Raw genomic sequence first — 235,569 nt, forward strand, 5'->3', positions numbered from 1 at the left:
TATCAGTTCTGTGGCGAGCCCAAGCTCACCCAGCTGGCTGCATGTGGAGGAGGAGCGCGGAATCGAACCCGGCTCACCAGATTAGAAATCCACACACCTAACCACTACATCAAGCTGGCTTTGTGCAGCTCATTCCATGTGTGTGTTTTTTTTAAATTTATTTCTTCTTTAAAACCAAGTTTCTTATATGTTTGTTGTCAAAAGTTACTAAGAAACCTTTCCAGACTGCTACTCTAGAATTAATATGGTGAAGTTTTTTTTTTTTACATCTTCTTCTTGTATGTATTCCTGAACAGCCCCTTTGAATTCTTGTACCAGATCTTCTTTACCCCCCTGATGCGTAAATTCTTTGCCCTTCCTTGTCCTTCCAAAAGTTCTAACCTGCCTTCAGATATATTTTTCCACTTCTTTTACCGAGTCTTTAACTTTAGTCTTCACCTCTTCTATTTGTTTTGTGTTTGCTCCAACACTTTTTTTGGAAATAAGTTCTTTCTTTGAATCAAGGACTTCCTTTCTGACATCACTTAGTTATTTCCTTATTTCAGCCGCTTCTTTTTTTAATTACAGAGTACTCTTTTTGAAGTTCGGTTTTGGTTTCGTGGATTTCCCCTGTAAGCTTACCTCGGGTCTCCAGGACCTGTTTGAGTTGGGCTTGTATAGAGTCCTCTGCCTCTTCATCACTATCTGACCTAGGCCCATTCCGCACAAGGACCAATGTTGCCAATTGGTTTCGCAAAGCGGAAACACTATTTTAAATAGTGGAATCGCGGCGTTCCGCATACCTTCATTTGTAGTGGAATCCAGTAGCGTTTCATTCGTTCCCCAAAGGTTTCCGGTCTCGCAGGAATCGCTAGAAAGGAAACGATTTTTTCTGTGCTTGATCCCACCCCTGGCCGTCAATCAAACGAACAGCCAATGGGCGGTTGTTATCATGCTCCCAAAAAGCCCCTTTCCCTTTAAGCACAGGTTAAAAAAAAAAACCACGTTTCAATGAATATGCCTTCATTCTTCCTAATGTAGAGACCCATCTAGCTGGTGTGTGAGCTGGCGATTCATCGTTACCACGCTTCCCTGAGTGAAAAAGAAATCCCCCCCCCGCACGGGCGCGATTTTCGGTGCTTGGGGACTTAGGGGAGCTTTAAAGCACTTCTGTGGAGGACTGTAGCCGGAGAAGCTTCGCTGGTTTGTTGCTTTCCCCACTCACTCCGAGGGGAAAAAATGGTGATCGCTTCGCCGGAGGTTCGGAGGAGAGAACCAGGGGGAGGGACTTTGTTGAAACCGCAACATTGAGAACGCACAGGTCTTTTTCGCTAGCGTTGCAGATACAAAATCGGAGTCCAGTGGCACAGAGACTGAGGCCTTGCCCTGATGTTGCCTCTTGACTTTGGTTTAGTGCCTCTGAGTGTGGTAGTTCCCCTCAGTCACCCTGGCTAGTAACTACTGGCATACCTCTTCCCCATCAATCTACCTAATCCCCTTATAAAACTGTGGCCATCATTCCATCCTTTGGCAGCGAATTCCGCAGCCACTCTCTGGGGCTTGATTCTGCCTGAAGGGTCAGAAATTATGCAGGCCTGTTCCTGTGCTCTGCCTTGGAGTATGAGAAGTGGGAGGGAGGGAGGGAGTTAGAACTCATGGGACCCTTTGCCCCCTTGTTTTAACACTGGGGCTTGAACCTGATGCCTCCTGTTACCATCACTGAAACATCACGAAATTTCATGAGCCTGTAATTTTCTAAAGCCTCAGTGCTGTCTGCTACAGTAGTTGTCCCCAACCCCCGGTCTGGAGACCGGTACCGGTTCGTGGATCAGTCGGTACCGGGCCATGGTTCCTCCTCGTCCTCCTCCTCAGCTGCTGCCTCGGGGGCTGCCCTGCCACTCTGCCGCCGGCTCACCTTTGGTGCTCTCCAGCGGCCGCCATTGCTGGGCTCCCCCTCGGCATGGCACTGCGCAGCTGCTGCTGGCAGCGCCCCCCAGTGGGCGGCGGGAAGTCAGGGGCGCAGGCGGGAAAGCAAGTGGAGCAGGGATGCATGCGGCAGCGATGTCCCTCAGCAAAAGATCCCCCCCCCCCGGGCCTCAGTAAAATTGTCAAGTGTTGACTGGTCCCTGGTAATAAAAAGGTTGGGGACCACTGTTCTACAGAATCTGTCTCCCGGGGTGGGGGGTCTACCTAGGGAAGCCCCTCCTCCCGCCCCCACACCAGGCTTGAAAGCAACTTTGCTGAAACGTATTTATGAGCTGCCTGGAAGACTGAAATGGTGAAGAGGCAGGTGATAAATCGTCGAAATAAATAATACATGATCCTTATGCACCTCATTTATTTTTAACTGTGCAATTCGGCGCTTCTGGAGGCACGTTTTGGATATTTTTCTTTGCCCCCAATTTGAACATTCTTTGACCGGGATCCTTTGTCCTCCTTTGGGAGGAAGAAGTAAAAGGCCTCCTTTTTTCTTTTCTTTTTTACAATCCAAAAGAGTCTCGCAGACATCCTGTGAGGTAGATGGAGCTGAGAGAGCTCTGAGAGAACTGCTCTGTCAGAAAGCCCTAATGGAACTGTGACTGGCCCAAGGTCACCCAGCTGGCTACATGTGGAAGAGGAGTGGAGAGTCAAACTCAACTTGCCAGATTAGAAGTTACATCAAGCTGGCTCTTTACATCTTCTTTTTGTATGTCAGGGTTATTGGGGGGGGGCATCTTTGTTGCTTTTAAACAGTAGTATTTTAAATTCTGGTTAGGAATCCTCCTTGAGCTTTGAGAAAAGAAGAAGAATTGGTTTTATACCCTGCTTTTCACTACATGGAGGAGTTTAAAAGTGGCTTATAATCACCTTCCCTTCCTCTCCCCACAACAGACACCCTGTGAAGTAGGTGAAGCTGAGAGAGCTCTGACAGAACTAATCTGTGAAAACAGCTCTATCAGGACTGTGACTAGCCCAAGGTCATCCAGCTGGCTGCATGTGGAAGAGCAGGGAATCAAACCCAGTGCTGCAGATTAGAAGCCACCGCTCTGAACATTTCTTGGGTGTTAATATTTTAATAAAATTAATAAGAAGTAATGTTTTTGTGAATTAAACTGTGCATACTGTAACCCTTTTGCTGTCCATTTGCCTACTGTTAGCAGGTTGCTAAGAAATTGACAATTAACAAACTTACCTGTACTTCATTACCCACCTAACCGTAGAATCATAGAATCCTAATGTTCTCTGTAAGCTGCCCTGAATCGTAAGGGAGGGTGGCATATAAATGCAAGCAAGCAAGCAAGCAAATAAATGCTTTTACTGCCAGCAGACAAGAGGAGACTGGGGGGAGAAGCAACACTTGGAGGAATGGGAAGGGCTGTGGCTCAGTGATAGAGCCTCTGCTTGGCATGCAGAAGGTTCCAGGTTCGATTCCTGGCACCCCCTGCTAAAAGGATCAGCTGGTAGCTGACATGAAAGACCTCCACTTGTGTTCCTGGAGATCCACAGCTGGCCTGAGTAGGCAATACTGACCTTGATGGACCAGTGATCTGAGTTCAGTATAAGGTAGCTTCCATGTATGGCAGAGGTGGCCAAACTGGGGCTAGCAGGGCCTCATGGGAACTGTAGACCATGGACATCTGGATGAAGTCCGCACACATTGGATAATGCACTTTCAATGTGCTTTTACAGCTGAATTTTCCAATGCAGAACAGGATAATCTACTTCTAAAGTGCATTATCCAATGCGTGCAGAATGGGCCCTGGAGAGCCACAGATTGGCTCCCCATGACATATGGCATAAATCTTTTCAAAGGAAAAATATACTGAGCCATTCCTGTGTTCCAGATCGGAACTGTTGTGGCCTTGCTTTTGATAACCGCACACAAAATCCATCCAAAGAAGCCTCCTGGGTCACCCCAACAGTCTGTGTAGTTTCTTGTTGACTCTGCAGGGGTCCATGTTCCCCACCCCTGTGTTGCAAGTAGGAGCTCACCGTCAGTTTTGATCAGGAAGGCTGCAGTGGGGAAGGGGTTAACTACCCCTCTCCCTCCCTCACAATCAAATCAGCACCCCCTCCCCATTCTCCTGCACAAGTACAATTCGTTTTTTTAAAACAAAATATGAAGAATTCTAACAAAGTTTAAATGTGGATATGGAGCGCTTGTGTATCTGGAGAAGTTTGTATGCACACAAAAGCTTATAACCAGAATTAAATTTCGTTAGTCTTGAAGATGTCACTGGACTTTGTTTGATTGCAGGGATGGCCAAACTGTGGCTCTCCAGATGTCTATGGACTACAATTCCCACGAGCCCCTGCCAGCATGCTGCTGGCAGGGGCTCGTGGGAATTGTTGTCCATGGACAACTGCATCTCAGGAACCAAGCAGTTGAGACCCAGCGAACTCACACCGAAGACATTACTCTTGGGCTTCAGGGTGACGCTTTAAGTAAAAGTCCTTATTGGGAAAGTCAGCATTCAGAGTCTACACTTTGCATATGCTCACAGACGGGAATCCTTGACAGAGACACCAGGGAAGGGGGTGGAATGGCTTATATACCTGGGCCGTGGGAAAGGGGCAGTAGAACTGCCTGGGGTGAGAATTGGGCATTCACACAGGAAAATAGGATCAGAGTGTCCTTTGAACTGGGAAAGTGTTAACCATCTGTTGTTTAGCCTAGCCAGGGAGATCCTCCTTGAAGGGAGATAGCGAGGAGCTGCAGAAGCAGGATGTCAGAGTCCCCTTGTATACGGCACTGGTCAGACCACACCTGGAGTACTGTGTGCAGTTCTGGAGGCCTCACTTCAAGAAGGACATAGATAAAATTGAAAGGGTACAGAGGACAGCGACGAGGATGATCTGGGGCCCAGGGACCAAGCTCTATGAAGATAGGTTGAGGGACTTGGGAATGTTCAGCCTGGAGAAAAGGAGGTTGAGAGGGGACATGATAGCCCTCTTTAAGTATTTGAAAGGCTGTCACTTGGAGGAGGGCAGGATGCTGTTTCTGTTGGCTGCAGAGGAGAGGACACGCAGTAATGGGTTTAAACTTCAAGTACAACGATATAGGCTAGATATCAGGGAAAAAATTTTCACAGTCAGAGTAGTTCAGCAGTGGAATAGGCTGCCTAAGGAGGTGGTGAGCTCCCCCTCACTGGCAGTCTTCAAGCAAAGGTTGGATACACACTTTTCTTAGATGCTTTAGGATGCTTTGGGCTAATCCTGCGTTGAGCAGGGGGTTGGACTGGATGGCCTGTATGGCCCCTTCCAACTCTATGATTCTATGATTCTATGAGCCTTTGCAATACAAGCGGAGGCAAGGGGAGGGGTGGGGCTCCTGAGCCCATCCAAGTTGCCAGAGCAGAGCAGGCGTCCCGGGAGTAATAGGAAATAAAGAACTTTTAATATAAGCGACCGGGGCAGGAACCAGGGGCTCATGTCACTGGAGAGCTGCAGATTGGCCACCCCTGTTCTCTTGCCTCGGACCAACACGGCCGTCCACCCGCATCGACAAGAAATCTAATTATGGTTTTCGTAACAAGCCGCTCAGCCCGAACAAAGCATTCCGATGCTCTCCGGAAAAGGAGGGTTAGGAGTCGGCGGACGCAAGGGAACGCCAAAAACATTTCCCCAAAACGTTCTTTTCCAGCCATGTTAAGGGCCTGTCACCGGAAGAGACTGCCATGTCTTTCTCCCTGCTCTCCGCAGATACTCCAAGCTGTCAGATCCGGCAAACTGGCTGAGCATTAATGCCACAAATGGTCAGATCACCACCACCGCCGTCCTCGATCGGGAGTCAGCCTATGTTAAGAACAACGTCTACGAGGCCACCTTCCTGGCAGCTGACAACGGTAGGCTTACCTTCTGCCTAGGCCGGGCTTCAATAATAGCGTGGCACGATGTATTAACCCAAACGAAGCCCTGACAGAATTGTCAGTATAAGTTTGCAATTATTTTTTTTTTTGCTCAGGTTTGCAGGGAAAGAGTGAGAGGAAGAGAGAGAGAGATAAACCTCCTCCACGAAGCCAGGACAGGACATTGTCAGAGTAAATTACCTATGTGGAGCCATTTGAGAATGTGATTAGAATGCAACTAGGATCTTTTCTACAGTGGCTTTTGATTGTGCTCAGCATCCCTCCCCTACAGAGAGTATTGTTTGCCCTAGGATGACCAGGTCCTTCCCCTCCCCACCATTGGGGATGAGGGGGTACATTGACCAACTTCAAACTTATAATGCCTTGTACAGGAGTCCCTACCCATTTTTAGGATTCAGGCACCATTGGAACGCTTACACTGCATAGTGGACAGAGTCACAAAATGGCCGCCACAAGAGGCGGAGCCAGATGTAAAATGGCTGCCACAGCTTAACTTCAGGCACATAGTGAGGATCTCTGTACAGTGGGGGCAGGCTGGGAAACCCCAGGAGAGTTGAGGGTGAAGCCTGGGGGGCCCAAGGACCCTAGTCAGCCATAGGGTCCTCCCTCCAAAGTAGCCATCATGCTGACTACCCCCCTACACACACACACACACACACATAGAATGCATCCACTATCTTTCCGGGGGGGAAAGTAGGTATCTCAGGCTGATTATGCCCAGGGGGGAGGGCAGAAGGCCCCTCTGGGGACAGGCTCGGATTAGGGCCTCTGCTGCCCTGCGTTAAAGGAACATTGATAGTTTCCACCCTCCCTTTTACACTGCAAGCACCATCAGCGACCGAGCCAGGCCAGGCCCATGTGCACAAGAAAGAGTCCGGCCTTCCAGGCCCAACTCTTCCCCCACCTACAGTGGCCCAACAGGGACAAAAAAAAAATCCCTTTTCAGCTCTGCAGCATTTTGCAGTAGTGCAAAGCCAAACAGGGCATTTTTGTTCCTTCCAAGAAGGTGGGCTCGCATCACAATGCAATCCCAACTTCGTGAACGTGAATCCCCACCTCCGCCACAGCAAAGCACAGTGGAACTTCTCTCCCCCAGCCAGGTATACGCATGCAGAACTCCGGGCCGGACTGTGTCCGGCAGGGGAAATCTTCCCTAATTCGTAGACAGGAAGCAGCAAGGCAGGACGGCTGCTGCTGTGCATAACAGCTCTGAGTTTCCCCTGTCATTGTTTCCCCATGGGACATATAGCAGCCCTCAAGCAGATGAGATCTGGAAAGCTTTGGAAGAAAAGCATCCTCCTCCCACCCTGGTGCACCACAGCCCAGATGCACCGAGCTCTTTGCACCTGCTGCTGACATTTTTTAACAAGAAACGCTAGAGAGAATTCATGGACCACCAACCATCTCATTACATGAGGCCCTTTGTCTACATCCTTATATATTATTTACTTTAGTCACAGTCCTCCTTCCGTGAAAACACTGGCTGGCTCGTAATGCCAGGAGGGGCATCCAGCATCTGAGCCTTCAATTGCCTTGAGCCTTCGGGGCTTTTTTCGTATCTTGCCACCATCGGACTGGTCTGGATGGAAGAGCCGTTTGTAATGGCGATGGGCATTATATCCAACAGAGCTGAGCCAAATGTTCATGCGTTCCGATTGTCATGTTGAAATTTGCATCTTCCTTCCGCTTTTAATGCAAGTCCTGGAGCTCAAAAGTCCTCAATGGCTTTTCAGGCTCTAGAGCGGGGGTAGTCAACCTGTGGTCCTCCAGATGTTCATGGACTACAATTCCCATGAGCCCCTGCCAGATGGCAGGGGCTCGTGGGAATTGTAGTCCATGAACATCTGGGGGACCACAGGTTGACTACCCCTGCTCTAGAGAGCATCATAGTCAGGGAAACCCATGTGTGTTTGGTTTCAAAAAAGTATCATGGTTCCAAGCATGGATATCCATGATTGGAGAAGGTCTTGACTGTCACGACCCATGGAATACAGCCTGGTGGCTGGCCCTCATAACCAACAGAGTCCCAGACAGGAGGGACTTACTGAAGGCACTCTAGAAGAAGAAGAAGAGTTGGTTCTTATATGCTGCTTTTCTCTAACCGAAGGAGTCTCAACGCGGCTTACAGTCGCCTTCCCTTTCCTCTCCCCACAACAGACACCCTGTGAGGGAGGGGAGGCTGAGAGAGCCCTGATATCACTGCCCGGGTAGAACAGTTTTATCAGTGCCGTGGTGAGTCCAAGGTCACCCAGCTGGCTGCATGTGGGGGAGTGCAGAAATGAACCCGGCATGCCAGATTAGAAGTCCGCACTCCTAACCACTACACCAAGCTGGCTCTACAGCAGTAGTTCTCAACCTGGGGGTTGGGACCCTTTTGGGGAGTTGAACAACCCTTTCACGGGGGTTGCGTCAGAGCGAGCCACTTGGCCGGGGGGGGGGGGCGCCGCTACTGTAGCCGCTCCTCCTGCAGGTGCCCATGCTTGGCCGCCAGCCGCTCCAGCAGCGCCTCCAGCACAGTGCAGTCTCCTGCCAGGCACTCCAGGTGGCAGCACAGCTTGGCACAGCAAGAACTGAGAAACCCCAGAAAAAAAACCAATTGATATACAATCATGGACAACGGATCTTCACGCCATTAATTTCTGTGAAAGAACACTGGCCTAATTTTAAGGTTGGGGGTCACCACAACATGAGGAATGGGATTAATGGGTCACGGCATTAGGAAGGTTGAGAACCACAGCTCTACAGAAACAGGGGTCAGCAGCAAGAATACACAGAACTATGGAACTGGCAAAGACTTGGTACAAAGGAAGAAGTGGGGCTTATATCGGCCCGGGCTTCTGCCCCCGAAGTTGCGCAGGAAAGTGGTTCTTAGGGATGAAACCATTTGAGGAACAAAGGTGCGAAACTTGGAGATGAGCAATCTGCCCAGCGCGCCTAAATCAATAGCCTAGATCAGAGCAAGGCTGTTCAGATAGCAATTTGCATTTCACAAGACCTACTAGCCAGAAGGGCGGCTGAATGGAAAAACACGAAGAAGAAGAAGAAGAAGAAGAAGAAGAAGAAGAAGAAGAAGAAGAAGAAGAAGAAGAAGAAGAAGAAGAGTTGGTTCTTATATGCTGCTTTTCTCTACACCAGGGGTAGTCAAACTGTGGCCCTCCAGATGTCCATGGACTACAATTCCCAGGAATTGTAGTCCTCCTGGGAATTGTAGTCCATGGACATCTGGAGGGCCGCAGTTTGACTACCCCAGCTCTACACGAAGGAGTCTCAAAGTGGCTTACAATCACCATCCCTTTCCTCTCCCCACGACAAACACCCTGTGAGGTGAGTGAGGCTGAGAGAGCCCTGATATCACTGCTCTGTCAGAACAGCTTTATCATTGCCATGGTGAGCCCAAGGTCACCCGGCTGGCTGCATGTGGGGGAGTGGGGAATCGAACCCGGCATGCCAGAGTAGAAGTCCGCACTCCTAACCACTACACCAAACGTAGAGGAGAGGGGGCGGAGGGGAGGAACCCAGCTCCAGCCCTGGAGAATCCCAGGGAACCTTGGCCTGGCTCTTGACATTGACCAAGTGCGCTAAAGCTTTGGCAGGACCCTTTCTGTTAATGAGAAATGGCACGCATGAGTGGAAAAGCGAATGTTTACGCAAGTAGTGGCGCAAGGGCTCCAGCAGCGCAGAGCACTTTAATATCAATTTTAACGAAATCATTGGGCGTCCACAGAACAGTGCGATGTCTGACAGGTGGTTCGCATGATTTCATTTAATTTAGCTTTGAAACTGAACGAGGGGGGAAAAAATACTTTGAGCTGCGTCTTGAGCTGACAGAAAAGAGAGCGGAGATATAATTGCTTTCACTTCGGGCAAGGAGGTAGCAAAGGAAAACCGGTAATGCTTTATTTATTGAGTTGCCGCTTTAAAACATTTGTCAGCCGCCTTTCTACCCTGTAGTGCTCGAGGAGGCTTACAATATCCAGAAAAGGACAGCTGTTAAAGGCGTGGGAGATGAACATTTGAAATACCGATTGGGATGGCCAATAAATACATGCTCAGGATGCTTTCACACATGCTGGATAATGTGCTTTAGCAATCGTTTGCAACTTGGTTTTCTCATGTGCGAAAGCAGCTTTAATTAGGCAAAGGAAGTCCTGTCTTCAGCTGCCTACTGAAGATTGACAGTGAAGGGGCATGCACACCTCCCTGGGGAGATTATTCCAGAATTGTAGGGCTACCACTAAAAAGGCCCTCCCTCATGTGCCCACCAGACAACCTTCTTTGATTGATGGGACAGTCAGGGCAGGATGTCCCTATGATCTTCATTCTTGGTATTTGAGGGACAGTCCCTCAAAAAGTATTTGAGGGACAGTCCTTCAGATAACCTAGTCCCAAGACATGTAGGGTTTCAAATGACAAAAACAACCCCATGAATTGAGCTCCAGAGCACATCGGTAGCCAGTGAAATGGCTGTAGTAACAGGGTCACATGCTCCTGCTCCTTGCCCCTGACCAGCAGTCTACCCACAGCATTCTGCACTAGATCCAGCTTCCAAACACTCTTCAAGGGTGACCCCAGTGAGAGTGCATTGCAGTAGTCCAGTCTGAATGTAACTAAGATCATGGTGGCTATTCTAAGGTGATAATCTGCAAGGACAGTATAGAATCAGTCAAAGAGTACAAAGACATGTATCCAAAGTTATAGATTGAAATCAACAAACATGGGGGCGGGGGGGTATCCCTTGTAGCACCGAAAACTAAATAAAGACAACTAATCCCATTGCAGGAAATTAAGAACCAAGAACAGATAAAACATAACCTCAGAGAGAAACAAGTCAACTGTAAAGCACATTGGAATAAAAAGGTGTTTTCCTAGCACTGTAAAATATTCTGAGAGAGGTATGGGGAAAGGCAGGGCATTCCAGAACTGGGGAGCAGTCACCAAAAAGGCCCTGTCTCTCCAAAGGTGGAAGCAGCATAAAGAAGAACTTGACATGTTCTCATTACAGCCTCAGGATTGCCAGCTCTGGTTTGGGGAGTCCCTGGAGATTTGGGGACGAAGCCTGAGGAGGGGCGGGCTTTGGGGAGGAGAGAGATTTCAATGGAGTTTAATGCCATAGTCTCCTGCTTCTGAAGTGGCCATTTTCTTCAGGTGTAATCTCAAATCTCCAGCCAGTACATGCAGGTTAGCAACTCTGATCTGCCAAGATTCTGTGCCTGATACTTGTGTTTTTTGCAGAGTAGCTTATGAACTGGCCATTTCCCTGGGGATATTTAACAAAAAAACCCTTTGGCTCACTTCTACATTTCAGGGACAAAAAAAAATAAAAAAGCCAAAATAGAAAGGAAGCCGTGAGAAAAATTGCCTTTTCAAACTAACAAAAGCAAAGCTAATATAGTTGCTTCTTTTGCTCAGAGAGTCACACGGGACGGATGCTTGAGGCTGATCCTGCATTGTACAATTACGTTTTCACTGGCATTTCCCCTCCAAATATATACCTCTGTGAACAGCGGTCTGTTGCTGTTGTTTTCAGGAAATAATTGTCTTGCAAAGTTGGTATGTTAATAAGCAACGGTGATTTAAGCACCCCTCAACTGAAAAGGAAAGCAGCGGGGGTCTGTGCACAGGGTAATCCAGAAACACCCCTAAGCATTCATGCATCGGAGAACCGAACTGGGATGCAGGGAACCACGGCTAACCCTGCGGGCTATGCATTCGGTGTGTGCAGCCTGCGCAGTTTCTGACAGAGGAGGAGAGGATAGAGGGAGATCCATCCAGGGATGACAAACAGAAAGCCGAATTTCTGCACTGCTAGACCTTGAAGTTGAGTGAGTTAACGTTACAAGCACCAGAAAGGATATGGGGAAGCTACTTCTGGGGTTCAGAGATGTTTCCATGATCAAAACCAAACAAGCCATGTAAGGAAGAGCGCTTTAGTAAAAAATATCGTGGTTCATTAGTATTTTAAGGCTGAAAAGGCTCGAAGAATCCTGAGCTTAAAAACTGCTCTGGCATTACCATCGAAGGAAATAGTCAAGGTAAAGACCCAGAACAAAACAACCTGCTCACCGTTTGCTGGAGATGGGAAATGGAAGGAATGAAGGGTATTGAACTGCTTAAAAGAAAATGGGCTCTCCTTTTGCTTCTCCGCTAACGAAAGGGAAGTGACTGTAGCACACAGACCCAGACGGCTGCAGAAAACAGGGTATCCTCTTGATTTCGTTGGTTCGTTTGCCAAGGATTAGGCAGGGCAGTAATGGCTTTTGACCTTTACGAACGTCAGATTCGAAGTGGAGAGCCCGAGCTTGTAACTTTTGCATGGCTGGTTCTTATTCGGAGGCTCTGCCATTTCCCTTGCTAGCCCCTCCTGCTGTGAGAAAGACAACTGCTAAGACCGCTAACCTCTGATCTTGAAGGATGCTTTGAACTTTACGAATTGGCATGGCAGGGTCTGCAGGTTCTCCCATCACTGCAAGATTGGGAAGGGAGGGAGGTGGTACTTCCTGACAGGTGTGGAGAAAGGAACAAAGAGTTCATCTTTGCCTTTGTAGCTGGGATCAGACGCAAGGCTATCACGTATTCTACTAGCGAAAGCGTGGCCCCATCTGTGGATATCTGAATCTGTGGACTGGAGCCACATAGAAAGAAAACAGAAGAGGAGAAGAAGAATTGGTTCTTATATGCCATTTTCTTCTCCCAGGAGTCTCAAAGTGGCTTACAGTTGCCTTCCCTTTCCTCTCCCTACAACAAACACCCTGTGAGGGAGATGAGGTTGAGTGAGCCCTGAGATTACTGAAGAAGAAGAGTTGGTTCTTATATGCCGCTTTTCTCCGAAGGAGTCTCAAAGCAACTTCCAATCGCCTTCCCTTTCCTCTCCCTACAACAAACACCCTGCGAGGGAGGTAAGGCTGAGAGAGCCCTGAGATTACTGAAGAAGAAGAAGAGTTGGTTCTTATATGCCACTTTCCTCTACCCTAAGGAGTCTCAAAGTGGCTTACAGTCGCCTTCCCTTACCTCTCCCCATAACAGACACCCTGTGAGGGAGGTGAGGCTGAGAGAGCCCTGATATCACTGCTCAGTCAGAACGGCTTTATCAGCGCTGTGGCGAGCCCAACGTCACCCAGCTGGCTGCATGTGGGGGAGCGGGGAAGTAAGCCTCAACAGATTTCTCAGTTACCATGCCAAGCTTACTACTGAGAATGGCAACTGGGGGCAGTGAAAGAAGCATCATCAAGCCCTACAGTGATGGGCATTGGTGAGAGTTTATTGGGGCCTGCAGAATGAGGCATTCCTGGTCTAAGATAAGGTGTGCATAAATAGTCTGGAACTTGTTAATGAATTCTAATTCAGCAGTTTCACGGTGGATTCTCCCTTTGAAGCATCCTTGCCTGAGAACAGTAACTTTTAGATGAGCGGCAGAACACCCTGGAAGATATCTCCTGATTCTAAATGTTGTAGGATTTAATGTCACATTTCTGTCCATTAATTGTTTTGTGGAGAGACCTGTTGGTTGAATGCCGAGATGGAAAAAAGCATTGTTAACACAGGCTGGCAGATATCATTGGAGGATTACCAAATGCCTTCGCTGTAGGCCCAACACAGTTTCATTGGGTGGTTTCTCTCCGTCCTTTCTTCTAGAGTTCCATCAGAGCTGGAAACGAGGGGAAACGTCCCTGCGCCCGCCACTTCCTGCATTAACAGTAACCATTCCTTGCTGAAATTATCATCTTCCCCTTTAGGTATCCCTCCGGCCAGCGGCACCGGCACGCTGCAGATCTACCTAATTGACATCAATGATAATGCTCCTGAGCTGCTGCCAAAGGAGGCACAGATCTGTGAAAAGCCCAACCTAAATGTCATCAACATCACAGCCGCCGATGCTGACATCGATCCAAACGTCGGACCCTTTGTCTTCGAGCTGCCAAGCGTGCCATCTGCCATCAGGAAGAACTGGACCATTACACGGCTAAATGGTAAACTGGGCAGGCAACACCGAGAGCATTTGGAACTTGGCTTACTAGCGAGCATCGCGGGGGGATCGGCCTGCGAACGTTCAAACTTCCCTTTGTTTCCGCCCCCCCTCCCATCCCGTCCCGTATACTTCAAAACCCACATTCCCGGTGGCGTTATGCGCCAGAGACATAATGAGAAATGGCATGGATTGGGCCTAGGGCTGGACCCTTCCTCATTTTCGTTGGTGCTTCCTAGCCCCTTAGGTTTTAATTCAGTTCATAATTACGCACTATTATCAGGAACAAAATGGAGGATAAATCATCTGTAATGGCCCGGGGGGAGAAAGCTATTATCAGTCTTCCTTATGTTCCATTTTTATTGTCACAAGCCACAATCGGGATCAATGATCATTCCTCCAGCTCTAATTGCATAAAAAGTCATCATCCTTCTCTTCTTTAATATAGAAGTAGAGTTTGTGGCTCTTCTCGGTCTTCTCCAAAACATCAGCAGCTCCTTCAGCTTTCCTCAAAGGGCTAGTTTCCAGACCTGCTGGCCATTATTATTGCCCTCCTCTGAAATCAGGGTCCATTCCGCACACACTGGAAAATGCACTCTCAACGTGCTTTTGCAGCTGAATTTTCCTGAACATTAAAAGTGCATTATCTAGTGCAGGGGGAGTCAACCTGTGGTCCTCCAGATGTTCATGGACTACAATTCCCATGAGCCCCTGCCAGCATTTGCTGGCAGGGGCCCATGGGAATTGTAGTCCATGAAAATCTGGAGGACCACAGGTTGACTACCCCTGATCTAGCGTGTGCTAGATAAATCTGCTTATTGCCTATAAATGCTCCGTTAAGGGTGCCCTCTCTGTTTTGCTCCTGACAGGTGACTACGCTCAACTCAGCTTACGAATCATGTATTTGGAAGCTGGCGTGTACGACGTCCCAATCATTGTGACGGATTCCGGAAACCCTCCTCTGTTTAACATGTCCATCATTAAAGTCAAGGTTTGCCCGTGTGATGAGAACGGAGACTGTACCACCATTGGCGCTGTAGCTGCGGCCGGACTGGGAACTGGAGCCATCATTGCCATCTTGATATGCATCATCATTTTGCTAAGTAAGTATGGTGGGTGGCAAGGGGTCCCAGCACGTGGTCCTCAAGCAGGTTGCTTCTGATGAACCAATCACAAACCCTTCCCAGTCATAAATCGACAGTCATTTGGCCACCAGTAGAAGTGGGAACTTTTTGATCTAAGCGTTTGTTTTCTTCTTGGTCAGGAATGTTGGGTGGTCCTTAGTTTGGGAACAGGCCAGGGAGTGGGATGGGAAGAGCTCACTCAGAAGTTAAGCAGGGTTGGCTGTGGTTCGTACATGGATGGGAGGCCACATAGGAAGATGAGAAAGGCCATGGCAAACTTCCGATGGATGGATGGATAGGAAGATGAGAAAGGCCATGGCAAACTTCCGATGGATGGATGGATGGATGGATGGATGGATGGATGGATGGATGGATGGATGGATGGATGGATGGATGGATGGATGGATGGATGGATGGATGGATGGATGGATGGATGGATGGATGGATGGATAGATAGATAGATAGATAGATAGATAGATAGATAGATAGATAGATAGATAGATAGATAGATAGATAGATAGATAGATAGATAGATAGATAGATAGATAGATAGATAGATAGATAGATAGATAGATAGATAGATAGATAGATAGATAGATAGATAGAATGGATTCAAATAAGTAAAACAGAATTTTACACAGAAAAAAGTGGGTATAAGCCAGTAAACAAGACTATTAAATTTATTGCTAAGCAAATTATGCTAAATGTAACATGGAGCATAGAACTATAACATGAATTTAAGGCTGGGGAGATCTTGAATCAAAGCACTTGACATTTCCAATTATCTAGCAAAGATATCTGTTCACCTTTGAAGTAGATCCAGCACCATCAGGACTTTCATTAACATATAAGTTACCTTCATAACACAGTAGGCAGAGGTAAGAATGAAAAACGGCATATCTAAAAATGTACGTTTCAAAAAAGCAACAACACCTTTACCTTGATATTTCCAATAACGTTAATGGGATGATGGTGCTAAGTCACACTTAATGTGTATCACAAATGTTCTTTATTGATCCATCACTTAAAATATTTAAAGGGAGCACGTAGCGTAAAAACTGGCAATTGTACACATATCCTCCAGCAGTGATTTTTTTAAATGTAGTCCAAGGACTACTTGGGGATTACGATTGACTTGCCCATAAATAATCTGAAGGCCTTTTTTTGCAAATTGCAACAAGAGAAGACGCTGACTTCAGAGAAGGCTTACTTGCTTGGGTTGGCAGACACCTGAGTGACATGGAATGTTCACAAACATTCCCACTTCTACTTGCTATCTGGTTATATCTCTTCCTTCCCCTTTTATCACAGTAGCTGTCCACCCTATGTTACCGTATGGTGCCTGTGACATGAGACACTGGGGTAACAAACAAAATCAGAACACCATGATGAACTGGCATGAGCTTTCATGTGCATGCATCATTTTTGTTCCATTATCTGAGGAAGCGCGCATGCACTCGAAAGCTCACGCCTTGAATAAATCATTGTTGGTCTTAAAGGTGCTATTGGACTCGATTTTTGTTTAGCTAGGATGTGTTTTGCACAGTTTACGAGGTGATGAAGCCCTTCAGGAATCCAAGGCAGAGAACAAATCCTGCTTAAAATAATATTGTAGCTTTATTTACAGAATGGTATCCCTGTGCAAGCACCGAGTCATGTCTGACCCTTGGGGTGACGCCCTCCAGCGTTTTCTTGGCAGACTCAATACGAGGTGGTTTGCCAGTGCCTTCCCCAGTCATTACCGTTTACCCCCCAGCAAGCAAGCTGGGTACTCATTTTACCGACCTCGGAAGGATGGAAGGCTGAGTCAACCTTGAGCCGGCTGCTGGGATCGAACTCCCAGCCTCACGGGCAGAGCTGTCAGACGGCTGCCTTACCACTCTGCGCCACAAGAGGCTCTAATTTACAGAATAGGACTAAGCAATTTTTACCTTTGAATCCCTTTCCTATCCATTAAAACCCAGAATGCCAAGAGTTTTATGGCTGTCTCCCTATATCAAGCCAGGTCTCAAGTTTCCCAGATCATTCTTATTGATCATTTTGATCCTGGGCATCCTGGATCAACCAACCTGGAGCAATCCTGGATCACGGCAACAAAAGGGGTTATTTTCAGCCTTTGGCCAAAGCTCACTTTTGCCTACATGACTTTTACCATGTTGCCCTCCTCTGGACACGCTCCAGTTTGTCTACATCCCTCTTCAATTGGGGTGCCCAAAACTGAACACAGGACTCCAAGTGAGGCCGAACCAGAGCAGAGTAAAGCGGTACCATCACCTCCCGTGATCTGGACACGATACTCTGTTTGATACAGCCCAAAATCCCATTTGCCCTTTTAGCCACTGAGTCACACTGCTGACTCATGTTCAATGTGTGGTCTACTAAGACTCCTAGATCCTTTTCGCACATGCTACTGCCAAGACAGGTCTCTCCCATCTTATATTGGTGTATTTGGTTTTTCCTACCGAAATGCAGAACTTTACATGTGTCCCTATTGAACTTCATTTTATTCAGTTTAGCCCACTTCTCAAGCCTATCAAGATCATCCTGTATTCTAATTCTGTGCTAGTGTCCCATGAGGAGCTCTGTTGTTATAGGGACTGATCCAGGGTTTCCGGCACCATGGGATGCAGTCCAGAAGGTCTGGTTTTCACTGGTAATAATCCAGGGTCTGGTAGCACTGGTTACATTTCAGGGGGATGGTACACAGGTGACACAGGGTTAGTTACACACAGCCAGACAATGGCAAAACACTTCGGTTCTGCCTTGACTTGAAAACAGGGCCACTGAACGTCTCTTGTGACTTGCCGGCACTTCCCACCACCTCCAAGGGACAACCCTGGAGTGCAATCAAAGCCAGCCCCACCCTCAGCAGCTAACCCTTGCTTCTTTCTTCCAGGAATCCTTGCCTAAGTCATATATGCCATCATTACATGCATTATTTCTGCCTTGAAGAGGATAGGCCAGGCTAGGCTGATCTCATCAGATCTCAGATCTCATCAGATCTCAGTCTTGGCTTGTATTTGGATGGGAGACCTCCAAAGTGCAATGCAGAGGAAGTCAACGTTAAACCACCTCTGAATGTCTCTTGTCTTGAAGGCCCTATGGCAGGAGTGGCCAAACTGTGGCTCTCTGGATGTCCATGGACCACAATTCCCATGAGCCTCTGCTAGCAGGGGCTCATGGGTATTGTAGTCCGTGGACATCTGGAGAGCCACAGTTTGGTCACCCCTGGGTCTCGTGGGAATTGTGGTCTCTGGACATCTGGAGAGGCGCAGTTTGGTCACCCCTGGGTCACCCCTGGCTAATTCTTTCTTCCCTCCTCCGGTAACGTGCAGGAATCCTTAGCTGCGTCCTGTCGCCAGCATGCCGTGCATTTCCCTGACGCCGTCAACGGCAGCAAGTCAGATGGAAGTGGACAGACAGAGTCCCAATATGAAAACCTTTCCAGACAGCTAAGTTATTGCCTCAGCATTATGGGCGAGGGGGGGCGAGAACAGATAAGAATAATTTAAACTAGAATTGAAGGCTGTTTTTTGGCAGCCTCCCCGTGTCAGTTATAATGCACAGTTCCCTGCTAGGATGACCACGTCTTGAAGGATAAAAATTTTTGTTTAAATCCCCGGGACAACCGCACAACGGTCTCCGATTACACACGCGAAACGAGGACTTGCATTTTGGGTTTTTTTGCTGCGCATTTGGAACATGCCCATGTTCATTTTTACAGCGTAGCGACAATAATGAGCTATAAGTACACATCTGCTTTCGAAGATTGTGGAACATAATAAAGCTTCTTAATGCCAATTTTTAGTATTTTACATAGTGAAAAAAAATCACATTGGAAGTAACGGGAGCAATAAAGCAGACGATTCTCTTCTCTTCCCCCCCCCCTTTTTCCCCCTGCTCTACCTATAAATCAAAGTCTACAGTATGATTTAAACACTCGCGAAAATTCTGTTGACTGAAATTAACTACTGCTGAAAGACATTTGATTTAGGCGAATCCTTTTTTTTTTTTCCCCATTTCCAAATCCATTATCCTGTTCTAAATTATGGGTTTTATTACAACCGCGTATTTTTTACATTCCTTGTCATTCTAATTGACTTTTTAACGTCCCACGGATACCCTAGGCTTATACCACTTTTGAAAGATGGAATTTGGGATGGGAAGACCTTTTCCACTTAGGCTGTCATCTTGATTTTTGGGGAAGTTTTGTTTTAAAAACAACAAAAAAACCCTTTATTCAAACAAAAGCTGGGGGTGGGCTAGGTCGAGGCATTTTGTCAGCATAAGCAAGGGACCCTCATCGCTTCCCCCTATGCCAGGGGTATTCAAACTGCAGCCCTCCAGATGTCCATGGACTACAATTCCCATGAGTCCCTGCCAGTCCCACAAAGTCCCACTTTGAGACTTCTTATGATAAAGTAAGGCAGGATATAAAAACCAGCGGCAGTTCTACTTCACTTTGAGTCTCGGATCATGGAGAAAAGTGGGATATAAATAACAAATAAGCATCATAGAAATAAGATAGGGGGGGAAGCCTCACCAGGGGAACTTGGGAGGAGGCAGTAGAGGACTGAAGGCCAGCATGGTGCTCTTCAAAATTCTTTGGGTTACCAGGTCAGGTTACCAGTCCCCCACTGGAAACGGGGGATCCCCCACCCCAATTCCACCCCCTGCCCCATCAATCAGCTTGCGTGCAGGTAGACTTATCAGGACCAGGAAGAAGACCCAGGCGACAATACTGGCAAACTTGTGACGTCACTTTCGATGATGCTGCAGTGACATTCTAGTATTTGGGCAAAAGCTCTATGGTAGAAGCCGTTTTTACCATAGGGCTTTGGCCCAAATATCAGGGCACCACTGCGATATCGTACTGTGATGATGTCATTTCCAGTACACCTTGGAAGTGACGTCATCACGTCACTAGTGGGATAGGCTGGGCCTCCCTCCCACTCCTGGTAATTCCCCCAGGGATCTGGCATGCCTATTGCCAGGAAATAGACACCTGCCTGGTAAGTTCCGAACTACCACCCCTCAGACCTCCAATGTAATCTTCCCCTATCCTCCAGGGATAGCCCCGGACCTTCCCTTCCCTCAGGGCTGATATTTCCCTTTCAACTCTATGATTCTGTGATTCCAGAATTCTGTGATTCCTTCAGCAAGGTATCTCACCAGCCGCCAAAGCTTCAGTTTTCCTGCAACCTTTAACACACTCGATGAAAGAAGAAGAAGAAGAGTTGGTTCTTATATGTCGCTTTTCCCTACCCGAAGGAGGCTCAAAGCGGCTTACAGTCGCCTTCACATTCCTCTCCCCACAACAGACACCCTGTGGGGTGGGTGAGGCTGAGAGAGCCCTGATATCACTGCTCGGTCAGAACAATTTTATCAGTGCCGTGGCGAGCCCAAGGTCACCCAGCTGGCTGCATGTGGGGGAGCGCAGAATCGAACCCGGCTCGCCAGATTAGAAGTCCGCACTCCTAACCACTACACCAAAAAGAGCAATATTGGGGGAGGGGGGAGAAGACAATAGATTTCAAGAGCACCACATGCAGAGTGGGAACTGGCCTAGCAGTCATAATAGAGCTTTCTGTTCATGCAAGCGCTTCCAAAAAAGAAGAACGGAGCCAGCTGTATATGCGATTGACTTGTCGAAAGCCTCTTTCTCAGGTAGCTGTAACGGTGTTCATGGGACAGTTCTTCTATGCGTGCAACCAAAAAGAAAAATGAGTTGTTGCTTTAAAAAAAACACACACACACACAAACATTATAGTATTGTTTTCACACACCAGGCAGTTTGTGTGTTGTAAGAGAGGGCCAGAGGCTTTGATAGGTGGCATAAATAGCTGAGCGGGTTTTTTTGTTTGTTTGTTTTGTTTTGTTGTCTTCCTCCGCCTCTCTTTCGGTCAGAGATAAGAGTTGCATTTGTGTTTCATTGGACTCCAGAAAAGACCCGGGGAAAAGCCTTAAAGCAATGCTGAGCCATCTGAAAACCATTTTGCTTTGCGAGCAAAAAACGGGAGAGAGGCCAGCCGACATACGGAGGATGTAATTAGCTGTCCGGTCCTCTTCTCTTCACACCAGTGCGTTTTTTCGTGGAGTAAAATTCTAATGTCACTCGGAAGGCGGAAGAAGAAGGAACTCCCCCCCCACCCCAAAAAACAGGCTTTCCCATCCAAACCACCTTCTAAGATAAATCTATGGGGCATAATGGTTAGAGCCCCCTTTTTCAACCTTTAGACCAGGGGTAGTCAAACTGCGGCCCTCCAGATGTCCATGGACTACAATTCCCACTAGCCCCTGCCAGCGAATGCTGGCAGGGGCTTGTGGGAATTGTAGCCCATGGACATCTGGAGGGCCGCAGTTTGACTACCCCTGCTTTAGACCATGGAGGAGACCCTGAAATATTTTTTCAGGCTTCGAGGAGGCCCTGAACTGGGCCGGAAGTGGGGTCAGGTGGCCATGCCGCCTTAGCGCACCCAAGGAGGACTGCGGGGGAAGGAGACTGGAAGCAACAGCAGGCAGGAGTAGGCATCCAAGCTCCGCCCCTTTCCCCAGGTGGTAACCACACAAGGCCGCCGCCAACAGGTCAGTGGAAGCTGCTGGCTCCCTGCTTTCACAGCAACACTGGGAATAGCTTGTGTCCGAGTTCATTGAAGCAGAGGCTAGGGGGAAGTCCAGGGAGCCCCTGGGGAGTTCAGACCCCACCTAAAGTCCTGTGTGCGGTTCTGGAGGACTAACTTCAAAAAGGATGTGGTCAAAATTGAGATGATGCAGAGGAGAATTATGAGGATCATCCGGGGCCTGGGGACCAAGCCCTACGAGGAAAGGCTGAGGGAATTGGGGATGTCCAGTCTGGAGAAGAGGAAGTGGAGAGGGGACATGATTGCTCTCTTGAAGTACCCGAAAGATTTTCACTTTGAGGAGGGCAGGGAAAGGTTCCTATTCACAGCAGAGGATAGAACCTGCAGTAATGTGTATAATCTATGCATAAAATGGTACTGGCTAGGCTTGTGCACCAGGGGCCCGATCCAGCTGACTCGGCTTTGGCACCCATTAAAGTCAATGGCACCAGTGACTTTATTGGGAAGTCCATGCGTTCCCGCCTTTCCCGGGGCCCAGGAGGTAGGGGAATTGATCTCTGTAGCTGGAGACAGGTTGTAATTCCCGATCTCCAGGCACTACCTGGAGGTCGGCAACCCTAATCAGGAGTCAAGATGCCCCTCGGCTCCCTAACGACTGAACACTTGGGATCAAAGTCAGGTTTGCATCTGCATGCTCTTTGAAGCAGCCCGAAGCCATTGGCCGCCCAAGAACAGCAAAGCGGAGAATCTCTTTCCCCTAAGCGGTTTCTGATGGGGAAAGAAAATGCAGGCTGCTTAATTTCACCCCGGCTCTTCTTTGGTCCAAACCAGCCTAAGTTCTCTATCTGGGCCAAAGCAGATCTCCATTTCCACAGCTTGCTTCCTCTCGCTCTACAAAACCCTCTCTGCAAAGGGTTCAAAAGCCACTCAGATCTGTTTTCCAAGCAAGGCAGCCGAAAAGACCATTCCCGAGCATTTGTTAATGTGATTTTTTTTTCTTTTTTGGAAAGGGGGGAAAGTGTGAGAGAAAGCCCATAAAAAGGAGAAGAATAAGTCCAAATTGGATTATGTGAACTAATGTTTTATCCAGCCTCTGTTGCATTCCTTCAGAGAGAATCGCACATCATTAAAATGAAATTAGCCCAGCTGCAGCATCTTGCGGATTTAAAAGGATTTATTCGGCCCTGTCTGGGAGGGGGGAGACCAAAGAAGGCATCGGCCCTGCGGCTGTTCTTCTTTCACATCTTGATGTCGGCGCTGGAATGCATTGGAGAGTCAGGCCAAATGTTTCCCAAAATCACTGGTTCTTTCCATAGCATGAAGACTCTCGCATCCTGAATGGACAGAGGGTGTAGTGTAGTGTAGTGTAGTGTAGTGTAGTGTAGTGTAGTGTAGTGTAGTGTAGTGTAGTGTAGTGTAGTGTAGTGTAGCTCGGAGATCTAAGGACTGCCTGGCAGCCAGGAAAGGGATGTTTGGAGATAGTTTGCCATGACTTGCCTCCATGTCATGGCCCTCGTGTTCCTTGGAGGAATTCCCACCCAAATCCTCGGAGGTTTCCCATCCAAACCTTAAGATGCTTTGGGCTGATCCTGTGTTGAGCAGGGGGTTGGACTAGATGGCCTGTATGGCCCCTTCCAACTCTATGATTCTATGATTCTATGATTCTATTAAATTCACAAGATGTCATAGTCCCATGGTCAGACCATACCTGGAGTACTGTGTGCAGTTCTGGAGGACTCACTTCAAGAAGGACGTAGATAAAATTGAAAGGGTACAGAGGAGAGCGACGAAGATGATCTGGGGCCAAGGGACCAAGCCCTATGAAGATAGGTTGAAGGACTTGGGAATGTTCAGCCTGGAGAAAAGGAGGTTGAGAGGGGACATGATAGCCCTCTTTAAGTATTTGAAAGGTTGTCTCTTGGAGGAGGGCAGGATGCTGTTTCTGCTGGCTGCAGAGGAGAGGACACGCAGTAATGGGTTTAAACTTGTACAACGATATAGGCTAGATATCAGGAAAAAGTTTTTCACAGTCAGAGTAGTTCAGCAGTGGAATAGGCTGCCTAAGGAGGTGGGGAGCTCCCCCTCACTGGCAGTCTTCAAGCAAAGGTTGGATACACACTTTTCTTGGATGCTTTAGGATGCTTAGGGCTGATCCTGCGTTGAGCAGGGGGTTGGACTAGATGGCCTGTATGGCCCCTTCCAACTCTATGATTCTATGATTCTCCAAAGTGGATTCACCCAGAAACCTACAAGCCATTGGTTGCACTGACCCAAACCACGTATGCTTCCCTCACAGCCATGGTATTGCTCTTTGTGGTCTGGATGAAGCGTCGGGAAAAAGAGCGGCACACGAAACAGCTCCTCATTGACCCCGAGGATGACGTACGGGACAACATCCTGAAGTACGATGAAGAAGGAGGGGGAGAAGAAGACCAGGTAAGGAACGTGTCCTCTCGGAGGGCCACACCAGCTTCTGACGAGCTGGAATAGCCCTCAGTAAGCACAAGTTTCATTCCTATCATCAATCTTCCACAAAAACACCTACACTACAACAATGAGGACACTTTTTCATTCTAGTAAGAACATTTCCTCGTGAATCAGAGAATAATGAGTTCAAAGGTCCAGTGTTTACATCCCGGGAAAGGTCCCATTAAGACTAGAAAGTATTGTCACAAGTAGAAGTAGGTGGTGAGACTGGACTATGGGTGGCTCACAGAGAGTAAAGGTAGGCAGCCCAACCCTTCCACATTTCCAAACCCAGATATCATTTCTCATATACATGCTCAGGAGGGCATGACGTTGACAGACTGGTCCGAAACATAATCTAACTGCGCCTGCAGTCTTTGAGACACTGGTAAACACCAAAACACACTGAGTTCTGCTTTGTTCTGGGAGTGTCGTACTACTGCTGAGTCCCAGTCTGCCTTCGCTTAGTACCTTCCCAAATCCATGACCAGGCCAAAATGGTCTCTGGGGAGGACTAGGATTTCTCCAGGATATATCGACCAAGTACTTTTGTGGTGTCTGCAACTCAAGCAGACCCTTCTTTTATCTCCTTGAGGGCAAGGAGGATTGGCCTGGTGGCCAACCTGTGGCTTTCCAGCTGTCCGTAGTAGGGAGTTGTGGTAATTGTAGCCCATGGAGAGCTGGAGAGCCACTCTTTGGCTTGGTGAGTATAGGGGAAACCACCGGTTATGGCAGGCAGAAGAACTAAGACAGGAAGTTCAGAGAAGATAGAGTTGCCAGATCTGGGTTGGTAAATTCCTATAGATTTGGGGGCAGAGTCTTGAGAGGGGAGGATTTAGGAAGGCAAGCATATTCTCCAGGGGAACTGATCTCTGTAATCTGGAGATGAGTTGTAAATCCAGGTGATCCCCAGTCCCTACCTGCAGGTTGGCAACCCTGTGTAGCTTCAAGTTGACAATATCTCTGCTTAGGTTTGGCACCACATGGTAAGGCAACCAGAACTTAGTTCAGAGTCCGGATTACAGCCATCTGCTCCTGCATTGAGCAGGGGGTTGGACTAGATGGTCTGTATGGCCCCTCCCAACTCTATGATTCTATGATTCTATCTGGAAAATGAAAGGGGCTCTTCTAATTCCAAATGGGGTTGTCGATCTCAACAGCCTATTGTTGGTCTTGAAGGTGGGGGGACAGGGCGGAGGGGCTGGGCCATGTTCCTTCTCACCCCCAACTCTCAGCTATCAAGTGCTCGAATATAGACTGAATAACTGATTACGAAGGGTCGCCCTCCGTCACCCTGGCTCCCGAGCACGCCTCGTTTTGCTCCTCCTCCGCCAACTAAAATGCTGTCATTTGGGGGAGGGGAGAAAACCACATCTTTGGGCATAAATTCTTGCACCCGTGGAAGAAACCCCCGTGGCTCCACTTCGATGTTTGTCAACATCATGTCGAAATTTCCGTCTGGAGCAGGGTGGTTCGTTTTACATCCCTTCATTTATTGCTTCCTGGAAATATTTGCTCCCCCCGTTCATCAGAGCCCGCCTCCATGGCGGGCTATTCCACCGGAGCTGCATCTAAATCAGGGGTAGTCAAACTGCGGCCCTCCAGATGTCCATGGACTACAACTCCCAGGAGCCGCTGCCAGCATTCGCCACAGTGGAAAGGCATTCGCTGGCAGGGGCTCCTGGGAATTGTAGTCCATGGACATCTGGAGGGCCGCAGTTTGACTACCCCTGATCTAAATGCCTGATGCTGCGGGGCCCGAACGACTCCGCTCCGGTTTCCATTGGACTCGAGCCAACCAGGTCATTGATATGCCCGCGTAGCGTAGAACCACTCAAAGATTTTCAGCGGAAAGCTGCTTGAGCCTCACCGCCTGCTTCTCCGTTTGTTACAGGATTATGATTTAAGCCAACTTCAGCAGCCAGAGAGCATGGAGCATGTTCTGAACAAGGCAAATGGAGTCAGACGAGTAGACGAGAGACCAATTGGTGCTGAGCCCCAATATCCTATAAGGCCTGTAATCCCCCATCCTGGGGACATTGGAGACTTTATTAATGAGGTAGGTTCCGGCAGGCTTTCCCTATTTTGCCTCTCCTGGTTTGTATAACCAGCAAGGGCCCTTCAGGCAGTTAACACAAAGAGAGTCTGTATGCGTATACACACAGGCATTGAGTGGGGGGGGGGGCCTGCTGCTTCTTACCTAGAACAAATTACGGCTTTCGTTTATCATCATTATATTGTGCTTATCGCCTGCCAAGAGCTCAGGTTGGTAACTGGATCCAAAGAACCACGAGACATGTAATGGAATCTGGGATTTCAGCGTGGTCCTAAGCAGTGTTACACCCTTGAAAGCCTATTGGTCTTCAATGGACTTCAAAGGTGGTAACTCTGCCCAGGACGGCCCTGCCTGTTTCTCAGAGAAATTGTGCTTCACGATGTATTGTAGACCTGTATTTTGGAAACAGAGAGGAATCTCAAAAGCTGTCTGGGAGCTGGCTTGGGATTCTCTGATGCCCAAAAGGAGAAGAAAAAAATCTAATAGACAGGCCCAAGTACTTTGAGATGCCTAACGTCCCTCTCTGTACCTTGCCCATTGATCCCTGGTGGCCTTTTGGGCAGGTAGTATCAAGTGCCCATTCAGATTGTGCTCAGTGCCAGAACAGCCCCTTCTCTGGACTGTCGCATACCTATTTATTTAAATCTATTTACCTTTTTATATGCTGTATTTCCAGCTCTTCACCCAAGGCAGCATTCAGTCACACCCTAATGCTGACACTCGAAAAACCCACTCAAAGGTAGTAAAGTATTTGAAAGGTTGTCACTTGGAGGAGGGCAGGATGCTGTTTCCGTTGGCTGCAGAGGAGAGGATGTGCAATAATGGGTTTAAACTTCAAGTACAACGATATAGGCTAGATATCAGGAAAAAAAAATTCACAGTCAGAGTAGTTCAGCAGTGGAATAGGCTGCCTAAGGAGGTGGTGAGCTCCCCCTCACTGGCAGACTTCAAGCAAAGGCTGGATACACACTTTTCTTGGATGCTTTAGGATGCTTAGGGCTGATCCTGCGTTGAGCAGGGGGTTGGACTAGATGGCCTGTATGGCCCCTTCCAACTCTATGGTTCTGTGATTCTAACAGCAAATTAAACCCATCAAAATAACAAACAAATCCATTTACCCTTGAAGTGGCAAACCAGTGGTGGAGGTGGCCAGGACAAACTTCGGGAAGGGTCTATGGTTGGGGTGTGAGTCAGTGTAAGCTTGCATGTGGTTTTGGTCAAGCCTCGACCACCTGAAAGGGTTGTTGCGAGAATGAAATGAGCTTCCTCTGCCTACAGCAAGCTCCTATATCTAGGGCAATGATATTCTTGGCATTTGAGGGGCCAGAGTTGGAGGGCCTCTGTAGTTCTGAACCTGGTGGTGGGCCTTCTGATAGCACGTGGGTTTCGGCCACTAGGTGACAATTGAAATGGATGGACCATTGATCTGATCCAATGTGGCTTCTCTTGTGTTCTTATGTCTGAGGCATTGATCCCTATATTTTTTGTGCTTGGAGGGCACAGTGGAAGGGCTTCTGGAGTCCTCATTCCACCTGTAGACCTCCTGATGACACCTGGGATTTAGTCACCTTTTAATACAGAACGTTGGACTGGAGGGGCCATTGGCCTGATCCTACATCATTTCTCTTATGTTCTTATGTCTTGGGCAGTGATGGTCTGCATTCTTGGTGCTTGGGGGGCCACAGTGGAAAGGCTTCTGAAGTTCTGGCCCCATTCGTGGACCTCCTGATAGCACCTGGGTTTTGGCCACTATGTGACACAGAGTGTTTGCCTGGATGAGCCATTGGCCTGCTCCAACATGCTTCTCTTTTGTCCTTGTCCTGGACAAGGACAAAGTAAAACTCTGATGAAATAATGATGCTTAGTCTGCTTACCAACTATTGCTAAAATAAGCCCATTCTTACATCCATTCCCTGTACAGGTTTTTGCAACAATAGTCACAGATCCTCCCAAATAGTAACCCTTATCTATGTGTTGCTTTTATAGCGGGCATGAAATATTATGTCAACAGCTGTGATGCCTCAATCCCTAGTGTCGCATTAAGCCCCTTAAGAGTTTGGCTGTAGTTTTTGTATAATATAAAAGCAGAGGGTGCACAAAAAGAGAACAGGACTAAATGGGCAGTTTCTAACAATTCCCCCTTTCTGTTATAGATCCCCTTTATGTCATTTGTCAGGGTTCCCTGTCACGCAGCAGCAGAATTTCATGACGATCAGGGGCATGCAGTGGAAGGCAGGAAAGTTCTATTTGCCATTGTAAAATTTAGTCTGGATCCAACCCAAGGGGGCCTTGTTATTGTTAAATATTATGAGCTGGTAGTAGTATAGTGGGTTAGAATGTTCAGTCAAGGCCCAACTAAGCTTTGTTTTAGCTCAGTAGCCTACCTCCTTTAAACATGACTAGGATGAGTGTATCACAGGAAGCTGCTGTTGTCCAAAGAGCTAGTCTCCTAATTAGTTGGGGGAATTAGCTTTAAGGAGACAGAGTGAGAGTGAGTAAGTGTAATTCTCCACCTATGTATTCAAAGATTCTTCCCTTAAGAGAACTCTCAACATAAACCAGGCAGATGTTCAACCAGAAGACATTCTGTTAATTAAATGAGAAAGAATAAAACAAAATGTACACAATAAACACACACATACACATGAACTAGCTAAGAGAAACATAGAAAGGAGAGGGGAAAAGCAATTTGAGGGAAGGGTAATAGGTACCATTTTTGAGAGTTATGTGGAAGCCACAAAATGGCCAGCATTTTGAGAGAGAAGAGAGTCCAGCTGAGGGGAGGGGGTGTAAGTGGAGGATTCATGGAACACACACACACTACTGGGAATCAGAGTATTATTGATCCAGGGCAAAACATGCCACGTAGCATGTATGATGTGTTTGGCAGAAAAACAATAACTTAATAGGCTTTCCAAAGTGGACAATGATGTGTGAGAGGTCATTGTCTCTGGTAAGGAAGGATAATAAGCTAGGTGGAAAAAAATTGTTGTTTAATTAAAGTAAATGAGTGCAGAGAAGTGAGGCTGGATATTGATGGAATTAGTCCAAGGGTGAGTCAATAGGTTCTTGGAAGACCCATTGTCCTAAATTATGTATTTCTCTGTGTCATGGAGGGAGCAATAGGCAATCAGCCACTCTTACACTTCTAAACTACATGCTCAGGCTTGTTTCTGACTGACATCCATCTTATCTCAATTTGGCCAAGGCAGTGACTTGAACGTATGATTTTTGAGAGGATGTTTTAAGAAGGGTGTTTATGGTTATCCTAGTTATAAACTGCCCCTTGTCGAGAGGAGGGGTCTGACTGCTAACACTGCCATATACTGAACAAGACCATTGGTCCATCAAAGTCAGTATTGCCTTCTCCTGTTCTCCAGGGTCTCAGGCTGAGGTCCTTCACATCATGTACCACCTAGTCATTTTTAACTGGAGATGTTGGGGATTGAACCTAGGACCTTCTGCATCCAAGCAGAGACTAACTTGGGATATGTCCCTGCCCCTCCTCTTGGATAGTAGAATGGAAGAGCTACAACAGGTCCCTCCAGGTCCAGATCAGGGTGCAGTCTCAGTGACTGGAGGGAACTTCAGAGGGTTCAAGTGAGCCTTATTTCCTGGAACATCTGCGCACAGTATTGGATTACCCCACCCAGCCTTCCCCCATCTGATCATTCAAGGTGTTCTAGCTCTGGATCTTATGCAGTTTAAAGGAAGGGAGGGGAGGCTGTATAGAAGCATTATGCTAACTGCACATGATCCAATGGAGCAGGAGAAGGAGAAGGAGAGTTGGTTTTTATATGCCGCTTTTCTCTACCCGAAGGAGGCTCAAAGCGGCTTACAGTCGCCTTCCCTTTCCTCTCCCCACAACAGACACCCTGTGAGGTGGGTGAGGCTGAGAGAGCACTGATATCACTGCTCGGTCAGAACACTTTTCTCAGTGCCGTGGCGAGCCCAAGGTCACCCATCTGGCTGCATGTGGGAGAGTGCAGAATCGAACCTGATATGCCAGGTTAGAAGTCTGCACTCCTAACCACTACACCAAACTGGCTCTCATCTTGAACTGGAAAGGCCATCTCCCAAGAGCTCAGTTGAAACCAGCCACCTATTTTCTGGTTTTTCTCTGCCTCCCTAGAGACTAGAAACACATTTTTAAGTGAAATCCCAAGGTTTCAGAGGCATGGATAATTTCCTTTTCTTTAGAGGCCATCGTTTGCATCTCCATGGCAAGCACAGCCGTGCAGATTTCTGTGCCTCCCTTCCTGTACTCCATCCATGCCAGAAAAGCACGAATTCCCCATGTAGTTCTCGAAGTTCTTGGCATTTAATATTTATCTTTAATTTGCCGACTTGATCCTTTTACTTTCGGAAAAAAGAGCCCGCATGTTTGCAAACCAATCGATGAGTTATTTCCTCCGAGGCGAGAATGCGATCCGTTTCATAAGTTGGATACATAAATGTGGAAGCAATTTAATTTTGTTATTGTGTCAATTTCCTGGCCTTGAGACTGGCTTTTTAATCATTAAAATCCACGCTCCCTGGTACATACAAGCATGTGCACTCCCTTTTACACATCTGTGGGGGGTTCTTGCCTGCTCCTTCACACTTTAAACCCCTTCCCCAATTTCAAGCTTCTGCTACTCGAAAAATGCTTGCAAATCTCACTTGTCCCGGTCCCCCCCCCATCAAGAAGATGGTGACACTGGCTTTGGTGGAGCTTATCATATGGCCACCTCCCTGGAGAAGAGCCTAATGCTGGGAGCGATTGAGGGCAAAAGAAGAAGGGGACGACAGAGAATGAGGTGGCTGGATGGAGTCACTGAAGCAGTCGTGCAAGCTTAAATGGACTCCGGGGAATGGAAGAGGACAGGAAGGCCTGGAGGATCATTGTCCATGGGGTCACGATGGGTCGGACACAACTTCGCACCTAACAACAACAACAACAATCATATTTCTTGGGACAAGGAGACAGGAAGGCTAGGAGGTATTTCTGGAATAATTCTCTCTTCCCTATTCACTCCACCAAGCCAGCAAGGGAAAAAAAACAAGCATCTGCTGATTTGTCATACGAGAATCTGTATGGTTGATTTTAATCTCATGCTCTGGTTTCAGTTTGGTGGCACACCAGCCCTATGCATGAAAGCGATGCATCCTGCTCTTTTAATGATGGGTCACGTGTGTGGTTTTTTTCACTTCCTGCCTTTGAGAAGGGGAGGTGGCCACACTAGATAATCCATGTGGCACAGTCTGATTATGGTTCTGCCCAATCCAGTTGGAAGGTACCTGTAGCCTTGAGACACCAGCATTCCCATGTCCTTTGGTGCCCAATTGAGCTCAGAAAAATGGAAGCTGGAGCCCCTCAACCCCGGTATCGTCAAATCGGACACCAAACCACTTGTGAATATTCGTTCTCTGGTGTGACTTGTGACTATTCGTGGGGCCGAGGGACCACTGAGGAATCTGCTGGCGTCCATGCATGAACACCCCACTGACAAAACATTAATGCAGGGGTAGTCAAACTGCGGCCCTCCAGATATCCATGGACTACAATTCCCATGAGTCCCTGCCAGCGTTCATAGAATCATAGAATCATAGAGTTGGAAGGGGCCATACAGGCCATCTAGTCCAACCCCCTGCTCAACGCAGAATCAGCCCTAAGCATCCTAAAGCGGTCTTCAAGCAAAGGCTGGATACACACTTTTCTTGGATGCTTTAGGATGCTTAGAGCTGATCCTGCGTTGAGCAGGGGGTTGGACTAGATGGCCTGTATGGATCCTTCCAACTCTATGATTCTATGATTCTATGAACGCTGGCAGGGACTCATGGGAATTGTAGTCCATGGATATCTGGAGGGCCGCAGTTTGACTACCCCTGCATTAATCCAATTATTAAACTAGCCCCATCTCGGTAATGCTTTTTTAGGAGGCAGTTTTTAATTATTTACTTTTAAATAAAATAAAATGATTTACTTTAAAATAAAATTAATGAAACTTTGTTTTTATGACCCGCCCTTCCCTTGAGGCTCAGGGCAGGTAACATGATCAAATACAGTCATAAGTATGAATTAAATTAACACTTTAAAAGTTTACAACTTTTTGCCGCTTTTCCCACACATCTGCCGATTCGTTTGGGGACTGAAGAGGGCTTTCATTCCCCGGCTGGGTGGATCTAATCTTTGATGGTTCAATGAGTGTTTTCACCACCTGCCCTAAGCATACTGAGAACAACGGGCTATAAAAATGATTCGTATGGAATCCCCAGGGAAGTGGCACATGTACATGTCACAGAGGAATGTTGCATGAAACCTGTCTTTCATCGTCTTCCCTTCCACCATTGCCTACATGGGCTAATGCGGGGGTCATCAACCCCCGGGCTGCGGCCCGGTATCGGGCCGCCGGCAGCCGTGCCTGCCTCCCCCCCACACTGCGAGAAGGAAGGGAAGAGGGAGGCACGGCTGCCGGCACGCCGGTGACGGAAACGTGCATGCTCACAGTTGCCACACGTGCGCATTTCGCCCCCTGGTGGCGAAAACCCGCATGTGTGGCAACTGCGCGCAAGTGCGTTAACGCCACCTGGTGTTGAAAACGCGCATGCGCAGCAACTGCTCTTGCGCGTGTGCACGGCACACGGGCCGTCAGCTCTCCCCTCACCCCCGGAGGCGGTCCCTGACCTCAGAAAGGTTGGCGACCGCTGGGCTAATGGAACCCTGTTGAGAGAGAAGCAGATGAAGAACAGACCCTGAAGCATTGAGCAGGGAGTCTGTAGAACAGTGGTTCTCACCCTGGGGGTCGGGCATCTCACTGGGTAACCTCGGAGCAGTTACCCTTTCTCAGCCTTATCTACACCAAAAAGGCAAAGACAGGACCGTATATACCATACTGAACTCCTTGGAATAACTGCAGGAGGGAAATGGATAGATCCTTTAAAGCAGTGTTCTTCAAGCTTTCCAGACCTGAAACCCCCCATCCTGCATGGAACCCACTGAACAAGTAAACATGTGATGGGAAGTGAGATACAAAGGGACTACTCAGCGGAAGAGGCTACAAAGAGAAATATACTGTGCAATGGGCAAAATTAGTAGATAGGCTTACAATTTTAAAAGATCTATTTATGGCTGAATACAGCAAAGTCTAGGTTTTACCAATGCGGGTTGCTTCAAACCCTGGGAGTTTCTTGACAGCCCTGGAATATTTTTTTTAATGGGTTAAATGTTTATTGGATGATCTGACCATATATGGTCTTGTTGACCTGCCCCTGCTCCCAAAATGGCCAATGATGGGGCTAGAGGGGGGTGGGATTTTATGCATGCTGTTCTATTTATGGCTGACCATTGATAAAGGCAGCCATGTCGAAATGCGTCTGGTCAATGGGGGCATTAGTATGAATGTACACATGAATTTTAATGAGGCTATAGTTTTAATTTTAATAAACATTAATATTCAATTTTACATTATGGTCTACCCTTTGGAGGCTTGAGCACATTTTTCTTATTTTGACCATTTGGGGGGGAGGTGCCCTTGATGTTTGGCGGGGTGTCCTTGATGATAGGCCATTACTGGCCCTCATGAGGGCAGTAAGGTGACGTAAACATTTTGTTAAATAAATAATTACACATCCACATAGCTGCAGGTTGCTCCACAAAGGAAAAACAAAAAGATGTGACTCTTCAGGATCTCACAATCTTGCAAGTAGGGCTTTGCAACTCCATAAACTTCCCAACTCTTGAGTTAGGGGTGTCATTTACCCTCTTCCAGTGGGAGGACCCTTGACAATCCCCTGTGGATCCCTGTTAATGTTAAATGAACAGCGAGAGAGAAATCGTGATGCAATTTCCAGCGTGAAAACAGGAAATTACGCCACCGCATTGCGGTGATGTTCTAGTAACCCAACAAATCTCAACGGCAGGGATCATGAATGCCATTATGAGAGCCAGCATGGTGTCGTGGTTAAGAGCAGTGGTTTCTAATCTGCCGAGCCGGGTGTGATTCCCCGCTTCTCCACATGCATCCAGCTGGACACGTCACAGCCCTGATAATGCTGTCCTGAAAGAAAAGTCCTGTCAGAGCTCTCCCAGCCTCACCTACCTTACAGGGTGTCTGCGGAAGAGCGAGAAAGGGTAAGCCACTTTGAGACTCCTTTGGGCAGTGAAAAGTGTGGTATAAAAACCAACTCTTCTTCTTCATTTCTGCCTCCAAATCCCCTGCCCACTCCAGACCCTGGTAAATCTCTCACCAGGTGCCAGGCAGTGTTAGACAGCTGTACTAGAAGAAGAAGAAGAAGAGTTGGTTCTTATATGCCGCTTTTCCCTACCCGAAGGAGGCTCAAAGCGGCTTACAGTCGCCTTCCCACTCCTCTCCCCACAACAAACACCCTGTGGGGTGGGTGAGGCTGAGAGAGCCCTGATATTACTGAAGAGGAAGAGTTGGTTCTTATATGCCACTTTTCTCTGCCCGAAGGAGGCTCAAAGCGGCTTACAGTCGCCTTCCCTTTCCTCTCCCCACAACAAACACCCTGTGGGGTGGGTGAGGCTGAGAGAGCACTGATATCACTGCCCGGTCAGAACAGTTTTATCACTGCCGTGGCGAGCCCAAGGTCACCCAGCTGGTTGCATGTGGGGGAGTGCAGAATCGAACCTGGCATGCCAGATCAGAAGTCCGCACTCCTAACCACTACACCAAACTGGCTCTCTACTACGGGATGAATGCCACTACTTTAGTGGGATGTTCTGCCAAATCAAGTGAATAACACTGGATACATTTGTAGTGCAGTATGCTAACTGTATTTAGCACCAAAGCGCCATCACTCCTGTGTGGTTAGGATGCCTTCTTCTCTAGCTGAGGTCTTTCTTCTTTTGACTTCCAGGGCTTGAGAGCGGCAGACAACGACCCGACGGCCCCGCCGTACGACTCCCTTCTCGTCTTCGACTACGAGGGAAGCGGCTCGACAGCGGGCTCCGTCAGCTCGCTCAACTCGTCGAGCTCTGGAGACCAAGATTATGACTACCTTAACGACTGGGGGCCAAGGTTCAAGAAGCTGGCGGACATGTACGGGGGAGGCGAGGAAGACTAAAATGACCTCATTCCATTGTTTCAGTACAAAAAAAGGAGGGGGAGAAAAAAAGGAAAGTTCGAGAGTTAGAAGAAGAGGAGGAGGGAGAAGGAAGACCAAGAAACCCAACAACGAAGAAGAAAAGGGCGAAGAAGCAAGAACTGTATAGAAGTGGCAGCTTTTTTAATTACTAGCCCCTGCTGACTGTATTCCTTTTAGTGGTGATTTAGGAACTTTTCTTTTTCTGTTTTTTCTTCTTCTTTTTTTTAAGAACATCGAGCTGTCTAGCATGAACACCCGTCTCTGCTGCGATTGTGGGTTTTTTTTAATTATTATTATTATTATTTTTCCTAATGTGTCAGCAGGGATATCGCTTGTTCTATCACTTTATGACTAAAGGGAGTGAAAGGCACTCTGTCTTAACTTGAATTTCTTAGAACAGAAGCACTGTTTTTAAAATATATATATAGATATATATTTGAAAGTGCCTTTTGGTACATGTATCAGATTCCCTCTATCTCAGGAGTGTTCAGAAAAGAAACAAAAAATTTATGTTTCGACCGTCTTGGGCACCACACTCTATGACCCTCAGCCAGTTCTAGCTGGGAAGGAATTAACACAAAAAAAAAAAAACCACAAAAAAAAATAAATAAAACAGGAATTGTGGATGGTTTCTTTCAGGGGTGGGGGTACTTTTTCTTAAATAAACCACAAAAGGTGGGGAACTTGTTTGAGGGTAGAACAGGGGCGGGGGGAACGAAGAGGTTTTGACTAAGAAAAAAGAATTGAAACTGCTGTCTTTTGGCCTAAGCAGATGACGAACTGAGTAAACCTGTTGTGTATATATACTTCATTGTTTCTCCGATGCAAACTATCGACCTGGGTTTCCTCCTGTGACCCGGTCACATGTGATGTAGCTGCCTAGAGTTATAGCATTGAGCCTTTGGTGAGTACGACAACAAAAATCTTTGTATCAGCCCTACAGTAAATGATGAGCAGACCCAAGGCCGCTTGTGTGTGAGAGTTTGTGTCGTTGTCTTTGGGGGTTGGTCGAAGCTCCTGCAACCTACCGAATCCCATCAACTCTGTTTAGGTTACACATTTCTCGTAGACCTTCCTCATCATGAATTGAATGTGGCATTCTGTTGGGATATGAGGAATACAAAGAGGGGGGGCGGATGAACGTATGATTCCAAAGAAGGAGGGTATGCTCTGATCTCTGGAGCTTCCAAGCAGTAGAATAATGCTGCAGGTCACATACTCTGGCCCAACCCTGTCGGATGTCTTTACTTTTAGTTTCATGGTCTTAAGTTGCCCTCTGGACAGTCCACAGACTATATGGTTTATTGCATGTGTTGATGTGGCCAGATGCTCGGCCACTTTTACCGCTCCTTCCTATCGTAATTCGTGGAAAGTAGATGGGGGCTGAACCCAAGAAAAAGGGCAATGGATGGACCTTTCAGTTTTCCAAAAGACGGTTGAGATATGGCTGTTCAGAAATAATTACATAAACGGTAAGAGGAAGCCTGCTACAGATCAGCTCCTAGTGCAGAAGTGGCCAATCTGTGATTCTCCAGGCGTTCATGGTCTACTAGCACGGGCTCATGGTGACTGCAGTCCATGGACATCTGGAATGCCAGTTTGGCCAGCCCTGTTGTAGTGCCATAGCTACAAGACCAACTTTGGAAGGAGCCCTCAGATTTGCATGCTTATTGACAACTAAACCAGATACAAGTAAAATATATCAGCTTGCCAGGGTTGTATCCTTTGATCTCTAGAGTTTTTGTTGTTGTTTTTCAAGAGGAGACTATTGAAGTCTGGAGCGACTTCGGACAGCTGAAGCACCAGCTCCAGTGGTCTTTTCTAGAATGTTGTGGTGATAGTAAGGAAAAATAAATGCACTTAACTTTGAAAAGCACATGCAGATGGATAAACATAACTTGTAAATGCTAGAGGAGAGTTGGGTTGCAGAGTCTTTCAGAGACTTTCATAGTACTTTGAAGGGTGTAACTCTGCTGTGGATTAGGGGAGTACATTCAGCTAATTTGAGCTGGAAAAAATATCCAGAAAACACCTTAGCAGTATTTTCCAGGTATTAATAGCTATTTTTTTTAATTTCATTTTTGGGCTATATATGGGCTATCTAAAATGGCTGAGCTTGAAAAATCCTGAAAATATTTGAATTTTTTTCAGGACTACAGCTGAAGTGCATTCCCTTTAAATGCCTTCTGAGTGAACTCTCAGCTTGGAAAGGGCATTTAAAGGTACTGTAAGCCCTTTAAATGCCTTTGGAGTTTACTTGCATCACTGCCACACCTTGCAAAAAGCATTTTAATTTTGAAGGGACTGAATTCCTTTTAAAGTCTAAATACCCTTTTTTCCTCCATTGGAACCCATGATGGGGGCACCTTCTTTGGGGGCCCATAGAATTGGACCCCCTTGTCAAACCTTTCTTCAAACTTGGAGGAGGTGTTGAGGGGCACAAGCAGCTGTGCTCCACAAAAAACAGCCCCCTCCCTTCCCTGGTTACCCTCGGATAGATTCTCCATTATGGCCTCTGGGGACCATTGACTATAAAGGTTGCCAAAGACTATAATGGAGCTGAAAAAAAATCAGCATTTCCAAATATTTATTTAATCTGGCTACTATACCAGTATTGGGATTCAGGAATATTGGGAAATACCAATATTTTCCCGGTTCAAAATACCCAAATGCAAAAAATGCCATTTTGTTGTGTGTGTGTGTGTGTTTTGCACAACCCTGGTTGGTCTAGTTTATCATGTACAATGAATATGTTCCTTTATTGTCAAAAGATACTCATGGTTCATGAGTCAGGTGCACTTCAGACTAGACCTGATTTTGAGGTGGCCCAAAAAATGTGTCAGAGAGATTTCCCCATGTGGTTAGCATTTGTTGTGAATACAGCTTACATGCTATATCCTTAGGATTGCTAAACTCCAGGTGGTGGCTAGAGGTCACTCAGGATTACAACTCAAGGTGACAGAAATGAGTTCGCCAGGAGAAAATGGCCACTTCGGAAGATGAATGCTATGGCATTAGTCCCCATTGAAACCTTGCCCTTCTCAGGCTCCAACCTACTGCTGTCGACCCTATATCCCATCCTATTACTATGTTATTTTGGGGACTACGACATTGGATACTGAAATTCCCCAGCACTTTGAAAACATAAGAACTTGCCATGTGACCAACAGCTTATCAAAAGATTGATCATATTAGAAAAACTTGGTACAAAAGGCACCACGTTTAAAAAAAAAAATGGGCAAAAGGTTTAGGATGAAATATAAATCTCTTGGCAGCCATGTTTCTTGCCCGTAGCCAGGATGGAAACTGGGGGAAAGAAGGAGTCAACAGAGCTGCGTCCCTTTAAAAAAGTAAGGAACATTCAAACAGAGACATTTCTTATTGGTCTTCAGAACTGTCAGTCAGATGAGAGGGAGGAAGCCCACAACCGAACTAGGAAGGAATGTCTAATATCACAGCTACCTGAACACATAGATTAGCCCCAGCCAATCAGAGTGAACAATACTTTGTGGTCTGACTTACTGTAAATCAATTTCACAGGCTATCCACTAGGTGCCATCAGAGAAGAATCTGCTTTGCCTTACTTTTACCTGTTTAGAAAGACCCAGTTTATACTTCAAGAACTCGTAGCATTGAGTAGCTCAGTACAGGCATCCCATAAGAGGAGTCAAAGAGGCGAGTTTTTCCTCAGCAACAGCCCACACCTCTCTAGGAAAGAGCTACCACAAACTTGTTTGTTGAGCCAAAGGTATGGGTCACTTTGGTACACTTTCGTATTCTCCAGAGAATGATCTGGGAGCCAGAACAAGTGCATTCTTGCCACACAAACTAGACTGCTCACATATCGCCAAGCTCTACATTAGCTTTAGCCCCAGGCGGACGGAAGAGCTTTGCAGTTATAGCACACTGGCTGGAATGTTATGCACCAAACTGAAAAAGAGGGAGGAAATATTGAAAGGTGGCAGAGTTCCGTCTCTTGAGAAAACCAGTTTTCTTCTGAATACAACGTTGGGCACCATTTTTTTTTCACATTTTTGAGTAATATTTGGCAAGACCACTAAGGGCTAGCGAAAAATGTTGCTCCAGGGGCTCATAAGCAGTTAACTATTCCTGATCCACAGTAAGCCTGGATACATGGTACAATGAATGTTCATGCACCCTGCATGGCCATGCGTATAGAAGACTCCAGGCGCATTTGCTTAAAAACAAGCCCAACTACCTGGATAAAGGTAGAATTTAAATTGTGCATTCAGCCAAATGTTCCTTGAATGTCACATAAGAATTACTCGACAGGCGTACAAATACCCTGTGTGCATTGTATGGATGTTCATTGGAATATGTATATGGGGCTATAGTTAGCCACTCTTGAATGTCAATAGCCAAATAGCAGCTAGTCCAAGTTGGCCAACCCATTTGCTTCCTGACTGGACTGCCCATGCCCAATGGGTACAGAAAGACCGCCAAGGGTATAAATGGGTACTTTGTGATTTGTGTGTTTAAATGCTGACAAACCAGGGTTATTTGCTGCATCCCAATAGAACCTCACAACGATCAAGGGTAGCATTCTACCTAGTTCGTACATAGGGTCATTCCGAAAAACAAAAAGTAACATCTGGATTCTGTATGTTTGGTTGGTTTTTTCTGAAACTTTTTTTCCATTTAATGATTTGGACTAGTGAGGTTTATGTCTACTATTTGTACAATTATTTAGATTGCATGGATGTGTAATGTAAAAACCACATTTAATGGATTATGAGCCACTTAATTGTGCTATGAAATCTTGGATTATCTATGATTTTTAAAAAAATCAGCAGGTTTAAGAGAAGGGGAAGTAGGTGGGCTTAGATATTATTTCCTTTAAATCCAAGAATGTGCACAGATTTAGGGATGTGATTATCCACAAAGGGAGGAGAGGTGGATTATGATCTTTCTCTCTTTTTTTCCAGAATACAAATTGATTCTCCTTTTGGAAAATGAAAGGGGGTGGGTCGGGGAATCGAGCGTGAGAATATGTACAATGTTTCCAAGACCATATTCAGAATGCAAGCTCCTTTGTCTATAGACTTTGAAAATGCTCCTCGCGCATTTTATATTTCATTGTATCATATTTTCTATAAAATGCAATTTCTGTAAATTAACGATCATTTGAAATGTGTCGTGTCTAATAATGGAATGTGGTAAAAAAAAACGTATTCTGGAGGGAACGCTCTGCCTATTTGTTATGATTTTGCTTACAGAGAGCGGTTTCAGGTTCGGTCTGGGGCGGCCACGATCCAGGCCACAACGTCAGGGACCCCCTCCCCAGAAGTCACACGTTTGTTGCAGAACTTTTAAACTTCTCCAAAGGTGGTTATATGTGCTACGTTGCAGGGAAATCTATGCACCATCCCACACACAATGGATAATGCACTTTCAATACACTTTAGAACAGTGGTTCTCAACATGGGGATGGTATTAAAGGGTCACGGCTTTAGGAAGGTTGAGAACCACTACTTTAGAAGCTGCAAAAGCACATTGAAAGCGCATTAAGGACGTAGATAAAATTGAAAGGGTACAGAGGAGAGCGACGAAGATGATCTGGGGCCAAGGGACCAAGCCCTATGAAGATAGGTTGAGGGACTTGGGAATGTTCAGCCTGGAGAAAAGGAGGTTGAGAGGGGACATGATAGCCCTCTTTAAGTATTTGAAAGGTTGTCACTTGGAGGAGGGCAGGATGCTGTTTCTGTTGTCTGCAGAGGAGAGGACACGCAGTAATGGGTTTAAACTACAAGTACAATGATATAGGCTAGATATCAGGAAAAACATTTTCACAGTCAGAGTAGTCCAGCAGTGGAATAGGCTGCCTAAGGAGGTGGTGAGCTCCCCCTCACTGGCAGTCTTCAAGCAAAGGTTGGATACACACTTTTCTTGGATGCTTTAGGATGCTTAGGGCTGGTCCTGCGTAGAGCAGGGGGTTGGACTAGATGGCCTGTAAGGCCCCTTCCAACTCTATGATTCTATGATTCTATGATTAACCAACATATGTGGAATGGGCTATAGCTGGGGAGTTCTCTGGATTGTGACCTGTAATTTCAATCCATTGACTATTTCAACCAGAAAGTTTGGATTTAAGCCAGCCAAGCCCCTTCCCAGCTACAAGACTGGCCACACGGTAGTGAAGCTTGAGAAAATCCAATGAACGTCAAAAAAAAGAAAAGAAAAAGGGAAGAATATTGTTTATAACATGATTTGTTCTGACACAAAAGGCTTTCCAAAAACAACTTACAATTTTGTTCGGGCTGGTGAAATCTTCCAAAATAGGCTTGAATAGCTACCGGTTGAAGCTCTTTTCTGGAAATATCATTCCTTTCTTCAGAAAACATTTCTCCGCACCAATAGAGTTGAATGAGAGACCGGACTTCTCTTTCCCATGCGGAGAGAACTGTGACTGACCCAAGGTCCCCCCCCCCCCCAGCTGGCTGCCTGTGAATGAACAGGGAAACAAACCTGGTTCTTCAGATTAGAGGCTGCCACTCTAAACCACTACACCAAGCTGGCTCTCTAGTCGCTGGGTTACTTCCTAAGGGGGAAATCAGGCAATGATCAGAACAAGACACTATGGTGTAAACAAGGGTCACAATCCAACAGGCTTGCACAACTCCTATTCAGTTCAATGGAACCTGGCCTCAAAGCACTAAAGGCACAAACTTAAGGCTAAAGAACACTGCTAAAATGGTCACTAAATTTTCATTTGATGCCTCTTCTGGGAAGAAATGGAACAGTAGGCCATATCTGGTGTGGGAGGGAGGGATTTGCTTTTCGTTTTTGCTCACGTTGACATTTCCAGAATACCGAAACCTTTCGTCCATGCCACTTCCTATTCAACATCTCCCAAAAATATTCTTCAGCTGGGGCAGTCTTTACCCGATCTGCTCAAATGAGACAACGACAATCCGTTGGGACAAGAGATTTTCTGCATGGTGAACGTTTTGCTTCGATTGAGTTTTGCAGTCCTGCATCATGCATAGTTTCAACGCTTTTTTAAGAAAGAAAGGGGGGGGGAGATGTAAAAAGCTTCAAGCTATCATTTTTAACGAGCTGACAGTCTCCAGTGGAAAATTACCCATCTCATGTCAAAATTAGTGGGAAATAAGCCAACGTGTTTTTGGGTCCCAGTGATTAGCATGTATTCAATGTTGTGCTTGCGTACAACCATAACTTAGAATCATAGACTCATAGGTGTGGAAGGGGCCAAATAGGCCACCCACACTAACCTGTCATTCAGCATTGCTCAAAAGACCTGCCCAAAAAAATGAAATGGGCTCCATTTCAAGTGACCTCATCTACTCAGATCACATGATCCAGAGAGATTGGGGCCTGTTCTGCACACAATATAGAATACCCTTTTAATGCACTTTAGAAGTAGATTTAACTGTTCTGCACAGGAAAATCCAGCTGCCAAGGCACATTGAAAGTGCATTATCCTTTGTGTGCGGAATGGGCCTGGGAGAGGGTATAATAGAAAACTGGGGAAAGCACAGGGGGCGTTTTACAAGCAAAACTTCCCAGGTCCAATTACTAATCATAGAATCCTAGAGTTGGAAGGGGCCATACAGGTCATCTAGTCCAACCCCCTGCTCAACGCAGGATCAGCCCAAAGCATCCTAAATATTTCCCCATTAAACAGATACCTCATGGCAGGGCTTGAAAATGTGTCTGCTCAAGTTCTCGGAGAGCCAGAATTGACTACTGGGCAGACAGACCTTCTGGTTTGCCTTCAGCTGCATCTGTACCTTTTTGGACTATTGCTACGTGGATAAAGCACCCCTATTGCGATTCGAACGATACAGCAAACAGTGCAGCATCCGAAGACGGACAGACGCACCTTGGTATGATTTTATATGCAGGTGTTATAGCAGCTGGATTGTTTCTATAGCTAGTTCAGAACCCAAGAAGCACATTGCAAACAAAGCCAGTGAGTCATGCTGAGGATAAAGAGAACAATCTAAATTAGTTGCAGTCAATTTTAGGTCAAATTTGCTTCAGTGGACAGTCTTAACTCTCTGGTAGAAATTAGTGGGATGTGTAAGTGCTCCACACTGGCTGGATTGTGTTTGCACATAATGAAAAGGAAATTAGCATTTTTGGGAAACAATCATTAAATGAAGCTGGGCCTCCCAAGTATGGCAAGGAAGTCTGATTCATCCATTATCTAATTGTGTCCCTATTAGTAAAGGCATGTGCCTCTGATTAAGGAACTATGGGATGCAAATCGGCTTTATGAGAGTGAGGCCTTTGGTTGCTTTCAGCAGCTGGAGTGGATCTCAATAAATGTATTCAGCCATTAACAGGGCATTTCCAGAGTCTTAACCCCCATTCAATGGCCTGAAAAGGTTGTGCTTCTCTTTTGGATTGCAACAGAGGTCAACATGGATAGACAGAGAGAGCTGCTCTTCAAGGAAGTGGAATAAGTGTTTCCCCCTTTGTCAGTGTCTATGTTCACCTCTAGATCTAGGGGAGTCAGGTCTTTTGTTGCCTGACAAGGCCTCAAAAGACCAGCAGGGGAGGGAAGAACTTGAGGAGTATAAAAGCATTGTGCTGGCATCGCATCGCTTCTGGGGAAAACAGGAAGTGATGTCATGGGGGTGCTCTAGGGCAGTGGTCCCCAACCTTTCTATCACCGGGGACTGGTCAACGCTTGACAATTTTACTGAGGCCCAGGGGGGTAGTCTTTTGCCGAGGGATGTCGCTGCCGCCTGAGCCCCTGCTCCACTTGCTTTCCCGCTGGCGCCCCTGACTTCCCGCCGCCCACTGAGGGGCGCTGCCAGCAGCAGGTGCGCAGTGCCACGCCAAGGGGAAGCCCCAGCCATGGCGGCCGCTGGAGAGCACCAAAGGTGAGCTGGTGGCAGAGTGGCAGGGCAGCCCCCGAGGCAGCAGCCGGGGAGGAGGACGAGGAGGAGCCGTAGCCTGGTATCGACTGATCCACAGACTGGTACCGGTCCACAGACCAGGAGTTGAGGACTGCTGCTCTAGGGTTTTCTAACAACTGTATGGCTTAACCATAGTGTTTTAGTGAATCCTAGAGCAGGGGTAGTCAAACTGAGGCCCTCCAGATGTCCATGGACTGCAATTCCCAGGAGCCCCTGCCAGCGAATGCCCCTGCCATGGACATCTGGAGGGCCTCAGTTTGACTACCCCTGTCCTAGAGCAACAGTCCTGACATCACTTCTGTAAGTATGATGACTGTAATGGAACCAACCCACTTCTGCCTTGCTTGCAAGCCCTGTTCTGCTTTGCCCACCACCTTTTCTGACTGGTTGCCAACTCCAGGAAGTAAATAAAAGGGGTGGTCTCTCTCTGTCTCTCTCTCTGGGTAATGTACCGCCACCCAGTGATCATAATACAGGGCTGCCAGCTTGAGGACCAGGACTCCTAGCCATCCACTTTATCCCTGAGGCCTCACCACTATGTCTCCCATAGCCCCAACATGTGAGTACCAAGGGGACACTGCAAAGTACATCTCTCCAGAGGAGTACCTGCTAGCCAAGCTCCCTCTCCTGACCCTGGGTATTCCTCCTTGCATTAAGCTAGCATTTCTGAGATGGCAGAGCTCAGTGTGGTCAGGGAACCATGGCCAGCAAATTCATAAAAGAGTTATTAAAATAACAAGGTTCTGAAGCATATTGTTAGCTCGTTGTCAAGCGTTGCAAGAACTCACAACAAGCTTCTTGAATAAAGAAAGCGTTTATTGAGAAGTTAGTTCATACACCTAAGCTAAGAAAGTCAAATCTGCCTGAGGACAGATTTGCCTCCCCTTATCAATAGATTCCTCCCGCCCAAAACTTGAAAGTTCCCAGGGGAGGGGGAAAGGAGGCACCAGGTGCCATAAACCATAGTGTTACAACTCGCACGTCCTTGGTCGTCTCCGGACAAGATAAGATGTTATGGTTACAAAAGGCAGACCCAGCCGGCAGGTTCAAAAGACAAATAATTCACAGCTCCCTGAGATAGCAGGATGCAACAGAACAGTTTCGATTTCAGGCATGCAAGCATAATATATGGGCCTTGGGTTATAAGGCAGCCCCAGGAACAGAATAGAAAAAAGCAAAGCAAACAAATATGGAGAAACTCATGTTAACTCATGGCAGGATCCTGACACTCATGCTCTTCTTCAGTCCCTCTGCTAAAACATCCCCTATCAGATGTTAAATATGGGGTGGGCACCTTTGCTTAAGGACTTCCCCAGTTCTCATGGTGTTGCATCTCACCTGGCAGCCACATGGTCCAAGATGGCTGTTCCCCTCTTCTCCTAAGAGCAAGCTGCTGCTTTGATGGTCAGCAGGCAAAAGAGCCCCCCTTTCCTATGGTCAGCGACAAATATACCCCCTGTCCCCTCCCTCAGGAAACTCCTTTCTCCTTGGGAATTTTGGGAAGAAGAACCCCCTCACCTTCCAGATGCCTGTTTCCTGGTTAGGCCAATTAGCATGGCTTCCCTTCTCTCCACAGCACAAAGGGGGGAAGACCTGTGTGTATTTGGAACAGCAAGCATAGGGGGCATTTTGCCACAGTCACCAACCTCCAGGTGGGCCTGAAGATCTCCTCATAGTACACACCTGAATTCCAGACAACAGAGAACAGTTTCCCCCCCCCCAAGAAAATGGCAGTTTTAGCAGGTGGTCCATCATGCTCCCTCCGTTCCCCAAACTCCACCCTCCACAAAACATCTCCAGAGCCAGCTTGGTATAGTGGTTAGGAGCGTGGACTTATAGAATCATCAAATCATAGAATAATAGAATTGGAAGACGCCTATGGGGTCATCTAGTCCAACCCCCTGCACTATGCAGGACACTCACATCCCAATCGCTCATCCACTGCAACCTGCCACCCCCTTGAGCCTTCACATAATCAGCCTCTCCATCAGATGGCCATCCAGCCTCTGTTTAAAAATGTCCAAAGATGAAGAACCCACCACCTCCCGAGGAAGCCTGTTCCACTGAGAAACCGCTCTGTCAGGAACTTCTTCCTGATACTTAGACGGAACACAGAATCATATCATAGAATCATAGAGTTGGAAGGGACCTCCTGGGTCATCTAGTCCAACCCCCTGCACTATGCAGGACACTCACAACCCTCTCGCTCATCCACTGTCACCTGCCACCCCTTTCAGCCTTCACAGAATCAGCCTCTCCGTCAGATGACTTCTAATCTGGTGAGCCGGGTTTGATTCCGCACTCCCCCACATGCAACCAGCTGGGTGACCTCGGACTCACTGCATCACTGATAATGTCCTGTCTGTCCTTCTGAAGGAGCAGAGTTCGTTCCTGGATGATGGCGGCCATTTCAGAGATCTGCCTGGCCAAGGTGATGATCCCTAGCCCTCGGCCAAAGTGAGTGTCCAGAGTGTTTAGAGGCACAAGGGTTCCATTCCAGTCCAGCAATGAGGTCTGTTGCTAGGGGCAACAGTGCGGTCATGCCGCTCTAGGAATCACCAGAAAACGTATGGTCCAACCAGAGTGTTTCCAGCGACTCCTGGAGCCGTGTGACCTCCCTTCCAGGTTTTCCTCTGAAGCGATGCCAAGCAGTAGCACCAACAGCTCTTTTAAATGAATTCTCTCCTGCCAGCCGATGGAGCGGGATTGCTGGCAGCAGGAGAAACCCTATGTAGGCCAGTGTTTATTCCCCCCCCCCGCCCCCTGTAGACGGGGAATCTGAGGCTGGGAAAGCATGATTTATTGAAGGCCTCCTTGATTTATAGCACTCCATTAGGCTGGATCTTACATATCAAAAGGGGAGGGGATAGGATTGCCAGCCTGCAGGCTGCTATTACAACTTTTCCCCCAAATGACAGGGATCAGTTCATCCGGTGGAAATTCAATTGGGTAGCTGTGTTGAAGTAGCACAATGAAACCAGAGTCCAGGAGCACTTTTAAGACCAACAAAGATTTATTCAAGGCGTGAGCTTTCGAGTGTGAGCCCTCTCCCTCATTTTCGGGGGTTCAATTCCCCACTCCCCCCACATGCAGCCAGCTGGGTGACCTTGGGCTCACCACGGCACTGATAAAACTGTTCTGACCGAGCAGGAATCTCAGGGCTCTCTCAGCCTCACCCACCCCATAGGGTGTCTGTTGTGGGGAGAGGAAAGGGAAGGGGACTGTAAGCCGCTTTGAGCCTCCTTCAGGTAGGGAAAAGCGGCATATAAGAACCAACTCTTTGTCTTCTTCTTCTTCACCTGAGAAAACCCCAAGCAAAGTCCTTAGTCATAGGATTTTATACAGGAGGGCTGACAACCAGAATTAGACAACACACTGCTAGGTGCGAATCACAATTCCAAAGCCCCTAAAGCGTTTTTGGATGACAAAGCAAAAAATGGAATCATAGAAATCTAACCGTTTCTCAAAAACACCTTTTCTGACACCCACTGTTCCCTACAAGAAGAGTGGGGTTTTATACCTCACTTTTCTCTGCCTGAAGGAGTCTCAAAGTGGCTTTACAATCTCCTTCCCTTTCCTCTCCCTATAACAGACACCCTGTGAGGGAGTCGAAGCTGAGAGAGCTCTGCCAGGATTGCTTGATCAGAACAGCACTATCAGGGCTGCGACAAGCCCAAGGTCACCCTCCTGGTTGCATGTGGAGGAGCAGGGAAACAAACCCGGCTTGCCAGATCAGAAGCCGCTGCTCTTAACCACGGCACCAAGCTGGTAGCAGGGAAATTTGGTAATCTATATATTGACACAACTGGGATAATTTTAGATGATGGGTACGGTTAATGTGGTAGTCGAGCTCCATGTGGAGCCTTGAGGTCTCCCAGAAGGACAATGGATTTTCTAGAGTATGCAGATCAGTTCCTTAGGAGAAAATTCAGGGCAGACTCTGTGCAGTGACCGGTAAGTGGTGGGAGGGTTGTGGTGGGGCCAGCCTAGGAGAAATAATTGATAAAGAAAATATTTATTGGAAAGTCTGACCAAAGAGTTCCTGGCAATTCCTAGAGCTACCCAGGAGTGTCAAGGGTAGCTCTAGCAGTCACCAGAACTTCTATGGTAAGACTACTGTGGAATTTTTGACAATTGCTAGAACTACACTGGTCATTTTTAGGCAGGGTTGGTTTATCCATGTAGCACATGCTACCAGGGTCCCCGCACAGTGCCTTCCACCCCATGGATCAAATTCATAGAGTACATCCTCCCTCTTTTTGCTCTTTAAGCCACTTGGACTGATCCCCTCTTCCATTGTGCGGTGCCCTAGTCGGGTTGCTCCCACCATAATTGTACTCGGCTAGCCCCCCCCCCCCAATCCTCAAACTTGTTCTGGTGCTACAGGCTCCAGGAATCCTTAAACCACTCCCGCTTCTGGGTAGGTCTAGGAATCACCAGGAACTCCATGGTCAGAACTTCTTGTAAGTAGCAAAGGCCTTATTTTTCTTCTTAATTTTTTCCCTAGTTTCCAGCTGCTGATCAACTGAGCCTCAATTGGCAAGGAGTAAAATTGGCTGGAGACTTCCAGTCCTGCTTTAAGTGGACAACTAGGAACCCTAATTCTGTGAAAAGGGGGGAAATCACAGCTCAGCATAGGTACAGGCTGTCTATGGAAGTGGTGAGTGTCAAGTCTATGGGTTCGGATGCAGTTTCTTCAAAACAATCAGCCCTTTACTGAACTCCAGCAAGAAATACCAAATAGCAAACTACAGAACCCCTTGTATACAATTCAGACAGCCCACCAAGTAACCAGATTGGCCCTTAATGGAGCCCAACAATGGATCCATTGGAAGAGTATCAATATTGCCAGTGATTGGCTATTTGACAATCCTACATTTGCATGTGACTTCAAGCCAGTAACAATGCCCATGTGCATGACAGTGGTGGTCTTCAAGCAGCAGCTGGACAGACCCTACTCCTGGATATTCTAGGCTGATCCTCCATTGAGCAGGGGGTGGGACTAGACGGCGTGCATGGCCTCTTCCAACTCTATGGTTCTATGATCAGTTCTACATTATATGACATTGAAGCCCTTCCCTTCCCCCAACCTCACCCTGCCCAACTTCCAACCCCAAATCGCCAGGCATGTCCCAACCTGGAACAGCCAATGCTAACAAGGCATCACAGATATTAATAGTAGGCAACCATGGTAGTGTCAACAAAGTCTCAATAGCAGGCAAATTGGGGAGCAGTCCTAGGGCAACAATGGGTGAGAGACTGACCTACGGGTGACATAATGCTGCCACTTCCAGCCAGCAGTCATCTTGCCAGCCTCCAGATGGGGCCTTGATATCTCCCAGAATTATAATAAACTAGTAGTAAAGCCCGTTGCATTCAGGAATACAAGGGGCAGCTCTCACACAGCAGTGATCTGCAGCCTCCAAGCCACACATGGAAGTAGAAGGAGGAGAGGGTGGTCAGGGGTGGGGGACAGAAGTCGATTGGCTGGCAGCTGGACAGACAGGCCAGCCAATTGGAGGAGGAGGCACTCAGGGGCGGAATAACCACCGTCAGTGGACGTTAAGCACTGAGTGGCACTTAAGCCATGAGACACGCTCCTCCTCCAAGCCCTTGCCAGAAATATTAGGTGGAACAGATCTCCAGACAATAGAGATTGGTTCCCCTGGAGAAAATGGCTGCTTTGGTGGATGGACCCTTTGGGACGGTAGCCTGCTGGAGTCCCTCCCCTTCCCCCACCCCCATGGGTGACAGTCAAATGATTAAATTCACTGTTCTGGTATCAGCATCGCTGTCCTGTTTCCTGAAGGTCACGGGACCCAGCATCTAACCTTGGCTGGAAAAGAACAGGGTGCTTGTTCTATTGGCCTTCCTCTCTCTCTCCCACTCAATCTTGTAAAACACAGTGAAATGTCACCGATAAGATACAGTTTGATGGGGCTCCATTTGGCGGCTGCTTGCAGGGTAATTAGCTGCGATCCCTTCCGTCGGTGCATTTAGTGGGGGAAGATCTTTCCATCTTTATTACTCACTCTCGGTAGCAAGAAGGCAATCTTCTCCTTTGTGCCTCACCCCACCAGCATACGTGCCTTGCTGAAAGAGCTGAGCGCCTCAGCCTTTGACAGCAGCAATTGCTCCACGTCAGCCTGACTTGAGATGTGGGCCAGCAGGAGGGGAGGCATTCCTCTCTCAAAACAGGGAGTCATGCTGCGGCCGTGGCCTGACCAGAGAACAACGCTTAAGATGAGCCACATTGCATGATCCAGGGACTTGCCAGTTGCTGCTAAGGCAAAGAAGCCAGCCGGGTGCCTGGAGAGCTGTGTGCAGTTCTGGAGGCCTCGCTTCCAAAAGGACGTGGACAAAATGGAGAGGGAGCAGAGGAGAGTGACGAGAATGATCTGGGGCCTGGCGACCAAGCCCTTTGAGGAAAGCCTGAGCCTTGGATGGGGAGCCCTGAATTGGGGATGTTCAGCCTGGAGAATAAGAGGTTGAGAGGGGACATGATGGCTCTCTTGAAGGATTTGAAAGGTTGTCACTTGGAGGAGGGCAGGGAAAGGTTCCTGTTGGCAGCCGATGACCTGCAGTAGTGGGCTTAGAATGGTACCAGCTAGATATCAGGGGGGGAAATTTCACAGTCAGAGTAGTCCAGCAGTGGAATTGGCTACCTAAGGTGGTAGGGAGCTCCCCCTCACTGGTGGTCTTCAAGCAGCAGCTAGATCTCTTGGATGTGTTAGGCTGATCTTGCACTGAGCAGAGGGTGGGACTAGATCCGCCTTTCTCAGCTTTTTTTACCACTGAGAAACCCCAAACATTCTTCAGGCTTCAAGAAACCCCAGAAGTAGCAGGTTTGTGCAGAATATGGTTGGGAAGCAGAGCTGTGGACATAACCCCAGGGGTACCTAATAGGCTCAAGTACTATATCGCAGGAGTAGTCAACCTGTGATCCTCCAGATGTCCATGGACTACAATTCCCATGAGCCCCTGCCAGCAAACGCTGGCAGGGGCTCATGGGAATTGTAGTCCACCGACATCTGGAGGACCACATGTTGACTACCCCTGCTAAATCGTATGAGGATCATCCAGTTTGGAGACTCCGTTTTTTTCATAAACCCCAGTTTTTGATGACCATGTGTGAAGCTGCTCCCCCTTCTTCATTCTCCCAGTTCACTCATTCGCTAGTTCACTCAGCCTCACATTTCTCTTTCCACCACTGCGAAGGAAGAAAATGATACTCCCACACACATATTTCCTGCTGCGCTAATTCAGAAGCATGCAGTGGTAGTTGGTCGCTTTGAGTATCAATGGGGTATCTCAAGTAGTTCTGGCCCAGTGTCTGCCAAGCAGATGAAAGCCCACTTCCCATGATGCAGTGGCTTTCTTAGGAGGATGTGGCCATCCCCAGAACTAGCCTTCAAGAGCTCTGAAGCCGCATAATTGAGAGCGCATGCCGAGCCATGCGCCGATGTTCTCTGCATTCGACTCGCTCGCTAGCCATTGATCCCAGCCTGTGCCAGCTTCTCCAGAAACGACGACAAGAAGAAAACAGAGCCTTGGAATCCGTACGTGGACCTCTAAAACTTTGCTTGCTTTTGAAGCAATGGTGTTTCACGCTCTGTCCAGGAACACCCTTGTGCAGTAATGAGGGAGAGGACTCCTTCTTTTGCTGTGACACGGCTGGAAAGACACCATCTCCAAAGGGCTGTTGATTCTTGAAACAGCTCTCGCCTCTCTCTGGTCGTTTTGTGGGAAGCCCAGCCTGTAACGAGGAAGATAAAACGAACGGGCCTGGAACAGAGGACTCCTGGCGGCCATGTTTCATCTTCCCACACAACTTGGGGAGGTGGTTTGAAATCCATCCACCTGGACTCGTGGGCCCTTTGCTAGCATTTGAAGTCCGTCCATCCCACCCCCCTCCATTCTTTGGGAGTTGGCTGCCCCCACCTGGAGCTGGAAGCGAGACCCAAACAGGCCTATGTTTTCTGAGTTAATTTGATGCCACGACAAAGGAATTGCTTTCCCCTCCATGAAATCAGAAATGAGGAACAAAAGAGGGACAGAGGGACAGAAAAATTGCTCTCCGAGGACGTAGTCAGATCTTGCCTTGAGCCAAACTGTCTTCCTTTTAGTTTCTTCTTTTAAAAAATTATGACTCAATTTGCACAAAGCCAGACTTTAACAAAACATAACAAACAACGGGAGAAACTCCCCAAAGGCAAATGGGCAGTCTTTCTCAAATGGATTAAAGTTCAGGGGCTAAGAGATTACTCTGGTTTTAGGGTTGCCAACTTCCAGGGAATAGCTGGAGATCTCCCAGAATTACCACGGGTCTCCAGCTGCCAAAGATCAGTTCCCCTGGGGAAAAAAGCTACTTTGGAAGATGATCCCTTTGACGTTACACACCAAGTCCCTCTCCGTCACAAATTCCACCCTCCCTAAGGTTCCCTCTCTTACGAAGTTGTCTCCCTCTTCGCAATAGAACGATTTCATTCTTTTAAGCAGCTCGGTGCTTTGCTCTCCTTGCGTGTGTAAACTCTGCCCACACTTCTGTGACTCAGTGTTCGCTTCCTCGGATGCAGCTGGGATACAGATGCAGCATCGGTAATGAGAAAGGATGATGTCGCCACATGCTGCGAATCTCACCTAAGCCAATCACGCCTACAATTGTCACTCCCTTGCTAATGTCATTCAGCAGCCGAAATCACTCTACTTTCCAAGAGGATAAGTGAAGAGTTCTACAATTGGGTCACAAAAATGAGAAGTATGCATGCTAGACGGAAGATGAACTTCTGGTTAGCAGGGTGTGGGAACCGCATCTCGGGATCCTTGAGGACTGTAAGCTAAATATGAGCAGACAGCGTCATACAGAGGTAAAGAAAGCGAATGCAGTCTTGGGCTGTATCAACATCAAAATCACAAGATGTCCTTGCTGTGTGCCACGCTGGTCAGTCCGCACCAGGAGTCCTGTGTGCCATTCTGGAGGCCTCACTTCAAAAAGGAGATGGACAAAATTGAGAAGATGCAGAGGAGAGTGACGAGGAGGACTGGGGGCATGAGGACCAAGCCCTAGGAGGAAAGACTTGGGAATATTCAGGCTATAGAAGAGGAGGTTGAGAGGGGACATGATTGCTGCCTTTAAGTATCTGAAGAGGAAAGGGAAGGCGATTGGAAGCTGCTTTGAGACTCCTTCGGGTAGAGAAAAGCGGCATATAAGAACCAACTCTTCTTCTTCTTCAGTAATATCAGGGCTCTCTCAGCCTCACCTATTTCACGGGGTGTCTGTTGTGGGGAGAGGAAAGGGAAGGTGAATGAAAGCTGCTTTGAGACTCCTTCGGGTAGAGAAAACCAACTCTTCTTCTGAAAGGTTGTCACTTGGAGGAGAGCAGGGAAAGGTTCCTGTTGGCAGCAGAGGACAGGAGCGGCAGAATTACATGCAGAACAGTATCTAAGGAGGTAGTGAGCTCCCTGTCACTTGTGGTCTTTATGAAGCAGCTGAACAGATACTCTATGATTCTCTGGAGGACAAACAGTTTTGTATTCTAGCTGTATCTGAAGAAGTGAGCAGCCACTCATAGAATCATAGAATCACAGAATCATAGAGTTGGAAGGGGCCATACAGGCCATCTAGTCCAACCCCCTGCTCAACGCAGGATCAGCCCTAAGCATCCTAAAGCACAAAAGCTCATCCCCTGCCTCATATGTGGTTTAAGGTGTTACAGAATGCTTGTTCTTTTCTGAGTTCTAGACACCCTTAAGTCTTTAATTTCCCTTAAGGACAGAGACTTGATTCGGATCAGGACTTCTCTGCTGAAACATTGTTGTGCAGATAAAAAACGGAGTTGTGGACACTCCATATCCCTAAGAATAAAGAACCAGCAATTAAACATGCGGGGGGATTGACCAATAAATCTGCAGTTTTGAGCTTTCCAAGTTGGGAACTAATTTTCATTGGAATCAGCAAAGACTTTTAATCAACATGGGTAGGACGGGGGAAGGGCTGTAAATCATAAATAACTCAAAGGTTAACCTTTTCAGCTCAATTTTTTTTTTAAAAAAATGGCTGTACACCAATTATACAATTTCCAGACATTTGACAGATGTCTCTTCTTCTGCAGGCAGCAGTAATGGAATAATAAAGAGTTTTCACTTTCCTAATTAGTCTTTGCTTCTTTAATAGGAAGTTGCCACTGCAACTCACTCACTCACTCTCTCTCTCTCCCTGGCAATCATTGTATCAAAAAGTCTATATTAGACAGAGAGTCCTGTCAATATCTCCGTTACCATGTACCAGAGAAGGAGACTGGGCCAAAACAAAAAGATTCTACCTGAGAGCTCCGTGGCTGAATTATGGGGTAAAACAAAAGTAGTTTTTTCAGCTAATTTTCCTTCTGCGATCCGTTGGTCTACCAGTCCTAGAAGAAGAGAGGTAGATGAAAGGTCTGGAAGAGAGGATTCCATATGCACATCAATACACATGAAGCTGATACTGAATCAGAAACCGGTCCATCAAGGTTAGAATTGTCTACTCTGACAGGCAGTAGTTCTCCAGGGTTTTGAGCAGAGGTCTTTTACATCAGGGGTGGTCAACCTGTGGTCCTCCAGATGTCCATGGACTACAATTCCCATGAGCCCCTGCCAGCGTTTGCTGGCAGGGGCTCATGGGAATTGTTGTCCATGGACATCTGGAGGGCCACAGGTTGATTACCCCTGTTTTACATCACCTACCGCATGGTCCTTTTAACTGGAAATGCTAAGGATTGAACCTGGGACCTTCTGCAATCAAGGCAGACTCTCTCCCACTGAACTACAGCCCCTCCCTCTGAGGAGAAGGTGCTTTCTACTGAGTGAGGCCGGATGATCAGTATTGTCTGCTCTGACTGGCAGCAGCTCTCCAGGATCTCAAAGCCTTTCACACCACCTGCCACTGGAACTTTTTTATCTGGAAATGCCAAGGTTTGAACCTGAGACCTTTGGTATGCCAAGCAGGGGCTCCGCCTCTCAATTTTGCATCTACATTTAAAGATGGAAAGCTCTGCATGGGGTACTGATTAGGGGCGGCGGATTCTAATCTGGTGAGCCGGGTTTGATTCCCCGCTCCTCCACATGCAGCCAGCTGGGTGACCTTGGGCTCCTCACAGCCCTGATAGTGCTGTTCTCACAGAGCAGTTTCTCTCAGAGCTCTCTCAACCCCACCTGCCTCACAGGGTATCGGTTGTGGGGAGAGGAAAAGGAAGGTGATTGTAAGCCGCTTTGAGTCTCCTGGGAGAGAAAAGTGGCATATAAAAACCAACTCTTCTTCTTCTGCATGGCACCAATGTAAATTGAAGCAGCACAGTCCTGTTATTTGCAGAAAAGAGCAGAACATCTTTCTTTCTTCTCACATTTCTTTTCTGCCCTCCCTCAGGGGGCTCATGGCAGTTCACAACAGGAATAAAATGGCATGTGAAAATAGAATGCAACAATAAGAACTTAAGTTAAACAGTTTGAACTTATTAAAAACAGATCCATAATTTGCCTAGTCTTTTCTGTTATATGGGAATGAGCAGGAGAGGGACAGGGAGGCCAGCAGAGTTCAAAAATTATTTCAGGCCTCACCCATAAGCCCAGCAGAACAGCCTCCTCTTACAAGCCCCACAGAACCCTTCAAGAGCTCTGATCTCATTTGGAAAAGTGTTCAACCAGGCCAGGGGCAGGGCCGGAAAAGGGCTTATTTGATACCAGAAACATGATGTGTTTCATCCCTGAGAACACAGAAATTTCTAGTTGTAAAAGCCTGTTTTCAAGAGAGCACAGAACCGCACTGTAGGAAAATAGATGCCGATGTTCAAACCTAGCACTGCAGGTCTTTCCTGTGAATAGAAAGAGAACATTTATCTGGCTTATTTCCACAGTAACTACTAGCAGGCAGCAACAAGGCAGATAAGAACAAAAAGGGCCATCGGAAAGAGAGCAATCAACCTTGATTTGTCCATGAACAGGAGATTTGGTACCAGAAACACAATGCGTTTGTTATTGCAACAAACTTTGGTTCTGGAGGAGATTGCAAGCTATTCTTGACTTTTTTCATTAAAGAGAGTTCAGAAGATGTTTCTTCTATTTAACCCTTGCCCTCACAGGATTGAGAGAATATTTGGGGAGAAACAGGACCGATAAGAAGGACCTATCAAAGAGCTTCAGTGCTGTCTAAGGAAACATGAGCGTGTTGCTCACCACCACGAGGAATGCGCCAGCCATTTAGTAACTCTTACACGGCACCTGCCAGATAACCATAGAAGAGGTAAGATAACTATGATGGACAGGAGGTTGTGTTGTCCCTGAAGGGGGAAATAGCCATTTAGCTGTTTCATCCCCAAGAGAATGCTGCTCCATCATCCAATAATCTGTCCATGAGAACCAGCTTGATGTAGCAGTTATGAGGGGTGGCCTCTGATCTGGAGAACTGGATTTGATTCCCCACTCTTCCTCCATCTGTAGCCAGCTGAGCCAGTCACAGTTCTCTCAGAGCTCTCTCAGCCCCACCTGCCCCGCAGGGTGTCTGTTGTGTGGAGAGGAAGAGGAGGTGATTGTAAGCTGCATTGAGACACATGAGGCCTGTTGGGTGACCTTGGGCCAGTCACAGTTCTCTCAGAGCTCTCTCATACCCACCCACCTCACAGGGTGTCTGTTGTGGGGAGAGGAAGGGTAGGCAATTGCAAGCCAGTTTGAGACACCTTCGGGTAGGAAAAGGAAGGGTATAAAAAAATCTCTTCTTCTTCCCAGCTGGAAATCTTAAAAGAACCAAGTGTATGCTGGGAATAATTCTTCAGAGGAAGTGATATTATAATAAAATGTTTGGAAAGAGACAAAAGTTCCACTTCACCAAGACATGCAGTTGAAAGCAATTTGAGTATGCATTCATGTCATTTGTTTAAGTAAATGATTGTTACACAGTTTTAATTATTATTTTTGTATAATTATTAATTATATACTTTTGTATATTTTTAAGAATTTGATGTTCCTTGATAAAGCCATGCAATGAAACATGTTGGGATTGCTTATTAGAGAATTAATTGAAGATTGAAGACTCTCTGAATGTCTATTCACTACACTGGGATAATTTGCGATCCCATATTGGGGTCCCAGTGAGTTATTGCTTGTTCCTTATTTGGTCTTTCATACCTAAAGGTAAAGGTATCCCCTGTGCAAGCACCAGGTCATGTCTGACCCTTGGGGTGACGCCCCCTAGCGTTTCCTTGGAAGACTCAATATGGGGTGGTTTGCCAGTGCCTTCCCCAGTCATTACCATTTACCCCCCAGCAAGCTGGGTACTCATTTTACTGACCTCAGAAGGATGGAAGGCTGAGTCAACCTTGAGCCGGCTGCTGGGATTGAACTCCCAACCTCATGGACAGACAGCTTCAGACAGCATTTCTGCTGTCTTACCACTCTGTGCCACAAAAGGCTCTTCTTTCACTCCTATCCCTCCTTTATGTTTGATCCTGCACTGAGCAAGAGGTTGGACTAGATGGCTTGTATGGTCCCTTTCAACCCTATGATTCTATGACTTGAAATGCAGTTCCATTCAGCAACGGCTTCCATTTCATATTCCTTCACTCTTCCCTGGCCACTTCCTCCGCTCTGTAATTAATTACTTTTTGTTCTCTCCTGATGCCGGGTGTCGCTAATGGATCCTTATTCAGTTCCTTTGCCCTTGAGGGGAGAGAAGCATTCATTGCTCCTTGTAGCTTTGGCACATAAAAACAATTCTTTCATTTGTCTGTGCGCGTGTGTGTGTTGTTTTCGTTATCATAATCGTGCGATTACGAAACCGTGGCCATGAAAAAAAACAGCGAGCACCCTTTGCTGCTAGGGAGAAAGCAGACTTTCTAAACTTTTTTGATATGGAGGAGATTATGATGATTTGGTTCTTATATGCTGCTTTTCTTTACCCGGCTTGCTAGATTAGATGTCTCAAAGCTGCTCAAAGCCTTCCTTTTCCTCTCCCCACAACAGACATCCTAAGACACCTCCCTAAGGAGGTGGTGAGCTCCCCTTTACTCGTGATCTTTAAGCAGCGGCTGGACAGATACTGATCCTGGATGCTTTAGGTTGACCCTGCATTGAGGGTTGGACTAGATGACCTGTATGGCCCCTTCCAACTGTATGGTTCTATGATTCTATCCTGGTCTGGAACCGTAGAATCATAGAGTTGGAATTGACCTCATGGGTCATCTAGTCCAACCCCCTGCACTATGCAGGACACCCACAACCCTATCATTGACACTGTAACCTGCCACCCCCTTGAACCTTCACAGAATCAGCCTCTCTGTCAGATGGCTATCCAGCCTCTGTTTAAAAATTCCCAAAGATGGAGAACCCATCACCTCCCAAGGAAGCCTGTTCCACTGAGAAACCATTCTAACTGTCAAGAACTTCTTCCGGATGTTTAGACAGACTTTCTTTTGAATTAATTTCATCCCATTGATTCTGGTCCATCTCTCCAGGGCAAGAGAGAACAACTCTGCTCCATCCTCTATATGGCACCCTTTTAAATACTTGAAGATGGTTACCAGATCCCCTCTCAGCCATCTCCTCTCCAGGCTAAACAGACCAAGCTCCCCCAACCTTTCTTCATACAACTTGGTCTCCAAACCCCCTCACCATCTTTGTTGCCCTCCTCTGGACACGCTCCAGTTTGTGTACAGATTCTGGTACCCTGGAACTATAATAAAACAAAAACTGGAGTTCTGAATATCTTACCATGGCTCTTCTAGAAAATGCAGGTCTCAACCCAGGATGACTTCGCAGTGGGAGGTAAGTAGCCCTGCCAACCTACCTTCCATCATCTGTCACTGGATAAGCGAACTTGGTCCTGTCTTGGAGTCAATTCCTCCACCCCCAGCAGGATTTCTCATGCAAGATCCGTCAACAGGACCTTCAAGCGGCTGCGAACCTGAGCTTCAGAAGAGAGAGAAAGTAAGTCAGCAGGACACGTTAACGTTTCCTTCAAGATCTCCTGGCAAGCTGTTGGGAGTTGATGCTACCTCCTTCCGTTACATTCTGGCCCCGTTTTCTGAAAGAGAAGCCATTGACGTGATTGATGCTGCGCTGTCCAGACTGACACTTTAGGAACTTTAGGAGTGTCAGTTCTCAGCTGGAGAAAGTTATTTTACTCGCAAGGCGATAAGTCAAAAGAACTCCGGGAGGCATCGGGCAGTAGGAAGGTTAGGAAGCCGTCTGTCGTGGACCGAATGGATGGGGAATGCCAACCTAGCTCTTGATAGATCGTTGCTTCTGAAGAACAGCATGGCCACCCAGCAATACATCTCCAAAGAGCAAGGAGAAACTGATAATGGCTTTGACTCGGTTCATACGCTGCCATAATTAATCCTGGCTAACGGACATGCAATAAAGTCTGGCTTTTAAAATGCATATGCAATGGCCACGGACCACTTTGTGTTTCGGAATAGGGGCTAAAATACATTTCCAAAGGTTGACGGCACTTCGGTGCCACTTAGGTTAAGCGGCAGAAACGGCATCCTGTTTCCTCCCCTTTTATCTCCCTGCAGTTCTAATGCTGACAACCCGCCCAGAATAACCCTTAACCCTTTCCTCTTGGGTAGTTTTCCATGGCACCTGGACCCAAGCTCATTTCGCCCTTCAGACGTTGGCTTCCACAACTGCATTTAAACAAACAAAATATTTTCCTGGCTTTTGCCCAATGGAATGAACTGTCTTAGAGAACAACTTTAGGATGCTTAGGGCTAAGCCTGCGTTGAGCAGGGGGTTGGGCTAGATGGCCTGTATGGCCCCTTCCAACTCTATGATTCTATGATTCTAGTTTCTCAGGGCCTGTAAGATGACACTCTTCCGCCAGGCCTGCAGTTGAGTCCAGGGAGATATTAACACACTATAAGTGGGTTTGACACAATGTAAAGTGGGTGGGAAGAAGGGATTGTGTCTGAGCTCAGCTCTTTTGACCCTTTCTTGCATGCCCAGGGAATTGCCGATCACCACTTTGGGGTTGGGAGGTGAATTTCCTCCTGGTCAGGCTAACCAGGGATTCTGGTTTCATGGGGGAGGGGCATCATCTGGACATGGAATTGGGATCACTGGTGGACAGGTAGTTGTGAATTTCCTGCATCCTGCAGGGAGTTGGCCCTTCACAGGAACTGGCTGGCCACTGTGTGAGACAGGATGCTAGCCTGGCCTAGATGGACCACTGGTCTGATCCAGCAGGGCTCTTATGAAGGCCTCGGTCTCTGTGCCCTCTGGTTGGCCCCTGTGTGAGACAGGATGCTGGACTAGATGGAACCCTGGTCTGATCCAGCAGGGCTCTTCTGATGTTCTCATGAAGGCCTCAGCCTCTCTGCCCTGTTGTTGGCCCTCCAGAGGAACTGGTTGGCCCCTGTGTGAGACAGGATGCTGGCCTAGAGGGACCACTGGTCTGATACAGCTCTTCTAATCTTATGAAGGCCTCGGACTCTATGTCCTGTTGTGGGACCTCTAGAGGAACTGGTTGGGCCCTGTGTGAGATAGGATGCTGGACTAGATTGATCATGGGTTTGATCCAGCAGAGCTCTACTTAGATTCTTATTCCATATTTTCTTATGCGTGTTGCTATTTTTCCAGTCTTGCTAAAATGGCAGTAATAATAATAACATATATAACAACATACATAAAAAACAATAAAATAACAATAATGGACATATTAACATTCTACAGACTAGTTCAAAACTGTGTCTAATTTCCCTCTAATTATATGGATTATTATATTTATTCTTAATAACTGAAACCTTTTCGAAAGATATATTTATAACCCCATATCTTGTAGAATTTAATGATTTCATACATTGGTCCCTGTCCTTTAAAAATAAATTAATCTACGATTCATTAATTTTAAAATGGCAACGGCCAATCATATTTGGTTCGCTAGCATGCTGCAAAACTCACCTGCATACCTGCTTGCTACCTGACTAACGTATAACATGGAAAGGAACTGATTGTGACAGAAGTCCTGAAGCTTTAAGTGTATTTTTCTCTCAAAGGAAGCTGGCTGTGTGAAAGGATGAAAAAGATATGAATACATTTGAAATTAAAGATTGAAGTTCAAGGAATAGCTGTAGAGCAATAATAAATATTTAACTTGCAAGCACATCATCAAAGTGGGTTCTCCTGGCATTACATCAGGTGTCCTTGTAAGATACATGCCACCAAGAAGAAAGAACCATCACAGAACAACTAAACATCATTTCCGCACGGCAGTATCTTCGACCCAGGAGACATAGGACAAGAGTGACATGAAATGTACATTACTTCCCACTCCTGTGGTCCCATCAATTTGATTTTTATCCTGTCCCTGAACTCTGGTTGTCCTACATTCCTTCTGAAACTGAGAGCAAGCAAGAGAGAGAGAGAGAGAGAGAGAGAGAGAGAGAGAGAGAGAGAGAGAGTACACACATTGCCTACGGGGCTTCTTGGACTTCTATGGCTACCATTATTCGGTACCTTGATCACTGGGAAAATATGGATTATGACCAGCTAAGATAGGATCTTAAGAATTTGACATTTCATATTTTTAATGGAATATCCCTGTTTCTGGCTCTCATGGTTATGGCCAACACCCAGAGCTTACATTGGCTGCTTATACAAGATATGTACAAGCTAGGAAGAAGAAGAAGAAGAAGAAGAAGAAGAAGAAGAAGAAGAAGAAGAAGAAGAAGAAGAAGAAGAAGAAGAAGAAGAAGAAGAAGAAGAAGAAGAAGAAGAAGAAGAAGAAGAAGAAGAAGAAGAAGAAGAAGAAGAAGAAGAGTTGGAATAGGAGTTGGGTTTTATACCTGAGGAAACTAGGGCAGGTTTCATCTGGATGAATGAGGTTCTCCATATTAGAGTCTACTGTTCTTAATCTTTATGCCTCACTGATTTTCATGAGGGTTTTTATAGGTCTTCTTCTCTTTTTTTATAATCTTACTCTCTATCCCACCAAGGTGGAATTCACTCAGTCAATTCATTCAATCAATCAGAGAACATCGGTAGCCTGGGGCCAATTCAGGTCAGCAAAACAGCACAATGAGGGAAGGTTTAAGCCTCTGTCCCCACAAGCTATGGTTCCCTTCCAAATCCGGGCCTTGCAGAACTGAGACTCAAGTTCCAAGCACATGTCCGCTCAGAGTGCATCTGCACCAGAACTCATGGCAGACGCATGTGAATTGCCCCTCCAAATATATGCTGCCCTGCCAATGCACCAGACAAGAGTTTTTTTCCATTCACACGCTGCCATGATTTGTTCGTATCCTAAAAGATATGCACACCAAGATCTCTTGTGGGTGTGTGTGTCTTTCCCAGAAACAACTAGACCTCGGGGTCAAAGAGTTCACTTTTGTTTATATTTTTAACATAACGCTGCAGAAAGTCTGGTGGAGGTTACATCATTTCTTTACAAGTGAAACTTCTGGCTTGCTTCCCCAGTCCTTTGTTGCAAATTGACTCTTTTCAGCCAGCTTTTAAGCAGCTCTTCTCCACGGCTCCACACAGCAAGGCACTCACTGAACTCCCTAACTGCTGCCTTCAAGTCCCTTAATGGCTATTTTCAAGTCTTACTTAAATGGGGTTGATTGCCCAGTGTGCCAAAGCTCAATGAAGGACGCGACGGGGAGATTTGAGAAGTAGACCTAACTTTATTGTAATAAGGGGGACTTGGAGGTTTTTAAATAGATTTTTTTACTCGAAACAGCTTCATTTTTTATTTGCTACACCTTTTGCTCGGTTAGGGACTTTTTCCGTTCTGCTTTTGCCACCTCCTGATTCTTATATCAGCTTGTTGTGCGCATTGACTAAAAATAACTTGCTGTGCTGACACTTGTTTGCTCTCACAATATATGATTGTATAATGACAAATATTGTGCTTTTATAAAAACGGTGTTCGCCTTGCTAGCTTGTCCTTCATGACTGTCCTTCTCCCTAACAATCTGCTAGCTCCTTTCTGTCACTCTGAGGGAGGGGAAAACCCTCATCTGTCTGTCACAGATATTTACAGCAGCCTCCCATCCTTTATCATGGCCCACAGGCCATTCAGAAAGCACTATTGTAAAGTTCTTTTGCATCACCTACCATGTGATCTGCTGAACTTGGGACCTTCTGCATCCAAAGACCCTCTTGGGACCCCCTGCATCCCCTGGAGTTAAGCTGCAACTTGATTACTTCGTCTCTCCCGCCACTTCCCGGTAGGGGTAGAGATAGGGGTTGGGGATAGAGCAGGGGGTTCTGCCATGTTGTTGGGTTGTTGGTCTACCGTATTTGTATTTCTGTCCATTTTAATAGGGTTTTAATGGGGGGGGGTTTAAATGGACATCTGTAACCCGCCATGAGTCTACTTGGGAGTGGCGGATAATAATAATAATAATAATAATAATAATAATAATAATAATAATAATAATAATAATAATAATAATAATAATAATAATAATAATAATAATCTCTGCTGCTGAGCCATGGCCCCTCCCAGCCTAATCTAACTCATATAAATCTAGCGAGAGTCCAACTATAATAGCATATGTGGAACACGTGCCTGCTGTAGGACTCCATGGTCCTGGCCACCTCCCTCCCTCTGTCTCTCTCTCTCACACACACACTCACATGCACACACTCACACGCTCCTTCCCCTTTCCCTCTTGCCTCTCTTACTCACCCCTCCTTCCTGGTCCCTCCCCCTTCCCGGTCCCTCCCCCTTCCCCTTCCTTACCTGTCACAGCAGGAAATCTATGTCCATCCATCAGTGGCATGCCAGAGCTCCAAGTCCCTGGGCTGAGCCTCGGAGCACTGCTGTTGGTGGCTGTATGTCTCCCTGCTTCCAAGGCCTGTCCCCGCTCTGCAGAGGGCAGGACCAGCAGAGGTACGAGGCCCAGGGCTGGGCCTTGGAGCTCTGGTGGTGGTGGCCGCCATCTACTAGTGCGCTCCCTACAGCAGGACAATGGACATAATGTCCATCATCATATCCATTTGAAGGAAGATATGGTCCAAAAGGAAGGCCAGGAGAACCATTTATATCACCCTGTATCTCCTTGAAAGAAGTGCAGGATAAAAATGTGCTAAATAGAAAATGACAGAGCCAACCCCAAATACCTATTCTGCACTGTGCCTTTCTTCACATTATAACTAGTACTCCCAACCACATTAGTGTTGATTTGAAAGCTGCAGTTGATGGATCAGGGTGGGGGAATTGTTCAGTGGTGTTAAGGGCATGCTGATTTATTTTGTGGTTTCAGCTGTCATGCTTCTGGTCCATTACTTTAAAGGCTGATGAAAAGGCCCATTCAAGAGTACCGTTTCTTCTCCCAACAGGAGATGGCTTTTCTTGTGACATCCCCTATTGCTGCTCAAAATTCCCCTATTCTTTTGTACTAGAAAATCTATTTAAATGCAATCAATTAAAATCAGTTGATTAACCGGATAATGGGGAGCTTCCTTCATCAACTCAAGCTCTTTAGTAAGCTGACAACCTTCAGTGTGACAGCCAAGTCATAATGGTTCAGTCAAAACACAGTCTCAAGGATTGAGGTACAAGCCTAAGGAAAACAAGATGTGTAGGAACAAGATCTGAGACCAATAGAAGAAGAGTTGGTTCTTATATGCCGCTTTTCTCTACCTGGAGGAGTCTCAAAGTGGCTTACAATCACCTTCCCTTTCCTCTCCCCAGAACAGACACCCTGTGAGGGAGGTAAGGCTGAGAGAGACCTGATATTACTGAAGAAGAAGAGTTGGTTCTTATATGCCGTTTTTCTCTACCTGGAGGAGTCTCAAAGCAGCTTACAATCGCCTTCCCTTTCCTCTCCCCACAACAGACACCCTGTGAGGGAGGTGAGGCTGAGAGAGACCTGATATTACTGAAGAAGAAGAGTTGGTTCTTATATGCCGCTTTTCTCTACCTGGAGGAGTCTCAAAGCAGCTTACAATCGCCTTCCCTTTCCTCTCCCCACAACAGACACCCTGTGAGGGAGGTGAGGCTGAGAGAGACCTGATATTACTGAAGAAGAAGAGTTGGTTCTTATATACCGCTTTTCTCTACCTGGAGGAGTCTCAAAGCAGCTTACAATTGCCCCCCCCCCCTTTCCTCTCCCCACGATACCCTGTGACAGAGGTGAAGCTGAGAGAGCCCTAATATAACTGCTCGGTCAGAGCAGCTTTCTCAGTGCTGTGGCGAGCCCAAGGCCACCCAGCTGGCTGCATGTGGAGGAGGAGCGCAGAATCAAACCGGGCTCGCCAGATTAGAAATCAGCACTAGTAACCATCACACCAAGCTGGCTCTTGGAGTTACCTACAATGAAGAATGTACCAAAGGCCAAACTAGAGGTGACACCATATTCACCATACTAGTTCAGCAGTGGAATAGGCTGCCTAAAGAGGTGGTGAGCTCCCCCTCACTGGCAGTCTTCAAGCAAAGGTTGGATACACACTTTTCTTGGATGCTTTAGGATGCTTTGGGCTGATCCTGTGTTGAGCAGGGGGTTGGACTAGATGGCCTGTATGGCCCCTTCCAACTCTATGATTCTATGATTCTATGCATTGTGCAGGGGGTTGGACTAGATGGCCTGTATGGCCCCTTCCAACTCTATGATTTTATGATTCTATGCATTGTGCAGGGGGGTTGAACTAGATGGCCTGTATGACCCCTTCCAATATGATTCTATGATTCCATGATTCATATCTTCCATGGGGATATAGATGCCATTTTAAGGTGATTTAGAAATGCACGGAGCTTCGAGGTGGGACCTGGGGATCCCCCAAAATTGCAGCTCATCTCCAAGCAATAGAGATCAGTTCCCCTGGAGATGATGGCTGCTTGGAAGGTGGGCAGTACGATACATCACTGAAGCATTTAATTTGGATCCCCCCCCCCTGAATTTTCTTGCTCAGAATCTGAATGAGCCTTGTACTGTCTCTTTTGCTCTCTAAAAAATGGTCATCTCTTTAGAACGAGTCCATCGATTTGATTGGGACAATTAGCCAACCCACTCAAAATGGAGGAGCTGATCAGACCAATTGGAACAGCAGAGGGGACACCATCCAACACTCAACATGCTACAGCTGGAGCCACTTGCACTCTTACTTGGGAGAAAGCCCTATTCATCAAAATGGGGCTTTCTTTTTGAGTAAAGGGATGCAAGTTGGCATCTTATTTTATTGGATGAGAGACAGGAACAAAGCTTTCCACAATGTAAAAGGGACCTATTTTTTTTAAAGAAAATTAGCTGACCCAAACAAAAATCATTATTCTTGCACTGTGTTTTTTTTTTCTTTCTTGCAAAGAAGGCAAATAAACTGTCATGATGTTACCAGCAAAAGCTTTATTCTGGTAATATGAGTGTCATATTGTGTACAGTTCAAAAGCCTCATTAGCGATCATTTTGCCAAATTATTCTCTAATTCCGTGTAGGAAACGAGGTGAGCATTTAATTTTCAGTACCTTTAAAATACAGGGACACGGGATTAATAGAAGACCATTTGTACAATGAGCACAAGATGGACAGCTAAACGTATGAAGTTTTATCCTGATGGCCCTTTGAAGCTCACATCAAAGACGGAAGCTCAAAAGGGTTTCTAAGGGATGTTCATAATATTGGAGTTTCATAAGAGGGGACCGAGCACCTTTTTAGCAATTATAAATTGGAAATGGGGGAGGGTGCCATTGGAAATGTATGGGGAGCCTTGTACTTATCAGAGGGCCCCCTAAAGTGGGTTTCTGTTCCACCAAAGAGCAGCACTCTTTTTAAAAAAAAATGCACCATCCATTATTAAAATTATCTAGTAACATTTACACATCAATGCACACATCTAGCCGGGTTTTTCTAAAGTAAGGCATGCATAAAATATGGTTGAAGAAGCTTCTTAGGGGTAACATCGGGTGTTTAGTTCAACCTGAAAACTATGCTTTTTTGAAAGAAGGAAATATATCTGCAATTATTTAAAGGCGTTAATAAAAAACTATGGCACCAATGCAGGACAAAAAAAAGTGTTCACTATCCACAGAAATCAAACCTTGCACTTCTACGTGTCTAATTTCCTTGTCTTCCCCAGTTATCACCCTCTTTGCCATTATAAGAGTTGGTTCTTATATGCCATTTTTCTCTACCCGAAGGAGCCTCAAAGCTGCTTATAATCACCTTTCCTCTCACCACAACAGAGACCCTGTGAGGGAGGTCAGGCTGAGAGAGCCCTGATATTAACAAAGACAAAGAGTTGGTACTTATATGCCACTTTTTTCTACCCAAAGGAGTCTCAAAGTAGCTTACAATCGCCTTCTTTTTCCTCTTCCCACCACAGACACCCTGTGAGGGAGGTGAGTCTGAGAGAGCCCTGAGATTACTGAAGAAAGAGAAGAGTTGGTTCTCATATGCCGCTTTTCTCTACCAGAAGGCATCTCAAAGCGGCTTACAATCTCCTTCCCTTTCCTCTTCTCACAATAGACACTCAGTTAAGGAGGTGAGGTTGAGAGAGCCCTCATATCACTGCTCATTCAGAACATCTTTCTCAGTGCTGTGACAAGCCCAAGGTCACCCAGCTGGCAGCATGTAGGGGAGCGCAGAATCAAACCCAGCTCACCAGATTAGAAGTCCACACTCCTAACCACTACACTGTATGCTTCTAGGGGCAACCTATCAGAGAGCTAAGTTTTTATTTACTCTGCAAAGACACCATGCACAATGGTACCTTTTGTATCTTAACCCTTCTTCCATCACAGTGGACAGAAAACTCCAAAGCAGGTAGTTAGATAAACCGTGCCAGTGTCCGAAACCAGTATTAGAGCAGCCACCAAGTGAGGGAGAACATGCGTCCTCCACCTTTGAAGGCAGCCCGGACAAGATTGGTGTCCTCCAACAGAAGGTTCTAATTAGATCTCCCCTGCTAGGGAGGCAATTGCTTTCCAGCGAGGTCAAAATGGGTATCGCAGATTCATTATACTATAAGATTGCTTCAGCTTCTACCCTCCAGGCCCACAATTCCCACTGCCGCTCGCGAGGGGAACTTGTAGACACCTTGCCCAGCTCACCAAGTCATTAAAGAATTACGCAAGGACGCCGCAGGGTTCTCTTGTCCCGGAAATGGGTTGGCAAATTCCTTTTGGGCTTCAGACCGGAGAGGAAGCGGTGGGCTGCCAGCGCAAGCTTCTGCCTTTGATATCTTGTGGGCTGATGATCATTTCCAAGGCTGCCCAAGGCCATGATCACCCTTCATCGAACAACGACAATGCAATGCCATAGTTTAACTTTGGGAAATCTTTCATAACTGTTAGTAAGACTCCAGTCAACTGAATTCAGTCTAGGCTTTAAGGACCAAGAAGGACGTAGCACACCAGCCAAGAAATTATTTGTGAAGAGACTACAAATCATAATGATAAGAGTTGGTTCTTATATGTCGCTTTTCTCTACCCAAAGGAGTCTCAAAGTAGCTTACAAAAGTAGTTTACATTCGCCTTCCCTTTCCTCTTCCCACTACAGACACCCCGTGAGTGAGCTGAGGCTGAGAGATTACTGAGATTATCAGTGCTGTGGAGAGCCCAAGGTCACTCAGCTGCCTGCATGTGGTGGAGCGGGGAATCAAACCTGGCTCACCAGATTAGAAGCCACTGCTCTTAACCACCAAGCTACTAAAATAACAGAAAGAAAGAAAGAAAGAAAGAAAGAAAGAAAGAAAGAAAGAAAGAAAGAAAGAAAGAAAGAAAGAAAGAAAGAAAGAAAGAAAGAAAGAAAGAAAGAAAGAAAGAAAGAAAGAAAGAAAGAAAGAAAGAAAGAAAGAAAGAAAGAAAACTATCAAAACCATTGAACAACCAAGATATGCAATGGCTGGTGCCAATTCTAGGACTATAATATTATAAAGTGTTTTTTTTTAATGCTTTAACTAATAATGTTTTCAATCCAGGTGGCTCAATACAGCCTGCCCTCCAAACACATATTATCGGATATAGACAACATGCACAGACCTAGCAGTCCTTTTAGAGACCCATGGCAGGGCCAAATTAGTCAAAGGGGGACCTGCAAGAAATCCCCTGAATCTATTTTATTTGCAGTAGCCGCTCACTTCTAGCCCGCCCAATTGTAGCTATTCTGCCTTAACAGTCTGGTCACAAAGGAAGAGCAGGAATCTGGCCTGTCCTTGGGTAGTCAGCACTCTTGATTTGGACAGCAGGATTCAACCCAACTTGATGTATTTTTTAATGTTTTCAGATTCTTCTGCAAACCTGGAGAGTCCCCTGAATTTGCTGAGAAATCTACCTTCTGTCAACATGGCCCTACTCTGCAGATGTAAGCATCCACAGATGGGGCCATAGTTTCCTATAAGAATGTACAAGCAGAGAACCATGAGAATTGCAGGAGGATTCCTCCATAAGCAATCCCATTGCCAGCTTCACTGCAGAGGAGGCTCTGCATCACCTCTCCCAACCTCTAGTGTGGAGGGGGTAGTAGCCTGCCAGGTGTTCTGACTCATCCCTTGAAACTGCTTTTCCATGTCTTCATCTGACAGGCATCCATTTGGGTTCATTTTGGCCCAAGCAGTGCCCTGCACCTAGGTACTGAGATGATGTACGGAGGGGTATTTGCGGCTCTTAAAGGTATAAACTGCCCCTGAGCTGGAAGAGGGGTATCTGGAGATTAGTTGTAATTCCAGGGGAGCTCCTGGCCTCACCTGGCAGTTGGCAGCTCTAGCTGCAGTTCACTACAGAAGTTCAACACCATCACCAATATGGACAGAATCCATTAATGCTGTGTTTTACTGATAAACCCCAAGAGAATTTGGGAGAGGGGAGGAAGGATTTCTTGTACCTCCCGGGCTTATTTCTTTAGGCTCATTTAAGCTGTAACCCAATCACTGCCATTTGTTCCCATGCAGAGATTTAATTAAAATACAGAACTCCAGGGAAATCAAAAGAGAAAAAGGTTTTTGTTTTTTTTAAGTATTGCCCAAGCCATCTGACATGTACATCTGATGCGAGGCGGAGAAGAATCAAATATCCTATTACCACACAACTAGTATTTAAGCTGTGGACACCATATAGTATTTAAGCTGTGGACCCCCGCCAGAAGCCAGCTTGGAAAACTGGGAGTGGTGGGTGGGTGAGTGGATGGATAGATGGGCTGATCCTGCGTTGAGCAGGGGGTTGGACTAGATGGCCTGTATGGCCCCTTCCAACTCTATGATTCTATGATTCTATGAGCTGATCCTGTGTTGAGCAGGAGGTTGGACTAGATGGCCTGTATGGCCCCTTCCAACTCTATGATTCTGTGATTCTGTGATTCTAGATGGCCTGTATGGCCCCTTCCAACTCTATGATTCTATGATTCTGTGATTCTAGATGGCCTGTATGGCCCCTTCCAACTCTATGATTCTATGATTCTATGAGCTGATCCTGTGTTGAGCAGGAGGTTGGACTAGATGGCCTGTATGGCCCCTTCCAACTCTATGATTCTGTGATTCTGTGATTCTAGATGGCCTGTATGGCCCCTTCCAACTCTATGATTCTATGATTCTGTGATTCTAGATGGCCTGTATGGCCCCTTCCAACTCTATGATTCTATGATTCTATGAGCTGATCCTGTGTTGAGCAGGAGGTTGGACTAGATGGCCTGTATGGCCCCTTCCAACTCTATGATTCTGTGATTCTAGATGGCCTGTATGGCCCCTTCCAACTCTATGATTCTGTGATTCTGTGATTCTAGATGGCCTGTATGGCCCCTTCCAACTCTATGATTCTATGATTCTGTGATTCTAGATGGCCTGTATGGCCCCTTCCAACTCTATGATTCTATGATTCTGTGATTCTAGATGGCCTGTATGGCCCCTTCCAACTCTATGATTCTATGAGCTGATCCTGTGTTGAGCAGGAGGTTGGACTAGATGGCCTGTATGGCCCCTTCCAACTCTATGATTCTGTGATTCTGTGATTCTAGATGGCCTGTATGGCCCCTTCCAACTCTATGATTCTGTGATTCTAGATGGCCTGTATGGCCCCTTCCAACTCTATGATTCTATGGTTTTTCAGCAGCTACACAGGCTTCCGGTTGAATTCTGGATTAAGTTTAAGGTGCTGGCATTGACCTTTAAGGCTATATGCAGTCCAAGTCCAATGTATCTTAGGGACTACCTATCTTAATATGTCCCTGAAAGGTTTATGCTCAGGCAATGCCAACAGGCTCATGATCTATGGGCCCAACGTGGTGTCCCTGCCCCAACTAGGGCCAGGGCCAAGTGAATTCAGGGCCTTGTTGGAATTTCAACATTTCCACAGGGCCTGTAAAATGGAGCTCTTCCGCCAGGCCTTTGGTTGAGGCCAGCATGGATATAATCAGGTGATAGCGGACATGCTCCCTATACACACTCCCCCTTTTTTCACTATTATTTATTCAAAAAATAGCTTCATCAGTCAGTGGATAGCCAACGAATGGGTGGAGGTATTAATTGCATCTGGATTAAGTTTTTAATAATCATGTTTATCTATCGTCTTTATAATGTTTTGTGATGTTTTTATTTACATTTTTTACCTTATTGTTAGCTGCCCTGGGACTCAAGTGAGGGGCAGGATAGAAATTAAATTTAAAAGCATACAATAATTGCTGAGTTACTCTATAATAGAACGGAGATACTCAATTCTGACACCTTTGGCAAAGGTTCATGCCTCTCCCAACAGAGGGGTGGAGAGAAGACAGATCCTTTGGAGGACGGGATTGGACAGGCACAGAATACAGTGGAAACTCTGTGGTCTATTCCTGGAGAATGGATGAAAACCTCTGTGGAGTGAAGGTCCGAACAGATCTGGCTATTAGATCTGGCTCCTTGGTCCCAGCAGAAGATAACTTGGCCCTCCGGTTGAACGGGGGATTAGGAAGGGGGAAACGGGAATCAGAATGCTTGAATAAGAGGTTGCCTATTTATTGTTGTAAGGGGTGTTTTATGGGCTTTTATTGTATTTTATTGTTTTATTTTGTGCGAACCGCAGCAAGACCATTGAAAGAGCGGTGGTATAAAAAATCAAAAAAATTAATAAATTTGAATACCTGACCTGCCATGGATGGTCACCGGGTGAAATTCTAGGCCTGCCACACACTCAACCAAAAGAAGAAGAAGAAGAAGAGTTGGTTCTTATATGCCACTTTTCCCTACCCGAAGGAGGCTCAAAGCGGCTTACAGTCGCCTTCCCATTCCTCTTCACAAGAGAAAAAAGCAAGAGTCCAGTTGCACCTCAAAGACTAACACAATATGTGTCAAGGGAGGCGCTTTTGTGAGTCACGGTGTTGTGAGTCAGCCCTGTATGCAGAAGGAGCTCCCTACGGAGGAGGGATTAGAAATACCAGAAGCAGAGAGAACGCCCACGGCAATGCCGGCAGAAGGCAACCTGCTGAAACAGGATCTATACGTGAGAACAAGGTTCTTAGCATCCACAGGGAAAGTAGTTCATCAGCCCCTGGGACTAAGAAGATGACAGCGTAGACAGGAATTCTGGGAGAGGAGATGCAGGACCCGACCAATTAGGAGACTTGAGCACCACCTCACAGGAAGGGACTTGTACAAATTGGCAATGGTTGCAGACCTGAAAAACAGCACAGCATGTTCTTATAAAGCAGCCTTCTCTGACTTTTTTTTGCCATTGAGAAACCCTTGGAACATTCTTCAGGCTTTGAGAAACCTCAGAAGTGGCGCGATCGTGCAGAACAGGGCTGGGAAGCAGAGCTGTGGCCACGCCCACACGGGGCCCCTCCCCTTCCTACCCACTACAGACCCATCATCAGCTATTTGGAGGTTGACATGACCATATATGGTCATATCACCCAATAAAGGTTTAACACATTTAAAAGATATATTAAAAATTAATTAACTCCCACCCATTCAGGAAACCCTTCCAGAGCCGTCAATAAACCCCAGAAACCCAAGGGCTTCACGAAACCCTGGTTGAGCAAGCATGCTATAAAGACTCCAAAGTGGGCGTAAATGGTGCGGGTGCAACAGGTGCATTTTCCGTGTTGTCGGTGCAGTGATTGACCTTGGACTGGACTAACGACGCCTCATGGGTAGAGCTGCCCTGCATCTTCCATGCCTGTTCCAGGCTCTTCCCCACAGTCTCATGACCTGCATTTTTAATCCTTTCCTCCTTTTTATACTCACAACAACCTGGGGAGGCAGGTGAAGTTGAGAGCAAGAGAGAGATGGGTTTAAGGCCATCCAGAGGACTTCATGGCAATCTAGTGAGCCAGGTTTGATTCCCCGCTCCTCAACATGCAGCCAGCTGGGTGACTTTGGGCTAGTCACAGTCATGTTAGAGCCATTTTCACAGAGCAGTTTCCTCAGAGCTCTCTCAGCCTCACCTAACTCACTAGGTGTCTGTTGTGGGAAGAGGAAGAATCGGCGAATGTGAGCCAGTTTGAGACTCCTTCAGGTAGAGAAAAGCGGCATATAAGAACCAACTCTTCTTCTTCTTCTTCTTCAGTAATATCAGGGCTCTCTCAGCCTCCCTTCCCTCACAGGGTGTCTGTTGTGGGGAGAGGAAAGGGAAGGCGACTGGAAGCCACGTTCAGACTCCTTCGGGTAGAGAAAAGCAACATAAAAGGACCAACTCTTCTTCTTCTGCAAAATATCCCTTATCTTTCCAGATGCTGCTGTGCATGACCTTACACAGACTGGCCCAGAAGCTAGATACGTTTGTACATGTCACTTAAACCAAACAGACCGAAGCAGGCAGGATAAGGTTTTTTGCTCAGTCAGTGCAAAAGCCCACCTTTCAGTCTTGCCCTGAAATGCACCACTCTCCAATATCTGGAGCATCGACGCACTGATTCTCGGAAATGTTCTCCGTGGGACACTGCGAAACCCAGAGAAGAGACAGAGCCACAGTAATTGATGTCAGAAATGCCTCCCCATCTCTTTGGCAGTGCCAGGATGGACGTGGCAGCCGAGACAGGAATCGCAGCTAATACTTGGGAGTGAGTTCGCACGTCTAACGGCAGCCTCCAATCCAGTGTGATTCGAGCAGTGTGGAAACAAGATTTTGCACTGAATTTTCTGGGAGGGGATAGAGTAGTAGGATCTTCTTTATCACTGTGCTCATATCAATTCTGCTTCCCCTCCCATGTCCTGATTCCCGTCTCATTACCTCTGAGCTGGGATTAAAGCGTCCCGTCAAAGGCCGTCCAGTTAGCCCTCTCGAATCATTATGATTTGGGGGAATTATAGGAGCCAATCCAGGAGTACCGCCAAGAGAACATCCAATCTCCATTACAAACAGGCGCATTGCCCAGCCGGAGAACGACAAGGCCGTGCTGAAGCAGTGAGGTCTTCCTCCATCCCTCCAGCGTGGAAAGTGTCCCCAAGAGGAAAGAGAGAAGGGGAGGAGCAAGAAGAGCAGGAGGAGGAGGAGGAGGAGAGGAGGCCATGCGGCTGATGCAGCCATAATGTTAGACTTGGCGACCTCACAGGGTGTCCCCAGGATTCTCTGAATGCCACCCTTCCCTCTCTCAGAAAGAGAACCATCTCCTTAGAGCAGGGGTAGTCAAACTGCGGCCCTCCAGATGTCCATGGACTACAATTCCCAGAAGCCCCTGCCAGCAAATGCTGGCAGGGGCTCCTGGGAATTGTAGTCCATGGACATCTGGAGGGCCGCAGTTTGACTACCCCTGCCTTAGAGTTTTGGCAGCAGAGCGAGAGTCTCTGCATTCCCAGGCGCACGGAGAAGAGCCTTCAGCTGTCCAGGACATAAACACAGTTATAAAAGAAGAAGAAGTCAGCAGCGACAGACTGGGACAGAAATGAGCAGGGCGAAAGAGGAGCTTTGTCAATTCTTGCTCATGTAATGTGACATATTGTTGTGCTGCTCGGCATACAGAAGACACAGAGCAGCCAGGGTACTGTGGCAGTTAGACTGCTGGACTTGGAGACAAAAAAAAAATTAGCCTGGAGAGAATCTGATAGATTTGAATCCTGTTCTTTCTTCAAGGAACTCTGGAAGACATACACTGTTCTGTTCTGTGGCTTATAACACAGTTCTCCGAGAGCCGGTGTGGCATGGTGGTTAAGAATGATGGCTTCTAATCTGGAGAGCCAGGTTTGATTCTCTGCTCCTCCACATGCAGCCAGCTGGGTGACCTTGGGCTAGTCACAGTCCTGATAGTGCTGTTCTCACAGACCAGTCCTGTCAAAGCTTTCTTAGCCCCACCTGCCTTACAGGGTGTCTGTTGTAAGGAGGGGAAGAGAAGACAACTGTAAGCCGCTTTGAGACTCCTTCAAGCAGTGAAAAGTGTGATATAAAATCAACTCTTCTTCTCTTTCTGTGTTTTCCCTCATAAAGAATGCTTATAAGGTAGTTGGGTCAAGTAATTAGTTCAGTTAACTAAATCACATCCTCCCCACCCCTTAACATTCTTTGTGCGTATTTAAATATTTCAGGGGTTTCTTCCCCACCACAGGTGTAATTTTCTGCCCAGATGCAAATGGCAGTACTATCTGAGGAGAGAAGAACATCAAAGAGAGAGAGTTAAATCTTCAGACTCTGTCAACTCAGTTTCTTCAGAAGACAAACTCCACTTACATTGTCTCATGAAAGGTAAAAAACCACCCTCAGCTTTAGTCTCTCAGCCTCAAAAAATTGAGGAGTCTGAGGAAAAAATGGCCAGGAAATGGCCTCTGTAGTGACACTCTAGCAATTTCCCCATGTCTCTATGGTCTTTAACGTAGAAATCATAGGAAATTCCTAGAGCTTCTCCTGGAAGTGATGATGTATCCTCCCAAACCCCACCCTCCCCAGGCAACACCCTCGAAATCAACCAGCATTAGCCAGGAAAGCTGATGGAGCTTGATTGAGAGAGCTTGGTCTGTTAACCTGGAGAGAAGATGACTAAGAGGTGATAGGAGAGCCATCTTCAAGTACTTGAAGGGCTATCACAGAGAGGATGGAGCAGAGTTGTTTTATGTTGCCCCAGAGGAGCCTTTTTCAACCTTTTGGTGATGGAGGTGCCCTTAATATAAATTTTCACATTTCAAGGACCCCTGAGAGTGATGCCAGCTGGTTTCACCTCCCTACCACGCTCCCCGGAAGTGGCATAACCATCCACACACTTTGACCTTCTTTTGCTTCCTCTCCCCTGCCTTTACTACTACTGTGGTGGCGCCATCTTATGTAGGCCAGAAAGGATAGGAGCTGAGAAGACAGTCTGGACCCCTTATACCACATCACAAACAACCCCCATCCCTTGATTTTTACACCCACAGCCTACCCACCGAGTCCTCCAGGTAGAGGTGGCCAGTTAACTAACTTGTAGCCAAGTCCATTTAGGCAGGAGGGGAATGGCTGCAGACCCCCCTCCAGAGCTCCCACTGACCCCTGGGGGTCCATTAACCCCTGGTTGGGAAACCCTGCCCCAGAGGGTCAGACCAGAACCAATGGGTTGAAATTAAATAAAATTTTCAGCTAAACATCCGGAAGAAGTTCCTGACAGTTAGAGTGGTTCCTCAGTGGAACAGGCTTCCTCAGGAGGTGATGGGTTCTCCTTCTTTGGAAGTGTTTAAGCAGAGGCTAGTCATCTCACAGAAATGCTGATCCTGTGAACGTAGGCAGATTGTGAGTGGGTGGGCAGAAGGGATTGTGTCCATGCTTGGCTCTTGTGGCCCTTTCTTGCATGCTCAGGAGAATGTTGATCGCCACTTTGGGGTCGGGAGGTGAATTTCCTCCAGGCTGGACTGGCCAGGGATTATGTTGGGGGGGGGGCATCAGCTGAGCATAGAATTGGGGTGGGCAGGTAGTTGTGAATTTCCTGCATTCTGCAGGGGGGTTGGACTAGATGACCCTAGAGGTCCCTTCCAACTCTACGATTCTGTGACTCTAGATCATATTTTCACAGAACTTTTGGCTGCAGCTTTGTATCTTGGTCACAGTAGAGTGCATACTACCAGGTAACCAAGAGGCGGAACGGATTTGAGGAACCGGGTTCACAGCTTTGCCCCCTGGAGTCATTTCTGGTTTTATTTATTTATTTTTAGGATTTTATCCCACCCCTTCTCTGTGCATATGATCGCCCATCCTCCCCTGCCCTTTGAGTTCACTTCCTTCAAGCGATCTTATTTCCTTGCAGCTCTGGCCGACAAATTCTAGTTAGTGACTCCTTCCCTCCAGAAGGTATGAAAGTTGCACATATCCCTTCAGAGCCTCCAGCGAGAATTTTATTTGGCACCAGCCTAATCTAATTTAAGAGATAATGTCCATGAAATGGAGCATTATCGCAGGGTCACGATTTCGCCGGCTGCTGTAGAAAGGCAGGAAGGAAGGGAAAGTTTCTATTCGGGGAACAGAAGGCGTCGATCTTGTGACTTGTCTCCTTCCCAAAGACAATAATTGTCCGGTGTGAAAGGGATGATGGCAGCTCTGCCTGTTAGAGAGGAATAACACCCAAACGGCCTTTCCGTTGCTTGCATTTGAAAGTTAAGAGAACCGTCTCCTTCTGTGATTCTGAAATGCAGGCTGTACGATCCCTCGGGGGGCACAACTTTAGGGAGCAAACGGAGGGCATGCAGGATATTATGACTGTAGGCGGTTGCGTTCCCCACTCACAACAGTTTTTGAAAGTCAGGGGAGGAGAATTCTTATCTACTGTTCAGGTCTAGAATCATAAAATCATAGAGTTGGAAGGGGCCATACAGGCCATAGAATCATAGAATCATAGAGTTGGAAGGGGCCACACAGGCCATAGAATCATAGAATCATAGAGTTGGAAGGGGCCATACAGGCCATAGAATCATAAAATCATAGAGTTGGAAGGGGCCACACAGGCCATAGAATCATAGAATCATAGAGTTGGAAGGGGCCATACAGGCCATAGAATCATAGAATCATAGAGTTGGAAGGGGCCATACAGGCCATAGAATCATAGAATCATAGAGTTGGAAGGGGCCACACAGGCCATAGAATCATAGAATCATAGAGTTGGAAGGGGCCACACAGGCCATAGAATCATAGAATCATAGAGTTGGAAGGGGCCACACAGGCCATAGAATCATAGAATCATAGAGTTGGAAGGGGCCATACAGGCCATAGAATCATAAAATCATAGAGTTGGAAGGGGCCATACAGGCCATAGATTCATAGAATCATAGAGTTGGAAGGGGCCATACAGGCCATCCAGGCCAGCCTCCTGCTCAACGCAGGATCAGCCTAAAGAAGTATTATTATTATTATTATTATTATTATTATTATTATTATTATTATTATTATTACCCACCATTCCCAAAGGCTCATGGCGGTTTACATCGGTCTGAATAAAACCCCGTTAAAACCCCAGACATAAAAACATCACAATCCAATTAGCACAATATAGAAAAAAAGAACGGCAGAAAAGAATTACAACAGCCTATCCCTTCCCCCAATAAAATACTCATAAGAGAGGTGGGTAGAGGGGGGCAGATGGAACCCGCAGCCTCCATATACACTATCCTGGAAAGGGGGGCCAACCAGATCTTTCTTGTTGCGCCAGCCTCAACTATAGACCTACTGGAAGAGCTCCGTTTTGCAGGCCCTGTGGATCGACGAAAGCTCCCACAAGGATACTTATCCAAGAGAAGGATCTGTCCAGCCACTGCTTGAAGACCACCAGTGAGGTCTTCACCTCCTTAGGCAGCCCATTCCACTGCTGGACTATTATGACTGTGGAAAATGTTTTCCTGCTATCTAGCTGGTACCATTCTACAGGCAGGAGCTATGCTGCCAAAAGGAACCCCCTCCCGGCCCTCTTTTAAGTGGTAGCCTTTCCAATGCTTAAAGAGAGCCATTATTCATGCCTCCTCTCAACCTCCTCTGCTCCAGGCTAAACATTCCCAAGTCCCTCAAGCCTTTCCTCACGGGGCTTGGTCCCAAGGGCCCCGGATCATCCTCTTTGCTCTCTTCTGCACCCTCTCCATTTTGTCTACATCCTTCTTGAAGTGAGGCCTCCAGAACTGCACACAGTACTCCAGGTGGAGTCTGACCAAGACACTATATCAACTGGGCTGGGACATCTTGTGATTTCGATGTGACGTCTCTGTTGATGCTGCATTTGCCTTCGTCTATCTCGAGGACAAAGCCCGAAATCCTAGATTTCTCCCTTGGGCTCCTAAAAAAGTCGCATGCAGCAAATAGGAGTCAAATCAAAGATTAAGGAGGTCGTTCCAGACAAAGAGGCACAGGGGTGTCATTAAATGGATGCCTGAGAAAGGAGCATAATATGTGTGTGTGTGTGTGTGTGTGTGTAAAGTTGCATTGCTTGAAATATTCTTTGCAAGTCCCTGTTTTTTTCTTTGTGGCTTGGGAAATATTTGGTGGTTTGTTTGTTTACTTATTTTGCATTTGTATTATAGCATACTTGGTGGTATGGTAGAGCAGGGGTAGTCAACCTGTGGTCCTCCAGATGTCCATGGACTACAATTCCCATGAGCCCCTGCCAGCAAATGCTGGCAGGGGCTCATGGGAATTGTAGTCCATGGACATCTGGAGGACCACAGGTTGACTACCCCTGTGGTAGAGGACAGGAAGGCCTGGAGGATCATTGTCCGTTGCGATGGGTCAGACATGACTTTGCACATAACAACAACATAGTTGGTGGACGGCAGGAGGTTAAGACTTACCAGCCTCCCATGAGGGCCAGCATGGCACAGCAATTACTATACTAGACAAGGTCCGAAGGCAGGGGTGGCCAAACCGTGGTTGTCCATAGACTACAATTCCCATGAGCCCCTGCTGACAACCACTCTGTGAATGGCTTCTGATTCAGCTCTTCTCCTCTGGAATTGGAGGTATCTATGAAGGGGCTGATCTAGGAACCTTAGATCGGTGGTTTTTCCTTTGGAATATCATATCAAAAATTGGGGGGGACCCAAATAACTATTGGGAAAAGTAAGCTGATATTGCTAGGGGCATCTCCCTTCACCGATACCTTGCTTGTAAACTGTTTCCCTCTCTGGTCTCTTTGGCACATTGATACTATTGTAATACAGTCTACAAGGGGCAGTCCTGAGTCCTGCAGACTGCAGCAGCCCATTTATTAACTGGGGAAAACCACTTTGGAGACATAACACCGGTCATAAAACAGCTACGTTGGCTAACAGTCTGCTTCCCAGCCACATTTTTGGAAATTTGTTTGGAAGGCATGCCTTGGTCAAATTTGTATGACGAAGTCCAACAGGTATAGTACAACAGCTAGTTCAAACGGAAGTCCAAACAATGCTTTGACTGATGGTTTTGAACTATACCTGTTGAACGTTTGCAAATGAATGTATACATTTACATATTTATTGTTTACGCTTGCTTAATTATACTTCAATGAGCCTCTTGTGATAAGGCAGCAGACATGTAGTCTGAAAGCTCTGCCCATGAGGCTGGGAGTTCATTCCCAGCAGCCGGCTCAAGGTTGACTCAGCCTTCCATCCTTCCGAGGTCAGTAAAATGAGTACCCAGCTTGCTTGCTGGGGGGTAAATGGTAATGACTGGGGAGGGCACTGGCAAACCACCCCGTATTGAGTCTGCCATGAAAACGCTAGAGGGCGTCACCCCAAGGGTCAGACATGCCCCAGTGCTTGTACAGGGGATACCTTTACCTTTAATTATACTATATATATATAGTATATATATTGCAGTCTTGGAGGCATTTTTATATGGTCATTAGAGCCAATGTTACACAGCTCCCTTTCTTTTGGCATTTCACCGTTTACCGTGTACCTCATTTGTTTTATGTTTTCTGGACCACCTGGAGGTTCACAATTGCTATTACAACTTCTAGGTGGCAGCTGCCAATCGCCTGGGATTACGACCGATCTCCCGGCAACAGGGGTCTGTTCCCTGGGAGAAAATAGCTGCATTGGAAGGTGCTAAAATCTTCAGGTATTTCCCAACCCAGAGCTGGCCACCTATGGAGAAACACTTATCAGCTGCTAGCAGCTTTTGGGCCACTTAATATTAAAATGTGCTTTGGGAATATCAGGAACAAAATTTTCAGTCCGAGTAGTTCAGCAGTGGGATGGGCTGCCTCAGGAGGTGGTGAGCTCCCTCTCACTGGTGGTCCTCAAGCAGTGGCTGGACTGATACTTCTCCTGGATGCTTGAGGCTGATCCTGCACTGAGCAGGGGGTGGGACTGGATGACCTGGATGGCCCCTTCCCACTCTAGGATTCTAGGAGTCTAGTTCAGCAGTGGAAGGGGCTGCCTAAGGAGGTGGGGAGCTCCCCCTCACTGGCTGTCTTCAAGCAGCGGCTGGACAGATCCTTATCTTGGATGCTTGAGGCTGATCCTGCAGGGGTTGGGACCGGATGGCCTGTGTGGCCCCTTCCCACTCTATTATTCTATTATTCTACATGCGTACTAAAGATTCCACTGTGCCAGGAGATGCATTGGAAAACATGAACTGATAGGGGCGAGATCGATTCATCCTACATTTTTCACATTGAGCAGGGGGTTGGACTAGATGGCCTACATGGGCCCTTCCAACTCTCTGGTTTTACGGTTCAATCCATGGCAGTTTGAAGTTTGGGCCCGATTTGGTCAGATAAAATCTCGGGCAAGTGAGAGATAAAAACAGAGGGATTTTGAAGAAATCCCTTTTCTGCTGTTCTATACTCTTGCCTCACGCTTCGACTTTGGCTGAAGGAAGTTACCTCAGACTGCAGTGAGCGCTATGTTCGGATCATGTTGATTCACTCAGACAAGCTCTGCGTGAGATTTTTTATTTGTTTTTTCGGCCACTGTCAGTATAATTTCAGCAATGACACAATACTAAGACATCTGTCGAAGCCAAGGCACAGTGTGCGGACAAAACACTTTCAGAAATGTTTTCTAAAAAAAAAAATCAGGCCTAATTTTATACATCGCATGTCAAATGAACAATTTCTGCTCATGTTGAGGGAAGGGATGGAGAAAATCGATGGAGGCGTTAGGTCAGCCTTTCTTTTTACTGCTGAGAACCCCCTGAGAAATTCTTCAGGCTTTGGGAAACCCCAGAAGTAGCACAATCGTACAGAATATGGTTGGGAAGCAGAGCTGTGGACACGCCCACCCGGGGCCCCTCCCCTTCCCACCCCCTCCAGGCCCTTCATTGGCCATTTGGGGATGGTAAATGTTTAACACATAAATAAATGTTTAATACATGTTAAAAATATACCCATTTGGGAAAGCCTTTTAGGGCAGTCAAGAAACCCCAGGGTTTCATGAAACTTTGGTTGAGAAAGGCTGGGTTCGACACTCCTGCTCTTTTGCTGATGCTGCATGTAGGATTGGGTACCATCTTGCTGGGCATGTTCGGTCACTCACTAGCAGAGACATGAGTATTACTACTCTGTATTTATACGCTGGTTCACTGTTTGCCTTGAGTTCCTGATTCGCAGTGAGGTCCCAGGTTGTGGTCTTGGAAGTCTCAGGTAGGCAGCTGTGTCGGGCCACCGTAGAAGAACAAGATTTGGATCCAGCAAGATCTTGGGGGCAGAGGCTGTTGAGAGTCAGTCCCCTTCATCAGAGAAAGAAGAAGAGTTGTTTTTAATACCCTGCTTTTCCCTACCCTAAAGGTAAAGGTTAAGGTATCACCTGTGCAAGCACCGAGTCATGTCTAACTCTTGGGGTGATGCCCTCTAGTGTTTTCATGGCAGACTCAATACGGGGTGGTTTGCCAGTGCCTTCCCCAGTCATTACCGTTTACCCCCCAGCAAGCTGGGTACTCATTTTACCAACCTCGGAAGGATGGAAGGCTGAGTCAACCTTGAGCCGGCTTCTGGGATTGAACTCCCAACCTCATGGTCAGAGCTTCAGACAGCATGTCATCTGCCTTACCACCCTGCACCACAAGAGGCTCTTTTCCCTACCCTAAGGGGTCTCAAAGGGCCTTACCTTAACTGCGTTCCCTTCCTCTCCTCACAAAAGACACCATGTAAGGTAGGTGGGGCTGAGAGAGTTCTGACAGAACTGCCCTGTGAGAACTGATCTGACAGAACCGTGACTGGCCCAAGGTCACCTATCTGGCTGCATGGGGAGGATTAGGGAATCAAACCCCGCTCTCCAGATTAGAGAGTGTTAGGAGCTATTTTTAACAACAAAATAACGGGTGAGGGATGGGAAAGGGGGAAAACACATGAACACATATGTGCAGCATATTATGGATCCCATTCCAGAAACACTTGGTCATGTTTTTCAAAGCTCAAAATCCCGGTTTGCCATCTACAGACCAACTGTGGTCCAAACAGAGGGGTGGGTGGGAAGTCCTGGGCTCAACTGTACAAGTAGCATGGTCTTCTCAAAAAGGCTTGCAAGCAGTTGCTCCCACCCAGAATCTGGCTCCTTCCCAGTCTCCACTCTACATACAACAAATGCATTTTTCATGCAGGGGCAAGTCAGTCGTCAAACTATATATAAGAAACTTTGCAAAATGCTGACTTATTGGAAACAAAAGTTTCCAAGAGGCAGTGAATCCGCTCCTTCTCACCCGAGCTCAGGAGGAGTTGTGTTTCCCTGGGCGGTGTCCTTGGTCCTGAAACTTGCTTTCCCTTTGTGGCACCCAATAATGACGTTCCCTTCTCACTACTGCTCCTGACAGACTACTGTCTTCTTCCATCTGACCATGGGGCTCAGACAACAGGACCTATGCTGCACACAATAGATAATGCACTTTCAATGCCCTTTCGAAGTAGATTTTCCTGTTCTGCACAGGACAATCCAGCAGCCAAAGCACATTGAAAGTGCATTATGTATTGTGTGCGGAATGGGCCCAGGGCCCCAAACCTGAATGTGGTTCCTGGGGCTGCTGTTAATACCCATACTAATGTGTTTTCGGTGAGCCCTCCCTTGGAAACTGGACAGCGTCTCTTTCCCAAAGCAAGGAGCTGACCTTGGGCTTTCTCTGCCACCTTGGAGCAGGAGGGGTGCCAAGAAGGCACATCTTTTGCATCTGCCATGCAGATTCATTCAAAATTCCCCATCATAGGAGAAGACCTAGCTTGGTACTCCCTAGCCCCCATGGTAGCCATTTTGTGATTGGCCTTGCCTCCATGGGACAGCCTTTTCTCGAAGTTCTCCAAATGTCTGCAGGTTCAAAAAAGCTGGGGGACCCAAGAATGTTCCCTGCTTTGGTTACAAGTGGGGTCATGACTCAGGAGTACAGCATTGCCCATTAAAAGGACTGGGTAGCAGGTGAGGCACCATCACCTGGACAGCCCAGGTTAGCCTGATCTCATCAGCTCTCAGAAGCTAAGCAGGAGTGACCTTGCAGGAGTATTTGGATGAGAGACAGCCAAGGAATACCAGAGCTGTGACGCAGGGGCAACCAATGACAACCCACGTCTGAACGTCTCTTGCCTCAAAAACCCTAGGGCAGCATTGTCAACATCTTTGCCATTGAGACATTCTTCAGGCTCCAAGGGGTGTGATCGTGCGGAATAGGGTTGAGAAGTATAGCCATGAACATGCTGTGCTGTTCTTAACCACTATACGGCATCGATGGGCTAGTCAGTGATCTGTCTGGGTATGGGGCAATTTGTGATACTTGTTTGTTTTGTGAATTTGATCTAGGTAAGCTGAACCTTGGACTCATGCATTGTTCAGAACAGGGCCGGCACCCAGTTTAGCAATCCCTGGCTCAATAGAAGCACATCTGGCCTCAGCTTGGTGGAATGAGCTCCCAGAGGAGCCAAGGACCATGATAGAACTGAGTCAGTTCCACAGGGCCTGTAAGACGGAGTTCTTCCACCAGGCATTTGGTTGGGGGCAATGGACATCTGGCCAGCTTGGTTAACATCATCTGGGCTCCCTCTATATGGAGAGACACACCCCTCTGAAAACCAAAATTGGCATGGTTGTTTTATAGCAATTTTTAATAGCATATGTTTTTATGTATTATGGTTTCCGTAACCATCTTGGAAACCGCCTCAAGCTGGGATTGCCGGGAGAGGCATGGTATAAATCAAAAAATAAAATAAACAAATAAATAAATTGTTGAGGCCTGAATGCTAATGCCCTGGCATGGGTTCAGAAACTCTCCCAGAAAGCGAAGGGAAGGAAAAAGAACTTCGTGCAGAAAATGTTCCATGTCAAAGCAAAGGACACGGAGCGTATTTTTTAAAAAAGAAGCCCAAAGGGGCAATTAATTTTCAAAATGTGGCCTGTGCTGCAAAAACAACCCGGCTCTGCTGGTCCGTGAAATTTGGGTGGCTCAGCGGTGGCTTGTGCCTTTTAAGCTTCTGCAATAAACATCTAAGCTGGTTTTGACGTGTCCTAGCTTTTCCTGCGCCATTAAGAACTCCCAAAGGGACAAAGGACGCAGGCTAACAAAAGCCATTATAAAAAGAGGGAGGTAGAGAATTCAAACCCCTTATCGATAATTCATTATGTTTGCCAGCAGATTTTAGGGGGAATGCGAGATCCGTGGCTTCCCAACCAAACCTCTATGGGCCACTTCATGCCCCAGTATAAAATGCAGGCCGTCCACTTCAAATATGAATGCAGAACCCATATATTACTTGCCGATCTCTCCCCACCCACCCTTGGCCAGTCTTTCTCAGGAGGCGTTTCGGGTTCAGAAAGTAAAAGCAGAAAACAGGAGCCATATTTCATACAAGGCATGTGTATTGTATTCTTCAGCCTATGCATCTGAGGACAGGAAATACAGGGAGGAATTATGTGTCAGGCGGGGCAGTTTCAGTAAGGAAAAAATTAGATTCTTGGTGACTTAGTTAATTGACTCGTGCCGGGATTTTCAAGCGGTACTCAAATGTGCTATAAGAGGTTCTTGGCTTCATGCAATATTTGATTGTACTAAATGTTAAAATACAAACATGCATTACTATTCGTGTGCACATTTAAGATTTTAAAAACATCGATATTAATTCTACACTATTGCAAGATCCAGTGCATATTGACATAAGGATAAAGGGCCCCTTATCCCTTTAGGATAAAGGGACCTAATACAAAATACCAAACATGTTTCAACCAGAGGGACAGACCAGAAACAATGGGATGAAATTAATTCAAAAGAAATCCCATCTAAACATCCGGAAGAAGTTCCTGACAGTGAGAGCAGTTCCTCAGGGGAACAGGCTTCCTCGGGAGGTGGTGGGTTCTCCCTCTTTGGAAATTTCTAAACAGAGGCTGGATAGCCATCTGACAGAGAGGCTGATTCTGTGAAGGCAAAGGAGTGGCTGGTTAGAGTAGATGAGCGATTGGGATGGGAGTGTCCTGCATAGTGCAGGGGGTTGGACTAGATGACCCAGGAGATCCCTTTCCAACTCTATGATTCTATGATTCTAACCCCGCTGGTGGGGGGGGGGGTCTTCCTCCATAATCTGATATCAAAATGCACTGATACAATAGGGATTATAAGGTGGTTAAAAGAATTCAATTAAGAGGCTCTTACTGGTGTAAAATGTCTCTGTATTTATTTGTTTATCCTTGGATTTATATCCCGCCTCTCACGACTTTTGTCGCCTCGGGGCAGCTAACAATTAAAACCATAACAATTACTTCATAAAAACCCATTAAAACAGTAACAGTACATGGAACAGCCAGACAATTCAGTGCTAGTTGTTGTTGTATTACAAGGGAAGCTCAGCTAGGGTGGGACCCCAGATCAAACTCCGATCAACCCAGGAGCCCCCCCCCCCTTGCAAAATATTTAGTTTCCAAAATTCCACCCTTGTTATTGCCCTCTCTTTGACGGAGTGCAAGAGCCTCTTGTGGCGCAGAGTGGTAAGGCAGCAGTCATGCAGTCTGAAAGCTCTGCCCATGAGGCTGGGAGTTCAATCACAGCAGCTGGCTCAGGGTTGACTCAGTCTTCCATCCTTCCGAGGTCGGTAAAATGAGTATCCAGCTTGCTGGGGGGTAAGCGGTAATGACTGGGGAAGGCACTGGCAAACCACCCCGTATTGAGTCTGCCATGAAAACGCTAGAGGGCGTCACCCCAAGGGTCAGACATGACTCGGTGCTTGCACAGGGGATACCTTTACCTTTACCGGAGTGCATTCTCATGGGTCTCATGTGATGCGGTGCATTTTAAGATCAGACCTCAGAGGAAGACCCCAAGAGGAATTCAAATGCATTTGGTCCTTTGAATCATAGAGTTGGAAGGGACCTCGTGGGTCATCTAGTCCAACCCCCTGCACTGTGCAGGACACCCACAACCCTATCGCTCCTCCACTGTCACCTGCCATCCCTTTGAGCCTTCACAGAATCAGCCTCTCTGTCAGATGGCTCTCCAGCCTCTGTTTAAAAATCTCCAAAGATGGAGAACCCACCACCTCCCGAGGAAGCCTGTTCCACTGAGAAATCGCTCTAACTGTCAGCTTCCTTTAGCCATGTGTCAGTATATATTGGAGGTAGGCAACAGTGTATAATTAATAGAGATGTTTTTAAAATCTTACACGTGCACATGAATGGTAATAAATATTTGTATCTTAATGATTAGTATATTCTGTTGCTTATCAACCACCAAATCTTGTTGGTGTCGAAGGTGCTGCCGGACTCGAATCCAGCTCTTCTATCGCAGATCAACATGGCTTAGGGTTGCCATCTCTGGGTTGGAAATACCTGGAGGCTTTGGGGGTGGAGTCATGAGTGGGCGGGGCTTGGGTGGGAAGGGACCTCAGTGGAGTATAATGCTATGGAGTCCACCCTCTGAAGCAGCCATCTTCTCCAGGGGAACTGATCTCTGTCCCCTGGAGATGAGCTATAATGCTAGGGAGTCCCCCCTCCAAAGCAGTCATCTTCTCCAGGGGAACTGATCTCTGTCCCCTGGAGATGAGCTATAATGCTATGGAGTCCCCCCTCCAAAGCAGCCATCTTCTCCAGGGGAACTGATCTCTGTCCCTGGAGATGAGCTATAATGCTATGGAGTCCCCCCTCCAAAGCAGCCATCTTCTCCAGGGGAACTGATCTCTGTCCCCTGGAGATGAGCTATAATGCTATGGAGTCCCCCCTCCAAAGCAGCCATCTTCTCCAGGGGAACTGATCTCTGTCCCTTGGAGATGAGCTATAATGCTATGGAGTCCCCCCTCCAAAGCAGCCATCTTCTCCAGGGGAACTGATCTCTGTCCCCTGGAGATGAACTATAATGCTATGGAGTCCCCCCTCCAAAGCAGCCATTTTCTCCAGGGGAACTGCTCTCTGTTGGCTGGGGATGAACTATAATTTTGGGGGATCCCCAGGTTCCCCTGGGGACTGGCACCCCTATGGCTACTGCCAGAAACAACCATCATGTTTTTGGATAACCAGAGTTTGAATATCGAGGAAGAGTAACGGAAGAACTTTGGGTGCTGATACTTCCCTGCCCTTCACAAGCCTGGGGAATAGAGAGCCCTGCTCATTTAAAGAATTTTGTGGAAAAGAAGCCGTCTTCCCTTACAATAATAGTCCCTGTATGTTTCGACTGTTTTCTGGGTCACTGAGCATTGCCAGAGCGGGAGTATGTAATGAAGACTCTTCGGCAACTTACTAGGTTCTTAGTTTGGGTGGGGAAAGGTTCCTCTGAAAAGCATCAGGCGGACTTGTGGCTTTTATTAAATGGTCAAAGGACAGGTGCCAATACAGAAAGGGATGGGTGGGCTTGCCCAGAGGGGCTGAGCTGACTATTGATTCTGTTCGCCAAAGGAGCTTGTGAATGGAAACAGCATGGAGCCCAAAATATCTTTCTTTTTCCAAGCGTCTATCAAGCTGGCTTGGGAAAGAGGACAGTCCAGCAAAACTGGTGACCTGCCAAGCCAAACAGATCCCACCTGTCATGGCTGATAGCCCACCAGGGCATGATCAATCACCTGGTTTTACCACTAGCCTAAGAAGCAACATATATTTATGTGAAACGGTAAGACCTAAAATTCAAGCATTCAAGGGGAGGGGCATGATAGAGGTTTAGACAGTTATGAATGGGAGGGAAATAGTTGACAAAGGGAATTTAATCTGGAGCCATAATACCATGGAGTCCCCCCCTCCAAAGCAGCCATCTTCTCCAGGGGAACTGATCTCTGTCCCCTGGAGATGCTCTATAATGCTATGGAGTCCCTCCTACAAAGCAGCCATCTTCTCCAGGGGAACTGATCTCTGTCCCCTGGAGATGAGCTATAATGCTAGGGAGTCCCCCCTCCAAAGCAGCCATCTTCTCCAGGGGAACTGATCTCTGTCCCCTGGAGATGAGCTATAATGCTAGGGAGTCCCCCCTCCAAAGCAGCCATCTTCTCCAGGGGAACTGATTTCTGTCCCTTGAAGATGAGCTATAATGCTAGGGAGTCCCCCCTCCAAAGCAGCCATCTTCTCCAGGGGAACTGATCTCTGTCCCTTGGAGATGAGCTATAATGCTAGGGAGTCCCCCCTCCAAAGCAGCCATCTTCTCCAGGGGAACTGATCTCCATCCCCAGGAGATGAGCTGTAATTCAAGGGGATTCCCAAACCCCCCTTGAAATAGAGTTCTGGGTGGGGACATATCTGGAGACTTTGGGGGTGGAGCTGGGAATGGGCAGGGTTTGGGATGGGGAGGGACCTCAGTGGTGTAGAATGCTACGGAGTCCACCCTCCAAAACAGCCACACTCTCCAAAGGAACCGATCCCTTTCCCCTGCAAGTGAGCTCTTGTCCATTAATCTGTCTAGTCTCCTTTTAAACCTGGCTATACTCAGGGCTTAATTATGTTCCCTGGCAGCAACTTCCACAATTTAATTACTCCCGGGGTGAAGAAAACGAATACCGTTTGACTGGAAGGTTATATAGGTAAGCATCGATCTGCAGGTAAAAATCTCAAGGCTTTTTTTAAAATTCCACTTAGCCATGCCAATCCCCGACGCCCAAAACAGGAGAAACCAGCAAAAGCCACTGACCCCAAACCAGCTTCAGGCTCCCAGACGTGCAATCGGTCCCCCTTCCCTGGGCCCAATCCTGTTGGCATGCCCGATTATTAATTTATTATTTATTATTTCGTTCCCTCCCTCGTGTTGGGCTGGAGGAGGCATTAATACAATCGACACGAGATCTCTCCCTGCTGCGGCTGGTGTCTGCGCTCCTCCTACAGGTTCCGTGAACTGCTAATTAGGTCTCCATTGTGATTTCCTCCCCCCCCCCCTTTATCAAAGGAAGGCGAGATGACACAACTCAATTAAAAATGAAAAGAGGAGAGTTTGGGCTGACATGTGTTTCTCTCGACGCCTTTGCTTTCCCACCCCAGACAAGGTGGAAGAGCTGCCTGCAAGGCTTACAATGGGGAATTTGGCTGCTTGGCATCCAATTTCTTCATCATTTAGCCCCCCAGGGACTAGGTTTGCCAAGGGGGCCGGGGCTCAGAGCACAGCCAGTGTGGTGTGGTGGTTAAGAGCGGCAGCCTCTAATCTGGAGAGCCGGGTTTGATTCCCCTCTCCTCCTTCACATGCAGCCAGTTGGGTGACCTTGGGCTAGTCACAGTTCTGTTAGAGCTGTTCTTACAGAGCAGTTCTGTTGGGGCTCTCTCAGCTGCACCCACCTCACAGGGTGTCTGTTGTGGGGAGAGGAAGGGAAGGCGATTGTAAGCTGCTTTGAAACTCCTTTAAATAGTGAAAAGTGGGGTATAAAAACCAACTCTTGTTCTTGGCAAGGTCCCAGGTTCAATCCCAAGCATCTCTAGTTAAAAACAAAGTATAGGTGATGTGAAAGACCTGTCTGCCTGAGACCGTGAAGTTCATGGACTACAATTCCCATGACTGTGGGATTGACAGCCAAACTGAATCTCCCCTTATAGGTTACACTACACTGGCTCTGGTGTGTGTGTGTGTGTGTGTGTGTGTGTGTGTGTGTGTGTGTGTAGACATTCAGGTTCAAAATTCAGGATTTGTTGTAGACAAACTTTCTAGGGTTGCCACACACACACCCATCCTCAATCTGGGGATGGGGTGGGCAGATCCAGGTTGAGAACCTGCTGGAAATTTTGGCGTCCAGCCTGTGGAGGACCTGGGCCTCAGAGGGGTCCAATGCCCAAGAGTCCACCTGCTAAAGCCTCCATTTTCTCGGGGGGGGGGCTGATCTCTGCATTCTGGAGATGAGCTGTAATTCTGGAGGACCCCCAGGTCCCATTTGGAGGCTGGCATCCCTATTTCTATTGCCAAAAATGTAATTTTAGGAGCAAGTAGACTACTGTGTCAGGCCCTAAAGTGGACTGTGGCTAAGAGCACAGTGGCCAATTGTGAACTGGGACCTTCCTGGAGATGAGGCAGGTAGAGCCTGAGGAAGGACCTCAGCAGAGCATCACCATGAGGTCCACCTTCCAACCAAATGATTGATTGATTTGATTTCTATACTGCCCTCTCCAGGAGACCAGCTCAGGGCAGTGTACGACATAAAGTTAAATACAGAAGTTAAAACAGATAAAATGTAAGCTTAAAATTAATTGTAAAAGTTATTGGTATCAGGTTAAAAACAGGAGTGGCTTCTCACACCTCAGGGCAGGCTGGAGTCTGGCAGTGATTTGGAGCTTCTCCCAACGTTTGGAGCTTCTCTCAACGTTGGTAGCTGGTAGGTGGATGGGCCGGGCTATGGAATGGGTAGATGTTGCTTAGACCTCTGTTTTACAAGCCCTGCGGAACTGTGCTAGTTGCAGCAGGGCTCAGATGTGTTCCGGAAGCTCATTCCACCGGGTAGGGGCCAGGACGGAAAATCCTCCGGCCCTGGTTGAGCCAAACATACCTCTCTGGGGGAACTGATCTCTGCCATCTGGAGAAGAGTTGTCATCCCAGGGGATCTCCAGGTCCCACCGGGAACATGGCAACCCTCAAACTGCCTTTTGCATTTCACAGCTTCTAAAACAATAACTGGTCCTCTCTCGGTTTGGCTCTGCTTGCTTCCTGCAAAGTTACTTGTGTTCTTGTAAAGTGCTTATTAAGAAACTGCAGACGTTGCCCCTCCAGAGGCCTGCTCGAGGCTAAAGGCAAGGTGGGAAGAGAGTGCAAAAGAGATAAATTTGAAGGCACCTCCTACCTCCTCCCCCCCCCCCCAAAAAAAGAACCAAGCCAGTGCTAGATGTTATTTTTAGGATGAACCAAGCTACCGCAAAACAGCAAGCTAGTTTTTGAGTTCTCTGGAACTCTGTAGTGCTCGGGATGTTTAGTGCAAAAAAAAAGGGGGGAAGAAGAAAGAAAAGATGCTACAGGGCATGAGGAAAAAGCTAAAGGACTGCAGACTACAGAGTCTTGAAATGGAATAGATGATGGACTCAACAGTGTGGGAAACAGGGCTCAGTGATATAATCTTTGCTTGGCAAGCGGAAAGTCCCCAGGCCAATCTCCACCACTGGCACTTGAACGAATCGGGTAGTGCAGGGGTAGACAACCTGTGGTCCTCCAGATGTGCATGGACTACAATTCCCATGAGCCCCTGCCAGCAAATGCTGGCAGGGGCTCATGGGAATTGTAGTCCATGCACATCTGGAGGACCACAGGTTGACCACCCCTGGGGTAGTGGATCACGGGAAAGATCTCTGACTGAGACCCTGAAGAGTCGCTACCAGCCAGAGAAGGTAAAATTGACCTTTAAAACATAAAGAGCATAAGAGATGCCATGTTGGGTCTGGCCAATGGCCCATCCAGTCCACGTCACGCAAGGGCCAAAAGCTGGGGGCCATCAGGAGGTTTACCAGTGGGGCCAGACCTCTAGAAGCCCTCCCACTCTTGCCCCCCCCCAAGCAGCAACGAGTATGGCACATCACTGCCCCAGACAAAAGAATATAAAAGAAGACAGGTTGGATCAGGCCAATGGCCCATCCAGTCTAACATTCAGTGTCACACAGTAGCCAAAACCCAGGTCCCATCAGAATGTCCACCTGTCAGAAATCCAGAATGTCAGAAATCCAGAACCCTTACTGTTACCCGCCTAAACACCAAGAATACAGAGCATCACTGACCAAGGCATAAGCTATACTGGATCAGGCCAATGGCTCATCCAGTCTAACATTCGGTGTCACACAGTGGCCAAAACTCCAGTACTATTAGGAGGTCTACCAGCAAGGCCAGAACTCCAGAAACCTTCCCACTCTTGCTCCCATCAGCACCAAGAATACAGAGCATCACTGCCCCAGACATAAGAACATAAGAGAAGCCATGTTGGAGCAGGCCAGTGGCCTACCCAGTCCAACCCTCTGTGTCACACTCTGGCCAAAACCCAGATGCCATCAGGAGGTCCACCAGCAAGGCCAGAACTCCAGTAGCCTTCCCACTAAACACCCAGGAACTTCCCCAAATAGAGTGTTCCATCTACACCTTGTGGCTAATAGTCACCAACGAACCTCTGCTCCACGTGTTTATCCCATCCCATCTCTCTACACTTGTAGCCACCACTTCTTCTTGCAGCACATGTCAGATCTAGTAGACCTTGGTTATTTATTTATTTATTTATTTATTTATTTATTTATTTATTTATTTATTTATTTATTTATTCCATTTCTATACCTCTGCTTGCCGTAGCCTTGCGGCGGTTTACACATAAAATTCTTAAACAATAAAACCCCAACAAAATCCACATTAAAATAACAATCGGAATGGCGACCATAATCTCTCGTAATCCCTCCTTGTTCAGGTAGTGATTTCACTCAGTTATAGTAGTTGCCATCGCCAGATGGGATTAGGCAGAGTTTGGCACTAACCCCGCTTCAAGATGCCTAAAAAATGAACGCCATCTGCTCATTCCACACACGCTGGATAATGCACGTTCAATGTGCTTTTGCTGCTGGATTTTCCTGTGCGGAATCGGAAAATCTGCTTCCAAAGTGCGTTATCCAAGGTGTGCGGAATGGTGAACAGCAGGGTGAAAGAGTGGTGGTCCCTATGCTTCAATTATGCTGAATCTCACTGCATATGGAATTGAGGCTGGGTTATATATACAGGCTTATCTCACCACTGTCTAAGGCTGACATTAATGCCACAGGCATGTATCAGGTAAAGGAGTTTGACACTGTTTATTGGGAAGCAAAATCATTATAGATTCATTCTTTGAAAACATACACTGGAGATTTTATTGAAGTAACCACAGTGGCTAGCTCCAGGTTTGGAAATATCTGGAGATTTGAAGGTGGGCAGGGTTTAGGGAGGCGTGAGACCTTGATTCTCTGCTCCTCCACATGCAGCCAGCTGGGGGACCTTGGGCTTGTCACAGTCCTGATAGTTCTGTTCTCACAGAGCAGTTTTATCAGAACTCTTCCAGCCTCACCTACCTCACAGGGTGTCTGGTGAGGGGTGAAGAAAAATCAATGGCAAGGGCTTTGAGATTCCTTCAGGCAATGAAAAGCAGGGCTTTTAACCAACTCTTCTTCTTTTAAATGCCGCCACAAAATGGCTGCCAGGGCAGGAGGACTTAAGTCACCGCAAACGGCTGACCTGGAGCCTGGGGCCAATCCAAAAACATTCAGAAGTTGCAAGCCAGATATCCTCCTGTGGCCTTCCCAGTGGAGGACCTTCTGAAACTCCAAGGAGGTTGAGAAAAGCCAGAACTTTGTTCTTTGCTTTGGGAAACAGATTCTTGGAGGAAGAATGACGTGGGCATCAGGAAACCACCCCAGGGCATCCTTGGGTACCACACTAGAGATGGGTCAAGCTTCCCAAACAGAACTGATTGGAAGGCAAGACGACAGGATGCAATGCGTTAATACTTGAGCGTGGAAAAGCGCTCTGGGATACATTAGACAGGATAACAGTTTTATGAGGAATATTAAACCCCCCTGCTTTCAGACAAGAGCCAAGCACTAACGGCTGGGGTCAGGAAGAAACATTCCCCCAGGGCGTGTTGCTGGGTAATTGTCCATTGTGGAAGTTTTACACCTTTCCTGCCAAAGCAGCCAATGCTGGCTCGTCCTAACAGTCCTCGTGCAGGCAACCCGGCAGCCAAGCTGTTAGACCAGCTCCTTGGGATTGAAGAGTTCGCTACCTCTCCGTGACCAGAAACCAAAATGTACATCTACCAGGCAGGCCAAAGTGGGGGCCATTCCGCCAGTCGCCTCTGCCCCGTCAGTGCCACTCCATAGAGAGGAGGGGAGGAAAAATAGGAAGATGGCATCTCTCAGTGCCATGAGGTTGCTTCCAGCTGCGTAACCCGAAATGACATCACTGCATTGTGGGATGCTCAAGGATTTGCCCTAAACTCTATGGTTTTAACCATAGAGCAGGCTTTCTCAACCAGGGTTTCGTGATACCCTGGGATTCTTGATTGCCCTGGAAGGGTTTCCCAAATAGGTGGAAGTTAATTATTTGTATATATATATTAAAAAATTATTAAATATTTACTGGGTAATATGACCATATAGGGTCATGTTGACCCACCCTTCCCTCCCAAAATAGCCAGTGATGGGCCTGGAGGGGAAGGGGAGAGGCCCCAGATGGGCATGTACACATCTTTGCTTCCCAGCCATATTCTACACCATCGTGCCCCTTCTGGGGTTTCTCAAAGCCTGGACAATGTTTCAGGAGTCTCTCAATGGTAAAACAGTAAAGGCTGCCACAGAGAGAGATCATGTGATGCTCTAAGACTTACACAAAACTCTATGGTTTTTACTACCAAGTTTTGAGTGAATCCTAGAGCATCCCATGATGCCATTTCTACTTATGCAGCTGGAAGTAACATTGTAACATTGATGGATGCCATTTCATAGAATAGAATCACAGAGTTGGAAGGGACCTGCAGGGTCATCTAGTCCAACCACCTGCACTATGCAGGAACTCACAACTACCTGCCCACCCACGGTGACCCCAATTTCATACCCAAGTGATCCCTCCACCAGAAATCTCCAGAATCCAGCCCGGCCTGGAGGGAATTCACCCACCATCCCACAGTAGCGATCAGCAATTTCCTGGGTATGCAAGGAAGGGCCACAAGAGACAAACCCTGGCACATCCCTTCCCGCCCACCCACTCACCATCTGCCTAAGTTCATAAAATCAGCATTTCCCTCCCATTACCCTATAGAGTCGCACAGAGAGGACAGAGGTGATTGGCAAGAAGATGCCCACTATGGTCTCCTTGGCCACAGCAGATGCCACTTGGGTAGGTCCCAATCCACCCAATCTCCAAGGGATCACCAGACCTTGACTGGCAACAGAAGAATAGGAAGAGAGGAAGAGGAAGAGGAAGAAGAGTTGGTCCTTATATGCCGCTTTTCCCTACCCGAAGGAGGCTCAAAGCGGCTTACAGTCGCCTTCCCTTTCCTCTCCCCACAACAGACACCCTGTGAGGTGGGTGAGGCTGAGAGAGCCCTGATATTCCTGCTCGGTCAGAACAGTTTTATCAGCACCGTGGCGGGCCCGAGGTCACCCAGCTGGCTACATGTGGGGGAGTGCAGAATTGAACCCGGCATGCCAGATTAGAAGTCCACATTCCTAACCACTACACCAAACTGGCTCTCTACACCAAACAGTAACAGCTGCCCTCATTTTTGCTTTTCTTTCCCCCTCATTCTACCATGCATCGAAGACACAGTGTACTTTACCGCCTCCCTCTCTGCCACATAAACATAAATCTCAAATGGCAGCCCTAAACAGGAAGAGAAAAGGAAAATGTGTTATCTGGGCAAGAGAAAGACTATCGCATTTCACATTTTGACCACTCATAGCCTTGACCTCTCTACGTTTAGGAATAAGCAAAGATGCCCCCAGAGGTGTTTTGAAAGGGAACAGCGCTGGCCATGTTCAAGACAAGAGGACGTCAATGCCTTTTACCTCTTCTCGACTCTCCGTCTGTCACTTTGCAAGTCGGAGGCTGGAATCCACCTCTCCAAGTTCCCCTATCCAGGCTGACATTTTGACAAAGCTGCCACTCTTAATCATACCAGTATTGAGATGACAAACCTCCCAGAATTTACCTGCCTCTTTAAGGGGTTGAATGCTGACCAGGCAGAGATAGAGGCAGGCCCTGTTTCTTTGGGAGTTAGCAAAATAGATCTATCTATCTATCTATCCTGCAAATTCTGTTTCTGTGACCCCATCATAATTAGAAATTTGCTCAACATGCTTCACCTACCTTCACCAGAAGCCTTTAGTCCACCCAACTCAAAGCTAGTCCTTTTTGTCTCTCTAGACATTTAGCTCAATTATACCCTTTTTGGCTAACCAGCCTCAGGTGGGGATGACAACCAATCAGGAGTAATCTTACTGGAACCTTCCAGAATGTTCCCTCACTCCTCTTGATTCTCCACCTCCCATTCTGTGGGCCACAGGTTCTCCTGATGAGCCAATTACCCCATTCCTAACTCTGGCCTTGAAGATGATAAGGGCCTGGTAGGCAGATACATCCAATTACCACCACCTGCAAGATGGAGTGAGCCAATTCCTATGCACATTAACCCTTGGGAGGAATCAGGGGGACCTTGCCTCACCCAGACATAGTATAGGTATGGGTCCATAAGATGGGAAACTGACTGTGGAAGTTGCAGTATAAACATGGTGGGAGTGGAAAGTATTGACAAGTCACAGTTGATGTGTTATAATCCCACAGGGCTTTCAAAGTGAGAGATGTTTGGAAGTGGTTTGAAATTGCCCACCTCCATGTCATGAGCCTAGTATTCCCTGAAGGTCTCCCATCCAAATATGGACCGGGGACGATGGAGCATGGTGTAGTGGTCAAGAGCGGCAGCTTCTAATCTGTAGAACCGGGTTTGATTCCCTGTGCCTCCACACACAGTCATCTGGGTGACCTTGGGGCTCATCACAGCCCTGATACTGTTGTTTTCACAGAGCAGTCCTGGCAGACTCTCCTACCTCACAAGGTGTCTATTGTGGGGAGAGGGAAGAGAAGGGGATTGTAAGCAGCTTTGAGCCTCCTTCGGGTAGAGAAAAGCGGCTTATAAGAACCACCTCTTCATCTTCTTCTTCAGTAATCTCAGGGCTCTCTCAGCCTCACCTCCTTCACAGGGTGTCTGTTGTGGGGAGAGGAAAGGGAAGGCGACTGGAAGCCGCTTTGAGCCTCCTCAAAGAAAAGCGGCATATAAGAACCATCTCTCCTCTTCTTCTTCTTCTTCTTCACAGGGTGATTGTTGTAGGGAGAGGAAGGGAAGCTGCTTTGAGACTCCTTCAGGCAATGAAGAGCAGGGTATAAAAACCAACTCTTCCTCTTCTACTTAGCTTCTGAGATCTGATGAGATCAGGCTAGCTTGGGCTATCCAAGTCAGGGAGTATAAACCTATTATTTATCCATTTATTTGACTTGCTGCACAAAGTTGCAAAGCTAACATCTCAGAGCTCAGGTTCACACCTCCAGAAAGTGTGTGCTCCCTTCAATAAACTCATCACCGCTAGTCCTGAAGGTGCATCTGGACTCCTTGAATAAATTATTTTAACGTTAAGAGGTGTTGACAATTTGCAAAGGATTCCGTGGAGAGATTGGGGGGGGGGATGATAAATGGTTTAGAGAAAAAGCTGGGGAGGAAAAACAGATATGTTTAGCCAGGGAAAAGTAGATTAAGAGCGAATCGGTTTACCCTTTATAAATATTCCATCAGGTGTCGGGAAAAGCAGGAGGAGAACAAATATTCACACAAGCAACTGAGGACAGGGCCAGAACGGTCTGGTTTTGGGGATGCCAGCCTCCAGGTGAGACCTGGAAATTCTCTACATTGCAGCTTATCTCCAGATTATATAGATAAGTTGCTGTGGAGGAGATGGGTGCTTTGGAAGGTAGACCCTATGGCAGGGGTGGCCAAACTATGGCTTTCCAGATGTCCATGGACTACAATTCCCATGAGCCCCTGCCAGCATCCTGGCAGGGGCTCATGGGAATTGTAGTCCATGGACATCTGGAGAGCCACAGTTTGGCCACCCCTGCTCCATGGCAGTGTACTCTGCTCCTCAGGCTCCAAGTATCCCTAGTCTGGTTTATGCTGCTGAGCAGGGGTAGTCAACCTGTGGTCCTCCAGATGTCCATGAACTACAATTCCCATGAGCCCCTGCCAGCATTTGCTGGCAGGGGCTCATGGGAATTGTAGTTCATGGACATCTGGAGGACCACAGGTTAACTACCCCTGCTGCTGGGGACATCACTAGGGGCCTTGGCTTTGGGAGATTTCCTAACTGAGAAAAGCAGCTGCCCAGAGAGGTTGTGGCCAAGCTCTCCTTGAAGGCTCTGAAGACAAGGTTGGATGGATGTCTGCCGCAGATGTTCGGCTGCCCACTCTGGGTTGGGACATACCTGGAGACTCTGAGGTTGGAGCCGGGAGTCGGCCGGATTTGGGGCAGGGAGTAGAAAGCTACGGAGTCCCCTCTCCAAATCGGATTGACTTGCCAACTTGCTTTGGTTCTTGACATGACCACAATGGGTGAGCCAGCATCGGGTGAACACCTGGTGGATCATAAAGAGGGTCGCCTGGCACTGCCTGATAACGAGCGGGGAGGGAGGCAGCATCCCAGGAGAAGAATTAAAAACTAGGCCTTGGCTACTTTGGGGGAGTTCAGACCGTAGGGCACCTAGTGATTCCTAAGAGCGAGCTGGAATTGACAAGGGTAGCTCTAGCAATCACCGGAAACTCTATAGTAGAAAGGGGGGCTCTGTGGGATTATACACCAGTGAGGTCCCTCCCCAAGTAGAAGAAGAGTTGGTTCTTATTCCCCGCTTTTCACCACCCGAAGGAGTCTCAAGGTGGCTTACAATCTCCTTCCCTTCCTCTCCCCACAACAGACACCCTGTGCGGTAGGTAGGGCTGAGAGAGCACTGAGAGAACGGCACTGTGAGGACAACTTTGACAGGACTGTGACTAGCCCAAGGCCACCCAGCTGGCTGCATGTGGAGGAGCGGGGAATCAAATGCCCTCCAAACCAGCCATCTTCTCCTCGGGAATTGATACCTGACGCTCGGAAACCAATTAGAATTCTGGGAGATGGCCAGGTCCAACCTGGAAATTGGCAACCCGTGGCACTGTGACCTGCCTGGCCAGGAAAACCGGGGGGGGGGGAGATATAAATATTTTAAAGAAACGAAAAAGACCTGCGGAGACCGAGCTCTTTTCCAAAGTCCTCCGCGGCTTTTTCTCCCAAACGTCAAAATCACTTAGGATCACGATTATTATGCTTCCTTTAGATACTCTCTTCCCCTCACAACAAGCCTTTATGTGTTTTATTCGTCGGCTGCACTTCAGCAAAACTTGGAACGCCATTATTTCCTTTCAAGCCTCGCCGATGCTTTTACAAGCCGTTTTAACCTGCGAAACTATCATCGGGCCGCCCGCTCTCGGCGGATGCTTTGACCTTATTTCAGACAATGGGGCTCTGCGAGAAGTTCGGAGCATTTCCCCACCACCTAATAAGCTAAATGCGCGATTCAGGCATTCAGACGACCGGTTTTCAAGGGTCTGCGGAGAAACGAGAGCGTGATTTGCAGGAGCCCGTTCCGCGTTTGAAAGGGGATAATTGGGGAACGCAGCTCACAGAAAAGAGGACGGGAAATTGCGCTCCGGAGGGAGATTAATGATTTCAAAATCGTCCTGCCATTTAAAAAAAAAACAGGGGTGAGCATGGAGGGGGGGAGGAGAAATTGCACAAATTCAGTACCTGGAAAGCCAGTGTAGGTGTAGTGGTGAAGAACGGAGGCTTTTAAGCCAGGCTTTTGTGAAACCCAGGGGTTTCTAGATGACCCTGGAAGGGTTCCCTGAATGGGTGGGAGTTGAATCATTTTTACTGTATTTTAAAAATTTGTTAAATGTTTATTGGGTGCTATGACTGTATATGGTCATGTTGACCCACCCTCCCCTCCCCAAATGGCCAATGATGGGCTTGGGGGGGTGGGAAGGGGAGGGGCCTTGGGTGGGGGCGTGTCCACAGCTCTGCTTCCTAACTGTATTGTGCACAATGGCGCCACTTCTGGGGTTTCTCGAAGCCTCAAGAATGTTTCAGGGATTTCTGAATGGTAAAATAGTTGAGACAGGCTGCTTTAAGTTGTAGAGCCAGGTTTGATTCCCCACCCTTCCTTATGCAGCCAGCTGGGTGACCTTGGGATAATCACAGTTCTCTTAGAACTGCTTGTGCAGAGTTGTTCTCTCAGAGCTCTCTTGGCCTCACCTACCTCTCATAGGGTGTCCATTGTGAGGAGAGGAAGGGAAAGGTGTTTATAAGCTGCTTTGAGGCTCCTTCAGTAGTCTCAATATTGACCCTTCTCTTCTCTCCCCCTTTCGTTGAGGATGTCGTTGAAGACCGAAAAATAGATTTCCAAGGCTGGAACTAGCATCGAATGTAACCAAGTGTTCCAGAAAGTTAAACAAGAGTTGGGAAGTTCAAATGGCCCAGGACAAGCCGAGCTCTGGAGAACACCTAAAAGTGACAGTAGTAGCTCTAGGAATTGCAGAAAATTCTGTGGTAGAACCATAGAGTTTCCAGTGATTCCTAGAGCTACTGCCATAGCTTCTGGGCATTCCTTGGCAATGCTTCTCCCTCCCACACACACCGTGTCCCCACCTCTCCAACCGTCCTTCTGGTTGCCTAGCTCAGACTAGCAATCCTACAGGGCTCACGTGGCTCAGCCCCAGTCAGCTCACAGCAGGAGTGAAAAGCCTCCCCATGCCCTAGTGGCTGGTTGGTCCACACCCATCAGTCACTAAGCACAGTCAGTGATGGTGACGGTTTTGCTTGCTCCTGGTTACCAACAGCCCTTCAAGGTCCACCAGAAACCCTTCCAGGAAATGAAAGGTACAATCTTAGGGTTATTGGGTTACTTCCTCTCTCTGTGCTCTGGGTCCCACCCTGCTGCGTGGATCAGGAGTCCAAGAATGGGGAGGGACGTTGGCCCAGCCCCATAATATCACTATATTTTTATTTATTTATTATTGAATTTATACCCCACCACTTCCGCTATGTCGGCTTGGAGTGGCTTACAAAACAGGCACAATAGCCCAGTACAGTAAAACAGTAAAATCAATACTCCCCCCACACATTAAACATAAAGCAGCATTAAAACCACCGAGCAGCAACAAGATGGCAGACAAAAATCAGAAAATACTCCCCCAAAACCATCCCACCACACATATCCCGCCAACAAGGTGTGCAATGTAACCTCAGGCAGTCAGATGTACTGGCCAGCATTTAAGCTTGACACATTAACGTATGACTGGGGAGAAGTGAAGTCACGTCATGGGATTTTCCTGACTCTCACTGTGTTTGTGGTGCTCCCCCTTCCAGAGATGTGCCCCCAAATTGCTTCCGGAGCTTGTGAGCAGCCGACTGGCGATCCTGGCCAATCTGCCGCTGGCCCCGATTAACAAGCAGCTCTTGATGAACGAATCCTGTGTCCTTCTCCAGCATAATAGGAAGATGTTCTCCTACACTGTTCTGTAACAGGGTGTCGCCTTCCTTTGGTTTTTAAAAGGCCCTTAACTGTGTTTGCAATGTAACCTAACTCTTCGGGGAAGATGTTGATCCATGCAGAGCCCATGAGATAATTCTTTCAACCACAATACTCAATAAGAGTGCCATTGTTGGAGTCTAGAATGTGGGAAGGGGTAGTCCTCTACATCAGGGGTAGTCAACCTGTGGTCCTCCAGATGTCCATGGACTACAATTCCCATGAGCCCCTGTCAGCAAACGCTGGCATTGTCTCATGGGAATTGTAGTCCATGGACATCTGGAGGACCACAGGTTGACTACCCCTGATCTACATGAACCTGCTCTAGATTTATAATCATTCCTCCCTGCATCGTTCCGCAGACTTCTGTTACATGAAGGGACTAATGAACGTGAAGAGCAGAGGGACTTTTTAGTGGTAGCCCCCAGGTTTTGGGACTTCTTGCCAGATAAGAATCCCAACTGCTGCCTTTACACTTGGCTTTCTGGTGTTTACAGATGTTGTTGTTGTTAGGTGCGAAGTCGTGTCCGACCCATCGCGACCCCATGGACAACGATCCTCCAGGCCTTCCTGTCCTCTACCATTCCCCAGAGTCCATTTAAGTTTGCACCGACTGCTCCAGTGACTCCATCCATCCACCTCATTCTCTGTCGTCCCCTTCTTCTTTTGCCCTCGATCGCTCCCAGCATTAGGCTCTTCTCCAGGGAGTCCTTCCTTCTCATGAGGTGGCCAAAGTATTTGAGTTTCATCTTCAGGATCTGGCCTTCTAAGGAGCAGGCAGGGCTGATCTCCTCTAGGATTGACCGGTTTGTTTGCCTTGCAGTCCAAGGGACTCGCAGGAGTCTTCTCCAGCACCAGAGTTCAAAAGCCTCAATTCTTTGACCCTCTGCCTTCCTTGTGGTCCAACTTTCACAGCCATACATTGCAACTGGGAAGATAGAGGTATTTAATGTATTTTAATCTATTTTAATCGTATTGTATTGGTTCTTAATTTATTGTGTTAGACGCACTGAGACCGTGAGGAGAGGGGCAGCATATAAATGGATAAATTAAGTAAGCTGTACTTTGCCAGAGAGCTTTTATTGGCGATGCCCAAATAGGCGATGAAGTCCAGCATTGACTCTGTGATTACTGAGAGATTTTGAAGGTTCGTAGTTTAGGAATTTCCCCTGATCTCTTTGGTAAAGACCATAGAGACAGAGAGCAATTCCAACGGTGTCATTGTGGACACCATTTTACTTCCATTCCTCACTTTCTTGAGATGCAGGTAAAAGATGGTCAGTTTACATTTAAAAACTCTCCTGTCAATCTTTTTTTATTGCTTGATGTAATCATATTATTTTGCTGCTTTTGACTGGCTGGGGCATTTTGGCTTGGACATTTATTGCTGATTTCACTGTGCAGGTTATGAAACCACTTTTTTCCTTTAAAACTTAGCACAACAAGTTAGCATAGCAGCATAAGGAGAGTCCTGTTGGATCAGACCAGGGGTCCATCTTAGTCTAGCATCTCATCTCACACAGTGGTCAACCAGTTCCTCTGGAGGGTCTACAAGAGGGCAGAGAGGCCGAGGCCTTCACAAGAACATCAAAACAGCTCTGCTGGATCAGAACAGTGGTCCATCCATTCCAGCATCCTGTCTCCCATGGTACCCAACCAGTTCCTTTGAAGCACTAGCAACAAGAGGCTGAGGCTGATGTTACCGCCTGTCACTCGGATTCAGAAACGTAGTGGCTCTGAATGTGGAGGTTCCCTTCAGCCACACCTGGCTTATAGTCATTACTAGACATCTCCTCCATGAGTCTATCTAATCCTCTTTTCAAACTCTCAATTCCTGTGGCCATCCCTACATCCTCTGGCCGTGAATTCCACATTTTAATCTCTTGTTGTCATCCTACTCAGTCTGTATTTTCAGTGTTCAGCTCTACTTCTCTCCTGACAGGGGCCATGGCTCAGTGGTAGAGCATCTGCTTGGCAGGCAGAAGGTCCCAGGTTCAGTCCCTAGTATCGACTAGGTGGTGTGAATGACCTGAAGAGCCACTGGCAGTCTGAGTAGACCATCCCCCTTGAGGGACCGAAGGTCTAATTCAGGATAAGGCATCTTCATGTGTCTCCCGTCTAAATGCAACATCTCTGAACTAGGACAAACCGGCTTAGGACAATTTCAGCTGTGACAATTCACTAATATAACTGTTTGGAGAGGGCTCTACTGCCTCACACACACACACCCCACACCCCCATTGCTTAGAAGAAGAAGAGTTGGTTCTTATATGCCGCTTTTCTCTACCTGAGGGAGTCTCAAAGTGGCTTACAGTCGCCTTCCCTTTCCTCTCCCCACAACAGACACCCTGTGAGGGATGTGAGGCTGAGAGAGCCCTGCTATCTCTGCTGGCTTAGAGGCTATGCTGCCAGTGTTTATTTGCAAACCCCATTGAATGGCAGGAATGAGAAATACGTCACTAACCTGTTTGCAAAGGGTCTGGTCTCCTATTTATCAAAGTCAACAGAAAAGGAGCATACCACCCTCCTCCTGCCCATTTTCTCCATCAACGCTTGCTTGTTTTGTTTTTTTAATGAAGTTTTTCTCTTCTCATGTCAAACTGTTTATTTCCCTCGCCTTTTGCATCACCTTAAATGAGTCATTTGTTACCTCGTCAAACGTGGGGCCAGACAGAAGAGGAGCTCCAAAGTGTATTTCTGAGCCTGGACGGAGAAGGAAAAGGCTTCTGATTCGTGGTCACGCAGCGCCACCTCCTGGCCAAAGCCAGACCCACCAGGAGAGGCATAGATTTAACACAGACCTGAATCCATGAACATGAAGCTAGTTGGGCTTTTTGTAACTTCCTTTATCCCTCACCTCCCAACAAGAGCTGTTTGGTTATCCCTTTTAAAGGGGCATCCTTTCTCAGTCCCACTATGCCAACAGAAACCACTGAAACAATTACCATGTCCTTCATTATCAATTAATTAATTAAACTTCTATTGTTGTTGTTAGGGGCGAAGTCGTGTCTGACCCATCGCGACCCCATGGACAATGATCCTCCAGGCCTTCCTGTCCTCTCCCATTCCCCGGAGTCCTTTTAAGTTTGCACCAACTGCTTCAGTGACTCCATCCAGCCACCTCATTATCTGTCGTCCCCTTCTTCTTTTGCCCTCGATCTCTCCCAGCATTAGGCTCTTCTACAGGGAGTCCTTCCTTCTCATGAGGTGGCCAAAGTATCTGACCAACAAACTTCTGTACCACCCTCTATACTCCAGAATTTGGATCTGACCATCTTCCTCTCCTCCACTGTCTGTCTGTAAGAGTTATCTGAAGAAGCGTGCCTGCTCACAAAAGCTTCTACCCAGAATTAAAAGTTCATTGGTCTGAAAGGTGCCCCTTGGCAATAAAACTGAACAAAATTTTAAAAAGGGCAATAGTATGCCACCACTTTCCAAATCCCTTAGTCTAACGTTCTCCATTCCCCCTTCTCTTCACTCTTTTCTGCCTGTTACACAAGCCTAGCTTTATAATCTTGAGGGCTAGAAACTTTATTAGCTGGCTTTTCCATCATGAAATTGTGAACCACACAAAGACTGGGGGGAAACTGGAGTAGAAGGCCACAAATGCAGAAAACTGGGAACAGGCTGAGAATCAGCTGGGGTGGGGAGAGTCCTGTCCCTTTAATAGTGGTTTGATTTGTAGAAAGCTGAAGCATCTCAGAGGCAGGAGCTAAATTACATTATCTGCTTCAGGTGTATCCTCCTCCTTTCTAAGACTGGGTGAATAGGAATGCCAGTCCCCAGGTGGTACCTGGGGATCCCCTGGTTTTACACCTCATCTCCAGGTGATAGACATTAGTTCCTCTGAAGGGAAAGGTCTCACCATGCCCCAAACCCCACCCCCAAAGTCTTCAGGTTTTTTTCCAACCCAGAGCTGGCAACCCTGTAGACTAATAACCCAGGGAAGGCCTTCTCAGTGGCGGCACCAAAACCTTGGACTGTTCTTCTAATGAGACTCTCCTGCCAGTGAGTAAAGACTTACTTGTTTCAACTGTTGTTTTATCAGGGCTCCTTAAGAGAACAAGTTTAAAAAGCATCAGCCCTCAACAGGGAACTAAATGCTAAAAATTGAGACTAGAAAGAAGGCTTTTCATCTGTCTGGTTTCTCACAATTCAAGAGAAATAGTTTTTCTCCTGCTTGAATTTAGATGTATTTACTTAGAAATAGGACCTGCTGTTTTTAATATTTACTCTCTGGCAGGGGCTCATGGTAATTATAGTCCATGGACATCTGCAGAGCCACAGTTTGACCCCCCCTGACCTAGAGAATTGTGCCATTTGATGCTTTTTCTTTGAGTAGGTGACCCTTTATTTAGCACAAGCTAAAGACTGATTTTTCCCAAGGAAATGTTTACAAAAGAAATGTTAAAATTTGCCTTAGGAGTAAGGTCACCAGATTGTCCCACTTTTGGAGGGACATCTGGGGGCACCTGGCAAATTGTACTTGAAATTATATATATATATATATATATATATATATATATATATATATATATATATATATATATATATATATATATATATATATATATATATATACACACAATACTAATTTTGCATTCTATCCATCCTATGAAACTTGGTGCTCCATATACACCGAATTTTAATCAAGAACCCCCCCCCCAGGTCAATGGTGTCCCCCTTTACCAATGTTAAAATCTGTGGAGTTGACTGCTGCTACGTTAGTGAAAGTGCTTTGGTTCACTTCTGCTAAAGAACATCAGAAGAGCCCTGCTGGATCAGACTGATAGTCCATCTAATCCAGCATCCTATCTCACACCTGCTAGCAAAAGCTTATCCTTATCCATTGTTCCTCTTAATATTTGTGAAACAGTCTGGGGGGTTGGAACGTGTCCTGGGTGCCCAAGTTGGAATAGGGCCAATCAGGCTGCAGCTTTGCTGGCTGCACCCTGATTGGCCCTGTTCCTGTAGCTCCCACCCTCCATCCCTGGACTCTAGCCTCTTTGCTCTTAGACACCCCAGTGCCTGGAGCCAGCAGCAGGTAAGGGGAGAGGGCCTGAGCAAAGGGTGGTGGAGGAGGCCCTGCTAACAAGGGCCTCCTGTCCTGCTGACTGCCTGCTAATGAGCTCTGTCCGGGCCTGCTAATGAGCTGGCCAGCCCCCACCTGCCCTGCACTAAGCCACCTTAAGCTTCCTGGCTGGGGGGGGTGTGTGTGTGGAGGGCGGCTTTCAAGGCCCATTCTTAGGAATGAAGCCAGTAGAATAAAACTAACCTTGTCAGACAGGCCCTTTAATGAGGCATGAACCACAACAGAAAATGCACAGGAAGGAAAGGCAGTTAATTTTGCCCATTTGCTGGTGGCATCTGCAGAAGGCTTGGCTGAGATGCCTGAAGCTTTGGGGGTGGAGCATAGGAAGAAAGCATTGCTGCTTTTGAACTGCTCTGGTGACTTTAGATGCTGCAGCATCCAATAAATCAGTGGTCCCCAACCTTTTTATCACCGGGGACCGGTCAACGCTTGACAATTTTACTGAGGCCCGGGGGGGGGGAGTAGTCTTTTGCTGAGGGACGCCACCACCTGAGCCCCTGCTCCACTTGCTTATCCACTGATGCCCCTGACTTCCTGCCGCCCACTGCGGGGCACTGCCAGTAGCAGCTGCGCAGTGCCACGCCAAGGGGGAGCCCCAGCCATGGCGGCCACTGGAGAGCACCAAAGTTGAGCAGGCAGCAGAGTGACAGGGCAGCCCCTGAGGCAGCAGCTGGGGAGGAGGGCGAGGAGGAGCCGCAGCCTGGTACCGACTAACCTACGAACCAGTACCGGTCCCCGGACCGGGGGTTGGGGACCGCCGCAATAAATGATGCCATTGAAGCTTTCCCAATGACTTGATTCCTTTCTGCTGAGCTGCTATAACAGTTGGTGGCAGCAGCCAAAAAGTGTGATCCTCCAAGGAGCCAGAAGGCCTCAGGATCAGAAGAGTTAATGTCAATGTATGAGTTTCCTAAAAGAGAAAATTTTGCCACGTGCTGCTTCTCCTGACACTGTGATAAGAGAATCCAACCCCCACCCCAGGTACGTTTATGCAACTCTTGCAAAAACGAGGACTTATTCAAGACTTTGACCTCAACAAATGTATATATATTTTTGCCTATGTTTATTTTAAGAAATAGTCAATCTTTAGATATCTGATTCTTAAGATGAAGAATATATTAGGCAAAGTAAATATATGCAGGCTTGCTTAACTGGCATAATTTATTCCATGTGCAGAATCAGATTTCCTTGATGCATAATTTTGATGTGTAGTTTCTTTAAGGCGCAAGGCACACAGAGTCTCAACCTGACTGACTGTCTCATCATCTCAGCAAACAGTTTTAAAAACCCAGTTTTTTTGGGAAGTGTCGATGTTGCAGAAGTGCAAAGGGACAAAAAAAAAATATATCCAGAGAAGGAAATATTTTTTTTATCGAGCAAAAATACATACACAGGTACAGATAAATTTGTTTTTAATAAAGGAGTTAATTTTCTTTCAATCCTATATAAAACAATAGCAATTAAAAACTTCATTTTTGAAAGTAAAATATTTACATATGAACAAGGAACTGTGCAAAATTTACATGACAAAAAAAAAATGGAAAGACAGGATTCCCCCCCCCCCCCAAGAGACAAAATAAAAAGGTGTAACAGTTGGTTGGGTGTTGATAAAAATACTGATCAGCATTCAGTTTACACACAAAGAGAGTTAAGGTGTGATCCACCTTGGAAACGTCTCTTGTATAAGCCCCGTCGAAGGAACGCCTGTTCACCTGCACCTCCGTCCAATAGGAATTGCACAGGAGACATTCTCGGTAGCTTCTGCCCTTAAATTCTAACATGAGAATCCACACAAAGGAAGCCAAAATATTTACAGTCATAAAAGTACTATCAATAGACAATTTAATACAATAACCTCTGAAAATATAAAGAACCAATTAGTATATTTTGTAATAAAAAAATAGGTACAAAGAAGGGACTTTTGCTCTGGACGTCTTTAAAGTAAGCCCACAGCTTGCATACAGTCTTATAGCAAAATAATTATAGTTTACATAGCCATTTTTTTTTAATGTTATGTGCCAAAAATTATGTACAATTACTGACAAAATACACCAACCATTTTTCAACACTTGATTTTCACACTGAGAAACTGTCTTTTTTTTTTTTAATGATTCCTCTCAACTTTGATTTTTATTTAATCTAAGCTTTCACTTTTGCTAAAAAACCACAGTGCAAGTAAAATATATTTATGCTGAAAAGGATTTTCTTTTTTTTTCCTGTTTTTCTTTTTTTTTTTAACTTTACAGCTTTACAAACTATAGCAAATAAAATGCATTTCTTTTTTTTTTCCGTTTTCCGTTTTCCTTTTTTTTTCTTCTTTTTTTTTAACAGATGCTGATAAAACATTCAGAAGTGAACCCTCATTTCCGGGGCCCCTTCGGTTGGGGGTTGCCTCTAATAAGCAATAATAACGAGATTTCTTTTTCTTTTTTTTTAAAAAATGAGGTTTACGCTTAAAATTAAGTGTAATCTAGGATTTGAACCATTCGAGAAGGGAGGGGGGGAGATAAATATTTTATTAAAATCAGTTTGCTTTGCTAACTGACTTATCTTTCAAAAAAGCTAAAATAAAATGAGGTCATCTGCTGTAGACATATACCTATATAATCAATTTATTTAAGGGAAAAAAAACAGAACTTTAAAAAAAACAAAAAAACAAAACAACGCACAATTTTAAAGTTTTGAAATTGCTACAGGATCGGACAAAGAGAAGCTGGTTATTTGCTAAACAATTCCATCATCAGTCTCTATAATATGGCTTGTTTGGAAGAAGGCCACTCCATCAAAGAGATGAGTTAAAACTTTTCGGTCATCTTCTTAATGTCTCCTCGGGCCTTTCTGCGAGTCTCCTCCTGACGGTCAAAGAAAGGGGTTGCTCTTACACCAAAGAGTTTTAGAATAAATGGGAATAGAAAACGCGCTCCTTGTAAAGAGGGTGACTCTCTCGGGATGGGTCTTGTTGTTGGGTGGTGGTGGTGGTGGTGGTGGTGGTTGTCACTTTAAAACAATATCCCATATGCTCGTTACAAAAAAAAAAAAAGGCGTAATCTGCGAATATGTATCAAAAAGGAAGTGTCCCCAGGTTTTGTCTTCTCAGTCAAAAATACCTTGCTCTTCTCCACTTTTGTTACTTAAGGAATGCTTTGTATAGCAATAGTGAATGGCTTGTCTCTCGTTCGTTTTCTAAACAAAATATGAGGTCCCTGAGGTTCACCCGCGTTATCCTTTGCCGTGTAAACTGCCTGGCCGCTCCCACTCCGGACGCGCCTGGGACTGCCACGCTGGCGCTGGACCCCTGTAAGTGGAAAGAACACATTGGTTATTGAGCCAGCGGCAACATGTCTCCACAGCAACTTAAGGCATGCAGAATCGGCATGTGGGGCGACGTGATCATTGGATGTCAGGAAAGCTAAGCGATAAAGCTAAGTATTCTTGGGTCTTGTGGGGGCAAGGGTGGGAGGGCTTAATGGCACCTGAGTTTTGGCCATTGGGAAGATTCTGGACCCCAAAACATGGGTAACAGCAATTCCTGGCTTCTACTTCTTCCACTTGACCAGCTGTAGCAATGGACATACCATTCCAGAGTAGTCAATCGTGCCCATTGGGTTTAGAATGATTAGATTTGCTGACATTAGACAAAGAACAATTAGTGTCCTTGGGCTATTTATATCTCATAAGAGAATTAATCATCACACCATCACCTACAGTTGACTAAAATTAGGCTAGCATTCCGTATCTCAACAAAAGCAACAGCAAAATACGGAATTCTGGAGACAGTTCTGTAAGTAACACATTTTTCATATGAAGCGGGGCCTGATCCACAGTCTCTGATAATAGAATAACAATATATTAATCTTTAAGAATATCAGAAGAACCTGGCAGGATCAGAACAGTGGTCCATCTAGACCAGCATCCTGTCTCCCACAGTGGCCAATTGGTTACGCTGGAGGATCAAGAACAGGGCATGGAGGCCGAGGCCTTCACAAGAACCTAAGAACCTAACAAGAGCCCTCCTAGATCAGACCAGGGGTCCATCCTGTCCTTCATCCTATCTCACACAGGTACCCTGAAGTGCCCATGTGCTTTTCCTGGCTTACTCTTCTCTGATACTGGTGCCTCAGAGCTTTCTGCAGTGAAATGGCAAACCAGAGTCTGAATAGTATCTGCCTTCACTGGCAATAGATGTACTCCTTTTTGTGTATGTGAGCACCTGGGAGTTGGCAAACCACTTTTCTAGGGTTGAGGAGATGGCATGGGGGATGTTGTAGATTGTTGTTCGGCTGCTGCCAAGACTGGTTTTGTGCTGGGGTTTTATTGGGTTTTTTAATGTTTTATGTAAACTGGCATGAACCGGCCAGGCCGAGAGTGGCAGTCAATAAACGCAAAAAAAAATAGATAAATAGTGCTGTGTAATAAAACATAACAGTTTCAGAGGCAATGTGAAAAGGTAATGATTTCTGCCGTTATTGAATGATCTGTTTTATAGTAGATTCAGGGGGCCGCCATGCTGGACTGCAGTAGAACAGTTAGATTCAAGCCCAGCAGCAATTTGAAGACCAATGAGATGTTGGTCTTTAAAGTGCTACAGGAAACAAATCTAAGCTTCCAGCAATGATAACATTCCTCAACATTATGTAATGAAATCCTGCCTATGACTATATACAGACAAGGAGAAACTACAGGACTAAAGGAGATAGATTCAAGCCCAGCAGCACCTTAGAGGCCAACAAGTTTTCCGGGGAGTCTGTCTTTCAAGAGTCAAAGCTAAAGGATGGTGAGAAAGTGGTAGAGATAACAACCAAATCTTATGAAAGCTTACTAGGAAGTCAGTCCCACCAAGGTCAGTGGGAACTCACTCCCAAGGTAGTATGAATAAGTAATACAGCTCAGCATCTCATTCAAATAAGATTCAGGAATGGCCACACCAAAAAAAAAAAAAAAGTAGAAAAGAACAAGAACCCAGTAGCACCGTAAAGACTAACGAAATTTGTGCGGTGAGCTTTTATGAGTCACTTAGTGACTCTTGCTCTTTTCTACCATTGCTGACAGACTAACACCGCTCCCCATCTGGATCTCTCACCAAAAGAAATGGACAGTGTTCTGAATCTACCAAATAGTCATAAGTGTAGGATATCCATGTAGTAAATAGATTATATTTGGCAGTAATGGGCTACAACCAGCAGTGGGCATAGATGGGGTCTTGGGAAGTCATCTCTGCTCTAACTTTCAGAGAGAAACCAAGGGAGGGCTGTTGACAAGTCACTACCGCAAGATTTTGCAGTGGTAAAGATACAGTCTGGGAAAAATGACCTGAGAGCTCTGATAGTTTTCTTTAGGAGGGTCACCCTTTAGGAACATTTTGGGGCACTGGAATGTATCCCACACCCCTAGAATCATGGAGTTGGAAGGTACCTCCAGGGTCATCTGGTCTAACCTCCTGCACAATGCAGGACACTCACAATTATCTGCCCACCCACAATGAACCCCCCCCCCCAAAAAGAAAACCAAAATCCCTGGCCAGTCTTGCCTGGAGGAAATTTACCTCCTGACCCCGAAGTGGCGATTGTCATTTCCCTGGCCATGCAAAAAAGAGCCACAAGAGCCAAGCATGGAAACAATCCCTTTTGCCCACTCACACACTGCCTAAGCAGAATCAGCCTCTCCATCAGATGGCTATCTAGTGTCTGCTTTAAAACTTCCAAAGAAGGAGAACCCACCACCTCCCGGGGAAGCCTGTTCCACTGAGAAACCACTGTAACTGTCAGGAACTTCTTCCAGAGGTTTAGACGAAATTTCTTTTGAATTAATTTCAAACTACTGGTTCTGGTCTTACTCTCTGGGGAAACAGAAAACAACTCTGCTCCATCCTCCATGTGGCAAACTTTCAAGTATAACCATCAAGTATTTAAAAGGGAAGAGAAAGCAGCAGTTTAAAGGGACCCTGAGTCCGCTTAAATCTGTTCCCCATGAAAGCTGCAAAAATAGCATCTTTTGTAGTCCCAACCAAATACCTGTAAGATGGAGCTATTCCGCCAGGCATTTGGTTGAAGCTGGTCCAGGAAGTTCAGGTCCCTCCCTATACGGGCCCCTGTAGAGGCCATTAGAGGCATGGCCCATGGTCATCTGGGCAGAGGTGCCTCTCCCTAGGACAATGGTCAGTATTAGGGACCAGTATGCCCTGGCATTATAGGCTGCAGCTGCGGCTGGGGTAAGGGGAGGGATATGGATTATTTTACCCGCCATCAAGGACTTGTGTTGTTTCTGTTTTATGGGGTTTTATTCTTTTATTGTAAACCACCACGAGCCGGAAGTAAATCCAATCAATCCATTGACTGCATGAGAAAGCCTGAAGCAGGAAGTTGCTCCCTGCTGCTCACTTGTTTTTCAGACTTTCTACAAACCAGTTCAGTGTGTGAACAAACCACCTGGCTTGGTTCATGGTTCAGGCACAAAGAGCACCTTATTTTCCTAGTCTGTGCCCATCCCTACTTCCCGCATTCAGAGCACGGTTTCCCCAATACGCTGCTTGATGTCGCAAACAGTGATATGATCAAATCCTGCGTGTGAATGCAATAAGGCAAACAGATTGCAGCCTTTTAAAGATGAATTAGCAGAACAATCTCACAATCAGCAAACTGGGGTGAACAACAATTAATTAAAGACCCCGCAGTTAAAGCTTCAAGACCTTTCTGGGTGGGAAATAATACATAGGTTATGAGCTGGTGAATTTTTCGTACAAAGCTGAGATTTAAAACGCTGCTCTCCTATGGTGTTCTGGCCCTTTAAAATGCTTTAGATATGTTTACGGTTGTGCATAATGGCTGGCTGAACACAGCAATTCCTTATAATGGGATAAAAGAAGTTTGGACCTATGATCATTTGCTGTCTGGTGCTCAAAGCGGCTTCATCTGGTTTTGTAAAAAAGGAAGTATGCAGGGAAATTGACCCAGTATTCTTAAGGCAGGTGATTGATTGGTTGTTCTCTCAGTAATTGGATAATTTCCTCTAATGAGAAGTTGAAAGACGTAAATTCACAGGGGATTTCTCCCGCATGGATGAAATGAAGCTCACTAAGGGGTTTTCTGTATGCGATTTTTAGTGGGGCTTTGACCTCAGAGCTTGACTGTGAGCCTGGCATATTTCAAAACATCTCGAAGAAAGCTACAAATAAAGAACAGGCAGGACTGTCAAAAAATTTCAGCTCTTAAGGGATTTTCCTTATTTGTGCTTTCAAAATCAGATCAAGGGGTCTTTTCTGTTCTTCTTCTACTGCTGATTCTGGAACTCTACCCCACCTACAGTTCCTTGTATGCACCTGTTCGTGGCAATTGCACTAGCATACATGAAGACCGTTGCCGGCACACCTGCTGGACAGGTGGATGCTGCATTGGACTGGGAAGGTAACCTGTCCACGAGAGGATGGGATGGAGTTTTCCAAGCCTCAGAAATGTCACACTGATCTAAGAAACATACAAAGGGGCTGTGGACAAATCCTGGGTTTGCAGAAAAACCCTGGTCCAATAGTCAAGAGGTTTCAAGAGTTACATTATGGCTATGTTTGTTTTTAAAGTTGAGTTGCAGCAAACTTATGGCAACGCCATAGGTTGTTTGCCATTCCCTGCCTCTACATAGCAATCCTGGTCTTCTTTGTTGATCTCCCATCCAAATGAGAGCCAGCTTGGTGGTGTGGTTAAGAGGGGTGTGCTGGAATCTAGAGAGCTGGGTTTGATTCCCCACTCCTCCTCCACATGCAGCCAGCTGGGTGACCTTGGGCCAGTCACAGGTCCCTCAGAGCACTCTCAGCCCCATCTTCCTCACAGAGCCAGCTGGAGTGCAGACTTCTAATCTGGCGAGCCGGGATTGATTCCCTGCTTTTCATCCACATGGAGCCAGCTGAGTGGAATTGGGCTTGCCAAACCAATGATAAAGCTGTTCTGACCGAGCTGTAATATCAGGACTCTCTCAGTCTTGCCTTCCTCAAAGGGTGTCTGTTGTGGGGGGAGGAAGCTGCTATAAGACTCTTTGGGTAGAGAAAATAGGCATATAAGAACCAACTCTTCTTCTTCTTCAGTAATCTCAGGGCTCTCTCAGCCTCACCTCCCTCACAGGGCTTCTGTTGTGGGGAGAGGAAAGGGAAGGCGACTGTAAGCCGCTTTGAACATCCTTCGGGTAAAGAAAAGTGGCATGTAAGAACCTTATTCTTCAGTAATCTCAGGGCTCTCTCAGCCTCACCCACCTCACAGGGTGTCTGTTGTGGGGAGAGGAAAGGGAAGGCGACTGTAAGCCGCTTTTGGATTCCTTCGGGCAGTGACAAGCGGGATACAAAAGCCCAGCTCTCCCTCTTTCAACCAGTAGCCAGGGGCAACCCTGCCTAGCTTCCCAGATCTGAGGAGATCGGGCGAGCCAGGTCAGGGCCAAGGGTAATATACTCCGTTATAAGACGGAACTGTGGAGGAGAAACCTCCTCTCTGAATCGCCGCCTTGTAGTGCTGTGGATTGGGAATAGAAGGAGAAGATGACCTTGCGGTGGGAAAGAGTAAAATATCACGTGGCCCTTTTCTGGTCACTCCTGGTGCCAAACAGGTTGTGAGAATAGGCCCGGACTCCGGAGGGAACCTGTTCACAATATATTTTGAAGCGTCCTAGAAATGAACATGGGGAAGGCACTGGCAAACCACCCCGTATTGAGTCTGCCATGAAAACACTAGAGGGCATCACCGCAAGGGTCAGTCGTGACTCGGTGCTTGCACAGGGGATACCTTTACCTTGACCTTTAGAAATGAACAAACAGCTAAAAGTGTACGCCATGACTATGACAGTGACCCTTCGTTTGCCAAGGCAGAACTGGGAGCTCGCTGCTTGCTTTGAGAGCAAGTGGCAGTCTTCAAGCAAAGGTTGGATACACACTTTTCTTGGATGCTTTAGGATGCTTTGGGCTGATCCTGCGTTGAGCAGGGGGTTGGACTAGATGGCCTGCATGGCCCCTTCCAACTCTATGATTCTATGATTCTATGATTCTATGATTCTATGATTCTATGATTCTATGATTCTATGATTCTATGATTCTATGAGCAGGGGGTTGGACTAGATGGCCTGCATGGCCCCTTCCAACTCTATGATTCTATGATTCTATGATTCTATGATTCTATGATTCTATGATTCTATGATTCTATGATTCTATGAGCAGGGGGTTGGACTAGATGGCCTGCATGGCCCCTTCCAACTCTATGGTTCTATGATTCTATGATTCTATGATTCTATGATTGTATTATTCTATGATTCTGTGATTCTATGATTCTATGAGCAGGGGGTTGGACTAGATGGCCTGCATGGCCCCTTCCAACTCTATGATTCTATGATTCTATGATTCTATGAGCAGGGGGTTGGACTAGATGGCCTGCATGGCCCCTTCCAACTCTATGATTCTATGATTCTATGATTCTATGATTCTATGATTCTATGATTCTATGATTCTATGAGCAGGGGGTTGGACTAGATGGCCTGTATGGCCCCTTCCAACTCTATGATTCTATGATTCTAAGTGTTACGCCCTCAGGTTAATTGTGAAACGGCACAGAAATGAGAGCGAGTTTCTCAACTCGCTCGCAAAGCCCTCATCTCATCGCTGAACGGAGATGGAACGGTTGTGCTTAACAGGTGATTGTATGAACATATCAGGCGATTTACCATTCCTCGGACAACGGCACACAGACCGGATCCGGCCAATCGTTTGGTTGATAGGTCTTTGCTGCAAAGAAATGTGGACGCCGCAACAAAAGACCGGGGGGGGGGGGGGGAGGGGGGGATCATTTAAAAAATGTCAACTGCGGCAGCAGATGCACAGCTGTGAGTCAATTAGAGCCACAGCAGCTGGTTCTTAATTAAGCCAACAAAAGCTTCGATTCAGGAAGCCGGCGGTTGATTTGGCTATCCAGTAACTGATTAATCTAGGATAACTAAATTAATCAGAGCTTGCCAAAGTGCAAACAAGGCCTCCCGGGGAATATGATTCCGCACATCAAAGGGGAACGTTAAGCTAAACGCACGCGTGTGCGCCCACCGACAAACGCGGCGGGAATCCCGCACCTCCCTCTCGGAACTCGGATGAGGAAGTCGCAACTCGGTGCTCAAAGCTGCTTTCAACGGCAGCGGCGATGACAGCAAGGCCACGTGATGTGAATTATGGGATGCAGCCCCCTGTGGCGTGTGAGCACTGGCCTTGGACAATATGGGGCATCTGGTAATTATGCAGAAAGCACACGGAAGATCTTTTTTTTTTACGGACAAAGAATCACTCTGCTGTCATCACGGGCTGCAACCAGCAGAGGAAGTGCTGCCATTGGATTGCTGCAACTTGTTTCTTGGCACAGGTGATCCTGACGGATTGGGGCCTGAGCGCTACAACACCTGAAACTTGACTTATCTAAGCTTTGCTGTGAGGGCTCTCATTGCGCAAGAGGACATTCATTTGTTAGTTTGTTTTCAGAACGGCTCACGAATGCTTTCCTTTCCTCTTCCTAAGACAGACACCCTATGAGGTAGGTGGGGCTGAGAGAGCTCTGAGAGAACTGCTCTGTGAGAACAGCTCTAACAAGACTAGGACTAGCCCAGGGTGACTCAGCTGGCTGCATGTGGAAAACCCTCCGTGTTCTTTCAGTTCCTCACTTGGACAGCCCAAGAGAACCTGGGGCGGGTAGATCTCAGAAGCTAAGCAGGGTTGGCCCTGGTTATGGTACTTGGATGGGGGACCATCATGGAAGGGCAGGCAATACCAGTGGCAAACCCCCTCTGAGGTCTCGTGCCTTGAAAACATGACTATGGGGTCATCTAACTTGTTTGCAATTGGACAACTGGGGGGGGGGATTCTTCAAGTGTCAGGAATTCTGCTGCTTAAGGGACTTCCCTAATTTTTAAGATGAGCACTGACAGGATGCTCAGACCTAACACAAGTGATGCTTTTCTTTCTGCAGCCTAGGCATGAGAAGGCTGCTTTTGGCTACTCGTGTTTATCGCTGCTGTATACGGTGCAGAGGTGAGCCAGGGACTGAGAACCGGGGGGACTCTGGCTGAGACACAAAGACCTGAAAGGAAACAGTCCTTGAGCTCAATAGGAGAGGACACAAGTTGGAATCAGCCAGAGCCAGGGCCTTTCCTGCTCTGCCACCGGTCTGGCAGAATGCTCTGCCCTGCAGCTCAGTCTTATAGGCCCTGCCGAACTGTTTGAGGTCCTGCAGGGCCTATAAGGCTGTTCAGTTCCACCGGGCCTCTGGTTGAGGCCAAAAATACACCATTAATAACTGGCTTCTCTGCACAAGTCAACAAATATCTATATGCCATCCAGAAATACTTAATAATAATGAATTGCACACACCTGCTCCCTCCTACCGAAGAGGTGCTGGCAAATTTTTGATTCTTAATGGGTTTTAATATGGGAATCAGATGATTTTAAATGCTGGAATGTTAATTTATGGCTCTATTGTCGATATGCTGTGAGCCGCCTCAAATTCTCTAGAACAGGGGTAGTCAACCTGTGGTTCTCCAGATGTCCATGGACTACAATACCCATGAGCCCCTGCCAGCAAAAGCTGGTGGGAGCTCATGGGAATTGTAGTCATGGACATCTGGAGGACCCCAGGTTGACTACCCCTGTTCTAGAACACCCCATCATAATGGCCCAATGGGAACATCTAGAGCCAGAAATAAAGACCAGACATTTTAATGAATGTTTTTAATGTACGCTGAAATTTTAATGGGAATGATTTTTAGTGTGAATTCTAATTTGTTTTTTGTTCACTGCCCTGAGCCATTCTGGGAGGGTGGTATACAAATCTGATTGTTATTAATAATATATTATTATTAATATTCAACTCAATTAAATATTATTAATGACTGGCAGTCTTCAAGCAAAGGTTGGATACACACTTTTCTTGGATGCTTTAGGATGCTTAGGGCTGATCCTGCATTGAGCAGGGGGTTGGACTAGATGGCCTGTGTGGCCCCTTCCAACTCTATGATTCTATATGATGATGACGCAAATTGAAAAATAAATAAAAATAAGATTTAAAAGCTAGCCAAAAAGCGCTGCGGTGTCTAGGTACGTAGGGACACATGTGTGTTTCACAAGAAGGCGGCCAAGGAGTCTTGAGGAACCCAAAGTGAACCACGTTCCACATGTTCGTCCTACAGGAGCTGTCAGTATGTTACCATTAAAATGGGATGTTCTCACCACGTTCCATTATGTTACTGTTCCCGTTATGACTCTTTAACTACTGTTCAATTTATCATGTTATCTGTACTGTTTTTATTCCAGTTCCACGTAAACCACCGAGCCGGGCGGTAGGTGGATGGATGGATACATGGATACATGGATAGAGATGGGTAGATGGATAGATTGGGCACCCACCTAGTAAAGGTAAAGGTAAAGGTATCCCCTGTGCAAGCACCGGGTCATGTCTGACCCTTGGGGTGACGCCCTCCAGCGTTTTCATGGCAGACTCAATACGGGGTGGTTTGCCAGTGCCTTCCCCAGTCATTACCGTTTACCCCCCAGCAAGCTGGGTACTCATTTTACCCACCTCGGAAGGATGGAAGGCTGAGTCAACCTTGAGCCGGCTGCTGGGATTGAACTCCCAGCATCATGGGCAGAGCTTTCAGACTGCATGACTGCTGCCTTACCACTCTGCGCCACAAGAAGCTCTACCCACCTAGTAGATGCCTGTTAAAGCTCTGCACATTCTAGCCTTGCTTCCTTGTCCTCTGAAGGCACACCAAAGATTGGTTCAAGGTACTTCACCAGCCAAAGCAAGGCCCTTCTGTTCAGGAACAGCCCAAGGACTTTTGATGGCTTAAGGCTACAGTGGGAATCCTGCCCTTCTCAGCCCACCCACACATCCTGACTGTACCACAGAGAGGCGGGAAGCGAATACGACCGGTTGGTGCCTCTGCACCTGTGGCAACCTAGGCCAGCCTTTTCCCAAATGATCATGCAGAAACCCCAGAAGTGGCCACATAGCCCTTCAGAGAAGTGAGCATGGAAATAAGATGCTGGAGCCAGCCTATAAATCAATTGTTCACCGTTCCCGCTGTGGAGAAAGAGGCCAGGCTGGTAAAGCAATGGGGGGAGCGGGCTCCATTAATGTCCAGTGATGCCAGCAGCTGTCCTCCCTTTGGGAGCTCTCATGTAACCCCAAGGTGCCCTGGAACCCTGGTTGGGAAATCTAGTAGAGAGGCTGGGCCAGCACACGTTGCCTCCACCTATGCAGCTGCCAGCAAGGCCTCAGCCAAGGTGCTGCCTTGACAACGCACAGGTTCGGCTTGAATTTGGCTGGTGGTGACCATGAGCCAGCAGACCCAGGAAGGGATGACCATGCCACCTATGGCCAGGAGTGAGCTCTCGTGGGGTCTATGTGCCCTTCCTTCCTCTGCTGCTCCAAGCAGTCAGCGGGCGGCTCGGCAGGAGAGACATCTCTGTGACTCAGGTGGAAGCACAGTGCGGACACTCTGCTGCAAGGTATTTTAAATTCTGGGGGGATGGATGGCATCTCAGCTGTTCAGAAGCCAAGGATGCACCAGCACGTGCTATTCAAAAGCATTCAAGGGCTTTACCTCTGTCCCGGGTCCAGCGCCCGGAGAGTCCACTTTCCTCTTCTTCCGGGGACCAATGGCTGCCAAAGCAGTTTGATTGGCTTCCCTCTGTCTCATTTGCGCTAGTTCTTGTTGCTGCATCTGTGTGCACATAGCAAAAACAGAAAGTCACGATTTTCAGTGCTGTGTTGTCACTTTGTTTTGTTTTGTTGGGGGTTTTCTGCTGGGCAATTTTCAGACAGGGGGGAATGGGCATTGTGCGTTTAGTGCCGAGGGGGTAAACGCAATAGACGGTGGGGATGAGGACTTTGAAAACATACCTCCTTGGCCTTCTGTTTCAACCGAAGCTGTTCTGGATCTTCTTGTCTAGATCGAGACTGTATTGGTGAAGCATTTGGATGGTGGAGGGAGAGAAAGAAGAACGGGGGAGAAAATGAGTGAGACGGCAAAAATGTTTTCAAAACATTTGGGCTGGGTTTATTCACCCTTTAATTATATTCTTCACGATTAATACATTACATCCTCACATACGTTTTTATCCTTGCATATTTGACACACACTCTGAACTAGGGCTCAGGCAAACATTTGGGTATTTGCGTAAGGATTTAAGAAGAGCTGTTTTTTAAAAAATATCCTGCTGTTCATTGGCTGAAGGAGTCCCAAAGCAGCTTAAAAACATCTTTCCCTTCCTCTCCCCATGACAGGCATCCTGTGAGGTGGGGCTGAGAGCTCTGAGAGAACTGCTCTGCAAGAACAGCTGTCAGAGGACTGTGATTTGCCCTAGGCCATCCAGCTGGCTGCGGGTGGAGGAGTGGGGAATCAAACCCAGTTCTCCAGATTCGACTCTGCTGTTCTTTAACCACTACACCATGCTGGCTCTCCCTCCCACCCTCCACTTTGACTTCCTGGTCTGAAAAGGCTCTTTCAAGCTAACCTTTTGTCTTGCTCTAGATTCAGGCCCTACACGTCAGTTCCAAAACTGACAAGCCCATAAAGCCACTGAGAACACTGCATGAGGAGGGGGATGCTTGCCTTCCTCCCACCCAACCCACACGCAGTTCCCATCAAAACTAGGCCACTGCATGCCTGATTTTGAAATGGGGGGAGGGGCACTGCTGTTTGCCCCATTCACACAGCTCCCAAGTGTCTTGTGTAGTTTGATCTTAAGGGTCGTTTCCTGAGAGTCAGTGTGGTATGTGGTCAAGAGCAGCAGACCCTAATCTGGAAAACTGGGTCTGATTTCCTCACTCCTCTACATGCAGCCAGCTGGGTGACCTTGGGCCAGTCACAGTTCTCTTGGGGCTGTTCTCAAATAGCAATTCTCTTAGAGCTTTTCAGCCCTGCCTAGCTCACAGGGTGGAAAGAGGAAGGGCAAGGCAATTGTAAGACGCCTTGAGACTCCTTCGGGTAGTGAAAAGTGGGGTATAAAAACCAACTCTTCTTCTCCCTCTTTTCTGTGCTGTACCCATTTGTAGTGGGTACCTAAAGCAGCTGACTGGAAATCCAATCTCAGAGCAGAGCTGATTTTAAAAAGATCACACTTGCACACAGTTGAGATGCTAAGGTACTCATATTGTTTCTCTCCCTCCTTTAGAACAGGCAAGGAAGGGTCATCAATCACTGAGAATCAATAGGGTATGAGACAACTTATCATTCAATTTCCCTATAAAAGGGAGTACAAAAAGATCTTCCACTTAAATTCCACTCTAGCTGGAGAAGGGGGGGGGATGACTACAGGAGACTGGGTGAATGTGGAGATCATAGAATTGCACTTAAAAGCTGTGATCTAAGGTGCTCCCTGCCCCACAACATGTGCAAGCACATGGAATTTCCTGTTGCAGGAAGCGGTGGCAGCTACAAGCATAGGCAGCTTCAAAAGGAGATTGGACAAGTATATGGAGCAGGGAGCCATCAGTGGCTATTCGCCACAAGGTATAGATGGGACATTCTGTCTGAGGCAGGGATGCTCTGTATTTTTCGTGCTTGGGGGGCAACAGTGGGAGGGCTTCTGGAGTTATGGACCTGCTGGTGAACATCCTGATGGCACCTGGGGTTTGGCCACTGTGTGACCCAGAGTGTTGGACTGGATAGACAGTTGCCCCGATCCAACACGGCTTCTCTTATGTTCTTATGTCTGGGGCAGTGATGCTCTGTCTTCTTGGTGCTTGGGGGGGCAAGTGTGGGAGGGCTTCTGGAGTTCTGGCCCTGCTGGTGGACCTCCTGATGGCACCTGGGGTTTGGCCACTGTGGGACATGCAGTGTTGGACTGCATGGGCCACTGGCCTGCTCCAACATGGCTTCTCTTATGTTCTAATCACGCCAGCGTTTTCCTTGTTGTGCTGCCAGAGGCCAGATCCACGTGCTTTGCCAAAGGCCATTCCCAAATGATCTAATGGTTTGGGAGGGGCTTCTGGCTAGCGCCAGCTGCTGCTCTACCATTCAGAGGACATGCATCTATGGAGCCCAACATGTTGCCCATTAGTGGCCCTAACACAGCAGCGAAGACCCCTGAAGCACAGAAGCAGTGTGGGGCCCAAAGTTATAAAGAGCTTCCTGCTGCCCAGAGAACCCAAGTGCCTCTCCGGTTTTGACGTCAAACGCAACAGTTTTGCCAATCGATTAGGGGCGAAGTCCCCGAGCACTTGCCTTTGCCGCCCGCATTAAAATTTCCCTTTCTTGTTCGTCTTTCCGCTGTTTCTCGATTTGATCGAGCTGCTCAAAGAACTTGAGCTGCGCCCGAACGTCGCTCGCTTGCTCGTATCTTTCATCGTCCTGCAAAACGTGAGAAAGACGCTTTCCGTTAGGGAGTTGAAAGAGAAACAGAAAAAGCCGCTCCCTGGCGGCGCGAGGCTGAAGGAGAAGATTGCACATGTTATCGAAGCTCACATGTTCACTTTGCTGTCCTCAGATAACCAATCAAAGCAATTCCCCACCACCACCCTCCCCGTTTAATTCCCTGCCTGTTGTCCTAATCTGTGATCTCATCGGGACTTCACATTTTAAGCGATGTTTTTCCGCTAACTCTTCTCTTTCAGAGATGGTCTTAAAAGTACAGTTCTTTAGGGTGCTGGATCCCATCAGGGTATCTATAATGCATTTGACATTTATCCTACAGAACTCAGTTTTGGAGAACAAGAGAACAAGGCCACTGGGTTAGACAAACGATCGGCCAGGTCCTAAATTTTGCATCCGGCAGCAGCCGTGCCTGGAGAAAGTGTCTAACAATGCAGGTTAAAAGAGTAGCTACGTAATTGTCTGCCATCTCCAGCTTTTGGTCCTAATTGGGCATATATAGATTATCTAAGCAGAAGTATGCCTTGCCCTGACAACGAATGGCCCCTTATGTTCCCATTTGCCCAGAGTTTATTTTTATATTATTTATTAAGATTTCTATACCGCCCATTTCTTTGCAGCTCTGGGCGATTTACACAGAACATTATAACTTACATGAAACATTATGTAGACTATAACATCAAAACAACTTTAAAAAACATCAAAAGATTACAATTAACAGTAACTTTGGGAGAGTCATGGGCAGGCGTCTGGGGGGACCAGCAGGGGTTCTGAGTCGGTCGGCCTCAAGCGAATGCCTGGTGGAAGAGCTCCCTCTTGCAGGCCCTGCGGAACTGTGGAAGTTCGGGCAGGGCTCGGATCTCCTCAGGGAGCTCATTCCACCAGGTGGGGGCCAGGACCGAGAAGGCTCTGGCCCTTGTTGAGGTCCGACGCGCTTCTCTGGGGCCAGGGATCCACAGCCAGTTGGAGATGGCAGAGCGTAAGACTCTTTTGGGGGTATAGGCAGGAAGGCGGTCTCTCAGATGCACTGGGCCCAAATAGCGTATGGCCTTAAAGGTGATTACCAGAACCTTAAGCTTAATCCGGAATTCAACTGGGAGCCAACCGAGTTCTTGGAGTGCCAGCCGGATGTGGGATCTCCATGATGTTTTAGTGAGAATCCTGGCCGCAGCATTTAGCCTGTTTTGGAGCTGCTGATGATTCTAATTTCAATGACTGAAAAAATGACAAAAGTCACACCGTGTTTTCAACGGTTTGGGTTTTGTTGGTGTGGTTGGCCAGTCCTGTAACCCTCGTCCTATTGCAGTGTGTGTTGGATATCTTATGCCGCCTGAGCAAATCCTTTTAGAAATTTGGTAATCTCCCTTGAATCTGAAGGAGACTCCTATGTGCTGTCAAGTCAACTCTGCCCAAGTCAACCAATTATACTCATGCTGGGACCAATAAGGTGGGGTTTGGGGTAGCTTATTCTGTGGAGAAGCCGCTATGTTGAGCCACGGAGTTTCCACCGATGGATCCCTCCGCATGGGTACAACGGGGCTGTCACTGCCAACGAGGAAGAGCTCTGGCCCTCTATAGTTGGACACAGGGGAGGGTGGGGGGTTAGAACTCTGCATCGCCATCTTTTGATGCTTAGTGTCAATGTTAATTTCTAATGGGCTTTAATGGGGTCATACTGGTTTTCATCGTTTTGCTGTGAACCGCCGCAAGTCTGAATGGAACTCGGCAGTATATAAGTAAAAATAAATAAATAAATAAATGTTATGGACATGTTATGGAGATGCCCAGCAACTGTTTTCACGAAACTGTTCAAAGGAGAGTGACCTGCTTTAAGTGGACCATGTGGGAGCAAAATCTAAACAGCAACAGTTTAAACTGTTTACTTGTAAGAGCCAAATAACCTCTACATGAAATTAAGAATTGTATTCAACAGCAGGTATTAATAAAATGAAGCAGGCATTTCTTTTTCCATCCATGACTGAATTGCATATTTTATACTAGTAGAAGATGTAGGGGGGAAGATAAGGAGAGGTAGGAGGAGCATGGGAGAGAGAAAGGTGGACAGAGAGTTCCTAACCATTCAGAATGAGTTTGAAAGAACATTCATTGATATTATTATTCCGTTATTGTATGGCAAAGTTACGCACAGGAAGCACATGATATGAAATATGTAACCAAGTAGGTACAATGGTTATGCAGACTGATTGGGCAATCCCCCTAAGCACTAGTATCTAAGTTTTCAATCAATTCAGCTGTAGTTGGGGAAAGTACGAAGAGCTCCGTCACATCTTCCTGGAAAGTACAATGCTCACATTCCTGTGACAGATGGAAAATAGTTTGGCGGGCTGCACCACAATCACATTTTGGGCCTGGTATTTTGCTCCATTTAAACAACAGGTCTTCATAACTGTCAAAGCCTGTTTGTATTCTATTGGCCATCTTCCATACATTACATGGCAAGTTAAATCCCGAGGGACTCTAATTGGTGATTATCAGGTTACGGTTATCGGGTGGAATTGATTTCATCCATGTTTGCAACCGTTCATTACCTACATTGATATTTTGTGATTGCGGGATTTGTGAAGATTTTATTGCCGGGCATCAGGAGACTCATTCGTGAAAACACACACAACAAAACAAGCAGTTACCTTATAAGAAATATTTCTCTGCTGTGCCGTTTCCGATACCTTCTCAACCAGGTTCTGTAACCTTTGTTGCGTGGCGTGCGATACGTAGCTAACTACATCCGGATGGATTTCCGTTATTCCATGCTTTTTACCTGGGTTTCCAAGGAAAAATTGGGGGTGGGGAGGGAGAAGCGGTCAGTGACGAACCCAAGTCACTCTTGCAAATTCTGGGGTGGGTTGCCCTGCAAGTTAATCTACACCCGATGAAGGTGAGAACCAACTTTTGTCAAAAAGAACCTCACCCAGTGCAACCTGGATCCTCTCCCTGTGGAGGATGACATGTGATGGATCATTCACACAACTGTGTCATCTAAGCCAGTGGTCCCCAACCTTTTTATCACCGGGGACCGGTCAACGCTTGACCATTTTACTGAGGCCTGGGGGGGGGGGGTAGTCTTCTGCCGAGGGATGTCACCGCCACTGCCTGAGCCCCTGCTCCACTTGCTTTCCTGCCAGCGCCCCTGACTTCCCGCCGCCCGCTGGGGGGTGCTGCCAGCAGCAGCTGTGCAGTGCCACGCTGAGGGGGAGCCCCAGCCATGGCGGCCACTGGAGAGCACCATAGGTGAGCTGGCGGCAGAGTGGCAGGGCAGCCCCCGAGGCAGCAGCCAGGGAGGAGGATGAGTAGCCGTGGTCCGGTACCAACTGATCCACGGACTGGTCCCGGACTGGGGGTTGGGGACCGCTGATCTAACCAACAAGCAAGCGTGTCCAGACCAAGAGGCTTGTAGGCCAGGTCCGTCTTTGCTATCTGCCTCTCCAGTAAAACTCAGCATTCTAGATTTGCTGTGCCAGGAGTGGCCAAACTGCAGCTCTCCAGATGTCCATGGACTACAATTCCCATGAGCCCCTGCCACTGTAGCCCATGGACAGCTGGAGAGCCGCAGTTTGACCACCCCTGTCTATACAAAGGACTCTGGAGAGCTGATACCTTGGAAATCTTGTACTTTTCAGGTGATTTGCCATGTTGGTAAGCAGTAGAAGCGTAAGATTTGACCAACAAGACTTGCAGGGTTTAAGCTTTTGAGAGCCAAAGTTCCCTTGGTTGAAGATGAAGGGTGCTCTGACTTTGGAGAGCTTGTTAGTCTTTAAGATGCTATTGGACAAGAATCCTGACCTTCTCCTGCAGAGCAGCAGGGCTACCCCATCTGAAACTAAGTTCCTTCCCTAGGTGCACATTCCCATTTAATTAGCCTCAGGAGTGCATGGCCAAATTGTGGCTCTCCACATGTCCATGGACTACAGTTACCGCCCCTTTTAGCACATGCTGGCAGGGGCTCATGGGAACTGTAGTCCATGGACATCTGGAATGCTGCAGTTTGGGCATCCCCGCATGGACCGTCTCTACACTTAAAAGTTCAATTGATGAATGATATGAACTCATGACCAAAATGCTCTGCACTCTATGGGGATAGCTGTCAGAGAGCAAGTACCAGCTGCAGCTCTCCCACTGGGTATGTATTTGGTGGATAACTCGGATTTGCTGCCATGTAAGGTCCCAGCAGTCCAAAGCTAAAGCAGTTTAAAGAGAGAGTAAGACAATCTGCACCTAGTGCTTGCACTCGAAAGCTGACGCCTTAAATCAGGGGTAGTCAAACTGCGGCCCTCCAGATGTCCATGGACTACAATTCCCAGAAGCCCCTGCCAGCATTCGCTGGCAGAGGCTCCTGGGAATTGTAGTCCATGGACATCTGGAGGGCCGCAGTTTGACTACCCCTGCCTTAAATAAATCTTTGCTGGTCTTAAAGGTGCCACTGGACTCTTGATTTTAAAATCTGCACCTGGCAACTTGTGCGCGTCATCAGAAATTTACCTATTTCTAGTATCCTTCTTTGCAAAAGTGCTGGGAGAAGAAAGGTTTCGTCTTTACACGATCTAGTTAACGTGCCCACCAACTCGGAATTGGTAGCCAATATGCGCGCGCTCTCTTCCGATAAGTTGACGCCCGCCATCGACGCGACGTCGTTAATATCGTCGTCATCCCTTCGGAGACAGAAAACATTGCCATTCAAAATCAATCTTTTACTCTTATCACAAAACAAAACAAGCCAAGGATTCGTGAATTGGTTTTGCGAGTCCCACCCGCATCCCACAGTACAAGGGCAATTCCAGTTTAATGTTAACATCCAACTGAAGCACAAAACTGTGTTTGCTGCGTAGCAGAGTGGATTTTGAGCGACAAAAAGAAACCAAATGGCTTGGTTTTGTGTGCGTGTTTTACTATCTGTACTGCTGTCCTCAAGGCCTGGCTAACTGAAGAGCGTCAGCAACCTGTCTAGAGAAGCAGCAGAGTCCAACCGAGTCGTCAAAAGCTGCTGTGAATTATGACGGAGATCTCAATTCAAAAAGTGAGCCCAGAAGGTTTCAGTTATGGAATAGTCATGCTTTCTTATAGGGATTAAAAGGCAAGATGTGTTATTTGTATCGTAGGAAGCAACCAAACTGACTGACCCAAAAAATCTACAGGTGTCCCCCCCCTCCCCCTGACTGAGAGATCGAACCTACCGAGGGAGTGTCAAAGTTAGAAGAAGAAGAGTTGGTTCTTATATGCCGCTTTTCCCTACCCTAAGGAGGCTCAAAGCGGCTTACAGTCGCCTTTCCATTCCTCTCCCCACACCGAACACCCTGTGGGGTGGGTGAGGCTGAGAGAGCCCTGATATCACTGGTTGGTCAGAACAGTTTTCTCAGTGCCGTGGCGAGCCCAAGGTCACCCAGCTGGTTGCATGTGGGGGAGCGCAGAATCGAACCTGCCATGCCAGATTAGAAGTCCACACTCCTAACCACTACACCAAACTGGCTACACCAAACTCAACAACAAAGTTATTGTTGTTGAAATGTGTTCTAGTTGGTATGTTATCATAGAGTTGGAAGGGACATCATGGGTCATCTAGTCCAACCCCCTGCACTATGCAGATGTTCTCAAATGTTTAACGTAAACCGCCCAGAGCCGTAGGGAAGGGAAATCTAAATAAATAAAATAAACTGAAAAGGAACAAAATATTGGTAGTGGTGTTGTTGTTGTATTAATTAATTTATTATATTATTTATTATGATTTATTGAATTTATATATCGCCCTCCCAGAAGGTATATATCAGGCTCAGATTTATAAACAAAGGCTTAGTGACTCTGTAGCAGCGGATCTTTCAGTTAGGAAAATTTTACTGGCTACACACAATGACAGAAACCATAAGTGTTCCACTTTGTAACACTGGACGTGGAATGCCCAGAGCTGTAAGCACACAGCCTGGCGAAATAACCAGGGGTCCCAACAATCAGCTAACCTGCAGTCCTATCAAAAAGCCATTTATCTCCAGGTGAGCTGCAAATCCTCCATGGCTGGCTGTCTCTAGCCAGCATCCATCAGCATTATCTCTAGTGGTCCCTTCTTGCCCCTGTCATGTCTGTTAGCACAAAGACGCACCGGAGATTCCCTTACCTAAAGGAGCCTCCCCCTGGTTCTTTGAGTTTATTTTTTTGAGCGGCAGCTGCTTGGGTTGAAAGAGTAGAAAGAGCTTTGGTTCCAGGTAATACTGTTTGTTTTACCACAGGGACTGCAGGGGAGGAGGAAGGGAAATAAAAAAAACATACAACAAGATTGATACTCTTAACATGACAACACAATCAGCAAAAACTATGCAACATGAAAGAAGGGCAGCATGTCTATGCCGACCAGCTTTTGAGAGAGGAATTTTAAAAGGGGAAGGATTAGCGCACGGATGCACAAACTGCCTTCAATGCCCCATCTCCCTCAGCAGCCAAGCTCTTTGAGATGTTTGTGTACAAAATATTAGAGCACGCTCAATGTCTTTAGCAAGAGCCCATTATAAGAATTATTTCAGAAATTAGGGGCCAAGTCTGTTGCATTCAAGAATACAACAGGTGCTAGATTGGGTGGGTGGTGGAGGAAGAACTCTGCGGACAGCCTCCCGCTCCCCAAAGGACCTGGAAAGGCTGCAGGCAGCTGTTGGTGAACTCAACGGCAGGGGCAGCTCTCATGCGGCAGGGATCTGCAGCCTCCAAGCCTCAGAGGGAAGTAGAAGGAGGAGGGGTGGTCAGGGGTGGGGGACGGAAGGTGATTGGCTGGCCGCTGGAGAGACAGGCAAGCCGGTTGGAGGAGGAGGCACTCAGGGGCGGGACAGCTGCCCTGTGCGGGTGTTAAGCGCTGAGTGGCACTTAAGCCATGAGACATGCTCCTCCTCCAAGCTCTTACCAACAATATATTATGTGGAACAGATAAAGAGAATGGATCACATTTTGCATGAGCGCTATCTTTTTCATACTCCAGGTATGATCAAGGCGAGTAACGGCATCAGTCAGCCTGTAGCAGTCAAAAGCAGGCAGAATCTAAGTAGCAACTTGAAAAATTAACAGAAATTGTACTGCTGGACTCTTGCTCTTTTCTACTGCTACTGACAGACTTCGGCAGGGATCTATAGAAGTGAGCAGTGACTCACGGAAGCTCACACCCTGCCATAAATGTTGTTAGTCTTTCGGGTGCTACTGGGCTCCTGCTCTTTGCTACGGGTGTGTTTCACTCATTCTGACCTCTCTCCAAAACAAGTACATATTTTTCAGAGGCAACCCAAATCAAGGAGCCTGAGAGTAGACATAAACTGACAAAATCAAGCAGGTGAACTTTCAATAGCTCTTTTGCATTACTTAGTCCAGGTCTGGAAACAAACTTTGAGTCAAGTGTCAAATTTAAGTCAAGCATGGATTATATCCCACCCTACCCCCCTCTCTCTTTAAACAGGTCCATCTGCGATTCAAAAAGAAAATTGCCTTCTTCCCATTAGCAGAAGCAGAGATGACCTGTCAGCTGGAGACGTGTAGACAGGAAAAAAAGTAGTTTTCAAGCTGGCGATGGCCAAAACTTTATTCAAACAATATAAACTGTTATAAGCAGAACGAGTTCCTAGCTACAACAGTCTCGTTTTCGTTTTTACTTCACCCCCTAGGTCACTTATAAGATCCCCTAGCGCAGTGGTTCTCAACTTGGGGGTCTGGACCCCTTTAGGACCCATTTCGCGGCAGGGCAAGCAGCTTGGCCGGGGGGGGGGGCGCCACAAGTGTTGCCACTCCTCCTGCAGGTGCCTGCCAATTTATATACAATTGATAACTAATTTATATACAATCATGAACAATGGAGCTTCAGGCCATTAATTTCTGTGAAAGAACACTTGCGTAATTTTATGGTCGCAGGATTAGGAAGGTGGATAACCACTGGCCTAGACGATGGTTACCTTGTTGGACCTTTGATATTAAAGGTAAAGGTAAAGGTAAAGGTATCCCCTGTGCAAGCACCGGGTCATGTCTGACCCTTGGGGTGACGCCCTCCAGCGTTTTCATGGCAGACTCAATACGGGGTGGTTTGCCAGTGCCTTCCCCAGTCATTACCGTTTACCCCCCAGCAAGCTGGGTACCCATTTTACCGACCTCAGAAAGATGGAAGGCTGAGTCAACCTTGAGCCGGCTGCTGGGATCAAACTCCCAACCTCATGGGCAGAGCTTCAGACTGCATGTCTGCTGCCTTACCACTCTGCGCCACAAGAGGCTCTACCTTTGATATTAGCAGCCCCTAAATATAGGTCTTAAAATATAAGGTTGTTTGCTGAAGACTAACTTTGTTGGCATCCTTGTAAAAACCAATTTAAAGAAATACCACGTTATATTGATAAGTTCACTGATGAAGTAAAAACGAAAACGAGGCTGTTGTATCTAGGAACTCGTTCTGCCTATATAACAGTTTATATTGCTTGAATAATGTTTTTTTTTCCATCGCCAGCTCAAAAACTACCTTTTTCTTCCCATTAGCAACACGTTTTCTGCAAAGATGTGGTGTCTTTAGAGAAATCAGCCACAAGCATCCTGTTCGTGGATCCACCAGGGACCACCAAGAGCAGGGGTAGTCAAACTGCGGCCCTCCAGATGTCCATGGACTACAATTCCCAGGAGCCCCTGCCAGCGAATGCTGGCAGGGGCTCCTGGAAATTGTAGTCCATGGACATCTGGAGGGCCGCAGTTTGACTACCCCTGACCAAGAGGAACCCTTGCTAACGCCTGCTGATTCCCAAATGCAATTTTAGGACTGGGCACTAGGTGGGGCCTTGCTATCAACAGAACAAATCCCATCGCCCGAAAGAGAAGGCGTCGGACTTACCTGTCTGAAGCGGGTTCAGCTGAATTTGCTGCGGGGCGGTGAGCATAATACGGTTGTGCGGTGGTCGTAAGGCCACCATCGGGGTCTGTGTCAACGTCACCTGCGGAGGCCTAATCAACGTGCCCGGTTTTTGAGACTGCTGGATGACCTGAAAAATTGTGGGATAGGGGTGGGGAGAAGTTAAAGCTCCTGAACACAAAGGCTGCATGACGTCAAATAGAGGAGGGTTGCTCAGACCAATATATATATATTTTTGCCAACAGCTGACTTGCTAAAAACAGCCACTCATTTATATACCGCCCTGAGCCCCCGGGGAGGGCGGTATACAAATATAATAAATAAATAAAATAAATTTTGCTTCTGAAGTGTTTCAAGTGATGCTTGGCTCTTGTGGCTCTTCTTTGTATACCCAGGGAAATGCCAAGTGCCACTTTGAGGTCAAGAGACAGATTTCTTCCAGGCCACACTGGCCATGGATTCTGATTTCTTTTTTGGGGGCGGGGGCATCATCTGGGCATGGATTTGGGGTCACTGTGGGTGAGCAGGTAGTTGTGAGCCTCCTGCATTCTGCAGGGGATTGGAATAGATGACCCTCGAGTTCCCTTCCAATTCTATGATTCCATTTGATTCTTCTGTAAGATACAGAGGGGTCTCGAAACTTTAAATTCCTTAAGATAACAGTGAATTTGGGAGTCACATATTTGAGAGGGGCACTTATATTTGAAAGGGGCACTTTCCAGATGATGATAATAATAACCATAATAATTGCATGCTGTCAAGTTACAGAAAACGTATGACAACCCTGCACCCAAGCACTGGGTTTCTGACCCGTTTTATGTAGTCTTGAGAGAACTTCCTCCTCTCGTTTATGGAGTATGTACTCTACAGAAGTTCCCTTTTTCATAATACTCAAGCCCTACCTTTAGGAGCGTATGAAGCCCTATGCTCACCCACCACCGACTGGCTGAGAGTCTCTGGCCCCAAAGAAGCGTGTCGGACCTCAACCAGGGTCAGAGCTTTCTCCACCTGGTGGAATGAGCTCCCTGAAGACATCAGGGCCCTGCCTGAACTCCCACAATTCCGCAGGGCCTATAAAAGGGAGCTCCTCCACCAGGCATTCGGTTGAGGCTGACAGACTTAACACCATCGACTCACCCCCCCAGACATCCTTCCATGTTCTGAACCCAACTGACCTCCCTACGGGTGGAAAAAGTTACTAATACATTGTTATTAACTGTTATAATATCGTTACTCAATTTTGGTTCCCACTGTTATGGCTGTTGTTGCAATGTTTATTCCTATGCTTTATGTAAACCAGTGGTCCCCAACCTTTTTATCACTGGGGACCGGTCAATGCTTGACAATTTTACTGAGGCCCGGGGGGGGGGGGGGTAGTCTTTTGCCGAGGGACGTTGCCACTGCCTGAGCCCCTGCTCCACTTGCTTTCCGGCCGACGCCCCTGACTTCCTGCCGCCCGCTGGGGGCCGCTGCCAGCAGCAGCTGCACAGTGCCACGGCGAGGCAGAGCCCTAGCCATGGCAGCTGCTAGAGAGCAGCAAAGGTGAACCAGTGGCAGAGTGGCAGGGCAGCCCCCGAGGCGGCAGCTAGGGAGGAGGACGAGGAGGAGCTGCGGCCCGGTACCAACTGATCTGCGAACCGGTCCCGGTCCCCGGACCAGGGGTTGGGGACCACTGATGTAAGCCATCCTGAGCCTTATGGGAGAGCGGTCTGGAAATACAATAAATAAATAAAATAAATAAGCACGGGGGCCCTCTATAAGCATTTAATCCCAGGGAGGGGCCAGTTCTTGAGACTCGTTTTATACCCATTACTAGCAAAGCTCTAGGAAGGGGAACTCTGTTGCCTGGAAGAGCCCCCTGTGCTGGCAAGCGATCCGTTCCGGTTTACGCACCACCTGCGTGGGCTGCCCTTGTTTGCCGACCCCGACTTGCGTGGGCTGCGTCAGGCTGATGACCGGCGGCTGCAAGGTACTCGTGACGGTGGCAGTGGTCTTCCCCGCTGTGCGCTGAATGGGGCTGTTCAGCATCACAGCCGTCAGAGTGGTCGTGGGCTGCGTCGTGGGCTGCTGCTGCTGGCTTTGCTGGATGAAAGCCGCAGAGTCCGGAGTCAGCTGTCTCAAGGCAGGTAAGCTCCGCTGCGGAGAGAGAAGAGGGAAGGGAGGGAAGATGGGGTTTGTCAGTGCTCTAGCGCAAGGGTTCATGCGGGTTTAAAATGCTCTTCAGAAAGACCGTTAACGCCAGGGGTAGTCAAACTGCGGCCTTCCAGATGTCCATGGACTACAATTCCCATGAGCCCCTGCCAGCGAATGCTGGCAGGGGCTCATGGGAATTGTAGTCCATGGACATCTGGAGGGCCGCTGTTTGACCACCCCTGATTTACGCACTGGGAACTTCACTGCCCCTGCTCCCGTGCAGGAGCATAAATTGGGGCCGGATGAGGCGCACCGGGCCAAACGCTCCCCCTTGTAGGTGCAGGAAGAGGTGGGGCAACCTGCCATGACTGAAACTCCAGCCTGCAGCCCAGCATGAAACCTCCAGTGCGTAAACGGTCAAACAGGCACAAATCAAGCTTCCTTTGCCCGAGAAGAACTAGAAACGTACAAAAGGTGTTGGCAATCCGTGAGGCAAGCCTCCGTAAACACAATGCTCCGGCAACATGCTGGTCATGAAATTTCCAGACGTTTATGGGCTCAAATAGAGGTGCTGGTGATCAAGGTTCCACAGACCTTGGGGACCACCTGTCACTATGTAAAACCAAGCATCCACTTCCCCTTTCTGATCAGTTGCTACCTGCTGTGATGCCTTCCAGAGTGGTCAAGGTGAGTTCTGCCTGCTCTCAGGCTTCTCCTGTGGGGGCCCCTGTGATGGACTGTGAAGGGTTGACGCTTGGGCTCACTGAGTCATTGACCCTCGCAGTCCACTGCAGCCTCCCACTCTGTGGAATGGCTTGCCAAAAAGACAGGAGGCTCGATTATGGCTTTAGAAAGGCCTGCAAGGTTACTGTTTTTAAAAGGGCACTCAATTAACTGGGTGGCTGGAAGCGACAGTGGGTATTTCCCCCCCAGAAGGCTTGTTGGTAGGCTAATAAACTATTTACTGCTTTTGATTTTCTGTTTTGGTGGTGGAAACTGCTGTCAAGTCTCAGCCAACTTATGCTGACTCAAGGAGTGGCCAAACTGTGGCTCTCCAGATGTCCATGGACTACAGTTCCCATGAGCCCCGCTGGCAGGGGCTCATGGGAATTGTAGTCCATGAACATCAGGAGGGCCACAGTTTGGCCACCCCTGCCATAGGCAAGAGACGAGAATTCAAAGCAAGAGACGAGGTTCAATTTGTTGCACCACAGTTGAAGAGGGATGTTGACAAGCTGGAGTGTGTCCAGAGGAAGGCAACAAAGATGGTGAGGGGTTTGGAGATCAAGACGTATGAGGAAAGTTTGGGGAAGCTTGGTCTATTTAGCCTGGAGTAGAGGTGGCTGAAAAGACTGCCGTGTAGAGGATGGAGCAGAGTTGCTCTTACTTGCCCCAGAGGGATGGAGCAGAACCAATGGGATGAAATTAATTCAAAAGAAATTCCATCTAAACATCCGGAAGAAGTTCCTGACAGTTAGAGTGGTTCCTCAGTGGAACAGGCTTCCTCGGGAGGTGGTGGGTTCTCCATCTTTGGAAATTTTTAACCAGAGGCTGGATAGCCATCTGACAGAGAGGCAGATTCTGTGAAGGTTCAAGGGTGTGGCAGGTTACAGTGGATAAGCAAGAGGGTTGTGAGTGTCCTGCATAGTGAATGGGGTTGGACTAGATGACCCATGAGGTCCCTTCCAACTCTGTGATTCTAGGATTCTATGAGGTCGCTTGCCATTGCTTGCCTCTGCAAAGTGACCCTGGACATCCTAAGTGGTCTTCCATCCAAGGTCTAACTAGGGCTGACCCTGCTTAGCTTCTGAGATCTGGTGAGATTACATCCTTGTTTGTTTGTGGGGGGAATTGGAAGGGAAAGGATTATGGGAAGTGAACATATGTATACCTCAAATTGGTGCTTATGTCTTGCAAAAACAGGTTTAACACTGATTCTACCAGATTCGCAGCTAAGCTCCCTGATCGACAGAATCACAAGTGCCCTTAACATTCTTCTAAAATCTTCTTTTTTAAAAACAAACAACAAACCAAAATAGGTTTATATGACTGCTACCAATCTGTCTTCTTTAATAATCAAGTCAGGTGCCATTTTTAATAAGTACGGTTTGTAATACGCTCTTAATAAGAAGTGCATGGCATACCACTGTAAGAGATGCAATAAGAATGAAGACACACATCATTACCTTCAAGAAAGGCACAAGGTAGGGTTGAGGTGAAGAATTAAGTTCCTGGTACAGCCTACTGGTGAAATCTTCGGCTTCGATTTTGCCATCCTGGGATAAAATTTCAGATTTTTCAGACAGTGTAGTAGACCTCCAAAGGCCTCAAATATATTGAAGGAAACATTGGATAAAGACTACACATCATCTACAGCTTTAACAAAGCAATCCCAAAGTGATTTGGGGATGTCAACTTAATATTCGCTGGATCTTATTTGCTTTGTTCACACAGCAAAACTTGCTAAGAAATACAACACTGGCCAAAAACTAGATGCATGCTTGTTTACAGAATGCGTATCCCATATTATCGAAGCCAAAGCTTCTGGAGTAGATCCCATAATAGGAAACTATGAACTTAAAATAAATACAGCCTTGTTACACTGTAACCAGGAGCGTAAAGGAAACTGTAACAATAATCACAAATGTCACTAACTACCTGATTTGCTATGATAAAAGTTTATTGTCTGTGGGCAAAGGGCATTATAATCTGACACATAATTTCAAATATCAACAGGAAACCAGTCTAACCAAAAAGTATCAATCAAATACAAACATTGCCCTCAATGGATACAACTCTAGTCAGTATCTACTCAGCTGATGAAGGAAAGAGTGACCCTCTATAGGAGACAAATCAATCGGCATCTGAGAGAAGAAAAAGTCTGAGCTTGAAGAAAAAATTAAGCCCACGAGCTAGCCACTCACTCCCCTGTGGTCAGCCTAGGGGAAATGGCAGATCAACAGCCTGATCAAATAGGTACATTTTCATCTAGCATTCAAAGTGAGGTAAAGGTATCCCCTGTGCAAGCACCGGGTCATGTCTGACCCTTGGGGTGACGCCCTCTAGCGTTTTCATGGCAGACTCAGTACGGGGTGGTTTGCCAGTGCCTTCCCCAGTCATTACCGTTTACCGCCCAGCAAGCTGGGTACTCATTTTACCGACCTCGGAAGGATGGAAGGCTGAGTCAACCTTGAGCCGGCAGCTGGGATCGAACTCCCAGCCTCATGGGCAGAGCTTTCAGACTGCATGTCTGCTGCCTTACCCCTCTGCGCCACAAGAGGCACTTGTGAGGCTCATATTTCACAGCACTCAAAGTAAGGAAGGTCCAACCCCAGGTGATCATTATGTGCAAATGAGGGGCCACCCCAGAAAAGGCCATGCTCACAAGTGGCTACCTACCATCACTTTATGATGGGGGCACAAGGCAAGAGGGGCTCCCCCAAAGTTTTTAAATTGCTGGACAAGCCAATATATAAATTGTTTACAGGGTGCTTGATGGCCCAGTATTTCACATTTTCGAAAGGATTCAACAGAGTGTATCCATAAGCAATGGTCAAAGTTGTCTTCTGTGCTATATTTTGTGTTAGACTGCATCCGGAAAAGGGGACAGAGACACAGAGTCTAGCATTTTTTGTATTCAAAATGTACAACTTTTTTTTTTTACTATTTTAAAGCTACCTAAAACGCTTTCCTGGGAGTAACCCCGAGGAAGAAAATGAGACTTTCTTGTAAGTAGTCCTGCTCAGAATTGCTCTCTATGTCCCCAATTTCCTTGGAATGCCTTATTCTGGTTAAAACAAAATCTCTGCAATTTGCTTTCCCGTAATTTTCTTTATTTAGCAAGCAAAGGGCAATGCCTATAGCACGGGTAGTCAAACTGCGGCCCTCCAGATGTCCATGGACTACAATTCCCAGGAGCCCCTGCCAGCGAACGCTGGCAGGGGCTCCTGGGAATTGTAGTCCATGGACATCTGGAGGGCCGCAGTTTGACTACCCCTGCCCTATAGTATAGCCCTTCGATGATTTTCATCACTGCCTCACCTGCCCTTCTAAATATAGATTTCTGAATCACCATCTAAAGCCTCTGTTTTCCTAAATTTCGCTTCCCTTTTTTTCAGCCAATAAAGTGCACAAAAATATCCACCAGGCTCGGTGCTTATCAAATTCCTACATTCATGAAATTGCATTTGAAGCCATATTTCACAACAGCCTCTCCCCCCCCGTGTGCCTTACCAGCAGGTTCTGGACTAGTTCTTTCACATTAGCTGCAGTTTCTGTAGACTGCTTTCCAGAAGAGGCCAGTTTTATTAGTGTAGAGAGAAAATTCTTGCATTTTTTCACATTTTCCATGGTTTCCTGTTGGAGGGGACAACAGGGAAGCAGAGAGGGAGGGAAGGGAGGAGAGTTTTTAGAAGTTGAATATTCTGGAACTCAAACAGGTGTCTAGCAAATAACTTCTTGTTGTTCAAATAAACACTGATCGAGGCTATGTATGTCTTTGATGACTATACAGAAGAAACGCAACAAAACAAAATCAGAGTCCAGTGGCTCCTTTACGACCAACAAAGATTTTGCAGGGTGTGAGCTTTCGAGTGCAAGCACTCTTCCTCAGACTAAGTGCTCACGCCTTAAATAAATCTTTGTTGGTCTTAAAGGTATCACTGGACTCCGATTTTGTTTTGTTGTGCTGCTTCAGACCAACATGGCTACCCGCTTGAATCTATATCGAAGAAACACACACCACGGTACCAGGCCAAGAGAACCTCTCTTTAAGTGTCTCGAAAAACTATACAAGGTTTTTCTTGCTGTCGAGTTGCAAGGGGACTGATGGTGACCCTAGACAGCTTTCAAGGCTAGAGGTGGTTTACCCCTGCCTGCCTCCCATCCAAATACCAGCCAAGGCTGACCCCCTGCTTAGCTTCTGAGATCTGAGGAGATCAGGCTATCCGAGCCAAAGGTAGGCTTCATGCTATGGGTCAACACTTGGTGAACCCCAGAAGCCAAATGGGTGATTGAATGGGCTTTTTCCAGTGCAAAGGGGCCTGTTTCTTAGCCCAGAATCTGGGTTCCCTTGGTTCAGAACTCTGAATTATTTCATTTATCTTTAACACTGACTACAGCCAGCCTGGTACATCCATAAGCAGCACTGTCATTCCCACAACTACTGATCCACCCACTTGGGAAGCTTCAAACTTGTTAAGGTGCCCATATGATGGAACCCAGTGCTGAGGCAGAGATCAGTGCATCCCACGTGGAGCATTTACTGGCTGGTGACTGATTCTCCAGATCCCTGGAAGCCATGAGATCAACCCTCCGACGTGCATCGGGATCCTTACTGTGGCCGCGGTCGAGGCTGCCGTGGCTGCTTGCACCGTCCTCTGGGCAGTCCCCGTCTGCACAGCGCCGGCAGTTCCCAACGCCGACGTTTGAGCCGTACTACCCAGAACGATCTGAGGCTGCAAGAAGTACAAATGTTAGACGGTCAAAGAGCTGGAAAACGGGAGGGAGAATTCAGCGCTGTCAGACTGTCGAAGCCAGTCCCCTTGCGAGATGCGGTAAGCTCCGCTGCCGGTCCAAATGCAATGCAAAGAGATGACCGCCAGGTGGCACAAAGCTCTGTGGATTCCAAGCGGGATACCTCTGCGAGTTGACTCAAGGAAGCATGCATTTTGCTGAAAAGGTAGACGGGTTGAAGGAAAACTATGCATGAACAGGTGTTTCAATGGACCAAAAGTGGAGCTGTAGTCTATCGATCACCTTTTTAATTTAAAAAATATATGTATTTACATCCTGTTCTTCTCCTCTGTAGGGACTCAAAGCAACTTACATTGTTCTCCAATCCTCCGTTTCATTGTCACAACAACCCTGTGAGGTAGATTCAGCTAGCAGAGTGTGTGTCTGGCCCAAGGTCACCCCAGCAAGCTTTCATGGCAGCATGGGGATTTGAACCTGGGTCTCCCAAATCCTAGTCTGACACTTTAACTGCTGTATAATGCTGGCTCTTCCTTCCTTCCTTCCTTCCTTCCTTCCTTCCTTCCTTCCTTCCTTCCTTCCTTCCTTCCTTCCTTCCTTCCTTCCTTCCTTCCTTCCTTCCTTCCTTCCTCCCTCCCTCCCTCCTTCCATAATTTAATTTATGCCCCGCCCCTCCCAACAAAGTCGGCCAGAGGCGGCTTACAAAAAGATAAAATACAACAATTTCCATTAAAAACCCTCAATTAATCCCCAATAAAATAATACTACAATCTAAAAACTCCAACAGATGGAAACAACATCCCTCCCCTATCCCAGTCGGTAGCTCACCTACCCCAACTGCATCCATACTCCAGCACAACCAGGTGGAAATTACACAGCGCCTTCTACTAGGAGGGACCACCAGTTTGTAAATCCCGGAACAGCTCTTCCTCCCCAGCCTCAACCAAAAGCCTGGCGGAAGAGCTCCGTCTTACAGGCCCTGCAGAACGTTGATAGTTCTGTCCAGGCCTGCAGCTCATTCCACCAGGCCGAGGCCAGAGCCGAAAAGAGCTCAGAGAAGCTTATATGTACCCCCCTCCCAATCTTCACAACCATCTTGTAAGGCAGGTCATGCTCTGAGTTCCTGACTAGCAATTCAAGGCTTTACGTGGTTTGAGCTCAGCATACCTACGGGACCGCCACTGTCCTCTGGAGAACATGACAATTTGAAATTGCTAATCTGCTGGTGATCCCTGGCGCCAGAGAAATCCAGTTGGCCTCAAATGGAGCCAGGGCTTTTTCGGTCCTGGCTCCTGCCTGGTGGAATGAGCTACCGACCGAGATCCGGGCCTGATGGAACTAACCAAGTTCCACATGGCCACTTCCGCCTAGGCCCATGGTTGAGGCTAGGATGGAGGGAAAACTACAGGCCTCTTTCCGCTTCCCCCCATCTCATGTCCCTCCCTGGCTACGCTGACTACTCCCTGCACCTCAATTACGCACTGAATGGGCTGATTCCCCCCTCCTCAGATGCCCCTCCCATGGCTGAACAATTTGATCTTTCCAGGGATATGTCAGTGTTGTTGTTCATGTTATGTTGTGTTATGACTGTTACCTGATAGATTGTTATAATGTTCTATGTAATTTAGTACAACGTTCTATGTAAACCGGCCAGATCCGTAGGGAAGGGCAATATTAAAATCCAAATAAACAAAATAATAAATAAAAATAAATACAACAGCCAGTGGAGTTATGGGAGAAAAGCGAGATTTTGGGTTTTAATTGCATTTTTAAAGATGTTATTAGCTGTAGTTACATGTTGTAAGCCGCCCTGACCTGCTTGAAGGGAGGGGTGGTCTAAAAATGAAGAAGAAGAATCATAGAATCATAGAATAATAGAGTTGGAAGGGACCTCCTGAATCATCTAGTCCAACCCCCTGCACTATACAGGACACTCACATCCCTATCACTCATCCCCTGTCACCTGCCACCCCCTTGAACCTTCACAGAATCAGCCTCTCTGTCAGATGGCCATCCAGCTTCTGTTTAAAAATCTCCAAAGATGGAGAACCCACCACCTCCCGAGGAAGCCTGTTCCACTGAGAAACCGCTCTAAGTCCAAGATCACACGTGGCCAACTGTCCACAGTTCAGCCACTATATCACTCCTAGACCCTTCAGATGGTCACTTAAATCTGCTTAACTTCAAGTTAAGCACCCCAAGTTCTTTAAAGGGATGCTGCACACGCATCAGGCCCAGGATATTAATCCTGCAAAGCATAAAAATACCCTTGCTTCACTGCCACATCTGTCGCTCAGCAAGCCAGCCCTGACTGAGGCAGGAGTCTGAATGATAATGGTTAGGCGTACAAACAAAACTGAACACCGCGTCATGTTTTCGAGTTGCTGAAAGCCCTTATTTGGGGCAAACTCAATTCAAACAACTTATTCAAAGATATCCCCATCACAAGACGGTCCCTTTGCAGGCTCTCACTGTCTGAAGGCTAGCAAAGATTTAAGGTCGGAACCGTCTGCAACATCAGTTCAGAGAGGCAAAACGCCTTTTCATAACTCTTTAATACCACAGCTCCTGGTACAAAGTTCTTTCAAAAGAGCGCGTGAATAAAGACCCTTTGAATGTAGCTACATTTCGTCCCGAAGAGGAGCTTGTTGACGTTCAAAGCCCTTTATTCTAATACATTTCTACAGGCACCTATTTGACGGGCCCTCGTTGCTCTTCCTTCGTGCGAGTAATCCAGAAAGAACCTGCTTGTTGAAGGGGGGGCTGGGGTGGGGAACGGGACGTGGAAGGGCAGATTGCCAGTAAACTGGTTAATTAGGCTGCGTAATTAGTTACGATGCTCACGCCAATTTGAACAGGCGACGAAATGGGCTGAAAAGGGAAGAGCCTAGGTAGGCTCTTTGTACAGACTTGGCAAGGACAGCACTGCAACACACATTGCGATGACTAAAGTATCGATGTGTTTAGTGCACAAGGGGATGGGGAAGAAAGTCTGTGCCCAAGGCTGGTGGCCCCTGATACAGCAGGGGCCGCCAAGGCCAAGAGAGTCGATCCAGCAGAGCATGCAAGGGGGCCTGGAGGCAATGGTTCAGCAGAGTTTCTGCAGGGGGGGGGGATCCAAGGAAACAAGGAATAGGGCTAGCTGGTTTGGAGAAGGCAATTCGGGAGGGGGAGGGAGTTCTCCAGTTCCTTGCCCAGGTGGTAGCACAGGTGGTGAGGGTGAAGCCAGGAGGTAGGGATTAGTAGAATACCTCTAAGGAGCCTTTGATAGCAGGCCAAGGAGGAAAGAAGAGGTGCTGGCATTAACTAAAGGAGCAACCTTCGGGGGAAGGTCAGACTTGGGTTCTGCAACCACTTCGCCCCTGTTCAGAGGCTTCGGTTGCCCCAAAGAGGTGGGGCATGATGGTGAAAGAAACAGAAGTGGTACTGGCAAAGAATGATCCCTCTGTCTACATCAGTGCTTTTCAGGCTTCCTACTTTCTCTCTTCCTGAGAGACAGCCTGGTGTGGCTGGAAAGAGCGGTAGAGTAGAATCTGATCTGGAGAGCTGGATTTGATTCCCCACTCCTCCTCCACGTGCAGCCAGCTGGGTGACCTAGGGCTAGTCCCAGTTCTCTTTGGGCTGTCCTCGCAGAGCACTTCTGTCAGGGGTCTCTCAGCCTCACCTACCTCCCAGGGTGTTGTGGGGAGAGGAAGAGAAAGGCTTTTGTAAGCCGCTTTGAGACTCCTTTAGGTAATGAAAAGTGGAGTATAAAAAGAAAACAGCTCTTCTTCTTTTTGGGACATGGATTTATCTCCTGCAGCCATCCCAGTGCATTCTGGTACATGGCTTATGGTGCATTCTGTGTCTGCATAAGATGCCAGACAAGAGTCACCCCATGCCTGTGTGTGTAACCTATGAATACACCTCAAGGAAGCTCTCTTGCTAGGGGAGATCAGCTATAGCAGTTTGTGAGTGTCCTGCATAGTGAAGGGGGTTGGACTAGATGACCCATGAGGTCCCTTCTATGATTCTATGATTCTACAAGGTGTCTTCTTGGGAAGCTCATCCGCCAGGGCCGATCTTCTTAGGAAGGAGTCACTTACAGACATCCTAGAGAGGAATGGGAAGGCGACTGTAAGCCGCTTTGAGCCTCCTTCGCGTAGGGAAAAGCGGCATATAAGAACTAACTCTTCTTCTTCTTCTAGGAAACCTGTTGCAGAACTGCAGCTCCAATGCATATGCACAAGCTCTTTTAACAAAATCACAGTGCACCCAATGAAATTAGAATGCAGTCACTTTTTGTAACACCTCAGAGAAGCTTCCATGAGTCAGAGCTCACTTCCTTAGATGCAACAAGCAGCCATTATTAAAGGCTGCAAACAACAGGAAGAGGAGGAGGAGGAGGAGAAGGAGGGTGTCAGGAATTTAAAACCACACCCAAATCTAAAAGAGTGACCAATCCCACTTGGAGCGGGCATAGACTATACCCATCTGTTGGCAGGTGGGCAAAGTAGATTTCACTCACTTCCACTCTGGACTGGACTCTCATTACAGAGGAAGGCTGGTTAAAAACATTCATTTATTTAAAACATTTGCATGCTGCCTTTCCACTCAAATACGGTCCACGAAAGTGGAAACACCTCCCTCCACCAGCAACCCACTCACTTCTGTCATTTGTTGCCTTTTCCTACAAACACATTGGCCTAATGGATGCACGCTTCATGGAGGACAGGTCTGTCTACTAGACATGGTGACCCAAAGGAACTTTCACATTCAGAGTCTGAGCCCCAATGTCAAGAGGCAACATCAGGAGGAGCCCTTGGCCTCTGTGCCCTGTTGCTGGACCTTCAGATTAACTGGGTGGCCGCTGAGTAAGACAAGACGTTGGACTAGATGGACCACTGGTCTGATCCAGGAGGACTCTTCTTATATTCATATGAAAGCCTCAGCTTCTATGCCCTGTTTCTGGCCCTCCAGAGGACCTGGTTGGCCACTTTGTGAGACAAGATGCTGGACTAGATGGACCACTGGTCTGATCCAGCAGGGCTTTTCTGATGTTCTAATCAAGGCCGCAATCTCTATACCCTGCTGTTAGCCCTCCAGAGGAACTGGTTGGCCAGTGTGTGAGAGAGGATGCTGGACTAGATGGACCACTGGTTCAATCCAGCAGGGCTCTTCTGATGTTCTTATGAAGGCCTTGGCCTCTCTGCCCTGTTATTGGCCCTCCAGAGGAACTGGCTGGCCACTGGGTGAGACAGGATGCTGGACTAGATGGACCTCTGGTCTGATCCAGCAGGGCTCTTCTTATGTTCATATGAAAGCCTCGGCCTCTATGCCCTGTTGTTGGCTCCCCATAGGAACTGGTTGGAGGGCAACACACTTGACAGCTTTGCAATTTCTCATTGGAGCAGCCCTCACTCTAACACCGCCCCAGTGTCCATTAACTGCCCCTGCTTCAGCATCAAAAGGTGAGTGTGACGCCCACTCTGACAAAACTCACCTGAACAACGGGCGACCGCTGTAACGTCGTCGTGGGCTGCACTGTCGTCTGTGCCTGTGAGACTTGCTTGATTATAGTGGTGGGGGTCACCTGCCGTGCAATGATAGGTGTTCCGGGAGCCTGCAAGAGAGTCCCAAGTACAGTCACAGAGAAGAAGCTGCACAGAAACAAACAGTCCACCTTCACCATCCATCCGTCATAATTGATTTGGGAGGAGGGGAGAGATCTTTTTACAGAACTTTGCTTAAATCCAATTTGTCATATTTGTTTCTCAACTTGTAAAGCAAGTCCTTTTTTTTTACGTGCTCCAAAATTCTAGTGGAATAAAGCTGTTTCAAAACAAGTGATATGCTGAGTTACACTGCAGCTAGTGAAGGCGTCCATATTTAAAATGGGTGTGTATAAAATGAATATATATTTTAAATGGGTGTGTATAAACCCCATGAAGGAGTCCAGGATTGAACCTCATAGAGTTATCAGGGAGGAGGGGAAGGGTAGGAGGAGTTGGTTATTATATCCCGCTTTTCTCTTCCTGAAGGAGTCTCAAAGCGGCTTACAATCGCCTTCTCTTTCCTCTCCCTACAACAGACACCCTGTGAGGGAGGGGAGGCTGAGAGAGCCCTGATATTACTGAAGAAGAAGAAGAGTTGGTTCTTATAGGCCACTTTTCTCTACCCAAAGGAGTCTCAAAGCGGCTTATATTCCTTTCCTCTCCCCACAACAGACACCCTGTGGGGTGGGTGACGCTGAGAGAGCCCTGATATCACTGCTTGGTCAGAACAGCTTTATCAGTGCTGTGGCGAGCCCAAGGTCACCCAGCTGGTTGCCTGTGGGGGAGTGCAGAATCGAACCTGGCTCGCCAGATTAGAAGTCCGCGTTCCTAACTGCTACACCAAGCTGGCTCAAAATGAATCTAAATTTGGGGACTGGCTGTTAGAGCCAAATAAAATGACTGAGTTCTGCATCACATAATTGGATGAGTCCAAATCTGCAGATCAGTGGCAGTTGTTATAATATGAAAATCTTATAAAACTGATCTGTCAAATCTCTGATACAAGCTGCCTTTCTAATGGAAAAGATGTCCTCCCCGGATCCCAGATTTCGAGATCATCGACGTTCGAGCATCATTACTCAACTAAATGCATACAGTTATAGCGCCCCTTCCTCGCCTCCAAAATGATAGATTAAATACTGCCTAACAGTAAATCAGCAAACTCCAATCAATGCATCAATAAATCACCGTATTAATATATTATGAAACAGATAACATGATAAAATTATTAAAGCAGAGACTTTCAAGCTTGACAGTTTAAATTCATAATCATCCACATCTCAGCTTCTGGGCCCCAAGTCACCTGACCCACAATATGGTCAAACAGCCCAACGTAACCAATAGCTTTAAATGTTACAGCCAATATGTGTGTGAATGTATGTGTGGAAAATGCTGTCAAAGTCACAGCCAACTTATTTATTTTATTTATTAAATGTATATACCGTCGTTCCCTTTGGGCTCACGGCGGTTTACAGAATAAATAATTACAATAAAATCCCACAGTTCCCTCAATAAAACTATTAAAACCAATTAATATCAATATCAAGGCGGCAGGTGAAAAAACCCTATCTATACCCCTCATTAAGCTAATCTAATGGGAGCGATCAGTCAGATGGACCAAGGAGGCCCAAGGTCAAATGTCAGGACCTCCCACCCTGGCCTGAATCATACGCCTGGCGGAAGAGCTCCGTCTTGCAGGCCCTGAGGAAAGCCGACAACTCCGGCAGGGCCCTTAGCTCTTCCGGGAGCTCATTCCACCAGGTTGGGGCCAGGGCCGAAAAGGCGACTCTGTAGTTTTTTTATGGCGACCCTGTAGTTTTTTCAAGGCAAGAGATATTCAGAAGCGATTTCTCATTGCCTTCCTCTGCACAGTGACCCTGAAATTCCCTGGTGGCCTCCCATCCAATTACCAACCAGAGCCAACGCTGTTTAGCTTCCCAGATCGGGCAAGATTGGGCTAGCCTGGGCTATCCACATCAGGGCCAAAAGGGACTATGCAAATTCCATAAATGAAATACGTTAACCAAGAAATCACAGTTTTTCCCTTTGCATAGAATCCACATTTCGAAGGAGGGAGAGAAGAACACACAACCGTAAAACTCAGCCACAGTTCTGCGGAAGCTCTGAAAGTCTTCATGGCTGCAACGGTGCTTCAGCGCGCTCCATGCGGCTCCCAGGGCAGAATCCCGTCGTTCAGGACCATGGATACATGCATAACTGTCAACCAATAGCTGCTTTCTCTAAAATGGACATCCCCCTTTTCCTACTGCTGGGTTTCATTTCAAAACTACTATTCGGCTACTGTTTTTTTTTTTACTTGCTGAGGGAAGAGTAGTCTGTTTCATTCCCCACGGATGAGAAAATATCTTGGGGAGGGACAATTCTCAATGAAAAGTGGTCAGAGGGGGGAAAGGACTGGTTTTGCATCCTTCTTCCCCCCCCCCCTTTCAGAAGTTCTGCCGTTCTAATGGCCTAGTTCAGGGGTAGGCAAACTGTGGCCCTCTAGATGTCCATGGACTACGATTCCCATGAGCCCCTGCCAGCTGGCAGGGGCTCATGGGAATCGTAGTCCATGGACATCTGGAGGGCCACAGTTTGCCTACGCCTGAACTAGTTCACAGTGGACAAAGTAGATTTGTGCCTGCTTCAGATCTGTCTTTGAAATTATTCTTAAGAGTGGAACAGGTGGGTATTTGACAACTACCTGAACACTCAAATGTGGGTCTTGTAACAGCCACCTGCTTTCATTTCAAAAGAAAGGAAATAAAGAAAAGCGTGGAAAGGGAGTAGATAGAGAAAGAAAAGCTGAATTTTCAGTCCCCCGGGTTCCGTGTTGAAATATGAAAATTATTTGCCACAAGAATCAGGGTCAGAATTCCAGTGGCGAGAAGCTGAGATGGGCTCGTAACAAAGTTACCAGTTAAATCCCGACAAACAATGACATGTACGCCCCTCCAACAAAGCATACACACATACATACTTTGCACACCTTTTACAAGCCCTCAGAGAATGAAAAATAGAATGCAGCATTCAAAACTTGTGCAAATAAAACTACGTATGCAAACTAAGCGAATCTTTGCAAACAGTGTTGGAATCATTAATGCGAACGGCTGCTCTGAAAATCTACGGCCGTAGGATTTCGGAGCACCATCGGCATAGCGGTTGCAGCAGCAATGCAGTCAGCAGACGCGCATGCATTAAGAACAGCATGAACAGTTGCTGCTTTCCCCTCAAGCCATGTAGCACTTGCATTGGAGCCTCGGGACACCTGCCGGAAGGCGAGGGCAGGGGTAAGGGAACCGCGGGACAAAGTCACCGTGGATTGGTCTCAAGTTTGGCAAGCACACACAAGATGGGGAAGGGGCTCTTAAAAGGCTCCACCCCCCTGCCGGCAACCAGCTCGTACACTTTTGGTTTAAGAAAATGGAAGGTTTTATTTTACTTACATTTCTCAGTGAACTGACCTGCACAGTCGAGATCTGGACCGAAGAAGCGCTGGTAGGCGTGGCGGGGCGAGGAGTCATGGTCGCTTGAGGCTGGGACTGCGCATGCGCCTGCATTTGCGCCAACGTGTGTTGAGGGATCATGAGTAACTGGCCGTTCTCGCTACGTACAAGGACCATGCCTGAGAGGAGAAAGAAGAGAAAGCGCTTGTCAGGATTGCCCTGGGAAATGCTGCTCTAGGTTGGAAGTAATCAGGTGCAGCCACTCACTGACAGGGAAAAAAATCTAAACAGAGCAGAGAGATTCTGATATGACTCTCTAGGACAGGGGGAGTCAAACTGCGGCCCTCCAGATGTCCATGGACTACAATCCGTGGACATCTGGAGGGCCGCAGTTTGACTACCCCTGCTCTAGGACAACCTGTCTCTACTTTTTTTACCACTGAGAAACCCCTGAAATATTCTTCAGGCTTTGTGAAACCCCAGAAGTGGTGCGATCATGTAGAATATTGCTGGGAAGCAGAACTGTGGACCTGCCCACCTGGGGCCCCTCCCTTTCCCAGGCCCATCATTGGCCATTGGGGGGAGCCGGTAGACATGACTATATATGGTTGTATCGCTCGATAAATGCCAACCTGGGGCCCCTCCCCTTCCCACCCCCTCCAGGCCCATCATTGGTCATTATGGATGACATGACCATATATGGCTGTATCACTCCATAAATGCCAACCTGGGGCCCCTCCTCTTCCCACCCCCTCCGGGTCCATCATTGGCCATTGTGGTCAACATGACCCTATATGGCTTTATCACCTGCTAAATGTCCACCTGAGGCCCCTCCCTTTCCCACCCTCTACAGGTCCATCATTGGCCATTTGGGGGCCAATATGACCGTATATGGTTGTAAAAAGGTAAAGGTATCTGCATTTTCGTGGCAGAATCAATACGGGGTGGTTTGCCAGTGCCTTCCCCATATATGGTTGTATCACCTGATAAATGTTTATCAAATTCAAAAAATATATTCAGGAAACCCTTCCAGGGCCATCCAGAAACCCTGGTTGAGAAAGCCTACCCTAGGAAAATTATGAACTCAGTAATATTTATTCTGTACGAGAGAGGTTGCAGTTTCTTGACACGACACATGGTTTACGTTTTGAAGATCCCAGTTCCAAATGGCAGCACCTCCAGTGGAAAGGAAGCAAGGCTGGGAGTAAAGGATGAAAGACTTTTTGCTGCCAGTTTCAGCAGGTTGCTCAGAGATAGAGGCTCAGAGATAGATGGATTCTAAATTGAACCCAGCTTCATGGGTTCCAAAAGATGCAAGGGCTTGCTCGGAGCAGGGAAGGAGTAGTGCTACTTTCTCCTTTGCATTTTGCTGGTGAGCTTTAGCTGTGTGCTAAAACGTACAGCCAGCCAGGGCCTGAAGGTCTTTTTATTTTTCCAAAGAAAGGTAACCAGAGAAAGCAAAAACCTATTCAAATCGAAAAGGGCACAGTCAAATCCCAGCTGGCTAAAAGAAACTGAAACCTGCCAGTTGGCAGTGCCTAGGACTGCTGTGCCAGGTGACTCTTGCAATGGGGACTGGAATATTTTTTAATAGGAGGCCCACTGCTGCTGCAGTATGGTCCTAAGCAGCTGGCGATTCCAAGGGTACCTCTGGCCTTTGGATTTTATTTCGCTACCGTCCACTAACATAGTTGAGGGAGGGAAAGTGTTGTCAGGTCGCACCTGGCGTAAGCCAACCCCCAATGGGGTTTTCAAGGTAAGAGACAAACAGAGGAAGTTTGCCATTGCTTACCTCTGCATAGCCACCCCAGACTTCCTTGGCAGTCTCCTATCCAAGTACTAGCCAGGGTTGGTCCTGCTCACGAGATTGGGCTACCCTGCCCATCCATATCAGGGGACTAGCATAGCTACTGCTCTGGAGTTATTCCACTGGCCAGTGGGGCAGCAGTGTCAAATGGGGAATCTGGCAGGGCCTCCCTACCCTGTTGTCTGCTTTCTTACAATAATGCCACGGGGAGGGGGACATCTAGGGCAGTGGTCCCCAACCCCCGGTCCGGAGACCGGTACCAGTCCGTGGATCAGTCGGTACCGGTCCTCGTCTCCTCCTCGTCCTCCTCCCCGGCTGCTGCCTCGGGGGCTGCCCTGCCACTCTGCCGCTGGCTCACCTTTGGTGCTCTCCAGCAGCCGCCATGGCTGGGGCTCCATCTCGGCATGGCGCTGCACAGCTGCTGCTGGCAGCGTCCCCCCAGCATATGGTGGGAAGTCAGGGGCACCGGCGGGAAAGCAAGTGGAGCAGGGGCTCAGGCGGCAGTGGCAACGTCTCTTGGCAAAAGACTACCCCCCCCCCCCCGGGCCTCAGTAAAATTGTCAAACATTGACCGGTCCCCAGTGATAAAAAGGTTGGGGACCACTGGTCTAGGGGACACGGCAGTGACCGGAGACAAGCACCCACTTCCCCTGCTTGCTGACATGAAAACGCCTATTGCGTGGGAGAAAACTGAAACGTTTATTTCAAGAGATAGTCCCTCCCCAACACAGAAAAACTGGAGAGCAGCCCAATGATGGCCAGCCAACCAGAAGACCCACAAGCCACAAAAACCAACCCCTTCCTGTGTGAGCACATACACACACACACAACCAGCTCCAGTGACTTGCATTCAGGTTACAGCACTAATACATTGAGATTTTATTTAGCCACTATGGTTAACAAGCATCGGCTGGCCCACCCTCTATGAAATTGCCCTTTTAAAGCCATCAAAGCCAGCAGCCATCATTATGCCCTGGGGCAATGAGTTCCACAGATTAATTACACAGTGAGCAATACAGTCCTTCTTTTTGTCTGCCCTGAGTCCACTGCTTGTCGGTCTCACTGGGTGCTGGGAGGTCTGATATTTTGAGAAAGGGAGAAAACATTCGCTCTATTCAATGTCTCCACACCATGCATAATTTCATAAACCCTCTATTACATCTATCCTCTTAATTCTTTATCCCCCTTAAAAAAAAGCATGCCCACCCAACCTCTTCAGGTTTTTCTCAGAGGAAAGGTAATCCAATCCTTTGGGTCATTTTGGCTGTGCTGTCCTTTATCCGGCTCTACAAAACAGAAGGATCTGCTTGAAAGGAAGCCGTTCAAGTTGTGTGCAGCATTCCAGACATAACCACTGCATAAATCTATTCAACAGGGCCCATCATGACAAGATACAAACAAGGACTTGAAGGGTCACAGCTTCCCATGGTAGACACACTGCGAATAATGGGTTCCCCCACACTTTTGCTCAATTTATACTGGAATTCATGTGAAAAAGCCAAGCGTAGATGAGGGCAATCCCGTTTTATCCTTCCAACAACCTTTTCAGGTAGATCAATTTGATGAATAGCTCAAAAGTCATACAGGAGGCTCTGGGGAGCTGAACCCAGATTTTCCTGGCCAAACCAGGACCACCTCTCCACCTACACTCCTTGCGCTCTACTACTTCCAACCTCCTGGTGGTCCCTGGCCCCAAGGAAGCCCGCTTGACCTCAACCAGGGCCAGAGCTTTCTCCATTCTGGCCCCACCATGACCCATTATGCACGGGGGTTTTAGCGCACATTCGGGGTGGAATGGCGGCGACTAAAATCACGGATAACGCACGGAGCCGGCTGCAACCGGCTGCAGCTTCGGTGCATGCCGCCGAAAAAGCCGCGTCAGTGAAACGCGGAAGAAAGCACAGCTTCCGGGTGAGCGGGGCGCAACCAGAAGCGGCGCCCGGATCGGCGCGTGCATAATCGGTTACTCTGGGTTTTGCCGCCGTCGCGCCCCACCCCGTGCATAACCGGTATGCGTCGCGTCTTCCCCCTCCGCGTTTTCCACGTGACCCGAAATCGCCGTTTCGGCGGCCGTGCATAATGGGCCCAGGTGGAACAAGCTCCCAGAGGAGATCAGGGCCCTGACAGAACCTAAACAGTTCTGCAGGGCCTGCAAAAGGGAGCTCCTCCACCAGGCATTTCATAGAATCATAGAATCATAGAGTTGGAAGGGGCCATACAGGCCATCTAGTCCAACCCCCTGCTCAACGCAGGATCAGCCCTAAGCATCCTAAAGCATCCAAGAAAAGTGTGTATCCAACCTTTGCTTGAAGACTGCCAGTGGGGGGGGGGGAGCTCACCACCTCCTTAGGCAGCCTATTCCACTGCTGAACTACTCTGACTGTGAAAAATATTTTCCTGATATCTAGCCTATATCGTTGTACTTGAAGTTTAAACCCATTACTGCGTGTCCTCTCCTCTGCAGCCAACAGAAACAGCATCCTGCCCTCCTCCAAGTGACAACCTTTCAAATACTTAAAGAGGGCTATCATGTCCCCTCTCAGCCTCCTTTTCTCCAGGCTGAACATTCCCAAGTCCCTCAACCGATCTTCATAGGGCTTGGTCCCTTGGTTGAGGTCGACCCAAACCCCCCCTTCCAATCGCCGCCCCCCCCCCTCCTACTACGACTGACACTAATCGGCCTTACCCACTGGGTCCCAGTAAGAGTTGAGCTGAGGCTCTTGCAATTCCATTTTCTAATGTTATTGTTATGATCATGTTGTTATTGTTGTTATAATGTTATTACTGTTATCACCTGTTACCATATATTACCTGTATCTTATTCCCTGTAAACCGCCCTGAGCCCTCAAGGAGGGAGGGAGGGTGGGAGGTAGATGATAGATAGATAGATAGATAGATAGATAGATAGATAGATAGATAGATAGATAGATAGATAGATAGATAGATAGATAGATAGATAGATAGATAGATAGATAGATAGATAGATAGATAGATAGATAGATAGATAGAACCCTTAACATTCTAATCATTGCACTGTAATGGCTCTCCTAATAACACCGAGTTAATTATTTTGAATGAGCATCTGACTTTCCTCATGCCATTTGCTTCTCAGAATAAATAAATAGGGAGGGGGGGACGGACTCTGCTATTAAACAAGATCTCTATTAGATTTAGGCCTTAAAAGCCACCAACCAATTAAGCCCAGGTTCCATCAGAAACGGAAGCACAAACAGTCTAACTTTCTAAATTAATTTCCCATAACAAATTCAGTTGCAAAAGTGGTTCTAAAAACCATAACCGGCCCCCAGTGCGTCTGTAGCAGACGGCGCTGCGCCGAAGGGCATCCCAGAAGGAGAATAAAATCGAGGCAAATAAGGCAGACGGTCCCTGTTCAGCCACACGTATCTCCATTCTTAACCCAATGCAAGAACAGCGGCGGGGGGGGGGGGCGGGTTTAAAAACCAAATGCACAGAGCTCGGCCTAAATTGTTTACGGACACAGCTGGGACACGGTGAAGCTTGCAGGTGCATTTTCGCATCTGTTGGTTGTGATGTTTACAAGAGGGAGGACTAGTTCATCGCATGCTCTGTGCATCAACGTCAAGGGAGGCAGCTCACGTGGAACTGGACCCCGGATTGTGCGCGTGGTTGGCAGCACACCGACACAAATGGGTGCATAGAATCATGGAGTTGGAAGGGACCTCATGGGTCATCCAGTCCAACCCTCTGCACTATGCAGTTCTCTGGCAAAAGATTTTGACCTGAGGATCTCTGCTGACCCTTTGAAAAGCATCCCACTAGGAAAAAAGCATCCCACTAGGAAAAACCTCCCACTAGGAATGAAAATAGGGAGAAAGGATGCAACGAAAGCTGGGCAGCTCCCTAGCACTGGAAACACAGTCTTAGGCAAAGAGGGTCAGTTCTGGCATTCACAAAATTCAGTACTAAGTTAAGGCTTCTGAAACTTCCATGGTTGTGCAGGGAACTCTGGCTCAGATCAGACTTCATGCAAGACACCAGTTAAGATTATCATAGAATTCACAGACTCATAGAATCATAGAGTTGGAAGGGACCTCATGGGCCATCTAGTCCAACCCTCTGCACTATGCAGTTCTCTGGCAAAAGATTTTGACCTGAGGATCTCTGCTGACCCTTTGAAAAGCATCGCCAGCTTCTCCATTTTACTTAACTGCTGTATCAGGTTTCTAGCCTTCAACTGAGGTTGTCAGAGTGCCCTGTCCCCCTCCCCTCGAGGCCACAGGTGAGGGGTGGTAGGGTTACCATATCCAGGCTGGGTAACTCCTTGAGATCTGGGGATGGAGCCCGGGGAGGACAGTGACCTCAGTGGGGTGCAATGTTGTGGAGTCCACACTCCATCATCCATTTTCTTCATGGGAACGAATCTCCGTAGTCTGGAGATGAACTGCAATTCCGGGGGATCCCCAGTTCTCACCGGGAGGCTGGCAATCCCAGCTTCAACACAAAGTTCTCCAACACCAAATAGAGGGCTTTTACGAAGAAGAAGAAGAAGAAGAAGAAGAAGAAGAAGAAGAAGAAGAAGAAGAAGAAGAAGAAGAAGAAGAAGAAGAAGAAGAAGAAGAAGAAGAAGAAGAAGAAGAAGAAGAAGAAGAAGAAGAAGAAGAAGAAGAAGAAGAAGAAGAAGAAGAAGAAGAAGAAGAAGAAGAAGAAGAAGAAGAAGAAGAAGAAGAAGAAGAAGAAGAAGAAGAAGAAGAAGAAGAAGAAGAAGAAGAAGAAGAAGAAGAAGAAGAAGAAGAAGAAGAAGAAGAATTGGTTCTTATATGCCACCTTTCCCTACCCGAAGGAGGCTCAAAGCGGATTACAGTCGCCTTCCCATTCCTCTCCCCACAACAGACACCCTGTGGGGTGGGTGAGGCTGAGAGAGTGCTGATATCACTGCTCGGTCAGAACAGTTTTATCAGTGCCGTGGCGAGCCCAAGGTCACCCAGCTGGTTGCATGTGGGGGAGTGCAGAATCGAACCCGGCATGCCAGATCAGAAGTCTGCACTCCTAACCACTACACCAAACTGGCTCTGGAAAGTACCTGGAAAGCTACAATTCTGTTGCCAGGCTGACTGTCCTGAGCTGGACAGACCACGAGGTTAAATTCAGTATCAGACGGCTCCTTATATTCTTATATATCCATTGGCCTCTTCTACCCTGAGTGAGCGAAGCTAGAAACTGCACGACCAGGACTATCGCACGGCAGAATCTATGGAAGATCACTACGTGAAACTTCAAACAAACAAATAAAGTTGCCTTTCTCTGCAGCCACTGAAAAAAAACCCAAAGTGAACAAGTCTTCCACAGCCTTTAAATGCAACTGGGCACGGGGGAAGAAAGCAAGTTTTGACAGGAAAGAAGCTCCGTGGTCTGAATAAGTCAAATATGCTCGATAGTTTAATGGCTTACGAATGGCACGTCCAGGAGACCGGGTCCAATGGAGCCCAGAAAATGGGAAGGAGAAGAGGGGACACACTGGGTACAGAACTAAGTTTAAGACCAGTGTAGCATCTTTGAGACCAGCCAAGTTTTATTTAAGGTGTAAGCTTTTGTGTTCGTACGCGCTTAGTCTGAAACGAAGCACCTAGGTAAGGAACTGGACGTGAAAAGTGATTATGTGGGGAAATAACAGTCAAAAAGATTTTTCACTTTCTTTTTACCTACACGCTTTCTGAAATCTAACTTTCCATTTCCCTCCTCCCCCTGTGGGTTTGGGTGTGAATTCTCAGGGATTCCGATGTTTGGTATCAGTAGTCAGATATACTTAGGGAAACGCCAAACCCAGGAGTGAGGGAATACACCAATAAAACTGGGATGCATATGGATGCGGAGTAAGCTTTTCTTTTCTTTTTTTTGTAATAGCATGACACAAGACTTCAGACAGCCAATTTGTCATTCCCAGATAGGCATCTGTTTCACTATCTGCAATCCCTGAAATCTTTTCAAGCAGTGTCATGTATTTTGTTCTCTGGAACAAATGGCCCCAAGAAGAGTAGGAAGAAGTATATTTCTTGAGTGCTTTCCGTAATGTGAAGAGTTCACCGAAATGATTTCTGCATGTAAGCCCTCACCCTCTCCTTCCTAACTTCCTTTTCACGTACATGGGACAGAACTGAGAATGTCGTGGCTTCGTTTGCCAGCACACTCACCAAAGCATGGATCGTCAAACAGAGATTTGAAAGAGAGCAGTTTTTGAACCACAACGTGCAGCAAGAAAAGTGAGTTGCGTTTCCCATGGTACAGCTTAGCTATCCTGAATGAGGGATTTCAAGTCAGCAAAGTAATAAAGGAAGACTACAAATGTGCGCAAAATTCAGCCTTTCTCAACATGGATAAGTTATAGAAGTTACCAGGCTCAGTTTTAAGGTATTGATTATCTTCTACAAAGCCCTTGATAACCTTGGTAACAATTCTGCAGGACCACCTCTCCAGCTACACTAGGACAGATAGTAGGCTAACTGGCCAGTAATTTCCTGGTTCCTCACTGGACCACTTTTTGAAAGATCAGTGGACTATTTACTCCTCTCCAGTTTTGGGGCACAGCAGCTAATTCATAAGAGATTAGATAGGATAGATTAGGTAAGTAGGTAGGTAGATGGTAGGTAGGTAGATGATTAGGTAGGTGGGTGGGTGGGTGGATGGGTGGATGGATGGATAGATGGATAGACAGACAGACAGACAGACAGACTTATATATGTGTATGTGTTCACATATACATGCACACATAGACAGACAGACAGAAAAAGAGGTCAAAATCTCAACATCCGAGTCCCCAAAGAGCTCTCAGGTATACGTCATCATGACCTGCAGTGGTTTTCAATGTTCCTAATCAGACCAGAACTTTATATCTTCCCACCTGGATTTGACTCAGTTCTTCAGACAACTTCCCTGAAAACAGTGGCTGTAGCATGGGTTCATGCCCCCCACTTTCCACACTGCCGAGAAGCAAAGAAATTCACTGAGCTCCAGTAATCTCTTTATTGCTTGGTTCTCCAAAAGCCCCGCTGCTCTCAGCGTGGTTTTCTGAAATGTTGATTGTTTGCCTTGACGATTTTAGCAACCTGCTCCTCAAATTCTCTTTCTGCATGCTGAATTATGGACTTTTGTTTCTTTTGCCAGCTCAGTCCACTGGGGCAGACCTCCCAGTTTTTAAAAGAAGCCTTTAAAACATTTTATAGCTTCAATGCCTTGCACTGTTAACCATGTCTGGGGAGGTCAGGAGGGCTTCCTACCACACCTCTATCCTTCCACGGGGTCTGCAAAACAACAGTGTGCAGGAAGGACTTTTTAATAAAGGGGTCAGAAAGGCAGTGTAAGGGAACAGGATTGTGGCCAATTGGGCATACCTTGGCTTGCACTGCACTCTCTTGAACCCTGTTATCCACTCCCATGTCTTACTTAGATGATTGATTGACTGATTGATTGATTGATTTTTATGCTGCCCCTGTTGGATGTTGACATCTCAGGGCAGTGCACAACTAATGAGATAAAATAGTAAAACAGATCAAAATACACAAAAACAATTTATAGACAATGAAATCACAGCTAACTGATGCTAGCACCAATATGAATTTCTGAGGGGAATAAAATGATTTCTGGGAGCAAGCTGGGGGAAAGAAGGGGAGGCGACAAAGGGAGGGAGGTTCAGCATTTTGATCTTGATGTTATCAGAATCTCCTGGCTGGCTGGCCTCAACCACAGGCCTGGAGGAAGAGAAGTCTTACAAGCTCTGCGGAACTCAACAAGCTCCAGCAGGACCCTGATCTCTCCCAGGAGCTCAATCCACCAGGCAGGAGCCAGAACTGAAAAGGCCCTGGCTCTAATGGAGGCCAGGCGGATTTCTCTAGGCTAGGGACCCTTAACTGATTGGGGTTGCTAGACCTAAGAGCTCTCTGGAGAACATATTTGCACTGTTTAATATCTTCTCTAAGTCTTACTCCACTGTTATTGGTTGTCTCGTGATGTCTGACTGAACTGTTTTCTATCTTGAGGGGGGAAATGATGTAAACAATAAGCATGCACAACTGGGACCAGGTCTAGAATTTAGCATGAAAGCTCTCTCATTTGGCTTAAGCAAGCTTCTAGCTCTCAATGGCTGTGAGGTTAAGTCTTGAAAGTACGTAGGCTTGATGAAATGTCAGAAGCAGAAGAATGAAACCAGTGGGGTGTAGTGGTTAAGAGCGGCAGCTTCTAATCCAGCAAACGGGGGTTGATTCCCCGCCCCTCCACGTACAGCCAAATGGGTGACCTTGGGCCTGTCACAGCCCTGTTAGAAGCTGTTCTCATAGAGCAGACCTGTCAGAGCTCTTTTAGCCTCACCTCCCTCACAGGAGGTCTGTTGTGGGGAGAGGAAGGGAAAGCGATTGGAAGCCGCTTTGAGACTCCTTCAGGTAGTGAAAAGCCAATTCTTCATGTTAAAAAAAGAATGTTTATAGCTCACTGGCCTCCTCCACAATAGGAGAGAAGTAGAATGGCCTAATGCTGGGAGCGATTGAGGACAAAAGAAGAAGGGGACGACAGAGAATGAGGTGGTTGGATGGAGTCACTGAAGCAGTCGGTACAAACTTAAATGGACTCCGGGGAATGGTAGAGGACAGGAAGGCCTGGAGGATCATTGTCCGTGGGGTCGTGATGGGTTGGACACGACTTGGCACCTAACAACAGCAACAGAATGGTCAAGGTTGGACTAAGATCCGAAGGACTTTGGTTCAAGCTGTGGGAAAGTAGTTATTTCTATAGGCCACTAGGTGGTGGAGAGTGCTGTCAAGTCACAGCTGACTTATGGGATCTCTGCAGAGTTTTAAGGCAAGAGACTTTTAGGCTTGCCAGTTCCTGTCTCTGCGTCATGACCCTGGTATTCCATGGAGGTCTCCCATCCAAGTATTAGTCAGGGCTGACCCTGCTCAGCTTCCGAGATCCAATGAGACTGGTCTACTCTGATGAAATTGCTCCAGGCCTTAGGTGGCTTAACACCTTGCAAGTGGAGTTTCTCACATGGCCACTGAGAGAAAAATGTCCAAATCCTTGGAGGAAAAGTGGGATAAAATGCTTTTTCTCCTAAACAGCTCTACATTAGTTTATACCCATTACATGAACCACATTTTCTGTATGCAGAATTCTGATTCTGCAAAATGACTTGACTCTGAGACAGCAACTTCATCTCCTATTCTGTCAATCCAAGACTATTTATTTCTTGGTTGGTTGGTGTTTCGACTTTTATTCCGCCCTTTCTCAATAAGACTCAGGGCAGATTACAGTGTCAACGAAATACACAAATTGTAAAAAATATATACAAAATTTAAATTTAAAATTGAATACATTTAAGACACTTTAAAATGAAGCATCTACTCTTGCCTTTCGTAGTGTTCTCATATGAGATGGGGGGCTGTCCACTTAACATAACCTTCAGTGAGTATATTAAATTCAGGGTGGGCAAAAAACAAACAGGTTAATGCCAGCCCTGAATGTCTAAGCAATTCACTTTATCAGACACTGATCACTTGTACTGATCAGAAAGAAAGTGATATTAATCATTCCAGCAAGAGTCAATATTCGGGAGCTGGATCTGCACGTTTATGGATGGCATTGCATTGTCAAGGGAAGAGCTGAATTATATCTGCTGGACAGCAGAGAAGCTGTCAGCTCAGTTACAGTACAATCCTATACCTGTCTATTCAACAGTGAGTTCCAGCAATGCAAAGCAGTGGGTGCCTGCAGGTGAATGGGCACAACATTGAACCCCTACTTGGACGTGCCCAAGGGCTCATGGTAATTGTAGTCCATGAACATCTGCAGAGCCAGTTTGGCCACCCCTGGTTAGGTGAACGTGAAATTTATCCAAACGGTAATTAAAAAATAATTAATGCAAGAGTTAGCAACACACGGCGCACAAAGGTCACATGAGAAATATATCATAATTTGGACGTTCCCAGACAATGTACTTCTCCCAACGATGTGCAATTAACACAATAATCTATACCATCTGGATGCATGCAGTGATGCCAAGTCATAAATAGAGTGGTGTCATATTTGTTAGACAGCTATCTGCACAATAGCACACAAATAAAGAGTTAGCCTCTCTAATATAATCGTAGAAAGGCTACAGAATAAGATCTGGAAAACAATGGGTTTAACATTTCCTTTCTGCTTCTAAGTGGTGCAAACCACTTTGAATGCTAGGAAATGAAGGTGCAGATCTGTAAAATACATGCGATAGAATACACGACTCTTAAGATATTTATGTACTACAGTTCCCATGAGCCCTTGACAACATGGACAATCGATGCCACGTCTCTCACTTCCCTCAAGTCTGCCCTCAACATTCACATTTGTTATAGACCCCCTTGGTACAACCCGTTTATCTTTATTGCCCTAAAGAAAAAAACAAAGACTGTATTCAGACATAACAAGCAAACTCTGGTTTATTGTCAGGTCCATGGGCTCCTTTTCCTAGCACTTTCCTTGGGCACAGAGCTGAGGTTTGAAGGCTACCTGATTTGAGCTACAGTTCAGCAGCTCAGTTTGTAGGAGAGAAACAAACCGCAAATTCCCATCAGTGTCCCAGTAAGGATGTCACACCAAGCAGCGGTTTTCTTTCAATCCAGGAAGTCTTTAATCTCAACATGGAAACTCACAAACCAACTGGCATTTGTTAAATTTGTTTGTGAGGTCTGAAAGCAAGACGAGATGCAGATACATGTCATTAGAAAGAACGTTTGTTCTTCTCTTGCTTGACTCGACTTCCACATATCGCACAACAAGAAGTAATGATTGTGTTTTAAGAGGGTTCTCTGCCCAGCCATGGGGACTTGACACTTATTGACAGGAAGCTCCAATCTGAAGAATGTTAACAACCTCTCGTTGTCCAAGAAAAAGGGTTGCATTTTTGCGCTTTTCAGGCCCTGCTCCCTGCTCCAGTGATAAATTAGGTAGGAAGAAGTTTCTTGGAAGTACTTCAGCACCCCCTCCAAAAGGCAAATATTCTTCAAATTTGGTAAGTTGCCACAGAGGTAGCTGTCCAGAGCATGTCTGCAAGGATCTTCTTTAAAAATAGAATCATAGAATCATAGAGTTGGAAGGGATCTCATGGGTCATCTAGTCCAACCCCCTGCACTATGCAGGACACTCACAACCCTCTCGCTCATCCACTGTTACCTGCCGCCCGCTTGAACCTTTGCAAAATCAGCATCTCCATCAGATGGCTATCCAGCCTCTGTTTAGAAATCTCCAAAGATGGAGAACCCACCACCTTTCGAGGAAGCCTGTTCCACTGAGAAACCACTCTAACAGGAATCCAAAGATCATTTCAACAAATGCCATGTTAGTCCTTCCTTATAAGCACATAAACAAACATGAACAACAGCTCCTTCAGCAAAAATTAAAACTGTCTTCCCTTTAACAACAAATTCATCAGAACACAAATGGCACGTTACAAATAAATATAGAATCACAGAATCATAGAGTTGGAAGGGGCCATACAGGCCATCTAGCCCAACCCCCTGCTCAACACAGGATCAGCCCTAAGCATCCTAAAGCATCCAAGAAAAGTGTGTATCCAGCCTTTGCTTGAAGACTGCCAGTGAGGGGGAGCTCACCACCTCCTTAGGCAGCCTATTCCACTGCTGAACTACTCTGACAGTGAAAAACTTTTCCCTGATATCTAGCCTATATCGTTGTACTTGAAGTTTAAACCCATTACTGCGTGTCCTTTCCTCTGCAGCCAACGGAAACAGCATCCTGCCCTCCTCCAACCTTTCAAATATGTTCAAGTCCCACTGGGAGTGTTCAAACCATGAGTGTTTTTCCCACTGAAACCGATCCAAAAGGGCCGCTATGTATTTGACACAATGGGTTCCAGCTCACGAAAGCTTGTGCTGCAATAACTCCCCCAACCCCAACCCCTCCCAAATCTTTAAAGTGCCACAAGACTCTTTGTAACTGAAATCAATGGGACTGAAAACTGTTTTGCTTTGGCTGCAGCCCTCCTCATTGAGTGCGTTAATTCAGACGTATCGATACAAAAACCTAAGTGCCTCTCACTCCACAGAGCCGTAATTTTGTTCGAGTGCGTAAATATGAAACTCATACAAACATTTTGCCCATTTTTGTGTCTCAATCTGACATTGATTAAGCCTAGAAAGAAACGAGCAAACAGCAGAGATCTTCAACACGCTCGGAATTGAAAACAAACACCTGCTGTCCTTGGAAGGAGGTATCAAGTGCCACTTTCAAGTGCCACTTCCAAGAATCCGTCACCACGGTTGAGGCTTCAGAAGAGACGACTGCAGTTCCTAAATGGCAACACTGATATCGCTATCCGAAAAAAAAATGCAAGCACAATTAATTCCGGGCAGGTAGGAGACAGACAGGACCACCCTAAGAAGAGTTGCAGAATTCTAAATCCATTGGAGTTAACCGATATAGAACAATATTATTGGGATTCACCAAGAACTAAGGACACGTCATCAAACACAACAGCACTCCCCTGCAAGGACAGATGGTGGACAGGCAAAGAAATGGAATAGGTTTCCTCGGGAGGTGGTGGGTTCTCCATCTTTGGAGATTTTTAAACAGAGGCTGGAGAGTTATCTAACGGAGAGGCTGATTCTGTGAAGGTTCAAGGGGGTGGCAGGTGACAGTGGATGAGTGATAGGGTGGTGAGTGTCCTGCCAAGTGCAGGGGGTTGGACTAGATGACCCAGGAGGTTCCTTCCAACTCTATTATTCTAAGTCTGCCCTCCACGGATGATCTCATTCAGGAACCCCTGACGGCATTCTGAGCTTAGTGGGACTTTTAAAAATATATTTAGGACAACATAATAGATTTATTAATTATACTTCCCTGTGGAACCGCTTGGTTGCTTATGCTCCCACAGGGCTCTTTGCTCTACGGGTATGAACCTACTGGTTGTCCCGGGCCCCCGGGATGTTCACCTGGCCCCGACCTGTGCCAGGGCCTTTTCAACTATCCCCCCCCCCTTACATCCTGTTCAGGTGTGCAGAAACATTATACTTTGAGAGCTGTACTATACACTAGAGTAATTTAGTCTATTGTAGCAAAACAAAGGCCCTACGTGGTCTGGAACCCACATATCTGAGGGACCGCCTGTCGCCCTATGCCCCCCCACAGGGCTTTACGCTCTGTGGGTACTAATTTTTTGGTCATTCTCGGCCCCAGGAAAGTGCACCTGGTCTTGACCAGGGCCAGGGCCTTTTCAGTCCTGGCCCCAACCACATTGAATGAGCTCCCGGAAGAGCTGAGGGCCCTGCCAGAATTATCAGCTTTCCTGCAAGACGGAGCTCTTCCGCCAGGCGTATGGTTGAGGCCAGGGTGGAGTCCCAGTATTCCATCTGAGGATCCCCCCCCTAAAGTACTATCTGCATGGCACCTCATCCCCATTGGGAGATAACTTAGCCTTCAGCTGAATGGGGAGGGAGGGGATTTGGGGCAATGAGAAGGGTTTATATTTTATTGCCTGCTGCCACGTGGGAAGAGATGTTTATGGGTTTTATTGTGTTTTAATGTTTTTACTGTTGTGAACCGCCGTGAGTCCATGTGAAGAGCAGCGATAGATAGATAGATAGATAGATAGATAGATAGATAGATAGATAGATAGATAGATAGATAGATAGATAGATAGATAGATAGATAGATAGATAGATAGATAGATAGATAGATAGATAGATAGAGAGGCAGAGGCAGAGGCAGAGGCAGAGGCAGAGGCAGAGGCAGAGGCAGAGGCAGAGGCAGAGGCAGAGGCAGAGGCAGAGGCAGAGGCAGAGGCAGACAGAGACTTATTCATTCATTCATTCATTCATTCATTCATGAGAAAGTAAACAGAGGGAGGAAAGATCTGTTCAAGTGATGATGCTTATTTTGGAGACAATTCAAAGTTTGCCTAGATATTCAAGTTTTCGGGAAACGTTTTAAAGTATTTTCAGGAGAGGGAGGTGTGCTAGTCTGTGGCAGAATAGCAAGATTTGAATCCAGCAGCACCTTAAAGACCAAAAAAAAAAAGATCTCCAGGGTATAAGTTTTTTGAGAGTCAAAGCTCCCCACATCCTATATTTGATGGAAACCTTGTTGCTCTTTACAGTGCTACTGGACTCTCAAGTCGTTTGTTTTAATTTCATCTCAGACTGACCTTCCTCCTGCCCCCCAACCTTGCAACGGTTACATGCCACCAAAACTATCCCAAGGCAAAATCAGTAATTTGGCAACATTACGCCAAACATTACTCCCTCCAAATATCGATCTCCATGAACCATGAAGCTGCCTTCTTCTAAATCAGCCTTGCCTACTCAGAGGGAAAGCGGCTCTTCTGGGCCTCAGGCTGCAAGAGGGTTTTCCCCACCCCTGCGAACCAAAATCCTTTAACTGGAGATGCCGGGGATTGAACCTGGGATCTTCTTTGCCCAAAGAATATGCTGTGTCACGCCGCAGTTGTGGAAACAAAACACCTTTCCTGGACCCTTTCCTGAGGGGGAACGAACAGCTTGGAACCCCCCTCTGGTGTCGTAAAAACAGTGTTAATAACGCAAGCTCATAGCTTGAACAAACTTTGTCGGTCTTACAGGTGCCGCTGGACTCTCAATTTGTTCTGCTGCTCCAGACCAACACGGCTACCCACCTGAGTATTAATAACATTAATAGTTACAATACCCACCACACTCTTCAATGGGAAAACAGGAAATGCTGTCGATTACGGCAAGATCAATGGGGCCGTAATCTCGCTATGGCGCGACGTTAAATTTAAAGGGTTTGAAACTGCTCGTAAAGTAAGAATTGGTTGCTACTGCCATACAAATGAATTGCCAAAAGGGGGGGGGGGGGCCTTTTGCAAAATACCCAAAGGCTCTCAGGTGGAAGATTTAACATGGAACACGGGTAGCACTGGAACAATTCAAGTACGCCTGCTACGGAGGACTGAGTTGGCCACACCAGGACAATTCCCATGGTTTTTTTCTGACATGGAGAAAACACTTCCTGGAGACTCTTCCCCTGCCTCATGCATGCCTGTGTGGTAAGGAATGATCTTGTTAGGCTCAAGAAGTGGGCTAAACTGAATAAAATGAATTTCAATAAGGGCAAAATGTAAAGTTCTGCATTTAGGTAGGAAAAACCATATACACTGAGAGGCTGGTTCTGTGAAGGTCCAAGGGGGTGGCAGTTTACAGTGGATGAGCGAGAGGGTTGTGATTGTCCTGCATACTGCAGGGGGTTGGACTAGATGACCCAGGAGGTCCCTTCCAACTCTATGGTTCTGTGATTCTATGAAATAGAGGCCCTTCCAACTCTATGATTCTATGACTCTGAATTCCATCTAAACGTCCGGAAGAAGTTCCTGACAGTTAGAGCGGTTCCTCAGTGGAACAGGCTTTCTCGGGAGGTCGTGGGTTCTCCATCTTTGGAGATTTCTAAACAGAGACTGAATAGCCATCTGATAGAGAGGCTGGTTCTGTGAAGGTGCAAAGGGGTGGCAGGATGCAGTGGATGAGCAATAGGGCAGTGAGTGTCCTGCGTTGAGCAGGGGGTTGGACTAGATGACCCAGGAGGTCCCTTCCAACTCTATGGTTCTGTAATTCTATGAAATACTTGTTTCCTGGACTCTGTTCCTCAAAGGGAACCAAGAAGCTCCAAGCATTCCACCAACCTCCCTTCTCTTCCTGCTATCGCTCGGCAGCTTGTGTATTCTGTTCACTGGGCTGCCCAGGTCAGAGTGCCAAGCTACACACATTTATCAATTAGATTACTATTTCCAGCGGCACCTGTAAGCAACTTTTATCCTTTCTGTATGGAAGAGCCTTGCACAATTCAAATGCTGGCAGGCTCTGCCAAAAAAATCAATCACCGCCTTGTTGAGGAAACAGCTTTAAACGTGAAGCACTTGAAAGAGAGCCGGAACTATAGTAATCTCCATAACTGCATGGGGGGGGGGCAGCATCCTGGGCAGATGGGTATTAAAATGTTAGGGCAGCCTCCAAGAGTAAACTGTAAAGGGGATGCAGGGAAGTGCGAGCAAAATAGCATCAAACCATTTCTGGGCAAAAATGGCCAGAGGCAAGGTAAGTTCTGATCTTGTTCCATCGATTTGACGCATCTGCTTACGGTGTCCAGAAGAAGCCAGGTACACCAATAATCTGATTTAGACAAGGAATGCATCTACAGGTTTCAAAAACAGGGAGGGGATGCAATCCCAAACAAGCAACCTCAGAAAGCAAAGCTGAGAACATTCATAGTCAGACAAGATGTCCTCGCCCCAGGAGGAGAAAGCAAGATTCTGATTGTGCTGCATTCAACCACAGCATTAGTCTTAAAATTAAAGGGACCAGCACGGATGGCCCAAACTAGCATGGTCTCAGAAGCTAAGCAGGGTTGGCCTTGGGTAGTATTTGGATGGGAGGCCACCAAGGCAATCCAGGGTTGCTATGCACAGGCAGGCAACGGAAAGCCACCTCTGCTCAGCTCCTGTCTTGATAAAATCTTTGGTTTCGGCTGCAGTTTGATGGCGCTTTCCTCCAGTAAGCTTCAGAAGCTATCAAAACCTTCATAATTTCATGTGTTCACTTTTTTTATCTGTACCACTATATATTTCTGGTAAGGGATTGCCATCTTCCTTTATGCATATTTACCCAGGAGTAGGCCTCACAAGAAGAAGAAGAAGAAGAAGAAGAAGAAGAAGAAGAAGAAGAAGAAGAAGAAGAAGAAGAAGAAGAAGAAGAAGAAGAAGAAGAAGAAGAAGAAGAAGAAGAAGAAGAAGAAGAAGAAGAAGAAGAAGAAGAAGAAGAAGTTCATACAGCAAGAAAAACAGCTTCCATTTCCCTTCTAGAACCCCTGGGAGAAATATGCTTCTGCTTTAAGAAGAGTTCTTGCTGATCATGAGTGTGGAGGCCCTGTATATTTCAACAGGAGAGGTCTACAAAGTCTCTTGCCTTTATAATGGATAATACCTCCATCAGTCGAACTTCTGTGTGTCCAATTCTCTGTCTTCTTACACGATCCACCAGCATGCAAAACAAAAGCCTGACTCTCATTTTAATGGCTGTACGTGGGAGTGGCCAAAAACATATGTTTCTGGGTGGTGGTGCTCCAAGTAATGGAGAAAGGAGGGCAACTTTACGAGCTGCTGATTTTGTGGGTTGGCTTCGGTTCATGGAGTACATCCACCAGCAGTCACTGGTAGATTAATGTTCTATTGTTTTAACTGTATTTGTAATTATGTATGTACACCACCCTGAACCAGTCTTGGAAGGGCAGTCAAGAAATATTATCGTTATTATTAACAACAACAACAATGATAATATGATGCAGTAACGATGCAGACTCCAAAGGGGGAAGTCAATTCATGCAACATACATCTTTCAAATGTGACTAGCCTCATTTGGAGCTTCTGCTACAGGGAATTTTTTTACAGCACCTAAGATGTGGCGGTTTCTACTCCACAGCTTGCACAAATGTGTTTGTGTAAAGTGCCACTAAGTCGCAACCAACTTATGATGACCCTGTAGGGCAGTGGTTTACAACCTTAGTGTTCCGACCCCAAGTGGGGTCGCCTGGCCCCCTTCTGCGGGGTCACCAGGATAGGTTGCCACCATGGCGGTGGCAGGTGAGCTATGGCACTGGCTGCCTCCATATTGTTGTGCTCCTGCATGCGTGCATGCGCACCACCCCTGCAGTTGGAGTCGCGGCGTTACGGCGATTGAGAACCGCTGTTGCAGGGTTTTCAAGACAAGAGAGTAACAGAGGTGGTTACTTCTTCCTTTGCGTAGGGATCCTTGAATTCCCTGGTGACCTCCCATCTGAAGGCTAACAATCAATCAACAGTGCCACCACAGAACTACTGTATTTATTAAAACACTTATATTCCACTTTTGTCATGGTTCAAGGAGGAATGCCTCTTTACAGAACACACACATTATAACTTGGTAAGTAGGAGTGCATTCAGTTCACCCAAACCGGGGGGGGAAAGCAATGTTTACAGCATATGTGGAAGGGGTGGCCAAACGGTGGCTCTCCAGATGTCCATGGACTATGTGGTAATCAGTCAATGTGACAAAACAATTCAGTAAAACAGATCACCAAAAAAATCAGCCAATAAAACAGCTCCTGGTAGAATAAATAAAAACATGTCAATAGCAAACAAACCAATAAAAACGAGATGAGCCAATTAAAAGAGCCAAGGCATGAAACCACAAAACAGTGAAGTCTAAAATGATATTAAAAGACCAAAATAGGCCAAATAGATCATTTTAATTAATAATCCATAAAACATACTAATAGGAACTGTTAATTAAAAGCTCGGGTAGAAAAAAATGTTTTGGCCAGGAGTCAAAAGAAAGTAAGGAGAGATTCAAGGAGGGAGTCATTCCAAGGGCGAATTGCCAGTTGTTTGAATTAACCCTAGGTCATGTGATGGGTTCCTAGCCTCTAGTTCCCATTTGGTGCTATAGCACAGACTTGTACCTGAAAGGATGTACTTTCCTCCTTTTTTCACAATACAAGACTTTGTAAATGCAAAAAAATCTTTCACCAATACCACTTACATCCCTAGTCAGCAGATCCCTCCCTGAGACCCCATGCTCAAGAATAACCCCCCACTTCAGCACTCCCAACACAACAGTCCCCTAAATGCTGGTGCCCTTGAAATTGCTCAAAGGCCCAGCTCACTGAAAATTATGCCTAGCAACAAAGCCTTATAGTTTTACAATGCAGGTTTACACGATTCATTACTTATCAGTGTATTTATATGAAATCCCTGCGTGTTGTTTCCAGCCTCTCCAAGATGCTGGTGTTCTTTCTTGATGCTGAGTTGTATCTCAACAAAGCCCGTTGTATCTACCCTCTCTCCTCCCCCCACGCCCACCACCCTTGGCCACAGTCTTTGGCCTTCCATCTTTCTTCCCAGCTCCAGCTCCCTGCCTACCTTACTGGTGGCTGGCACTTCTTTGATATTGAAGAAGTTGGAGGGGGGCACAGCCAGGGACAGGAAATCCCTCCGGATTTGCTGCTGGTTGTACAGACGGCCAATCATGGATGGGACAGCCAGGACAGTCTACCTGATTGGTGGTTAGGCAATGAGTCCCAAGTCCTCCCGGCACCCTCTTACCATTTTATTAAGAAGAAGAAGAGTTGGTTCTTATATGCCGCTTTTCCCTACCCGAAGGAGGCTCAAAGCGGCTTACAGTCACCTTCCCATTCCTCTCCCCACAACAGACACCCTGTGGGGTGGGTGAAGCTGAGAGAGCCCTGATATCACTGCTCGGTCAGAACAGTTGGCATGCCAGATTAGAAGTCCGTACTCCTAACCACTACACCAAACTGGCTCTTAAGAGGTTCAGATCAAATGATACACAAACTTAAAAAAAAAAAGATCTGCTTCCTGCACTTCCATTTTTAGATGTGTATCTTTAAAAAAAAATAGGGCACAAAGGAAGTCCTGAAAAGCCTCTCACACAGGCCAATTCATGGAACTTCAGTGAAGAAAGACTGCTTGGAAACAGTGCTGGAAAAAGGAAAAACGAGGCCAGGTACTATGATCTAGCTTTACTCCATTTTCTTGTTACACAAATATTTGCCGGCACAAAACAAACCCCTTTGTCGTTCATGCTTTCTCAACCCAGAAACCCCTTTGTCATTCAGGCTCTCTCAACCCAAAACGTAACAGCAGGAACCCAACGTCGCCTATGAATGAAGATTCCAGGTCGAATCTTCCTGCTGAATGTCTTACTGGCTGCTAATCAGATTGAAAAGCCGGGCCTGGAGAATTAAGGCCTACTTTTTCAACAGCGTAACAGTCCTTCATTTAACACTGCCCTGCAATATCTGAAAGGCCTCTTGTTGTGTCCAAATGTTCAGGTAAAGTCCACTCAACCCCCTAAATTAACTACTAATCTGAGCAATGCCAATGCTGCCCCAAAATATATGGTCTTACTCCGCCTGTCTCTATAAAGCCTTGAAAATGTGTTCATAAAAGTTACTGGCAAACGCACACAAAAATGTCAGTGTGCCCATATATACCAGTTTAATATGCCAGCGGTACATCAACAGTGTAAAGGACTCTGAATCTCTTCCAGTCTGCAAAGGCTGCCCCAGATAATTACCTGCAGATAGATTTCCTTCATCATAATCATGGCCTGTATAACTATGTCCCACCTCGAAGCCTTTGATTGTTGTTTTATTTATTTATAATAATTTTATTATGTATAGACCGCCCTCCCCACAAGTGAGCTTGGGGTGGTTTACAACAGCAACAAATAGAATTGTTAAAACTGGGCTATCAGTGAGAGTTAATTTAATGTTTTCCATATTTTTCCAATGTTCTATGTTGCTTGTTGTTATCAGTTTATTATTGTTAATCTATCTGTATTGTTTCTGTTTTATGTGAACCGCCCTGAGCCTTAGGGGAGGGCGGTATAGAGAGTGAGTGAGTGAGTGAGTGAGTGAGTGAGTGAGTGAGTGAGTGAGTGAGTGAGTGAGTGAGTGAGTGAGTGAGTGAGTGAATCATAGAATCATAGAGTTGGAAGGGGCCACACAGGCCATCTAGTCCAACCCCCTGCTGAACGCAAGATCAGCCCTAAGCATCCTAAAGCATCCTGAATGAATGAATGAATGAATGAATGAATGAATGAATGAATGAATGAACGAACGAACGAACGAACGAACGAACGAACGTTTGGCTTCTTCAATTCCCCACTCACCATCATTTTATCCCATGCCAGAACCTGGCTGCAGGGTAGGGAGCCAAGGAGAGGAGGGAGGCCCATATGATCTCCAATCACCAAGGCTTCAACCATAATGCCATCGTGCAGGCCCTGCGGGACTTCAGGGCCTGCGTTTCGACTGGTAATTCATTCCGTCAGGTTGGAACCAGGGCCAAAAAAGCGCTGGCTCTGGTCAAGGCACAGATACCGCCAACAAGTTGGTATTTGCAGACTGTAGTGCTCTTTGGGGAACATACTGGGAGAGATGGCCACTCTTTGAATACCAAAACTTTGAATCTGATCGAGGATTCAATCAGCAACCAATGCAGCTGCTGGAGGGCAGGTCAAATATGGGCCCTCCATGGCGTCCTCGTAAGAACCCATACTGCAGAATTTTGCACCAGTTGTAATTTCCAGGTCAGAGTCAACGGTAGGCTTGCATTGAGCAAGCTGCAATAATCTAATCTGGATGCAATGTGGATCTCCCAATAGGGGAGATCTACACTTTTACATTTTATAGTGTTTCTATTGTTTTATTTATCCTGTTTTCATTGTTCTATTGTTAAGTTGTTATGGATATGGAATTTTTTAACCTGCCATTCACCGCCCTGAGACGACAAGTCCAAGAAGAGCGGTACATAAATCAAATTATGAATGAATGAATGAATGAATGAATGAATGAATGAATGAATGAATGAATGAATGAATGAATGAATGGGAAGAGGCTGCCTCCTTGTTTTATGGTATTACTGCACTGCTGAATGAGTAGGGAGGGTAGAAAGATCAGTATCTCTATCTAAAAAGTATACTGATATCACACCATTGACCATGAATCTGTGGTTTAATTTTGTGCAATGACATACACCATTGCACGAGTTTTCTAAACATCGAAATTTATGCAAATTTATGAAATTGTCCTTGGAATAATTGTTCCCTAAGTGTTCTCCTCTCCCTTTTGTTTCTGTATTTTGCCTAAACAGACTTGCTCCATCTTTCATGCCAGCCTGGAAAACAGGAGATCGGAACTGTTGTACATACCAGATATGCAGGACTATCTTATGAAAATGTGCACTAATTTTTTATTGTGAGACCAATTTGCACAACGGATATCAAATAAAACCCACACCGAGAAAGGGAAGGGAAGGGAAGGGAAGGGAAGGGGGGGGAGGGGAGGGGAGGGGGGGAGGGGGGGAGAGAGAGAGAGAAAGAGAGAAAGAGAGAGAGAGAGAGAGAGAGAGAGAGAGAGAGAGAGAGAGAGAGAGAGAGAGAGAGAAGAAAGAAAGAAAGAAAGAAAGAAAGAAAGAAAGAAAGAAAGAAAGAAAGAAAGAAAGAAAGAAAGAAAGAAAGAAAGAAAGAAAGAAAGAAAGAAAGAAAGAAAGAAAGAAAGAAAGAATCCCAAATGTGTGAACAAGTGGCTGGTAAGGTACACACTGTTGCATTGTGAACAGCTTTTTTGCACAACTGGCAAGTTTGTATCCTTGCACAGTTAAGTCAAAAGTTGTTCTTTGCTGTGGCCTAGAGAAATTGGCAGCTTTTGTCTGTTTTTTGCTGCTTAAAAATAAACTAAACAAAGATAAGATTATTATCTCTTTGCTCCCCAAAGTGTTTAACTCTTGCAAAAAAAGCCATTCCAATTGTTACTCATGGTGATCTGCAAATGATAGACTACTGTCATCCATATAAGCTACTGTTTGAACTTTACACACAGAATTCGGTTTCAGCATCTCTTTGACTAGGTTTCTTTTTTCCCCCTGTCTTCCCAACTAGATAGACATAGTCTCTCTCTTTGCTATTTATTTTTCAACAAGAAATTTGTTTTCATCCTTTTCCTATTCACCTTGAAACTGCATTGGCAAACTGACTTAGGTCCTGTGTTGATATCTGTGATTTCATTGCTTTCTTGACTAGATCTCAAAGAAGTGGTAAGCCTGTATCTGACCTGCACCACCAATGCTCTTCTATATCAAACCTTAACACCACATTCAAAAACTCAGCATCAAGAAAGAACACCAGCATACTGGAGAGGCTGTTAACAACACGCAGGGATTTCATATAAATACAATGAAAAATAATTAATCGTGTAAACCTGCATTCTAAAACTATAAGGCAGGGGTAGTCAACCTGTGGTTCTCCAGATGTTCATGGACTACAATTCCCATGAGCCCCATGGGAATGGGGCTCATGGGAATTGTAGTCCATGAACATCTGGAGGACCACAGGTTGACTACCCCTGCTATAAGGCTCAACAGATTCACCGAGATACCTACTGGTCTTTAACATTCAAAAGAAATACTGAATTTATGAACATTCAAACAAAACACACAAAACGTACAAATTAAACCAGAATCTCAACTTCATTGGGCCAAAAAGATGCCTATGGCTTACAATACTTCACTCTAAAAAAATCAGTTCGACGTACCAATTAGTTATTCATGTCCATCCGCATTAATATGCCCTTCTCCTCTGACTCAACATAGACTATGCATTCAGGTCTCCTCTACAACAACCAATGTTCACAATTACCTGAATCTTGAGATGAATGATGAAATTATCATGTGCGTATGCTGCTCTTAAGTGCAAAAGATTTCAGATATCTTCTGATTTTTTTTTGGGGGGGTGAGGAAAATAGAACCACACCTCAGATATCAGAGATACCCTTGGGCATGCCCTACAGACTTTTCTTCTTTGAACAGCAGGCCCAAATGCATCACACGTTACTTCTGAAAGTCCCTTCAATTCCAAGTTGATCAGCTGTATGGCCAGGAAAGGGGAAGGGGGATTGCGGTTCGAAAACTCAAGCCAAGATTCTCCTTGGACACACACAACTAGTTGTGAGATAGTTTGGACTGTAGCCAATATTTACATCAAGAACAAAAAAGGAGGAGGTTGTGCCTACCAATAACAACGTGCAAATCTCTTTCTTCGCTTCTCACTTTGGCAAGGATGTGGTTTTATTTGAACAATCTGACCATTAAAATATTAGTTTTAAGGGAGATCTGGTACAATTGTTTCCAAGCTAGGAAGATTCTGGCTGTATCTCAGCAACACAGCACTGAGCGTGTTACCACTGTGTGGTGTACTGCACAGCTAGTATATTGAGAAAGCGGAGAGGAAATGCTGAGAGACGTCAATGCATAAGCTTATCATGAATTCCTTTGGTGCAAGATTGAAATGCATTAATTTCTCTCTTTAAAAAGAAATGGGCTTACTGAATTTGATAACATCCACAACCTCTGTTAACCTCCGTCCTTTTCTACCTGCTCCCAAAGAAAAAAGCCATATTCCGCTTTTTCTTCACTAAAAGGATGTTTTTGATGCCATTGCTATTCTGCAATTATTAATGTGAAACTTTCAGAAATGTCCCAATCTGAAATCACTACATTCTATCACACCTTTCCTCCAAGACAGACTTGGAGAGGTTTACGAAACCTTGGGGTTTTTTGACAGCTCTGGAAAAGTTTCCTGAATGGGTGAGAGTTAATTAATTTTAATATACTTTTAAAATTTGTCAAACATTTCTCAGTTGATCTTACCATATATGGGCTTGTCAACCTGCCCCCCCCCAAAAAAAATGGATAATGATGGGCCCAGAGGGGAGGGGACCAAAGTGGTTGTATACACAGCTATGCTTTCCAACTCTATTCTGCACAATTGTGCCACTTCTGGGGTTTTGAAGAATATTTTAGGGGGTTCTCAATGGTAAAAAAGTTGAGAAAGACTGCACCAAGGGAAATCTTCCTCATCTTAGGTACAAACAATACATTTAACAGTTTGAGTTAGGGTTCCCATACCCGATTCCCTGCATCCACTTGGATGATAAAGGAAACTCACTTCCCTAAACATCAAGGGACCTGATTCAAATCAGGACTCGCAGCACCAGGGGAGGAGCCGCCCCCCACTAGAGATGCAGAGGCGCAGAGTGGTAAAAATGGAAATAGTAAAGTCCTTTTCTTCCCTCCTACTCCCCCCTCCCCCGACTTCTTTTCAATATTTCCAGTGGGGGGAAAAACTGGAACATCTGGGGGAGGGCTAGATAAACCTATGAAATTTTGCTTTAAATAAGAAAAGCCTCGTGTCACAAAACATTTCACTGGTTCCAAATGTACAGCATGAAAAGCATGAGGGCTTTCAGTTTTTCAGTGGAAAAACTGGGGAATTTGGGAAGCACTGGAGGTGGGGAATTTCGCACAGTAGATATTGACAGACCAACATGGCTACCCATTTGAATTAGTGATATTATTGTTAATAATATTAATTCTATTGTTTACCGCTGCTCTCAGACAGCTGGCTTGCAGCGGTGTACAGCAATAAAAACCACAATAAAATCATACATTAAAAGCAGCCTAACCACCCTCTCAGTACCCCATGACCCTCCCCTTTACCCACCTAACCTGAAAACGAGGTTCTCTTTCATGGTCATATTCACTGCAGACTTTGTTGGGGGGGGGGTAGATAATGAATTGCACATTATAGTTCGTTGCTCAGTCAGCTGTTTTGGTTTTATTTTATCCTGCTTCTTTCTGAGCTCGGCAAATATGGTATTTCTGCTGCATGCCGCTCGAGAGGGGGGATGCAATGGAACGTAAGCATGCCAACTTTAAAACCTTGGCTGAAAAGACGGTTTCTTAAATGGTTCCGAGAGAAAGCAGGGAAAGATCTGTAAGGCCGTGATCCATGATGGATAGAGGCAAAAGACAACATACCAAACCTCAACCCCTTTCAAAGGAATGGGAGGGAACTGCTTGGGTTTTCTAAAATGCAGCCATGAAATACAAGAGGGAGGCCTTCGTTTCCTCTTCCCTCTCCCCCCACAAAGCCAAAAGCAAGCAAGCACTATTTCTATTCTGATATCCACTAGTCAGCTGTACGACCGTTTATGCACTAGGAACTTCAGTGCCCCAGCTCCCATGCAGGTGCACAAATCGGGGGCGGATGAGGCGCACCGGGCCAAATGCTCCCCCGTGCGGGTGCAGGAAGAGGTGGGGCAACCTGCCTGCAGCCCGACATGAAACCTCCAGTGCATAAACGGTCTAGGAGTCTCCGTAGGACTCCATGAATAAACGGTGCCGGGACTACTCTACTCTTAGCAATCCCTTCCTGGTCTGTCCCACAGATTACAACTAGGGGGTGTGTAAAATGTTATGCAGCCATTCTGCAAACACACTTTGCCCATTCAAAATTCGGCATGCGTCAGGAATTAGTGTTCTTGCCTTCAGTCAGACGTGCATATAACTTTTCTTTTTTAACACGAGACAATACTGAAACTTTCCCACAAGCCCCCTTCCTTTGAAAGTCTGGAGTGGTACAAAACTACACAGGAGTCCAGCAGCACCTTAAAAGACTACCAGCATTTACTCAAGAATGAGCGCATGAGAGCTTACTTCTTCAGAAACAATAGGGGGGGGGAAACCACTCAATTTTATAGAAAAATTGTAGAGGGGGGTGGGGAGAGAAAGAGAAGCTGAGCAGAGGGAAGCATAGTATAGTAAATGAGAGAAGATTCTCTGTGTGGGGACCTGTAATTTTCTACCAAACCAAGGTAAAAGGGTTTCTTTCTCCTACTGTACCTGAAGAAGTGAACTCTGTCTCACAAGAAACTCAAATTGAATTAAATATTTTTAGTCTTTTAAGATCCCACAGCAGGGGTAGTCAACCTGTGGTCCTCCAGATGTACATGGACTACAATTCCCATGAGCCCCTGCCAGCAAACTCTGGCAGGGGCTCGTGGGAATTGTAGTCCATGAACATCTGGAGGACCACAGGTTGACTACCCCTGTCCCACAGGACTTGTTTTGCTACAATAGACTAAATTACTCTACACCTCTGGAAGGATAATGTTTCTGCACATCTGACCAGGATGTAATGGGGGGGTGGGAGATAGTTGAACAAAAATAACATGCAGCTATTGCAAAATTATGCCTTATACCTCCCCTGAAGATGTGAAACCCGGGGGGGGGGGGGAGTAAACTAGAGGAGAAATTTGCTTTTTTCATTTTTTTTTCGAATGGAAAAACTGGAAATTGGAGGGACCACTGGGGAAGGAAACTCCTGAAAGATATCTTCCTCCCTTTTAGAATGAATTAAATACTTAGAAGACACGGTGGGAATGCTGTAGACATAGCCAGCTCTTAAATCCAAGATGCATTTCTGCACTTAGAGGGATACCTAATCTTGATGAAGGGAACCAGGGAGGGTTTTCATTACTTCTCAACTATTGTCCCTGTGGCCCAGCTACTACCTTGCAGTTGACCTTTTCACCTCTCCCTCAAACTACCTTGACACCTATACTGGCAGGCAGGGTGACAAGTTGCTAATTGCCCCCCACCTTGCTAGGCTGAGGCAGACATGTGAGATCAGGAGGTAGGATAGAAATGGCACCAAAGTCTCAGAGGAAAACTCCTAAACGTTTCACTGAGAACTGAGCTCTCTCCAATCAGTGGCCACGGAAGGAAGGCAGCATCTAGCTCAGCGGTTCTCAACCGCTCCCATGCCGCGACCCCCACTGCGGTGGCGGTGGGGTCGCGGCGGTGTGTGCCCACATGCTGACAAGTGTGCACACGCACATTGACAGTGTGCGCGTGTGAGCATGAGCACATAGGTGCGGACGTGCGCATGCGCAAAACAAGTGCGCAGCGTGGAGGTGGCCATTTAAATTGCTTTGCTGCCACCGCCGCTGCCCACTGCCGCCCACCACCGCTGCCCCGCCCCCGGCTGCCCCTGCCTGCCCCTGGCCAGGGCGGCGGCAGCGGCAACCAACCAGGGGACCCCCACAGAGGGGCCAGGCGACCCCAAATGGGGTCGCAACCCCTAGGTTGAGAACCACTGATCTAGCTGGAAGTACAGTATTTAGGTCAGGTTGAAAAAACTAGGGCTTCGTGAAATTCTGGGGTTTCTAGATGATCCCGGAAGGGTCTCCCGAATGGGTGGATGTTGATTAATTTTTTTAAAAAATTGTCAAAACATTTAATCAGGGTGATATGACCATATATGGACATGTCACTCCCCCACCAGCTGCCAAAGTGGCCAATGATGGACAGGAGAGGGTGGGAAGGGGAGGGACCCCGGGTGGGCGTGTCCACAGCTCTGCTTCCCAACCATATTCTGCATGGTCATACCACTTCAGGGGTTTCTTGGAGCCTGAAGAATGTCTCAGGTGTTTCTCAATGGCAAAAACAGTTGAGACAGGCTGATCTTGGTGTACTTGGCTTAATGACTATAGGTTGATAATATGTTTTCTGTTACTTACCCAGAGCTTGTGTTTTCTGTGTTTAACTCCTATTTTCTCTACTATTCAAATGGCAAAAATTAAGGTACGTGTGCTATGATAGCAGCGGGTGCATCAGCTTGCAATTTTCTCTCAAGCACGCTTGCAATTTTACTTGTAGAAAAACCAAGGCCTTCCTTACTTTTCACGTTCCATAGAAACGTCAAGCACTGCAATTTTATATGCTAAGTAAGTCATAAATGATGCATTTTATGTCAAAGGAATAAAATCAGTTCAGGTTGGATAGGAGAGTAAGTATATATGGCATATATTTCGGCACTTCTCAAAATAGGACCAGTAGTGACGGAGCGCAGGCGTGTCAGGATCCAAACCAATCCACCTTACACGACCAAGGAAAGAAGGGGGGGGGGACCGGTGGTTCACAGTCTTGCTGACCGCCAATTATTTTTTATGCCCCCGGGGGGAACTCTGCAATAGATCACTGAAAAGCTCCATTCGAGCATAATATGTGGTCTCTAGGAGGAGATTACGGAAGTCTTGCCTGTACGTAGGCTGTGGCAAAAGGACCTCTGTTGCTCTGCAGGCACAACGATAGCGACGTGCATTAATAAATAGCCGCGCATTACAGAAGGAGTGCTAAATCCCATAGAATGAAACCTGCCTTAGGCAACAACAACAGCAACAAAAGAAGCCCAGAAATTATTGTGACTTGAACCTGCGGAAAGTAATTATCAGATGCTGAGAGGCTATCTTCATTATGCTTTGCTTGGAAGGTTTTTTTTTTCAAGGGGGGGGGGGCTGTCTAGCGGCTGCTACTGAAGGCAAAATGCCAGAATGCCACAAACTGTGGAGATGACCACCGACCTAAAGCTCTTCCAAAGGGACTCGGACAAATTCATGGAAAATACGTCTATCGGTAGCTGTTAGCCCCAACAGCTAAAATGTGGTATTTCTATACAGAAGCATTATACATCTGCCCCGGATGCTGACAACATAAAGGGGGAAATGGCTGTTCCCTTGCCCTCCTGCTTATAGGATTGTTGTCCCTCTCTTGGAAACAGCATTCTGGACTTGGCAGACCATTCACTGGCTGGTCTATCATATATTTATCCTCTCTTTTCTCCAAGGAGCTCAGGGAGATACGCAGAGTCCTCCTGCCGCCGTTTTGTTCTTAGAACCACCCTGCAACAAGGGTTATAACAGCTAAAACACATGAGTGACACATAGATGATTAGGATTTGAACTCAGTGCTAATGCAACTTCCATGCCATGCCAGTTTGTTCCAGTAGAGGCCCTCCTATGAACTCCTAACAAGCCAGACTAGCCAGCATGACACCTTTAGATATTATCTGAAGATGTGTGGGCATGCACAGGAAAGCTTATATCCAGAATTAAACTTTGTTGGTCTTAGAAGGTGCCAGTGGAATCAAACTCAGTACTTCCCTGTCTTAGAACAAAGGTTTTTCTCCACTGACTCAAACATTTTTTTTTTTTGAGTGCATCTGTTCTGAGACCACGGAATTCATAGGAAAATAAAAGAAACAAATGTAAATGGGCAAAAAGACATTCAAGGCTCCTTCGCTTAGACTACATTCCACACGTAGAGCATAAACCAAATACAAAATATTAACAGATGCCTGGCAGAACCTATATTAGTAATCATAACCGATGACAGTCAGTCTACATGGCAAAGAAACATGATTTTATTGAGGCTTCCCTTAAAATATAAAAAACAAAATTCAGGAAACAGTTAACTGTTATTGCTACCAGGCCAGGGCACTGTAGCCTTATTCAGCTCTTTTGCCCAGGTTAATTAAATTAAGAGCCAGCCAAAGTGAACTGATGAGCCACTGAAGTATAGATTCAATGCCCATGCTACTCCTTTCAGGCAGCTCCTCGCTCGCCCAAGTAAGCCACGACTGGATTCATGTACAAGTTAAGCCACAAAATTCAATATCTATGAACTCCTGCTTCTCTCTAAACAGAGACAGCTGTGCAATGCACACAGTAGAGTGCAATGCACCACCCCATTCGCTGGCAGGGGCTCATGGGAATTGTAGTCCATGGACATCTGGAGGGCCACAGTTTGCCCACCCCGGATTGTGCCGACTGGTTTGTCAATTTATGCAACAACGAACAAAGAATAACAATGGAAGTTACGGTGTGCTGCTTTCAAGGCAGCTGCCAATGGCATGGAGCAACACTGAGAACACACACACAAAAAACACAACACAATGACATCATCTCCAGAGCACGGGTTAGTGAAACTACTTGCAAGGTGGAGAAAGGCAAGAATGTGTAACCGGGAGAGGCTATTTTTAGCAGCAGTCCCACATTTGGAGGAGCGCTGCTGCTTGGCTCGTGGTTGGTGGGACACACTGCCAATCAAGTTTGTCCCACAAATGTCCTCGGCCAGATAAACCACTGAAGGCAAGCGGCAACGGAAGCGACCAGGCCTCTGGGTAAGCAAGGGTGAGCTTAGGCCTCTCCGTTTCCTTTAAAAATTAAATGTTAATATGGCGCGGGAAAGAGGCCGTCAAGTCGCAGCCGACTAAGGGCGACCCGAAGGGTTTTCAAGGCAAGAAATGAATCGTGGTGGTTTTCCCGCTGTCTGCCTCGGTGGAGCGACCGTGGTCTTCTTCGGCAGACTCTTGTTCTATACTGACCAGGGCCAATCCAGCTTTTGCTTCTGAGAGGGGAAAAACATCAGGCTAGCATGAGCCCTTGGGGTCAAGACAAATAGTAATGCATAACAACATTATTTAAATAATAGAAAACATTAGGCAAACTGCCTGAAAAGCAGGGATGTAGTGGAATTGGGGAAATTACTAAAATCTAGAACAGGGATTCCCCACCGTGGATCCATGGACACGTGGAAGGCCTGTGGGAACTTTGGAATCATAGAATCATAGAGTTGGAAGGGGCCATACAGGCCATCTAGTCCAACCCCCCTGCTCAACGCAGGATCAGCCCAAAGCATCCTAAAGCATCCCAGAAAAGTGTGTATCCAACCTTTGCTTGAAGACTGCCAGTGAGGGGGAGCTCACCACCTCCTTAGGCAGCCTATTCCAATGCTGAACTACTCTGACTTTGAAAAACTTTTTCCTGATATCTAGCCTATATCGTTGTACTTGAAGTTTAAACCCATTACTGCGTGTCCTCTCCTCTGCAGCCAACAGAAACAGAATCCTGCCCTCCTCCAAGTGACAACCTTTCAAATACTTAAAGAGGGCTATCATGTCCCCTCTCAACCTCCATTTCTCCAGGCTGAACATTCCCAAGTCCCTCAACCTATCTTCATAGGGCTTGGTCCCTTGGGTCTGTGACCTTTAACCTCCTGCCTTAATGGACTCCAGCACAAGCTAGGGAACCAGCCACACCCATTGCTCCCCCTCCCCATCTCGAGCATGAATGAGTTATCTCGTGGATTCTGTGCCTAGGAGGGGACAGAGCCTGCATGCTTACTCCCATCTTAAACCACCACCTGTCTCCCCCCAGCCCTCCTCAAGCCTGCCTGTTAACATGACTGGTGATGTCACTTCTGGGGTGTGTGGCAAAGAGGTATGGCCGGCTGACATCACTTCCGCGGCTCCTTGAAGCCTAAAAGCTTTAGGTGGTTCTCAACCTGGGGGTCGGGACCCCTTTGGGGGTCGAATGACCCTTTCACAGGGGTCGTGGCAGGGCATGCAGCTTGGCCGGGGGGGGGGGGAGGAGCCATCCACACAACAGCCTTGCAGGGGTAGACTGAGGTAGAGTGTTTGTCTGTCTGGAGCAGTGGAAAAGAGCAAGATCAGCATGGTGGAACCAGAGGCAGAACTGAACTGAGAAACCCTGGGGGGGGGAACAATTTCTACACAATCATGAACAATGGATCTTCACGCCATTGGTCACTTTCGGTTTAATTTCTGTGAAAGAACACTTGCATAATTTATGGTTGGGGAGTCAGCATAACAAGAGGAACTGTATTAAAGGGTCGCGGCATTAGGAAGGTGGAAAACCGCTGCTTTAGGGGCTTCTCCATGGTCAAAAGGTTGAAAAGGGCTGATTCTAGAACATCGTACTTTCTGGTACAGCCATCAGAATATAGATTGTTTTTATCAAATGTCATACGCCTGTAATAAATCCATTCTATTTCGGGAACGGGTAAAGGTGCGCTATTTTAAAGAACTCCTTAGGGATTCTGAAAATTTTCTTCCGATTTTTATTACACCTTCGGTTTCAAAAATTTCCTGTTCCTTCCTGTTTGTGGGCTTCTTAGTGGAAGCTGGTTAGCCACTGTGTCAACATAACGCTGGCCTGGATGGGCCTTCAGTGTGATCCAGCATGGCTCAACCGGCGTTCTCTATGGCTTTGCATGGATTGCGGCAGCACGGCTTGTGTTTGCTCAACAATGGAAATCAAAATTTGACCCAAACAAGGGGGAAATGTTTGCTGAGACTGGCTGTGTAATTAACAGCTAGTACAAAACATAAGCAATTTGTGAAAAGTTAATCTATGGGGCTCATTTATATTTTAAACTACTTGTATTGGATGCATCGGTCTTAAAGTCTTCCTTGCCCCTTATATTAATCTGTTTATGAGCTTGAATTTGTGATGATACTTACCTTAAGGTAAAGGTAAAGGTATCCCCTGTGCAAGCACCGGGTCATGTCTGACCCTTGGGGTGATGCCCTCCAGCGTTTTCATGGCAGACTCAATACGGGGTGGTTTGCCAGTGCCTTCCCCAGCAAGCAAGCTGGGTACTCATTTTACCGACCTCGGAAGGATGGAAGGCTGAGTCAACTTTGAGCTGGCTTATGGGATTGAACTCCCAGCCTCATGGGCAGAGCTTCAGACTGCATGTCTGCTGCCTTACCACTCTGTGCCACAAGAGGTTCGATACTTACCTTACCTATAGCTACATCTGTAATGTTTGAGTGTACATTTATTTATATTTGTGACTTATTACTGTACTGTAGATTTGTGGGTTTTTTAAATGTATTCAGCATTTTGAGTGTTCAAAGTGCTTTGCTTACATTATCTTAGAATCATGTAATCCTAGAGTGGGAAGGGGCCATCCAGGCCATCTAGTCCCACCCCCTGCTCAATGCAGGATCAGCCTCCAGCATCCAGGAGAAGGATCTGTCCAGCCACTGCTTGAAGACGGCCAGAGAGGGGGAGCTCTTCCTAATTACTCTTCAACCAACCATTATTATTACCTCCCTATTGTTAATGGACACTGACCTGAATAGCCCAGGCCAGCCCCATCTCACTAGATCTCGAAAGCAAAGTAGGGTTGGCCTTGGCCAGTATTTTGGTGAAAGACCATTAAGGAATGCCAAGGTCATGACACAGACGCAGGCAATGGCAAACAACCTCTAAATGCCTCTTCCCTTGAAAACCCATGGGGTCGCTATAGGTCAGCTGTTACTTGACAGCAAAATAAAAAAATCATAGATGGGAGCACTGGGGCTGAGAAAAGGTGCCATTTAGTAACTGTAGCAGTGACAAGGATCACAACTAGAGTTGCCAACAAGCTGGAAGGTAAGCGTCCTGTCCCTTTAATAGAGGTTTGAGGAAAGAGAACAGGCAGATGGGAGTTTTTCACGGCACAGAGGTAAATAATACCAACTGGTTAACATCCTGGTTAACATCTCTTCTCCAGGCAGCTGGCAAACCTAATTATACGTCTCAGCCATCATTATGGCACATCAGCTCTCAAATGAAATAAATCACATCCCTACTTGTATTTTTACTAAGGGCAAACTTTCCAATTGGATATAATTACATCAAGAAACCACAACATCCTCCTTAGATTTTCAGACAATTATTGGAGACTGATCTCCGTAGTGCTGATTTACTTTGGCCACATTCCCCTGTCTCTCATACCTTGTTCCACTCACTAAAGCTGCCCATACTGCGGCCAAACATCAATACCTTCAAAGAATGTAGATATCTGATGAGGAGAGAACGGACTACAGTATGTTATACCATGAATTATCCCACTGAAAAGAGGAGTAAACTAAGGAGTGAACAGAAGAGGTTTTTTTATACCCAGCTTTATTCTACCTGAAGGAGTCTCAAAAGGGTTCACAATCTCCTTCCTTTCCTCTCCCCACGAGGCACCTTGTGAGGGCTGAGAAAGCTGAGAAAGCTCTGAGAGAACTCTGACTGTCCCAAGATCACCCAACAGGCTGCAGGTGAAAGAGGGGATCAAACCCAGTTCTCCAGAGTCTGCCACTCTTAACCACTAAACCACAATTGCAGGAATAAACTCCTCTTTGAAGAGACATCTACACCTTCATCCTGTGCTTTTGGTTCATGTGAATGCTACTAGGAGAAAGTCTCTTCCAAAGGTGCCTTTATCATCCCCAACAGTGTTAGAAAGCAGCGAGAGGACCTCTTGCATATCCTCAACTGATGATAATGAGCCCTGCTCATTAGTGACTGTAAGCCGCTTTGAGCCTCCTTTGGGTAGGGAAAAGCGGCATATAAGAACCAACTCTTCTTCTTCTTCTTTATAAAAGGACCTGTATACATACAACATTCCTAACCCTGGTGAGTTCAGGCTTGCCTAGGCTATTCAAGAGAGGGCAAACTCAATGGACAGAAGAAAAATGAGTATAAACAGCATGTAGTGTCAAGAAAGCTGGTCCATTTGAAATGTAGGTTCTGGAGGAGAGTTTTCCGGGTACCAAAAATGAAAACAAGTGAGTCCTAATTCCAGAAAAGCCTGAACGCTCCCTAGGCGCTAAAATGACTCAACTGAGGCTATCGTACTTTGGCCCCATGATGAGAAGACAAGCCTCACCGGAAAAAGAGAACGCTGCTAGGAAAAGCTGGAGGGAGCAGGAAAAGAGGAAGTCCAACATGAGATGGATTGGCTCAATCAATCAAGGAAGCCATGGCCCTCAGTTAGCAAGACCTGAGCAAGGCTGTTAACAATCACAGGTTTTGAAGGCTGTTAGTTCATCAGGTCGCCATCAAACAGAAGAAACCTGATGGCACTTAACACTCCAAGTTATATTTCTGCTGCATTTGTCAAACACGTCACTTCTGTGACACGTGGTAAAGGTAAAGGGATCCCCTGTGCAAGCACCGGGTCATGTCTGACCCTTGGGGTGACGCCCTCTAGCGTTTTCATGGCAGACTCAAAACGGGGTGGTTTGCCAGTGCCTTCCCCAGTCGTTACCATTTTACCCCCCAGCAAGCCGGGTACTCATTTTACCAACCTCAGAAGGATGGAAGGCTGAGTCAACCTTGAGCCGGCTGCTGGGACTGAACTCCCAGCCTCATGGGCAGAGCTTCAGATAGCATGTCTGCTGCCTTACCACTCTGCTCCACAAGAGGCTCTGTGACACGTGATATTACAGTTTAAAAAAAAAAAACTTTCTCTCTGATTTCTGTAGTCTTCTCAATTAAGAGCTTCTACCACCAGTGGAAGAGCCTCTAGTCTTGGCGAAAAAATCTTTAAATCAGAGGAACGTGCGAGCACTAGGTGGAACAGACTGGTAGAATTCAACCCAGGTGAGACTACATAAAAAATGACTGTTAGATTCACTGGGCTTTAAATTCCACTAACCTGACTGAAAGCAGACAATAACAGCTGAAGCAAAACCACAATAAGCCACTCTCTGCATTTGTGTCTACACTAGACTAACCAAATCATTAGATGACTCTTCACATTGATTATATCGACCAACACTGTGTTTATTAGATGTCTCTGTATATAGACTGTTATTGACTTACATTGCGTAAACTGCTTTGAGTCCCAAAGAGGAAGATGGATTATAAGTACAGTGAATAAATAAATGCATAATTTTCTATAATACATTCAATTTTGGTAGGAAAACACATACACACCCAATTCATCTTTCTTGTAGAGTTATTTCTTTTGGTGTGATTTTTTTTAAGTCTCCTTTCATTCTGGAAAGAAAACACTGTATGATCATCAAAGTGGAAAGTTATCTAATGGCTACACTTAGAATCATAGAGTTGGAAGGGACCTCCAGGGACATTCAGACCAACACCCTGCATAATGCTGGAACCCATAAGTAGAAGAAGAAGAAGAAGAGTTGGTTCTTATATGCTGCTTTTCCCTACCCGAAGGAGGCTCAAAGCGGCTTACAGTCGCCTTCCCATTCCTCTCTCCACAACAGACACCCTGTGGGGTGGGTGAGGCTGAGAGAGCCCTGATATTACTGCCCGGTCAGAACAGTTTTATCAGTGCCGTGGCGAGCCCAAGGTCACCCAGCTGGCTGCATTTGGGGGAGTGGAGAATCGAATCCGGCATGCCAGATTAGAAGTCCGTACTCCTAACCACTACACCAAACTGGCTCTCACCCACCCACAGTGACCCACCCACAGTGACCCCAATTTCATGCCTAAGCAATCCCTTCCACCAAAAATGTCCAGAATCCAGCCTGACCAGGAGGAAATTCCCCCACCATCCCACAGTGGCGATTAGCAAGGAAGGGCCACAAGAGACTAACACAGGCACATCCCCTCCTGCCCACCCACTCACAATCTGCCTAAATTCACAATATCAGCAGTTCTTTTAGATGACTATCTAGCATCTGCTCTAAAGCTTCCAAAGAAGGAGAACCCACCACCTCCCCAGGAAACCTGTTCCACTGAGGAACCACTCTGTCAGGAACTTTGGAAAGTTCCTGTGGGCAGGTTCAAAAATTCTAGAGGACAACAACCTGTGGTCTGTAATGCTTTAAGGTCCCATAGTCCTCAGAATGGAAGAAAGACTCTCCTCTATGATCTGAATCGCAGGGACTTCCACTTCCAAAAGACTGGAAGGAGATTTTGAGGACTCACAATGGAATACTCTCCCAAAGTAAGGTAGCCCATCTCTTCCACTTACCCTGTCAATTGCTTGCTGGCTTGGGGTTGGACTGACAGCAAGAAAGGTTTACAAATTAGGTTTAGAAATCTGATCAATCAAAACTTATCAAACAATAGTCAGGTATCTATAAAGCATTTGTTTTATTTAAAAATACTGATCATCATCAGGTTTGACCCTCGTGCTCATAAAAATAATTTTAAAATATTGTGATGAATTATTGCAACAACATTTTGCAACATTATGTAATGGTGCTAGTGATGCTAGTGATGTTAATGATTTACGGAAGAGTTCTTTTCTTTGGCACTGGGCCTGGGTTACTGAGGTCAGCCGACAGATAGTTACAGCATTTTTCACAGACGGGAAGATGAAAACGTATGAAGCTGCCTTATACTGAAGCAGACCACTGGTCCAATCGACATCAGTACTGTTTATTCAGACTGGCAGCATTTCTCCAGGGTCCCAGGATGAAGTCTTTCACATCACCTACATCCTAGTCCTTTCAAATAGAGATGCCAGGGACTGAACCTGGGGCTTTCTACAGGCAAAGCAGATGTTCTGCCACTCAGCCACAGCCCCAACACAACCCAAATAAAGAAGAAGATGGAAGATGGAGGAGGAGGAAGAAGAGGAAGAACAGGAGGAGGAGGAGGAGGAGGAAGTAGTAGTAGTAGTAGTAGTAGTAGTAGTAGAAGAAGAAGAAAAAGTGTACAAACAATAAGCAAAAAAAAAAACACAAGAGGAGCCCTTCTGGATCAGACCTGTGGTCAATCTAGTGCAGCATCCTTTCCCACACAGGGGCTAGCCAGTTACTGTGAAAGGTCAAAAACAGGGCACAGAAGTCAAGGCCTTCCTCTTGACATTGCCTCCTGGCACAAGTATTAGAGGCTGACTGCCTCTGAACATGGAGGCTCCTATAAAAGTATCCTTATCCATTGTTCCTCTTAATATTTGTGAAACAACCCGGGAGTGGAGAGTATCCTGGCCGACCGAGTTGGAATAGGGCCAGGACACTCTCCAATAGAGTTGGAATTGGCCCTGCACCTGCAGCTCCTGCCCATTATCCATTTTGCTCTCAGATGCGTAAGAGAGAGATACAGAGAACCCTGCCAAACCACAAGCCAGCCCTGATTACCTGCTATGACTCATGCTGCGAGGGAGAGAGACAGACAGCTGCCCCAAAGGAGCCCTCATTCCCTGCTACAAACAGCCCTGATTACCTCCTAAGGCTACAAACAGCCCTGATTACCTCCTAAGGCTCCTGCTGCAAGGGAGAGGGAGAGATCTGTGCCTGCCAGTGTCCCCTGGGTCCTAGTGTCCATTTCCTTCCTGGTTGCAATGGGCTTTCTTGCTAGTATCTTGCCCACCCTCATGCATATTTATTTAGGCTGGAATCTGCACTCTGCCGTGCAAGCTTGTTGGGCAGCCTGGAGCCGGTCACTCTTTTCCAGCCCCGTCTTACCTACCTTGCAGGGTTGCTGAGAGGATAAAATCGAGGAGAGGAAAGTGATGCAAGCTGCTCTGGGTCTCCATGGGGGAGAAAAGCAGGGCATAAGTGGAGTAAATAAATAATGATGCCTCTCCGGAGACCTACTTGAGGCAGCGTATAAATCAACAGCCTATCAACAATTCAGCAGAACACACTCTGAAACCAAATTGTTTGACAGCATCTTTAGAAGACTGATAATTAAGGCAAACTCCCCCCCCACACACACACACACATACACACACACACACACACACACACACACACACATATCCTTCTTCCAGTAAGCCATGTCAGAGAGTTAAGGCCATGACCACAGAAGCCTGCTATGATAGCCTGTCTACTTCCCTCCCTTTCAGAAGCCAGATTTTTTCCCTTCTCTTTCTGACTGAGCTGCTTTGGCAATTTGATGTCTCTGCTGTTGAGGAACTCTGGCTATTCAACCCTGTCACAGTACAAGATTTTGGCTGTTAGCTCAGTCCAGGAACATGAGGGAAGGAATGGCCGTCTAACTAATATGATTTAAATGGTACTCGAGGCATTTTGAGATTCAAAAAGAAGAAAATATTTTATTTAACACACAGGGAAAGGTCAGATGAGGTGAAACCAGAACATGAACAGACTTTAGTTCTTATGCTTCAGGTTAATGAGTGTTTCCTAAGCTTTTCACAATGACATAAATCTTTACATTGAGAGGCTTGTGGTCTAATGTTTTCTCAGACACTCTAGTATACTTTCTTTGAGTAATCTATTTCATTTGGTTTCCAGAACGGTGGCACACTCTTTCTAGTACCCAAACCCCCTCTTTTGAAATAGCACTTCTGGTCTTGAGTTTTTAACTCTTAATGTTTTCAAAAACCAAACCAGGGATCTCTGTACTCTTCAACAATAACTCTTTGAGTGATTGGGTAGGAAGCTAAAAGATCTATCCTTTTTCCTTGGCCCAAGTGAGACACTAACTATCCTCTCATCCTTGCTATGTTTCCCCAGTTCTCCTGTCTGTGTTAACTGCTATCAGTCAGAGCTGATTTCCAAAACTGTCAGCATTTGACTCTTCTCAACTAGGACCAAAATCAGACTGAATTCTCCTCAGCAACCAATTCAGAAATATTTCTCTGTTCAGCTGATGCTAACCAATCAGTTCTCTTGGAAAAGACTGTCACTCAATAGGACCCATACTCCTGATTGTAGAAGGCTGCTACCAAGCCCCAAGTGGCCGTTCCTCATGGCATGACAGGGTTACCCTCTTCACCATGGGCAAGAGAATGGGAAGGGGCCACAGAATTGTTGGTTACATGTTGTGAACCATCCTGAGCCACCCATGAGGAGGGGTGGTCTACAAACTGTAGAAATAAAATAACAAAACCCTCCTCCCCTGCTCAGTTAAGCACAATATTGGTACCAACATTAACTTCTATTTAGCTAGGTTTCTCATTAATATTATGGTTACAAGGGGGGAAACATGGCTGGCTTTAACCTTAGTTATGGCAGAACGAAGCAATTTATATATTTTTAAAAGCTGATGAATGTTATCCTGGCTGGTCCAAGAGTCGTGGTCTACAAATGCGATTAATTAAAAAGTTAATAAATAAATCCGGCAGACAGCTCTCACAGCGCAATCTGAGAAACAGCTTGGTGTGGTAGTTAAGAGCGGCAGCCTCTACTCTGGTTCGATTCCCCAGTCCTCCGCATGCAGTCAGCTTGGGGTAGTCAACAGTTCTCTTAGCTTTGTTCTCATGGAGCAGTTCTGTAAGAGCTCTCTCAGCCCCACCTACCTCACTGGGTGTCCTTTGTAGAGGGAGGAAGGATAAGCCACTTTAAGACTCCTTTGGGAAATAAAAAGTGAAGTACGGAAAAAGAAACAGCTGGGAATAGGAGCATGTAGGATTGCATTGACAATCTTGTACTGTTAAGGGATGGCTTCCTTTACATCTGCTTAGGTCAAAGCTGCTAATTTATGAAGCTGCCTTATACCAAATCAGAATATTGGTCCACTGTGATCAGTACTTTCCACATGCCAAGCAGATGCTCTACAACCATGGTCCCCAACCCCCGGTCCGGAGACCGGTACTGGTCTGTGGAGCAGTCGGTACCGGGCTGCAGCTCCTCCTCATCCTCCTCCCCGGCTGCTGCCTCGGGGGCTGCCCTGCCACTCTGCGGCTGGCTCACCTTTGGTGCTCTCCAGCAGCCACCATGGCTGGAGTTCCGCCTCGGCGTGGCACTGTGCAGCTGCTGCTGGCAGCACCCCCCAGTGGGCAGCAGGAAGTCAGGGGCACCGGCGGGAAAGCAAGCGGAGCAGGGCTTCAGGCAGCAGTGGTGACGTCCCTCGGCAAAAGACTACCCCCCCCCCGGGCCTCAGTAACATTGTCAAGCGTTGACCAGTCCCCGGTGATAAAAAGGTTGGGGACCACTGCTCTACAACTTAGCCATGGTTCCTACCCACATTAAAAGTTTAAAGCCTAAAAATTCAAATGCTGGACTATTTTGTCCTCTCTGCCCAGCCACAATTATCTAAGAAAACTGACATCGTCAGGTTTACACTTTCACACTCAATTACTTCAAAAGAGCCAGCTTGGTGTGGCGATTAAGACCGGTGGATTCTAATCTGGCGAGCGGGGTTTGATTCCCCGCTCCTCCACATGCAGCCAGCTGGGTGACCTGGGGCTTGTCACAGCCCTGATAGAATTGTTCTCACAGAGCAGTAATATCAGAGCTCTCCCAGCCTCACCTCCCTCACAGGATGTTTGTTGTGGGGAGAGGAAAAGGAAGGCGACTGTAAGCCGCTTTGAGACTCCTGGAAGAGAAAAGCATCATAAAAGAACCAACTCTTCTTCTTTTCCTTTTCAATTTGGCAAGCGTTTAGCAAGCTTTAACTTCTTTTTTTCCTGAGGAAGGCATAGGAAGAGAGCAGCTTGCCTGCACAGTTCCATTTGCAGAATACTGTCAGATAACAGACCTTTTAGTTCCCCAGCCCAATTTTCACTTTAGGAAGTGGATTAATTCCTCTCTAGGAAAGAACTCTCTGTAGCAGTCAGGAAGCGAGTACGGTATAGTGAAGTGCCCGTCTCCAAATAATTGTTGGAGACACAGAGCAGAAGGACATTCCAGGGTCCTCTTACATGCCTTCATTACAGCTGAATATCCTTGTGGGAAGTGTAAAGGTTTATGGTCTTAACAGAAGCAAATTACTTTACTCAATCTTTTGCCGGTGGCAGATCTGTAAGACAATATTTACAGACGGGTTCTTCCTGATATTGTTCTGATCCATAAAGTCCGACTTTGAGGGTCACCTGTTTTGGCCATCGCAATAATGATCCAACAGGAGCTCCCCAAACTGATTGGCCATGCACAGGACAACGAGGGTCATGGGAAAGCAGCCTAGAAGAGGAAACTACGCCATTCACAATTCACACTCAGCGTCCATTCTGTGACCTGCGCAAGAATAAGCCCTGGGATCAAATCCAGCCATCACGAGACAGCTCATAGCCTCGCAAACGGCACCTGCCTTTCTGTATGATTGAGAGCAGTGGTTCTCAACCTGGGGGTCGGGACCCCTTTGGCGATCCAACGAACCTTTCACAGGAGTCGCAGCAGATCAAGATAGAGCGTTTGTCTGTTTGTCTGTCTGGAGCAGCGGAAAATAGCGAGATCAGCATGGAGGTGCAAGAGGCAGAACTGAACTGAGAGACTGAGGGAAAAACAATTTATATACAATCATGAACAATGGATCTTCATGCCATTGGTCACTTTTGGTTTAGTTTCTGTGAAAGAACACTGGCATAATTTTATGGTTGGGGGTCACCGCAACAGAAGGAACTGTATTAAAGGGTCAGGAAGGTTGAGTACCACTGCTGTAGAGGTACTAGAGCAGGGGTAGTCAAACTGCGGCCCTCCAGATGTCCATGGACTACAATTCCCAGGAGCCCCTGCCAACTGGCAGGGGCTCCTGGGAATTGTAGTCCATGGGCATCTGGAGGGCCGCAGTTTGACTACCCCTCTACTAGAGAGCCTGGATTCCATGTTGAGGCAAAACAATCACTGAACTGTACTCCCAGGATGAGAGCGTGAATTCTCCAAACGCTACACCAAGAGACTCTTATGCTAAGAGAGCTGATACCGCTCCACCTCTTAGAAAAAGAAGAACATGCACTTAACATTGGTATATTTTAATAATGAACCTACTACAATACCCAGTGAAGGTCACAGCAAGCCCCCTGAGCTGCCAGCTTGAGGTCGAGGATGATTCCTCCCCTTTTGACATTGGCTACCTTTCCCTGACCTTACAGACCCTCCGACTCTTACATAATATCTCAGGAATGCTGATGGTCTTCTTTCCCTGCGGGGAGGAAGGAGAGGGGCTGGCGTCCCAGCTCGGGTCTTCTGATACAATAGAATTCACTGGAGGCTGGGTAAGCAACTTCCTTCTACTAGTATTTAATATACAAACTTTTAAAAAGTAAAGCATGTTCATTTTACTTGCTATGGAAGGGTCTCAAAAATATCTCCACCCTCACCCCCACCAGCTTCAAGTAGCTGGACTGTGACAAGTTAGGAGATTTTTTAAACAGAGGCTGGAGAGCCATCTGACTGAGAGGCTGATTCTGTGAAGGTTCAAGGGGGTGGCAGGTGACAGTGGGTGAGCGACAGGGTTGGGAGTGTCCTGCATAGTGCAGGGGGTTGGACTAGATGACCCAGGAGACCCTTCCAACTTTATTATTCTATGATTCTATGAATGGGGGGGGGGAATGCCACACACTTAATATGGTTTAAATGTCACCTTTAAACAAATTCAAAGGTTTATTTTAAAATGGTAATGCTTGGACTATTTTATAAGAGGTCATAAACAATATATCCTTCCATTTTTTTTAAAAAAAGAAGAGTTGGTTTTTATACCCCGCTTTTTCACTGCCTGGAGGAGTCTCAAAGCATCTTACAATTGTCTTCCCTTCCTCTCCCCACAACAGACACCCTGCGAGGTAAGTGAAGCTGAGAGAACTCTGACAGGACTGCTTGGTGGGAACAGCACCATCAGGGCTGTGAATAGCCCAAGGTCACCCAGCCGGTCCTCCAGATTAGAAGCCACTGCTCTTAACCATTAAACCACTCTGGCGCCTAATAAAAACTGGCACCAAAAACCATGAACATGCTAAATTTAGCCCAGCCCAAGAGTTGGAGCGGAACGGTCACTAATCTTTTACCGAATTTAACTTCCGCGGAGGGCACCTTCAGTTTCAGGGCATTGTTTGAAACGCTTCTACTTCTTGCTATCTCCAGTTCAGACAGAGGCTAGTCCCAGTCAGAACTGCACGAGCCAGGCCCTTGGTGCCTAGATTATGGGAGATTTATTGATTATATTTCTAGCCCACATTTCAGACAATTGTCCCCAAAGTTGCTCACAGAGTCATGACACTGAGGCCTCTTCCGGAAGACTTGCCAACTTAAAAGGAAACAAAAAAAAAAGAAAAAAGAAAGCCACGCAAGGGTATAGGTACAGGAGGAACACCTGCCTGACAATATCAGAATGAAACCAGTATGTCTATTTGGATGGAGCTAAAAATCAACCTGATAAGGCAGCAGAAATTCAGTCTGAAGCTCTGCCCATGAGGCTGGAAGTTCGATCCCAGCAGCCAGCTCAGGGTTGACTCAGCCTTCCATCCTTCTGAAGTCAGTAAACTGAGTACCCGGCTTGCTGGGGGTAAATGGTAATGACTGGGGAAGGCGCTGGCAAACCACCCCGTATTGAGTCTGCCATGAAAACACTAGAGGGCCTCACCCCAAGGGTCAGACATGACCCGGTGCTTGCACAGGGGCCACCTTTACCTTTTAAAAATCAACATTCCAGGATGGTATTCTTCCTGGGAGGAAAGGGATGCAACTTCCCAATGTTTCCCCCCACCTGCCCCCAGATCAACAGTTCAACCTGCTGCAATTCTACCGTATTCCATTCCGGGAAGGGATAGTCACTTGACAGTTAACTACAATTTCATTCAGTGACCTTGATTTATACCCTGCTTTTCTCCCCGTGGGACCAAGAGCAGCTTATGTTATTCTCCTTGCCTCCATCTCAAAGAAGTGTGCATTCACACAAAAGCTTCAACTTTAAATTTTTTCCTGGTTGGCTCAAACTTTGTTCCTGCCACTTCAACACGACTCCCTGCCTGATCCTAAGGGATAGGTTAGTCCAAGGTTGTGCGACTGGCCCAAGGTCACCCAGTATGCTTTCATAGCGGAGTAAAGCCTTGAACAGGGGTTGCCCAGATCCCGGTCCGACACTACACCGAAGCTGGCTCTTTAAAACGACCTAATTTGATGGGTGCTGAACCCGTTCATTCTTACTAAACAATCTACTGCAGGGGTAGTCAACCTGTGGTCCTCCAGATGTTCATGGACTACAATTCCCATGAGTCCCTGCCAGCAAATGCGGGCAGGGGCTCATGGGAATTGTAGTCCATGAACATCTGGAGGACCACAGGTTGACTACCTCTGATCTACTGAAGCACCTTTAAAGAAATGGAATGCTTTCCACGTACATATAAAGTAGGCTGGAACAGAAGAGTCCCCTCCTTCTCTGAGTCTTCCTTTGTCCAAGAAAGACATATTGCAAAAACAGGAGAAGAGGGGAGAGACCGGATTTCCTCTGTTGGATCCAATCCCTGTGGGCGGAAGATTTAATAGAAAGGAGTCACCGAATTCAATCAGTACCGTCAAGTTTTCTACCCCACGTATCAGAGGCATCTCAGGGGAGCTGTTATGTATTTATTGATGTGGTACACTTTCGTTCTTCAAAGAAACTCATCACTCCTCCCATTTTATCTTTACAACAATGTGTGTGTGAGAGAGAAAATCACCCAGCAAGATCCATGACACAGTTAGGATATGAACCTGGTCTTCCAGATCCTTATCTGATGCCCCAGTCATCACTAAAATACATACATATTCTTGTAGCCCGGCGCTTCCTGGGAAGCTCGAGTCAGGTAAAAGCATAGTTCAACTATCATGGGATAAAAATGGAGCTCTTCTGCCAGGTATTTGTCTGAGGCCAGGAAGTGGTCTTGGAGATTTAGACTGGGCACCCCTCTCCCCTTAGGACCGGGGCCGGTATTAGAGTAGCCTTGATCCTTTTTAAATACTTAAAGATGGTTATCAGATCCCCTCTCAGTCATCTCCTCTCTAGGCCAAACAAACCAACCTGCGATATGGGGGATGGAGCAGAATTGTTCTCTCTTGCCCCAGAGGGACAGACCAGAACAAATGGGATGAAATTAATTCAAAAGAAATTCCATCTAAACCTCCGGAAGTAGTTCCTGACAGTTAGAGCGGTTCCTCAGCGGAACAGGCTTCCTCGGGAGGTGGTGGGTTCTCCATCTTTGGCTGTAGGCATGTAAGAGGGCGTCACCCCTAGGGTCAGATATGACTTGGTGCTTGCACAGGGGATACCTTTACCTTTACCTTTAAAAGCAAAGAATAGTGGGACACACAGAATAATGCTCCCCCTTAACAGCTGATGGTAGCCCCATATAGAGAACCAACACGTGCAGACAAGGAGAAATCTAAAGTATATAAATGCACTGAAGCACTTTGTAAATACAGTCCTGTGGCTACTTAAGCACTGGAGCCTTTCAAGTATTGTCCTGAAGCGCTGCGTAAAGTCCACGCTTGGCTCTGAGCCTCTGTGTTAACACACTGCACTGAAGCGTCAACTTCCCAATGACACAGGCTTGGCATTGTGGCGAAAGCAGTTTATTGAAAAAGCAATATGAAGTCCAGACAGTTTCTTGCTGAAACAAATGCAGTGCACAGATCAATATAACCCAAGAGACCCACCCTTAACCACCCACAGAACCACCCCGATGAGATGAGGCAGCCTGTCTCCGTTCCCAGGTCAACTGGGCGATTGTTCCTTGTCTAGATGTGTCGATTCCCTCTGTGGGACTACCATCGTTGAGAGCTTTACTCTGTGTGCTCCACTATTCTTGGCTTTTCACGGGACTTCATTTTTGTATAATTAGAAGAAGAGGAAGAGTTGGTTCTTATATGCCGCCTTCCTCTACCCGAAGGAGTCTCAAAGCGACTTATAGCCCTGATATTACTAGAGGAAAAGAAAAGATGGTTCTTATATGCCGCTTTTCTCTAACTAAAGGAGTCTCAAAGCGGCTTACAGTTGCCTTTACTTCCCTCTCCCCACAATAGGCACCCTGTGAGGGAGGTGAGGCTGGGAAAGCCCCGAGATTACTAAAGAAGAGTTGGTTCTTATATGCAACTCTCTACCCGAAGGAGTCTCATAGAATCATAGAGTTGGAAGAGGCCATACAGGCCATCTAGTCCAACCCCCTGCTCAACGCAGGATTAGCCCTAAGCATCCAAGAAAAGTGTGTCTCCAACCTTTGCTTGAAGACTACCAGTGAGGGGGAGCTCACCACCTCCTTAGGCAGCCTATTTCACTGCTGAACTACTCTGACTCTGAAAATTTTTTTCCTGATATCTAGCCTATATCGTTGTACTTGAAGTTTAAACCCATTACTGCGTGCCCTCTCCTCTGCAGCCAAAGTGGCTTACATTCACCTTCCCTTTCCTCTCCCCACAGCACCCTATGAGGGAGGTGAGGCTGAGAGAGCCCTGATATTACTGCTCGGTCAGAACAGCTTTCTCAGTGCCCTGGTGAGCCCAAGGTCACCCAGCTGGCTGCATGTAGGGGAGCGCAGAATCAAACCCAGCTTGCCAGATTAGAAGCCCGCACGCCTAACCACTACACCAATTAAGTATTGCGGAGTCCGTGTCTTTGACAATACATTGCACCTTTTGAGTCCAACGGCACCTTTAAGACAAACAAAGTTTTAATCAAGGTGCGTGCTTTTTAGGCTGTTTACTAGCTACTAATTTACTCTCTCCTTGTATCTGTACTCTTATGATTCCTATTCCGTTGCCTGAGGAAGTGTGTGTGCACACAAAAGCTCATGCCTTGTATAAAACTTTGTTGGTCTTAAAGGTGCCGTTCGTCTCAAATTTTGTTCTGTTACTTAGAATCATAGAATAATAGGACACTCCCAACCCTCTCGCTCACCCACTGTCACCTGCCACCCCCTTGAACCTTCACAGGATCAGCCTCTCCGTCAGACGTCTCTCCAGCCTCTGTTTAAAAATTTCCAAAGATGGAGAACCCACCACCTCCCGAAGAAGCCCGTTCAGACCAACACAGCTACCCCCCTGAACCTACACTGCATCTTTGATTACCATGCCTGAATTTCTACTCTCAGTACTGGGCTAGTGTGGCTGTTACAGCTCCTGAAAGTTTCCTCCGTACTGGTTTCATACCATGCCAGCACCGATAGAATTCTGGAAACCAGTTCACCAGTTGCCGCAGCCACACCGAAGTCCCTTTATGATTCCGCGGTAGCTATGGCATACAGCTTAGGCAGCCTCCTCCTTGGCACCGCAGAGAGCAAATAAATAAAGAGCCTTGCGGTAAAGGAAGTTTTGGGAGCTGTGCTGAACCGTGTAACGTAATCCGAAGCAAACCTCCACGTTGTAGCCGTAATGTGTACTGACGCATGACAACACTGCTGATCCGGTTAAGGTACACGTTTGGAGGAATGATACTTTGGAAACTACTTCCTGATCAAGACTCGTTCCCAAACCCTTGCAATGTCTATTTCCAGGCCTGCGTGTATTTTAAGAATCATCAACAATCATCTCCCTATATATGCAGAGATTCGGGGGGGGGGGGTTGGTTTTGTTCTGCACTAGGTTTATAAATCTGGCAGGCAATTAAGAGAACGGCTGTCTAGTGTAATTGTGTAGAGTTGCAATCACATTCGTAAGAATAGATTCAGGTGGGTAGCTGTGTTGGTCTGGAGCAGCAAAACAAGACACAATCAGAGACCAGTGGCACTTTTAAGACCAACAAAGATTTATTCAAGGCGTGAGCTTTCGAGTGCATGCACTCTTCGTCACACTCGAAAGCTCACGCCCTGAATAAATCTTTGTTGGTCTTAATGGTGCTACTGGACTCTGATTTTATTGAGTATTTCAACTGCAAGCACTCTTCGTCAGACGAAGTGCTTGCACTCGAAAGCTCACGCCTTGAATAAATCTTTATTAGTCTTAAAGGTGCCTCTGGACTCTGATTTTGTTTTGTTTTGTTCATAAGAATAGACAGAGAGTCCTGCTGGATCAGATGAGAGGTTCATGAAGTCCAGAATCCTGTCCAAAACAGCAGCCGACCCATTACTTATGGAGAGCCAACAACAGGGCATAAAAGCTTCTCTATACCTTAATTACCTCCATCTTACCTTAATTACCTCTATACCTTAATTACCTCTATCTTAAAGACTCTCAGAGCAGTTTACCATCACATTCCCTTCCCCACACCAGTGTGAGAGAGTTCAGCTTCATTTGGAGGAGTGGGGAATCTAGCCCGGTTCTCCAGACTAGAGTCTGTGGTCTTACTCACTATGCCACACTGGCTCTCTATTGTGTTTGAATGAGGAGCTCTCAAAACCATTCTGCATAGAATCATAGAGTTGGAAGGGGCCATACAGACCATCTAGTCCAAGGGTAGTCAAACTGCGGCCCTCCAGATGTCCATGGACTACAATTCCCAGAGGTCCCTGCCAGCGAATGCTGGCAGGGGCTTCTGGGAATTGTAGTCCATGGACATCTGGAGGGCCGCAGTTTGACTACCCCTGACCCCCTGCTCAACGCAGGATCAGCCCAAAGCATCCAAGAAAAGTATCCAACCTTTGTTTGAAGACTGTCCAAACCTTCACTGGAACCTTGATAAGGGTAGCAGCATTTGGGAGGGAGGGATTCTAGCCCTCATAGTTGCAGGGAGAGGCTTGAAAAATGAGACAAGGTGAACATTTCCAAGAAGAGATGCTCAATGTTTCTGAGATCTCACCATTCATACATACTTTTAGCGCTGGGCTATTTGGAGATTACTAGATTTACAATATGGTGAAAAAGCTGATGTTTGCAAATAAGTAATGCAGGAGGTCACACTAAGCCCCTCATTGTCAAAAGAATTCTATGGGTATGGAAAAACTGGGCTTGGAGACCCACACTAGAAGAAGAAGAAAAAGAAGAGTTGGTTCTTATATGCCATTTTTCTCTACCCGAAGGAGTCTCAAAGCAGCTTACAATCGCCCTCCCTTTCCTCTCCCCACAACAGACACCCTGTGAGGTGGGTGAGGCTGAGAGAGGCCCTGATATTACTGCTCGGTCAGAACAGCTTTCTCAGTGCTATGGTGAGCCCAAGGTCACCCACCCAGCTGCATGTCAGGAAACGCAGAATCAAACCCGGCTCGCCTGATCAGAAGTCCGCCTTCCTAACAAGTACACCAAGCTGGCTCTAGTACAACTTTAAAGAGAAACAAGATTTTATTTCAGGGTATAAGCCTTTGAGAGTTACGGTTCCACTAGTCAGATATCTGACCAAGGAAGCTTTGATGCTTGGCAGCTGATACCATGAACATCTTGTTGGTTCCTAAGGTACTACTGACCTTGAGTATATCTCTTCTACAGCTGATCAACATGGCTCATCTCAAGCTATACTAGACTAATGACAGCAAGATTTAAATAATGTTAACCCAAGAAGGCAATTATACCACATAGTAGCCTAGACCAGTGGTCCCCAACCTTTTTATTACCGGGGACCACTCAACGCCTTTTACTGAGGCCCGGTGGAAGGGGGGGGGTAGTTTACTCCTCTACTCTCAACCACTGCCCTAACGCTCTCTGATCGCTATGGTAATGTTTAAACCTCCCTTCAAAATAAGATACAGACACGCCCCAACAATGAACATAAGGAACATTTTATTTTCATGGAAATTTTAACTCATGACAATGACAAATCAATGGGAACCCTGAGCTTGTTTCTCTGCAATGAGATAGTCCCATCTGGGAGTGATGGGAGAAAAGGACACCCGAAGTGTGTTGTAAAGGGCCGGGGGGGTGAAGTAAAAGGCCGGGGGGGTGGGGAGAAGGCGTCCTTCGCGGCCCACCTCCAATTAGTCGAAGGACCACATGTGGTCTGCGGCCCACAGGTTGGGGATCGCTAGCCTAGACCATGTACAAGCACTGGAATTTCTTCACACTTCCTATCTTACAGTAAGCCACATTCAACCAGATTGCGTTGAAGCGCAACCGCCATGACAGACATATTTACATCTGCTGGGCAGACAATTTTCCAGGAAATATATATAAAAACCAGGAGAATTTTCCACCCCACATCACTGGATTTGAGTGCTGAAGAAGCTGCCAACTTTGGGATAGTGGCCAAACAAACATTTCTCGCTGGAATCAATATTTCGATGAGCTCTAATGGAGGATTCTCAACACACTGTTATATCAATCTCAGGAGTGTCCTGCATAGTGCCGGAGGTTGGACTAGATGACCCATGAGGTCCCTTCCAACTCTATGATTTTAGGAGTTTAGCGGGACAGCAAGCATAGTGCTGTCAACTGCAGGAGCCAGCTGAGGTCACCATATCGTTACAATAATTGTTATAATGATGAGGTTTCCATAAGTCTTTCATGAATGCTGTAACAACGGGCACATGGCACTTACATGTGCAAAACCCCAGCTTCTAGAAGCAACAGTTTAAGACTTCAATGTACTTTGAAACACAGGCATTTGCAAGGGATGCCTCCTCCCAAGAGTAAAGTTATGTTTGTACATAAACAAGGTGGTAGAAGGAAAATCTTTTTACAAAAAGGAATTGCGCATGTCACCAAATTGCTTCATCTCACTTCCACAGCTCTTTTCAGGTTTCTGCAGTGGTTAGAAAAAAACTAAGTAACATTTGCAAGTTGTTAACAGGAGTAATCGCTAATTCTGAGCTGATACAATTCTGTAACAGAAGCAGTAGCAACCATACCCGTGTGGGTGTGCGTAAAGGGGGGGGTCTTAGAGCTGCCCAAGAGTAACATGTAGCGTGTGAACAATCCCCTGACTCAGAGATATAGCTAAAGAAATACTTCCTGGCCGTTACTAAAATATTGTGGATCTGCTCAATTGTTTTGTCACCCCTTCCAACCCTGTACTACGTAAGAAAAAACAGAAATATAAAACATACAAATAACTAATCTTTAAGTTATTAAGCTGATTTCTCTAGGATCTTTAAGGATACCAGCAAGCAGTGAAACGTAACTGAACTCATCAAGTAGGTGTCACATATAAGTTGACTGTTTCCTTCTCATATTTTTGCCAATGATGAGTGTTACTTTTAGACCACAGTGACAATCCAGGGGTAATACCACCCCACATGGGACATAGCTCAAATGTGTTTTGAAACAGAAATATAGGATGTCTACCCAGGTGCATTCCTGTCCCAGCTTCTGTCACCCATCCGACTTAAACTGCTTTCTACTTCTAGGGATTTCTACAAATAGTCTGACAGTTCAGTTTGGAAGTTAAAGCACCCAGTTACACTAATACTCTGTCCCGTGAAAAGCTTAAAGTTTAAAACAGGCTCGGTGTGATGTTCCAGACTGTGATTGTGGTCCTTGAGGCCTGTCTTTTTCCAGCAAAATTCTACTAATGCAAATTAAAAGAGCATAAACGAACAAAAAATATATGCTATTTGCAAAAAAAAATGACAAATCTTTTCACAGTACTTTTTTCTTCTTGGGGTTGAAAAAAAACATTTTGGGGTAGTATTTAGGAGCTAGTGCTGCACTGATTTCAGAGGAGTGGCTATGCTGTAGCAAAATTAACAGGAATTTAGTGGCACCCTGAGGACTCAAGTTTTTGTTCCAGAATAAGCTTTCATACATCTAGAGCAGTGGTTCTCAACCTGGGGGTCAGGAGCCCTTTGGGGGTCAAATGACCCTTACACAGGGATCGTGGCAGGGCAAGCAGCTTTGCTGCAGGGGGGGGCGCCATTCACACAACAGCCTTGCGATGTAGATCAAGATAGACCGTTCATCTGTCTGGAGCAGCAGAAAAGAGCGAGATGGGCATGGTGGGACAAGAGGCAGAACTGAACTGAGAAACCCTGGGGAAAAACCAATTTATACATGCAATCTGAAAGTTCTGCCCATGAGGCTGGGAGTTAAATCCCAGCAGCCGGCTCAAGGTTGACTCAGCCTTCCGACCTTCCAAGGTCGGTAAAATGAGTACCCAGCTTGCTGGGGGGTAAACGGTAATGACTGGGGAAGGCACTGGCAAACCACCCCGTATTGAGTCTGCCATGAAAACGCTAGAGCGCATCACCCCAAGGGTCAGACGTGACCCGGTGCTTGCACAGGGGATACCTTTACCTTTATACAATCATGAAGAATGGATCTTCATAATTTTATGGTTGGGGTCACCACAACATATAAATAATAATAACAACATGAGGAACTTTATTAAAGGGTTGCAGCATTAGGAAGGTTGAGAACCACTGATCTAGGGCCCACTTTGTGAGTCCTTCAAAAACAGACCTGTATACACAGACCACATCTATAAACATATTACATAAGGTTATGAAGAACAAAGTTCTAAACAGCAGGGTCAAAGGGCCATGAAACACATACTGTGATAATTACGTAAAATTCAAACGTATTGGGGAGAGGGAGACAATTCATAATAGCTGTAATTATTGTTAGCACAATCTCCCTAATTTTGTTCAACTGGTTACGATCTGTAATGATTGAATCTTGAGTCCTTGGGTGGTATCAAACTTCTTGATGAATTCCAGGTCAGCAACTACCATGCTGTAACTTCCCTTTATAGGTCCTTTGCTGGCAAATGGTGCGTTGACAAAATATTAAGATTTGCAGACCCTGTGAATTAAATTCACAGGCCCTGGCATCCAAACTCCAAAAGCCCAGGGAAAAATGTTTCAGACTTGCTAGTCACAGCAATAAGAAAATTTGGACGTATTATCCAGGTAACTGTCAACTGAACTCTGCATATCTAACAGAGCTCTCCTGCATTCCCCTTCTCTGACAGCCTTCTTCACCTGTGAAAGAGACACTTCTAAGGATAAGGGGAGTATCTTCCACTGATGTAAGAGCTACTTTGGATCCAAACGCATTTTTTAAAAAAATTAGTATTGTTTTATTGAGTGGGATTTTTACGGACAAAAAAGCGAACCTCTTGTTATATATGTATCTAGTACCCTCTTCAAGGAAGACAGACCAAATAGCTCCCTATCCACGTGCTGACAGGAATAACAGAGAGAGGGAGGGACTGGGGGGAGAGAAAGTGAAAACTGTAACAGGGAATGAACATCCGGAAGAAGTTCCTGACAGTCAGAGTGGTTCCTCAGTGGAACAGGCTTCCTTGGGAGGTGGTGGGTTCCCCATTCTTGGAAATTTTTAAACAGAGGCTGGATAGCCATCTGACGGAGAGGGTGATTCTGTGAAGGTTCAAGGGGGTGGCAGGTGACAGTGGATGAGCGAGAGGGTTGTGAGTGTCCTGCATAGTGCAGGGGGTTGGACTAGATGGCCCATGAGGTCCCTTCCAACTCTATGATTCTAGGACTCTATGAACACACACAAACTCATCTATTTCTGCTTAAGCATTTGTTTCCGCTGCAGTGAGAACTAACGGGTTGCATCAAAAGCCTTCTGGAAAAGGTGGGTTTTGACATTTTGATACCAGATGGATGTTCTAGAAAAGGAGTGGAAGATTTGGGAGCAACAATGGACTAATTTAGCGATGTCAGTAGGTATGTAAGCACCAATGGCCAGGGAGTTGGGGGCGATTCTTGATGCCTCTATCCATGGAGGCTCAGGTCACGAAGGTAGCCCAAACTGCGTTTTTCCACCTGCGTCAAGCACAGCTACTAGCACCCTACCTGCCTGCGGAACACTTGGCCACAGTGATCCATGCAACAGTCACTTCCAGGCTAGGCTTCTATAACTCGCTCTACATGGGTCTCCCCTTGTCCCTGACCTGGAAACTGCAACTGGTACAGAATGTGGCTGCACGGGTTCCCACTAGGTCATCTTGGAAGGCCCATTTTCAGCCATTGCTGAGACAACTGCACTGGTTGCCGGTTTGCTTCCGGATCAAGTTCAAGGTATTGGTTTTGATCTTTAAGGCTAAAGAAGATTAGACTTTTTCAGACTTGCTAGTCACAGCAATAAGAAAATTTGGACATACTGACCAGGTAACTGTCAACAGAACTCTGGATATCAAACAGAGCTCTCCTGCATTGCCCTTCTCTGGCAGCCTTCTCATTCTTTACTCCTCCACCTTATCCTCACAACAGCCGTGCAGAGTGGGCTGGGCTGAGGCTGTGCAACCCTAGAGAGTTACTCGAGTCTAAGCATCATTTCATTGAGATGGAGTAACTCTGAACAGTCGTGCGCTGGAAAGGACTTAGAGATCAAATTGTTACAGGGGTGGGTCAAACTGTGGCTCTCCAGATGTCTATGCTGGCAGGGGTTCATGGTAACTATAGTCCATGGACATCTGGAAAGGCACAGTTTGGCCACCTCTGAAACAGAACAACCCTTGCAAAGAAGCTAATTTGGTCAGATTTGTACAACTCTTCAGCCTCCCTGCTCCGTTATGGTATGTTACACAAAGTCAGTAAGATGCTTCATGACAATAATAATTCAATACATTTAATCAAACACACAGGTTCACCAGCAAAAGGGGGGGGGGAATTCCTTCAGATCGAAAATCCCAATATGGTGAAAAATCCCACTCAAGTCACTTTAAGTGGACATTGTCTTAACCTCAAGCACAAGCCTTTCCTATCCAACACCCCACCTTCAGACAGAGCAATCCTGCACAGAAAACATGCCAAGGTATTAGGAGCGGGGAGCACTTCCTAAATCCAGGTGAGATGCCATACGGAAAGCAAAGATTCATCTTAGGTGCATCTACCTCTCTGAAGCTAACGAAGCAGCACATACCTATGATTACTCTAAGGATGCTATTCCAGGTGTTTGGGGGAAGGGGAAGAAGGAGAAGAAGGAGGAGGAGGAGAAGAAGAAGGGGAAGAAAAAGGAGGAGGAGAAGAAGAAGAGTTGGTTCTTATATGCTGCTTTTCTCTACCCGAAGGAGTCTCAAAGCTGCTAACAATCGCCTTTCCTTTCCTCTCCCCACAACAGACACCCTGTGAGGCTGAGAGAACCCAGATATTACTGAAGAATAAGATTTGGTTCTTATATGCCCCTTTTCTCTACCTGAAGGAGTCTAAACGCTGCTGACAATCGCCTTCCCTTTCCCCACAACAGACCCCCTGTGAGGTGGGGGTGAGGCTGAGAGAGCCCCGATATTCCTGCTCGGTCAGAACAGCTTTATCAGTGCCGTGGCAAGCCCAAGGTCACCCAGCTGGCTGCATGTGGGGGAGGAGCAGGGAATCAAACCCGGCTCGCCAGATTAGAAGTCTGCACTCCTAACCACTACTCCAAGCTGGCTCTTTAAGACTTCTGGTAGATCAGAATCGCTTCTGATTTGCATCGTAAGATTTATTACCATTAGTAGCAATTATTTATTGGACTTGTGTGCCAAATCACAGCCTTTTTATTCCCCTCAAATTTCCATCCATTTTCAGGGTCACCCGGAATCTACCCTGGCTGTGTAATTTATTTGGAACACGGGTCTTCTTCCCCGCCCAACCCACTAATTTCAGCACTTTGAAATACCCCTGCTGTTTGAAACATTGAACCCCACATCACCCCCCCCCTTTGAAACATGGGATCTAACCTGGGGACAACCTTGTCTCAATCCTTAAACTTATCAGTCAGTACTGAGTCACCAAAGTAAGAGGCATAGCTGAAGATTCCCCCAGTCTGAGTCTCATCCTCTTTCCGGGTCAGGCTTTCGGAGTTCTCCTAGGGAGCAGGTATTCCACTTTATGGTACTCTGCAATAATTCATGTTCTCATTAAAATAAACCTCTTTGCCTATTAATATGCAGGCATGTAGAATTCCATTAGAAATTTTAGACACACTACAGTAGCCTGTGAAAATAATAAAGGAGGGGGAGGGGGGAGCCTAACAAGATTCCTGAAATTGGGTCATCTCTTTTTGGGTTGCAAAGCACCTTTGATAATTGGGTCACACACCAAAAATCGAAAATTGTGACACCATTATCACAGTCCCTTTCACCTGAGATTCCTTAACTGGACGTGATGGGAATTGAACGTGGGGCTTTCGGCAAGCAAATCAAATGCTCTTTAACTGAACTATGGGACCCTCCCCCCAAATTATGGGGCACCCTCATTCGGCAAAAGAGCGCTGAAAGTTAACTTGCTTTCTGACAATTCCAAAAACCATCTCTGTCCTCGCATGACCCGACTTTTAGCTGCATTTATGTTCTTCTGCCACTTTTTGTGGATTTTCCTCTTTTTTTTAAAGTGATCTTATGTCTTTCATTGTAATTTTTTGGCTGTCTGAGCATCATCACAAAAAGATGATCACATACAGTACATAATCAATTAATTAAACTGACTGCCTGGCTTGTAAGGGTTGAGTTCATAAGCAAATGAGGGTTCCTCCCCCGTTGTAAAATGTCATGCCACCTTGAGTATAGTATGAGAGTTGCATTTGAAAGTTGCATGCTGCCAGATCTTATGTATGTTTATTATCTAGCAGCTCCAGGGGTAGTCAAACTGCGACCCTCCAGATGTCCATGGACTACAATTCCAATGAGCCCCTGCCAGCAGGGGCTCATGGGAATTGTAGTCCATGGACATCTGGAGGGACGCAGCTTGACTACCCCTGAGTTAGTCCAACTGCGTACAGTGATTTCTGCTTCCAGCTCAGATGTCAGCGGATTAATTGTTCCTACCACAAGACAGAAGGACATGTTCAGATACTATTAGGTGTCAAAAAAGTCCTACGGAGGAAACCAACACATGATTCTGAGCACATTTTAGATAGCCAACATTTCTTTTCAGTAGCAAAGCTTGCTTTATCATATTTTACTTGGCACCTCACCAGAACTACACCAATGCTGTTAGCACAAATTCCTGTTGCTAACATGCCTAAGGTTGAACTGCATCAAAGCAAGGGTTCTTGTAGACCACAATTCTTCTTATAATAGTGACCCACTGGTCATGACGACAAAGGCACTCTCTATGGTCTCCCCTCAGCATCTGGTATTCAAAGGTATGTACAATCTCTGAACCCGGGAGGTTCCAATCAGCTACCTTAACAAAGAGCAACTGATAAACCGAGAACTTGCCCCCCTGTTTAAAAGTTAACAGCCAACCAATTTTGTGGTAGTGGAATCATTAAGTTAACTACCCATTATAAATACCTAGTACATCCCTTTCACTTGTTAATAAAAGCAGTCACTCAAAACAGTATAAAGCCAGTAAGTACAGGCTAGAGAATCACAGACTTCAAAGAATAATCACGTGTCTGAAACACTTGGGGGAGGGGATTTGAGGATAACTACAGTGACATATTTCTTCTCCCTAACTAAGAAAGACTTCTTTATTCAATTTACATTTCCTCCCCCCCTTTCATTAATTTTGAATCTCAAGGCAGCATTCCACAGGGTTCTCCCCTAACTAGATGCTATATGTGCGTAGCCCCTGCATGTTACTGTAGTATGAGTTTTCCAACCATACCTTGGGACCAAATGTGCAGCTTTGCTCTTATTAGCACCCGATCTTTGTATTCCACACAAATTGGTTTATTGTTGTGAAAAGATGATAAAGACAATATAGGAGAAGAGTGTTGATACAAGTCCTCCCTTTCAAGTTAAGAATACAGCAAAACATGGTGAGGATCTCTCCCTGGTACAAGACTAACTTTTAAGACACTAGTCCAGGGGTAGTCAAACTGCCACCCTCCAGATGTCCATGGACTACAATTCCCATGAGCCCCTGCCAGCGTTCGCCACCAGCATGCTCCATCTTCCACCATCAGAAGAAATTGAGTGATTTCAACAATTCTCCATCGCACTGAAACCCCCAAGATGCTATTCCTGAGAGAGGGGGCTGGTTTCAGCACATTAACATCCTGTCCAATACAAATGCAGGAAGTCGTCTGAATATCTAGTGGACTTCAAGGAGGATTTGACCAACAGTCCTCAATCAAGCGAGAAAGACCCTCTGTTACTACGTGTAACGTGCTACTTGCATCAGGGAAGTACGGTGAGATGCTATAATCAGGGCTGCTGGTCTCTTCTACGCGATAAACACATCAGACTAAGTGTTTTGCCTAGTATGGTTTCAACCAAGAAATTCATTTTGCTACTCAAAAGGTCTACTGAAATTAAGCACGCTGAGCGTACGCACCCCATTGATTTCATTAGGCTGTAATAATAAAAATTTAATTAGATGTGCTTTGTGCAGCAATAATGCCACCTTGCAATATGTTTTTGGGAGGGGGCTACCCAGCTCTTTGTGCCGGCGACTACCACACATGACACGAAGAGAGAATCCGGGTAAGACTAGTGAGCATGAGGGTTCGACCAGGCAGTTCTCATTGGCACGGTGATCCCGCCCGACAAAAACCACTCACCAAAGATATTATCCTCTCTCTGCACATTGCTTATGCTTAATGCCAATCCAAGACCAACAATCTATAAGATGCACACTGTAATGACTGAAAGATTGTAAGTTATAAATAAAATAACATAATGCAAAATACAGAATCCATAAATATGAAACCAAGAATAGTACTCTTAGGCATCACCAGCATGGTCTTGTCAATGTTCTCCTAATCTTGGATGTGAGCCATCCAAATCTAGCCGCTTTATAAGTGGCCTCCGAGTTCCTATCTGAAAGCATCATTCTCAATAGATACCTTATACCTCCCGGTAAGGAGTAAAGTTGGGACGGTTGGGAGAGATTCACTGATGTTTTTATACAACCGGCAGTCAAAAAAATGACATGTTCTAAGGCAGGGGTAATCAAACTGCGGCCCTCCAGACGTCCATGGACTACAATTCCCATGAGCCCCTGCCAGCATATGCTGGCAGGGGCTCATGGGAATTGTAGTCCATGGACGTCTGGAGGGCCGCAGTTTGACTACCCCTGTTCTAAGGTCTCTATACCTTCAGCACAACAAGGACACAAACGTTCATCACAACATTTTTTTAATACCTGCCTTCAAGAACAGCTGAAAGCAAGGCATCGCATTGCATCACTATAAATATAACCAAAGATATATCAGTGTGGAAGACTGACGACATGTGGCAAGTCCTGATAAGAGAAGACTCCCATGAAATACTCAGGAAGAGCAGGAACGACATACAAATAAACGTTCGCTTTTACGGAATATGCTCCCATTCAAATGTCTCAAAATGAAGTCTGGGAGAGATTCGCACTGATGTCGGAAGGGGGAGGGAGAAAAGCCGGATGAAATTAATCCCGCTCGCGTAAACGTTGGACTACAGAAGCTCTCGCCTATGTGGCATCACACACCAAAAATGTGATCTTAGCATCACACACCAAAACACGATCTTCGCATCACACATTCAGTATCAATAAGCTCGACAGGGTGAGGCGAGGACATGTCACTCCAGACATGCTAGTTCTAAAGCAGGGGTAGTCAACCTGTGGTCCTCCAGATGTTCGTGGACTACAATTCCCACAAGCCCCTGCCAGCAAATGCTGGCAGGGGCTCATGGGAATTGTAATCCATGGACATCTGGAGGATCACAGGTTGACTACCCCTGCTCTAAAGCCTCCAAGACGAAAGCATGCTGCGTACCACCCTTATCAGGGAGTAAGGGAAAGCCTGTTTGCTCCCAAACTACAAAGGCCACTGGCGCAGTGGCAGGGAAAAGGAAGAAGACAAAAAGTGCTAGGATGTATCACCGACAGGACACCTTCATACAAATCCCCAGCACAGCACTTTGCGATACTCTTTAAGACTTAAGATTCGCCCACACGATCACCTATCACCCTGTTTTCTTATTGGGATCTTTATCTGCGCTCTTTGGTCCTCTGAAACTCCAAACTCGGCGTGGAGATGCCATGCCGCTTGTCAAGAGCCAGAAGCCATCTGCGCGATTGTTAACCAGGCAGTTCATAGAATCATAGAGTTGGAAGGGGCCATACCGACCATCTAGTCCAACCCCCTGCTCAACGCAGGATCAGCCCTAAGGGCCTTCACAGGGCCTTCTGGCACAAAGTAACGTGTCTAGCCCCCATGGTTGTGCCAATACATTTGAATGTGATAGAACCATCGATTCCTCTGAGAGTCAAAACCAAAGTGAGGATTTCCACAGGATGTCTATAAGTTCTCAAATAAATCAGTTACAAAATTCTAGTAATTGTTTATTTCTATTATCATAAGCTTCTTAGGCAAATGATAAATGCCTTGGGCAACCAGAACGGGGTCCCGGGTATTGGATTCACCCGTTTCCCTGAAAGATTTTTCTATGATTGCTCCTTAGTTCTTAGTTTGACGGCTAATCGTTTTTCAAAGTATAAGGAGAGGGTATCATAGGCTTACGCTCTATTGTAATGGGGTTAATCTACTGACATGATTATAGAAATAAACAAATACTTGAATTCTGGAACTGATTTATTTAAGAATTTTTAGACGCAGCCTGTGGAATTCCTGATTCCAATACATTTGAAAGCAAGACAGCGAAGACTAAAAATAAGCAAGAAAAGGGCCCAGCCCTAGCTTTGTTTTTGAAACAAAGTTGGCTTTGAGTTCTCATAACCGACTTTTCCATTTTTCTTTTTTTTTACCTTTGCTGACCACAGTTCTACAGCAAGGCCTGTAGAGCGGATACAAGATGCCCGTTGGGCATCTTTTGGCATTAGGACTACCATAACTGCCGCAACACACCTGCACGCCAACAACCATCCTGGCTCCCAGAGCGGACCAATCTCACGCGAAAGAAGCAGCAAGGCCTTGTTGCCGTCTTTCTGGTGATGAACCAATAATGCAGACGCAAACAGAGGAAGAAAAGGGTGAGTCTGGTCTTTGCTTACCTGGTGGCAACTGAAAGTTCTGGATATTTGTTGGAGTCTGAGGCGGCTGAGGCAGGCGAGGTGCTAAAACAGTGGGAGCCAAAGTGGCTCGGATTCCGCTCGTGGGTGCCGATGGAGTCCTCGGCAGGCTCTGTGCCACTGTGTTGGCAGCACCCTTCGCCAGGCCTGTGGGGGTACCCGGAGGCACGGGAGGTACCCCGCCAGGATTAGGAGCCACGTTGGGCAGCCCGGCTTGCATAGTTTGCCCAATTATCATATTACCCCCTGTAGTACTAGGCTGGCCACCAGCAGCCAGAGTCTGCTGTTGAGTTACTGCCTGCACTATGGTTTTAGGAGATTCCGATTTGATGACCTGCGTGGTGGGTGCAGCCGGCACGCCGGAACCTGGCTGGCTGTTCACAAGAGACGTCTGGAGGGAAACGCCGGACCCCACAGTGGCAGCAGCAACAGCCGTGGGAGGAAAGCTTCCCACGCTAATGGTGGAGTTGATCACAGTATTGCTCCCGTTCTGGGTGGCAGCGGCCACCGAGGGTCCCGCCGTATGAATGGGTGGCCTCACCAATGCTACAGTCGGCCCCCCGGTCCCGATGCTCGGGGGCTGTTGTGAAGAGATCACCGTAGGGGAGGGCGAAGAGGCAGATGACACCCCGGTGCCAAGGAAAGAAGTCTGGATGACGGTATTAGAAGCAGGCGGCAAAACGGCATTAACGGTGTTCACTTTCCCCACATTTCCTGGTCCGTTGTTGACGATAGGGGCGACAGCGGGGATGACAGCCGGGTTTGCCGTTACGGGGGTGGCCGAGAAAGAACTGCTCCCTGAATGGTGAGAGTTCATCACGACGTTACTCCCGTTCAAAGTCTGCACTGCCGTGGTCCCAATTTTCCCATTCCTGGTGGACAGAGCTGTTGCCATGGTACTGATCACCACCGATTTGCCCTGGCTGAGGGTCCCCGGGGCAACAGCCGTTTCAGATCCACCTTGGACTCCCGCAGCAGAGCTGGTGCTGGTTGTGGTGGCCCCATCCAGACTGGAACCCTGGGACCGGGCGTTATGATTGATCACACTCCCTTGCACGCCTCCAGCTCCTGCGAATGAGAAGGAGGAGGTTAAAAGGTGAAGCATTTCTATATAGGAGAGAAGATTTTTTGGGGGGGGGGAGTTACCATATAAATCAAGAAGTCTTTCCCTTGTGCCAAAATATCTCTCTACTCCCTACACTGAAGTAAAACATGGAGGGAAAAGAGCATAATGTGATAATCTGTTGTCAACATTAAGATGCTTGTCCTACCTAACGAATTCCAGCAGCACTACACGTAATAGCCAATCAGAACCTCCTGCATTTTTTTAAAGTGGTCCACACATAAAGAGTTTTTAAGAAGAGGTGCTTCCCACCCCTTTGGATACTGTAGCACCAAATCTGATAGCATCCTATTGCACTCTTGCAGCTGCATGGTGGCAGCAGGGGGAAGCAGGGAGAGTGGGAGGCAGGCAGTGAAAAGTACAGGGGGGGAACCTCTAGCCCCCTCCGCTTCTCTCTCTCTCTCTCTCTCTCTCTCTCTCTCTCTCTCTCTCACACACACACACACACACACACACATGGATCTGCAACAGCAGACCCCTGTGGCTACATGTTTCCTGGCTGAACAAGACGTGTCACATAGATGACACCAGAGAAGAGGTCGCAAGGCAATGTTCGAAGACTTCACCTTCCTAAACACACATTAAACCCCTGATGTTTTGACTGCTGCTCCTGCTGTCAAAGGGAGACACATATAATAAAGATTTTTTTAAAGATCAGCACCCAGAAAAACCACAGTCTTCAGTAAGGTCTGGTATTATGACTTTCACCACCACCCCTTGCTCTCCAGGCCCCGCATTTAGAAAACACAAGCAAAGAGCACTGTAATCAGACAGACAATGTCACACAATTCACAGCTAGGGGAGGGGTCTTCTTCCTCAGAGATCCCCCTTTACTAACCTGGTGTCATGACAGGCAAGAACAACCACGTAATATTTCACAGCAGCAAGAAAGCAAGGGGGTGGGAAAACACAGAGGAAAGGGAGAGCACCAATCACAGCAGGGGGAAAGGACAAGTACTATACTCGCTCTCTCAAAATGCCCCTGACATGTGAAATTGAGAGACAGGACTTAAAAGTTGTGATACCCTCTACAGCCCACCTCTTGGAGGAAAGAGGGAAACCGTTCACAGACGGGCTGTCATCTCTCCCAACCCCACATGCTAAAGGGGCTGTGCTCAGATTCCCTGCAAGACCAGAGCTTGACATAATGTTTGAGAAAGAAAGGAAACAAAAATATATTATAATAATAATAATTAAAGATGTGGGTATGACCCTTAGAGGAAGGGAGGAAAAGAAGCTAAGCGTTCACGAATCTGCAAAGAGATATTTCGAAAGAGGGAAAGAGCCCCCTTTTTTGAAAGGGGGAGAGAGCCCCCCAATCACTTCCTCTTCTCAGGGGAAGCATGTGTCACGATTAATAACACCCCGCTCCTTCCTTTGCACTTCAGCAACCGAGAGCAGAGAGGGCAAAGAATTCAGACAGCTCCCGAAAAGCATTATGTACAGGGAGAGGAGGGGACTCTTCCCCTGTAAACAACACAAATTTCCTATTTCCATGAGACAAGGAAAAGGGGGGGAGGACAGAGATGAGAAGGTGGAGGGGGGGGGAGAGAAGGTCCAGAAGTCATGCAGTAAGAATCCCCCCTTCTTGATTTAGCAAACAAAACTGGATATGGCATAAAGGCAAACACTGAAAGTAAAAAAGAAGAAGAAGGGGGGGGATAGGGATCACCAGGAGGAAAACCCACCCACCCACCCCTGCCCGAAACATGCCTATCAATAATCCCATTTTCATTCCTGATGCAGCGGAGGGAGTCCAAAAATACTATCTAGCGGGGTGGAGAGGGGGGGGGAAGTGTTAGATTTGGCATGATGCTGGGGGGGGGGAAGGAGGGCAGAGGCCTGCCTCTTCATGACACCCCCCCCCATACACACTGCAAAACAAGAAGGAGAAAAAGGAGGGAAAGGAGGGGGGGAGGAAGAAATCAGCAAAAGGGGGGGGGGGAGAAGAGAAAAAGAGCCAGAGCCAAGAGGGGAGGGCAAGGCAGTCACGGCTTCAGGAGGGGGGAGGCAAGGCAGTGGGGGGGAGGGAGGGGGGCAGTGGGGGGGGGAGGCCCCTGCTCCTGAGGCGGCGGCGGCGCCCCCTCCCCTCCTAGGTTACCTGGCTTGGTGATCTCGGGGCCACTGAGTCCCATCTTGGCGGCGGCGACGGCGGTGCTGCCGGGGGTGGCGGTGGCGTTGCCGCCGCCGGCGGGGCTCTCTGTTTGGACATTAGCATTGCCTCCCACCACTCCTCCTCCGCCTCCTCCGCCGCCGCCGCCACCTCCTCCCGGGCTCGGGCTCGGGCTGCTGCTGCTGCTGCCGCCGCTGCCGCCACCGCCGCCGCCGCCACTGCCGCCGCCGCTCACAACATGGTTGCCCAGCAGCCCCGCGGCGGCCCGGAGGGGCTCCTGCGCGTGGTGGTGCTGCCGGTGGTGGCCCGAGGCGGCCAGCTGGGACTCGAGGGAGCCGACCAGGTCGCTCACCACCTTCTCATCCACCTCAGCGTTCAGGAAAACCTCATCCAGCAGATCCGAGCCCGCCGCCATCTTTTTTTTGGAGGGTTCCTGTGAGCGCCTCCCTCGCTCCCTCCCTCCTCCCGCCTGCCCGCCGCCCCGCCGGCTCCCTCCGCCCTCCTCGCTCCTCGCTCGCTCCCTCCGCCCTCCGCGACGCTCCCCCCGCCCCCCTCACTCACGCATTTTACACATATACGCTGAAGCTCCCCTCCCGCCTCGGCCTCCCCGACTGGGCATGCGCACGGGGCGCGCGCGGCGGACGGGGAGAGGGGGGGCAGAAGCGAGGGAGGGGGGGGGAGACGACACGGGAGCATCACATCACCGGCCGGGAGAGGGATTCCGCCGGGCGCTGATTGGCCGGCCGGCGGGTTATAAAAGCTCGGGCAAATGGCTGCGAGCGCTTAGTGAGGGAACGGGCGGCGGCGGGCCCGGCTGCGGCCTAGCTGGGGAGGCGGGAGGGCTGGGCAGGCGGGAGCTGAAGGGCGCTGGGGCAGGCGAGGCGAGGGCCAAGCGGGGGGCCGCTACGGCCCTGACGGCGCTTCGGACGGCGGCGGAGGAGGAGGACGCCGCCACCGCCGCCGCCGTCCTTTGTCTGGCGAAGCCCAAAATGGCTGCATGTGGCGCGGCGGCTGTTGGCGCTCTCCCTTTTCTGCCCCTCGCCGGAGCGAGTCTGAAGGGCGCCCCACACCTGTGCCAGTTGCTGTAACTGATACCCCCGCGGGAGGAGGAGCAGGAGGGGAAGGAGAGGCGAGGCGGGAGCAGGCCGGACGCCAGCGCTTTCTCACGGCGGGCGGGCGGGCGGCTCGACCCGGCCTCGGCGGCTGAGGGGAGCCGTGGCGGGCGGCTCGCTCTTTCTCGCGGCCTTGCCTTGCCCTGCCCCGCACACGCCCTCCGTCCCCCGGCCACAACCCCGCGCCCTTGACGCGACAGCGCCGAGCGAGCCGGCTTCAGAGAGGCGCCACACAGGCCGCGCCGTCCCGCGCTCCTTCCCTCACGCCACGACCCCTTCCTCGAGGAAATAGGAGGGTCGCCGGCCTTGGATTTAAACCCCCCCCCCCAAAAAAAATCCACGCCACCGTTGGGGGTCCAAAATATTCCCGACTTCTCCCCCCTCCCTATCTTGCCAGTGTCTCTTGGCGGGGATCCTCAGGGATCCCTCCCGCCTCGGGCCCGCTTTTATTGGGTAGGAGTGAGGCGCGCACTTTTTCTGCTCATTTCCCCTCCTTTTTGCTGAGGAGCCGCTGGGGCAACCCCCTTGCCCGCCTGTGTGGTCTTCTCCACTGGAAGCAATGCCCGATAGGTTTCTAAAGTTCCTTTTTTTTTTCCCCTCCACTTCCTTTGTGTGAAAAGTGTTGGCATAACACAGAAGGAGGAGTCGGAGATGTGCGCCTTCAGCTGATTGTGTTTTGTGAGCTTTCTTTTGGCTCACGTACATGGCCCCTTCCTTACAAGAATATGCCAGGGAAGTCAGTGGTCCTGGATTTGAAAGGGGAGGGAGGAAACCACAATCTTTTGGGGTCCGAAGTATTCCTGATCTTTCCTTTTTATTCCTAGTTCCTCTTTGCGAGGTGTCTTGGGAATCCCTCGAGTCAACCTTTATTCTAGGTCTATCAAGAAATTCCTCATAGTAGAATGAAATTGTTTTTCAGGGTACTGATACTTTGAAACAGGGAATGTCTTTTTTCTTTCCTCCTCACTGAACTCTTTATGGGGGGGGGGAATCTAATCTAGAGAGCCGGTTTGATTCACGACTCCAACTGGGTGACCTCAAGCTGGCCACAGTCGTGTTAGAACTGTTCAGATAGAGCTGTTCTGTGAGAGCTCTTGTCAGTCCCACCTACCTCACAAGGTATCTTGTGGAAAGATGACTCTAAGCTGCTTTGGGACTCCTTCAGGTAGTGAGAAGCAGAGTATAAAAACCAACTCTTTTAATCAGGCAGTTGTGACTTTGATTGCTCTAGTTTCCATGTCAGCCCCAGCTAAAATTACTAGCAGTGTTCAGCTAGCAGTTCCTGCCTCCCAAACCCCTCTTATGGGGTTATCACTGATCCTTTTGTATACAGGCTACCTTTATTAGTGCCCTGTCTTCAGACTAACAAAAGAGACTCGTGGCACCTTAAAGACTAATGAATTTATTGTGGTGTAATCTTAAGGCAGAGCATGTCCTGTCAGAGGCAAATCTTCAGGCTGTCATTGGACAACTCCATAAAGCTACCAGATATGATCATCCTTTTCTCTTCCACATATTGCCAGAAATACCTTATAGATAATATCAAAATGTAGATCGATTGTAAATTTCCTTTCTGTGCTTAGGAGGGCCTTTTCTTTTGGGTTTGCTACATACACACAAACATTTCAAAAATATATCTAGAAATATCTCCATGCTGTGCTAGTCCCCATCTCCCTTGTGGAGATACCTTATGTTGTTTCTGCCCTTTATTAATTATTTCTACGATTTGCCCACATCCTGAGGACTCAGGATAGGTGGCATTACTTTATTCTATAATTTATACTACTAATGAGCCTTTTAAAGCAGTAAAAATCAGGGTGGCGGGCTAGATGACAAGTCCACGAAGGATGGATATTAGAAAAATCAACCAATCTGAAAGCCTTTTGCTCATAATACCAGATTTTTGGATTGACTGAAGCTAGTCCCAGTTTGAGAGTAAGAGGATGGAGGGGGCATTAAAGGGAAGTTATGCAGGTTTTCTCTCCCCCTCTATTTCATCCAGATAATTTCATGTAGTAGTTATTAGACTAAAGCTCTCTGGCTGCCATCCGTAAGTGTCAGAGCACAGCAGGGATTTCAAATGCCTGTCTGGGTGACTGGGAGGGGGTCTGCACTGGCTGCGGCAGGTAACTGATTTAGGTTCCAATTAAGGATTGGCTGAGGAGGTAAGAAAAATAGAAAAGCATAAAGGAAGCCACTAACCTATGCGCTTTACATTTGTCTTCTCCCCCCTCCCCCCAGCCTTTCTTGAATTTGGGTTTAAGATGCTTGACTTTACAAACAGTTATAAACAAGCTGTGTAAATGCGGGGAGGTTAGATTAATCAAATCTGGGGGGGGGGAGAGGCTGTTTGAACTGCCATGATCCCAGAAGTTCATCACAGACAAAAAAAAAAAGGAAAGGTTCCTTTGAAACATCATAATGATTATTAACCCTTCATTTTTCAGGGGCCAATGTAAACCGTTAAGGAAGAAGTGCATCGTGCTTTGAGTAGGCCCTACGCCAGCCTTTCTCAACTATTTAACCATTGAGAAACCCCTGAAACATTCTTCAGGCTCCAAGAAACCCCAGAAGTGGTGTGACTGTGTAGAACATGGTTGGGAAGCATAGCTGTGTACATGCCTACCTGGGGTCCCTCCTCTTCACACACCCACCAGGCCCCTCATTGGCCATTTGTGGGGGGGGCAGGTCGATGACTATATACGTCCATATTACTTGATGAATGTTTAACAAATTTAATATATATATAAAAATTAATTAACTCCCACCCATTCAGGAAACCTTTCCAGGGCCTTCAAGAAACTCCAGGGTTTCATGAAATCCTGGTTGAGAAAGCCTGCCCTACCCAGAGAGTAAGAGAAATTCAACTTATTTTGAGTACCATTTAAAAATGTTCATTTATAAGCCTATTCAGGTACCCAAAAGAGAATAATATATTCTACACCCTGCTGTCCAAGCGCTGTAGATCAGACTCAATAGTTTGAACTCATTTCATGCCCTGATCATGCCACTAACTTTAGCTTTCCATTTTATTTCAGCATTTTGCACTCCACCCTGCCCCCTACCCCTTCTGCTATTTGGGATAACTAGTCAATTTTCTTCGTAATGGCTGCCCTCACAACACTTCAAGAGCGCTCACTTGAGTCATGTTAAATGACATAAAAAGAAGGAAGTTTAGCTGTGGCAGAAAGAACAATGGTGATAAGAGGTACTGTGCCACTTACCAAAGTCCAGTTTGACTGGTAACAATAATTAGAGGGAGAGCACTTATTCCCGCCTTTTATGTTGTTATGTTTCTGCTCCCTTTTACCTTTGTCCTGTGTGCCGTTCTTGCAGCAGGATTACGAGGGATGTAATAACTTCAGAGCAAAGCAAAAAATATTTCTCTTATAACCTATACAAATAGTACAGTTAGCCCTAAAAGCTCAATTACTTTGTTTTTCAAGGCAAAAAACAACAACTACATGATGTAAACTCAAACAGCCTAGTCTTAATCCTATTTACTCAGTGGGGTTTTAAGGGTGCAGTCCACTTTAAAAAGTTTGGCTTAGTCCAGGGATGAATCCCTACTCAGATTCTAGGGGGACTGCCTCGTACTGTATTAAGATAACTTGGGGAAATCTGCACTAAGTAAATTGTGCTTTCTGAAAAAGGCTGGTTCTTAAGCAAATGCTTAGTTTCCAGCTATGTGCAGAATGTTAAATGTATGCATGGTCTAAAAGCTGGGTTTGAAGCTTAAATTCTTTAAAATATTGGTAAAGGAAATATTTTTTCCATCGGAATACCCTTAAATGTTACGTGTGTGTTGAACTCACTCTGTTTCTACATTTTGTACTTCTATGCTATTCTTGCCAGTTGGCCACCTGCAACCATAAAACTGAAGATTTCATAAATTTATATGGTCCCATTCTCCAGTTAAAAAGGGGAGAGGCGCTGTATTGCTTCAAGGAAGAGGCGGCACTTGTGTTGCTGTGTAAACAAGAGATCTGTGGTTGTAGAAAGTGCTGTTAGTCACAACTTATAGTACTTACAAGGCAAGAGAGAGACAAAGATAGTTTTCTATTGCCTGTTTCTGGTGTCTGCTATCCAAGTACTAACCAAAGCTGACCCTTGTTCACTTCTGAGGTCTGTTAAGATCAGATTAGCTGTGGTCATCCAGATGGGGGAAATTTGTAGTATGTATTTTTTTAAAAAATTGTAATCATTTGATGAGTGGCAGGAAACAGTTCTGTTCTATTTATTTATTTATTTATTTATTTATTTAGATTTATATACCGCCCTCCCCGAAGGCTCAGTACCAATAATTAGATATTGCTTGATTAGTACTTTGGTCTGTAATTTATACTTGAAGGCAGATGTAAACCAATTTGAACAAGCTCATAGGAGGTCAACAAAAATGATTGGGAGGTGGTCCTGGAAAAGCCATGTGAGGAAGAGTTGAAGGAACTCGGTGTGTTAGGTTTGGTGAGGAGGCACACAATTAAACTCATCAAATACCTGAAGGGCTGACCCACAGAAGAGATCAATGATGCCATCTCTATGGCTGCAAAGGCAAGACTAAGATGGGCTTAAGTTACAGGGTGGTAGATCTCAGCTGAACTGATAGGAGAAACTTGAGCCACTTTGGTATAGTGGTTAGAAGTGTGGACTTCTATTATGGTGAGCTGGGTTTTATTCCTCACTCTTCCTCAACATGGACTGATAAAGCTGTTCTGACCAAGCAGTAATATAAGGGCTCTCTCAGCCTCATTCCCCCTCATAGGGTGCCTTTTGTGGGGAGAGGAAGGGAAGGTGATTGTAGCTGCTTTGAGACTCCTTCAGATTCAGAAAAGCAGCATATAAGAACCAATCCCCTTCAAGGGTCGCTGCCTTGTCGTGGTAAAGGGACTTACGTGGCTCAGTGAAGCTATGAGCTATGCCGTGCAGGGCCACCCAAGATGGACAAGTCATAGCAAAGAGCTCTGACAAAAGGTGATCCACTGGAGAAGGAAATGGCAAACCACTCCAGTATACCATGAAAACTCTATGGACAGTTACAAAAGGCAAAACGATATGACGCTGGAAAATGAGCCCCTCAGGTAGGAAGGTGTCCAATATGCTACTGGGGAGGTGCAGACGGCTAGTATGGGTAGCACCAGAATGAATGAAGCGACTGGGCCAAAGCTGAAAGGACGCACAGTTGTGGAGGGAACTGGTGGCGAAAAGACAGTCCGATGCTGTAAAGACTTTTATTCCATAGGAACATGGAACGTCAGATCCATGAATCAAGGCAAGGAAAAGCAGTCTTGGGATACAATCCCCAAAATGACAGAAAGATCTCAGTTCGAATCCAAGGCAAACCCTTCAGCATCACAGTAATCCAGGTCTATACCCCAACTACTGCTGCTGAAGAGGATGAAGTTGACCAGTTCTATGAAGCCCTACAACACCTTCTAGAAGCAACACCAAAAAATGGTGTGCTTATCATCATGGAGGATTGGAATGCTAAAGTAGGAAGCCAAAAGATAACTGGGATAACAGGCAAGTTTGGCCTTGGAGTACCAAATGAAGCAGGGCACAGGCTGGTAGAATTTTGTCAAGAGAATACAATGGTGATAGCAAACATTCTTCCAAAAACCCAAGAGACTACTCTACACATGGACAACACCAGACAGTCAACACCAAAATCAGACTAACTATGTGCTCTGCAGCCAAATATGGAGAAGTTCTATACAGTCAGTAAAAACAAGACCAGGAGCCGATTGTGGTTCAGATCATCAGATTCTTGTTGCAAAATTTGGGCTCAAATTGAAGAAAGTAGGGAAAAGCACTAGGCCACTCAGGTATGAACTAAATCATATCCCTAACGAATATACAGTAGAGGTGACAAATAGGTTTAAGGAATTAGATCTGATAGAATGCCTGAAGAACTATGGACGGAGGTTCGCAACATTGTACAAGAGGTAGCAACTAAAACCATCCCAAAGAAAAAGAAATGCAAGAAATCAAAGTAGCTGTCTGAGGAAGCTTTACAAATAGCTAAGGAGAAAAGGGAAGTCAAAGGCAAGGGAGAAAGAGAAAGATACACCCAATTGAATGCAGAATTCCAGAGAATAGCTAGAAGAAATAAGAATGCCTTGAATGAACAGTGCAAACAAATAGAAGAAAACAATAGAATGGGGAGGACCAGAGATCTCTTCATGAAAATTGGAGATATGAAGAGAACGTTTCATGCAAAGATGGGTATGATAAAGGACCAAAATGGTAGGGGCCTCACAGAAGCAGAAGAGATTTTAAAAGGGTGGCAAAATTATACAGAAGAACTATACAAGAGTGAGCTTTAACATCCCTGATAACCACAATGGGGTAGTCACTGACCTCGAGCCAGATATCCTGGAATGTGAATCAAATGGGCCTTAAGAAGTCTCAGCAACCAAAAAACTAGTGGAGGTGACAACATTCCAGTTGAACTATTCAAAATCTTAAAAGATGATGCAGTAAAAGTGCTACATTTGAGAGACATGACGTCTTATTTGGTAGCCCATGCATAAACCTTTTTTGGCTGGAGAGTAAAGCCTTCTCATGACCTGTTTTTGGCTCTTGACAACCAACAAAGGACTTGTGTTCCTTCTTCTATACAAACTATAATCCTCCTATTAAAAGAAAAATTTTAGTCAGCTATTTGCTCCCCAGCAGAAGCTGTGGCGAAACAGGCTGAGCTCCTGGGTCCTGTTGGGAGTTTCCACAAAGTGGGAGTTACTGTTCATTTACATTACACATTATCATTAAGTTTGTATAAAGAAAATAGAAGACTGTTAATTGGGAGTGACTTTTAATGCCTCCCTGTCTATGGAGGCTCAAGTCACGAAAGTAGCCCAAACAGCTTTTTTTCATCTTCGCCAGGCCTGGCTACTAGCGCCCTACCTGTCCTCGGAACACCTAGCCACTGTGATCCATGCAATGGTCACTTCCAAACTAGACTACTGTAACTCGCTCTACGCAGGCCTACCCTTGACTCTGATCCGGAAGTTACAGCTGGTACAAAATGGGGCAGCTAGAGTCCTCACTAGGACACCTTGGAGGGCCCATATTCAGCCAGTACTCTGTCATCTCCATTGGTTACCAGTCTGTTTCCAGGTCAAGTTTAAGGTGTTGGTATTAACCTTTAAGGCCATACGCGGCTTAGGTCCTACGGACCTGCGGGACCGTTTGGTTGCTTATGCCCTCCACAGGGCTCTCCGCTTTGCAGGTATGAATCAAGTGACTGTCCCAGGCCCTCGGGACGTTCGCCTGGCCTCGACCAGGGCCAGGGCCTTTTTGGTAGCCTGGTGGAATGAGCTCACGGAGGAGCTACGGGCCCTGGCGGAACTACCATCTTTCCGCACTGCCTGTAAGACAGAGCTCTTCCACCAGGCGTATGGTTGAGGCCAGGGCAGAGCCCGGGTTCCATCCAAGATCCCTAATCCATCGGCCAGTTTTTCTCTCTCTCTCACAGAATTAATGTCTGACCTCTCTCTGAACAAGCGGGAAAAGTGGGGAGAGTTATAGAATAGAATGCCATCCTTTTATATTAATAATGGGGTATATGGGGTTTTACTTTGATTTTATATTTTATTGTGAACCGCCGTGACACCTTTTGGCGAACGGTGGTATATAAATCCAACTATAAATAAATAAATAAATAGATAGTGTACCTTTTTTATACCTTTTCTAATTGTAAAATTAGCTGTATACCTGTTCTATTTGTATAATTAATTTGATATTTGACATTCCATTGTGGTGAGTTTATTTATTTCACACTCAATATGCCAGCAAATTTGGAAAACTCAACAGTGGCCACAGGATTGAAAAAGGTCAGTTTACATTCCAATCCCAAAGAAGGGCAATGCCAAAGAACGTTCAAACTACCACACCATTGCACTAATTTCTCATGCTAGCAAAGTTATGCTCAAAATCCTACAAGCTAGATGGGAATACCAGAGCATCTTATTTGTCTCTTGAAGAAGAAGAAGAAAAGTTGGTTCTTATATGCCGCTTTTCCCTACCCGAAGGAGGCTCAAAGCGGCTTACAGTCACCTTCCCATTCCTCTCCCCACAACAGACACCCTGTGGGGTGGGTGAGGCTGAGAGAGCCCTGATATCACTGCTCAGTCAGAACAGTTTTTATCAGTGCCGTGGCGAGCCCAAGGTCACCCAGCTGGTTGCATGTGGGGGAGCGCAGAATCGAACCCGGCATGCCAGATTAGAAGTCTGCACTCCTAACCACTACACCAAACTGGCTCTTGAGAAACCTATATGTTGAGAAACCTATATGCAGGTCAAGAAGCAACAGTGAGAACCGAGCATGGAATCGCTGATTGGTTCAGTATTGAGAAAGGAGTTCGGCAAGGCTGTATACTGTCGCCTTGCCTATTTAACTTGTATGCAGAGCACATCATGAGAAAGGCGGGGTTAGAGGAGTCACAAATTGGGATCAAGATTGCAGGGAGAAATATCAACAACCTCAGATATGGAGATGATACCACTCTAATGGCAGAAAGTGAAGAGGAACTAAAGAGCCTGTTGATGCGGGTAAAGGAGGAGAGTGTAAAAGTTGGCTTGAAACTCAACATCAAGAAAACGAAGATCATGGCATCTCAATCCCTATCAATCCCTGGCAAATAGATGGGGAAGAAATGGAGATAGTGACAGATTTTATTTTCCTGGGCTCCAAGATCACTGCAGATGGGGACTGCAGCAAAGAAATTAAAAGATGCTTGCTCCTGGGGAGGAAAGCTATGGCAAATCTGGACAGCATCCTAAAAAGCAGAGACATCACCCTGCCAACAAAAGTGCGTTTAGTCAAGGCTATGGTATTCCCAGTTGCAATGTATGGCTGCGAAAGTTCGACCATAAGGAAGGCCGTCAAAGAATTGAGGCTTTTGAACTCTGGTGCTGGAGAAGACTCTTGTGAGTCCCTTGGACTGCAAGGCAAACAAACCAGTCAGTCCTAGAGGAGATCAGCCCTAACTGCTCCTTAGAAGGCCAGATCCTGAAGATGAAACTGAAATACTTTGGCCACTTCATGAGAAGGAAGGACTCCCTGGAGAAGAGCCTAATGCTGGGAGCGATTGAGGGCAAAAAAAGAAGGGGACGACCGAGAATGAGGTGGCTGGATGGAGTCACTGAAGCAGTTGGTGCAAACTTAAATGGACTCTGGGGAATGGTAGAGGACAGGAAGGCCTGGAGGATCATTGTCCATGGGGTCGCGATGGGTCGGACACGACTTCACACCTAACAACAACAACAATGTATATGGAAATCTCTATCACCGTTCAAACACCACTTATTGGGCCAGCATCCCCTCTAATAAATGATTACCCAACAGGTGCTGTTTGGTTCTTCAGATCTAAGTCTTTCCCTATCCTTAAATATCGCCCTATGCCCCTCGCAGGGCCTTACACTCTGTGGGTACTAATTTACTGGTCATTCCCAGCCCCAGGGAGGCTCGCTTGGCCTCGACCAAGGCCAGGGCCTTTTCGGTCCTGCCCCCGACCTGGTGGAATGAGCTCCCGGAGGAGCTGCGGGCCCTGCAGGAGCTTTCAACATTCCATGGGGTCTGCAAAACGGAGCTCTTCCACCAGGTCTATGGTTGAGGCCGGACAGCAAGGGAGATCAGCCCCCCCCCGCTCCAATAGGAGTGGCGGTAGCGAAGCCTACCTCCCCACTCTCTTTGCACCCTCCCCTCTAGATGAGGAAGTTTTGGGGAGGTTAGGTCCAGGAGGAGTTTTTTTTTTCCACCGCAGCATCTTGGGTTTATGAGGTTGCTTGTATTGTTGGTTTTAAATCGGGTCTAAGGGATTGTATTGGGTTTTTTTTAATCCAAATGTTGTAACCCGCCTTGAGCCTTTGAGGGGAGGTGGGTAATAAATAAAATAATAATAATTACTAAAAATGTAGGAATTTTGCCATTTTTTTTTTGCTTGTTGGTTTGTTTTTTAAGAGGGGCTGTAGCTTAGTGGTAGAGCACATGCTTTGTTTCTAGATGGTCCCCTGTTTAAGAGTTAGAAGTATCTCAGGGGGAACCTTTCTCTGCTTGAAACCTTGGGGAACCACTGCCAGCCAGAGTCCGTAGTAGTTAGTTTAAAAAAAATACCATGGTCTGGCTTGGCAGAATGCATCTTCATGTGATGCTCTGTCATTTCGAGGTACAGTAATGGAAAACGGCAAAGAGGACCAGTTTTCTTTGTCACGCACATTAGCCAGTTCTGGAAATTGTGTAAAAGACCAGAGTTTAGTGTTCCACTTGGTTGCTGCTGACTTCAGTTAAATTTATTAGTTCTCACGTGTAATATTGGAGCGGGAAGCAGACGAAGGTGTTTCAGCAGAGGAGGTTAAGCAGACCACTGGTGAATAAAAATGCTTATAGGTACCTACAGCCTTGCAGACTAAGCTGGTGCAGCTCCGTAAATCACAGGGATGGCAGACTGCTCTGGGAACCATCTATAAGCTGTTTGAGTGTCTCGGAGGGTTTGAGCATAATAAATAAACGAGGGCTATGTTATCTGCATCAGATGATATAACAATCCGATGATATACAGAAGATTTGTCTTTAGTAGGAGCAAGTGCTAGCGAGCAGCTACATTGCGTTGAATTGCAAGTGGTGGGTCCCGAGTTCAAGACAGCTACTTCACTCACAGAACAGTCCACTTGGCATTCACAGCCACAGGATGATAATCATTAATGGCTGATCTTCACATTAAACTTTAATGAGCACAGGTTCCCTGGGCCCATCCTGCTTTCCTCACAGCCACACACATACATAAAACATTTTAAAAGGCCTTTCCTTGTGGTTCCAGGCTGCTTACATGAATACTTAAATTTAGATGGGTAGCCGTGTTCTGAAGCAACAGAACAAAAGTTTGCGTCCAGCGGCACCTTTAAAATCAACAGAAGTTTCATTTTCAGTATAGGCTTTCATAGAATCATAGAGTTGGAAGGGGCCTCATGGGTCATCTAGTCCAATCCCCTGCACCACGCAGGACACTCACATCCCAACCGCTCATCCACTGTCACCTGCCACCCCCTTGAGCCTTCACAGAATCAGCCTCTCTGTCAGATGGCTATCCAGCCTCTGTTTAAAAATCTCCAAAGATGGAGAACACACCACCTCTCGAGGAAGCATGTTCCACTGAGAAACCACTTGAACTGTCAGGAACTTCTTCCGGATGTTTAGACAGAATTTCTTTTGAATTAATTTCATACTATTCGTTCTGGTCTGTCCCTCTGAGGCAAGAGAGAACAATTCTGCTCCATCCTCCATATGGCACCCTTTTAAATACTTGAAGATGGTTATCAGATTCCCTCTCAGTCATCTCTAGGCTAAACAGACCAAGCTCCCCCAACCTTTCTTCATATGTCTTGGTTTCCAAACCCTTCATCATCTTTGTTACCCTCCTCTGGACACGTTCCAGTTTGTCAACATCCCTCTTCAACTGGGGTGCCCAAAACTGAACACAGTACTACAAGTGTGCATGCATGCTTCTTAAGATACATTGCCACTGTTTTTGACAAGGTGTGCATGCACACAGAATATTAGACCCAGAATTAAACTTAAAGGTGCTACTAGACTCAAACCTTTTTTCCAATAATAGTTAAAAACACTTCCCATTACAAACAAAAAATAAAATAGCTGATTTCATAGAAGGGATGTTACAAGAGACAGAAGAGTAAACAGCTGTTCATTTAAAGCAATAGAGCTGAAATAAAGTACTGAAGACAGATCTTTCATATTTTATTTTATTACAGATACATAAATTGCAACTTTCAACTTGGGGGGAATTGGGTAATTTTTAGGGGGGTGAACATTTATGGAGGATTTTTCTGCTCTCAGAATGAGAATTGTCAGATTTCACTGCCTGTCAAAACACATTTTGGTAAGAAGCTTTGCATTACTGGTGGAAAATGTGCTTGGAATTGAAATGATAAACAAAGATTGCTATCTGAATTTTAGGAATTTAATGGGCTAATGAAGTTTTGCCAAATTTCAGTCATGATCTAGTAGTGTGTATGAAAGAGAAACTGCAAAAATATCTTCCTAAATTTGTTGTTGCTTTTTTACTGTATATTTTTTTAAAAGCTCATGGCAGGCTAGAAATCTATGAAATAATATATAGTATGGAGGAAAGTATATAAAGGAAGCTTTTTGTCTTCCATAATGTTAAAATGAGGTATTATCCAATTAAATGGATGGGCAGGAGATCCAAAACAGCAAAAAAGGAAGCACTTTGTTGTGCTATATGTTATTAACTCAATGAAGTAAGAAATGTCCCTAGATTAAATTATTTTTGATCATCTGCTCGGAAATAGAGGCTGCAGAACAAGGTAGACCCTTGATCTGATCCCATAGGGCTTTTGTTTTCTTAACTGAAATCACAAGCTAAATGTATGCAATAAAAGACGCAATCCTAAACTGATAGGGATGCCCACTCTGGGTGGGAAATTCCTGGAGATTGAGGGATGTAGGGGATGGGAAAGGACCTCAGCAGGGTATAATGCCATAGTGTCTGCCCTCCAAAGCAGCAAATTTTTTTTTGGGGGGGGGGAACTGATCTGATTGCAATTCTAGGAGCTCTGCAAGCTGTACCTGGCAGTTGGAAAACTGATAAACAAGCCTACTTAGAATTTTACTCAGGTTTATTCACTGGGGCTTACTTTCAGGTAAGAGTTCTTAGGAATACACTGAAATTTTATTTTGGTACTTTTTGGTAGGAAGAGGGACAGAGACAGTCATTCTGGGCAATACAAAGTCTGATACATTATTTACCTTTATCCCCTGCCTTTCTCCAACAGGGGACCTAAAGCAGCTCACATTCTTCTGTCGTCTTCGGTTTATCCTTACAACAGCCCATGAAGTAGGCTGGTCTGAGAAAGGGTGAGTGGCCCAGGATCACCCAGCAAGCTTCCATGGCAGGTGAGGATTACTAACTCAGGTCTTTGATATCCTCACCACTATACCATACTGGCTCTGTCAGCGTAAAGTGGAATGGAAAGTGTTGAATAACTGCAAAGTCATGTTTTCTGTATCTGTGCCTGACCTTTGTAAGGGAACCCTCAGGCATAATACCTAAACTGTAACTTTTGAGCAGCCTGAGAAATTGAGGAAACAAAATTCTAAACTAAATTTGAGTCCAATAGCATCTTAAAGGCCAACAAATTTTATTCAAGGCATGAGCCTTTCAAGTGCATGCACTGTAAAAATGTTTCGTGTTTGCTGCAGTTAATTTTCTACCTTTGTCCAAGAAAAGGAATCCTTAAATGTAACAATAACAATTACGTATTATAGGCATTAAAATTATGCGAGGGATGGCAATTACAATGTAGTGTGATATACACCTTTGGGAGATCCAGGAATGGTACTAGAACCTGCACCATCCCCTCCCACAAAGCTGTCTTTGCAGCTAGCACCTGCTAGGCCCGGCTTCAGGGCAGCCCCAGTGAGGCATCCACACCAGCAGCCACAAAGGAAGCCCGGGTCAGGTAAGCACTAGGCTTAATCATGCCAAGCAAAAGCCCATTCATTGAGGCCTAGGGAGGGGCAGGCCCAGGGGAAGCAAGGGCAAATTTGGAACATAGGGACATCAGAAAAGCCCTGCTGGATCAGGCCATTGATGCATCTTGTCCATCCTGTCTCACTCAGTGGCCAACCGTTTCCTTCAGAGAGCTGCCAACAGGGCAGAGAGGCCAAGGATTTCTCAGGAACCTAAAAAGAGTCCTGCTGGATCAGACCAGTGGCCCATCTAGTCCAGAATACTGTTTCACACAGTGGCCAACCAGTTCCTCTGGAAGGCCAACAACAGGACACAGAGGCTGAGGCCTTCCTCTGATGTTGCTTCTTGGGTTTGGGATTCAGAGGCTTAGTGGAGTCACCGCAGCTGGTAGCTACTAATAGGCTTATTCTCCATGAAGATCTAATCCCCTTTTAAAGCTGTTTATTACTGTGGACATCACGACATACTCCAGCAGTGAATTCCAGATTTTAATCACTCTGCGTAAAGAAGTAATTTTTTTTTCTGTCCTGAACCTACTGCCATCAGCTTAATTGAATGCCCTCGAGTTCTAGTGTTTTGGGAGAGGGAGAAACTTTCTGTCAACTCTCTCTACCTTAGAGGGTCTACGGCCTCTCCTAGCCTGTACCTGGCACAGTTAATATGGGGCCAGGGGTGGCTAGAGGAGGAGGGAAAGCTGGCCGCATTGAAGGGGGGAAGGAGGAGAGAGACCTGCCAGAGGAACCTAGCAGGACAGCCAAGGGCAGGCCAACCACTGGAGTGGGCAGGGTACAGTGGTTCATGGTGTGCATTAGACACAATTTGGTTTCTTCTCCCAAATGTAGATGAAACTGGCAGTTCAAGCAAGTTACCTGCTTTTACTTTTTTCCAATACAGTTATGTATGTTGATGATGTACCCATACCTCACTCCTGTATGTGTGTGAAGTGTTCATCACGTCACTTCCAATTTTATGGTAACTCTATGAATTAATGTCCTCCCAAATGCTTTCCTCCGGTCTTGCAAATTATTGACTTCATTGAGTTAACCATCCTTCTTCTTTTCCTGCTGCCTCCAACTTTTCTTAGCACCTAGTATGAAAGTATGATAGCCCCACTTGAGTCATTTTTGCTTCAAGGGAGAGTCCAGGCTTGATTTGATCTAGAACTCACTTATTTGTCTTTTTTGGCAGTCCATGGTATCAATTATATTGTCCTCCAACACTGCATGTCAGATAAACCAGCATTCTTCCTGTCTACTTCCTTTGTTGTCCAACATTCACACCTATACATAAAAATGGTATGATCTTTGTTGCCAGAAACACCTTCTTACACTTAAGAACTTTTCTAACTCCTTCGTAGCTGCCTTTCTCATTTCAATTTGCTGGTTACAGTCTTCCTTTTGATTGATGGTGGGTCCCAAAAAATAGAAAATCTTTATCAACTTCAGTTTCTTCATCATCAACTTTAAGTTGTGTAATTCCCCAGTTGTCATTTCTTTTGCCTTCCTGATATTCAGATGTAATCCCGGTTTGGCATTTTCTGCTTTAACCTTCATTGGGAGTCATTTCAGGTCTTCCCTATTTTCTGCCAATAATGTGGGTTCATCTGTGTAACTCAAATTATTAACATTCCTCCCACCAGTTTTCACTTCACCTTTATCTAAATCCTATCCAGCTTTCCTTATATGTTCTGTGTATAGATTGGATAGGGAGGGATGAACTAGATCCAATGGGATGAAATTAATTCAAAAGTAATTCCGTCTAAATATCCAGACGTTTCTGATACAGCAGTTTCTCAGTGGAACAGGCTTTATCAGGAGGTGGTAGGTTCTCCATCTTTGGAAAATTTTAAACAGAGGCTGGATAGCCATCTGTCGGAGAGGCTGATTCTGTGAAGGTTCAAGGGGGTGGCAGGTTACAGTGTCAGCGACAGGGTTGTGAGTGTCCTGCGTGGTGCAGGGGGTTGGACTAGATGACCCAGGAGGCCCCATTCCAACGCTGTGATTCTATGGAGATCAAATACCTGTTTCTGATACCTTTGCCAATTAGAAGACATTCTGATTGTTCATGTTTTGTCTTAAGAGTAGCCTCTTGACCAGAGTACAGGTTCCACATCAAAACAATCGGTTGTTGTGGCACATCCATTTATTTTAAAACGAAACATAACTTTCCACGATCCACACAATCAAAAGCTTTATACTGCTGAATCTGCTGCCACTTAAGATGGCAGATGGCAAAACCACATTGAGCATAACTCTTACGTTGTTTGCCAGTGTGAACATTCTAAGTATTGCTCGGTTTTTACAGATGTAATCTTACACACGGTTCTGAAAGCTGTTCGTGAAATACACCAAACAAGCTTGAATGGGCGCTGACCTTGACAAGAGGCAGTCAGAATACAGACAACCATTAACTAAGCAGTATATAGAATCATTTGACGAGTCTATAATCGTTTGATAAACATGGCATCTCTAACCCATCCAAGAAGTTAGATTTTTTTTTTTTTACATACACCCCAATTCATATTTGATCAGAAATCTGGGGAAAAAATGGTACCAGTGTTCCCACCGCTTGGACCAGGTATGAGGGGAAATAACTTGCATGCAGTGAGCTTCCCAAACGCTTAGGTATATTTACCATGCTAAATTCACCATTAGGGGAATTCCTACAAAGAAACAATTTTTTTTGTTATTATTGTTTGTATATTGCCCCTCCCCTTGTATTCAGGGAAAGTGATTGGGCCAGGCACATGAACACAGGCCCTCAAAAATTCATGTGCCACAGGCATTAGTTACTCACTTTTTACACATTTGCAGTGAAAAACACATGTATATATGCAGCGAACATGTTTACTGTGTAAAAGACATTCGGTGAAAAGCAGTAGAAATCAGCTCCTTAGGAAGCTCAGAAATTAATTCAGCCTTCCAAAGACATTTTTAATAGAACTGTCATAGGATTAAGACCTCCCGTGATGAAAATGAGTGTTTGCTTCAGCATGCTTTCTTCTAAAAGGTTTCGCATTTTACCTAGCAACAAAAGAGCACAGAAGTATGACAATATTCTTGTTGAATTGAATTCTGTGATGCAGGGAGTGTCTCTTACACTAAATTTGTTTCTCCCATAATGCATTGCTTGAGAGTTCGGCAGCCTGTTTATTCAGAATTAACCACCAATCAAAGAAGAGGGCTTGCGTTTTTAATCAGTGTGCACAGTGAGTAAATTTATTGCATTTCCATAAAACAATATCCTTATGCCCCCTTTTTTTCAACAAAGGCAAAACACTGTTCTGAAATCAAAGTCTTAAGAAGCTAGCCACATAAAACAAACCAGTATATGTACATACAAATACATGGCTTGAGATGAAATCACAAAGTTAAAACTGAGAAATACTGGTCAGCTCAGGCCCTTATTCTCATTTTGGGGAACAAAGCTCATGACCTTTTTTTACTAGCGCTGTATTTTTGCCTTACTGGAAGTTTGGGTTGCCAGCTCCAGGTTGGGAAATTCCTGTATATGGGGTGGAACCCCAGGAAGAAAGGGATTCGGGGAGAAGCGGGACCTCAGTGGGGTCCAATGCCATGGAGACCGACCTCCAAAACAGCCATTTTCTCCAGGGCTGATTCTGCACTTTGTTTTTTTCCCGGTGTGGATCCTTCTGAATCCAGATCGATTTCAACTCGGTCTTCCTCTCCCCTCCCCTCCCCATTGAAACAGAAAAGTGTTCTGCACAAGGTTAGGGAGGCTCAGAAGGGGAGGGGGGAGCCAAGCCCAGGCGGAACCTCTTTTTCTTTCTTTCTTTCTTTCTTTCTTTCTTTCTTTCTTTCTTTCTTTCTTTCTTTCTTTCTTTCTTTCTTTCTTTCTTTCTTTCTTTCTTTCTTTCTTTCTTTCTTTCTTTCTTTCTTTCTTTCTTCCCTTCCCTTCCCTTCCCTTCCCTTCCCTTCCCTTCCCTTCCCTTCCCTTCCCTTCCCTTCCCTTCCCTTCCCTTCCCTTTCTCTACCACGGGAGTGAGCCCTGACCAATCAGGGCTTCTCTACCACGGCAAACATGCTTTCTCAATCCGATTCTGAAAATACTGAGGGTTATTTCCACTCCTAAATATCGCGGGGAAAAGGTAGGGTCACACCAGATCAATCATGTTTGTTGCAAAGGGAAATTTTAAATTGGACAAAATCAAAATGGAAATCGCATTCTGTGTAGATGGCAGGGACTGAATCAACCTGGGATTGGAATAAAAGCTCAGTGCAGTTTATACCCAGGTGAGCTGATCTCTGTTGTCTGGAGATCTGGTAATCCCGGGATTCTCCAGCCATCTCCTGAAGTTTTGCAGTCCTACTGGAATCTTTACCTTTAAGACCAAATAAGTTTTACTCAGGGTGTAAGCTTTTGTGTGTGCGCAGTCTTCACCCGATACAGTGAAACAGAATATCCTCACATATAGGTAGAAAGAGGGTAGGGGTGTTAATTACCAGGAAGAGCCAGCTAGTGTCAAGCTGCATAAGAAACTGGGTGATAACTAAGATTGGTTTAAGGCGGTTATCAAAACCTGTTTATAACTGTTGACTTTAGTTAGCACGTGTATATCCTGCATCTCTTTATGGAAAAGCATCCCTGTTAAAACAACATTTTACAATAAAGCCAAATAGAACAGAAACCACAGTTAACTTGTTGAGAGTTAAGTGGGTTTGTCTTTTGAAGTCGGGGGGGGGGAGTACATTTGCTGTGATCTTATGTATAATTGCTTAGAAGTAAGACCTATGGGAGTCAACAAAATTACATCCAAGAAGTGGGCTGCATATCAAATGAAGATCCGAGCCCAATAGACTCCACTGAATCTGCCATTGTAATCCAAGGCTTGGGCAGGGCATTCAGGATTACAATAAAGCTCCATTGTTTTGCACAGATTAGCACCTCTGAATGAAGAGGTTCCCCTCAGTCACCATGGCTAGTATCCACTGATAGAATCATGAAGGATCAGTCTATCTAATTCTCTATTAAAGCTGTTTATTCCTATGACCATCATGACATCTTATGGCGGTGAATTCCACTTTTAAAGACACTGTAAAGCAGTGGTCCCCAACCCCCGGTCCGGGGACCAGTACCAGTCCGTGGATCAGTTGGTACCGGGCCGCGGCTCCTCTTCCCCGGCTGCTGCCTCGGGGGCTGCCCTGCCACTCTGCCACCGGCTCACCTTTGGTGCTCTCCAGCGGCCGCCATGGCTGGGGCTCCCCCTCAGTGTGGCACTGCATAGCTGCTGCTGGCAGTGCCCCCTAGTGGGCGGTGGGAAGTCAGAGGTGCTGGTGGAAAAGCAAGTTGAGCAGGGGCTCAGGCGGCAGCGGCGACGATGTCCCTTGGCAAAAAACTACTAGTGTTGACTGGTCCCCGGTGATAAAAAGGTTGGGGACAACTGCTGTAAAGTTTCATTTTGCTTTCTGCAAATTCTGCTAACAAAGGCTAATTTAAGCTCTGTAAACCATTATTTGAAGAAGGAAAGAATTTCTAGAAGAAGAAGAAGAGTTAGTTCTTATATGCCGCTTTTCCCTACCCGAAGGAGGCTCAAAGCGGCTTACAGTCGCCTTCCCATTACTCTCTCCACAACA

At 46.6% G+C, this 235,569-nt stretch overlaps 2 protein-coding genes and 1 long non-coding RNA gene across 9 annotated transcripts in view; 2 read left to right on the forward strand and 1 right to left on the reverse strand.

Annotated features, from left to right (window-relative positions):
• The window catches only part of CDH4 (cadherin 4), a 911,643-nt gene extending 871,400 nt beyond the window's left edge, over positions 1-40,243 (forward strand). For all 5 annotated transcript variants that reach the window (XM_077335763.1, XM_077335764.1, XM_077335765.1 and 2 more), the window contains 6 exons: positions 5,662-5,804; positions 13,562-13,795; positions 14,661-14,894; positions 23,793-23,932; positions 25,857-26,021; positions 34,878-40,243. In XM_077335763.1, the coding sequence (XP_077191878.1) occupies positions 5,662-5,804; positions 13,562-13,795; positions 14,661-14,894; positions 23,793-23,932; positions 25,857-26,021; positions 34,878-35,084 (1,123 nt within the window). In that variant the 3' untranslated portion in view covers positions 35,085-40,243. The remainder of the gene's footprint in view (positions 1-5,661; positions 5,805-13,561; positions 13,796-14,660; positions 14,895-23,792; positions 23,933-25,856; positions 26,022-34,877) is intronic.
• Positions 40,244-108,750: 68,507 nt separating this feature from the next.
• TAF4 (TATA-box binding protein associated factor 4) lies at positions 108,751-216,006 on the reverse strand. Of its 3 annotated transcripts, none has more exons than XM_077335770.1 (16): positions 215,917-216,006; positions 212,102-213,187; positions 149,181-149,359; positions 145,683-145,802; positions 140,065-140,184; positions 138,962-139,084; positions 136,915-137,004; positions 134,489-134,731; positions 132,578-132,725; positions 129,854-129,968; positions 128,230-128,399; positions 126,381-126,511; positions 123,586-123,711; positions 121,260-121,316; positions 120,961-121,080; positions 108,751-110,650 (listed from the first exon to the last, which is right to left on the reverse strand). In XM_077335770.1, exons 1-16 carry the CDS (start codon positions 215,972-215,974, stop codon positions 110,483-110,485), a joined length of 3,054 nt encoding a protein of 1,017 aa, XP_077191885.1. In that variant the 5' UTR covers positions 215,975-216,006; the 3' UTR covers positions 108,751-110,482. The 3 variants fall into 3 exon arrangements, with proteins under 3 accessions (XP_077191885.1, XP_077191884.1, XP_077191883.1); XM_077335769.1 differs by lacking the exon at positions 215,917-216,006 and adding an exon at positions 215,344-215,818 and having other exon boundaries at positions 149,199-149,359; XM_077335768.1 differs by lacking the exon at positions 215,917-216,006 and adding an exon at positions 215,344-215,818.
• A 3,232-nt stretch (positions 216,007-219,238) lies between these two features.
• On the forward strand, positions 219,239-233,524 carry LOC143836459 (uncharacterized). Its single transcript, XR_013230619.1, has 3 exons — positions 219,239-219,675; positions 229,278-229,398; positions 233,110-233,524. It is a non-coding gene; the product is annotated as an uncharacterized LOC143836459 (long non-coding RNA).
• The last annotated feature ends 2,045 nt before the right edge of the window (positions 233,525-235,569 follow it).

This window comes from Paroedura picta, chromosome 4 (genome assembly GCF_049243985.1).
Source record: "Paroedura picta isolate Pp20150507F chromosome 4, Ppicta_v3.0, whole genome shotgun sequence".
In the NCBI taxonomy this organism is placed as follows: domain Eukaryota; kingdom Metazoa; phylum Chordata; class Lepidosauria; order Squamata; family Gekkonidae; genus Paroedura; species Paroedura picta.

Coding starts and splice junctions, on each gene's coding strand:
- TAF4 (XM_077335768.1), bottom strand. CDS start 215,770: ATGGCGGCGGGCTCGGATCTGCTGGATGAGGTTTTCCTGAACGCTGAG. Junction 129,969..132,577: donor GCTGAACCCGCTTCAGACAG/GTAAGTCCGACG, acceptor CCTCCCCTGCAG/TCCCTGTGGTAAAACAAACA. Junction 128,400..129,853: donor CCAGGGGGAGGCTCCTTTAG/GTAAGGGAATCT, acceptor CTGTCTCCGAAG/GGATGACGACGATATTAACG.